This window comes from Semicossyphus pulcher, unplaced genomic scaffold (genome assembly GCF_022749685.1).
Source record: "Semicossyphus pulcher isolate SPU_LCO1_2020_fin unplaced genomic scaffold, fSemPul1.0.p SCAF_13, whole genome shotgun sequence".
Taxonomy (NCBI): Eukaryota; Metazoa; Chordata; class Actinopteri; order Labriformes; family Labridae; genus Semicossyphus; species Semicossyphus pulcher.
Genome location: NW_027211637.1, coordinates 20,949,980 through 21,230,554, shown reverse-complemented (window position 1 = coordinate 21,230,554; position 280,575 = coordinate 20,949,980). Strand labels below are relative to the sequence as shown.

The window sequence follows — 280,575 nt, the reverse complement described above, 5'->3', positions numbered from 1 at the left end:
TGTACCCTATACTTATGAATAATATTTATAAAATGAATCATCCTTGAAAGCCAAGCAATATTACGAAAATCTTCAAATTATCGTCCTTAAATCCACTTTGAACTTTATTACAAACTTACAAACAAACAAATGAACGACAGGCTTTCTTTACTCTTATATAAGCCATAAGTATGTAAGACAGCAATAGTACAAATTACAATGAATGATTCATACATTTGTACACTGAGGGCTTATTTCGTTATTCACTTGCTTGCAAGTTGGATATGAAGATTAGTACCACTCTTATATTTGCACGTCCAATATACAGCTGGAGCTGGCAGACAGTGGGAGCATATTTTCCTAGGGATTTCTAACTTAAAAGGTCTTATTTTCCCAGCATAATGTCCTCTGAAAAATGCCAAATTAAGGAGTGTGTAATATATGTTTCCTTCGGTCAGTATGTTGAAATCAGCCACCCACAGCTTTGAGCCCGCTGATACCAGACTCCTTGAATCATACTCTCTCGACTGGGTAAGATTAATGCATAGGTTGAACACATTTTGCCATTCAAAGTGCATTTGAAACATCCATCTTTGTGCTTTTGCATTTAGAACAGTAAAGAATTCCCTTAGCAAAGAACACAGCTAAAAGCTAAAGAGACATCCAGAGAGCAGGTTAGCTAGCATGACTCTATTTGAAGCTAGCAAAATCTGCCTACTAAACACTTCTGAAACTCATTAGTGTCCATGTTTTACCTCATTTAAAACAAAATAAAGTGTAAAAACGACATGTTTTATGGGTATTTTTTTAATGCAGAATTTAGTTATCTACTAGCACACAGCCTGGCTAGCTGCTTCTTTAGGCTATGCTACATCAAGCTAGCAGACTCGTTGATCTAGCTTTATCTCTGATGGTCAGTTAAAAATAATAAAAGTGGTATCAATCTTGTCATCTAACTCTTAGCAATGAAGTGGATAAGCATTCCCCCCCAAAAAATTCAAACTATTTAAAGTATTTAAAGGAAGTGGAAGAGGAACAGAGGGTTAGCATTACTACACATTAGAACTGTGTTACAGTGCTAATTTGAGAACTCATTTGAACTTTGGGAGTCTTTACTCACAGAGAACAGTCAGGGCAAAGTGTGATTCAAAAACTCCAGAGATTTGAGCTGTCTGCTACTTTTGGAGAAAGGCCTGGTTTTCAGTCGGGCAAATCTATGTTCCCATGCTCCTATGCTTTCTAGCTCAACATCCTCTTACACCATAAGGAGACATTTAATACCAATGCTTTACACTTGGTCAAATGCTAAATGTGTGTTGGGTCAATATGTTGAAATTGCTTGCCTACTGATTGCCTACTGATGTTGAAACCTACATCCTTACATGTGTGGACAAGACAGCTTTCTTTGTTTTAAACATTTGTAACTCCACAATGAATTAACATATTTGTAACACTCAAATTGCAATAAATCCATCTCCCTTCGTTCTTTGGCAATCTCAACTCAAATGTAGCTCTTGCAATCATAGTAAACATAGCACACTGGGAACATAGCAATGACCCCTAATTATAATGCTAAACCAACCCGCCAGTTCCCCCAGTAACCCCTGTAGACATCACGTGCGATGGAACAAACAACATAGTTGGAAACACATCAAAACAAAACTAGTAACGGCAGAATTACTAAAATTGTTGATGTGAAACAGATGGATTTGAACTTTTAGCTGCTCTATTCCCATGGCTGAATTTAAATATGATCACACGTTTCACTCCACAGGAAGCATTTTTCTGGCCTAGTGTCGTACTATATTTTTCTTTCTACGACTGAATTCAATAAAAAGACACAAAACCAACAATGTATTTCCCGAATTCGATGAAATAACCACAACTGACAATGTGTTTATTTCTCAAAACTTCTGGCCATCAAAGTTTTCTGCTGCACTAAACCTCGAGTGCAAGTGTTCCGACTGATCACAGAAGATTAATATGAACAAAGAACCCACATGGCGGCGTATTTAACAGCTTCTTTTGTTGGTCTGAAGCAGACGTTCACAGATATGGAAACAGTGACGGTAGTGATTGTTTTTAGTTACGTCTGCTCTCACTGTTCCTCCTCTACTACTCTGCTAATCCGGAACAGAGCAGCCGTATTTGTCAACAGAGCTGTCAATCATCCTTTTTACAGCATCAGATAACTAATTAAAATAAACTTGTCAGAAAAATTAACACTTGGATGTAAATCAGCATGATGATAACTAAGTATAATGACAGAAACCATTTTTGAGAAACATTTATTTGGCGTGTATTTTTATTTTATAGTTTTGACTCATGTCCCATCTGTTAACATGGAGGAGGCGGGCTTTATGACCTATACTGCAGTCAGTCAGCAGGGGGCGCTCAAAATGTTTTGGCTTCACTTTTACAGAGCTGTCATGTCATATATCTTTTTATACCATCTATGGTATAAAACCTCCAGTGCTAAACTTTGTCCCCCCCTTCTGGCAACAAGAACAGTTACACAAAGTTAAATTGCGTCGATGCATGTGTTCTTAAACTTCTCTCAGCCTAACCCCAGGAGCAAAAGCTAGTGGTTAGCCTTGTTAGTCCCTGCCTTTGATCCCTGTTTTTTTTGGACAGCAATCGTTCCTGTTAAAGTTTATATGTGAAGTTTCAGACACTTCTCTTGGAAACCTCTGAATTGTTTCCCACAGAGGCTACGCTATGCTTATTATTAGTTCCTGTAGCCTACTTCAGTGTTATGGTTACTCTGGCAAACCAACCACTGCCAGTTAATGAAAAACACATCACTACCATTGCGCCAGTGTGGTGATATTTCAAAAGACAAAAATGTACTGCCTAACATAAAGAGATTTAACAAGCGCTAATAGCCTTAATCAGCATTTTGTTAACCTCTTGGCAATGGTTTGAATTAGTGATGAGCGAGTCATGAATCAATTGTTTGAAAAAAACTACTCTTTTTACTGACTCGGGAGTCATGAGTCCTTATCTCCACTGACTTGTTCACTGGCTCACCTCTCCTACCTGCTACTAGCCACTGCAAGCTGCCAATTTGAGGCAAGACCACCGTATTGCCACTTTGGGGCTGGTTTCAACTCAGCACTCGCTCCCCCACAGTCGCAACCAGAGCTCGCTCTCTGCCTGGAGCTGAAGGTTTGACTTGAGTTGCACGAATCATTAACTGAATCACTCACTCACTACCTGCTCTCCCAACATGCCACAGAGTTGTTGTTTTTTTTTTTACCTCAGACTTGATTTGAGTTGTTTAATGTTTCAGTGTGTTCTGGTGGAGTGGGTGGAACCCTCTGGTCGAGCGGTTGTGACTTGCGAGTCAGGGACTCACTGGATAATTTGATACTCCGCTGTCAACTCAAGTTGGCAGCTCTGAAGCTGAGTGCTTCAAGCCACCGGGAACAGCGCCAAGCTTTAGACAATATAAGGTAGCGGTTACATTACAAACTTTTACCGCACACAATCATGGGAAAACGAGCGTCAAAAAACCCTGTGAAATGACTCGCTTTACTATGAGAAATTGACCAGGTCCAAAAACAATCAGAAACTCTAGAAGAGCTGCACGATTGAATTTAACCTCCATTAATGTAAACAGCGTGCTAAACCTGAAGTTAGGTAACCCAGGAAGGCGACAAAAGTCTCTAGTGCGCTCTATGGGCACTTGGGGCGGTGAGGGATTCAAGGTCTGGGTAACTGACTCAAGTGACTCAAAAACCCGACTCTCTTTTGTGAGTGACTCATACAAACTGGAGTAAGTAAAAAGAGTCGACCCCCTCATCTCTACACAAAGCTTTCAATTGGAAACAGGATGTCATGGTAATAGTGTGGTTAATTGATGAGTTTGGGGCAGTCACGGTGGTATGTCTCCAAGGTTTGGTAGCACAGACAACACTTGGTCTGATTTCATGGAACTTTTTAACAAGAATAAAATGATATAATATCACCAGACATTAGAATAAAGAAATAAATCAGTCAAACCATTCATTACACTTAATACGTGGCATCTACAGTGATGCTTTGTCTGGAATATTGAGCATCATTTAGTGGCTTATGTTGCTGTACAGAGATTACTGAGTTACATTATGGCTCCTCCATAGATGTAGTACTGTTACACTATGTTTTAACATGAAAATCGATCGTGTAAAACTGTTGAACAGATCTTTAGCAAAAGTACAAAACACAGTCTCTGTAACTGTCAGTGCATTCATAAGGCATAAATCTATTATTTCAATTAATAATATTATTTGTCTTGTAGGATTGAAATAGTATTTATTGTCGTGGTTGATGTGAACTTATTTTGTCTACTTCGTTTCCTGTTATCTGCATGATGCATCACTTTCAATTTGTTGATCAGATGTTTTGCATGTAAAAAGTTGGTTTGCAAAGTAACTGCAGCTGTCGGATAGATGCAGTGCAGTCAATGTTACACAAAAAGAAGCACAAATTGGGAACACACAAGCAAAACACAATTACCCCAAACTAATTACAGTACTGGAATCAATGTAAATAGTTGCATCCCACCGCTGACGAACAATAAAAACAGAACCTTTCACAGTACGGCCGCAATAAATGGCTGTGATACACGAGTTTACGATGGTAGGTGCAGGAATGTGTTCATAACGCAAAGTGTGAGAATCACTTCCTGTGTTAATAGATCCCAGGCCAAATGTGTTTTTGTCCTCTGTTGGAGTCCGTTGATTTGTTATGAGAAGAATTCCCCATCAAAAGTCGCCCATAAAAGAGTTTATGCCTCTCTCCTCAGGGTTAGCTCGGGTCGTACAAATAGTAGCAGGCGACACACCCACCGTCCCAAAAAACAACAATTTTCTTTTGGTGCAACGTGACGATACAAAAAAAGTTCAGGATTCCTCGAGCAGCATGAAACATCTGCTTTGTTGGACAACCTCTGGGGACCCCTGCAGTGATGTGCAGATCTTCTCTCTGAGCGATGACTGCATCCTATTTTTCCTTCCCAGTGGGTCCACTTGATCACAGCACTTATTCTCCTGAGCAAAACACGGGTGAATTGCCCCTGATCAAATCTTGTTATTCTGAGAGTTCATGTGTGGAGCAGCGTTTTAATGCAAGCTGTTTTCCAGACATATAGAGTTCCAAGAACAAGAACAGATGTTATCGGAACCAACCTCAAGCTTTTTTGTGTGTGCATGTGTAAAATAATTCCCAAAGTGGACTCTTTTTCCCCACATGCATTAGAAAGAAAACAAAAATCAAGTCAGTCTACTACTTAAAAACTATCTGTCATAAGACATCTGCAGCGACAGAGGACCGAACTTGTCATAGAGAAGAGAGGTGGGAGGTCTTTAAAAAGGGCTGTCTGTCAGCTGAAACAGTTAGTCTGCTTTTGAACTCACTCTGTGCAGAAGGAGCACGTCAGGCAATGCATTGAGGAACAGCGCCACATGACGAAGTGGCATATTTACTCAGCGGCAAATTCCTTTCTTGTGGAGTGGAACTGAATATATGAACAGGATCTCTTTGCTTCAATGTATGTGACAGAGGAGTCTGGTGTTTTCCATTGTCAAACACGTACCAGATGACCATCCTTGTGTCAACCCTGACTCAGAGCAAAGCTAAGGTAGGTGACAACTCTTCTACAACCGCTGCGGGTAAAAACTGCACCATAAATACCCTCCGCGGTGCGATGCAGGAACAGAGCGGCGCATGCTTCTGTTAGTCTGCGTGCGAAGTTATTTTGCTTGATTGTAGAGTTTGTTGACCTACATACAGATACAGACAGCATGGAGAAAACAATCATGTGACAGGTGACATTTGCATCATGTGCTCTTGCATTTGCCACATACCAGCCACATTAATAGTTTCATTAGATCACAATAATTTCATCATCAATCAGTCTAGTGGGTTCCCAATAGCAGCGTCTATCATGAGAGTGCTCTCTCACACGAGGCATCTTGTTTTACTTTGAGGTTCACTCTTTTCATCCTGCGTCTCTTTCGACTTTCATCAGATCATTACTTTTTATTCGCTTTAATACTCAAACCGCGATGTCACAAGATTTGTTCCTTTCCTTCGGGCCCCTGCAATACATTTGCATGCACATTTTGTTCAGCTCAGATTCATGGTGAATCACGAGATTTGATCTTTCAGGAAACTGCGAGAACATTTTGATACTTAAAGAGTTAAACTTTACAGCTATTCGTAATATGAAGACCAGGCAACAAATAATGAAAGGAATACTTGCTGTCTTTTGTGGGTTTCAAAGAATTGTCTTTTGTGTCTTAATATAACTCAGAAGTCAACTAGGCAACAGATAAATCATGTTTTATTGTTTCAGTACAGGCTTTCTCTGGCATCTGCCTTGACTGTTACAAAAGCAAAGGGGTCAAGTGAGTCAAAGGGGATGATTATGAAGGAAAATCTTCAAGGGTAGACGTTTTGCCCGCAGTGTGAAAAACATATGCTTGTCTCTGGCTTTTAATCCTCAGTAGAAGTCCATCTGGAGCCCATTTTACTGGTACTGTTGCCAAAAGGTGCTCGGTAGCAGACATCACCCGAGCCAGTGAATGATGCTCTCCACAAAGCCCCGCTTTTATGGTAGAGGGCACTATTTGACCAGAACTGGAACTAATCAAACACCAGCCTAGGTTTCTCTGAGGTCAAGCACAGTTAAACACCGGCTACTGGAAGTGTCGCAGCATTAGCCTGAATCTTGGGTCGAGCCGCAGAGCCGCAGTAAATAAAACATGTGTAGGGCCGGAAAGAAGCTGTTGTTGTTGCTCTACCTGAGCAGCTTTTCTCGCACTTATTAGTAAACACTGTGAAGAACATTCTGGATGGAAAGGCGGGGATTGCTCTGATTAATACTGTAAAACTGCTGTTGGCGCAATAAAAAGGGAAATTTCATTAAAGTTTGCTTTGAACTTTGTTTTCCTTTTAAAATGATTTATAAGAGAAAAATAAGATGATCAGGTTTAGGAGGGAAGCTGAATAAAAGTGAGGCGGCTGTGTGGAGTGCATTTATATTGAACTATAAAGGTCTGGATGGCATACTAGCCGTAATGCTGCCATGGTTTTGTTTGATGGAGTTGCTGTTTAAATGTCCTGCTGAGTTAATGTCCATGCTGGTTGTGTCAGTTGCAGGTAAAGTGTCTGTGTGTGCTTATGTTCCTGAGCTTCCCTCTCACTATGACTGAGGTCCCTGGTCCATGCAGACACTCCATCACTAGGGAGCACCTGCTGACAGTCAGGCATCTGGTAGGTGTCCAAACATCATAAAAAACCAGGGCTGTTGGATTAGAAACGATGCGTCAATCACGCTAGATGTCCTGTTGTTGCCTCTGCAGATGGATAACCAGTTAAGAAGCGGGTGCTCCATCACCTACACATTCACAGAGCGGAGGAGTTTGGTAAGGTAACATTTGTTTTATGGGGCTGTTTCCTTCTGAAGCCTTTGATTTAGACTTTCCATCAACTGCATCACACGCTCAGGTTTATGACCTCGCACTCTCGTTTCCCGCAGAGTAAATGTTGCTTTGTTAAAGCCGCTTTACCTTGGATCCTGGAGCTGCTCACCACCCACTTCAAATATAGCCGAGGTTCAGTCAATGACGGCTACGTTCAGTCCCTGAGGGCGCTCATCCTCAACATCTACTCCCAGAAATGTGTCCCTCAGATTAACGAGGAGGTGGAGGTGAGTGTGGGATTCGGAGCAGTGATCCTGCAGTCTGTTTCCTCAGGACGGAGGGAGTTAAAAAAAAAGTCTATAATGTGAAACACAGAATAGAAAAATGTGATGAGAAGAACTGCCAAGAATTTGCAGATAAATCAGCAAAACATTTAAGATATGTTTCTTGGAATCTGCCACAGGATAAGCCAGAGAGTTTTGAGATGCTGTACAGAGGGCCTCCGTCCGAGGCGCTGCAGAGGGCCTCAGAGGTGCTGTCTGCTTACTGGGAGCTGGTGAAGACCAGCGACGCACCTGTAGATTGGAGGTGCCAGCACGAATACACAGAAAACTTTGACTCCACGACAGAGCTGTTTACAGAGTCAACCACAGAACATTTAACAGGTGGGAATTTCCATAATACGGAAAGTTCTCTGATGAATTTTACAGATGTGCCGCGCCGCTGAGATTACATAACACGTGTCGTTTTCTGCAGAAAGTTATGGTAGGAACTCAGAGAAGGCGGCGCACAGAAGACCAGACAGAGACCTGTACAAGCTTGGCTTCATCATCGCCTCCATCTGCGGAGGACTGCTGTTCATCCTCACTCTCTACTGTCTCATCACACAAAAGGTACCAGCGCTTCTCTTTTGTTAATTCTTAAATGACATGTGTCCTTATAAAGTCTAGCCATGCATTCCTCATCATATTGCAATAAAGTCGTCCTCGGCTGCTTGGCTGTGTTCTCTGGGGAACTCCCTCTCGCAGATGGACCAGCCCTCCATTGCTGGTAAATACTGAGCATAACAAAACAAGGTGGAGGCTGGTTTTGCAACAGCAAATGCACAAAAGTCTGTGTGAATTTATGCTCTTTCTTTTATTTCAGGCTAATTGGCGCCATTAGCTATGATTCTAGATTGTGTGTTTTATGACCCGAGTGTTGGTTTTCACCTGGCTGAGGCTCTCAATCCACTTTTTTCTTTCTTCCTTACGCCTTATTTATGGCCTTAATAGTTTGAGATTTACACATGAATACAGCGGCAACTTCAATGTTTGTTTGCCTCATTATAGACTTTAAACCGAGAAAGGATTTACTAAAGGTTTGAAAATGCAATTAAGTAAGAGCCTTGCAGCACCAGCTGCGGATCATTCCTGGTTAAAGATTGGTTTCCTAACAAGTGAAACTATGTTAACAGGCCTGCTAATAATGAAATCAGAACTTGGCATTGGTTTACATTATATAAGTCCCCATACAGACTTTGGGAAGCTAATCTAATTTTTGATCTATGGGATTTTATAAACCTATACCTAACTCTCACAGGCTATGGAGCTGTAAAGAAAATCTGGCAATGGTTTTGCTTCTTGTAATAGTCTAAAAGTTTGGGGTGATGATAGACAAAGCTGCTCCATGTTTGTGATTAGTGTTCTTTGTTAAGTTAAACAAGCTTCATTTTAGTTTGTATTTAGGGCCAGTTGTTTTTCTAGGGCACTGGGCGGCCACCGCAAAATACTCATTGTGGTGCCAATCAATTGCAGTAGTATTGCTAATTCCTTCCGTGCTACAATGTGTTTAGTTCTTTAAAACGTGTGCTGACTGATTTGGATCACAAGAGAAGCAGGGGATGGATTTAAGCTCGCTCACAACTTCAGAAGTAAAGGAGGTTTACGTCAATTTCAATCACACATTAGAGCGCCGCACAAGAGGCGAGTTAATGGTAAACAAATGGATCTATTACGAGCTGTTGCATAGGGGCGTTAGGCCTGCGGTTAGCATGGATTTTGTTAGTCAGAAGCTGTTTTTTTTCCAAGTTTCAGACTACAGAGTAATATAGAAACATAGCCACAACAGCCAGTAACACGCTGACAAATCACACCAAACTCTGCAGCTGGTAAATCAAGAGAGGAAAAGAGGGATCCGTCATTTGCTTCCTGGCATGAATTCATAAGTGTTGTTCACAGTGCAATCTGGTTGTATTTTTTCACTGTCAAATAACGAGACTAGACACGGGCTGCATGTTTGCAGCAGTTGCTAAAGACTTTTGACTGAACTAACTATAACAAATAAAATGACTACAAAGAAACAAGATTCGATATGCAGGATATATTATTGAAATGTGCGTCACTAAATGCGTACATTACTCTCGAACAAAACATATGCAAACAAAAGGAGGCGCTTCTCAAGTTGCTATTGGGACTGTACACAATGGCAACGCACGGAAAAGGAAGTCTTGGCCGATATTGTCCTATATTGCTAACCACTGGTTACACTAGAAGCCCCAAAAAGCTGTGTGTCACTCCAAGAAGCTATATTATCGCTAGACGTAGCCAATGGGTTCTAAGATTGAATATGGTAGAGCAGATTTATCCAACATAAGCATGGAAACAGCACAGCACAATTCAAGCTAGCTAGCTAGCAGCCTGGTAGCTGTAACGTTAGCCCACATTTCATGACAGGTGTAGCTTATTTTCAGGTCACTTACGTATAAATGCAGCTTGTTCAGGCAGTCCTCTTCATTATCCTCAGTGTGTGGCATGTCTCCACCACGTTAGCATCTGTATTTCTGGAATTAGCGGTCTTGTTTCCTTTAGTAACTCCTTTACTGGAAACTGTCAAGTGTCATGAATGTTTATTTCCCACACATTCGGACTTGCAACAATACATACCAACCAATTAACAACATGCAGCAAAGGTTAACAGTCATCGTCACTCACAAATCCATGTCTCCACATGTGAATGTAATAGTCTTCATTCCTTAAGTATTTTCATCATAAAATTACTGTGGGGAACAGATCTTAAGATTGTCCAGGTGGGGCTTAAGACCCTGCTTGACCCCACTACTGCTGCCTCTGGGTGCATGTTGGCAGAGAGTGCACAAAATGATGTTACTTTAAGTGCATCATTCTCCATCTGTGGAATGCTTCTCTCACTGTAGCCATTGGCAATGCTTTTATTCTGTAGCTTTTGCCTATATCACTTTATTTCCTGTCTCGCCTGCTTTTCGCTTCAGCATTTGAGTAAATGTTTCCCTGCCAACTGCCCCCCTTTAAGGCCGAAGCACTAAACCCTTTCTGACTTTAATTAACATCATCTGTGTTCTCAGTGAGCATGTGTGGCTACAGGAGGAATGAAAGGGCTCAAAATGCTGTGTTAGGAAGCGAACAACATGAAAAGTTGTTTGGCTTGAGGCAATGCATTTCTTTGACTCACTGTGCGTACCCTGCAGAATCAGTTTGTTTGCATCAGAGGCTGTATTTACCATTAACAATAAAGAACAGATTAGCGTACATAATTAATTACACGGTGCATAAAGAAATATTTAAAAGCTGGTCTATTTTTTATAGCTAAACGAGCTGCGTAATTACAGTCCGCAGATGGTCCGTTTCATCTTCCTGTCCAACAAAGCTGTGGCTACGATGGGTTTAGTGTGATGTGCAAAGACATATGGTCAAACATACGTTCTGCTTTGATGTAATGTATATGTTGCTACATAGAGCCCTGTGAGAGTTCAAAGCTATAACTTAGCCTTAAACTGTGAGCTGTCGCTTACACATGCAAGCTCAGTCCACCTGTACGTATTTTGGGCGAAACGGCGGTATTTTTCTCGTAACTTCACTGGAGCCGAGCTATTAACTGCACGAAGGTTCAAACATACGGCTCCTTTTAGCGCCAGACAGACGGCCTCTTTCAAAAGAGCTGGAATTCCCATCACCGCTGCAGCGTTTTTCCCTGCAGAGGTTAATTTTGGCCGGGATCCTCTCCTAACTGACCTGTGACCCGTCACGGTCGCCTCCTGCTAGTTGAGAACAAGGGGCTAGCTTTGCTTTGTCTACAGCGGGAAACCCCAAGTAATATAAACATCACATTGCTAAGGACTCTCCCAAAGAGCAGATTTGCATTCGAAGAACTCCTCTGCGGTAGAGTTTGAAAAGAGGCTTTGTAAAGTTTGTTAGGGAGAGTTTGAGCGTGGAATCTCCGTTACAGTGGATTGCAGTATTGGCAGGTCTGCTCTGTCAACTGTTATGTTAATACTTAAATACAATTATCACCTACAACCCTGCCAACTGCCTTCCTTATGCTCTGTGATCACACAGGAAGTCTAGTTTAGTGTGCGCATATGATTTAGTTTCCGCAAATGAGGTGTGTGTGATACTTTGGAAACCACCGTGTATTTTCTCATGTGGCTTGTTGCTTTTATTTCATCGAGTGTTTTCTTTCTAAAACAGAAAACTCACATCCTTCACAGATCGTACAGAAACTCAAGGTAAGAACTAACAGACTTCTACAATTTTAAACAATCAGTCTCCCCTTTATTGATCTAATGAAAACCTTTTATCATCTGGATAGAAGCAGAGACCTCCAGGACATAGAGATGGAGCCATAGTAATGTGAGTATCCTTCTCTCCTACATAAAAGTGTTACAGACGGTTAAACAGCTGGATCTGGAATCTATTAAACAAACACCTGTGTCTGCCTTAATGTAAAATACGACTGCAGAGCACATACATCTTATGTGCTATTTTCTCTTCGCAGGCCGTAAAGAGCGCATCGCTGCAGCAGCAGACGGAGCACATGTGAAGCTGTACATTTTACCCATCATCAACAGGTTTCCATATCAGTACCGTGTGTGTAACGTATCATGCTCACCTATTTAATCAGAAGCTTGGCTTTGACTGAGAGCGGAGATGGACCTTATTTTGACAACCATGCTATGTATATAATGTTTATGCGTTATCTACTGCAGATATCTTTTCAAGTCCACTAAAAAGTTTTATTTTTACACTAGTTATATATGTTGGATAATGTGTCTCCATTTGCTACCACTTAACCAAATGTTCATAATGATGTTTGCAAAAGTTATTTATTAGTTTGACGTTATTCAATCACTGTACTGATAATAAAAGCTACATTATTACGAATCCTAATCACAATGCTGTCCAGCTACCAGTGCATTCACATACAAATACATGAAGCCACATCTAAAGAGCAGGTAATGGCCTCATTACAGGATTTTTTAACACTTCATGAGTTGGAAACTCTTCTGTCTTTGCCAAAACAGTGTTTCCCACTGCTTTGGAAAGCTGTTCACTTCCCGCCATAATCACTTGCAATGCTGATCAATATACCCTCTTCAGGCTGCCTGCTTTAAGAAGTTATGACCAATGTTTTTGTATCCAGTTTTATTGCAAAACAGTATGAATAGTTCACCAGGTACCCTGGAGTGTATTATGTTATTGGTCACACATGCTGAGATGCTGTTTTTGGCTGAGGGAGAGAATAATACGGTTAAATTCACAGCAGCCGCTGTTGCTGCTACACCACACGTCTTCACTGCGCAGGGTGTGACAGGATCTGATCAGATAAGATAGCTGTTAATGTCCCGAAGAAGATTTGTCTTGGACACATCCACACAAAATCACATAGTGGGAAGAGCTGGGTGGTTCTGGAAAATCAGATAATACGCTGAGAGAAGGGTGGCTGCGGGGTTGTCAAGACTTTCACCCATGTTTACTCTGTGATGGTCCAGCCTTTTGTTTTAAAATTATAAATTGCATAATGTCTGAGGTTGAGAACAATTCCCCCTCACTTATTGTTGCGAGGACCGCATCAGTCAGTCCTGTCAAAAGATTCCCACATGATCATGTGCATATGTCCTGGCCGCTGTTGTGTTTTTGAAGAATCTGTGTAGGAAGCAGCGGAGCGAAGAAGGAAAAACACAGCCCTACCTCAAAGCCTCTGCAGAGCCATGTGCGGAACTGCAATTTACAATCAATAACAACCTTCATTTCACAGGCTACTGCTTATCAGTGAGTAAACCACTGTGGCGTTGGCAGCAATCCATTCTTCATCCCAAAACATCCCTCAATTACTACTCAAGGAAAGTATTCCTGTAATTCAATTGTGTGCCTTTCTGCAGAGGATTAAAGGCAGCTGTGGAAGATGAAAAGGCAAGTTGTCTTCAACAATAAATATGTGGGAACTGCCTGAGACCAGTAAGAACTGACGAGAGAGATGCCGCCCTTTTTTCGCCCCGCTCTGCTTCTTTTACTTCCAGATGAGAGGAAACAGAACTTGTTATCGTTGCAATAAACATATTCAGCCAAAATTCAAGTGGACAAATGAGTTTGAATAATATTGTCTATGTAATTTAGAGCTTTCTGGCTGAGTGGATACAAAATGATTTTTGTCAATTCTAACGTGGAAAGTCCTGACATTAGCTTACTGATGCCATCTGTCTGTCAAAAACATTTGTCCGTAATATGCAGTTACAATACACACAGGGTCAAAAATAACAAGCCAAATAAAGTAAGTACATAATCAAAAATAATAAGAAAATAAGGTAAAAGATATTCGATACAGTCATAAAACTAATACTTGGTTATCTTTGGATTATTCAGAGGCTCGTACGAGGAAGAATACAAGTTCTTTATCTGATATAGCCACAAACATAAATCTTCTGCACGTAACACAATTGAACAGTAAATCTGAATTGAATATACGTGACTGATAACATGTTTAAGTGAGACTCGCTGCTGCTGTTTTATCACCTTGTGCCACACGGTGGAGGCAAAGATCCAAACTGAGTCTCACACAAATGATTAGCAGTTTTATAAAGGTTATATTATGGCAGACATGATACACACACACACACACGCACATGCACATAACTTGTTGTCATCAGCAACAGTGTGTTTATACTTTGAGGATTATTTTTGCCAGAATACTGGAGCTGATAATCTAATTAGTGGGTTGAAGGGCAGCCAGTCATGTGGCCTCTCCACATCGCTGTCTGTGATCTATACGCCATCTGGTTACGTGATTATACAACTGTGGTATTTCCCGTTGATTGACACTGGAACTGTTTAATCATTTGGAGTATTACGAATGGCTCTCACAGGAGCTTAAAAACACATCATCCTGAAAAAATGAAGTGATAGAGAAGACTTTTAAGCAATTTAGGTTGAACCTAGTGACGGATGAAAAGCGGTCCGGTTGTTACAGATGGAGCCGAAGCACTATGGATCATTTGAGACGCATCACACATGAGAGAGAGCAAGCGCTACACATCAATGAAAGATACACGCCGTAAACAGTAGGCGGCTTCGGCAGGAATGTCTTTGGCACTGATCTCGTTGGCATCCAGACGCAGCATTCTCAGCTTGGAGAAGGTTTTCATGTCGATGGTGCTGCAGAAACTGGTCAGCGAGAACACTGAAAGACAACAGGAGGAGGAGAATGTGAAGGGAGGTCAGTGTTGCTGTACAATCCTCCTGGGACATTAAGTAAGGCTGGAGTCTGTGCTTTTATTTCTACATTACAGCTACCCTAGTCACACAGCGGTAATATAACTGTTAAAGTGTTCTCCCTGTGTTTGATTAATGTCCTTGTTTGACAGCCTAAATTTTTTTTATTGGGCTTTTTATTGATCCTGTAAAGTTTGTATTACATTTGTATGAGCTTCCATATTCAGAGGAGTTCATGGAAAACCCCCTTCAAAGACTAATGCCCACTGTCATCGCCGTCATCTAGTGGTGACAGTTTACTTTGCCTGATGTTAAGTCGCTGCCCCAACAGTGATGCGCAGGGTTACATCACAGCTGGGGCGTGGACCAATAGAGCAACGTATCAAACGTTAAGAAACGGAAAAGAAAGGAAAAGCTTGGAGTTTCAGGAAACTGACCGAACAATTATTTTAAGCAGCTGGAGGTTGTTTGTCTTCCAAAGGCAGTTAAAAGATTGAAGCTAGAAACAATATGAGGGAACTGAAGCTGCAGGGTCCATGTACAAGTAAAACAAATCTACATTTTTAATAACCATAAATCAACTTAAACTGTGTTTAAAATAAATCGCTAAAACTAGTTGAGATTATTTTTGATAGTTTAAACTTCTAAGTGATGTAGTATACCTTTACCATTATATTTACAATGGGACATTTTCAGGATCAACGCTTCAAGTGCTAAAACATGTTGAGTAACAGAGAAGTGTCCATACCTTTGATCTTATTGGCATGTAAATAAAGGTTCTCCAGGTCCCTACTCACAACAGGGATTTTCTCCAGTTTATTGAAAGAGAGGTCGAGCTCAACCAGCGTGCTGATGTTAAAGACATTGGAGGGGAGTCCTTTATCTGTCAGCTTGTTATGAGCCAAGCGGACAAAGTGCAGTTTGGGATACAAGCTGAAGAACCCCGCTGGCACGCTCTCTATGTTGTTGAACTCCAGGTAGAGCTGCTGCAGCCTCACGGGGAGGTTGTCAGGGATTTTGCTCAGCTTGTTATTCCTCATATCCAGCTTGATCAGAGACTTCAGTCCCTTAAACACACCTCCAACGTCCTCTATGGCGTTCACTTGGAGATGAAGGGTGGTGAGGTCGGCCATCCCCTCGAATGAGTTGGCGTTGATTTTTGAGATCTTGTTGTGGCCGAGTCGCAGGTTGGTGATAGACTTGGGCAGGTTGGGAGGCACGCGCGTGAGCTCATTGTGGTCCAAGTAGAGCTGGTCCAGGTTCTTGAGCTTGCTGAATAAGTTCTTGCCGATCTTGTCTGAGTTGAGCTTGTTGTCAAACAGTATGATCCAGACCAGGTTAGTAGCGTTGTCAAACACCCCATCCTGGATGCTTGTGATCTGGTTATGCTGCAGGTAGGCGTACTTAATATGTGACGGGACGTAGGGAACGTGCTGAAGGTTGCGGCCGTGACAGTACATAGCTGTGGGGTAGGCAGATGGGCAGTCGCACTCCAGGGGGCAATCCACAGCCTCGGCCTGCCAGCCGGCATGCCGACGCCGCCCTCTCAGTTGGGACAGCCACCTGAACTGGCTGTAATGCTGGCTCATAGCCAACTCCACTAATCCCATTAAAAGGAGGAGTATCACTGTCCGCATGATCACTGATGGAAACCGGAAAGAAAAAGATGTCAAAGTTGAGGTCACATTTAGGATATGACCTCAGAAAGAACACTCACACTTAATTGGTTCAGCATTTAAAGATGGAGCTCTCTGCTCCACCTTTGAATGTACAGTGGGTACAGGATACCTACCTGCTTGTTGATCAGAGATGACGCCTCCTTCCTTGCTCACCTCTTCTGTGTCTCTCTCAGACTGCAGGGATATTTTGTTGGTATAGAGTAAGTACCCCACTCCCTTTCTCAGCTGCAGCCCCCGCCACCCAGTCTCATTAGAGCACATACATCTTTCCACTTGCTTGTAGAACCTACAATATAGCACATAACCTGCAGCCACGTCAATATCAATCCCATCTGTGAACCAGTGCGGCCATCTGCTTTTTAACAACCTTGTTTTCCCTTACTGTGTCCTGCCTTATCATTAGCACAGCCACTTGAAGTATTGCGTGCTGTTTATGATTGTGCTATGTGGGTTGTGAAGACGGTGGGGGGTCATGGTATAGAAAAGTTAACGCAGTACAGTAGACGCTGTAATTGGTGGTGTGTCTCTCAATAAAAAAATGCAGCTTCGTTAAAGTTAAAAACGTTACTCTGAAGTCGCAGCAGGCTTTTGTCCGTTATGCACTCAAAGTTTTAACGTGTACCAACAACCTATTATTTGTCCCCGACCATCCTCAAGCATTTTTTGCCTCTCTCTGTTCCTGCCTGCCTTCAGGTGCCTACGCTTCTTAATTACAGTTTTCAAACTGGGGAGAAAGTTAACATATGATTGTGCTGGCGCCTGCAGACAGAAGAGCACCATCATCATCGGCCCTTAAGAACCGGCCTCTGCGTTCACGTGGTCCTCGAGTCGGGAAAATTGCATGCAGATTTGAAGGATTATGCTTTAATTCCCAAATGTCCTTCCTAGGCTCCTTTGAGGAAGTGAAGGACAACGTGCTGCTTTGATAAAGGAAGTTGTTGAAAAGGTAATAGACCCTAATCACCAAACAATTACATCAAATCTGAGAGGAGAGGGAACCTGAGGATACACACATGGGATTTGTTTGCACAAAGGACCTGGCAGATTAACAATCACAACACAAGGTTCTTTAGTCAAAGACACTTCTGCTAAAAATTAGACCAAAAATGTGACTCTCCAAGTGAAGTTTCATTATTGCCTGTCTGATATGCCTATTATTCTGTTAAGATGAATTTCTAATGGGAAACCCCCAGCAATGCATCAAAAGTATAGCAGTCATTAGCTGGCCAGGGGCCCAAGGTTTCTAGGAAAACAACTTCCCTCTGATTGATGACCATTCAGTTATAGTAAAACCAGGTTCGGATCTCCCCCTTTGACAGACATTAATGTTCTGTCTGTGGCAACACAGCTTTGTTTTCTTTGTTCCCCTGGAAGCTTCGCATAAAGTCTGAATTAGAACAGGATGTAAAAGCTGAAAACATCCATCTTTTTTTTGTCACGTATGGATTCAACTAAACTACAAATGGGCCGGTTTGTAGCAAAAGCAACATATTAATTCAAAACATATTGTGTCGTATTTTCAGCTTGGGAATTATTGAAAACCGAGTGTTGAATTATCAAATCTGAAGAACTAAAGGTTGCATCATACATAATTAATCCCACTGTATAACAAAGGCTTTTTCTGCCATAGAACTATGGTTCTAGATGTTTCTAGAAACTATTGAATGGCTGGCCTTCAAATTTGTGAGACATTCATGGTCAAAATTTGTCACTTCAGTTCATGACAGGGTACCTCTACATAATTCTGTTAGTACCCCTCGATTTTAATAGTAGGATTATATCCTATAATGCTGACGTGAACATTTTTTAACTTCTAATAACTATCTATCGCTAAATGAGGTAACACAATGCTGATTGAGCCTATGGCCCACTGATGAAAAGCTTTGCATTTGCAGTATTACAGACTGGGTGTCTGGTTAGCTCAGGTTGGTTGCAGATTGCTTCTGCGATATCCCCATTACTTTAAAACAAGCTACCTGTCCCTCCACATATGATTGCAGTAGGGATCGACCGATTATCGGCGCCGATATTCGGCATTTTGACGCATATCGGCATCGGCCTTTTTAAAAAAAATTAAAAAAATGTTTTTATCCGACGGCCGATAAGAGTGCAGAGTGCTCACACACACGGCAGAGAGGAGAAAAAGTTCATTTCTTTGCAAATTTTATTTAACTTTGTTTTATTTACTTAATAAAACTTCAGGAAGTTATTTATTTAAATTTTCAGTAAACTTTATAAGAGATGCTGCTGACCCTGGGAACTCCCTGCGCTTTTTGTTTGCTTGTTTAATAAACATATGCTTAAAGGCATTTAAACAAAGTTAAGTGTTGGAGTTTGTATTATTCAAAATTTTGACACCAATATTTTCACTTTTACTGCAAATGAATATCGGCTCCAAATATCGGTTATCGGCCTTCTTGACTACTAATAATCGGTATCGGCCCTGAAAAAACCATATCGGTCTATCTCTAGATTGCAGTCATGTAATTGACCTTGAAAGGAACATTACATTATACTGAACAGAGGTTATGCACAGGTTATTTGTGTAGCTAAAACTATGATTACTTTAGCATGTTGACCCTTTTAATTTTTTCCTGCTCTCTCCTGAGCAAAAGTACTAGTGAAAGATGAAAGACCAACAAAAAAATGCTGTGTTAACGGCACAATGTCAGGCTTTCATGGATGTAAAAAAAACAACTGTCACTTTCTGTGGCATATTTTTGTATTGAAAATGTGATTTGTGTCAAAATGCTGCCAAAAATATCCGTTAAATGTTGGAAACAATTGTGCTGAAGGACATTTATGTGACCTTATGCTAATGGAGAACAGCTAACTGACCAAACAACAGGCACAGCTACAGAGAACATGAGGAGCTTTAATCCAGAACAGACAGCATAACAGTGATGTGCAACATTTTCCACTGTACGTCTAATCAGTACTTCCTGCATCGGAAAGTTTTACAGCCATCCATCTTTCCACTGCTAACATAACAGAGTTCCTGGCTTCTTATATTACCACATTGGAGGAATTCAAAGCCGCAGAAGCATGACGAGTGCAGTTAGCAGCACAGTTTCCCTAATCAAATACAATTATCACACCTCTCAGGGGCATTGCAGCACAAATGCTGCTACACATGGTTAGACCAGTCCCTGCACTACCACAGTGTGTTAAGAAACCATTATTTTGTGGTAATATTTGACCCCCTTCTGACATCACATTAGCATGCAAAAAGTTGGCAATGGTCATTTAGTACACAAATATGAACAGTGCTGGCCAACTTTCTCAACACTATCCTCAGGGCAAAAAGGCTTTAGAATAGTTTGAGACTGAAAAACAACAGGAGAACGACAGCAGACAGAAAGCAAACAAGGAGCAGCAGACGCCAACAAAGCTCGATTACATGTCTCAGAGTATTTACATTAGAATAATGAGCCCTGTCCTCGTATATAACACACACAGTAGATCGAGCAATAAGCCTTAGTGCACACACTGGATACTTTCCATGCATAGAAATAAGAGTCTTAAATGTACATTATTACCAAAAAGCATTTCATGTTTTAAATTAAACATTTGGGGCGCTGGTTTAGCTCAGTTGGTAGAGCGGGCGCCCCATATACAGAGGCTACAGTCCTCGTCGCACTGATCACAGGTTCAACTCTCAGTCTGCCGATCATTTGGTGCATGTCATCCCCCACTCTCTACTCCCAACATTTCCTGTCTATCTTCAGCTGTCCTATAAATAAAGGCAACAAGCCACAAAAATAATCTTAAAAAGGTAAATAAAACTGTTACAAACATACTATAAAAGTTTGATTTCGGAGCCACTTGACAAGGTACAATTTACCTTCAGCTCTGCTTTTAAGTTTTATGCATTTATGAACATGTGTTCTCTGTGTGTGTGTGTGTGTGTAACTGATTACCTCTTCATTTCACTAGTCTGGAGGTTGTGTGGCTGACTTTTTACTTTTCTTTCTTCTCTTCAGGAGCAGAGGATTGGTCGAGTCCTCAATCGTTTTGATTTTAATTTGATCGTAGTCCACTCTCATCGTTTGCAGGGCATTTGTCATTTCCTCCTATAGTTAAGGAACAATTTCCCTTTTATCAGACATAACCAGGATTAAAGCAGCATGCACAGCATTCACATCATGTTTCAAGTGGATACTATATGGACTGCATTGTGCAGTGAGACATGTATACATAAAGAATAAAATATTAATACAACTGACAACCCACAATTGATTTCTGAATGCCTAAAAAAAATCGAGTAGCACCAAAGTGACTCATACGCACACCCCCAACACTCACCTTCACCTGCTCCCAGACGTCCTGTTCTTCATGCAGCACGCGGCTGGTGTGGAGAGGCGTTTGTGGGATTTCGACTGACTGCTGCAATGGTGAGAAGGTATTGATTAGAGTTCAGCAAATCTTGCTAACATCTTTCAAAACTATCTATAGTTGGGTTTACATAATATTCTGATTATAAATCGGTTTAAAAGCCCAAACCAAACAAAAATGATCCATATAAACACCTAAATCATAAAAGGCTGGTGGTTTAAACCTATTCATAAACCGATCAAATGAAATATTTAAACGATTTGACCCGGTTACATCCTGACTGTGATCTTCTGCGCATGCCCTCCATTTTGGCGTAAATTATATTTTTAATTCAAACATAAAAAGACCACAGTGTTATTGGACGGCTAGATTCTGTGGATACGTTGCAATCATTGGTGTCACGCTGTTGCTTGCTTAAAGCTGCCCGTTATGCGCACGCAGGCTAGTAACCACGGCAACTGAAGGAGCCAGATATACAATATGGCAGGCACACCGGTAAAAACGTGACATGACAACAACCGCAGCCGTTGTATTACACCACCAACACCATCGAAGCAGATACACATCAAACCAGCAGAAATCAGTGTTTTTGCTGTGAACGGTAATTCTGTTCGGCAAAAGCCCCAGCTCTGAGTTTGCTAACAGAGGCTGTGGAAAAAACAGAGCCAACTAAGCAGTAACACACTGAAGTCGAGAACATTTAGCTGTGAAAGCACAGACACATGGCTTAAATGATTTAAAGGGTGTGGTTCCTTTTTATGCACGTTACTTTATTGTGTAATTTCCTGTTTTTTGATCACTTCAGTATCAGGAGAAAGTCCAAAATGGTAACACATGCCTGGACACTTCACAGAGATACGGCAACTACTGCGCTGAACAGTCCGTCAGTGTACAGTGCGTTTAAATATTATTTATTTCATAGTTTTAAAACTCCCCATGAGAAAAAGTCTAACTGCATATGCTTTTCGGCAAAACATGAAATATAAAGTGAATCCTCCTGTTGATCATTCTGTCAGGAGGCCGAGAGAGAGCAGCTTAAGTGAAGAGGTAAAGCTGTCTCTCCCTTTCATCTGATTTCTGCATGGACAACATTATACTGCATGTGCATATGGCTCTTTCAATCCTGCTCGAATGTGAAGTACCAGACAATTATTATTTGAATTATTTGTTTTCATTTACAAATAAAGACACTTCCATCACAAACTGGGACATAAAATAAACCAAAATACAGGAAATAAAGGGTTTGACACTATATTTCCTTACCAATATTGAAGTATTGATTATTATTATTATTGTTAAATTATGAGAGCTCTGTGTAAAAGTTATAAGCTTATAGTGTTGTAAAAACTATTTTGCCTAATTGTATTTTCTTTATTTGATTTGACAGACGTTCAAAATGTATAAATGTATGGTACTGAATCATAACACAGGTCACACATTATGATGTTGAGTACCCCTGTCCTAATGGATCACCCCATGTAAACAGTTGACCCGTATGATTTCAATCAGAATGACAAAGTGTGCACGTAAGCCCAGCTATCACACTCCAGTCCTCAGAGACAACCTTACATTAATCCAGGGATGGTTTTTGAACTCTGTGATGCTCATCCTCTGGGTGGGCTCAGTTTTCAGTAAGTGGCAGATCAGCTGTTTGGCTGAAACAGAAAAAATAATCATTATCATTTAACCATTACAATTGTCCCGCACCAGTTTTAATACCCGTGGCTGCTTTTACATGAAAGTTATATAAGATATATAAAATCTGAACATGTCTGTGAAGCATAATTTAAAAATGGTGTCACTTAGAACAGAGAAGACGAGAAGATAGAGAGTACCATTAAATGAAAAAAAGTGAGGTGTCTTCCCAGCAGGGTTATTATAGTTCATGAAAACTAAAACTAAAACTAGCAGTGAAAAATTATTTTGAAATAAACTGAAATAAAAATAAAAACTACAATGACCAATGCAAAACGAACTAAAACTAAATACAATTGCAGGTGAAATCAGCTGTGTTTGACTTCTCGAGAGACACTGGCCTAATAAAAAGGCCTAATGAAAATCTGATTAATGTCATGCATTCTTTCATCCTCAGCTTCTTTAAATCACGGCTTTCCTCTTCATACCTGAAAAACTGAAACTAAATAAAAACTCAACTAAAACTAGTCAATTCCTCAAAAAAAAAATACTTATGAACACTTAAACTAAACGGAAATCAAAATCCAAACTGAAAGACTAAATAAAAATACAAACTAATGAAAATTTCAAAACTATAATAGCTCTGCTTCCCAGGAGAAATATGTGTTTGAGCATGCGTGGGAAGTTAAACAGAAGTAAAGGAAGAGAGCAACAAAACACCACTTTCTTTCCAGCCACGTCCTCACCTTCCTCAGACACGTCGGACCACTCCGGGTTGGGGAACTCGTATTGTCCGTTACGGATCCGTCTTTTCATTCCTGGAGATATTGCCAGACCATGATGTGAAAAAAAGGGAGGATATCCACAAAGCCTGTGTGTGAGGAAGGAGAAAATGCACGATGACAGGATGGATCATGTAATTAGAGACGGCAAAAATTTAGTCACACTAGAACAAAGTTACACTGACTGACTTACAGGATATACATAATGACACCCAGAGACCACATGTCACAGGATCTGTCATACTTCTCTGGACCGAGAACTTCTGGAGCTGCCACAGTGTCAAGAGAAATGATTGAAATTAAACTTCTGTATTACATCGCATGCCTTTTGTAATCCTACATGTCAAATATGTCATTAAAGTATTATGTTTTTCCAACCAGTTCACTGGATCAATCAAGCCATGTCTGCAGATTATCTACTGTTAACTCCCCTCAGGGGAAGCACTCTACAAAAAGACTGAGTCAGGTGAGGTTTTTTGGAAGCACACAGAAAAAATAAAGTGATGTAGAGTCTGGCATTAAACAATAACTATCCACAGACTTCTGTCTTGCAGACCCAAAAGCCCATTACTGGGATTATCTTTTTAATAAATAGCTATCGATGACATAAGTGGGTTTAGTCTCACAGGAACTCATACAGTTCAGTGACATTCATCAAAGCAAAAGTAAAAATTTAAAACACAGAGGTCACTCAACAGAGCACAAGATGCTAGTCATAAATATTTACTGGAATGATCCCATTTAATTACAGCCCATGATACGCAGTAGGGACATAATACTAGAGAAAGTCTCTCCTCTCTCTCAGTTTATCTGCAGAACATCTGACTGGCAGCAGACCCTTATTGCAACAAAACAAGTCGGTGCCTAGGGGTAGAACGAGGGGCAAATAGCGCCATGTTCTTTGGTGGGTAAAATAATAAAAATAAACCACATATAATAAAATTTGCTCAAGGGGTTGACGAGATATCACATTTCAAAGAAAGGGACGGATGTGAGGTCACAGTGTCTTTGACTTCTGAGTTCATCCTGCAGCCCAAATTGATGTTTGCGCTTAACTTGAAGATTCCAGGCATTCCTGAGATAATTGCCTTCAAGAAATGATGGCAAGAAAGGAGTTCTTCTTCCAGGACATTATAATGTCATCGTGAAATTGTGGCACAATTAGCGTATGAATGGTTGAGTTATGGCCTAGGAGAGATTTATTTTAAGCAGTCACAGTGACCTTGACCTGTGACAAACACATTTTAATCAGCCCACACTCGACTCCAACCGCCTCCAGGAATACATGAGACAACGTTTGCTACTGACATCCATCTGCTGGCCGTCAACACTTAATCTGTTACTGCTGCACATCTGGACAAGCAGGTATAGATGTACAAGATCACATGTTGTGTGGTCTTACCGACATAGTAGGGGGTGAAACACGGTGTTGCCAATGAGTTTAAGGTGGTGATTTCTTTGGCAAATCCAAAATCCGTCAGCTTGAGCAGGGCATCCGGCCTTTTGGAGGTGTACAGCAGGTTCTCTGGCTGAAAGAGACAGTCATCACATGTTCAGATATCTGGTCATTAAGCAAAGAAAAGCAAAGAATTATAAATTACATCAAATAAAAATCAAATATAAGCATAAATAAAAGCTCGGTCTCTTTTAAAATTATATTTCTCCTTGTGCTTTGAGAGTAAGAAACAATGCCACTCGCTGCTTCTTAGGTTTGTCTTCAATCTTACAGTAACACAAATACTACGATGAAAAAGAAGGCACAGACGTCCATTCATAAGACATAGAGGTGGGATAAAATGACGTTTTAAGCTCAGTTCTCTTCGTATAATCTGTACTCTGTTGCATGTTATTCCCTAAGATAGTGATCTTTAATATATCATCTGTTTATTTCACTCCACTGGTATTAAACATACTGGAAAGTTACAAAAATAATTGTCCAATTGTGTTAAATATACAAATTTGTTTTACACATATTTCTTATTTCCCACAGTGCAATATTTTGTGCTTCCAGGCTCCAGCGAAACAGAAAAAAATAAGGATGATTGTGGCTCAGTGACCAAATCAAAATACAAAATATTAAGGGAAAACTTCCAGCGTGGTTTCATGGAAATATACATAAAAAAGCATAAGAGCAGGATGCAAAGTTTACCTACTGCATTATTTTCTGTAACAGTCCACTGTGGCAGGTTGTGACTCACATATCTACTGATATATTACCTTGATGTCCCTGTGAGCAATGTTGATGGAATGCAAGAAATGAATGGCTTCTCCTATGCTTTTCATGATGTCAGAGGCCTCTGAGTGAAAAGAAAGCGAAGAGAATGACATGATGGCGTTCATATACAAAAGCATTCAGCAGCACATTTTGAAATAGGATAAAGTTATAATCCTTTAGGCTCTATGAAATCAAAGCTACTAATATCAGTTCACTCTAATCTCTGCAGGATTCGAGTTGTCTTCCCATACAGGAAGGACTTAATCCAGTGTCACATTTCTCAGGGTTAAACTGACAATAGATTCTGTTAGCAATTAATCACTATCATTTCCTTGTGTTAATAAAATGTTAGAAAATAGAAAGAAACGTATTCAACAATTTCCAGAGCTCAATTTTTTATGTTCAGATTGTCAAAACAAAAGACCAAAAAGTAGAAATATTTAGATTAACACCAGAAATGGAAAGAAGAAGATCTGAGCAGCTGTTATTACAAATGATTGGGACTTTCAGCTCTATTTAACTTAACAATGAACCACTCTCAGCTCCGGTAATTATTCCTTATTGAAAATAGATTTGCTGTTTACTTTTCACTCTCCTACAGCCAGGAGAAAAACGTATTTAGTCACAGCTAATGGGTAACTCGTGGTATGATGGATGAAAAAAAACAAGTGCTGTCGGACGTCTTTATCAAAACATGCTTATTTGGCTGCAGTTTAAGAAGGAAGTAAGAAAGAAGTGTTTGCCGGGGTCACATTTATTGTTTCCACCGGCAACAGTGAGCCAACCATGACTAAGTAGTGCTTAAGATTTTATCTTGAGGATTATGGCTTAACTTCCTTCAGAAATAATAATGATGCCTTTACCTCTTTCGGTGAATGCATGATTCCCTCTGTCTTGAATATGACTGAATAATTCACCTCCATCCATGCTGGAAAGTAAAAAAAAAAGCAGTATGAACGTAAAATGATACATAATTGTTATTAAATATACAGTTTGCATATAGTTAAAATTATTTTTCCCTAACGCAATAAAATGCTAATTCATATTTTAGGTAAAAAGCTCTTAATCATATCTTGTATACCTGAAGGAGTAAACTCTTGCAACCACTTTGCCATCATAATTCACTTATAGTTCATGGTCAGCAGACACCTTCATCAGATCATGACCAGAACATTTTTCTATCCTTTTGTAACATATGAGGTGGCTGTAAACATCACAATACAATTGTGATTGTATATATAACCCTCCTCTCTTGCCGTAGTTAGTCCTTTTAGTTTGGTTGTGTTGAGCCGGTAACCCGACGTTTGAAAAACGTACACAAGATTTATACGCATCTTTTCTTCCCTTAGTGTTCTGCCTTTTATTGTGTACTTCACAATATAAAGATGCTAATCGCTACTTGCATGTCTCCTTTAGCACCAATGTTAAAATTAGCTTAGATGCTAACTTGTCCTGCAAGCCTAATTTATTTTCTTAACGGTTGTTAGTTTTTTTTTAAATTTTAATATTCATGAAGGTTTAGGTAGTATGTCGTGCCATATTTTATTGTTTCCAAAGTCCATAACTCTACTTCAGTTCCCTGGATCTTTATTTCCAGGATCTAATGTTAGACATCTGCTAAGATTACCTGTACAAGGCTGGAGCAGCATGTGCCTTCCCTTATTATGCTTTATTATGTTTTAGACTAAGCAGACTCTTCTTGCTTTTATTACTTTTGGCCCTGAAGTGTTCTGGAAACTACTCTTGTCAGTTGGTGTGCATTAAAATAAAGGCAGGCTCCACCAGCCCACAGAGCAGCTAACACAAGACACGACTCCCAGGGGCCGTTTAAAGTTGAACAGCGTCCAGGGAAGGGACTTTTGACAACACATGCTATCAATTTTTAAGACCACACATACATCATTAGCTCTGATTTTTGTGCATGTCTGTGAGCGTGGGGAAATACACACCACTCCATAATGATAAGGAGACACGTCTTGCCCTGGTAGAGATTCTCATAAACTTCTATGATTGGTACAATGTGCGGACAAGGGGACACCCTCCAGTGGAGCTCCACCTCCCGCCTGGCTTCTGGACAATCCTGCAGCATCTGAGACACAAACAGCAGAGGTGTAAACAAGTCAGAACGCAGGATGACACTGTAGATTAAAATGTAGGAAAATTATTCAGCAAATATTTTGATGATTAACTACTTTTGAGGAGCTGCCAAGAGAGAGCTAGACTTCGAGAGTCTTCAACTGGTAAAAAAAGTTGCACCCCTTTCCTTCAGGCCTGCCCCCCAACAAAATGAATTTCTGTTATTAGTAATGCCCTCGTCTGGATAAGGGGCCAAAATTAACTTTAATTATAAAAAATAACTGATTCAGGCCTTCATCACACTCTTTGAGAAAGCATGTGATGATTCAATTTCCCAATACATCCTTTTAATCTAACTCCTTTCAAAAAATAGCTGCCTGAAAAGCCCCTTTCGGGCCCGATCAGACAGAGCAAATTTTGCAGGCTGTAAAATGCGAGGAGCATCACACTGCCTTTTTTGATACGGATAAAAAAAAAGAGCAGCTTGCTGCACCTTTTTTTTTAACTGTAGTTAAGGCAACCACCGAATCATTAGCTATCATTAACCTAACCGTTGTATTGTAAACTGACAGAAGGCCTGCCTCGCCTTTCATCCGATTGTACAATGAGAAAAAACAGCCATGACATCAAGGGCTTTTCTGCTTTGAGTTTTCTCAACTCGAGGTGCTCGGAGCGTTTTTCTCAAAAACGTAAGGCGCACAGAGCGGAAAAACACGAGCCGTTCTACAACGTAAAAGCAGCACGCAAAAAGCCTCTCATTGAAAACAATGACAAAAAAGCCCCCAGCTGCTAAAACGTGTTCTGTCTGATCGGGCCCTCAGCCTGTTTTAGACTCACCTGGTCATAGTACAAACATTTTTCAGTGCTTACATAGCCGAACAAAAATCTTTCTGAAAACATAAATTATTTTATGTTACCATTAAATTTACTGCACCATTAGAACAGTTAAATAATAAGAACATCAGCTACTGCCATCCGTGCATGCCACCTTATTTGCCGATGGGCCAATGTCTGTCAACAGGGCCGATTCCGATGTTCAGCCGGTGCATCCCTAGTTCAACATGTAAGAATAACACTTGAATCATAAAAGTACTACCCCAGGCTTACACAAAAATGCCAATAATTTCGTGCCCCAGCTTCCCAAACGTGAGTATCTGAACGTTTTCTTTTGTTATAAATGATTGTAAAGTGAATATTGTGTTTTTGACTGTTGGTTAGTTGCAACTTGCATCTCTAGTTGCAAATCTGTTCTGTCACTGTGCGAATCACAGCAGTCTATTGGTGTGCTTGTTTCCCATTAAATATAACCGTAATGAATTTGTGAATGCATGAATGTACTAAGCAATAAATGTTAAGTATTTATGCTACATGGGGATGAACAGAAGTATATAATTTGTAATATACAAACTTAATATTTGCATTAAAAAGCCTACTTTATTAAAGCCAATACGTATACATTTATGTCATTTAGAAAATATTTGAAACAGCTGTCCATGTGTGCAGACACAAATAATTCAATAAACATGCACAAATATGCCATTCTGGCTGAAGAACAGAACAAGCTGGGTGTTTATACTGCCCTCAGTTTAATGATATCACAAGAACAAATAACCACATGCAGAATTCCAGTTGCATTCCTCTGTGATATTTTCGGTACATAAATTTGAAGCATCTTCAAGGATGTCAATTTTACGATGTTAAGACCCTTTGTGAGGACCCTAAACTATGATTTACTGAGGTATGTTTGGAAGGAACTATTTCCTTGACTTGAAAAGTCTTTGTCATACACAATATATCTTAACGAAATGCTCCTTTATTTTGAGCTGCCTTTAAAAGAAGAACTTAGAAATGTCTGCAGATAAGCCATTTGGACATATTTAAGATCTACACGCTGCAGGAGAAGGATGGTGGGTTTACTGATGTTCAAAGAGTCAGACTAGGAGGGCTCTTCCTCTCCTGTCCACCTCAAGTCAAACTCAGCCTATCAATTTGGCTAATTGACTAAACCTTACTAACACCTTTTCATAAAAAGACCATAAACCTTTATGCTGATGCTAAAACGTGTCTCTCATTAAAAATAAGAAGCCTACACAAATGTGGCTCTGCAGAAAAACAAACTACAGATTTCTACACCCAACTCAACACAACTTCACTGCCTGCTAAAAGCAGAGCGTGTACTGTCTACATGACACCTCGTCCTGCTGTACCACAGCAGACATCATAATCTCTCAGTCATCTAAGGCCTTTGCATGAGGCTACTTTTAGACACAGGCATGTTCCCCTCTCTCTTTCTGGCAGGCAACATTTGGATAGAAAAGTCAACACTCTTTCAAAACAGACATGTCGACATGGTAGAGCATAAGCCAAAGCAACTGGACCATATATATAATTTACACACTGGAACACAAATTAGACCCTGACAAAGCCGTCTGTTGTGTATCATCACCAAAATGCAGGAAAATTACAGGATTCCAAGAGAGAAAAATCTTGACTCACATCTAATGCCCGCTGTGACCTCACCTCTTGAACTTTGGCAGTGCTCAACTCTTAACTCTAAGTAGTGCCTTTCACTCCAAACGCAGGTACTCTATAGTTGAATGTGCATCGCACATGCCTTTGAAATGACAAACTGATCCCACAGGAATGCAGTGAGGAAAAACAATTATTTATCTCCCCCCACTGGCTGAAAGTGAGACTTAAAAGGAGAAACTGTGCGAGAAGCAGATTTTCTCAAATCAAAGATAAGAGCGAAGCATCGGTTTATTTTCAGCACATAGCGCACAGCTTGAAACTTCCTGGGCTCGACCTCGTTGACTGATTCTGAGAAACGTGACAAAAGACAGGCAACTTCAATGCTTGAAGGTTGTTTTTCATCAACGCCCAGACTTTGATCCTGTTTACTGCACAAATATGGAAAAGTCTCTGACAGAGGAAGCTAGATAACAAGTACGTGGAACACGAAAGGCCCCGGAAAGTAATGGAAAAGTTTGGCACATGTGTCATAAATTGATCATATCCACATTGCCATGATAAATGCAGGGTATTTCCAACATCTTTCCACATATATAATGTATTCCATACTTCTGGATTCTACCTTTGAATCACCTTGCAAGTAGAAATTACCCAGCACTCCAAAGTGCTGCCTGTAACCAATGTAAAAATGTGAACTCAAAGAAGAATGGTATCAAATGACTGCATGCAACAAACATAAGCATCCACTGCAATGATGTTCCACAGACCAGTATATGCTTACAATTTGTGGTCATACTGGTTTGTGTGAAAAGGTCAGTCAAACCACATTTGGCCAGACAGACTTCATATCGTGCTCCATATCCAAACCCATATCAAATAACTATCACTGTGACTAGAAGTAGGTTACCCACAATGGTACAGTTTATCTACTACAGAACACATGTTCTGCCATCTTTACTAACAAATACTTTTTTTTCCAAACATATTCTTAAGATAAAACTTAAGAGGATTCGAAAGAAAAAAGTGTAGGAAGTTCTTAAGAATGTTTTTAAGTGCAATTCCCTATTATTTTCTTAAGAACAGTCTTGTTTTGTACGAACTTCTTTATTTTCTTACTTACAAACTTAGATGAGATGAGTTATGTCTGTAAATCAGGCGTGTCATTATTGACTATAAATGACCGAAATGTTATATCAATTTATGAAAATGTCAACTGTCACATTTGCTAGCTTAACTTTAGTAGATATGAGATGTACTCCAAAAACTTGTTTTGTTCCTAAAGAATGCTTTGTGAATCCGGCAGGTTTCAAAATCTGAAACATTATAACACTTGGTACATTTAAAAAAAAAAATGCAAAAAAAATATAAATTTGAATTGTGTTACATTCAAATAACAATGTGTTTACCTTGAGGGCATACTTTTCCCCACTTTCATTGTGGAACACTTCCAACACTCTGCCATTGATCCCCATCCCGAGCACCTGACTTGTTAAACTGTACTCGTCTGTTATGACATTCCGTTTGATCTGAAGAGGAACGCTAAAGGGTTTCACAAAACACTGAGGGAAAGTAGCAGAGTTGAGATTTGGCTGCTGTTGGGTCGGGAAAGCCGGCTGGTGCTGATTCGACATAATTACTATCGGCAAAACATGAGTGATAACAGTCCCGACAGGTGCGTTTGTCGTCTTCTCACTCAGGGGTAGTATATCTAACTTTAGCTAGCTTTAACGCCTAGCTTAGGTTGTCCTTCTATGATGTTACCCCACCGCTAGCCAGGGTAGCTGAACAGCCCTCACTCAAGTCCTCCACAAGCAGCTGTCACGGCTGGGTGACTGTCCAGGAAGTCTTCGTTCAATTTGATTTGACAGTTTAACATCTTGGGACCGAGTTTACTCGCTGAAGAAATAACATCACAATAAAATGGATAAACGTCAATGGTTACACAAATGTCAAAACTTCCGGGCTGAAATGGTGGACGTCAGCGCAGCATCAATTGGTAACGGCCAAACAGGGACGTGCACGCGGAAAGCAGGTGCGGGGGGAGGGGGGGGGGGGGGGGGGGGGCTAAATTGAGGGACAAGTTGGCCTGAGGAGAGCACAGAGGAAACAAGTGTATGAGAAGCAGATTTTCTTAAAATGGAATACAAGTGAGACACATCTGTTTTCAACATAGAGCTCAGCATGGAACATCTTCTGTGATGAGAACATGGCAAAAAAACTGCGTCAGTGTGCTTGATCCTGTTCACAAAACTCAGGAAAGCTTTTTAATCACAGATGTGTTTATAAGCGTGGCCCCTTGGAACTAATGAAAATGTTGGGTAAGTGTATTGATTCAAGATTTAAGATGTTTATTGTAACTTTAAAAATAGGCTACAATCGTGAGCCGGGAGGCTCAATTTATAAAGGGTAAATATTAAATATAAGTGAAATTAAACAATATAACAACAAAATAAGGAAGCAGTAATGAAACAATAACGATGAAAATTTATAAACAACTTTAATTTCGGGGAAGGACATAGTTTGGTTGCGAACTAGCAAACTGGACAGACCTGCACTACCCAACCGGGTCACACGCTATGCCTCAAAGGAGGGCTGTGTGTCTAGCGCAACTGGATTGCATCTATCTTTGCCAGGTTTTTGATTTGTTTGGCCTCCCATAAACAGGGACGTGGGTGAAAGAGGGTGGGAATTCAAAAATAAATAAATGAATAAGGGATGGCTGATGGCCATGGAAGAGGCCATTAAGCCAGAATATATTTTTTTCTGAAGCCCAAAAAGGGATGAATTTAAACCAGGTTTACAGTCTGCCCAAACTGACTAAAATATTAATCGAAAAAGCAACTGAAGATATAATGAAGTAGGTTCATCACGTTTTGTGAGCACACACAACCTGTACCAAAGAGGCAGAGAATGTAATCAGGGAGTAATAACCAGGATATTCTTTACATAGAAAATCCATAAATTTCAAAACAATCAGATGTTGTCACTGTCATATGACTAAAATGCAAAATGATGAGTCACTGAAAAAGAACAATAACAGAACAGATATACATACAAACAACAAGAAGTTAACGTGATATAGATGAAAGAAAGAAAAAACTCCCGAGTGTTGGCTTGTTTTTTAAGTAGCTAGTGCTAATGATGTCAGCTCGGGTATTATTTTGCTTTTCTTCAAGCTAGGAAGGGTAGAGGTGTGTCAAACATAGTGACCGTGAAAACCACTAAGTGTGACACATGAAAGAGCTGCTTCATCGAAAAAAAGGAAAATCGACTTTGAGGTAAAGTAACGTAAGTAAAATAAATATTAAATACATGTCCATCTGTCTGAAACTTGTTGGTTTCTTCCATGGTGGTTAACTGCTTGTTTGGTTTTTGGCTCCTTTAACGAGAGCGCACAAAGAAGCAACGTTACTTTTCTGAAACAATTGCTATTTTGGCTTATAAGACAAAAGTTGCCTTTTAACACAATAGGCGACACCAGTTTCAGTTGCACTTACCTGTGTGCTTGGAGCGTTCAATTTACAATTGCAGTGGGCACTTTTAGGAATGTTAAGTTTTATATGCACCCTGCTCTTGAGGCGACATGATGTTATTGTGGACATTTGAGAAAGTTTGTAAAAAAAATAAAAATACAAAATCCACTCTTCTTTTAATGTGCGGAACCAACGTTACATCGTCTTGCCGCGGAACAGTTTCCGGTCGGAAATAAATATGCGTCGGACCCTTATAGCCAACGAGGAACAGCTGATTACCAGTATAAGAAATATAACAGCCTTTTCCCTGGTTCTGGGGCGCTGGTGATTTTTTTTGTGCTGATGGTATGAAAACATTATCTCAGAGGTGGATGTGCTGATTTGTTATTTTCTGAGAAGATGTTTGCAAGACAGTTTCGTGTCAGATCCAACACCGCAATCAAAGGATCAGACAGGTGAGTCACTGCCTCTGCCTGCTGTCAGTTCAACTCACACTTGATTCGTAGCAACTATTTATTGAATTTATGTCATATTGTATTTCTGTCGTGGTTTGTGAAAACTACTTAACAATCTCAGCTTTATTTTTATCAGAAAGATGCAGAAGTAGCAGACTGGAACTTACACATTGCTGTGATAAGTTAAAGACAGACCCCTGTCGTACCCCTGTCGTATATCAGCTGTTGGTTTTAATTTATAGTTAGCTATTCTGGTTTTATATTTAATCCCAGCGTCTGAAGACAGCTGATTAAATCAGCCAAATAGTAGTTGACTGTTTATCAATATTTAGCCAGGATATTGTGTATTGTTTATTGTCTATTTGTCATATTATCATGATTTTTTTTGTCTATGTAGTAATGTAATACATGATTTGCCTTCCTGTAAATGCCTGCAAATGTCAGTGCACTCGGACAGAATATTAATCAATCCTGCATGCATAGAAAAAATGCACAAATAACACTGGAAATTCAGAGCAAAATTATATTTATTGACCAGCAGGCTGTGTTAAAAAAATTACAACTGAAAAAGTGAGATGAATAAAAACACATTGGGACATGTGTATATAGTAATTCCAGCCTGTTAATCAGTGAAGAAAGTAATTCAAGTATGTATTAAAGTATGATTAAATATTGCATCTGTAAAATGTGTAACTCTGTAGTTATCATCACACTACCAAATGACTGATGACTTTTGACCCCCCCTTCATTCAGGAGAAAGCTCAAAGCGGACATATCGGCAGGCTTTCCTTCACTGTCTGCTGAGGAGCTGACTGAGCTGGTTCCAAACAAAGAAGAATTAAATGTAGTGAAGATTTATGCACATAAGGGAGATGCTGTGACGCTTTATGTTCTTCACAAAAATCCACTGTTCTTTGAGCTGGAAAAACGTCTTTATCCTACAGGTAAAATGTGTGAAATTGATTGAGTGGATCAAATACTGAACATTATTTTATGGGACTCTATTTTACTGTGAATTATTACGTTATTTTTTTCAGTGTATGTGCTATGGCGCTACCCTGCTCTCCTTCCAGCTTTCAGAACATGGTCGCCTGTGCTTCAGAAGTTGATTGGAGGGGCAGGTATGCAAACTTTTCCAAGATTAATACCTAAAAAGATGCTTAATACAAAGATTCGTATAAATAAACAAGTACTTTGTTTCCCTAAAGATCTCATGCTGCCAGGTGTGGTGGTGCCATCAAGTGGTCTCCCAGACGTGAAACGGGGCGACTGCTGTGCTGTTACACTAGTAAACAATAGGTAAGTTATGAACAAATGTTAGGTAAGACCTCTGACACGGTCCTCGTGGATTTAAGTGTGACACTGCTCCTCTGGTTGATTGCAGATCTCCTGTTGCAGTTGGCACCGCTGCCCTGTCCAGTGCAGAGATGCACAGTGTTGGTATGAAAGGGAGAGGAGTGTGTGTTCTCCACACGTACATGGATAATCTCTGGTGAGTAGCTGCCATCTTCCTGCAGATTGTTTTTGCTAAAAGGGAAAGTTCAGCGTTTTGTTGCTGAGAGTTAAAAGAGGAGATACAGAGAATGTTTTCTCGTCTGTACTTTCGTTATGAAGCAAAGTTAGCTTCGCTCACAAACTGACAGTTGTCTTCTGTTTACTACAAGCAAAGCACACTATAGCCATGTTTCGGAAGTCAATTAATAAACCAAGCCTACCGATCTCTTCTTTTATGGAATTTTTAGAAGGGGGGATGACATACATGTTGATATAATTTATGTGCATTTCTTTTTCTTTTTATTCATTTTATTGATTTACTTAAATGTATAAAGGTCATATTTTCTTCTTATCTAATTTGTATTCAGTAATGTTTTGTTGTACTGCCCTGTTAGCGCCCTGTTTAAAAAGAAGTTAGCGCCTTGTTGTGTACGGAGGCCTTTAGCGGACATGTATGCATACATAATATTTACTCCGTTTTCCCGTGCGTAATGACTGGAAACCAAAAACAAAAAAGCAATCTCGCTTATAATGAAAGCACCCTTAAGGCTCACACTAAAACACGTTTCTTTGGTCTGTGAACAAAAACTATGCAGGAAGTGTAAAATGAACACGTTATGGTGTCCCATGTGTTATGTTATCTGCTATCCTATTTCTAAGCAGTGAAGTCGTACAGCCTGGTTTTTAGCAACATCACAGTGATTAGGTGGCCTGTCACTGCCCTCAGCCAGGAAATAGTCAAGACATAACATGTTTATTAGTGCAAAGCATGAGAATATTAAGACGCTTCTCATCTAAGATTAATAGTAATTTCCAAAATATTCCTTTCATATTGAGATCAAAGGATTGATTCAAATCATCCATTCATTTTTATATTTGTTTTTATTATGCTCAATAATCCTCAAGAAAAAAACTCTTTTTGTCGAGCTGAAGCCAAAGTTATGATTCACTGTGCAGCCCAACAGCCAAGAAAACCCTCTAAAGTGACTTTTGATTATCTTTTTTAGGGCGTTTGGAGACAAGTCAGGTCCTCCCTTGTTAATGGATGCAGAGGGCGAAGGACAAGGGTTGAATGGAGAGGACTGTGAGGACGATGAGGATGAGGTTGAGAAGTGCGTGGAGGTGGAGGAGGAGGAGCAGAGTCCTGGTGAAACAGTCACAGATCAAGCCTGTTCTGGTGTTGAGGAGCTGAGTCTGGCTAAGGAGGAGGAAGAGAAAGGTGAAAAGGACAATGAGGAAGAGGAGGGGAACAAGGATGATCAGAAAATGCCACAAGGTATTACATTTTGTGGATTTTTATCGTTCAAGTTATTTGCCACGGTTGCACACAGACTCGGCTTCATTAAATCCAGTTATCTCTCATTCAAATCGAATCAAGAGATTCACCGTTAATTTGTTGCAGGGTTAGATTTAGTGCTTGCTGATTATTTTAGTGAACACATGGTTGTGTTTTGTTGATTTTCTAATGTGGCGAGATGGGAGCGTGTTCCAAAAGAACGGGATGTGACCCGGGTTGTAACTTGATTTCAGAGACAATGGACGCCCTGCTGTTGCAGTGTTTCCTCCATGCTCTCAAGAGCAAGGTGAAGAAGTCAGAGCTCCCTCTGCTGACCAGCACATTTCTTCGCAACCACATGTTCTCCTGCTGGTAAATCACAGTTAATCCTTTGAGAAATACTTTAAGAGATGTACTTATGTTTACAACTGAAAACATGTTGTCTTTTTGTAGCCCGAGTGGAAAGCAACTTGATATCAAGAAATCCAGCTATAAAAAGGTACATCAGAATGTCCACAGTGTGACATTTTACACATGTTAAAAGACACATTTCTTCCAATCAATAAACATTTATTCATTTGTTTATCTAACAGCTTTCCAAGTTTTTACAAGCCATGCAGCAGAAGCACAACCTTGTGCGAGTAAAAGAACTGACCAAGGGTGTGGAGAGCATTGTGGAAGTTGATTGGAAAAATCGAGAGTGAGCCAAGTCCTGCCTCAACTTAAAGAAATTCTTGGTTGAGATTCAAAAAATACTCACAGCCCGCCCACATTCAGCCCTATGCTTTTTTTTTCTTTCATCTTTTATCACATTAACTCTGTACAGACTGCGCTCCTTCAGCGTTCCAGAGGAGACAGATGTGGAAGCGACTCCAGTGCAGGATGGAGGGGAAGGAGAAACTCCGTACCATCCTCCTGAGATCACAACCCTGTACTCCGTGTCGGCTCGACTGGAGCCTCTCTTTGTGGATGCAAACAAGAGGTGTGTGTTCGTGTGTTTTCCTAACCCTGGCTATTGATGAATCAACATGTTTGCTCGGATCAGACAGCAGGGGAACATACCAGGGAGAGTTGAAACTTGTGTGTCTCAAAGCATCCACGAGTTGCTTAAGGACACTAAATCCCTTGCAGCTCCGGGAGCTCTGTTATGAAGCGGAACTCGACCTTTGACCTCAGTGGGAAGATTATATTCCCATGACACAAGTCGCACAGCTTTTAATCAAAAGCTGTGTCTGAAATCACACTTTGATCCAGTTTTTTGTTCTTTATTATTTACACTTCTGTTTTCCTCCTTCCATGTGTGGGGATGTTTTACAGCCATATTGTGGAATTTTGTTGCTTTCCTCACATATTTCATGGTACATTTTCCAGCAGTATATCTATAGCTATATGTTACCTTATTAGTTTGACACCAAGAACATCTCCAGACGCTGCCAGTAAAGCACTCGAAGCACTCGCCTCCCCCATCCTCTGCTTCACCAAAGCATAATTCAATCCATAACACTTCCCTGCGCTCCCTCTTTTGTCCCAAAGCCTTCTGTCTTCACAGAGGAACAATTTGTACTTATCACATGCACAGCTCTCAACAGAATTTTTCTCTCAGCCCCGGACCTCTCAGATCCCAAAACCGCCACCAATTAACCCCATTTCCACTCAACTCCCACATGGTATCAGAAAGAAACTTAGATGAAAACAGGTTTCAGCAACAGTTGTGTTCCTTTTATCATAGCGGTTTAATATCTTGAGTAGGGACTTACACGCTTACTTCTCTTCATATGTGCCTTGTTAAACACAGCTGCTATAAGCTTATTGGTTTAAAATCAGGTTAGAAGAAATCTTATGTTCAGTGGTTAAATCTTTTAAAATGACAACAAGGAAATTATAAGTTTGTTTGAAAGAACAGATGATTATTATTATTATTGCAACATTCATATATGTCTTAAAAGATATCTGGAAGGGATTTTAAATGGCTTGGTTCATAGTTTGGGCTGTTTTGTACCATATGTTTGTAGTTCTCTGAAACTTAAAGGTTTCTCAAGGGACATTGCAAACTAGCTTAGCCTGTAAATGCTGTGGTATGTGGCAGGAGTCCATGCAATATCCCTGCCACTATAAAGACCAAAATTAAATACATACACAGTCCATGTCTTTGTTTTTAAGTTGGTATAAAATTCAGTAGCATTACATCAGCATTAAAAACTCCCTGAACTGAAGATGCTTTCATACCAGTGACTGTAATAAAGTGTAGTGACTGGAATTGAAGCCAAAATAGCCCCAGTGATAGGCGCTGCGATCTTACGATGGTGACGTCATTTGAAGCCAGAGACTTCCGCTAACCAAATCACACACTTTACTGACAGAAAAACCAGCAAGGATCCCACACACCGGCGTATTTAACAGCAGAACAGCTCCTTGTGTTGGTCTGAGGTTAACGTTCACAGATATGTAAACTCCAATGACTGTAGTGATTGTTTTAGTTACGTTTCCTCTCGCCGATCGTCCTCCACTTCGATAATCCGGAACTGATTGGCTGCAGGAGCCGTATTTGTCAACAGAGCTGTCAATCATCATTTTGACAGCATCAAATAACAAATTAAAAATAAACTTGTCAGAACACTTTCACGTAAATCAGCGTGATAAGAACTAACTATAATGACAGAAACCATGTTTGAGAAACATTAATTTGGCGTGTAGTTCGATTTTGTAGTTTGACTCATGTCCCATCTGTTAACATGGAGGAAGCGGGCTTTATGACCCATACTGCAGCCAGCCAGCAGGGGGCGATAGAGAGGGTTTGGCTTCACTTTTAGGGAGCTGTCATGTTGTCCGTGTTTTTATACAGCTTCATACTTAAGTGTGCTTTGCTGCCTTCACAGGAAAGGGACAATACTGCAGCCTGCTGAAGTCAGAAATATCGTCACAGAGTATGTGAAGAGGAATGAACTGGTGGATGAAAACAATAAGAAGTAAGTCGATGCCTCAGTTTGTTTTCCTGCCGATTGCATTGTTTAAAACCCACAGATACAAGAACTTCTTGTCACTGTTGTCGAGTATATAAACCTATAACTACTTCACAATACAAGCCTGTATGCTCGTCAGCTGGCACAGGAGGAGGAAGCGGCCGAATGAGGCCACAGAGTTCAGTTTGACCTTGAAGATGACCAACAGTTTGCCCATAACTGGGTGCAGTGGTAAAAGGGCAGCCTTAATGCCCATTGAACAAGTACAGCCCTGATCCCAGACCATGTGATGTGTTATAACTGGCTCAAATGCTTCAATGTGACTCTAATGTTTCTTTTTAGGTAATGTAATGACGTCGATGTCGAACTAACTGCGATTGACTGATGGGTGAAATTAAATCAAGTCGGCCCTGCAACATGAAGGCTGATTTTATTTTGTTTAATTTCCCATGTTCCCCTGCAGCATGTCCACTACTGAGGGCCAGCTTTGCGATGTATACCGTGCTCTTTTTCAATGCAAGCAGCTTCAAAGCGTTTCTCTCCTCTTGACAGTTACGTGACCATAAACCCGACTCTGTGCGACTGCCTGCTGGAGAAATCGGAGTACCAGGAGGTCGAGTCTCTCAAGTGGGATGACCTCTTTAGCAGGTAGGCACTTATGTTGGATTCAAGGTACCGTAAACAATATCGAATGTATATGTTGCTATTAGATGTGTTTTACCCCAAATTTGCGCTCCTTTGGCAGGCTACAATAGGAGAACATAAAACTGATCATGCAAATAACATTAGTTGCAACATGCATCATCATTGAATTACAGTTAATGCTTATACAGGCAGGTGGGGGAAGTGAGCGTCAGTATTGCAGAATGAATGCAGTGCAAAGTGATTATCCTAATGTGTCCCTTTTGCTGCTCTATGAGCTATTACAGAATAATGATGTCATCTTTTTGAATGATTTCGTAGTGACTTCATGATCAGCAATTATTTTTCTAAGTAAGAGTAATTTGATCAATATTCAAGTAGAATTTATCTCAAGTAGAATTTTTGATCTAGAACAGATTGTCAGCTGTTAGCATGCAGATGTCTGTTTATAGAGATTAATAAGAAATCATTGTCAGATCACGCTGGCGGGAGCCGGGTTGTCATGACAGCGCATTACGTTCCGCCTGCTTTTGCTCTCCACACGGGCTGCTTTTTACCGCATACGCCGCAGCCTGCTGATCCGTGATTGGTTAATATCACCTGGACTACAAGCGTAGTACAAACCGAAACCAGAACACTTGCCGTCACAGTAATCCACGTCCCTGCCTACAGGTTCTACATTTCTATGTAAAACCTGTAAATAGAGATTCATATTTAGGTAGTAAGTAACATAGTAAGCAAGTGAAAGAAGGGTTCAGTGGGCTTTTCCACTCAGTAAAGGCCAGACACATTCTATTTTGTGATCTAGGTAGCGACAACATTTTTAGTCCTAGCTCTCCATTATAACTTAAATAAAGGAAATATAAAAGTTTTTGTTGTTATTGTATTCTGTACATAGATGTATTAGCATACCTTCTTTGGCAGATTAAACATTGTCGCCTAATTTTCACAGGACTTTGGGAAGAATGCAGGAGTGCTATGAAGTTGTATTCCCCGGACACGCACCCATAAGAAAGAAGGGCCACATTGAGCCCATAGACATCTCTGTAGCTTCTCGAGGCTCCAATAAGAAGGTAACTTCTAAGAGCTGTAGCTCAGCACAGGTTTCTTCTTTTTCCTACTGATATATCTGTTTAACACGACTAACAGCCATGCTAGGCGTCCGGTCAGTCACAAGTTGTTGAGGTTAAGACATTTAAGTCTTGAAAGTTTTGGACCATTTAACCCACATTGCCCAACATCCACGCTACTTTAGAGACTTAAAATCTTATGAAGATAAACGGACTGATATATGGAAGGGGCTGATATTAAACCATTGATACATAAACCTGTCAGCGCTCTGTTAAGTAACAGAAACACTTTGTCTACATGACCTGAAACACCAAACATTTGCCGTGTCTGTAACACAGTACCTTCTTACTTATTGGCTGACAAGTATACGATAGAGATCAGCAGTAAGCTCGTGTCGGTTTATCTATCATCCTGGCTTTTTTTACTGTTCTTCTTAATTGTTCCCATATGCCACCTGAAGGTTACTCTAATAAAGAACTTGGAAGTGTACGGGTTGGATCCTGCAGTTGTGGCCACAGCTTTACAGCGCCGAGTCCAGGCCAGCTCCGTCTTACAGCCAATCCCTGGATCCAAGGACAAAGTCCTGGTCCAGATACAAGGCAACCAGATTCATCAAGTCGGCAATTTGCTACTCGGTGTGTTTACTTACTTGTCTACACAAAGTATTATACAAATTGCTTCTCTCAATGTATTTATTAGTGCAGATAAATTCACTTTGTCTTATCTTTTATTTCAGATCATTATCAAATTCCTCGGAAATACATCCAAGGACTCGACAAAGCTCCAAAAGGTGGCAAGAAGAAATAGCATTTCAACTTTTACTGTCCATATAGCTGCTTTACTCTCTGTAAAAAACTGTTAGTATAATAAAGTTGAAAGTTGCTCGACAGAAGCCACGAGTCTTTGTCGTTCTAATTTGACTCACAGGAATAATTCAAAGGTACTGATGGAATCATGTAAACCAGACCTGCAAAGTTTCACCACAAGGGAATATTTCTCTCAGGTTTAAACATTCAGTACTATATTCAACATTAAGTAAAACTTAAATTCAAATAAATCCGAACTTAAAGCTCCTGTGAGGAGTTTTTACTGGTTATGAAACAGTCTGAAATTAATTCTGATGACTCTATATGATCTACAAAAGCAAACCAGACCATCAGCGACAAGATTATTTCTATATAGTTATTTTTAATGCCTGAAACTGCTGGTGGGGGGGTAGGTGTCAGACAAAGTGATTAACTGCACGCTGCCTTTGTTTACATTTTCCAGGGCAAACATTTAAAGTGAGTGATACATAGTAATTTTTTGTTAAAAACCACCACTTAAGCATGTACAGGACAGAATCTGCAAAGAGATAAGAGGTACGGCTTTGTCCACAGGGGGCGCCAAAATCAACACAAACCAAAAGTTCCTAATAATAATAATTTTTAGCAGTAAAAGCAGAGCGAGGGGGACTTGGTTAAGTTTTAGGGCCTTGGTAATTAGTTCGGGGCAACTTCAGTTCATGTTATGGAGTAACAGGAAACATGGTTTTAATTCAGCACAACATGAAAAATAACTACTTGTTTCAAACAAGCCAATATTTCTGTGATTTTACATAAAATTTTAAAAGTAAGCAATTCACCACACCAAAGGAAATTTAATATTACTCCTGCGGTAAATTCTTTTGAGCTCCTCCATATTTCTTCATTTTAATGTGTTTGGGGTTTCGTAGGTTGGACTGAAATTGATTGAGGCTGAGTGCAATTATGCAGCCTCAGCTATGTTGAGGTTGGGCCTCTGAGAGCAGATGGGATTCTGCACTGGTGCTCACAGAGTTTCTGTGTTAGCAGTAAACGGTGCAAATCTGTGCTTTCGCTGATGCCAATTAAGAATTATATGTATAGCTCTGTTCACAGACTGTATAAAGACTGATTTTCCTTCTTATTAATCTCTAATCTGTATCTACTGTTCAGCCACTACAGCCCATAACAGAGACCACAAGAGTGGATAAAGATGTTGACACAGGCATCAGAGTCTCCCTCAGTTTTCTGCGTATTCAAAGCAATGCATTTAATAGGCAGGGGTATTCAAAGTTTGTTTGTTTTTTACTTTATATGTAATAGTCCCAAAGTACACCGGAATGTAACAGTAAACAAGACAGTAAATCAAGTTAAGTTGTTAGCTTCTGAAACCAAACCTGCGCCTTGTGTATCCCATCAACAGAGATGCAGAAGACTTTAACAGAGCTGCCATCATTCTTCACAGAAGCCTCAAGACTGGCATGAGTGTTCATACCAACTCTTTTATAAATCTAAAACTTTAAGTCATCTCTGAAGGGGTCATTGCATGGGTGAAAATATGAACTCAATCTGAAACTGTCCGATCCAAGGCACTGTAGGATTTATCTGGATTTAAAACGCCTTTATTTCACAAAGCAAAATGTCCTACTTGTAATATTCCTTTGTCTTCAGGCTAAAACTTAAAATGGGAAGATTTTTTCTGCCCCTTTCTGCCAGCTTCCAGTCATTTCTGCGCTTCAGTTTCATGTTGTACATAAGCCCTGAGTGGCAAGAAAGAAAAACAACTCTTGTGATCTATTTTCTGCGTCTTAACTAAATTGTTTTCTCTCGTGTTTATGAATTACATGTAAAACAAAAAAACCCTTCTGCCATCCTTTAATTATCTGTAGAAAAAAAGTTTTGCTAGGTTTAAATTGTTGTTGTTTTTTTCTATTTTATTTTTTATAATAAGATTAAACAAAAACCGTACACAAACAATAACCTCATTGTTGTGCAGCATGAAAAGTTAGGGAATCTCCAACATGTCCCGAGGAAGTTCTGCTTCGGCAGTGTGACTGCGGAGTTGCTTAACTGACTGCAGTAGCGTGCAATTTTGAGGATCCTTCATGAGCCTTCATGAGCCTTCATGTGGTGTTTTAGTCCTGTAGTTTTAGTCCTGCAGTAAGGGAAGTGTGGTTCCAGTAGTGCCCCTCAGAGCCCTCTTGGAGGTTAGGGCTGTCCTGTATGTTCTGTCCATATCAGATCCTCAGTGATCTCAGAAGCTGCTTACCCTCTCCACTGTAGTCCCGTTAATCTTTAATGGTTTGACACATTAATAAGCTGTCTGAAAGTCCAAAAAACGCTCCTTAGTTTTTGAGACAGATATGATTAGGTTGTTTTTCTGACACCAGATTGGCAGCTACTTTGTCCAACTTGGCCTTTTCATTGTTTTTGTAGTTCAGATAATGTAATGAAGGTATTAGAGCTGAACCAGACCACACAGCGAGATGTGTTCAGAGCACAGTTGAGGACTTCAAGATACTGTCCTGGAAAATGGTGAACCAACAAACCCTTATTACATTTGAGGCAAACCACCTGTGCAGATTGAAATATGATATGAATGAATGGTCTGATAAATGTAGGGAGCCTATTTTTTCCATTAAGAGATAAACCTGTCAGTGCTCTCTGTTATATAACTTCATGACATCAAACAACAAAAGATTGTTCTGGGCCGCAGTATCGTGTTACTTATTGGCTAAGCTCAAATACCAGTCTGTCGTTTTCAATTTAGTAGCCGAGTTTGACTCGTTTCCTGTGAGGACTCGAATAAAGAACCTCTAAATGTACAGTTTGGATCCTGAAGTTTTGGCCTCTGTTTTGAAGCTTGTCTTACAACCCGGAAAAAGATCCAGATCCACAATCTGTCAGTGGAAATACCCTTGTTTATACACAATTTATGTTGGTCTGGCAGGAAAAATGAGCAGGCGTAAGGATGTGAGTGACCAAATTGTGATGGCTAGACTACTGAGTCTCCAAAACTGCAGCTCTTGTGGGGTGTTCCTTGTCAGAAGTGGTCAATACCTACCAAAAGTTGTCCAAGGAAGGGAAACCAGTGAACCAGCGACAGGGTCATGGGCGGCCAAGGCTCATTGATGCGTGTGGGGAGCATATGACAGGACTCAAAAAAAGGACCCAAGAGCACGACTCAAAATTCAGAAAAATCAAAAGGTTTATTTTAACAAAGGAAGTCCACGAAAATTCCAAAGAAACACAAAGTACAACATAAAATCGCTGCTAAGCAGGAAAACTAAGATCAGGTTGAGAAAAACACAAAATCACAGCAATGCTGGAAAAAAGGCTTGACCAAAGTACAAACAAAAAATCACAGCTAAGCTGGAACTAAAGACCAGAGCAAAGACCACACTAATATGAACAAAGCTTACTTGGACAAGAGGGATCAGGACGAGACTAGAGACAAGACGATCTGACACAGGACACAGGTAGACACAGACTTAAAATACATGAGGAAATGGGAAACAGGTGGACACAATCAGGGGTGGAGCAGACAATCACACTGACGAGGAAACACCAGGGCAGGAAATAAAGTTTCTGAAACGAGAGAGGACAGTTACTACAAAATAAAAGCGGACATGGCAAACATGGAAGACAGGACTAAAAACATAAAACTTAACATAACCGACGAGACATGACAGCATAGGCTGGCCTGTGTGGTCCGATCCAACAGAAGAGCTACTGATGCTCAAATTGCTGAAAAAGTTGATGCTGGTTCTGATAGAAAGTTGTCAGAACACACAGAGCATCGCAGTTTGTTGCGTATGGGGCTGCGTAGCCTCAGACCGGTCAGGTTGCCCATGCAGACCCCTGTCCACCGCCGAAAGCGCCTACAATCAGAACTAGACCACGGAACAATGGAAGATGTGTTCATGTTTTCTTTTGCATCATGTGGATGGCCGGGTGCGTCTGCTTACCTGGGGAAGACATGGCACCAGGATGAACTATGGGAAGAAGGCAAGCCAGCGGAGGCAGTGTGATCCTTTGGGCAATGTTCTGCTGGTAAACAGTGGGTCCTGCCATTCATGTGGATGTTACTTTGACACGCACCACCTTTCTAAACATTGTTGCAGACCAAGTACACCCCTTCATGGAAACAGTATTACCTAATAGCAGCGACCTCTTTCAGCAGGATAATGTGCCCTGCCACACTGCAGGAATGGTTTGAGGAACACGACAATGAGTTCAAGGTGTTGACTTGGCCTCCAATTTCTCAATCCAAACATATCCGATGGGCTTAAAGGATCGGCTGCTAACGCCTTGGTGCAGATACCACAGCACCCCTTCAGAGGTCTAGTGGAGTCCATGCCTCGACGGGTCAGGGCTGTTTTTAGGGGCAAAATTGGTCCTACACAATATTAGGCAGGTGGTCACGTTATAGCTGATCAGTATATGTTGCCATCATATTTGATTGATTAAGCAAACTTTGCACACATGAACTACATTATAACAAACTTCCTTCCCAATAGGGACAATGGCTTCTTATGTTTGCTCGCCTTTTAAACCAATTTGAAAAATTAGTTCTGAAATTTAAACAAACAGTGGATATGCGTGCAGGGAGGTTTTCCAACTAAGGAAAGGAGTAATAGACTAATAATTTAACTGTGCTTATGATGTCTTTAATTAAAGGCCTTCTGAGAGAAACAAAGTAATTAAGCGGTTATGGATGCCATGAGACCATTACCTCTGTTTCCAGAACTGATAAGGGGCATCTGTACAAACATCCTCCAGCACAACGTGTCAGCAATTATATATATTAAAGACATCAGGGTATTTTGTTGTATTTTTTGTGTTTTGTTTCACAAAAGCGGGCCACTTGTCAGACACATGTGAATAACTCCTGCCGAAACGATGTTCATGCGCAGCTTGGACGGAGACAGGTTAAATTTGTAGCTGAGATGACAAGGAGTCACAGGCAGTAGCCGAGGCAATAATTGACCCGGGTCTGAATGCCAATTGTAGCCAAGATATTTAAGCAAAAAAGCCGGGTGTTAGCGGGGTTTTGACCAGTGGGAAAGTGGCTATGCGGGTACATGTTAGTAGCCTCATGCTGCCAATGTCTGTTACTATATTTATCCACAGGTTATAAGCTTTATGATCCAAAGTGTAGGGCCTAAATCTTGTCTGGTTGTTCTCGTAGAATGATGCATTAGACCAGTAGTGAGGAATGGTGAAAAGATGAGTTAAGAGAAACAGCCGTGTTTCTTTCACAGATGGTACAATCTGGTACAATGACAGAAGCTACATCATAGAGCCATAAAACTTAAGCTCAAGGTGGTCACTCCCACCTCATCTGAACATACAGAACATGGCAGTGTGTCGAGTCAAACTGGGTTCATGACAGTGTGATGACAGGAAGTGGCATGAATCCCCTTCTCCATTTCCGTGGAGAATTTAAATTAAACTCAATAACTTGATGCCTGCTTATCTGAACACATTAAAGGCATAGTGGGAGTTTTTTGAAGTGGGTCTGTATGAGTTACTACAGTATAGCGTTCAGGACAGCCCCCTGCTTGGAGAAGCCGGTCTTAGTACAGACAAGGAAGCCAAGCTATGTAAAGCAAAACGTACATATCGCCACTTGCAAAGAATCCCATCCAAAATATCAGAATCATTTTAAGCGTACGCTTTATTTTGCATATTTTCACCAGCTCACCTTTGCGGTCAGACAGCCCTTTTCTCAATCATAAACTACACATGCCACGTTCAGCGTTACACCGTAGATCAGCAGTTTTCAAATATGTTGCATACTTGGGTATTTTCAATTTTTCAGGAGCTATATGAGGTACTACCACTCTTTAATATCTTGTAATTACCACGTTATAATTGGTTATAAGGTGGTAAACCTTGTTGGCTAGCCCCATCTTCAATGTTATTGGCAGTGATTTGTAAAATTGCCTTTTTTATCTTAACCTTGGATGACCTGATTAAATAGCAGCCAGCTTCTGAAATCTAAATCAAACGGGCCCGGGAACCTAAGGTGAATACATAATGAGGCTGGCAGTCATGAACATCCTCAAATATTAAAGTTTCCTAACAGGGCTGTCTAAAAAACAACAATACTGTTTCTGTCTTTGAGCCTGGAAAACAGAAAGACAGGGGTTCAATGTAAATAAACACTGATGAAAGGCCGTTTGATTTGAAAGTAGTTCATTGATGGCAGAAAAGCCCGGCCCAGCTTCTGATTAAGTCGCTCAATTAGTCTTCCTTGCCGTGAGGAGTCCTAAAAAATTCCCTGTGGGATCACAACAAGGTTTCCAGGGTCTCAAGCACCTTCATGCATGACTCTTATAAACAAACTATACTTACTGCACATTGCGTGATCCGGCCTAATTGTGCCGGAACACAGGAGTAACAAGATCTGAGTTAGTTAGTCCACAAATGAGAATCTTGATCGGATAAGTTCAACTTCTCTCCAGTTTACCTTTAGGGAATGCGACTGAGAATTCCTCTCACATTCCCTTTCTTTTCATCCACGCTGAACGCTTATAACCTCCCAAACATCCCGAACATCTTAGTATCATTAAGTTAAAATATCAAATCAATCAAATTGGAAACATTGGAATTAATATGTTTTTTCTTCCTAAGATCTTTACTACCCTTGACAGTATGTAAGCATGCAAAGTATTTTTTGTAGTGTGTTTGTGCCAAATGAAAAATGGCCCATATATCGTCCATTATCCAATTTGACTAACAGGCAGGAGTCAGGCAGATTTGAAGAGGCTGTGCAATAACAGTTGACAGTTGGTATTTGAGGAGTAACCAGCACTACTGCATATTTCCCAGTTTATGCAGTGAGTTTCCTTTTATCTGTGCACAACGTGTTCTCCCAAACCATCTGTTTGTCTGGTGCTGCAAACCTTTAAAAAAATCTCACAGTGTTGACTTTCAAAGAAGCCTGACAAGTAAAGCAATATTTGACATGGGGTTATTACAGGATGTTACGGTTCCGTGCATTATCTACTGACACAAGCAAATGAACTCTCTTTCCCCGGGAAGGAAATCTCCCCATATCTGACAATCTCTCTTCTGTCTCTCCAGATTCCACATCTGCTGTGATGTTGATGAGACCATTTGGCTCTTCTGCATGAGCTAAAAATATGACTAATTGTGTTCAAATTAAGTATACATAAGATATTAAAATCTCTGAAGCAATATTAAAGAAAAACAACATATGCACTTCATTAATTTTTCTTTTCAGTATCACTTTGATGACTGATACCTCGAGCCTTCACATGCTCCTCAGATGTTCTCATTTCCTGACTTGGAGAGTTGTTCTTTTCTGGAGGTGTTTATGAGCTTTTGCTCATAATGTGGAAACAAAAAGGACAGCACAAAATATATATATATATTTTTTGTCTCAGAACATTGATCTAACTTGTAGCAGCTGTTTTCACTATTTGAGTGACAACAAAGAGCAACAGGAACTGATAAGCTAAGCCATGAAATATGATTAGTTAGCCGTCTTTCCATCAAAGATAAAAGCTTTTAAATAATATTTCTAACTAATCTAGGTCACCCTACGTTGACAGAGAATTACGGTTACAACCTAATTCCATGTTAGAAATTACATGAGCATGAAAATCGACATCCAATATCTAAATTATTGAAAAGCTTTTAGCCTTTTAGCATAAATTAGCCTTTTTCTCACACACAATTCAGTGGCCTTTAGCTTTGTTAAGGACAAAGTTTTTGAAAATACAGTTGTACTATATAAAAAAATTGCAGCCTCTCTACATTTAAGATACAGCAAATAGTAAATAACAACTGGGCATTACATTAGCTGAACGAAGGAATCATCTTTTTTTCAGCCAGTGTTGCTACATGTGAGCAGCTAGCTGGCTAATGAAGTAGGGACAGCATACCCCCCCTAAACATACCAACAAAGCAAAGAGGAATTAGTTTAGCCTAGCCAGGTGCAAAGTCGCTAAACTCCAAATAATCCTGCCACTTTGTCATTTAAAATATTTTTTTACTTCACTGAGTAAACAAACGAACAAAAGAAATAATGTGTTCATTGATGAGCTAAAGGGGTGTAAGCAGGCATAACTTTTTGACTGAATCAAGCTAGCTGTCCCTCCTTGCTTTTATGCTACACTAAGTAACCTGTCACTAGCTTCATAGTGAATGAACGGACTTAAGTTTGAAATGTCTGATCCTTTAACTTCACAAACTTAACTACTAACTAAATGGTAACTGGTTGTAAATCTACTAAATGTTTTCATTGATTTATAGGTGGTTGTGGATTTCCCAGCAGAGGTATACGTCTGACAGACGAGAAGAAATGTGGAAGATGAAGGAGCATAGAGAATAAAAAACACCTACAGACACATGTGATTCCTGCTATAGTCGATGTGGTGCCATGTTCATCTGTCTACAGAGGAAGAAAACGCATCTGGAGAGGATTTCATGTCTCTGGCTGAAAAAGGATCATCTAATTATTCACATGAACTGGCTTCTTCCCATTCTACCCACAGCGTTCTGGCTCAGCTGAGCCCAGCATGCAGCAGGGGTCCCAGCTCCTCCCTGCAGCCACCTACTGAGGAGATGTGAGTTAACTGATGCTGTTCCAACAACACTGCACAGAAATATGACTGTGATTACTGCATGATGCAGAGGTTACATAAGGCTGTAAGCCAGTCATTAGGAGAGATGTTTTTAAACATTTCTGAAATCTCTATTTGGCACTCGCCGGCCTGTTAGTAAATGATGTTAGTGGCTGTGGTGGCATTTTGATGCAGCAGATTATCTCCGTTTCACCTTTCCTGTTACTGTAAAGCTATTTCAGATTCATGTAGACCTTCTTTTGCTATCTTTAAAATCAATAAAAGATGAAGTGATAAATGACAAATAAATCCTAAACCCGCCCACATTACACACTTGAATGAGGGCTTAAAAAAAACCACACTCCTATAATTTGTTTTCGTTCTCTGTTGCATGAGGTTGCAATATAGCTGTTGCTTTTTATACTATTTTTTGTTGTTGTTGAACCAGTTATAGCACTTGCAGAGGTTTCAGTTTGGATAACAGGCTCGCTGATTGCGTAACCGGTGTGTGGCGATGCTTCTTTTGTGCTTACGTCAGGATCACCGAGTTCGTCGTGCATCACTGGCGCTCCAATTTACAACTGAGAGGATGAGAAGCCAAAATGATTTGGATGTCGTTATAGGAAATATTAATCCCGTTCATCCGTTTTTGGTCCGTCATCACCAGCAGCATGTTTTAGCCACTGACTGTGATCATGTTGTTTATGGATATGAATTTAACTGGTAGACAAGTGTTCTTTTTATTAGACTTATATTTTATCCCTTTCTTTAGCTGATGAAATTATATCATTGTTCTATTACTGTCGGCTTTTTGCGGCTTGACATGAAACAACAAGAGCATGAAAATCCCCGAGGAATTTCTCTCACGGTATCGCTGCAGACTGAAAGCTGTGAATCCCAACAGTCGTTCCAGATGAGTGTATTTAAATCAGAATTTAAACCAGGGCAGAGCAGTAAAAACCTCAAGGCAGACACTCACAAGAGACAGATGTCAGACGAGACAGAAGAGCAGATTAAATCACCACACTAAGACAAAATATTGAAGTGCTACATACCGACGATTTACAATGCAGACTAATTAGAAATTCACAATAATTAAAGGTGGAAATAATCAGCAGTTATTAGCCATTGAACTCGCAGACACTCAGTCTGTGTCTCCATCTGTTGGTCAGCAGCAGGAACACTTCGCTGTCCAAAATCTGAGAAGCAGAAAGCAGCGGTACGTTAAGGGTTAAATTCAGAAGGCCTGAACGGTAATGGATTCCCGCCTGCAGTAAAATGTCCTTTGAAACCATCATGACTTTGATCTGAGTCAGAGAAGTTACAGCGGGAAGATTTGAGGGCACAATTTGAGATGTAGCCTCACCTCAAGTTCTTAAGTTGAATTTATTGACTCGAGTTTGATTTGAGTCGGTGACAGTTGAAACAATGCATGTGCGGCTTTGACAGATTGGGAGCATTTGTCCAATTAAACTATAGGAATGTGACAGGAAATTATGTAAATTACATCGAGCCTAATTAAAGAAATAGTTTTGAGATGTACACTTTTACTTCCTCTACAAAAAACATAATTTCTGTACATTAAATATTAAGAGGAGCGAATTTATGTTCCCAGAGGTCTATATTCCCCAGCTCAATAAGAAGACTTTTCCTATGTTCTCAGATAGTAGTTTTCCTGGGTCAGATGGTTAGTATATATTTTTCTGGGTCAATATGTTGCAATAACCAACCTACAGTTTAAAGACTACTTATGTTACAGGCCAACTCCTTCAAATCCACACCCTAAATTTTAAATTGAAAATATCGCCCCAATCTCTAGCAATAAAAGTGCACATGAGACCCTTGGATTATTGCCAGAACCCCATATGAAGCTACATCCAACAGTGGTATGATATCATGTTCCCCATCTGAGAATCCTCTCTAAGTGACACAATCAGGAGGCAATAAGGATTTATGTTCTCAGCAATACATTTTTCCTACTTCAATATGGTGAACCCACTCACCTACAGTTCACTTGTAACCTCAAATTTGCGGGCAACGCAGACATTAATAGCACCACAGTTGCTGAACAGATTTAACCCTTTAAAGTGCATTTTAAACTCTATCTGCCTACGTTCTGTTGTAACATGAAAGCAAAGATAGTCTTTTCAATTTTTTCAAAGATTATTTTTTTGGCCTTTTGGCTTTATTAGATAGAACAGCTGAAGATAATGTTGGGAGTAGAGAGTGGGGGATGACATGCACCAAATGATCAGCAGACCGGGAGTCGAGCCTGCGATCAGTGCGATGAGGACTGTAGCCTCTGTACACGGGGAGCCTGCTCTACCAACTAAGCTAAACAGCACCCCGTCTTTTCAATTAAAAAATTAATTAATTAATAATAAAAAAATAAAAAAAAATAATAATAAAAAAAAATTGTTCTCAAAGGCCCTGGAAATTGGGTGATGCCAGCAGCCCATTAGCTAACTTTAGCTTAGCAAAAACATTGGACAGCTAGCTTGGCAAAGTTAGCCTCCAAAACTCACCAATAAAAATATCCGTATAATCCATACAAAACAGATGTTTAAAAAAGTTATGTTTACAGAAGCTGGAAGACACATTTACCCTTAGAGAGAGCCAAGCTAGCTGTTCCTGGCTTTAGCTAGTCTTTGTAAGCTAACCAGCGGTTGAGTCTAGCTTCATTTTTATTGTACAGAAATTATATCTCTTCATTTAATTCTCAGAAAAATACAGTAAATGTATCAACCAAAATCTAAAAGCTATGCTTAAAATACTATAAAACTGATGTAGCTTGTATTATTAATTCATCACAGTCTCGCAATGTTAGCTTTATTAGTAGCGTGACTGTTTCATTTTGCTCTTACCTGAGAAAGTGTAATTGTTGAACTACTGCATGATCTTTCATTCAAAGCACAAGGCTCCCACCAATCATCTAGTCTGAGTATTTTTCTGCCTGCACAAAAGATTAGCAAGGCGTCCCATTTCTTCCAATTGAACTAACAATACCCGCATGTTATTCAACTGACCTACAATACTGACAGTGACCCTTGAGTATAAGGATACAAAGAGTAGAGTCAGGAGATGCTGCTGCCAGTTACTGATCCATCAGACGGGCTCCACGTCATCATGCTGAGAGGATTGCACTGCTAAAAAAGGATTACACCATTTGACATTTTCCTGACCAAAACTGCTTAACCACTTTGATTAGAGGCCCAAAAAAAACATATATTTATAGAGAAATGCCAGATCAATGTGGGATATTTTAGGGGCTGTTGTTGTTCTCGTGGGACAGATGTGGCAGAATAATGATGAGATGGAAGATTATTTGAGGATCCAGATGTATCACTAATAACCTACATATGAAATACAGTGTAAATGTTATCTCAATGTCTTTAGAGACCAGAAGTTTTCGCAATTTTCAGACCAAACCAAATCTCCCAAGTACCCTTTCTAACAGCAGATACCATGAATGTTACAATTAAAATGCCAACTTGCCTATTGTATTTACGATAATAATAATGATGTAATATAATAGTAGAATTGCAGTTAGATGAATAAGCCTGTTTTCGGTTTAGTCTTGGGATGTCAGGTGTAAATATGACATCTATCCCATTTTCTCGGCCCTTCCAGTCATGGCAGACGGATGTTCACCACTGACTTTGGTTCTGCTCAAGGTTTCTGCCTGTTAAAAGGACGTTTTTCCTGCCACTGTTGCAAAGTACTTGCTCATGGTGGATTCATGTTGGGTGTCTCTAAAAAATATAACAAAGAGTACGATCTAGACCTGCTTTGTTTTGAGATAACTGTTGTGATTTGGCGCTATATAAATAAAAATTGATTAAAGCCGAAGTTATGTTGTCACCTTTTGGACCCTAATCATTAATTCTGCTTCAATCAACAACTGAAGCGTTTTTATCCAGCTTCATTTAGTCAATGTTAACGTTAACTCGCTCATGTTATGTTGGATGCCGGGTTACATTCACCCAATGTTGTCTATGTTAGTTTTAGGTTGAGGACTTGGCCCGCTTGATGAACATTAATGAGCTTTTCAGTGGACTCTTGAGTAGCACCAGGTGAAGCTCTTTGGTTTACCACCATTGGTACATTGTCCACAGTTTGGGAATCACTGTTATGGACGATTCAAGCAGCCCTGTCTCCCAGAAATTATATTAATATTTTCCTAATATATAATGTAATTATTGACTGGATTATGTGAATCAAAAGCAGGACCATGCATGAGTCAGAAGGAGGTATTTGGGATGGATGGAGGCCTTACAAAGTACATGAGTCTGTGCTTTGGTTAAAGCAACAAAGGAGTAGATCAGTTAGGATAAGGGGAAAATTTTTACTTTATTCAATTTTCTCTAAAAAAGTCCGCCCCAAGTCACTGCTGGCTTTTATTAAACAAAACCTGTACATGTGGACAGTGTAATCCAAGACTGCACATTTTGGTGGCTAACAAATGAAATATAATGTCAGTAAATATTTACTGATACATACAGCATCAACATTTCTTGACTTGTTGTTGCGTCTATTAATGTTTTTTATAATGTTTATAGAAAGCATAATTCAGTCAGCATTATAGCTCCATTAAAATAGCAGAAATTCTTTCCTTATCCCTGGGCAGAAATTCGGGCGTCACAGTCGCTCTGATACAGAGAGAAGCATGAAGAAATATAGGGATTAAGAAATATGTAAAATATGTGCATTATAAATAAAGTAAAATTAGATATGAAGATAAAACGCTGAGAAATGGGATCTATTGTGATTGAAATATAAATAAGTTGTGTATCGATCATTTCTGGAACTGGATTTAAACTCAAACAATGAAATAAAGTGAAATTACAGAACACACTGCTGCACAACACAGTAATGTAATACACAAAAATATTGTTTTTTGTTTATAACGTTAAATAGAAAACCTTGTTTAAAATTCATGGAACACCGAAAAATAATTACCTCGCTTTGCACGTGCTATAAACATGTGTCTTCATTTAATTATGACGGGATGCATTCATCAAAACAAAATGTGTCCCTTTCACATGTCCCGCCCTGTTTTCTCCTCAAGGTGCCGGTAAATCATAGAGAAACCTTTTTCCTTTCCAGCAGACATGTTTTCTATTTAACAAAATAATAAGGCATTATTATTAAGAATCTAAAATCCAGTGTTTAGTGCGTCAAGATTTCCGCACCACAACTGTGTTTCCTGAAATCACCAGATGCGAGTAAGATCCCGAGTAAGCGTTTCTGTATGTATTTACATCCAACAATTGTTTAATATAGCTGCAGACATCTGTGGCACCAGCATGTGTGTTAATAAATACAATTTGTTCCAGATGTTACTTACTGTCCTCTTTCAACTGTTCCTTCCAATCCAACTCCTACTCGCTTCAGCTTACGTGAAACTCCTCTGGGTTTTCTTATCACCCACAACATATCCCAATGTTTGACTTACTGATGAGAAATGTAGTGTGTCCTTTCACACAGCCATCAGTCTATACCATATCTGTTGCCACATTCTTCCACAGACGGCTGAGATGAAGGATGATGTACGAACTGCAGAGTATTTTCAACATGAACACAGAGCCATCAGTCAGATGTAGAAGAGGCAGGAGTCGCAGATGAAGACAGAAACATCTGTGAGTCAGTGAACACATCACCATGTTGTGTATTGAACGACATCCTTTCACACTAATGGCACATTCGTGTAATTGCGCTTTTATTTTGGAAGTCACAGTTCTTTCTTAATGGGATTTTGCTGCACTTTTTTTTACAGCCTACTTTAAACATTTATGTGCAATCCATACAGTCAATACAGCCCCTGGGTTTTATTGGACCCCCTTAGGCTAACCTTGTTAAATCCCAATGGTAGAGGTCACGCGGAGGTCAGTCGGGAGACAAAACCATAAAACTATAACGGCTTAAAAAAAATAAAATAATGTGGTATCAGGGCTTTTCTGGCGCATGTGATGGTGACAAATGCTTGAACTGAACTGCAGCTGGAAAATTTAGAGGCAGGATGTGTCGCTTGTTTTCATTCATGCTGCATGAAATTTGCCCAATCTTTTCTCTTCTTTGCATGCAAAAATACAACATGTGACATGATACTGAAAGTGAGCTGTGGACATAAATTGCAGGTGAGATTATCTCTCGGTCTTTTGCTATAATATATATATATAACTGGGATTCCGTCGCTCTTTACCAAACGTCTAAACTCCTATCACAGTATAGCCCTGAAATTTCCAGTTTAATTCCATCCATTCTGCCGTGACACATTTTAAAAGCTGTCTTAAGATGGATGAAAAATCATAAAGAACCATCATCATAAAAAAGGCCCTTCAGTGAGAAGAACAAAAGTTACGGATGTAACTAAGGTTCTATGAATTCTGGATGACTGCAAGAGAGGGTATGAAATACCTGGATATGCATCTGCAAGAAGTGAATTTCTTTGCAAACTCCAGTTGAATTTAATTTCAGAAATACACAGATCTTTACAGTTGCTGTTAAAGCAGTAAATAACACTTTTAAAGGGAACACTGAGTTATTATAATGCAATGAGAACGATGTTTACTGTGTACATTTTTTTGGAGTTTGCATGCTGTATTTCTCACAACTGTTAATTGCACTAAAGTTGTGGGCTGCTAAATAAATGCTTTCTCCTTAAAGTGGTGGTTGCGTACAAGAAACAAAGAGCGAGAGTTTCATCATCGACCAAAGACACTCTGCATGTGAATCAAACTTAACTTTATTAATGAAAGTTAACTTAAAACACTTAAAATACATTGTTTATATCAAAACCGTTTATATGTGCACCTAATTTTGAACTCAATTTAATGTTGTTATAAGATGAAATCAGTCACACTTGAATGTAAGTCTGACCTTAAGTTGCCTTTGTGTGAACCAAATCCAGATGACACTTAAAACCTCGTAAACCTCAAACCCCTTCATTTTGTCTTCATCATGTCAGACTCGGGTCGTCAGCCTTTTAATTTCACACTGAACTACTCTTTGGTTTAATTCAACACGTGTGGCTGATGTGACGGTTTATTTTTCTGCTTCAAAGCAAACAGACGATTTCAATGTGAAAATCAATCAAATGAATGAGGTGGTGTAAAGAGAAATTACAACAGAGGAGAAGGTGAACGTCCTCCATCTTGCAGGCGATGACACATCCTGCTTTCATCTTCTAACAGAACGATTTTATTGACAGTGCAGTGAAGATGGACATGTGGGGAATAGAGAGGGGATGACACCCATCAAAGGGCTGAAGTTGGAGTTGAATAAGCGGCGAGGACTTCGCGCGCCATTCATTTTAATATACACACCTCATAAAGTAGTATTAATACATGGTCATTGTCCCTGACAAAAAGATGAAGGGTTAAAACTGGCACATTTTAGTGTAATCCCACTGTTATTCCGCTTACCGCTCAATAAAAATCACTCTTAACTAGAAACATACAACTGACTGAGGTTTGTGCTGCAGAAAAGACAATTACTAAGTAATACTTAAATGAAAAAAAAACAAAAAACACATTTCGTAATTTCTTCTAAGAAATTTCGACGACCGTTTACTCAAAGAAAATATTCACCGTTTTTTGGGAATTAAATTTCACAACAAGAACATAACTTCCCAAACAATCCCAAGTTGTGGTTTTTACACTTGTTTTTGTGTAGATTAATTTAAGTGCTAATCTTGAAGATTTCAGTTTCATTCTCTTTGGCGATGATAAATTGTAATTGTGGGAGCACACTTCCCAGATATCCAGACAGTGTTGCATGTGTGACGTCCACGGTTGGCTCCGGTTGTAACTCTTGATTTTCCTCGCTGACGGTCGCTTTCCTTTTTAGACTGTTTGCCTACATCAGAGCGTCGAATTTGTTTCTTTTTCTTTGGATTTTCACTTATTTTTAAAGTTGTATCTGTAGTCATCGATCTTTTGTTTGTTTGTTCAGCCATAGTAGATTACTGTTTACTCGCAACACTTGCAGAGACCGGAAAAGCAGCCGCTTAGCTCCGCCTACCCTCTCTGGCAGACCAACCACTGCTGGATGATGGAAAACGCGTCACTAACTGGGCGTCGCTTGTGATTTTTTTCCCATGAAAGTCGCCACAGACATCAAGTCTGTAATACTGCAAATGCAATGACTTCATCAGTGGGCCATAGGCTCAATCACCATTGTGTTACCTCACTCGGCGATAGATAGTGACTTAGCAGACATTTATTTAAATGAAAATCTTTGAGATTATCACATTAAGACATTACATGTAAATTGCGTAGCTTTAGGGGTGTTGTTAGGTGGATAATGGAGACGGGCTATCTGTTTTACCGCTTTTCAAGGCTTTATGCTAAGCTAAGCTAAGCGCTTGCTGCCTGTAACCACATGTTTCTTGGCGAGACATGAAAGCGTTGGAAAATGTTTCTCATGATGGACTAATTCCTTTAAAATGTCCAAGAAATCCTCACAGCTTAACAATTTAAAGTGGGATGAGTAGACAGAATGTCTCTTACAGTAACAGAGAACCAGTTTCTATCAGTAGCAGGCCCGTGTTAAAGGAAGCTGGGCCTCAACTGAATTCCCCTGACTATAGCTGGAGTATATATGTCTCTCACCGCTGTTCTTGGAAAATGCTTGTGTTGACAGACAGATGTTCCGGTGGGCTGGACCACTGATCACTTCCTGCCTTTGGACGTCCTCGAACAGCCCAGCTTGGGGACACATTCAGAACAGCTCTATCTCCCATCCCTCCTCCCCCCCCCTCGCCTCCTGTCTCCTCCCCACTGCTCCCAGAGCCCCATATCAGTCGTAAATCTTGACGCTCCCAGTACAGCAGTGGCAATAATGACGAAACGGCCCCAGTGGTCATTAATGGACTTTTGCATGTTGTACTCTGTCAAGAGTTGCAGTCTTGTGGGTGTTGCAGTTTGGACACCGATACACAAAAAAGTGTTTTAAGCCTGGGCAGCAAACTTTATAACAGATAAGGAGGGAATTTCATAATTTGATGCCCCTTTTTAGGTTGTTTATTGAAAAATTTTTGCCAAATCATCATCCTGATGAATTGACTTCAGACACTCACACACAGTAGCAATAATAGGTTTTGTGTGATGGATTGTGTTGGTAATAAAAAAGTCAGTTTCATTTAGTTCTGGACAAAAATCGTATTAATCTTCTTTAAGTTTTTTTCCCTCATGTCAATGTAAAAGATTTTTGGCTCAGTAGGTGTGACAAATGTTAGATTTCGCCTCGGTGCTCGGATGCCAAGTAAACATCTGCGAGGCACAGAACAGGCCCTATGTTCTTGATCAGGAAGTAGAAAAAGTGGATTTCAATCCAGCGCTCCATGGCCTTAATCTGCAGGATTAGGGCAATGGAAAGTTCCATCCGGTGTTTTTTTTTATGTTTGTGTGTGTTTGTGAGGCTTTCTTTGTGCTAGGTTGCTTGTGTGTTGGTGTTTGCAAGCTTTTGTACACCAGCGTAGGTGTGAATGAGTGAATGAACAGTAGTATCCAGAGCCACATGCAGCGGCAGGCAGGCAGGCAGGCGGGCAGAGAGTAGAGAGGGAGGGAGGGATGGAGGTACCCGTGGTTTAAGAGCTAAAGCCGCTTGGCCCAGATGAAGATGGCTCTCAGGCTCTCTGCCAATCAAAGCCTAGCCAACATTACACTCTCACTGACAGGGCAGGGAAACGGTCAGTTAGGCCACACGCATGCATGATGTATGTGCAGCCTACAGTATACAGTATCATTCAGACAGTGTGCATAAAGTAACAGAGCATTGCAGGGATAGTGACAAAGAGTGAGAGCTCGGTCCAGGGGTATTCAGTTAGCGACAAGCTGATGGACAAAGTGGAGTATTTAAGTGCTAAAGATATTTCACTCAGGAGGTGGAGGAGACCAAAACAGAGCTGAAAATGGGGGTAATATTTGTATTTTGGGGCGAGATAGATGACTCTATATGAGTGATAATGTTATAATGTATAATTTGCAAGTTGGTTTACATCTTGACAATATTTGCATGTTTATCCACCTGTTTTTATGCATATTTATTTAGACATAGAAAAAAAAAAACGTAGAAATGCATCAATTTTAAAAGTTGGTGATTTTGATGAGAAAACTTCAGACCTGTGCTGAGCAATGAGGAAAAAGCTAAATGTTACATGTAAATCACATGTACTACATGGCTTTTATCTGTTAACCCCATGATGAAATGCAGAGTTGTCGTTCAGGCACGATGTTTAAAATATCAAAGAGGCCTGTGCACTACTGGGTGACACGAGTCGACATGATGCAGTCTGTAGCTGATGCCAGTCGGTGAGGATAAAGTCTCTCTGAACATCTGCCAGAAGTCGGAGATCATCTAACCAGAGATGGGCACACAGTTCACTGTGACATAATGTCAAGCATACAAATACTAATGGTTTGAAAAAAGCTTTTTTCTCTATCTCTTTTCATCCATTAAATGCCAGTTGTGTTTTTGGCCAAGCTATCTTTATCACTAGGCAGGTGGTGGGGATTAGAGATGCTCTGTCCCAAAATGATACAAGCAACATACATGAAGGTAAAAACATCAATCCAGCGGCTTTTGAGTCTTTGACAGCCACAAACGTCGGCCTTTCTTGTCCATCTTTTCCTTAACTGCTTAGTCCTCTAGCCGTCCTCACTTTACTCCTCTATTCATCTTCCGGTTTTGTCCTTTTGTCCCCATCAACCAGCTCTGCCACATCATTTTTCCTCTCATTTGTTATATGCCACAATCTATAATATACATTCATTAAGCCACGTTTCAACGCCTCCATGATGTCACCTCTCTTACAAATTGAGAGCTCAGGGCCATTAAGGTGACGCTGTCCAATAATTACAATTTATTGACAAAAATCGTACTCGTTTTCTCGGTTAACGATGCCCTGACAAGATTTAAAGAAAAAGTGTTCGGGTAGAGGCTTTACCAACCCTTAAGTGCTTTACATAAGAACCATAGATACAAACACACTTTAACAGCCGAAGTAAAAGTTATAGCAAACAAGGCATAAGCAGAATGATAGAAATAGTATTATAGGCTATCTGTCAAACAATTTAAATTATAAGGCGCTCCCGATATGTACAGTCCTGTGTCGTTTGCTCACCATAAAATTTGACTGAGTTTCAGCTTTTATGTAAAAAAGTAGTTGTCCAAGTATTGAACCCTGTGGAACACTATATTAAGTTTAATGGGATTTTAAATATACATTTACATATATATATAGCAATACCTAAGGCCAGTTCTGCCACTTTACTCCAATGGGACTAGACTAGATGGTATATTGGGGCCATGGTAACAACTTCTATTGCTTCTGTTCTAACTGCTAGCTTTACGAGTTTCTTTTGTGTAGCTTTGCACAATTTGTAGCATCTTAAAATATGATAGTTGCATTTTAATGTAAAAAAACATTGATGAAGTAATCCTCTCATTCTTCTGTCCAAAACGCCACCATTTCAACCAGCTATCAGTTTGTAATCAACTTAACCAGCCAGTTTACATCGCTGCACGGTTCCCTGTAATGTTCTAAAACAGCGTCTTCCCCACACACTTGACCAAGAGACCAGTGCAAACACCAGAGCAGTTCAACCAGTGTGTGTGGTAACGGTGAGAGGCTTGCATTTAAAGTTCACAGAGTTACACAAGTGCAGCCTGCAGCGCTTCCACGGATAATGGGCCACGACCAGGCAGGGAAATATGAAAGAGAAACAAGCAGGGTGGAGGGGAATAACAAAAGAGGGATGAATACAAAGTAATGAAATGGAATCTCTCCTTCCATCTGAAAAGAACATCAAAGGAGATGCTTAATCTCAGGAGGCAGTACTTTGTCATCTGACGTGCGTCGCCTCTGTCTCTCAATCCCTCTCCATCCATCCCTCTCTCCTGATGAGATGGATGATGAACGTGCGTGAGGGAGGGGAGGGGAGGGAGGGAGGGATAATACCTTCTGAATACATGATGAATGTAGTCATCAGGCTTAAACTGACTGGGGGGCGAGTGGCGCACGGAGAGACAGAGAGCGTGCATGTGAGTGACACCGAGCACCATCATCAACTCTCCCCTGCAGCCTCTCTCAGTCTCTCCATCCTCCTGCTGTAGAGAGACAGAGGGAACCACACAGAAGACAAGTAAAAGAGGATAAATTATTGCTTCCTCTCTCTACTGTTTTTTTTTTTTTTTTTTTTGGTCAGCTACCAGAGGCAGGACAAAAGAGGCAGGGAGACACAGAAGTGAAGCGCATCTTGTCGTAGGCTCAAGCCCACCCAGAGCTCTTCTCTAAGCGACAGGATCAAGAGGCGCTCTCAGTGCGCACAGCTTGAGGAGGAGAGCGGATGCTGAACAACATGACGGACTGCGAGGAGGCAGAGGGGGGACCCAACAGCCAGGGTGAGTGATGAAATGTGCCACACGTGGATAAGAGAGGGGTGTGTGACAGCGTGGCTGCTCTTAGGAGTGAGTTTAGGGGAAGTTAACAAGATTATGTCATTTAAGGGATGCAGAGATTTTTAGTGTGAAGAGTGAAGAAAGTCAGAGATGGGATTGCTCTTATGTCTGATAAATATTAATTTTCCGTAGCAAGGAAGAACAAGCAGAAGAGGACTTTTATTTTGATAGGAAAAATTCAGCCGAAAGCATTGAAGTGTTGGACAGTCTGAGTTTCTAGGGGAAGGTCCACCATAACCCCCCACTGACTCGCTAATGTTGATAGAAAACATGCACGCTTGTTCACCTGACTCCTGAGGTTGCACACCTCCACCTTAATCGACTCGTCCGCGCTCGACTTTTCCTTCCTTCCAGCTGGTGTTACAAAGAGAGCTGCTTTTGTCATTGGATGAATTTATTTGACATCTGGATGCAGCAGATGTGCTTCAGATGGCGTCCGGCAGAGGTTCGTCCCCTGCATGTAGATTTATGAGTCCACGTCAAACACTTATAAAACCTACAGAAAAAGGTTTTGTGAGTGCAGCCCCTGCAGAGAGTCTGGGGAAAACCAGCTTTTTATTCTGCCCCCTTCAAAAACATCTAGCCAGGGGCAATATCTGCCTTTCATAATGGTGCATGTGTGGCCGAGTGCTTACAGGCTGTCTGAGTGTGACTAAATGGCATGCAAGTAAATCCTGAATGGCACCTTTTCATATATTTTATTATATTTTTATGATGCAAAATGATTTTTCAGCTGACAGAAATTTAGCTGCTGTTTTGCTTTATTCAGGAAATTTTCATGCAAAATTATTCTCTGAATTCTGCCTGTCAAATGTGAGAATTTCATGTTTTTCTCTTGAATATTTTTTGACTGCAGGTCAAACAAAACAGGCAAATTGAAGACATCCTTGTGGGCTCTGAGGATGAATGAATGCCACACTTTTTAAATATTCTTAAGTTCTTTAATGTATTGTTTAAAATAATTGGCTGATTTATCAATCATTATTTGTTTTTACATTTTTTCCCCAGATTAGACAGATATGAAGCCGGCCTGGCCTGGGCAGGCTCAATACGACGCCTTTGCTGTTAGTGCAGTTGAGTTATTTTCGTAAACATCCAAGATGGCTGCCGCACGTTAGAAACATTCTGCTGAATCTGCTATTGCAGCAGTATTTTATGGGATCGTTTATCTTCTTATAAAGCAGACCTCAAACTGCATTTAAAGCTTGTTGATAAGAAAGATGTGTTTGCCGCACCTCCATCAGGAAAGCATCAGTTTATTTTACCAACTTGTCCCATTGGTCTGGATGCATCACATGTTTCCTGTAAGTTAAACCTTAACTTTGAAAATTGGACATCTATCTCACAAACACTTATTATATTCTCTCAGTTCCTGTATTTGTAACGTGAGTTAAATTATAGCAATGCATTCATAATTTCTGGATTCTTTAATTCCTTCTTCCTGGAAAAGCACCGCTGCCAGTTTCATATTGGCAAGTGTTGGAGAGACAGTACGCTGCGGCAGTTCGCACCCTTTGGGTGTGATCTCTTGAGGTGGTAAAGAGGTCTTGATATGTTTGTGGGCCTTTGTCTTGGGTATATTTTTTCTCGCAAATCCCACAATATTCTTCTGGGAATACAGACGTGCTGCAAAATCAAATGTGGAATTGCAAGACAAAAAACGTTTTTGTTCTTGAGCTGGTTGACCTTATATTCCCCCCACACCAAGCTGTTTACAAGTATTAGGTCTGACAAATTGGACCCTTATGATAAATTGAGTAATAAATCAGTCAGTAGTGAAAAATCCTCCATTTCCCATGAGTACCAGCATATGCAACTACTGCGTGTTTAATGATGATAAAGTGAAGTTAATAACAATCCAGGAGATCTTGCACAGTCTTGCTGGTGATAGTTGTTTGACAGATTCACTTGTGTTACACATTAGTAGTAGAGCTCTCAGACTCATCTCATTTGGATGACATTTTTCTTAATTAGTTTCCCTTTCTTTTCTGTGTTTGCCTGGAGCGTGCACACTGCACGGAAGACATTGTTGCATCGTCCTTTTTGTAGTGTTTTGATATTTCATAAAGCACAGGCATGGTTTATAATCCCCACAAAGCATTAACAGTGTGACGGAGCTGGTGCACTTCTTTGCAGCAAATCAAAGTTATGGACAGCAGGTGGTGTTTGTAGTTTCTGCTTGGAGAAACTGACAGACTTAGGGTATAAACAGATTAAAAATGTTGCTTTAAACTAAGACCAAACCAAGATATGAATTTCAAGTATGATACGCATGAGGCAGATACTCATGTTTGCCGTGAATTTCAACTCCTCGTGTGTGTCAGACAACACCCCAGCGACAACGACCTTTTACTTTTTAAAGGTCACCACTCGAGCCGCATCACACACATTACCACATTACACCACAGGAGTGAAAACTGAGGTGTCATTCGTGTTGCAAGTGGAGTGTGAGCCCGATATAAACAGAACACAGAGTTTACTAAAGGCCGGGCAGGGATCACACCTGGATGGAAATAGCTCCTCATTATAGCACTTTGGGCTGCATGCTTTATGTATGAAAGGTGCAGCTGTGTTAAGTTGAGTTGAGTGTTGCCTGTTTTAACAGAGCAGGAGAGGTGACTGATTAATGAGCTCCCTGGAGGAGGCTCGCTGTCCACTGGTAATATAAATGGATGAGTTCTAATCAAGTTCAACAGGGGTGATTGAGAGGTAAAAAGAAAAAAGGCTCAGTCCTGGTGTAGGCCTGACACTTTAAACATTTAGCTTCATTTTGCCTTTAATATTCCATACTGATGTCTTTACACCTTTTTCTTTTTCAGCTCCAGCATGTCATTGATAAATTATGTTTTAAACATCAAGAAGTATGCAATAATAATTCAGTAGTAGATTTGTATTTTGTACAACACACAGACCAGGCTTTAAGAAGTGGTACCATCCTTAAGATTTGCAGTTGAAATTTAAAAACTGACTTGGAAGAACACATGTAGATGTCCTTCACTGTTAAAGGAGTAATTCTCAGTCTGTCAGTCAAAGCTGGTGTTCTCTGTAATCAATAGAAGTAATAATATTTGAAATTGGCGCCATAGCTGTGGAGAAAGTTGCACAAACAGCTCGTGGTTTCGCCCATTCTACATTCCTACAACACCCAGCGTGCATTGCGCCCCTCCCTTTGAAAGGAAAGGCCCAGCGAGAGACACTGGAGTGAAATACTACTCTTTTGCTGCAGGCAATGACTCAGAGAGGTACAGAATCCAAAAAACGACGATAATATACCGGTGGATCGTCTAAAAAACATTTCAAACCTGACGATTTTGAACGAGACATGACATCGGAGGCGGATGTCCTAGATTGAGGAAGTGTATTTTAGTGAGCTCCCTGGCCTCCGCCAGATGACGCGTTTTACGTAGTCTGGTGGAGGCATTCCAGGGCCCATTGACTGAGGTTGAAAATCGGCGAACTGGCCCTTTAAAGTCGAGCTGAAACGGCATTTCGAGAGTATCTAGTTTCGGTACCGTGACGTATTTCCGAGTGAAACAGGAAGTGCAGGCGGGACATATCATTAGAGGAATTTGATTAGATCGCTGAGAAGTGGGCGTAGACAGACGTTCTCCACAGCACAGTAGCTAGCTAACTGACCGAGCGTTCTTGGTGCTCTGCGGCTAAATGTTGCAGATTGATTGGTTGAAATTGGTTGGTTCTAGCTTACGTAAGCACGCATTAAATTTTAACTACTTGCTATACTGTTAAATAAATCTAATGGAGAGAAATATAGTGCAGTAAATACATAAAGGTACTTCTTCTACCATGCTAATTAGACAGAGCGGTACATCCTTCTTCGTCAGGCTTCAAATCAAACAAATCTACAGAAAAGTTTCTGAAATGGATAAAACATCAGCCACTGACTCCATGTTCACAGCGCTGTAGAGGCACAGAGGAGCTGTAGCCACCACACGTATCATCTGGAGCAGCTGGTGCAGCAGATAAACTAAGGTCATGTCAATGTCACATTTTTGGCAGCATTAAAATAAAAGCATGTAATGTCACCATGTGTGAGTTATGCAGGGTCACAGGTGAGGGTTTTAGCATAATACTGGAGCCGATGGATGAAAAACAAATGTAGTTGAATGCTTCACAAAAGCATATTATTGTCAAAGGAGTATGAGGTTTGTGTTTCATATCAAGCGTGAGTTTAAGAGTTTGAAAGGACTATTATTTTTTTTGACAGGCTGTTGACATAGAGACAGACAGAGAGATGGACAGACGGCAGGTTTGCGGATGCTGCTACGTCAGCGTTCTTGTTGGTCACTACGAGCTCTGGGGGCAGATGGTCTCAGATTGCCTTCTTAGGGATGTTTAGACTGTGAGAGATTAAACCTTTGTTGGAGTTACATGCACACACATACAATATACAGTGTAAACAATACTCTGAGTAATGCTGTGCTTATTGCAAACAGCCTCAACTGTTTTTTTTAGTGGTGTTCAATATGTGACTTTCATTAAGTCAGTAGAGCAGGTTAACAGCAGATTAAGGGTCCACAGCAAAGCTAGCAGCTCTCTGAAGTTTAAATCAGACACTGTGCTTTGAATTTAATGCTCACGATACTCACAATGAATATGCTTATAAATGATGTTCAGGGTGTATAATGTTTACCATGTTCACCATCCTAGCTCAGTATTAAAGCATAACTCTTAAACACAAAGTGCGTCTTATCCAGATAGTTGGTCATAAACCAAATGATTGCACAAATAAATATGGATGTAACTCATGATGGCATTGCTTTTAATATAGACAATATGTAAGAGAATCACCAAAGTAATACAAATCCTCTGGAGACCTTGAATATCTTCGGACAATTCATCCGATAGTTGTCGAGATATTTCATCCTGAACCACAAATGTCTAGCACATGTGGTGGTAGAGGAAGAGTCAGGATCACTAAGATCTGAAGGATTCCTCCCCAGTGGACCAAGAATATCTACAAAAACATTTTCAACTCACAGTGATGTGCTGACTGAGGCACATCACTGCGAGTTGAACTTTCTAGTCACAAACAAGAATAAATTATTACAGGAAACTGAAAAATAACATAATTATCTGTTGCAGAAATGTTTTTCACTCTCCGCTTCCTTTTCCTGTAAATCATCCTTCAGGCCCCTCAAATTCACCTTGTGACCCTCCTTGGAGGCCTCGACCCTGAGGTTGGGAATAACTACCTTCCAGCATGCTTGTCCCCTTTATAAGTCAGTGCAGGTTTCTGGCATCAATCACTTCTGACAGGGTTGTTGCTGTCCCTCTGAAAGGTGAATGATTAATATCTGACCGAACAAAGCTGACCGGAAACAAATCAATTCATTCTTCTTAAAGGAACACCCCAATGTTTTAGAGGTATGCTGATTTACTGTCTAACACCAAGCACCTATTTGTTTTCATGCCAAAGTTAGATGAGAAGATACCACTCTGTCAATGCTGCAGATATGAGACTTTAGCCATTAGCCAGTTAGCTTATCTTAGCTTAGACAACGATTGGCAATTCTCTCACTATCTCTTTGTTTTTTTCACCAGTACTTTTCCTTGGACTTTTTCAATATTAAGCAAACTACTTGAACGATAAAGCTTGAGCTTTTGAGTTGCTAGTAGCTGTTACTTGGACCTAGCTAGGCTATCTGTTCCCCCCGTTCCACTCTTTGTGCCAAGCTAATCTAACCTTTTACTTGTCAGTAGCTTTATATTTAGCATTAGCGTATTTAGCTTCTTAGTAAGCTCTCGACACGTCCTACAAACTGTTCCTTCCTTGGTCCGACATATAAGAACTTCCTGTTCTCCCTTACGCATCCACAGCCCCACAGGATGGACTTAATCTGCCTGCCAGATGTCGTTAGCTCATCCAGTGGTGTTCGAATCCGAACCAATTTGTCTGATTGCCCATACGTTAATGCAGAGTGCGCCATTGTAATTTCCCTGAGAGAGGAGGGTGACCTGACACATTAGGTGGATGATTGATGCACAAAGGAAACCCTTCTGCTCTTCCTAAATCAGACAGTCTCTTTGTCATCGTTAGGGTCAAACCTGCAGGCTAAGTAAGGACAAAGAAAGTCACCTGTTTTACTTTATTTTATCACATTTATAACAGCAGTAGCGTCAGAAATTAATCAGTGAAACCACATGAGTTAGCCCAAAGTGACAGCTAACTGTCCACTTTGTGTTTCATTGATCTCTCGTGTCCATGGCTGAGTTGTAGTGGACATCAGCTGTCATGTTATTGTGCAGCAGGTATTATCTCATCGTAGAGGAGTGCTGCATTATATAAAGCTGCTCTCTTAATGCCACATAGATTTTTATGTTGCTGCTTCCTTGTAATTTCACTGATGTATCGTCAGCTGATTTACAGCTCTTATAAACTGGCTCAGAAGAGGAAATAAACAGTATCCAGCGATAGTTATACAAGTCTGACTTATCAGGAATCAAGAAGATTGTTTGTATTCCTATGACTTGTTATCCCAGCTTTTCAATTCTGAGTGAAGGTTGGGTCAGGCTTTAATCTATAGAGTGAGAAGGTCAGAATGTCAAAGTGGGATTTAAAAGGTGTTGACATCTTGATCCAATTCAATTGCTAAGCTTACGTATTTGGTCCTTTATATTTAAGTATAATTTATTTAACCCCCCTACGTCATTTCTTCTTATAGGGAGAGGCTTTGGCAAGTCAGATTAACACGTTCAATCTCCCACTGTAGCTGATGTGACGTCACGTCACTGTTGCTTTGCATTGTGTAGTGTTAATATGTATCGTCATACTGAGGAGCCATTATCTACTTTTATTTTGACACTTTCCTTTGGTAATTTTGGCTGAGAATAAATCAGACGTGTTGTTCCCGAACGAGATGAAGCGTAAATCAGCAGGCTGTTTTATGGAAGAATAGGAGCTGGATGAAGTCTGAGCACATCGGACCTCCACTGATGCGACTCTCTGTCTATACGGCTCTGGATACTTTGTTTGGGGAGTAGGGGGGGCTGCTCGTCCGCTGCTCGTCCACTTCTCCACCAACACCTGAGAGAATATCTGTCTCTTTAGCTGCCAAATGCTCCGCTGTGTTCACCGGCTAATCGCTAACTGTGTCTGACTGCAGTTTCATGCTAAGCAGGAAGTGTACAGAGAGGTGTTTTTACCTGAGAGCAGCCGGCTGTTGCTGATAAAAACACTTTAAGAAAGAACCAAAAAGTTGTGGCCTTACAACCAAGAAGATCTTGCTTTAAAAAATCAGCAATAAATAAATAGCAAATAGCAATAAAATAGCCTAGACCAACTTGTGTCTTTATCAGGACCCTTGTCAGCAGTAGTTTGCTCTCCTTTGTTGAGTTGCCCATCAGTTGAGTGGGAATGGGAGGACCATTCACATACCACAACAAAGAACCAGCCAAAAAGAACAACTGCATTTTACTCTTTTTGATTGAGGGCATTTTTTCACCCGTGCAATGACCATTTCACAAGATGAATTAACCACAGCAAACCCGAAGAGCACCTGTATGTGATTACTCCAAACACCCAGCAGCACTCGTTTGTCTTCATATTCATGATAGCAGCTTTAAAGTAGAAAGATTACAGTGTACTTGTTTTTGGCGGCACCTATGGCAATAAGCAGTAATTGCAGCCGTGCTTTTGGGCCCACTCTGATCCACAAAGCATCCCCGTTGACAATCTGTCTAAATCTGGACGTCAAAATTGTTTCTTTTTGGGGGGGATTTACGATTGTTTTTTAGGTTTGTTTTCTGTAAACATCTTTTTTTTTTCTTCAGCCATTGTAACAGTTTACTCTTAACTTTGTACTGATATGACTGTCTGAGACTTTGAAGGCTTTATTTAGACCGTGATCACACTACACTTGCAGCAGCAGAGTGATTGAACTGGAGAAAGACAAGTGCAAATAGTGTTGGAGCTTTCCCTAATCCTCCCACTGAGCTACAACATTTCCTCCACCCAGTCGTCTTAGATTGGCGATTCTTAAAAACAGCCTGGTTTAACCCTGTCGTCATCGTCACCACAGCCACATCACACAGTCTGTGGAGGAAATAGAGAGCACAGATTGAGTGTCTTCTGTGTGTAAATACACTTAATGGTTTTGCTTTATTATATTGTTTATTGTTAATGAAATTGTTTATTGTTAATGAAATTGTTTATTGTTAATGAAATTGAAGCTTACCAGGTACTTTGTTCATCTTGTATTCCACTTCAGCTTGAACCCCCTTAAGGTAGGTGGGATTTTTAAGTGATCATCATATCTAGGCAACGTGAACATTGCATGACATAACCTTCAACCTGACTCAAACAGCAGAAGGTCTGCACTACATTTTCCAAGACGTGATTTTTGCCTGCTGCCTTTTAAAAAAAAATCTAGGTCAGTTGAATAAACGAAAAAAAAGCATCCCGTGTGTTAACTTCTCCTGTTACATAAGTGGATGGCTATTAAAAAAATTCAGAGGCCTGTAAAACATTTTGGCTGATGACTTTCCAACATTTTATTTGAAACCAAAAAAGAACGCTTTGTGTTTCCACAGTTTTTTTTACCAAAAATCCGTTTTGGTTGGGGTTTTTCTTTTCAGATGGCTGCATACCAGCTATGTTTTTATTAGCGAGATGTACTATTACCACCAGGGATGTTTGTTATTGAGGTTTTATGTTGTAGATGGTGTACAAACCTTCTGTCCACAATGGTTACTATGTCCCGTAATTGTAAAATGGTTTAAAGAAAACAATATGTCTTTTAGGGAAGAAGACTCGGCCTCAGAGAACCAAGGAATGTTTTTGATTTCAGTCAAGCTGCATGTACTATATTGGGACATCCACTTTTTTACTTTGTAACTGGCAGTGTCATGGGATTTTAAATGCCACAAGCAGCTGGCTAACCTTACTTAACACAAAGACTGGAAAAAAAAAGAAAAAAGCATGCTTTGCTCCGTCTGAAAGCAAAAAAACTATCTGCCTAGCAGTAGCTCTAAAGCTAACTGATAAAATTGTTTTATCTAAGCTGTTTCTTTGTATCAGGATGACTATATTACCTAGAGGAAGCATATTTATGGTGAAAAGAAGTGGTCCAAGCACCAAACCTTGTGGAACTCCGTGACTTACTTAGTGTAAGTGGAGGACTTATTATCAACCTGTACAAAAACACTATATTGGATATTTGCTGATCCGGATATGCTATTTTCCCACAAATTTGGATGCCCTCAAAATTTTGCTAGGGGGACATCAAGTCTTTCCTTTAGTAGAATTGACATTTTATGGATACTCATGATGCCACACAGGCAGATGAAGGCATAAAATAAAACTCCCTTCAAAATCTATACATTTAAATGACAAAGTAGTGGAAATCTACTGCAAATTAGGCTTTAACATTAACATTAATATTTACAACATAACAGTAAAATGCATCCTACTTTATCAAGCTTTGATTATGCTCTCCCTGACAATGGCCAAAAACAGGGTAAATTAATCAAGTTAATAAGTACTACATAAGTTTAACTTTTACTTAAACCTTCCTAAATGTTAAACGTTACATTTGACATATTTCCTGCTATATGTGATCATGTCAATAGTGGCTGGTGCACTGGGACAGTGTCTTCCCTTTAAGGTAGAAAACTACTGTGTGACTCTTTTGCAGCTCTTTGTCTCCACTTTGTGGGTGAAGCAGCAGTTTATTGAGCAGTTGGCTTCATCAGATTATGAGTGTGGAAATGTGTGATGTAAAAGTAGTAACGCTGCGTCCCTTTAGTTGAGCCAAATGCAAATCATACTTCCTGTATAAATAGCACATGTAGGGATGTGGGTGTTTTATTGGCTGCTTATCACATTGCAATCCTCTCACCTCCTCGGCGGGTGAACAAACGTGAACTTACAGGAAACAGGGTGGTCTCATTAGCTGATGAGTTATATACGAGGTGTCAAATCTCGCCAGTGACTGAACGCCGTTTCTTTGGCCAGCATTGATGTTTTGGAGAGGCAGATGTCTTTGATTTCAGAGGCAACAATGTTTTTTTAGTTAACGCAAAAATGCTTCACATCTGGAAATGTTGAGGCTGCTCTGAATCTTCAGCAGTTTTTTCTCCTCCTGTTTTTTCTTCATTTGTCTGATATGATCTGTTGGCAAGGTGATAAAAACGCTCAACGTGTGATCACATGTTGTTGGACTGGTGACGCATTGTAAGTGGAGAAAATATGTATATTTGGCCATCACGCAAACATCAGGAATTTATACAAATGTAACATATGTGTCATGAACCGGGACCAAAAGGAAGGACTCAAAAGCAAACTCAAACCAGTGGTCAGAATTCAGAACGATTTTAATGCCAGGCTACGTTCGGTACACAAAAAGAGCCGTCAGAATCAGGCAGAGGTATCCAAAAAACGTGAGGTAAAAAGGCAAAACAGGTGGTGTGTCTGAAACCGCATACTATCATAGTAATCATACTAACCGTGACGTAAAATTGAGTATGTCATGCGTTCCCATCTCATAGTATGCAATTTTGTGTATGCGAGAAATACCCGGATGTATACTAGATATTTGAGTATGAGACGGGAGCTCACTGGTTGTACTCAACCGCCCCAAAATGCATTGCGGCTATTCAGCTTCTACTATGGCGGAGATGGACCGGAGATCAGACCGGACATACGTAAACAATTAAGTAACGTGATACGGAGAAGACGGCTCTGAGTATGATGCCAACGGCATCCTAATAGTCAGGTTAGTAGGCAGTATGCAGTACATACTGTTTGAGTATGTAGAAGGCAGTACGTTAGTATGCGGTTTCGGACACAGCCTGTGTCCGAATCAGAAGGCAAAAACGAGAACTAGGAACATATTGCTGGAACACGACACAAGGGTACAAACGAACTGGCAACGAGACAGGGGAAGACAGGGGGTAAATGACATGAGGTAATGAGGGTGATGAGACACAGCTGGGGAGAGCACAATCAGGAGCAGGTGAGCACACGACGGGGGAGGGGCAGGACACAGACCTGAAACAAAGACAGGGGTGAGTGATTTCAAAATAAAAAAGGAAATACCAGACAAGACACAGGAGGAAAAAATAAAAGAAAACTTAACCTAACGGGCAGACATGACAAGATGAGGCAGCAGATGTGGAAGGTCCCAGAAGAGTTCATAGCCTGTATGGTTTCCATATGTGTCAGTTTACATTTAGTTTATGGGTTTCTCTCAAGTTCTGTTTGTCATATTTATGGCTATCTGTTTGGCAGGATATATACTGTGTCTGCAGTAAAAAATTAGCAATTATTCACCTAATGAGCATTAAGTGTAGCTAAGTATAATTTTACCCTAGTCTGTTATGACATCAGCTCGGTATGTCTCGAAAACAACTGAGCTAAATAACCTAAATGCTAACCTTATTATGCTAAAGCATTCATATTGACAATGCTAGCTTGCGGATGCTAAGCAATTTTAATGTTTACTGTGTTTTCCATCTTGGTTTAACTTGATAGCAGGCAAGCGTTAGCACTAAAAACAAATTAAAGATGCTAACCATGATAGCATATGGGGTTAAAATGGCCCTGTACAGTGGCCCTTAAGAGGAAAAAAATGTGATACAGTGCCATTTAGGCTGCCCTACATGCTAAAATCAGTGCTGGTCCCCACCTCGTGCAGCTGGTGTCCTTTTTATTTTTTTCGGCTCTGACCCTCAGAAAGTCCGAGTCCACCCCTGGTCTGGACCAAATTAATAGACAGACATTACCATCCCTACAGCTTAAGGGCTGATTTTATCAGAAAAAGGAAATGAACCAGCTACACTTACATCTAAAGCTTACTTAATAGGTCTTCTTGCTCAAATCAGATAGTGAAAAACCTCCAGATCATTTTTGATCATCGAATGACTCCTACAGGATATTTGAGTGAGTTGAAAGGAGTGTTTAATATCATTACTCCTTTAGAGTAGGAGGGGAGAACAAGTGAAGGAGAGTGTTATATTGTACATCCTGTGCCAGGCAGAGCATTCCTCTAAATAAAAAGCAGCAAGTCAGGAAGATCAATGGCCCCAACACATCTTAGCTGAGTGCGTGTGAGTTACGCTAACACCAGTCTGACTCCATCAATACCTGCAAGACTGTCAGTAGCTGCTATCAATCTGTCAAGTATCAGATAAAAGAGAGAGTAATTTTGTGTAGGGTTGATAATGTTTTGCTGCCTAATGCACCTCCTTATTTTACCATCAACACTCTGACTGAACAGTTTCCCTGAATACTCTGCTGACAGCATCAGTTTTAAGTTTAAGAGCAGGGCTGTAGCTAGCATTGCGGGCAGCGAGGCTGTGTGCTTCTTTCCTGTTAATATGGACACTTTCATTGCAAAATTACATCCTGCAATTTAAAGATGCCTACAGAAAATCCTGTTTCCCCTTTAGGATTAGCTTCAATAATTATCATCAAACATCATCACCTGGTCAATTTGTCCAATTCTTTGGGTTATGACCAAATTCCACCAGCCCCATCAGCCTTAGCTGTAGTTGGTGTTTAGTGCTAGTTAGCAAGCATTAGCATGTTAATATGCTAAACTAAGATGGTTAGCATGCTAATTGTTACACCTGACAACATCAGAATTTTTGCAATGTCATTTAGAGCATGTTAGCATGCTAATGTTAGCACTATATGACTACTTTATTCAACAAAAAGTACTAAATAAGAGGAACTTGTACTGTCCACCAAAATTGAATTACTGCTTGACTGATGAAGTGGCTTAAACAGCATTTAGGCTGTGAGACATGAAACAGGAGCTATAACACTAACTGATTGAAGTTTATTTACTTCACAAAACTCTATTTGCTTATTTGAAAAATGACTAAGCTAGCATACAAGGTATATTGTTTTCAATGTTCACCACATTCTGTTAGCGCGTTAGCATACCAACAAAGACAAATTAGCAGAAGGCTGAAACCCAAAGTAGGCTCCAGCTGAGGGTAAATGTCTTTAGCTTTGCAGGTTTTTGATCATAAACTAAATATTTGACAAAGGAGATCACTAAAGTCTGTATGATTCATCCTCCTGAATTATGAATATATTCTTGCCAATCTATAAAATCACTTTTGATATGCAGTCGGTTTAACAGATGGACATTTTAGCTAGCATGGCTAAAAACTGTCCAGCAGATGCAGCAGAACGGTATCAAACTACCGCTCAGTGATACAGTACAAACAGTAAATATATCAGAGTTCAAAGTGTACACCATAATTCATCATGTAATATTTCTCCTGCTGTAGAAAATGTGAATTCATTTTAGCTTAATATTTTGTCCTTATTCATGTTTTAATGGTGAGTTTTGCCTCCATTTTTGTCAGAAGACATCACATTTCAGTTTCATTCTGCAGACTAGAATCTGCCGGAGTGACAAAACACAGTCAGTGTGTGCACCACAGACAGTGAAAGAGTGTGGCAGCGAGGAGATAGATTTAAATTAAACAAATGACTCCATGGAATTAGCTTTAATTCCTCAGTTACAGCAGGCGAGGTGAAAATGAATGAGGTACGTGTGTGGTTGATGTAATTGTGAGGATGCTGTGCAGCTGATTGGTGCACGTCTCTCACATGCTGAAGTTAATTTCTGCCCTCCTCTGTGGCCTCCAGCTGCTGGATAATCCCCTTGAGCCTGCGTCCTATTAAGCTTTTAAAAGCCGGTATAAACTGTCCATTTTGTAATAGCCATGTCACATCAAGGGTACAAGTCTACACCGCCCGCTGCCTTTCATCTGCATGCTGAGGTCAGGTCATTATAGACGTTCTCCTATTTTTAGTCATTCTGAGCCGATCACTTCTTATCGATACGTCATGGATGTCTGTCCTGAGGATAAAACAGGGACAGAGACTGAAGGCTTATCTATTAGTGGCAAAAAAATATTTAAAGCTGCAGAACATTTGATTTAAACTTTTTTTGCTATTTTAATTTTTTTCAGGATGCATTTAGGACAAATTCTTCTCTATAGATTCTTCACCAAATTCTGCGCACACTGTACATCTCCTACTCAGAAATGTCGTAGTTTAATTTAACATACTGCAGTTTAAAAGAGTACTCCCTTTAATAAGCATCACATTCCTATAACCACGTTCGACTCAAGGTTTACAGTCAAAGACACTCTTAAAATCGAGGCACGCATTCTTATTCTGTGACAACACCTGGTATACATTACCCACAATGCAACAGCCCCAAGTCTGGTCAGAGAGTCAAAATAACTGTATTTTAAATTTTGTTTGATGTCTTGGTTTCCCATGTGTGATTTGTCTCTCATTGGTTAAATCTATTTTGAAATAGCTCAACAACTTCTGTACAGACGTTCATGTTCCCAATCGTTCAAATTCCACTTATAATTCGACATAGTTGCTAACGCCTTCCTTACCTGCATTATAAAGCAGACGTCGTTATACCATAAGATATTATTTCTTCCTGTAGGCAAACCAACTCCACACTACACACACCTTTATAGACCTTATTTGAATCGTCAAGTCCTAAAGTTGTAATACAGCAATGCAGCAGGGCCACAAGGGTCAGGAGATGAGGGTAAAGGGATTGCTAGTTCTCCTGGTCTATGGGCCCCAGCAGATGTTGAAGCTATCCATTCAATTTGTCCATATAATTGTACTAATGTAGCACCAAATACCCACAGAAGTTATATCTAGACTGTACTCTATAAATGTCATCAATAGAAACTCAACAGGTAGAAACCTGGAGAAGAACCAGACTCTCAGGAGGACGGCCATCTGTCTCCACTGGATGAACTTGTCCACTCACGGTACTTTAATTAGGCCATTACTTCTTTCAGTCTAACGCATCCATCCATCCCTGCATATGCAGTTTTTTCGGTGCTTTAGAAATTTGATTTTTATGTGTGTGTCCGTGTGTGACGGACAACAGACAAAGAAATATAAAGAGGTCGTCCTGGGGCAGTAATTTACCGTGGACATGGTGAATGTTGGGGTCAGACGAGGCGGCTCGTCCCGATCCGACCTGCACATCACGGACAAAGAGTGTGTTACCGCTTCACATGTTCCCATCAGTAACCTCAAATACACTCACTGTGTCTGCTCCCAATGAGCTCATACAAATAATGTGCTTTCTATCTATTGCTATATCTTATTCCCACGTTTTGTATTGTTGTGGTGATGTTGGCGGTTTCAGTGGACGCTCTACATGACAGCTTTACGGATATTCTCAGGTGTGAGAAGCTTTTAAAGCTGAATAGATCAATCTTAAATGCTGTTCACACCGTTTAAACCCCTTAATTCTCTTTGGCTGCGGGACTTTATCTATGTAGGTCACTTTTTACCCTCTTTAATCTCCCGGCCAATGATTTCTTTGTGTTGTGTAATCCAAAGTAGACTGTTTTATGAGCTTTGATTTCATGAGACAGGCCGCACCCAGTCCAAAGTGTCCAGACAGACATGAAGATTGCTTTCCGGGGTAGTCTATCAACTTTAAGATGTTTCTTGAATTAGTGCCAGGTTCCATCTTTTAGCCGGTTATGAGCTCAAAAAGAGGCAAAAATCCCCGGGCAGAGCACTTCTGGTGTTATCACAGTCAAGCATGAAACCAAAAGTGTTTTCTTCTTCCTGTTTTACAGCCTCCAGGTAGATGCACAAGACCAGTTGACTCACTCTTTTTTTGTGCAGCGTCCCTCTTGCGCTGCATCAAAGTGCTTCAGAGAACAACAAAACAATCCCTACAGAAAAAAGATCAAATATCAGAAATATGCAGCAGTTAAGCTAATGACTTGACCGGCACTGATGGATGTGATCTGTGAGGCTCAAACTGAAAAAAAAAAGCATGTCTGCTGCATACCACAGTGCCATTAAGAGCTTTGTAAGTTGGCAGAAAAATCTTCCCAGGATATTTGAGAGGTGGGGCTTTTTGGTTTTGTTTTTTCATTACAGCTCAGGCATGATCTTCTTTATAATGTCTGAAGAGGGCTTTATAGACACCAGGCCAGAGCAATGCTGGCCTGGTGCTCGTAATGGGGCTGCACAGCTTCATGGCAGCATGGATAACTACACTTGTGCTGCAGCCAACAACGAATCAGTTGACGGGGAATCTATCAATGATAGTTCTAATAATGTATCACTTATTTCTGCCTGTTATCCAGTGAAACATTTAATTGTTTTCTGCTTTTCTACTGAACTCATAACTATCATGAAATATAAAAAGGTGTGTATCAGGATAGGTGTAACATTTGATAGCCAAGAGTTATTACTAGTAGCCATTTTCAAACTGGGAATATGTGTGCACTGCATGAGTGTAGGCCCACAAAAACAGCACTTTCATTGATTTGGTATAAAATACAGATTTTTTTTGTGGCTGGAAAGTGCAATTTGACTTGACAAATGTAGGGTCTTCACACTGCATGTCAGCAATTAAACAAATACTGCATCCATTTCTTTGTGCTCTTCGGAATCTGGGCATTAGGATTGACAAAAAGAGCGACAAAGAGCAGGTTCAATTCGATGGAAAGGATTCTGGAAAGTGTTCAGGATTACCACTGTGCAGACGGACTGCAAAAAACACTTCATTGTGTCGACATCTGCTTTCAGTTCTGTTCTCTACCTGTATGCATCCTGTATGCTAAAATACTAACTATTTCCATCTGCAGCCACTATTGGAATTTTGGAGATATCATCCAAACCAGCTCCCTACTTTAAAAATAAAGCTAAAAACTTGTCTTCACTTTAGCTATGACGAAACAGGCCTGAAATCATATTTTGCACTTTGCCACTTCTTTTTAATGTTTTATGATTGTTGCACTTAAATTTGATTTTATGAATTTTAATAATTCTACTGTCTTATTTTATTTGATCTGTTTTTAAATGGGTTTATATTTAAATCTTATTTTCCATTAACGATGACATTCCACTTCTGTCTTTAGCTGTGTCCCAATCCACGGGCTGCAGCCTTTGAAGGAGGCGCTACACGGAGGATGCTCCATCAAAGCACCGTTAAAGCCGAACTGAAATGAGACGGTCTGGTCTACCCTTAGGTCACCAAATGCCGCTCCTGTCGCCTAGCAACAGGTAGCAAGCGGGCTTACTATCTAGCATTACTAACGTTGCGTAAGTTAATCTATTTTAAAGACAATTTGTTTCAAGGGCCCTTTCGTTGTCTTAAACATATGTAACACTGGCTATTCGATTGAGTTTAAACCAAAAACGTTTACATTTTAAAGTTGATCCTCGGCCGTTCGAAAGTCCACCACTTGTTTGAATTGGCGCGCAATGCATCTCCGGATACGGTGGGCTGGGAAGGATGCACCCGATGGATCCTTCGCGGCCGGGGAAACCTTTGTCGGCCACATCTGAAGGAGACTTCGAATTGGGACAGCCTTCGACACGCTTCTGTTTGGAACCAGCTTCCAAAACTATGGTTTCATTATCATATTTCAGACTCATGCATTAGATCAAAGCAGAACAGAATCTGTTTTCATAGAAATATGAAGTTGCTTTATCAGACAACTTTGATGCAAACATCTACATGTTGCTGAATGACCCTTATTATATCAGAGTGTTACTGACAGAGACATCTCCAAATGCAGTTCGTGCAGAAATGAAGAAAACTAGATTGACAGGAAAATTAGACTGATGCTGTTTATAACCTCAGGAGATCAATTAGAGCGAGGCCTGCGGTTGGTTGTTTTTACTGCAAGGTCACTCGTGAGTGAACGATGAGGAGGGGCTGTGTGTGTTTTTTACAGCTTGTAAATGGACGATTATGATTGACAGCAGGGGGTAAAATACACATATTTAATAGCTCAGCATCAAAGTTTCAGGTACTATTTTTCTAAAGCAGAAGAGCTTTTATTGTGGAATGCAAGTTCTGCAGCGTAATGAAGGATGTTTATTACACAACACTCCCGTCCCACAGGAAATGTCTCAGAGCCGCCAGCAAGAACCCATCACTGCTTATCCGCTGACTTTGAGCCGCAGCGTCATTGCGTGATGAACATGGATTGTTTTAGCTGCTCTGTGAGGGTCTGCAGGCAGAAAACAGAGGTTAGGTACAGACTGTTAAGTTCATCTGCCCCCTCTGCTACATATCCATAAATAATACATTATGAAACAGATAATCAGATCCATAAAATGTGTAGAATATGTAAATGAAACAATATATTTTGTATTATAACAGAACTCCATCATTAAAAAGGTGATGTTATTCTCCTTAATAGCTTCGTGTAATTACATCAATCTTTAATTTCAAAATAAAAGCCATCTTTTATTGACAGCATGAGATGCAGCAATTACCGCCCCCTCGCCTTTCAGTTGACCCCACGCCCCCTAAACATCCAGAAAGCAGTGATATAAACATCTTACACTTCACAGAATACAGTGTGCCTCACACACACAGTCATATCGTCACATACACACATGTGAGGATACACACAAACACGCACACACACACTCACAAAGACATTTAGAAAAAATGGTTAAATCGCAATTTTTTAAAAGCTGATTTCGCTCTAAGCCGCGAGCTGAAATGAGCTTTAAATGCAGATTTAAAAATCATGCTGGATTACAGAATACTCAGGTGGTCGGCTTCAACATCGGCTAAACTCCGAGCAGGAGCAGAAATAAAAGCTGCTAGGAGGATAGAAAACACAGTTTGAGTCTCATAATAACAGGTAACAAACAGGTGTTGATTATTGTCTGATAATGCACAGCCTGAGAAACACAAAGAGATCACACTGATTATGAAGAAGTCAGCAGGAGAGTGGCCGTAAATTGTTCAGATATTGATAAAAAGCTGATAAAAGCTCTGATCCTTCAAGCATCTCAACATCGCCCTCAAATTAAAATGCTTTCTAATCCAATTGAAAAGGCAAAAGGCTCCTTTCGCAGTCGGCCGGTCGGAGGATTATGTGCTGCGTGAGAGCAGTTCAGCTGCGATCTGACTCTTTGCTCTGAAGATTAGTGTGTGAAGCGGCTGCAGCGCGGGCGACTTCATTATGTTTCACTCATCAGGTGCTGCAGGACGTCCCTCGACGTGCCTCTTATTACTACTTCTCATTCTCAGAATGCAACTCTATTCGCAATAATTTGCAGTGTTTTATAGGAAATGCCAAGCTGGTCTTTAATCTTTCCCAGAATGCATTGTGTATATGCAATAGTGCTGTTTTAATGGGAAACAGGATGTCAGAGTTTTGCTGATTGCTGAGAGTATTGTGTTACAGTGTGTGTCCCATAGAGGTCAGGAGTGTCTGCATGTGAATGTTAACAGAAGACAGTCACAGTGGATTAAAGAGGAAGTGCTCACATTGCAGACTTAATCCTGTAAACACAGGGTGACATTAAAACTGATATGACTGCCTGTAGTTTCAGTGTAATGACTCTGCTCTGGTTTGTGAGTCACTATGGCTTCTGAAAACATAGACTGGTAATGATTACTTAGTAACTGGAAGAGTTGGAGCTGCTCTGGTAAATATTCTTCTACAATCAATCAAGTGTTACCTGAAAAGTATTACTTCTCTTGTAGCATCTTTGAGCTCATTGTTTTGGTTTTCTTGCTCACAGCTTAACTGTTTATATTCCCGCTCACAGCTCTCATCAACGTCCTTTCAAAACAAAGGCAGTTGTTTTCAGTGGCAAAACTCCAAACATCAGACATTCATAATGAGCAACTAGGTGGTGAACATAGCAAATATATCTGGCTAAAGAGACAGATATTTTTCTCAGGAGTTGGTGGAGACCAAAAACAGAGCTGAAAGAGATTTTACATGGTCGCCTGAAACTCGATTCCAAATATGATAATATTGTTCTGTATTTGCGGGTTTGTAAATTGGCAACTGATTGCTGACACATTCATCTCACAGAATACAAATATAAATACAGTTTCATTCAGTGCATCGACACCAACGTGTTCTTCAACTCTTTAAAATGTAGTGGTAAAACTCTTTATAAGAAACCTTAGCAAGAGAAATATCAAGTGTTACCTGATGCTAATCTCTCTATACATGCAGTCAATTAAATGTCAGTAAAACCTCATCCTGCTGAAATGTCTACAAACCAAAAAGCTGGTAACATTTTAACCCTGTGTATTTCAAGGTGAGTCATCCTGTCCATCCTGCAAGCGGATTGTTCACAGTGTGATTCCAAGCAATGTGGACAATGCTGTGATTTCACACTGAGCACAACTTACATAGGTTAAGTTTGTTTGTGTTTTTGTTTTAGACGGAAAAAATAACTTTTAGCCTGTAGCAGCCTGTGTAACGAGGAGGCCCTGATGCACTGCAGCAGGTCTTTAGTTCTCGTCTGAGGCAGCCTGAGCACAGTCTCTCCTGGGTCTCACATGAAGGAAGGCAGGTTGAACCAATCTGCTGTTACAGTGACACATTATAATTTAACATGAGTGGAAGGCAGCATGGCCAATGCCGTCAGAACAACCATGAGCCTGACTGGAATGCAATCAGGCCAAAATAATGTCGCTTAACAATTTGTTCTTGACCTTTGACCTCACTCACTCTTGAACTTTCTGGACGTTGTTGTGTTTCAGGCGATGGGAACCCCAAAGAGAGCAGTCCTTTCATCAACAGCAGCGCAGCCAGCGACGCAGAGAAGAGCCAGCAGTATGACGGCAAGAACATGGCTCTGTTTGAGGTGAGGACAGATTTCACAACCCCTCCATAAAACATCTGGGATGTGAAAGCGCTCCTGACTGCTGTTCAACACATTTAAATCCGGAGTTTTGATTTGTCTGCGTGTGTCTGCGTGTGTTTTCTGCAGGAGGAGATGGATACCAGTCCAATGGTGTCCTCTCTGCTCAGCAGTCTGGCAAACTACTCCAACCTGCCGACGGGCAGCAAGGAGCACGAAGAGGCCGAGAATAACGAGGAGGGGGCGCGTCCGTCGAAAAAGCCTATAAAGGTAGTCAACGATGTGTTTGTTTTCTTCTTCTCCATTTCTTCACAGTGAGAGTTGGAATCATTTCATGGATTTAAAAGGGCAAATAGATTAACGGAGAACAACAAAGCAAACAAATGACAGATATGAACCCCCATTAAAATAGATCTAGTCTGAACGGTAAGACGCACAAACGTTGTCTTCTCTCTCTCCTTGTTTGTGGTTCTCAGGCTCCTCAGCTGGGCACTCTGATGGGCGTGTACCTGCCGTGCATCCAGAACATTTTTGGAGTCATCCTCTTCCTGCGGATGACCTGGATGGTCGGGATCGGAGGCGTCTTTGGCTCCTTCATAATCGTCTTCATGTGTTGCTCCACGGTGAGTAAAAGTGCGGGCGTCCCTGCTGTCGTATTTCTGTTGTGCAACACGACTGTGGTTCTCTCAGAAAACAGCTGCTGCATTAAAAGGTCCCTGTGAAACTTAATACAAACGCTATAAACATCCGTCCCCATGGTTGTATAAGATTAAGTGCTTCCTCAGCACACACACACTCACTCAATGCGGTTTCTATTTAAACTAAAACAGGATGTTTAATTACAGATGCTGAAGGTGACAGAGCGAAATCTGGCAATAAACATAACACCATCACCACAGTTTTACTGTTTGCTGCTAGAAATGAAGGGTTGAGCATGCTGGAGCGTCCTTTTCAAACGCCTGCTGTGTGGTCAGGAAAATTCCCAGCATTCCTTGAGGGATTCAGTAAAACTGTAAAAATAACTCACTAATAAAAATCAAATAAAAGGTGTCAAGTAGCTTTATTTCCACTAAAATTCCTCCTTAGCACTAAAAAGACTTAAAGCCGGCCTTCACATGATCATGTTTCTGTCGTGTGCAGAAAAGGACAGGCTTTGAATGTAGGACCGCTGTGTGTTCCTGCAACGACATCTTGCATCCTGCTTCCATTAAAATCTGTTTGTTTATGTCATCATGCACAAATCCTGGTGACCTAAGGAGGTCTTAATGCTTCAAACGTAGTTTATTTTGGTTCATAAACAAGTGCGGGATTTTGGAGGATTACCTGAAGTAGCAGGACCCTCAGTCATTGTTCAAAGAGGGTTCTGGTGGATTCATCGACCTCCACGGTGTAGGCATGGAGCATAGCTAGAAGCACCATAATATGAAATGCAACAACTGCAGAAAGTTCTGGTTTAACATTTTTTATTATAGGATACTGTGCATGTTCCAATAGTCTGCGCTCGATCAAGAACAGAGTTAAGTTTCACTGTGGTGGTGGTGAAAAGTAAAATTTTTATTACTCTTTTATTTTGACACATTTTTGGGTTAAGAGGATTCAGATTTTTATACTTCAGATGAGTTTGGAAAGAGAAGGAAGTAATGAAGGAAAGACAGTGATGAATAACAGAAGGGCGGAGGGCATAGGACAGTGGATAGAGTCGGGAATGTGGGAAGAGAGAGAGAGGGGATGGCATGCGGCAAAGAGCCGAGGGTTGGAGTTGAGCCCCGAGGGCTGGGCCTCTGTGCATGGGGCACACTCTTAAACCACTGAGCTAAACTGGTGCCCCTCATAGAGCACTTTTAAACATGTTATAATATCCGTCACAATTAAGTGCAAGTTTACAGGAAATACTACATAATCTCACATTGTTTTAAATTGCATATTATAAGATTAGGTTGATAGGAGGGATTTAAATGAGGATCTGCTTTGTAGATCTTTGCAGGATCGAGTTTGATTGGTTTAAATGTCCATGTGGGAATTATTAAAGGTCTCAGGCTACACTCTTATTAAAAGTTATATAGTCAGACGTTTAAACCTGCCATTTAGGTGATTATTTAAATTCTAAAATACATTAAGAAAAATAGCAACAATATAGAAAAGCTCATTTTAGTTTAATGAAATCTTTTATTGGATCTTTTGTGCTCAGCAGCTGTAGTAGTGAAAAAGTAGTTCCCTCTGAATATAGAGGAATAATCGTTCTAAATTAGCATACAGATTACTTATATCTGTTTTTACTTGTTCTCACCTCCTTTCATCCTGCGGCTGCGTCGGAGTATCACTGAAGGGACAGTATGTGCCTAACCAGCCGTGTACTCATCCCTGCCACGAACCATTCAAAGCGACCGCATGAGTCAGACTACTGTGCTGCTGGATGTTGTTCTCCCATCATCCCCCTCGGTTCATCAAGGCCTCGCTGTCGGCCATGTTTAATTTGACGCTCCCACCTGCTGCCGCTCAGACTCTGCTCTGTCCCCCCTGCTCTGTTTCAGACCATGCTCACAGCCATCTCCATGAGCGCCATCGCAACAAACGGAGTCGTTCCGGGTGAGTGGATGTCTGCGGGGGTGCATTAGTGGGTTTGTGTGTGTGTGTGTGTGTGTGTGTGTGTGTGTGTGACAGAACAGTGCTCTGACTCTTATGTGTGTGTGTGACTCACAGCTGGAGGTTCATATTACATGATCTCTCGCTCCCTGGGGCCTGAGTTCGGTGGAGCTGTTGGGATCTGCTTCTACTTGGGCACCACTTTTGCAGGTGCCATGTACATTCTTGGATGTATTGAAATCCTGCTTGTAAGTAGCCTTTATTATCAACTCGCTCACATATTTATTGATAAGTTTATTATCTTTTTCCACCTTGTTTTTTTATATATAGGCCTTTTTCCACTCACGTATTTTCACGTCATAGCAGGGAGCGTACAGGTGTAATTGATGACTTTATCTAAAGCTAAATAAAACAGCATCTATTCATTATGAGCGCTATTTTAAGCTTAATGTTAAATATGTGATCATATATTTTAGATTTAAAGAACTAAAGATTTGTGTGATGATATTAATGGGGACACTTTTTTATTCATTTATTTAAGTGTCACTGGTGATTTTTATGCCTTCAGATTAGTAGAAGAAGGAAAGTAATGAACGACAACAGAAGAAGTGGAGACGATAGCAAAATGTTACCCAGATTTTATGACTTCAATTCATCTTATATTTCAAACCAATAAGTTACTGCATAAATAGGATGAATAAAAATAATCCTTAATTATATGACATCTTAAAAATCCAATTAACAAAAGTCCTTCAACAAAGAAATTGGTGTAATAAAAGAAAAAAGGTTACAATAAAGTGAAATTTAGCAGAACAAATATGGAAATAAGCTCCATTTTTAACAACATTCTAAATGAGGATTTTAATACGGAAGCCCTAAAGGGACACCTCGACTTATTTATCTTGTTTCAGCCAGATGATCATAACTCGTATCCCCAAAGTTGCAAAAGTACAAAGTACAAGAAGAAGACTCTATGGACATGCATTAATGCAGAGATGTCAGAGTGACACATGGACATGCACCCCGAGCAGTTGGGGATTCAGTGCCTTGCTCAAGGGCAATGACACGGCACCTCTCCAGCTACCAGTCCCAATTTCCATGTGTGGTCCGTACCGGGACTTCAACCGGCCACTCTCCGGTTCCCAAGCCAAGTCCCTACAGACTGAGCTACCGTCTACCCAGGCTTAATTTACCTCATTAGTGTGTGCGGCAATGGCAGCATGGCATGTCGTGGTTTGTGATATCACAGTGACCAGCCTGTTGTTTCCTTCTCTAGATAACCAAAAATGTATCCCGTTATCAAGAGAAAAACAAGCGTTGTTATCTCGAGATGATGAGATAAATAAGTGGAGATCTCGAGAAAACAACCAGAATTTACTTGTTATCACAGGAAAACGAAGTAAATAAAATGTATGGATGCATGTCCGCTCAGGGCTTCCGTAGGATCTGGCTTGAGGTGGCCTGATTGCTTTTAAGCCTTACAGCATTTATTATCAATTATTATTTAACCTCTCTGTTAAAGATGTCATCACATATTTTCAATGGAAATACCCCTATATTTATTTTATCTCTTTTATTCACAAATGTCTCCAATTTTTATGCCTTCAAAACAGTTAAGAAAGGAAAGAGAATGTTACTTTGCTTTACTTGCAAATGTTATAGTTTATAATGAAACTGTATAAAAGCTAAAATTACAGGCACACTTAAAGTCTGTTATCGGGTGATAAGCAACTCAAATCAATTCACTTTTTGATTCCAGGTCAGTTTTGGATGACCAAACTTCTCCACCATACTCCACCACATCTCGTCACATCCTCTTCCCTCTCCATCCTGTCCCTCCACATCTCCATCCTGTCAGATTTATATTGTTCCTCAGGCGGCCATCTTTAAGATTGAAGGCCTGGAGGGGCCGGAGGCGGAGGCCGCTCTCCTCAACAACATGCGGGTTTACGGCACCATCGTTCTGAGCTTTATGGCGCTGGTGGTGTTCGTCGGGGTCAAGTATGTGAACAAGCTGGCGCTGGTGTTCCTCGCCTGTGTCATCCTCTCCATCCTGTCTGTGTACGCCGGAGTCATTAAGACCGCCCTCGACCCCCCTGCGTTCCCGTAAGTGACACGAACATTCGCGGCGGAGTGTCACCGGCGATGATTCTAGTTTGTGACGATTGTTGGCTTTCTCCACAGCGTCTGCCTCCTGGGAAACCGCACTCTTCTCTCCAAAGGATACGACATCTGTGCAAAGGTGATCGAAATAGACAACGACACCGTCACCACCAAACTGTGGAGGACCTTCTGTGACTCTGACAGCCTCAACGCCACATGTGACGATTACTTCACCAACAACAACGTCACAGAAATTCAGGGTATCCCCGGGGTCACGAGTGGCATCCTGGCAGGTGAAAGACACTTTATCAATATGAAAGACAGCACCCTGTAAGGATCAAACCCCCTCACACACTTAAATTCTCCTCTGTCTTTTAGAGAACCTGTTTGGGAACTACCTGGAAAAAGGGATGTTCCTGGAGAAGCGTGGGCTTTCATCTGCGGCGGATCCAGACAGTCCTGCACCTGGCTCCAACCGCTACGTCCTGGCTGACATCACCAGCTTCTTCACCCTGCTGGTCGGGATTTACTTCCCATCTGTCACAGGTTAGTATATGACGGGCTCGTCGAGATCGTGGTTGTTTTTCTGCGATACAGCAGAATTTTTTCACAGTAATCCAGAAGGTTGTGTCTGAAATCACTGACTCATTCACTCCTCTGATGAAGCAACCATGACATATGACAGACTCTGCACTTCCCCTCAGCTCTTCTGAATAATAAGCAACCTTCTAATTTGTTATTTGGGTTTTATTTTGTTACAATTTTGCAAATCCGAGGAACGAGGAACGAGACAAAATTCTTCCAGTAGTGTCACACTCTCCTAGTGCCCACAGCCTAATGGAGTATTACAAAGGTCAGTTTAAAATATGGCCCCAGGATCAGAGACGGCGTACTCCGGTCAAGCCTGCTTTTCTCTGTAACGTTCTTATCTGCTTTTATTCCCCTCTTGGGGTTTTGTGGCACTTCGTTAAGCTCCTACAGCTATCAGCCTTTGCCTTTTCCAACTGTTAACAATTAACAAACGCTTCACTCCCGTTACCATAAAAAAAAAAAAGACCTTCCTACTACCGTCCCTCAGGGGAGGAGGCCATCTGTCTGCACTCACTCTGGCTTTTATTACCTGTCTGCTCTGTTGTATTTTCATGCTCGTATGCATTAAAAAGTCCCTTTGATCGCACAATAAATCTTTGGTAACAATAAATTATCAGGCAAAAGTTCACTTGGTTAAAGGTGAAAAAAGAGTTAACGGGATTTATGCACCCTTTACTTTTTTTTGTAGTTCCAGCTTGCATCAGGACCTTTGATTTATCGAAATGTGTGTTATGATGTTAGATCATTCCTAAGATATATCTTTCCAAAGCAGAGATGTTCGCACAGAGATCCTGACTGTTGTGACACTGGAGATATTACTCCAGCAGGCAGAGGGAAAAAGAATAGATAAATATTACCTCCCCGTGCAGATGTAAAAGCACAAAGCTCCTGATGTGTTTAATCTCCTCCTCTCTCAGGTATCATGGCCGGCTCCAATCGTTCAGGAGACCTGCGCGATGCTCAGAAGTCGATCCCCATCGGCACGATTGCTGCCATCACGACCACGTCGACTGTGTGTATCCTTCACCGAGCCGGGGTCGATAAAAGAGAAACTGTGTGGATCTGAAAGTGCTGATTGATGACTTTTATATTATAAGTTGTCAGAATGTTTTGATGAGATATTTCCAACGGTAAATTTCCTAACAGTTTTCCTCAGACATTTCCTGTGTGGTGCTGTTCGGTGCCTGCATAGAAGGAGTCGTCCTGCGAGACAAGTACGTCTGTGTTTGTGAATTTTCACACAAATGTATTCATAATATTTTCTCTCTCTTTTTATTTAATGTTTTTACGATCCGTATCCATTCACCATCCCTTTCCAACAAAAAGGTAGATACTACATACACTAGTAAGATGGTGTTATTTATTGTTTCGACCCTCTTCAAAGCTTTACATTTCAAAAAGACAATAAAGCAATTTTTCCCAAGCAAAGCAAAGCAAAATAAAATAACTGAATCCTTAAATACTTCTCCTTACACACCACAACCTGGTTTCTAGCAGGTCATTACTTCTCTCAATCCTTGCCTGGTCCTGGTCTCTTGGACGATTAAAAGGCTGTTTGTTTGTATTTTTGAACCTCCTCAGAATCAAAGCTACCGTTAGGATCCATATTTAATACTGTTTAACGTGACCCTGGTTTGCCACTCTCCCTTATGTGACTTCAAATCCCATCGGTCTTTTCTCTGAGGAGGATCATCCCCCCCCGTCCCCACAGTTCATAGCTTTGTTCTGGAATTTGTCTCGTCACATTTGACAGGGAAAGAAGTACGAAGTAGGTGCACTTTGAAAGTTAAAAAGTAATTCAGCCTCTGTAAGGATATCAAGGATGTTTAAAGTAATGCCAGCAACACGAAGTGATGGGTTTCATTGAGTATAACATCTGTATATGGACTTGGTCGTGTAACCTTAGGTGGGGGATTTCATTATACTGACTCCGGGAACATTAAACATTTGATCATGGAAAGAACATTGCTTGGAGCTGAAACCCCCTTTAATGTGTCACATTAAGGAGGATGCTGAACAGAACACCCTGGGAACAGAGACACACTCCCTTTTTTCCGTGGACATAAAACTCCCTCTGACAGTAACTCCAGATGTTTATGTATTTAAATCACTTGCAGATAATTCAGCGGAGCACGTTGTCTTCGTCTCACTCCACAGGTTTGGTGAAGGTGTCAATGGTAACCTGGTGATTGGGACACTGGCATGGCCGTCTCCGTGGGTCATTGTGTTCGGCTCCTTCTTCTCCACCTGCGGAGCGGGTCTCCAGAGTCTCACTGGAGCTCCACGTCTCCTGCAGGCCATCTCTCGAGACGGCATCATCCCGTTTCTTAGAGTGAGTACACATGTAGCTTAAGGCCGACGGAGACAAAAAGTACTTTCTCTTCAGGAGAAGTGGTAAAATGTGATTTAATTTAACCCATGTTTATTGCTGCAGGTGTTCGGGCATGGCAAAGCTAACGGGGAGCCCACCTGGGCCCTGCTGCTAACTGCTAGCATTTGTGAGATTGGCATCATTATTGCCTCCCTGGATGCAGTCGCACCCATCCTCTCCATGTAAGCACGCTGCGACTTGTAACTTTCACACACATTTCTCTGTTTAAGTCTCCTCATCGCACCTTTTTGTCGCTCCTTCTCTCTGTAGGTTCTTCTTGATGTGCTACATGTTTGTCAATCTTGCCTGTGCGCTGCAGACTTTGCTGAGGACGCCAAACTGGAGGCCACGCTTCAAGTTCTACCACTGGTGAGTTTGTGTGTCAAAAACGTAACAACATCAGGGCCTTTGAATGTGTGTGTTTTGTGTTGTTTGAAATGTTAGCAAAGGGGGAAATTGGCTGACAATTTGAACCAAAGCTGTGTGCCCCGTGCTGCCAGAAATCTATCACTTTGACCAAACCTGTGACTTCCTGTCTTCTGCAGGGCTCTGTCTTTCTTGGGTATGAGTCTGTGTCTGTCGCTCATGTTCATCTGTTCCTGGTATTACGCCATAGTCGCCATGGGCATCGCCACCTGCATCTACAAATACATCGAGTTCTGTGGGTAAGTAATCATCAGAACAGCAACCAGGACAAAACACAAGAATAACATTGTATTGCAACCAATGTCCAGTTGGTTGTTGTCTATTGAGCATAAATGTATCTCGATAAAAACATCATGAGCCGAACGTTAATCTGCTGCGTCACAGAGCTGAGAAGGAGTGGGGTGACGGGATACGCGGCATCTCTCTCAGTGCCGCTCGCTTCGCTCTCATGAGGCTGGAGGAGGGGCCGCCTCACACCAAGAACTGGAGGTCAGTCCACACAGCTACAGATTGTAAACCACAGCTGGCAAGCTTTTATGACCTGTTGAAACCTGTAACGCGTTATCGTGGTGCTTTTTTATTTCTGTGTCAGGCCTCAGATCATGGTTCTAGTGAGTGTGGACGCCGAGCAGAACGTGGAGCAGCCTCGTCTGCTCTCTCTGACCAATCAGCTGAAAGCAGGGAAAGGTCTGACCATTGTTGGGACATCAGTGCAAGGAACCTTCCTGGACAACTACATAGAGTCCCAGAGGGCAGATCAGGTACGTCCTCTAACCTCTAATTTGTACATTTGTGATGAAAAACATTGTGCACTGATATCACACAACACGATTAATTAACAGCCATATGTCTCTGTGTTTTTGTAGTCTTTGCGTAAACTGATGGAGACAGAGAAGGTGAAGGGCTTCTCTCAGGTGGTCATCTCCTCCAACCTGAGAGATGGGACGTCCCACCTGGTCCAGGTTGGAGGACTGGGAGGACTGAAGCACAACACTGTGATGGTCAGCTGGCCCAAAAACTGGAAACAGCCGGAGTTTCACCAACAGTGCAGGAACTTTATCGGTAAGATTTAAGTGACGGGTAAAGGAAAAGATGTCTTACATGTCAGTTCGTAGTTAATGATTGAGATAGTTTGGGTCTTATATTTTATAACAAATTCATGCTCCTCTGTCCGTTTGTAGAGGTGGTCAGAGAGACGACGATAGCCAGTATGGCCTTGTTGGTTCCGAAGAACATCTCCAGCTACCCGTCTAACGGAGAGCGCTTCACTGAAGGACACATAGATGTTTGGTGGATCGTCCACGATGGAGGCATGCTGATGCTCCTGCCCTTCCTGCTGCGCCAGCACAAGGTAGGAAATGAAATTATCTTCACATTTGAGAAAGTTTAATGCGATGCTGACTTGTAGAAAGTGTTGTTTAATACGTATAAATGTTCCTGTTTTGTTCTGCAGGTGTGGAGGAAGTGCAAGATGCGCATCTTCACTGTGGCTCAGATGGATGACAACAGCATCCAGATGAAGAAGGACCTCATCACCTTCCTCTATCACCTGCGCATTGATGCCGAGGTGGAGGTGGTGGAGATGGTGAGAGACTCGTCTGACACATAATCTGAGTTTGCACACAAATCCTGAAGCGAGAGGACTTTTATTTTGAAAACTTTTGGAAAACAAACTTTGTGTCCTGAGAAAATTAAACTCCTTCCTACATATGAGTCTTTTTCTTAACTTGACAGTTTTATAATAAATGACAAATCTTTTTTTTAAAAGCATGACAGCGACATTTCAGCCTACACCTATGAGAAGACCCTGGTGATGGAACAACGTTCACAGATCCTCAAACAGATGCATCTGACTAAGAACGAGATGGAGAGAGAGGTAAACCAGAGAGCTTCCACTGTACACGACTGTAGAAACTGGCTCGTATCATTTCAAACTGCTTTTACAGAAGAAGAACACGACTCTTATTTTGACATTTGTATTATCACCTTGTGGCTCTGTGGGAGGAAATTAATTTATAATTAGGTGTTCAGGCTTGTTTGCACTGAAGTGAGGGAGGAAAGAATGAACTCCAGAGGGAAATTAAATGTTGAAACTAATAATTTCACACTTTTTTTTTTAATAACTCTAGATCCAGAGCATCACAGATTCATCCCGTGGGTCCATTAGGCGTAAAAACCCGCCTGGCTTGCGCTCCCAGCACAGCACCGAGGAGGCAGCGAGCGTGGCAGAACAACCAGAAGACGAGGTAATGCCGCCACGCCACTGTTGACTTCTCTCTTCATCCCCTCCACACCCTGTTTGTCTCTCCGTGCTCCGGCTTTGGCACATTAATCTCATCACAAGAGCAGCAATCACAGCGGCGTCTGTGATTCCCCTCTGGCCTCTGTCTTTCACAGTTTCACCTTTACTGACAGGTGTCTCTTTTCTCTCTTTCACCCTGTCACACTGTCGCGTCACGATGTGTCCCTGTCTCAGTCTGTGGCTGTCTCCAACCCAAAACAGGTACAGCTGATCCACAGCAAGAACGCCTCCACGCCCACCAGCCCCACGTCTCCCGCTGCGCCTGCAGGGGGCGCTGCAACCTGGACGGACAACAAGGGTGCAGAGAAGGGACTGACAGCGGCCAACCAGGAGGCGGGAAAAGACCTCTTCAACATGAAGCCGTGAGTGACCTCCGTTTCTCGCACAGGAAGCAGATTTGACATGCACACAAGGACGAGGGTCAGGGGTAAATATTTGTGTATAATGACCCATGCTTGGGGTGGAAACAAAACTTTGAACACCGCTTACACAACTTACAAATGTCAGACCTAATCAACCGGCCGTCCAGGGGCTGAGTCTGTCCCTTTAACGGCCCTTTAATCCTTTAAATCATCAATGGCCCTTCTTTAAAAAAGTCAGGAATAGGCCTTCTGTATGTAACTCACTGTTATTTCCATCCCAACATGCTGCTGCAGAGAATGGGAGAACTTGTAAGTATTAACATTTTGTACTGAGACATTCTGCGTGAGCAGCTAAGAGGCCGATCTGTGATCCAAACTCACTGTGGCCGAATGTTTCTCGCATCAGGAACCCGACGGACTTGAGGCGCATGCACACAGCAATGCGGCTCAATGAGGTCATCACCAAGAAGTCCAAGGAGGCCAAACTTATTCTGCTCAACATGCCGGGACCACCCAAGAACCGCGTGGGCGATGAGAACTGTATCCTTCATCATGCAAACTTTACTGTGATCCACACGTCTCTGCTAAGTTCAGTTCAGTGGGTTAGTTTTACACTTTAATGTCTTATAAAAAACTACCCTCCTTCACTTTGTTGTCTCTCAGACATGGAGTTCCTCGAGGTGCTCACTGAGGGTCTCAATCGGGTCCTCCTGGTGCGTGGAGGGGGACGTGAGGTCATCACCATCTACTCCTGAAGGGCCCATAACAGCACCTACACGGACTTTACCCTCTCCTACCTCTGTATCGTTCCAGCAACACCTTTCATCTCTTCATTTAACCTTTTTAACAGTAGAGTACACAAAAAAAACACCTCTCTTTTCTCGTCCTGTCAGCTGAAAACAACACATGAGTTTATGGTTATTAGTTAAAAACAAATCAAGCTTTTGTTCCGGTTCATCTGTAAAAGAGGGACTCCTCGTTTTTTCTTATTTTCTTTTATTTGTTATTTATTTATTATTGTTGTTTATGTATTTATTCCTGTCATCTTTTCTGTCTTTGTCCTGGTCTGTTTTTGTCTGTCGTTGTACGGTTGAAGCACGTAATAGAGTTCTGGCAGTGGTTTTAATTTATAGTGGAAAAAGGTTGGAAGACCCTCCTATGTTCATTCATGTGGGAGTTTTTATATATAAATATATATATATATAGTTACAAACAGGCAGATACCAATTGGATTAAGTGGGTTTAGCACTCATGTTAGTGCCCTAAGTCTATTTAGCATCAGTGTAAATGCAGATATGTGCGATTCAGCCATGAGCATCAGCAACATTGGTGTTACCCCAGCCTCGTCTTTTATTATGGACGGGATTTATCCATTTGTTTGTTTGTATATTGTGCTTAACAGAAAGAATGAATACAAAAGACTGGATGCAGATTATCGTGATCCCAAACCTGTTTGTTTCACTTTATAATCCCACAGATGGACGCGGATCATGTAGATCGAATGGACTCAGTGACATGCTGCAGTGTAAAGAGTTCACGGACGACAGGTTTAATCATGAGATAGGTTTTACCTTCGGTTATGTAGCCATGCCTCACAGCACACACAGGGAGCCCACTTGAGTTCACATTCATCACTTACATTAATGATATAAATATAGATGACTAAATATTCCTCAAAATGTTAAAGATACATTTTGGGAAATTATTTCAAGTGGGATATGAAATCTGCATTTTAACTCAATTTTGAAACGTATTTGTTATGTGACGACTTTTTACATCTTAAATCAGTGTCAGATGTTTATTTATAAATATAAATATATCAATATTTAAGAAATTTATCTCAGAATTTATTTTTTATAGATTTGATTCAGAAAAAAGATTTAGATTTGTAATTTATACAAATAATTTAAATTATATTGTATTTTATTCACCGTATTAAAGGAGAAGTTTGACATTTTGGAAAATCTCTTGCCAAGAGTTGAGACATGAAATACCACTCAGACTACTGTTAGCTTAGCTTAGCATAAAGACTAGAAAGAGCAAGGAACAAAATCTGCTTACAGCACCCTAAAGCTCAATTTAATAATAATATTTTAATGAACCAAATAAATATTTCTTGTATGTATTTCCTCAAAATGTCAAACTACATAGAAAATTTGCTGCTATATTAAATCACGCCATTCGAAAAAGGAATGGCCATCAGATGTGATATAGACTGAGTACATATATGCAGAAATGCAAACACAGAACAGCACCTACTAATATGAAAACTTCAAGAGTTTAGGGATTTTTGCGAGTATGTATTTAATGGATGTTAAGTTTCTTTTTGTGTGTTTCCATATTGAACATTGCACATGTGTCGTTTTGTCAAAGACAGTCTCAATTGTCAAATACCTTATCTGCAAATGTTTCACGACTGTGATCTGTAGAAGTCAGGCCAGTGTACATTATCTTACCCCACAGAACATGCATAGAAACAAAGCTTTTGATATCAATAGTTTATTAAGAGTTGTCCCAGCATATCTATATACACTAGTTTGTTTCTGTTTCTTCCCTTTAAAGTTATAAGTAGTAAATTCTGGATTAACTTCTAGCAAAAGTAAAATCAGTAGCATTTAGTTAATTTCCCAGGGTATCACGAGACTGAATTATTCCAGCGTCCTTTAGATTTATTATATAACTGTTTTGTTTTCAATGCTGTAGCATATACGTCACCTCATGATGTCTTTTTTGTGAATATCAATGTTTCCTTTATAACTGAAAAGTCAAACTGTTTTTATATTTGAGTCATAAGAGGATGGTGTCGTTCTAAAATTAATATATCGGTCACTGGTGTGCTGAAGTTAAGAGTCACAATTTTTAAACTCCCTCGCCCGGAGAGTGTGTGTGTATCAGTGAGTGTATGCTGTATGTTTGAGTGTGCACCTGTTTGAGTGAGGACGGTGTGTGTTACTGAACATCAAGAAGGCTGAAAATGGGACTTTGTAAATAGATGTGTGATTTTAGGCTTAGAGTCAACAAGTGTAACGTGTGTTCATACAGGTTTTATAGAGATAAAATAGGCGGGTTGTATTGTCTTTGAAATGAGCTTTGTTTTATGTTCTACTATGTCTTATGCAATTATTAAAGAGTAATGGTTTAAGAAACCATTTTATATGTCGGCACAAAATGCAATAAATTATAATCATTTTAATACAACGATGACACCTCAAGAGTCTGCTGTTTTCTTGTCTGACAGTGTATGCTAGTAGATTAGTGACATTAGCTTTATTGATTAGAACTTTGCATACATTGACTGTCCAATGCCTCTCCTTATTCAGTATCACTGATCTCAGCAGTCAGTCATACACAATTGAATGTTTCTACATTTTAAAAGGCATCACACTAACCGGACCCCAGTTTCTATACTGTGCTAGCATTCGGCTGTGCTACAGTGTTTTGCTGGAGCGCTGAACATGACAGTTATTCTGTGAGAGAATCAAGGCGCTCTGTTGTACGAAATGTTAGCTATTAGACCTTTGAGCTAAGTGTAAGCATCAGCATGCTAAAATGCACCCAGTGATAATTCTATCATGCTGATGTTTAGCAGGTCCGCTATTAGCCATTACATTTTAGCACCTTAGCATGCTAACATCTGCTGATTAGCACTAAACACAAAACATTTGAGGCTGATGGGGATTTTATTCTATTGTAGGTATGTCATAAACTATGAAAGCTAAACATGCTTTTGGTCCTACTACCTCCAGATCCCATGTTAATCATGCAGTTATCTCGAAACTAGCTGAAGTATATTGCGATTTAGCATAGTCTGGGCCTCTGTAATAAACCTATATGTGATCAGAGGATTTTTCTGCCGCACCTTGGACAGAAGCAAACCTTTGTATCAGCTGCAGAGTTAAAGATAACCGGTTATTACTGCTACTTTTCAAAGAAGGCGCAAAAAGCAGTGCTCTCAGTCATAAAATTAATTCAGTACTGTTTTCTGCTCTGTCATTACCCTTTTTTTACTTTGATTTGCAGTCAGAAGTATATCAAACTCAGATCAAAGTACTAATATAAGATTTAGCTACTTCCTAATTTAAAAAAATGTTTCAATGACATAATTTCATGCCAAATTCATGTCAAACTGAACTATCAGCATGCAGCAGGTGTTATCAAATAAGTTGTTTAAAATTATCAATGGATTATCAACTGTTTTATTAGTCCTCTTATCTCCCTTTAACCTCCACCTTGAAAAATCAACCACATCCAAGTTATTGATCCAGACAATACATGCTGAGCTGCACTGATTGTTACGTGCAAGTTCAAACATATTTATACAACAGTTCGTTCCAACAGAGTAATCTGATTGGACAAGAGCTATTCCATGAGTGCTGATATACAGTACAACAGCACTTGGATATTTAACTATATGTTTCACTCTGCCTCAATATTGTTAATTAACATTAAAATCTTTTGTTGCTTATTGCTTTTCATTGCAATATGCTGCTTGTAAAGCTGTTGTATAAAAGCAATATCACACTTGAGGTCGTGCTGTTGTACTGAATATTAGCCCGGCTAATTAGCACGTACCTCACTCCCTCTCATATGATATGTTTAAGATCACATCACTTGCTCCATCATTTTACAGAGATTATGTGCCAGCTGATTGGCTCAGAGGCCTGTTTGTAGGTCAATAAACTTTCTTTCACAATGTTTTCAATGGAAATCCGCCAGGCACAATTACATAATGACAAAAAAAGAGGCAACGAAAATTATATTTCTTTATATATAAATGCTTATAGTGCATTTTTATTGTATGTCTCTTAACTTTGTCAGGAAATATCTCTTTTTGGTCAATGTGTTACTAATGTTATATCTGGAAGGTGTGTACGCTTTATGGGACGAGCCAAAGGAATTACAGATATATATTCTTGCTGAATTGTGCTCAAAGATCATCACAAAAAGGCTACATACAACATATCTTTTTTACGATGGCCAAAGTCCTCACAGCAGTGTTTCTCTGTCACGGGAATATTGCTTGTGTTTGTGTTTGAGAGAGCAGGCTTCAACAAAGCCTCTGACCTGTCTTATCTAAACACAGATAATAACAGCCTGCAAAAGAAATGATAGCCAGTTGTTCTCAAGAGTTGTCAGGATGAAGACCAAGTCGACGAGCCTTCGGGTGAAGCTACCGTTGTTTGTGTTTGTTTTGGAGGTGATAATTGTTGCCTTGTACGCTGCTTTCGTCACCTACGATGAGCATGCAGACGCCAGATTTCAGACCAACAACACAAACCCCATGGACAATGCTGTGTACAGGGACTACCCTTTTTTCACCGACATACAGGTGATGATTTTCCTCGGCTTTGGGTGCCTGCTGGCGTTTTTCCGACTGTATGGCTTTAGCGGGATGGTTTTTAACTTCCTCACGGCTACTTTTGCCATCCAGTGGGCCATTTTGGTGCAGGGGTACTTCCAGTTCAGCCATGATGGTAAGATCCACCTTGGGGTGATCAACCTCATTAATGCAGAGTTCGCCTGCGCCGTGGTTCTGATATCTTTCGGGGCGGTTCTGGGGAGGACCAGTCCGCTGCAGCTGCTGGTCATGGCTCTCCTGGAGGTGCCAGTGTTTTCGGTCACAGAGTGGGCCGTGCTCAAGTATCTGAGGATCAATGATGCAGGAGGATCCATTCTCATTCACCTCTTCGCCTGTTATTTTGGTTTGGGTGTCTCTTTTGTTCTGTACAGGCCGAGCCTAAATGAAGGCCATGCAAAGGAGAACACCAGCTACCAGTCTGACATCCTCGCCTTGATGGGGACCTTGTTCCTCTGGGTGTTTTGGCCTTCCTTCAACTCAGCTCTTACTCTGAAAGGAGACGACCAGCACAGAGCCGTCCTGCACACCTTCATCGGCCTCAGCGCCTCCACGCTCACGGCCTTCGCCCTCTCTGCGATGCTGAACAAAAACGGAAAGCTCACCATGGCGGACGTTCAGAACGTGACCCTGGCTGGAGGCGTGACAGTCGGGGCGTCTGTGGATATGATGATATCGCCTGCAGCTGCGTACGCTCTGGGTATGATGGGATGCACTGCTTGCATGCTGGGATACAAATACTTGAGCCCCTTCCTGGCACAGCGCTTCAGGATCCAGGATCAGTGTGGAATACATAACTTGCACGGCCTAACAGGACTGATATCTTGTACTGCAGGGATATGTGCTATACTGATGGCTAGTGAGGAGGTTTATGGTCCCAGTTTCTATGAGATCTTTACCCACAGAGCACCAGTGGAAGGAGACCCTAAGCTGCAGGAGCTCCAGATGATGATCCCTGGTTTACAGCCAGGGTTGGGGAGGACTGCCCGGGAACAGGCTCTCTTCCAAGTCGCAGCTATCTTCTCCACCATCGGAGTGTCAGCTCTGGGAGGGGTCCTCACAGGCTTCGTCTTGAAGCTGCCGCAACTCGCACCCCCATCCGATGACTTGTGTTTTGACGATGAACTGTTTTTCGAAGTCCCTCCTGACTATGATTCACCACTTAAGCTCAATAACACAATCGCAACGGAGGACTCTAGTGCCTGACATGCAGCAGACAAGTGTGGTCAATGCATGTGACGACAGAAAACATGTAAATAAGTGACATTTGTCTAAGCGCCCTACAGTGTTTACATCATTTACAGTGTAAACAAGTTAAAGTATCATATATAATAATAAAAGACAATACCAGTGCAGTGACACTTTCCAACACTGCAACAAGTAGTGGTGTCATTTATTGTCCTACAATCGAACATGATCTGTGGTGAACCATAAAAGATGTATAAAGAACTTTTATGTACGTTATTACCACACTTTAAAAACACTATATATTACATGTTTAAGTCCTGCCTTGTAAATGTAGGAAAAATAGACAGGAGGTTTCAGAATTACTCAATAAACCCCATCGACCCTGTTTGTATTATCATATACTATACAATAATATATATCAGTATATTATTATTGCTCATGCATTTACTGTATCTTTAAGCATTATTTTCTTCTGTAGTTTGCCAGGAAGGAACTAATGTTTAACTATTTTGTATTAGGCTGTAACAAATGTTTTTTTCCAGAAGCCTATTGATAATCTGCTGATAATGTTCTTGATCAGTCCATTCAAACCTTCAAAGGTTCTGATTTGTCCATGATAAAAATGAAATGTTTTAGGAATTTGCCTGATAATTTTACGATTACTCAGTTATCAAACAACCGCTCATTATTTTTTTGATAAAGGACAAATTAAGTCAGAATCAAAATAAGAAATACTTTATTTATTCCCGGGGGGAAATGTGGACGTTACAGTTGCTCTGACACAGAGCAACATAAATATAAATAGAAGTAAGAAATATGTCAGATATGTACAGTATACAGTAAAATAATAAGAAATAAAGGTAAAAAATAAAAATGCTGAGAAATGGGCTCTATGGTGATTTAAATATGAATGTCAGAATTGAATATAATTGCCAGATTAGTCATTAATAAATCAATAAATAATTTAAGGTCAATTTTTCAATACTATTAAATCTGGGGTTTTTTCTTTTTTGTTTTTACAATAAATCATGTTTTTAAAAGGTCTTAGTTCTTCCTTTGTAAGAAACATCTCTATTTGTATAGTGACTACTAACTTAAGCTGTCAAAAAAAATTAGTTAGGCAAAAAAGTACAGTATTTCGCTCTGATATGTTGTGATGTTGAAGTAGAAAGTTCTTGATAGAAACATAAATACAAAAGTACTAGTACCTTAAATTAATTGAGTACTAAATTTTCTTAGATACTTTCCACCATGGACATTTTCTATGTGGAGGTGGACCTCAGTTTCAGGAAGAGAGCGGTGAAATGTTCATTGAGCTCCAGTAGGTGGCAGTAAGGACGCACCACATACTTCCGCTGCCGTAAAACCTCAAAGTAGAGGAAGAGGACGAAGAAGACGGAAGGCGAGCATTTTGATACCAGGCCACGACCTGCTACCGATAGTTGCTAACAGAAAAAAAGGTTATATAACATCGACAGTTGTGATTTCATCTTAGCTTTGTGTGATCTGCCGAGAGGGAGACGTCGAGACGAATCTCCACAGCAGCACATTTCCCGTGATATTTTGACTTTGGCACATCATTTCATCAATTTAAAACGGTAAAGTCAATGTTTGCTAATAAAGCTAGCTCGCTGCCGCGGAGACGCTGTTAGCCATATTGGTTCTCTAATGTTAACTTAGCGCTTGTTTTTCAAACGCAGACGTAAGTTGGCCTACTGTAAACATTTTGAAGTAATTAAGTTGAACAAGGATTCTTATTGCCCATATTTACATGATTGTTGGTATTTATATTGTTGGTTAAATCAAACGCTTTGGTGAATTATTAATAACAAGGGTTATTTAAATAAGCTAACGTAAGCAAACGTTGAAACGACGGAGTCGTTCTCGAGGTGGCTAGTTAGCATTAGCTTCGTGTCGACTGCAACGCGTGTTTCATTATAACATGTTTTGTATGTTGCATTTAATGATAAGTAAACATCGGTCCTTGATTGCTACATAATTTTTGGCCTTAAGATTTGTATAAATAATGTGAACTCTTTAATTTGAATGTAACTTTTTAAGGTTTACATTCGTGATATTAACGGACATCTTACGGAAGTTGAGGCAAACTCACAGACACACTCGTCTCCTTATGTTATCGTTACCATCGAACTTATTTTTAGCTGTAATTTACAGGGTCTACATACGGCTCATTTATAAAAGTAATCCTTTTTTTTCAAGCTCTAACTCCCTGACAATTAAAATGAAAACAAAAAATCCGGTTTCACATTTTGGATAATGTATAAGGAAGTCTGTCGGTGAAACCGTATTGTTTGGCCGAGTTAAATCCTCAACAAGTCCACCCAAACTTTTACTTGCATGCAATTACATAACAAAGATTAAAGACAGAGAAAGTATCAATAGTGTTTGCTGTGTGCAAGGGCAGAAAAAACTTAATTATCAACCAAATGGAAACGCATTATCCACTTTCTTGCTTTAATGTGATTACTAACGGATATAGTTCAGTGTGTGTATGTAAAGAGAGTCATTGTTGTCTCTGTTTTTCACAGGATCATCATGGCTGATGATTTTGACGTTGAGGCCATGCTGGAGGCTCCATACAGAAAGGTGGGTTGCAGATAACAGAGATATGAGGCCTGTATTCACTGTTATGATTTACTCTTTGAGTCCTTTGTATTTGCTTATGTGACAAAGTTTACTTGAATGTTGTGTGGTGTGATTGAGTATTTAAAAAGCTATACAGAATTATAAATAAATCCACATCTATCTCTCTTTATAGACTTCCCTAATGATATCTCACCTCTACTCCCATGAATTCATCTTTGATTCCACTGTGAACTGTGAAAAAAAGGAAGGTAGTTATTGTGCATATACTGATGTACTGTGGTTCACCTTAGGACTAAAAGAGATTCAACCTAGAACATCCAATCCGTATTCGGTTGCAACAAGGTGAATGCCAGTGGCCCATCCTTACCTATCCAGCAAAGGAGGCAGTATTCAGATTTACAATCTGCATGCTATTACTGATTCTGAATGTGCAGTCCCATGTAATCAACAATGAAACTCACTTTTTGAAATGGAAAAATAATGAACGACACTGTGTGGCTTGGACTAGAATATACCGCACTGTCACCTTGACATAATCCAACTTAAACTAAATTGATTTTTAGCAAGAATAATATATTGAAATGTGATTTTAAAAAAAATATAACTCCAGATTCATAATGATTGATGCCGAATTGTTGTATCAAATTACAACTGTTTTGTATCCAATCACTTTAATTTGAGCACAGTATGCTTGAAAATGTAAAATACTGCAGATGCAGGGCTTCATTGTGTAAACACATGAGCCATGTCATGATTTTATAGCAAAAAACAGATGCATAATTTTCTCTTGCATGTAAATATGAATACTGCCTCTTTGCATTAGTCAACTGTAATTTGAATAAGCATCTTGATTTTGCATGCTACAGAAATACCACAGATATTGATATATAAGTAGAATGACTGTAAAAAAGATTTCTATTCAGCATCATTGTTTTATAAAGTGAGTTAATTTTCAGTAGCTAAGAATTCCTTAAGTCAAAAGATTTGAAATATTACTCATAATATTATGAAACTAAAGATAATGGCAGTGTAACACGTGGCTGAATTAATGGATTTATTTTATTTTTTATTTTTTAATTTCATTTATTTTCATGGGCGTCAATATTACTAAGAAGTGTGAATCCCTGTTTGCTTCAGGGCAAGATGTGTGACAGAGGTGGCATCGAGCTCTTACAGTCCAAGAACGAAAATGGGTGAAGATCACTGGACTGACAACAACCACACAGGATCTCTTTTAGTGGCCGTGGGCCGTGCGTGGTCACATGATTAGGCACAAATAGTGGCATTGGTACGGCCTATTAGGAGGGGAATGGTGGAGATGATCTGACTACTGTGAAAGCTTCCTGAACTCTGCTAATATGTTGGACACTCTCCCTTAACTTTGCTTTCTTGCATTAAGTACTGACTTAACATACAGGAGGGGGATGGGAAGCTATGGGGTGGTGGAAGGACACTGTCCAGACATGACAGTAGGAAGTTTGAAGTATTATTATTAATTGAATATATTCTGCATTTTCTCTTGTCCCACCCCACCCCCTTTACCTTGACGACTTGAATTGTCTCATCTACGTCCTCATGATGTTCTTCTATGAACCTTGCTTAGGATGAGATCAAGTCCTCTCATGCAAATGGACATGACGACTCGAGCAAGAAGTAAGTGTCAAACGCATGTCTCCTACCTAAATACATACGGTTACACATTCAATTTAACATCTGTTCCCTTTTGCAAGGCGATAACCGTGTTCTCGGTGTGTTTCAGGAAAAGGAGGAGTCGAAGTAAGAGCCGAAGCCCCGGCTCTAGGAAGAGAAGAAGCAGAAGCAAAGACAAAAAGAAGGGTAAGAAGAGGAGCAGGAGCCGGGAAAGAAAACGAAGCCGCAGCAGAGAGCGACATCGCAGCGGCTCTCGAAGCAAGGAAAGGTCCGGGCGGTACAGAGCACGCAAGAGCCCCATGTAAGTGACCTTTCTTTAACTTGATGCCATTGTGACACCAGTACAATGTGATACAGCCCTGCTATAACATCTATTTTTACTTGGCTTGCATTGTCTGAACAGTGAGAATTAAATTGTATGTTATTAATGAGGTCATAGTTAAAGGTGGTGTTGAAGATACATCTCTAAAAATAACAGTCTGTAAACTGATGGTGGTGTTTAAGAACATGTTTTAGAGGACCTAAATGAACCAGAGTAAACAGAAAGGAACATTGCAGGCATAAACAAAGTCAGTTGTACATGTGCCACTACACCCGTTTACCCAGTAAAGGTTTGTTTATTCAAACAAGACCTGACGTATCCTGAAGCTAAAGCAACTAAATGGTCCAACATCACTAATGTTGACATTTTCACTTGTTTCCCTAATGTGCCATGCCAGTGTCCTCTGTGTTAATTGCCTCTTTACCAGGGACAACAGGAGGCATTTGTGATATTGAATCAGAAAATTCATCTCATACACAGTCTGCACATTAAAATTGAAACAAATAATATTCTTTATACTTTAGCCGGAAAAGATCCAAAAGCCGGAGCCCCCCTTTCAAAAAGGAAAAGAGTCCCGTCAGGTGAGATGAATGTTTTTGCTACCGTGTTTTTGGTATGTCTATGATTAATATTTTTATTTGCCATAAGTATTGATGATTTGTCCCATTATTTACTAAATGTCTTGTTGTTATCCTCTTATTTTTTTAGGCAACCCATTGACAATCTAACACCAGAGGAGAGAGATGCCCGCACAGTTTTCTGTATGCAGCTCGCTGCGAGAATCAGAGCTCGAGACCTGGAAGATTTCTTCTCGGCCGTCGGAAAAGTCAGTCTGTTTTCTGTTCATGTCATGTTTAATCAAGGAAGTGTGTTGTGTAGAAATGGTGCCTTAAATCCTCACTTTTTTTTCTTTGTAGGTAAGAGACGTGAGGATGATCTCAGACAGAAACTCCAGGAGGTCAAAGGGCATTGCATACATAGAGTTTGTGGAGGCCTCTTCTGTACCACTGGCAATTGGATTGACTGGACAGAGGCTTTTAGGAGTGCCCATCATCGTCCAGGCCTCTCAGGTCATGGTAACTTCCTCTAAGTATAAACTTCCACTGGACTATTTCTACCCGATGTGACCGAACATATAAATAGACAGCTGCCATGCGTCAGCGGCAGAGGACTGTCTGTGCCCCAAACGCTGACCAGCCGAGCCGTCGGCACACGAATAATGTGATGAAATCTTTGCAAATATGGAACACAAAACCTTGCTGGAATGCAGAGTACAGCTTAAAATGTTAAAAATAGGCCGAATTTAAGCAGGTTACATCGGGTCTGCACAAATTCAGTATTTCTACATAAGTATGCTGACTTAATATAACTACATTACCTCTCAAATGTGATTACAGGCAGAGAAAAACAGAGCTGCTGCTGCTGCCAATAATCTACAGAAGGGCAGTTCAGGTCCGATGCGGCTGTACGTGGGCTCGCTGCACTTCAACATTACTGAAGAAATGCTCCGGGGGATCTTCGAACCTTTCGGAAAGGTCAGGAACAAGTTTCACCAATAAATTATAATTCTTCACCAGTTTTGTAGAAGAAAAAAAAATTACAATTCTGTTCTGTCTCCAAAGATTGAAGGAATCCAGCTGATGATGGACAGCGAGACTGGACGATCCAAAGGATACGGTTTCATATCGGTAACTCAAACAAATGTATTTTACTGATTCTTTGTTGGTAAACACAGCGAGATTGATTCTAACCTCTTGGCTGTTTTAAAGTTCGCAGATGCAGAATGTGCGAAAAAGGCTTTGGAGCAGCTGAACGGCTTCGAGCTGGCCGGGCGTCCGATGAAAGTGGGGCATGTTACGGAGCGCTCAGACTCATCGACAGCCAGCTCTTTCCTGGACAACGATGAACTGGAGAGGACCGGCATCGACCTCGGCACCACAGGACGTCTGCAGCTCATGGCTCGACTAGCAGAAGGTTCGTTAGAACTGCATTAGCGTTGCTTTGGCAAAGCAGGGGCACACAAAGTCAGTTTCTTTCAGAGGAACTTTATTTCAGACATGCTTCTAACAGATATTATACTGAGCAAAAATGCTGTCACTGCTGAAATCAGCCTGTTCAACACAGTTTCTTAATGCTCTTTCCTTGTGCAGGAACTGGTCTGAAGATCCCTCCTGCTGCTCAGCAGGCTCTACAGATGACCGGCTCCATACCCTTTGGTAACATTTCTGCTCCACCAGGTAAGTGTTATGAAGATGGAAAACATTTTTTTTTAACTTGAACTGTAGAATTTCAGTGACTGATCCTTATTCCTTCCTTATTCTGCAGCTGTTCCAACTCCAGCTCCAAGCCAAGCATTGAACCTCCCATCACAGCCGCTGGCCACACACTGCCTTCAGCTGTCCAACCTGTTCAACCCACAATCGTAAGCACATCATAATTTGGATTGGTTCACGTTTCTTAAAGCCGATACACAACAATACTTGCTTGCCTCTATATTTTGAAATTGTGGGTGGTGTCTGAGCAGCTTATAAGGAACAGGAAGAGCAATAACAAAGCCTATATTAGACTAAACCTGCAAGCCAAGCGGGTATTTTCCAAAGCCATATTGGTATGAAATTCCTACCTTGTCAAACTGCAGAGGTCTGGTATTCGCTCGACTAAACTTTAAAAGTAATTTTTAAACAGTTTCTCTTTTCTAAGACTAGACATGTCAGCCTTATCCTTTCCAATTGTCTTGTAACAGTAAAGCTAACAATTTAAGCTTATGAAGGCACTGGATTTAAAACAATACCACCTTTTTTATTTTCAGGGAAAATGATCCCACCTGGGCCATAGAGATCCAGGATGATGTCATAGAAGAGTGCAACAAACATGGAGGAATTGTTCACATTTATGTTGATAAGAACTCTGCTCAAGTAAGTACAGACGTGTTCATTCACCCAAATAAATGCAAATGCACTTATGCTAACTGGATCAAAGAGGAAATGGGGTACATTTGGGTAGAAAATAGTTGGGTGCATTGACATTATTAAAAGTTGATATTGAAAAGGCTGAAGTTTGTAATGTTTTCTGTCCTTTCTCACTCAGGGTAATGTGTATGTGAAGTGTCCCTCAATACCAGCAGCAATGGCAACTGTAAATGCACTTCATGGACGCTGGTTTGCAGGTATGTTATTCTGTTCTTTGGTTTAAAGTCTTTGAAATAAAACCAACATGTTTTTAAAGTTCTAACCTTCTTCTTTCTTTCTTCCAGGCAAAATGATAACAGCTGCCTACGTCCCCTTACCAACCTACCACAACCTTTTCCCCGATTCAGTAACAGCAAAGCAGCTTCTAATGCCGGCACGTCGATAGTCTGAGACATGCTAATGAAAGTCAGTGTAAATACATTTGTTTGCATTCATGGAAATGTCATTGATACAGACGCATTGAAATTAGTTGGCTGTGTGTAATAAAAGTTGCCTCAAGTTCATGTGTTCACCATTGAAAATAGGCATTTTCTGTTTTGAGTTGCTTTTCAGATTTTTGTGGGTTTGTGTTGTAAAACTACCACTGAGAAGTAATCTGCAGGTATCTATTGGTCTGTATGTTTTTAAATATTACCGTCTTATCTGCTTGTTTAAAATCAACAGTTTTAGATTTAAAATAAATTGCGAAGAGTTACAGAAACGTGTTGGGTTAATAGGCCTTAAATGCCAAAAGTATATCAATGTCAACAATAATCCTTTGTAACTTTTTACAGCCATAATTTCATTTTTTGTATGAAGGCTCCAAATAAACTTTGGCAAATTTGACATTTCAGTTTGTTTTATCGCCCCAGGTTGAGATTAAAGAGTGCATTTGTTATTAAAGTCTTAATGACAGAAATGAACAACATGTCTCTTTTGCTATCACTTGTAAATTAGGTTCAGTGTGGAGTGGCCTCGTGTAAGGTAAGGCTCTGATGCTCAGCTCTTTTAAATGGCTGGATATAACTGCATTTCAGTGTTTCTGCCTGTGAAGTCCAAATATCACGCTCCACGCACAGAAGACCGCACTAAAAATTATATTACCTAAACGCTTAATTTGTTGGAGTTGTTTGCATCTACTTTATTGGAGTATATCCTCCTGAACAGAGAATTATATAGTAACAAAACATTTGATTACTGATGGCATTATCAAAGGTGAATTCAATGTAGAAAGAATTGACAGAAACTGCTCTGCAGCAGAACCGCTGAGCTGCAGAAGTTCAGGAATGGAGCCTTTAAGATCATACAGAGGTGGGCAGTGTGGCCAAGGTGTTAAACTTCATTTTCAAACAAACAAAACTGCCAGGAAGTCATAAATCTCACCTTCGTGGTGCTTGCCTAAGGTTGTTTTTCTGTGAGGCTCATTGCTGCTGGTGGGGGGGAAAAAACTGACCACAACTGTAGCTCTCACAGTCAAGTATCAGTGGCCCGAGATGACACCATTACCACTCAGGGTGCTAAGATTAAGCAAACACAATGCAATACAAACCTCAGACACATTAACAACTGTGAGATTTGTGGGTTATCTTCAGGGGTTTTCAAAGGAACAATTAAAATAGATGTACCGCTGCATTGACCTCTTGTGCTAAACAAATGACCCGAGACAGGTTTAATGCATATACTGTAAACTTTATCTTCTAACAAAACGTGTCACAACAAAATATCTTTAACCCTTACAAATCTCTTTTCTTCCAATTTAATCCACATAGTAATTCTCTTCTTTTTTTTTCTTCATTATTTTTTTTTAACTTTTACAATTTTTTTCTTTTTTTTTTTACGATCCTCCAGAAAGCCGCTGACATCTGAGGGGAAACAAATCACAAGGTTAAGACTTTAGATAACGTGAAGACATCTGGGGTCTTCACCTCACCACACTTAAAGAGTAAAAAAGCTGGACAGGCTTCATTCTGAAAACATCAAGTTGTGATGGTCACAAGAGATACATTTTACTACAGCCAAAGCCCTCACTTCCCCAGAACTTAAAAAATACAACACCATATATTTACTGCAATACTTTTCTGAAGCCAGTGTATTTAAAGACAAAAAAAGTGGATAATAACCTTGAGTTGTAAACAGCGAGGCGTTAGAGAAGCAGTTTCTCACCTGACCGGGTTCTTCACTTCTTAGGAGAGCAATCCTTCACCTGGTGAGCCTGCAGGACAGCGATCGCCTCGTCCACCTGACCAATGAAAAGCAAATCATTGATTGAAGCTAGTTATTCATCAATGAGTGAATTGGTGAGGGTGAAGAGGTCAGTGCTTAACATGTAGCCAATAAGGAAAATGAGTCATAAAACAGCTTGTTGCTTCAGCCAATACCAGACTACTTCATCGAAAACTAAGTTGCTGTGTTGTAAAATTCAGAGACAAAAAATATAATTTCATGTGACAACACAGTAGCTCCGTAATTTCAGGCTACTGCAATGTTGAAGTAAACAAAACAAATGGTACAACTGTAGTCTTGTAGTCTGCGTTAGCCCTCGGCAGAAAGTGGTGCAGTGTGGTGGTGATACTAAAAGATGTAGAGAGGTGAGCATATTTATGCCTTGGCGTGCAGGGACTCGGGCGTCTCCAGCATGTGCAGCAGCTCTGAGTTATCGATCTCCAGCAGCATCCCTGTGATCTTTCCAGCCAGGTTTGGGTGAAGGGCATGGATCAGAGGGTACAATCGCTCCCCTGTGTTTTCACAGCAGAGAGAGAGAGAGAGACACGGGATAAACAACCAAAGATACAAGATGCTTTAATCGGCATGGGAGGGAAAAGGGCAGAACTGAGTGATGCCACTCACCGAGTAGCTGCTTCTGATCCATGAGCGGAGCTGCAGCCAACAGCGAGGCGGTGAGCGGCTCTTGGCCGTGAATGTGAACGTGCGGCTCCATCACAGGAGCAGGAACGACCTAAAGACAGTGTTCAGAAAAGTTCTTATTATATTATTCAAAAGGCTAATTAAGTAACTACAATGTTACAACAGTTTCACGACTAAATCATTGATACTGATGTTTTTTTAACGGCAGCTTCCTTAAAAAATGAGTAACTACTGTGCTACAAAATGCATGTTTTGTGCCCTTATCTCAAAGAAATTATTGTCTCGGTACTTTAAGAAGTTTCAAGTCATTTAAAGAATGAATACAAAGTTCTGTGGAGTTTCTCTGTGCTGTGGACATGCATGAGGAAGCACAAAGAAGCACAGCTCTGCATTATTATCTGAGTGTTTACGGCCCTCCCCCCAGGCCCTACTGCCACTTTGTTATGGTGGCCGCTCGTGGTACTGCAACAAAATAATCCCCAACAACTACCTACCCGTCTCTGAACTGCAATCAAGCTCAGTATCATGAATTGTTAATCTTGTTGATCTTTACCTGAGCGTAAAAACGCATTTTAAAATGCACCTTTATGCAAAGTTTACACTGAAACATGGTGCACATTTGCAGTAGGCCACAAAAGACCAGACAAAGACTACAAAGAACTATCATTGAAATAACTGAGGGTATAAGTATAAGAAAGTGGAGAGAAAGAGGTGACAGTACCTGTAGTCTTGTCATGGGTGCCGGCACAGTAACAATCTGCTGGACATTCCTGACTGCGGACGAGTACTTGTACTGCCCGCTTCTGGTCACGCCGGGCATGTCGGTACGCCCTCCCACAGTCTGGGTCCCAATGTTATCTGAATACAGACACTGCATGCATCAGATAATACCATCCATGAGATGCTGTAGAAAGCTCACCATGCTGTCGTAGTCCTTGAACTTACTTGTCTTTTGATTGGAGTTGAAGATGCGAGGAGCCTGGGTGGAGGCCTGTCGGACTGTGGCGATGGGGGTCGATCCGCGTCGGGGAACAGAACTGCTGACGTACTGAGCTGGGTAGGGTCCTGAAAATGGGGAAGACAAGATTTATACACACTGCATATTTACAAGTATGTGCAGATAAAACTAATGAGGCATTCACCCTGCACTCTGGGTGGCTGTCCTGTCCATCGAGGTACTGGTCTGATGTTGCTGACAGCATTGTGGTTGTAGAAGGAGCGCGTGGGGGGCTGAAAGTTTCAGATGAGTTAATGGAATCACGTTGGCTAATGAGATACAACTCCTCCTGAATCAACACTCAAAAATCAGACTCACCTGTGGTACAGTCATGTAGTATCCAGCCTGGTGGTACGAGTCAATGATTGGACTGGTCATGGTCCTCAAGGTGGCGAGCCTCTGCATGTACTTGTTGGTCAGGATGGCTTTACGCTCCTCCCTCCTCTGAGCCAGAGCCACATACAGGGGCTTGGTGGCAACGATTCTCCCGTTCATTTCAGTCACCGCTTTAGTCGCTTCCTCCGGTGATGAGAAGCAGACGAAGCCGAAGCCTTTGCTTTGGGAGCCGTCAGTCATGACCTACAGGAGACAGAAAGGTGTGAGGAACTTGACATCAGAGTTGTGGAGTGAGACTTTGACTCATGCTGAGAGACTCGTCTTACTTGGGACTTGAATGCCTGAAGACTGGTCTTGAGAATTAAATGTAAAAAGCTATATTGTTTAAGTTTTATTCCTACCTCTGATAAATATACGGATGAGCAAGACCATTACAGGTGTGTACACATTGGTCACAACAGTACCTTGGCGCTGGTGATGGTGCCATAAGGAGCAAACTCCTTCCTGAGTCTCTCATCATCTATGCCATCGTCCAAGTTCTTCACATACAGATTCACCCCCTGAAATCAGAAGCGGGTAAGAAAAGTGTCATGCTTCCAACCACTTTCTGTCAAGCTGATCAATATAAAAGCAGCATATCCAGATATATATAGTGTGTTGTGTTGTGTGTAAACTGGGGTATGAATTTCATGGGAAGAGCGGCTAAAGCTGTCTAAGTGATGCATGGTGACACCTCTTTGGCCAGTGAACTCTGATGGGGTCTCCTCTTCGTCTTTGAAAGCCTTACAGGACAACTGGCATCCTTTCCTTTTCCATCTTTCTGCTTCATATTTTTAACACATACAAACAGATGTACATTTAATATTTCTTTACATCTAAGTTGCAGTAATGTTACTAAATATCATTCTGTGTCAAAGTTGTCCTGCTCAACGAAAATCCCAAAAATCACAAGTCAACTAGAAGAAATCAGCTCCCGAGTTTGGAGACGTTTAGAACAAATCTTAAGTGCTGCCTTAGTTTCAAATGATATAATCTGTCTGGACACCGTAGCCCAACTAAATTTATACTACCCTTATAGGTTTTGACACACATTGTGCGTCTGTATTCTGGACGTATCAAAAGCTTTCAATAGATGTGTCACTGGTATTTATCAGACAAATGACACATGTACGTTAGCTGAGTCTTGAATTAAACAGAGGGAGTCACTGACGATTCTTTGATTGACAAATGGCCGTACACATAAAATGCAGCAGCACCTGATAGCGCTGAATGCGGTCCTGTTTGATCTGGTCAAACTTGCGCTTGAGCTCTCCCTGGCGTTCCAGACGCTTCTGAGCCCGACCCACGTAGACGATCTTCCCATTGATCTCCTTTCCATTCATTTCATCGACTGCCTGGAGAAACGAGAGGAGCATCGTCATTTAGAGAACAAAGAGTGATCACTGAATCCAATAACTTCTTGTTCCTTTGTAGTCTTAAGTCATGTTAAACAATAGACAAGTTTCCATAAACATACTTTTAACAGTTTGATTGGAAATGATGGCAGAATTTGATCAAACTGCATCGATTGCAATTCCTAAATTGGTTTTATCCTTGGTCCAAAGAGGGTTCAAGTTCTGATACAGCCATCATCTGCCCAGTAGGGATACAGTATATTTCTGAGAGCCTCTCTTTTCCTGCTAAAAGTGGTCAGAAGATGGCAGTGACTCCCACACGTAGACAAAAATTATATCAGCCACAAAGTATATTTTGGGACCGTTTGAGCCTTCTTATTTGTTGATTCACCCAAAAGAACAACGCAACCTGCATCCGAATTCACTCGTAGACTAAGATTAAGTGTAATGTAAAGAAACGGCTGGTTGATAACCAAAAATGTCAACACTGACTGCTTGAACTGTTTGCATGTCACCTATAAATTAAATTGTGTCCAACTCATGTTGTTTAACGATGTCTGTATTGTATGCTTTTATCACAAACTAGTATATTTCAACTATTGTGCCTATTGAATTGTTTTGTTGTTTTAGGATGCCAGTAACATCTGGCAAAATGGATTACTGATGAAAACTACCCTTGCGGCTAACTCAGGTACGTTTACATGTTGTTTAATGTACATTGTCCCTTTTCTTCTTCAACTCAAACAGACACTTCCCCTGCAGTCTGTCCTTAACAGCGAGCCTCCACCACATGTTGATTACAGATGCTATTGAGATACGGGAATTGTAATTTTTAGGCTTCTCTATAAAACATATTGCAGACCAAGAAAGTCAAAATGGCAGACTCATAGAGGGAGGGAGAAACAAACAGAGGCTGGGGGAGCAAGTGTGTGCAATATGAGACCAGAGGTGTAGTTAGCTAGAGGCTAAACAAAAAGGTAAAGCTGCCAGAGTCAAACTTTAGTTATTTAGTAAAATTCTGGAGGAGCTAAAACCACAGATAGAAAGCAAACAAATACTTAGCCATACAAAGCTCAAATGTTAAGCTAATTCATTCTCTTGTCTTTATAAACCCATTGTGTATCTGCGCTGTAGGTTTGAGAGTCATAAATAAGGCCTGATGTAACTTCAGATTATGAAACAAGAATCCAGATGCTCTTTATTGTGTTTGAATACCCAGTTAGTATTAAAGGCACATTGTCCTTTGCCAGTGAAGTGAACTAAAGCTAACATGGCCCTTAATGTCAACATAATGAAGTGCGTCTGTTTGCGGGCGTGGCACACACTACCTTCTGAGCATCCTCGTGGTTTGCGTAGTTTACAAAGCCGAATCCTCTCGAGCGTCCTCTCTCATCCCTCATCACCCGCACACTGAGAGTCCTCCCTGACAGATAGAGCACAAACCTGTCTGTGACTGAACTGTGGTATGCTAAATGATCGTTATACAAATTGATTACAGTGTACAGAGTTAAAACTATGCTTTCTTACCAAATGCAGAAAAGACTTCCTTGAGTTTCTCCTCAGAGTAATCTTCACCAAAGTTTTTGATGTAGACGTTGGTGAACTTCATAGCTTTGGTGCCAAACTCCACCTCCCTCTCCTTACGGGACTTGAAGTGGCCAACAAAACTACAGACATAATCCAACCCATCACCAAGAACACAATAAGGAAAGAAAGAAAGTCAGACGCTTGATTGTTTCATGGTGGAAATTTGTCGTTCAAAAACACCACAGGACAATTAATAAAGACAGAGAACACAACAGCAACAAACGCGATAGAGCTGAGCGATAAGTTGATCTTGTCAATTAGGAAGAGGTTTAAAGGAGCAGTTCGCCCTTGGTAGAAGCCACTGTCAGTCAAAGCTGGCGTTCTCTGTAATCGATACAAGCAATAATATTTTCCTATTTTGAGGAAGTGTAGTTTAGCAAGCTCCCTGGCCTTTTCCAAGGCCCATTGGAGAAGCGGATAGCGTCCTCCAAAGGCGCTGCAAAATTGTTTTTTTTCCCCACCATAATGGCATTAGCTCCCCATAATAGCACGATAGGATTGAGGCTGAAAATCAGCGAACTGGCCCTTTAAATCTGAATTTCCCCCCCCCACTTTAACTTGGGTAATTATGCCACAACTCTCCTTAGCTCCTGTAGTTCTGAGTAACAGGAGAGTCGTCTTCAGGCGCAAGTAAAATGTCAACGAGGAGACAGAACAAGAACCAGAATACCTCTTTAGTCCTTTGTTTGTCAGAAGAGAAATATTGATCCTAATTTTAGATAATAGAGTTTGGAGTAAACATAGGGATTTCATTTTCAGTCCATATCGCCCAGCCCTACAACACAACTTAAAGACAGAACAGTCACATAGAAGTTACTAAGGCAAATATTATTTTAACCAGAACTTAACACTTATAATAAATCTGGATCTCAAATTCTGCCTCCATTGAGAAAGAAATCAGAAGAAAACCTACACTGTACACTGAACGGACATGTTTTCTGATGACCTTGCTTTGCCTGTTTATCCCTAAAATGACAATAAACACAAAGGACAACAAACCTTGACACAGATCCTACCTACTCACTGACCTAAGCAGGGACAACTGACATTTTTTCCCCAGGAAACGGGCCTTTGTGTTGACAATGCCAGATTCCAAATGAACACGTGTCTTTTGACTGAGCAAAAAAAACAAAACATGGAGAAATCATCTGCACAAAATCTGCGACATCTTCAACAGAGTCATCAGCATTCACTAACAGCTTATATGATTAACATATATTCTGCTCTACTCTTTGCCTGAACTTATTTCAATGTTATGTGTTTGCCAAAGTTAATCTTATCAGCTTAGCATTTTGAAGTATTTACTTTACTCACACTTTCCTATCATTCAGCAGCATCCCGTTCATGGTGTCAATGGCCCGGTTTGCAGCCTCATGAGTCTCAAAGTGGACGAAGCCGTAGCCCTTGGATCCTTTTTCATCACAAACAACCTACAAAGAAAAGGGCTTCAAATCAGGCAAATTACAGCAGCTTCAGATGTGTATTCTTGTATTGGGCGGGGTGATAATTAGATTACATCAATTATCTACTGATCTTTTGTGTCAGAATGATATGATCATTCTGTTACTGTTTTACAAAATTGGGTTGTAGAGATTAAATACTTCATGGGCAAATGTTTAACAAATGTAAGCACAGTCCTGCTCCTCTATCAAAGCTTGATACTGTACAAACACACAGCTGCCCAGAGAGCTACAACAACCATACAGTGATCAACAGATGTTTCAGCCACTTACCTTGCAGGACAGGATATTGCCAAAGGCTGAGAAGGTGTCATACAGCGCCTTGTTGTCAATAGACTCGTCCATGTTCTTGATAAAGATGTTTCCCACACCAGACTTCCTGAGTCCCGGGTCACGCTGAGACCACATTATTCGGATAGGCCGGCCCTTGATTACATCATAGTTCATTGTATCGAGGGCGCACTCAGCTAAAAAAACAAACAAACAAACAATCGCAGAATAATCATCAGACACTACAATGTCACAGTTCTGTGGTGGATTCAAATTATGACAAAATGTTAGTCATTATCTGCAAATCCCTATGACCTCCCATCATTATTATTATTATTATTATTATTATTAAATATTAGCAACACAAAACAACATGCCATGTTCTTTTACATCACATGTTTGAAGTTGTTGCCTGAGTATCTCATCCCATATTATTGTTGTAGATCTATAGTGGCTGGCATCACGTTACAGTAGCTATTCTAGTATATTACAGCATGCAGTTTGGCATTAAATTCCTTGTTTGTTGTGGGTTCATAATCATAATAATAGTTACAGGTAACATTTCAGTGTGTTGAATTATGTTAAGTTAACTGGACTTTATTTTTTAGTGAATAAGAACTTCTTATAAATTCAAATTTGGGTACATTTGGGCAAAATGGGTACTCTACCATCAGCTGGTTGCTGGAAGTTAATGTAGGCATATCCGAGAGATCTGCGGGTGATGATGTCACGGCACACACGGATTGACATGATGGGTCCAGCAGGAGAGAACTTCTGGTAGAGCATGGCCTCGGTAACATCAACGTGCAAGTCCCCGACATACAAAGAGGCGAGAGGATAGGATGGTCCACTGCTGTTCATCTTGGCTAATGGTCACTTTAAAAAAACATGTTATGAGTAATGAGATCAATGCCGGAAAAATTATAACAAGGGGAGAAAGGTGTGGCTAAAAACTTGGGGTGAAAAGATTCCTAGCTACAAAATAAATTAAAGTAATGTCTTATAATGATATAGCGTTAGCTTTATATCAAGCTAGGACTAAAGGAAAATGACATAAAAATGTATAGCTAAGAAATCAGTTTAAAAAATATTGACTTGTCACCATTATCACAGATTCAGGAGAGCTAGCTAAAGTTAGCTAAATTTGTTTATGCACTTCTTGTCAAACTTAGCTGATATATAGTGCAGATGAAGCAGCGAAAACTTAAAATCACAAACCGATTAAACCCTCCTCAAAATGAGCGTTACTTACAGTTTTTAGCTTAATTTATCACTGCCTTGAGACTTGTATGACTTTCAGAGTAGCAGGTCGTGAGCGCCGTTGACTTTCCACATGGGCGGGAGGTTGTTTTCGTTTAATTAAGACCGTGTAACACCTGCATTTGTCCTCCGCGCAACTTATCCCAATCAAACAGTGCGAGGGCAGAGATTTAGCTAATGTGACACTCCGCATTGACAACTAGTCCTCGCGTATCGAGGGGTAATATCTACGTTTTTCGCCCTCTGGTGGAAAACAATACCCACCTACAATTTGTCACCATATCTCAGCGACTGTTTCTGAAAGAATTTAAAGTTCTTGCCACGACTAAACCATATTCAGAAAATATTTCCAGTAAACAAAAATGAAGACGTAATTTGCCTGTTATCTTAAACGAAACTTTATTTCACTGAATGGTCTTTGACACTTTCCTATTTCTTACATGTATAGTGAAACTAGTATGGTTTTAAGATACATAAACACAAAGCTAGAATTACACCAACCATTGTTTTATCTCCATTTTCATCATTGCTTTTTAGAGCTATTCTAAAATTTTCACAACCACGTGTGTGCACTGGGTAATAGACTGTTACAGAAGCAAATTTTAGCCATAAGACTTGTCAGTAAAAACAAAGCAAGTAGATACCTGATATACAGACAGGCTTCGTTCCACATTCACTAACTGCATTTTCATCAAGCATAATAATAAACTGACATGATTTTTTTTTTTCAACAGAAGATTATTTCAATTCATCGGAGCATTGTCAGAGTAAACAGACTGTCAGCTATAATGTGGAATGGTGTCTTCAACTACAATATGTGGAATGTAGTGGTGATACATGGTATTGTGACACTGAGCTTCTTTCCAAAATCTCCAAATTGCGCCTTCAAAATAGACCTGATTTTTGAGGCGATCGTTCTCACCAGCTATGTTTAACAGCAGAGAAATGCACCTGGCTAAAACTGAGATTTAGCATATTTAATTTGTCTGGTCAAACTCGTTCAAACAAGCAGATCCAGCCCCTTAATGAAAACGAGGCTGCGAGAGAAAACCAGGCACAGAAATTTTTTTTGTTTTTTTTTTGGAGAAAACAACCGCTTTAAGAGGAATAATTTGCAAGCAGGGTTGATACAGTGTGGTAAGACATTTTCAATTAACATCAATAAAAGGTTACTTTAGGTTTTACATACAGATGATAGTCAATCCTGCAAAATACATGGAACCACATTTACGCACACACATTTTCCATTGTACTGAGATCAAGCAGCACCTGAACAGTGAGTAAAACTACAATGACAATCCATATTTAGATCATAAAAACAAAAAAAAGGAGCACTGCCTTTCAAAAGCCTAATAATGTGGAATGTCTGGACAAATCTAAAATGACAATTTAAGGGGTCCCGAAAAACGTTTGAAACTGTGAAATTTGTGAACATGATCAAGGAGCATTACACCAAGATGTCAGTGTCACAATACAGCCTGCCTCCGTTCTGTATGAGCACACAGCAGAATTGCAGTTAGTCGAATACAGGATTGTACGTGTGTCTGGAAATTCAAACACACAAAAAAAAACTGTTCTGGGGTTGTGAAGCAAATGGAACGCCTAACATCACAGTGTGTGGTGGAAATCAACTGCCAGTTTAATTACCATACAATAAAACCTGTAAATATCATAAGGGAATCACAAATAAAGTAACAAAAAAAAGAAAAAAGGGATGAAAAATGCACAACAAACTAGCTGGGACAAAGGGATTTGGAAGGACGATTAGAATTCACAACACCCCTCCCCCCCAGACCATACACACAATTTTTCACATCCTTTCACACTTTCTTTCTCACTACAAACAGACACACACACAAGCAAACAAAGCCGACAAAAACAACAGCAACATGGACTCACTAATCAATACAACATGTTTCCACAAAGTGACTGAATCTGCTAACTGAAAATCACCCTGTCACCTCACAGTGAACTGAGAGGGGTAAACTAGTTGGTCAGGAGCAATTCAGGCTGCTTGTCATACAGAAGTGGGAGGAGCTGATGGAGTGGAGGGGGATGTATATAAGCTGTCTGTGTTTAAGATAAGAGTGTAGGTGGATTAACAGTGCAATTCCATTAGTTTTCCCCGTCTCCAGTCTCTCCCTCATCTGCCTGGTTTTCTGATGTCCACAGCTGGAAAAGGAGAAGAAGAAAAAAAGTTACGATTTGCTGTAAATAAAAACATCATGAATGAGAGGCAAAAGAGCCTTTGGTCTAAACTCACAGTCAGGTTGTCCCTTAGTAGTTGCATGATCAGGGTGCTGTCTTTGTATGAATCCTCGTTCAAAGTGTCAAGTTCAGCGATGGCTTCATCAAATGCCTGAAATACAAAAGATTCAACTAATTTAAATTTGAAAGTACACAAGCGCTAAAATGCAAGGCTTTTGGCTAATTGCCATGATAATCGTCTTAAATATTGAGACAAACCTATTTAAAAGGTTCCAAAAAGTGTTAAGGGATCAGATCATACCGTTTTAGCCAGGCAGCATGCCTTGTCTGGGTTGTTTTGGATTTCATAGTAGAAGACTGAGAAGTTGAGGGCCAGGCCAAGCCGGATAGGGTGTGTTGGCTGCATCTCGTCCTTGCTAATGTCAAAAGCTTGCTGGTACGCATCCTGGGAGTTGTCCACGGTTTCTTTGGGCGGAAAAAGATAATCAAAACAGAAAAATAATTTGACCACCTTATTACATCCCAATACATGTTAAAGCAGTACTAAGTTATATTTTTGGCCACTCCGGGGTAGTTGAACAAGCAAACAAGAACGATACTGTATTTTCAGCATATGATTGAAATGGAAAATGTGTTTGCACATAATTCAACCAAATAAATACATTTGAGGGCCATGAAACGAAAAATTAACCAACCGTCACAACACAGGTGTAAATAATGCCCTCACTTACCCTTCTTATCATCTCCAGATGCAACCTCGGACAGGTATCTATAATAGTCGCCTTTCATTTTCAGATAGAACACCTTGCTTTCAGCAGTTGCGTTGTTAATGAGATAGTTGTCCAGCAGTCCCTGAAAAGAAAAGAAGAGGCTTGTTGGATAATCAGGTTGAATAAAACCAAATTACCATCTTCACAAGTGTGTGAACCAGGATTGTTTAAAACATCAGAAAGATTAGAAATCCTTACAAGAACATCTTTGCAGATTTCCTGCAGCTCAGATTCAATCTTGACCCGGTATTCACGTGCCATCTGCTGTTTTTTGTCATTGCCCTCAGTCTTTGTCTCAATGCTGGAGATGACGCGCCAGGATGAGCGACGTGCTCCTACCACGTTCTTGTAGGCAACAGAGAGAAGGTTGCGCTCCTCATTTGACAGCTCCGAACCTTGCTCTGTCACCGCCTTCATGGCTGTGGCCATGTCGTCATAGCGCTCAGCCTGCTCAGCAAGCTTGGCCTTCTGTACCAGGTCGCTCTTATCCATTTTCTAGTCTGAGGAGAAGAAGATACAGAATTAGAGGAAGTGTTGTCTACTTTAGTAGAAAAACAAGGAAATATTTAATAACCGTCCATTAACTGGATATCACTATGTGTTCTGAAGTTATTTTGTTTCACTTTAACAAACCAGGACTATCAGGTAAGGAAACCATTGGGTTCAATGGAAAGCGAGGATAAGCATTGCAAACTGGGCCCCTTGGCAAGTGGGTCAGCCATACACATCACTAGCTAATGTTAGCTGCTAGCTAGTCGATAGCGCTAACCAATCGCGGCTGGTCTTTTGAGTGTTTAAACAAATTTTGTTTGAAAATAATGTAATCTTCCTTACGAACTGTTAAGATGTATGATTACATATGCGCATGTGTTCTAATTGCCCGTTTAACGTTGTTACAACGGACACTTGCTACATCAACCGAAGCCTTCCCGGGTCAGGCTGTAATGCCCTCCCCTGATGTTGCTAGCAACGCTAGCGCGAACATACATTTGGCTAACTGAACGTTAGCTTGGTGAATGCGGTTCGATAAGCGATATGATCTATAAATTGTTTGGCTCTGATTTACGTTGGCGATTTACTGGATCACATTTAAGCAGATACTACAGCTAATCTGACGTATTCAAGATATTGCAAAGCGACTGGAGCGGCTCGCAATGAGCTAGCAACCATGTAATATTGTTACCGCTATCTAACGGTCCGCTATCCAGCTAGGCCAGCGAAAGCAACGACCGAGTGTCGCTTAAAAGACACGGTTAGGGTGTTGGCAATCAACATTTGGCTTCTTTATAATCATCACAAATCAAAATATTGTACTCCATGTTAGTTACTTTCGCGTTTAATTCATTTTTAACAGCTGTATCACGGCCCGCCCAGGCTGACGAGCCTGTCAGAACAAAGTGTCATGGAATCCGTCGGTTAGCTTGCAGCTAATGCTAGTGTGCGAGGTAACGGGCTATCCTTTCACAAACCTAGATTGTCTTGTAGGTTAGCATTATGGCTTCTCAACAGGATTCAACCGGATACGATAAAACAGCCATTCAAATGTCGAGCTACAGACAACAATAAAGCATTATTGTGCGCTATTGATAACGTTGGGGCCATTAAACTTACAATATTGGCGGCGTTTAATCCTGCTTTTTTCACTCTCTGGACGATTCAGCCTCCGTCCTCCGTCTCGCTCAGCGTATCGTTCAGGGCAGTACCACTTCCGCTACACTGGCACTTCTGTTTCCCCTTTTTTTTCACCACACATCTGCCTTACGTAATGCAACCACTGCTCAATGCGCTAAATAAGATAATTATCATAGCCAAACCTTAAATATAGTTTTTTCAAAACACGCGTTTTGCGTCGCATTTTTGTAATCTGAAGGGATTTAAAAGGACGATACCACCACTTTTTTTTTTTTTTTTTTTTTTTTACAATAGCTCGGAATAAAGCTGATTATTTTTATTCAGGCTTAATCTTAGCGAAGATGTATTTTAAAGTAGCAGCTTATTGTTTTCCAGCATTGTGACTTTGGTTTTGGAGTTTTAGTTACTAAGAAAAATAATCATTTTTCAGACAATAAAAAAGACAGGAAATTTTCAGCATTTATGCTTTTACCTTAGAGCTGCATGCACCATTTGCTCAAGGACACTTAAGTGGATCAGATTTTTCTCAATGCAGGAGCTTGAAGCTTGTACCCCAGCTTATGGTTACTGTTAATAGATCTGGTCGCAGTAAAGTGAGCAAGGCAAGGCTTTTTACCGGCAGGCTCAATATTTAATCTTTGCATGAATTCAGCAAAAAGTATAACAAAAGTGACAATGAGGTTGTTTTTGTACAAGCCGACAATTTTCTAACTATTAACAGTTAATGGCTATAATTGACTGTATGCAGAGAGGAAGCATGTATGTTTTACAGATGCAGCATTTGGACTACTAAGATATAGCTTTAAGAGCAGTGCCTGTTTATTCAATTAAGATTTTTTTTTTTTAAATAAAGCTGCGTCCAGTGGAAAACTGAGTTACTGTTGAAAACAGATGGTTACTGTCTATATGCATGAATGTCAAAATCATCCTAATTCAGAAAGGAAATACAGCAGCACATTTTCAAAGTAAAGCCTTCCAGAAATCATCAATCCACACCACACCACAACCCTTAAAATGTCAACGTTCATAGTCACTTCTAATGAAAGAAAAAAGCTCTCCTAAAGAGACATAGAAGTTTAACTGCTTTTTAGATTTGTATTTGAATTAAGTATCAAGTTGGAATCAGGACGTATTAAAAAACTAGTATTTTCTCTGGTTTGGTGCTTGCTTTGCATTCCTTTTTCAAATTAGTTTTTTTTCCAGCATCAATTACTGGAATCCAGAACTAGTCTCTTTTTCCAATAACAACATTCCTGTGTCACTAAAAGTAAACTTTAAAAGCAGCGTCTATTATGTTTGTCTATAACTAATAATCTAATCGTCATGTTGTGCATATTATGTTGTACTCACCATCAACATTCTTACTAAAAATACAGCTTTAAAATCATTCTGGTCACTGAGAACAACACAAACACAGCATGTATTGAGTTAAATTTTGCTCTCTTGTCTTACTCAGCAGTATACTGGCAGCTTTGTAAAAACTGGATGGAAAATTTTTCTGCTCACATGTACCTCAGATATCATCCCGGCAGGCAGCACTCTCTTCTCTCACCAGCAACTGAGACACAATGATGCACCTAAGGACATTCATTTTCACATCTGTTATGCTCCCATGGATTCTGTCTTCTGCAGCAAAATATGAATACATGGAAGCAAGGAAACCTCAGGTAAATATTTTTGGGGGTTTATACATGGAGTAAATGGGCGGGTGAAAGAAATGCTTGATAGTCTTGAGTCAGAGGGGGAAGTTTAGTTATTAAGATGTCTTTTTTTTTGTTACAGAAGGACATTGTAAACTTGCCAGACTCTAATAATGACCAAGATGCAGCTCCAGCAGCCGAGGGTAAGGTTTGTTGAAACAGAAAGTGTTTAAAAGTCGATTATGCAACACTTACTGAGGCATTCTTCCACATTTTTGTGAATGTAGCTAAAGCCAATATTATGTAAGAATGAGGCCGATCAAGTGTCCTCATCTAAACTGTGGTGCATTAGAAGCTGAGAGAGATCTGTTAGTTAACTCTTCCCAGAGACAAAACGCCTTTTCTGTATGAACAAAGGTGATGTAACGATGTTGTGACCTTTGCAGACCTGCCGACATGTCTCCTGTGTGTTTGCCTGAGTGGATCGGTTTACTGTGAGGAGGTGTCCCCTGAAATGTCAAGCGTCCCAGCGCTGCCAAAGGAAACAGCGTATCTCTATGCACGTTTCAACAAAATCACCAGAATCCGCAATGGAGACTTTGCAGATATGGGTAACAAACTCAATGTAGTAATAAGGAAACATTAGGATTAATATTATCTTTCAAGCTCACTTCCTTTTCTTTTTCTTCAGCCACATTAAGAAGAATTGACCTGAGTGGAAATCTCATCGCTGAGATAGAAGATGGAGCTTTTTCCAAACTTTCCAATCTTGAGGAGCTCACTCTTACAGAGAACAGACTGGCCAGACTTCCCGTGCTGCCCACCAAGCTAGTGTCGTTCAACGCTAATTTAAACAAGCTAAAAACCCAGGGAGTGAAGGCAACTGCTTTTAAAGTAAGTTGGCGAGCTCACAAATGTTAAAATGTTGCATGAAATTTGCAGGTTTGCATGTGTTTACATGTTTCATACAGCATGAGGCCTTGTCAAAAATGGTTGTCTTTTGTTGATGCAGAAACTCACAAAGCTGGCATATCTTTACCTGGGAGACAATGAACTGACAGCAGTGCCCCAACTTCCAGAGTCTCTTCATGTTGTGCACCTGCATGTAAGTTCCTCTGTAATTCACCGCAATCAAATTAATCAAGCTTTGCAGAAGCAATTAGGCTTTTCTCCATGTGCACAGCCAGTTGTAGGTACCTGACGGGCCTACTTTGTGTCCTTGGATTGATCTGTGTGTATGTTCTGCAGAACAACAAGATCTCAACAATAACAGATGAGACATTCTGCCAAGGAAACAACAGTCACTACATCCGGACCAACATGTACGAGGTGAGACTAGACGGGAACCCCCTCATGGTGTCGGGTCACCCCGAGAGCTTCATCTGTCTGCAGTCTCTCCCTATCGGCTGGTACAACTGAAATAAAAGAGTATGCTTTTGTCAGGGAGAGGGGTTCTGCGTAAAATGAAGGATGCAGATGCCATTTGTTAAATACAATTAAGTTACATTTTATATACCCACATCTTTCATACAGAATATTACCTCTTAACAGTGTTTTCAGAATAGGAAAACAATGATGTTATTACAGAACAGCAAGATTTAAAACAGAGGGGAAAGAAGTGATGTGTGTTTTTTCTGGTTGTTTTCATATCAAATACTTTCAGCCAGTAATAACACATCTGTATAATATCCAAGTTGTCTTCAAGTACAGGGACTCATTTTGTATATTCTATCATGTTCCAAATGGCTGTTTTTCTTTGGCAGGTGCTATGAAATGTTATGAACATAACACATCAACATAGACTGATGTTAAGTATCTTCAATGCTAATGTTTCTTAAACTGAAGATGATATTAACAATAAAACCTGCATGTTCTAAGTGAATTCACTCTTGATAAAATGCATGACTGTGATGCAATTTGTTGTTGCTATTAAGTCCATTCCAGTTGGTTGGAAACAAAGGCAGTAAGAGTCCAAGAATGTGTCCTTGGATAACACATGTGAAGTCCACATTAGGCTCGACCACCATTCACTTTGCTGCAGGCTCATTAAGCACTACCAAACCATCTGCAATCTTCTGCTGGTACTCCCGCTCTGACTGTTTCCTTCGGTACACATCATCTGGAAAGACAATAACAGAATAAAATGAGACCTCTGCACAGCATCGATGCAGTTAAAGGTGCAGTGAGTAACGACAGGAACACATGGTGGAGCACACAGGTGTTACTAATAACATTAACGATCACCCTCTTCTACCTAGTTGCCCCATTAAGCCATGACAGAAAGCCAGCGTGCACAGCTGACCTTTTTCCACAGGAGATGATTTGGCTCGTCCTAGCAGGAAAAACGTACGTGCTACAAATAATGAGTGTATTCCCTTTAGGTGAGAGAGTTCAAGGGTGCTGGTTCAGTGACAAGGTGTAATGGACACTTAATAGAACTGAGCCATCGACTATATTTGTTTCACCTGTGCTTTTCTTGCTATAAAAATATTGAAATATGCGCCGTGAAAAAAAGGTCTACAGCAGTTAATCTGAAACACTTGTGCTTGTGTCAAATGTTGTTTGTAAACAAGGATTCTAAGATTTTTTTAAACTGGGTAAAGTAAACAGCCCGAGACGACAACAGCTATGTGTCATGGAAACTTGAAGACGAGGAATAAAACTAGGAGTTAGAGTCAGCTCTCTTTAGAGGAAAATATTTTTGTATCCCTAAATGGCCTCAGATTACTGGGACAAACTATGCAGGGCAGGTTTTTTTTCTTTTTTTAACACAAGAGGTTTTTTGATTCCTCTCATTTCTCCTGGAAAAGCACACTGGGGCACATCTGGAATAAGGAGATTTTAGTTCAGTGAGAGTAAAAACACATGAGGGTTCTTGGAACGATCCAGCGGACTAGCTGATCTCTTCAGGTGTAGTTACACTCATGTTAATGCAACATCCACAATGTGATATGCAACTTAAGCATGGTACTTAAGCCCTACATTTCTTCCTTAAATTTGACTTGAGTACTTTTCTTGCTACTTAGCACTGCTACCCCACCAAATCTCAGTGGGAAATAATTTTGAAAATGTATTTGACTGCAATTTTTTACTGGTACCTTTGAAGCCTTAAATGATAACCTAAAAGGTAGTCGGCTCCACCTATGCTAGGTTCAATAAATGGTCAATCAATTGATAAATGACATAAAAAGATTTGTCAGCAACATTTCTGGTGATATACATCTTTACATTACCGCAGATTTATGTTGTGATATAATAATGATGTACAGTATGTTTTCCTAATTCAAAAGTCTGCATCAGGGTTTAATGATATGAACAGCTTCTGATGCCTTGTTTGTTTGAGACAATAACACTCCTGTAGTTTATGTGGTATGGAAATCACCAAAATATCATAACTGAAGGCATACTGAGGTACTGAGTAAAAATTAATGGTGGTATTTTTTCTGTGATGCAAGTTGTAAATACAGTGTCCTGCATCAGTTTGTCCCGTCTCAATGTCTTAGAAATTGCAGTTTTCCATCTTTTTTTATGGTAGGAGAGAAGAAAGGCTGCAGAATAGGAAAGTTTCAGGACATAGTTGGATGGTCAACAAGATATTGCGTACTGGGACGGGCATTGCAAATTAGCCAAGGCTATAATGCTGTAGTGTGTAGTATGAGTTTACTTGCTTCATACTTGTCCCTATACAAATAAACATTTAATAAATAAATAAATACTAAATCTGTATACAGTACAGTCTTGGAAGTACGCCGACTGGGGTAAACACATTGTTGCAACATGGCAATTTTTTTACATCTCATTCATCTTGAAACATATAACCAAGTTTTAATTTACTATATTTAATTGCAAGCTAGACAAGACACTGCCGTCACTTCGCATGTTGTGGGCAATACCTAACTTTTTCTCTGCCATTACCGGATAACTTACATACGAAGGCTAAAGAGCTAACATGCTAACACATATACCCTTCATGCTAAAGTTGTCAGCTAATACCAAGTAAACCCATGGCTTTACTATTGAAAACAAATTTGTCATGTTACACTCACAAAAAGTCTCCCTTCCTATCCTCACGTTGATCATGATCCACTCCATGACGCCTCCAATGCAGAAGAAGATGGGTAAGAACCTGTACGCCCCAAGACGTGTTTTACCCGGAACCAGGCTCAGAAAATAGCTTAAATTTTTACTTCTATGAAACATTACGGCTTTCAAACACACGTGTCGTGTCTCGATAAACTGTCGTGGACAATCTCCACAGTTTCAAGTGTAGCACAAGCAGCATGCACCTTTACATGTCCTTTACAGACGTTACGAGAGCAACGGACGTAAAAGGGTGCACTTGTTTTGAGACTTGGCGGAGAGCAAAGGAGCAGATGTGTCTAGAATTTAAAGAGGACCTTCTGACAGCTCTACGCTGGATATTGAAACGAACGCACCCAGGAAGACATGTAACATCCGGGTGTCTAAAGACGTAAATATAACATCTATATCAATGTGTTTGGCTTTATCCTCAAAGTGGCATGTTATACTTTACCTGTATTTTTTAATAACAGACCAATGGTTCAATATTGATATTAAAATATTTTACTATCAACTATCTATCACTACTATCACTTATTGCAATGTAGAACATAATTGGCCAAAGTCACCTCTGTTGACTTCGGGTTCAGTAGTTCATGAGTATGGTGTCAGTATTATTTTTAACACAAAATGTTTGCCTATTAATGAGTATTGATACAAGGTTAAATCAATATATTGATTGAATTTAGACCCACTGACATAAAATACATACATATTCAGATGACATATTCTTATTGCAGAATTCCCCCTCTCTTGGCTTCCATGTGGCAGCAAAACATCATTACACACAAAGCTTCTGTTTGGAGCAGAACATTTGTTTAGCATGCAGATATGTAAATTTCTTTAAACAGATGGAGATAGAAATGTCACTAACCATTATGAGGGATAGGACAGGAACCCAGGCCTAACAACCAGGTTTACTCTCACTGACTCCATATGTTGGTTTCAAACTCTTACTCAGACTAAAGCTGCACACTTTAAAAACAAACATGGACTACAGTGTATCCTGTGCACATACTCTTCACAGCTGACTTTAATAGCAACTTTTCCCAGGCTAAAATGTAAACCTTTTTGGAACTTTTTGCCTGATGTGGATGTTACATTGATATATTTATGGAGGTTTCAGCGTGTTTCTATTTTTATTTTTTTGCCTTTTCTATTGGGATTCAATAAGTTATCTACAAAGTAGGTCACCGGATGGAAATCAAACGACGCCACAGGGTTGCACTGACATACATAAGAAAATAAGTTTATGTGACAATGTCGTCAAACATGGGTACAAATTTCTTACAATTACTTATCAGTGCCCCACTTACTTTCACCCGATGAAAAATGCAATTAGTAATTCCTTTTTATTTTTAGCATAGAATTTACTCTGAGACCAGGGAAAATGTTATTGAACGCATCATAAGCTGCCATCTTAATTTCTGCTTTTCAACAGGAAATGAGAGAAAACAGGAAGTCCAACAGACATGGTATGTGTAAGGCCTTCAACTCTCCACCATTGTTGTACAACCTCAACTCTAACCCTAGCTCTTAAAATTGTGGTGAACGTGGTCGCACATGCTTGCAAGGAGCATGTGAGCAGATGGATTTTTGATTAGTTAAAATCAGTAGGAGCTGTCATGCAAAATACCAACGTTAAGCTGAAAGGTTAAACGGTGAAGCAAAATTAATGAGTGACAAATACACAAATGAGTTTATTTTAGCTGGGATGACTAAACACATCACTGTTGATATGAACAGTATGACACAATACTGCAAAGCGCACACAGCAAATACATATACAAAGACTGGACACTCAGACACATGCAACAACGACTAGGGTCTTAAGAAATAGTACCACAATTAGGAGATAATAGAGAGCTAAGAGACTAATTTTAAAGCTACTGAAAATTATCAGAAAGAAACTGGTCTAAAGATAATCATACTTTACTAGTATTAAAAAAGGTACACTTCTGACAACTTGGGACAGCTCATAAGTTCTTTGTTGAGCCTCTCTCTCGTCTAAAACATGACAGAGACAGCTTCTGTATGATGTGCAAACTTTTTTTGTCCCCTTTTTACTAAAATTCTGATCTAAAATTACATGAATGCATTTTTAAGGTGTAGATTTGATACCATAAGTACACAGTGAGTCTCAAATCATAGCCACCTGTTTACAATCACTTTATTACCGACATTGGAATAAACAGATGTAGGTGTCTGAACCATATTAAGTCATTCCTATAAAAATGTACCCACATTTTTAGCGTTTGGTCATAATATAGTGTCCCCTTAATGGATACAATCCTTGCTATATGGTCTTTCTGTTTCAGAGGGAATGTTGTTTTTGTTTTGTAAACCTTGTCAGACATGTAGTGGTAGCACAGACAGGAGCGTTAGACTCAGATAACGCTCTTGCACTCGAACAGGTGAATAAATAAATGTCAATTATTCATTATTTTTATGCTTTTTGTCTGGACGTTGAGTCTTGGGCTCTGTATCACTTTGGTCAGAGTAAGGTGGAAAAATCTAATACATCACTGAAACAGGGGTTAATTTACTTTTGTTTTTAATCATGATTTGTGTAATATGAAGACAAATCAAACATCCACAACGACTGTGCTGTAACTCAGTCCTCAACTTTGTGAGCTGGTCTACAGAAAGTCCAGTGATGCTCCACCGTGTTCTCGTTTGCACGCTCACTCATGTGATGCACGCGCGTGTTGCGGATGGTGAAGCCTTGTTTCATTATGTAGTCCATAAGGTGAACCCTTAGGGACACCTCTTGATGATAGTCACATGGTCCGAAGGTGAACGACACCTGGCAGTCTCTGGTGTCCATCATGTGTTTGTTCCACTTAGTGAAATTGTTGGAGATACCTTCCAGCAGGCCGTGAACCTTTGTGGTTATGGTTAGCTGCGTGATGATGACAGCGACTGGGTTGGAGTATTTTGACAGTTTCCGAGTGCTAGAGAGCTCCACAACCTGCTCGAAGATGTCAGGAGGGTACAGGGGCTTGGGGTCATGAAGGCACTGGATCAGAGGTTCAATCTGGTAGAAATCGGCCTCCTTCCTTAGGAGGTCTGTCTCTGTGAAGTCCACAGGGAGGGTGAGCTCAGATGTCCGCAGGAAGTTCAGGATGTACCGGAAAAGCGTTCCATCACGATCGATGAAATAATTCCCCTTGGAGTCCCGTGTTGTGGGGAAATCTCCCCGGAACATGGCACCCAGCATGGAGTCGGGATAGCGCTGCAGGGTGGATAAACTGGTGGTGTAGAGGGAGCCTCCCACGTTTAAGGTAACAGGAGTAGTCATCTAGGGAGTAAAGGGAGCAGGGAAGAAGATAAGTACAACATATCTTGGTGCAATTAAAATAAGTTAGCATTTGCATCCTGCAGTTATTGGTGATAATATGTAGAGTAGGGACACAGAGCTAAAAGGAAACTCTAAAATACCAGCACTACAATAAATCCATGCAGTTTTGCACCCATTTATACCAATCAGGATACAATGAATAACAATAACACTTCTCAGTGCACATACAGTTCAACAGAGCCACAAACTACATCCTCCAAAATTACCAAAAAGTTGAATCAATGTGTCTCTAAAACTGTTTTAACGTAAAACACTTAACATCACGATCTTCATGGAGGTGGCATTTAACTACTGTGAGACTGTAGCTTTAGTTTTACTAGATAGATGGTAGAACTAAACTGGCAACAGAGTGGATTTAGCATCAGAAACAGACATCTGAAATTGCTGTTATTCCAGTCTGACGTCTATCCATCTCTTACCCTATGGCCCCAGTCTCCATTATCCATTTGTAGAACAATATCCACTTGGTCAGAACCAATATAGAGAGGGAACAGATACGGTTTTGGCTTACTTGAAATTTCACCTGTGAAAAACAGTCACATTAACATGAGCTGTTAAAACATTATGCACAACTTATGGGACATCATCATGTAGACTTAGTCAAATCATGTGGTCCCTGAGTGTGTGTGTGCCTGTATCTTTGATAACATGATGATCTACCTGGGTGCCTATTTACTTAGAAGGCGATGCTCACTTTGTGGATTTAAAGAACATACTGTATTGAAGCTCTTGTTGGTTATTCATCTCTACATGCAGTGCTAGTTAGTGAGCTTGCAAAGCTAGAATAGTAATACATGTAAAGAAGCATTTGCTTTTTACTAAACAAAACCCATTGCAAGGTCCATTTAGCGGAGTTAAGTTTAAGTAGTTTTCTTATATTGCCCAGTGAATGTGTACATTTTAAAAAGCACTGTATTACGTTATTCCTGCATCTGCCAGGAATCTACAATAAGAGTAGACATGATATCAATTCCACTACAGGGGAGACTTTATGTTCTCTGCAATGAGGTGGGGAAAATAATGTGTGGCTTATATATCGGTATCGAAATCGCCAAAAAGGGTTGGAAGATATTGCCATATTAGATATCTGCAAAAAAGCTACTAAATTAAATCGTTTTGTAAACTACTTTTCCAAAATCAGGAATGAACATAGAGCTATATTAGAAGACACGCATATGAGACAGTGGTCGGGAGCAGAAAATGAAACCTGGAGCTACAAAAGGATCATTAATTCCTAAGAAAGTTAACATACCAAGTTACTAAGCAACAGTGCAAGTGAACCATCCAGCGTTAATTAATAAAGTGCAAGAAAAGCCAGCTATTTTTTGTTTTGTTTTTTAGGCTAGCTACTATTAAAAAGTAGCCTTCAACCTCACTGCATCTCACTTTGTCTACTATAAATATAAGGCTTCCAAGCAAGCACCTCAAGTCACACAGTGCACTTTTAAAGACTGTGTTACTGAGTAGTTAATCCAGTCAGGATGCATGGGGTATTAGCGTTAAATACAATGAGATTATGACACTGGAAATATAGCCTGCTAGCTAAGTGCTAGCTAGCTAGCTAACGTAGCTAGCAGTGCACGAGCCGTTGACGTTAGCTGACGTTACTACTACGGTTAACGTCGGAACATGAATTAGACTACCTGGAAATAAGATAGACGTTCTAATAAAGCCTTACCAGTTCGCTTTCTTACTTATTTTTGAGTTTTTTGTCCAAACTCAGCGTCTTGCGGTTAGCGTTTATGCAGCCACAGAGTCACTGATGTTTGCAGCTGGTCACACCGGGCAGCTGTGCTCGGCTTCAAGCTGCAGCAAAACTGCGCACACAAGCAGGGTGAAGGAGGGGAGGAGGTCCTGCTGCAACTACAGGCACCTCTGCATGAACACATTCACACATCTGAACACCGTTACATAAAGATAAATGCATGGGAGTTTTATTATCATGACATAGTGTACATTACAAGTTAAATGCGAAGTGTTATACTACCTAATAAGAAATGGTTGAGAACTGTTTTAATGTTTGAAGCTTGGACATCTGTATGCATATGCATGTCATGTTCAAGGAACATGTGAAGCATTACAATGGGAAGAAATCATCTAAAAAGGCTCAGGAAATTTTTTTTGTCCCGCCCCTGGCATCTTGCTGCAAGATGATAAACTCCAGGATGAGTTTGGCTGTACGACAAGGCCTCTCCATCACCACAGAGTGCCCACAGTTCTCCAGCAGGTCCACTCTGCATCCAGGAAGCACCTCTGCAATGACTGTAGCTCCAGAAACATCCACCACCTTGCAAAATGGGCAAATACGAGACAATTATCATCTAAATACTGCAAATACTGCATGTGCCTGCAGGCTCCTATGCAGATCTGATCAGCTGGGGAAAGAAACACGAATCACCACCTTCAGGTCACAGGTTTGTACACTGCAACAGGATATTCTGTATTTGTATGGGCTCTGTCATTGTGAAACATTGTATATTACCTGATCTTTTTTGCCCCATATCACTTGTAAAGGTGTAGTGATGAGATGTAAGTGCTCTTGTAAGGCATATCTTGATTTCTCAGCAACAGTCTCCATAAATACTAATACAAAAGAAGCAAAATTAATGGAAAGTCGGTCACATGGACTATAATGTATGTTTTCATGGAAAATCCTTAAAATGTTCAAACCAACCTTCTTGGTAAAATGTGTTGTGAGGCTGCCGAACATCTACCAAACCTTGAAGAATCTAAAGAATGAAAACACATGTTAAAACCTGGTAGTGAGGTGATTATTATTGAGTAACTACATCTATGTTTGTCAGCTGCTGTGAGCGCACTGAGAGTGAAATCCCTGGTGCGTTCATTATCAAGTGTGGACCTGACCTGCTGAGGGATTTTAAATCGAACGTGAGAACAAAGTCTGAACATGTCCTCCATCTCCTCCGGTGTGGTTGGGATCAGCGGGATGTTTAATGTGTAATTGCTGTGCTCCAAGTCCTGCAGATGATTGTCAAATTTGGTCTCACATGGGTGTCTTATACCTGCAGGATAAAAGAAGTGTTTACTCATTAGAAAGGATGATGCACACATAAACAACTAAGAGAGAATTTTTTTTATAAAAGTTTCATAAAATGTTGAAACCCACATTTCCCAAAATGCAACTCAATAGCCAATTTTATTAGACCCACCCTCCCTTGTAAACAGAGGAAAGTAAAACTCCCTGAGGTCTGTGAGCAAATGGGAAGAGAGGCCCTTCTCTTCCATTTCTGCCCCAAAACTCAAGTCAGGATAACCCAGATTACATCATTATGACATCATCAGGGTTACTTTCTGATATTATGAACAGCTCAGTCCAGAGCCACAGAAGACATAAGAGAGCTGCTTTCAAGTGAGTAAAGTACCTACTGGTTTCTTTTGACAATCAAATATTCATTGATGATGTTGCATACACACACACATATATATCGTGACTGACCGTCTGGACAAATGAGAGTCATGCTAAAGATCTCGGGGGGATAGCAGGCTGCGTAAACTCCTGCTACATTCCCACCCATGGAGGTCCCAACCAGGTGGAAAGGTTTCCTGTTCAAGCGGATGGTTTCCACAAACTAGGAGAATGAGGGACAAACAGATTTCTTCAGTGAAATGATTTAGGCACCAAATAGAAATAGGTATATACAGAATTTCATGCCTCTGTCTTCAGTGTACCTGATGGATCCTTCTGACCTGCCCCTGAATGGAGTAATCGTCTGTGTTGGTGCGTGTTGTTCCCTCATGGCCGGGCATGTCCACACACACAATGTGCAGGTGTTTTGGTAGATACTAGAGCAGAAGAGAGAAAGCACAGTCACCTTATTGGGATATTTATGTTGAAATGTGACTTTTCAGAGACCTAATTGGTAGCCTATTCTTCTCCCATGATGTCCAATTTTTATCGTTATATTTTCCTAATTTCATGCATCTCTCTTTTGCAACTTGTTTTTTAAAACTTATTACAATTTATACTTTTAAAAAGATTACCAATTTAATTTGAGCAAAAAGTTTCTTTAAATATTGAAATGATCTGGAAATGTCAAAAAGGGGAAATCCATAACACAAAAGTTCAGGTACATAGTCTCCAGTTTATAATATTTCAATGAAATAAAGTTAGTGATATTAGAACTTACACAAAAAGTTCTCATTTATGATTCACGTTTGTTATAAAGTGTTAGTTTTAAAGATTAGAATTTCTATGGCCTTTATGTGCTTCTACATGTCAAGCAACTTATGAATGGGCTTTATTAGTTTCAGAAGATGTCCGTGTTTTGCATCATTAATAAAAGCTAACAGCTGTTGAGTGTTGCACATCCCCTGACCTTGACAACAGTGAGCCATGTGTCTTTGTGGGCAGAGAAGCCGTGCAGCATTAAGATGGAAGGTCTCATCCCGGGCTTCCCTCTGTAGGAGTAACAGAAGCGATAGCCACCGCAGTCTGCGTAGCGCACCTGCAGTCCCAGAGTCCTCCTCCAGTACCTGAAGAGGAGCAGAGAGTCTGAGCTCAGGCGGAAAGACATGACGGCACAGGAATTCAAAACTGGGCCAAGTTATAACGGGCACCGATCCAAATTTGCCCACAGTGGCATTTTCTTTACATTCTCCTCCTTACTGCTCAGTAGCATTAAAGGGTTTTTACTTGAGACAAATTGACTAAAGTATAAGTCCATAAAGAGACACATTAGCTGAAGGAGAGGCGTACTTTAATAGAACAGAGACATGTCTTTCAGTCCATACTGGCTGTAAACAGATCCCCTCTTAAAGTAGTTTTAACATAATATGGAGTGAATGTGGCTCAGGGGTAGAGCGGGTCGTCTTCGAACAGAAACAGGTTGACGGTTCGATCCACGGCTACTTCTGTCTAAATGTCGAAGCATCCTTGGGCAAGACATTGAACCCCAAGTTGCTCCCACAGAAACTGTGTGTGAAGGGATATGACTGTATGAGTGTATGAAAGGGTGAATGCTGATATATAATGTAAAGCACCTTGAGTGGTTGAAGACTAGAAATGCGCTACATAAGAGCAGTCCATTTAATATTTTATAAGTCTGTAGGGACAGCAAAACTACATTTGCAAGTACAGCTGCAGGTAATGAGGATTAAAGAGTCTCTGTTAGTCAAATTAAGTTCCTCCAAAGTTTATTGGTATCAAATTCCCTCAGATGGAGCTCCTCTTTGTGGTCCAGTTAGGACATGAGGGATAATTAAAGTGATTTTAATGTACGTATGGAAATGTTAGTGTTGTCTGAATACGGCTTGTGATGCAAAACATTATTCAAATCCAAACACAGGCTGATATTTGTGGGAATAATGGATAAAATATTAAATAGAACCTAAAGAATGTTCTCTATTTTTCAGTCATTTAGCTTAAATAAAAGACTAGAAAAGTGCATACAGAAAATATAAAGAAAAAACATGTACTTTATATAAATAGAAAAGGTTAATATAGTACGAACTTAGTGAGTTTTGATAGAAGCATGTTTTCTCTTGAGTACTTATTCGCATATAAAATACATGTGGTTTTATTTCTCTCATCTCTGGTCCTCTAGAAGGATCATCAGGTATTAAACATATAAAGTGAGATGCAGGGCAACACAGTTATCTCACCAGTAATACACTTTAATGAGGGCTGAGGGCCAGAGAAGGAAGGAAGCCACAAAGGCCAGGATGGGAATAGCCAGCGTTCCCCCCGCAATGATGAACAGGTTCACCACGTCGAGATCAGCGGCCATGGCTCGCCTAAAACACACAACACATCCATTACAAACATGCAGTTTCTCATGTCGGGGGAGTCAGCGTACAACATCCACTGGGACAGTAGATGATAATCCATCATCACATCAAAGAAAATAAACTTACTTTCAGATGATTTTGTTTTCCCTCTTCTTCTGTTTCAGGCTGAGACATGTGACTGCTGGTTCAACAGGGATTCTGTGGATTTGTTTCACAGCATGCAGATACTTTCATCTGTTTCTTGATGTGTTCGGAGCATAAAAACAGCCAACTTAACTCTCTGAATTCAAAATATATATATATAAAAAAAAACTGTCCCGGTGGATTGCAGTCAGTCCCAGGGGGTTATGTTTGCTCTGGATATCCTCATTGATTATTACTCATCATTAGGGAAACCGGGACACCAACATTATTCGGTCAATCTTTTAAAGTGAACGCACAGGACAGAGTCTGCTTCTGACTGAGACCGAGCTGAACACGTCTAAAGCTCAAATATAACATTGTGGGATAACCACTGTGATGTAAACTCAATATCAACAGCTATAGATGGTAAACACACAAAGACTTATCATTGTGTATTGTTGTAATTCTTATTGACCAGATTGCAGTGGAGACAAGGTATAGAAATGTGTCTTTGCGTTAGCATATAAACAGCTTACCTGCCTACAAACAATGACCAAGAAATTCACACCCAGGTGAAGCTCAGAATATTGTTTTACTTTATTGTTACAATACTAACAAAAGACAAATCTTATGTCTTTCCAAACTTTGTTACTTGCTGGGTACCTGCTCCATGTTTTGTAACACAGAGACAGAAATTGGTCTAGCCTCAGGACCCACCAGCCCCTTCTTAATGACAAAGTGTGACCCAAATTTCTGAAAATTGTCAACAACTTAAATTTATTTGATGAAAAATGGAGCAGTATGTCAGCATCACAAAACACAACAGTAAAATAGTCAACCAAAATGACCAGCAGGTAGCATTGCAACGAAAATATTCCTTCTTCGATTTGTTCGAGCCGGTTTTGAACAGACATTTTAAAAAGTGCAAAATAAAAGTAACTACTGTAGAGCTCATCAAGTTTCAAGAATGTAACTGTAGCTGGGATTATCAAATTTTGTGGGTACATGGAGTGTGAATAAACTACACTAATACTGAATGCACGTCATAGGAAACCCATGTCCTTCAAAATAAAAGCGCAATATAGACTTTTTCGCACAACTTTTTTTTTTTCAAGCACACATCCGCGAGCCACTGAAAACAGAGCTGCGATCCACTTCTGTATCCCTACCCACCAGTTGAGAACCACGGCTCTACAGGATGTATTTTCAACATTGATTGGCAAAGCAAGACACAAAACAGACATACAAATTAAACCAAAAAAAAACCATATGGACAAAAACTTCTGCCTAATAAATGCGAGTCAATGTAAATATGAAGTTCCAATTTAAAGCCCATATTGTGACGAGGCTTTGAGTCTCACATTGTCGTCTGAAAACTCTCATACTGAGTATCCACTGCACTTTAAATCTCCACGTTCAGGTCCAACACTTACCACTGGGTGTCATAATAGAGGCAAACTACGGAGTGTTCCCTGTCTGCAGTTAGCAGTGAAAACATCCCAGAGCTTTTAGCACAGATCACCGAGTGTCACGACATCCTACGATCCTACCTCTGCTTCACTTTGGGGAGGTTTCCTTGACAGAGGGGAAGAAACAGAAGGGATGAACACATAGAGCCTCATTATAATCACACTGCCCTCCAGAGGTGACCCGGACATGATAGATTCCAGAAAGTTCTGTGGATCAAAATCACTTACACTGGGTTTTATAGGTGTGTTTTTTGCTGGTATATTTATCTGATACATACTGGCAATTATTAAATCAATCAATAATATCACAACTATGAAGATATAATAAAGTTAGATCTCCTGCAACCTGCATTTACTCATTTAATAGTCCTCAAGATATTAATTATGTTATGGACCATTGAAATAATTTTACTCCATAATTTAAATGTAAATAAACAGGCCAGGAAATACACAATACAGCCTTTGCTTTGAAGGATTTAGCTCGCACACTGTATACTGTATGTAAGCTCCTTACTGTGTTGTCATACAGGGAATTGGTTTATAGATACTAGCATACTGTGTTAAAAGGCCTTCAGCATGTATCTGTAGTATGTAAATTAGGCCTATATAAAGCCAATAATCACACAGTAAAAATACCATCTTCCTCAGCTGCCATTGTGCTGCATCTCTGGTCCACTACAGACGACCTACATACAAAGTAGAGCAGAACAAATGGACACGACAACTCTGCAGAGAGGCTCGCATTGCGTGGGAATGATTCTCTTATTTGAGTTTATGTAGGGCGAGGAGGCCGACCTCAGCCTGCTCGCATGTTACACCGTGTTTTCTCCAGGTTGTCCGGGCTAGAGACACCTCAAGCCGGCCGTCACATGTCACATTGCATACCGAGAGGAATCCTTGACGCAGCAAAGGCTGCACAACAGAAGCGACATAGCCTGTGAAGCACAACCAAAATGAGGATCAGATGCACACTGATTTGCTCCCGAGCTTTGACATATGGACAAAATCTGAGTATTAAGCAACAGACTTCTCTTCCTGTTGAGAAATATTCGGCATCCTCCTCCAAAGAGCTGACATCAGTGTGGTCTGCCTGCTTAAAAGGGCGTAGCTGCACTGAGGAGCGTTAACCCTGTAATCTTCCAGCAGATGTTAAGGCCCCCCCGCAGTCAGCAGTCACATTAATTCAGGCCATCAAACCGAGTTTCATGATCTTAAGAGTAGCTGTGAAGGGATTTAGCATCATGTTTAGATAAAGTTGGGGTATCACAAGAGACTGATTTAAAAAAGGGACTGTCATCAAATCAAAGCAGCAGAGGCTGGGAAATTCTGACTACAAGCTTTCTAAAATAGCATCCCAGCTGCTCTTTCATTGGACCAAACTATCCTCTTTAATGCTCACACCCCAAGTTTTGAATGCTGTCTGAAATGTGTAGTCTAAGCCTTACAGGATGAAAACTGCAGTTAAGTTTGAGGTTCCTCTGAAAAAATGAAATATAATAAAAGGATGTGAAGTGAGAGAAACAGAATAATTAAAAGGCTTATCAGATGTCACACTGCACAAACAATTGTCTCACTCAGAGACAGGATTTTACAAGTGTGGAAAGAAATCACACTAACAACTATTTTTGTGCAGTTTCGAATAAACAAAAGTAATACACGCTCATCCATCCATCCATAATCTGTACTGCTTATCCTGTTCAGGGTCGCGGGGGGGCTGGAGTCTATCCCAGCTGTCATTGGGCGAGAGGCGGGGTACACCCTAAACTGATCGCCAGTCAATCACAGGGCTGACACACAGAGACAGACAACCTTTCATGCTTACACTCACACCTACGGGCACTTTTAGAGTCACCAAATAACCAAACGAGCATCTCTTTGGACTGTGGGAGGAAGCCGGAGTACCTGGAGATAACCCAACATGCACGGGGAACCTTCTAGCTGTGAGGCAACAGCGCTAACCACACACATACACATTCATAAGACATTCAAATTGCTGGGAATAGTCCATCCTGTACACTGCAGATGGATAGGCACCCTTCAATGAAAGTCAGGGCCGTGTTTCTTAGATGAGATAACCCTGATGACATCATTGAGGTATTTTTTCTAACCTTGAAAAGCTCCCTCTAGAGCCACATGAAACATCATACAACTGTATTTACAGGCTGGGTTATTGCACGTCACTGGTTAACTGTCTTCATTATAAAATCTCAGTTCTCCCCACGTTGTGTTTTTGCATTTTCTTCCAACTACAAATCATATGAGGGTATGTCCATTTTCCAAACTTGGAGTTTAAAATGTTTTCATATTTATTGGCAAAAGATAAGGAGCTTGTTGCTCTATGAATGGATATGAGATGTGATCAGGTTTACAACATTTCCTAAAAGCCTCGGAACAAAAACAAACAATGCTTTTCCGAAGTGTGACAAATTAGCAGAGGAGTAATATTGATATTCAATGATGACATAAACACTCTCCCTTTGACCACACATTGCCAGGTGTAATGACCCTTTACAAGATATTAAGAGGTAAAACATAGATCCTGTAAAGGCCCAAAAGAATCCGGTGATTCCTGCTGTGAGTGGCTGACACCTATGACAATGGCAGGAAGTATGCATGTAGATCTTTGGGTATTTTCTGGAGCACGTGACTTCAATGACTAACATATTGAGCTTCTCTCTTCCCCAAAGAGAACTGTGTGTCAACAGTGCAGTCTCATCTGTCAGAGATGTGCATTATATCCTTGTCACCTTTCTGTGGTTCAGCGCCTCCAAAGGTCAGCGCCTGCCAAACAGGTCAGACTGCAGGTCACTAACACTGTCTGTCCACGTGTTGCAGGTGTTCATTGTACCACTGTGTATACTGCGGTGCCGCCCAGTCTTTTTCCATGCTGCATTTAGTGGCCGGATGACGTACACACTGTGCTCACCTGAGAAAACCTCACTGCCTCTGCATCCTGCTGTCAGCTTCAATAAGCCTCTGCAAATGCCATCTGCAAAACAGGGCGCTGTTAGAAGGAGGTGAAACCAGGAATATGAGATAACAGATGCATCGTTTAAATATATTTCCCTTCCCCCAATACTTAAAACCAAAGATAACTTACCTCAGATATACTGTATGTACTGAGTGTTCCTCTTCGTGGCTGCGCTGAGCTCAAACGGATGGAGAAGTTGGGTGATTCACAAAAATCAAGAAGCTACATCAGCAGGAGGTCTGACCACATCTCCTTTTAGCTCGGTGGCTTCAGTGATCGCCTGCTAATGTAATGACTAAAACCTGCAATTATGAGGTTCATATATATAATTAATTTAAATCCTTCTTTATATGTTAAAGTTGTAATTCATGAACTGTACCCTGGATGTCTTAAAATGCAGAGATTTGTACTTCTTTACACTGAACTGAGAGAAATATCATAAACACAGCTGATTAATAGACATGTTTTCTATATGTCAAGCAAATATAAACCAACAAAAACTCCTAGAACCAAATCAAGGTCTGGGCCGATTCATCACAATATCATTAAAAAGCATACATTAAGGGGCGCTGGTTCAGCTCAGTCGGTAGAGCAGGCACCCCATGTACAGGGGCCACAGTCCTTGTTGCACTGATCGCAGGCTCGACTCCCAGTCTGCCGGTCATTTGATGCACGTCATCCCTCACTCTCTACTCCCCATACTTCCTTTCTATCTTCAGCTGTCAGCTGAAATACCGACTTTGCTTTGTTAAACCAGTGACGCACAGTCCGACGTTGGTTTCCATTAGAAATAACAGGCATGTTACATCTTGACTTAAAACTCTCATTCCTTGTTTTGTCCTGCTTTGTTGTGAAGCTGTAAATGGTTGATAGTAGGATGTAAACTGAGTGGCTGATTAAGGACTGTGATGTAGAGCAGTTGGTGCAGAAAGTGAGAAAGTAGATTTAAAGAAAAATTGTACAGTAGATATTTTTCAATCGTGGTATCTTGGTATCTTAAAGGGAGAGCAGAGGCAAACAGGAGCAGGAGACTTATGCTGCATTCCAGACAACTGGGAACTCAAGAACTTCCCAGTAGAAATTTCTGACTTCCGGTGCATTCCAGGTGCACGACGCCAAATGTCAATAAAAAACATGGCCGACCGTGACAAACTGATGTTTCTTTGGCAAACATTTTCGTGAAGAACATGTGTTATGGTAGTAGTTGTTATTTCAATGAAATGTAGGCAAATATATAGTATGTTGCTTTTCAGTTGATAGTTCACCGTTAACGATTTCCCTCTCCATGGGTGCGGCCACTGTTGTGTGACGTCAGAAATCTGATTCTCTGTGATTCACAAGTAGGAACACGACTTTGACTGTCGTTCCAGAGCAATTTTTGTCGTCGGAGGTTGTAAAAACTTGACTTTCAAGTTGTCTGGAAGGCAGCATTACAACCCTGAACTAGCTTCTGGAGGAAAAACATGAGAGTACATATTTCAAACGTGACTCTTGATGACATCAGGCAGAAAAACTAAAAGATAAATTCCTGCTTAACACCATCCAAGTGTTTTACATTGTTATGTGTTATAATGAGACATAACAACATACTAGTGCCCACCACGTTATCGAGGGCGTTCATCATACACATCTTCAGGGGCTGCATTATTGTGACAGTATTTATTATTCTGACAGTTACAGAGATGTGTTACATTTAGGGAGGTTCAAGCTCCAGGTGACTCATCTAAAATATCATCATCTATATTTAGAATTTATTAATCATGTAGAGGATCTTTACATTCATTAATAGATAATCCTGTAAGTCACGATAGCAAACAAATCAAACCAACCTGGCTAGATATCTTTCAAATAATAGACGTACAGACAAACTGGTTCATTTGCACACAAAACGGACATTCTTTTATTAACCTCTCTGTCAGCTAAAATAGAGCATCTTAAAAATTAAACAGTGTTAAGGATGAGCCCTCCTTATTAAATGTGCAGATATGATAGGAGGGCAAGTTTTTCAGTTTCAGTGCCGAGAAATCTGATGACAAATATGGGTTCACTTGTGTGTGTGTGTGTGTGTGTGTGTGTGTGTGTGTGTGTGTCTGCTTGTGTGTACGTTGCCCTCAGGTCCTGAACAGCACAGCAGCAGCAGTCACCGCTGTTAAAGCCACAGCGACCACAGGCCCCCAGATCATCCACTGCTTCTGAAAACAAAAAAATGGCGACACAGAGATGGAAACATTAGCAATCGCCGCGTGAATTCGATCCAAGGATCACCAAAGCTTTGACAGACGCAGCTTGCCATAGAGGCCAAAGCAGAGCACAGAGAATGCGAGTTAGCGCTCTCAGGTAAAGATTAAGCCCATCCAAGCCGACAGAGAGAAACAGTTGTTAAGCATTAGCCACCCAGACAAGACAAACAGATGTCAGATGTTGGAGCTGTATGATTAGAAAGGTTTAGTTCTCAGACGTCAATTTTGGGAAGTTTCCCCGGAGGAAGGCATTCTGGGGAACGAGGAAAACCTGATTAAGTCATGCAATGATCTAAAAGACAATTATGAGGATGAAAGATGTAGGCCGACTTGACAGGAGTAATGTGTACCTTCCTACCACAATGCGCCGAAGCACCAATACAGCAAAGCCAGGATAAGGCCGATGACTATGGCTTGAACAGGCGGCAAAAAGGATCTCTACAGAAGGGAAGGGATATTATAGTAATCAACTGCAACGGGACATACTTTAGTCGGGTGTAACTTTATTAATAAACCCCTCAGTCAGTAGTCTGTGTCTGTAAATGGTGTTTATAGAAGTCTCAAAGTCACACGGCTGACAATGTGTACAAGCAACAGTTAAATAAGACAGTGGATGAGTTAAGAGGAGCAGGTGTGCTGAGATTAAAGAATATGTTGTGCATCTAACAAAAGATTAAACTCTTATGCCTGCAGCTAATTTGCAAATAAACAGATGTTCAATAAAATGTGCAAAACTTGAAGCAAACTGAGAGCGTTTGCTTCGTATGCAAATAAAAGCTATGGTGATGTTTTTTTGCTGCTTAAAAGGAGATAGTAATCCCAACACTTCATGCACTTATTAAATGTATTATCATTAATATATTATGCATCAAACAGTCATATATGAATCTGTTAAAAAGAAAGTATAACAGTGTATGATCGAGCAGCACTCACCTTTGCCCCTTTCTCCTGTATCTCCTTCATGCTGGCTTTGCACCCCTCGAGTTCATCCGTGAGCGACTGTTTTTCCTGCTCTGACTTCTCATACTTTTCCTTCAGGTCGGACAGCTCCGTCTTAGCCTCGTCATACTGCACACAGAAAACTTTAACTTAAAAAGTAATCACATGACAAATTCCCTTTAATGCATTTTCAGGCTAACAAGGGAACAGGTTGGCTCCCTCATGTTGTTGGTGTGAGTATCACTGATTGATTAACAGTGGTAAAAGGTTCTCACAGGCGTCGCCCTCTTTACAGCTTTACAAGACAAGCGTGGCTGCACGCATTATAAAAGCCACTGTGAGAACGCTTAGCTTCTACTTTCATTCATCACGATAAAGCAACACCACTCTGGGATGAATGACTTGCGGCTAAGGATGACTTCCTCTCAGCTTTCTGCTATTCAACAACAGTGCCCCTCCTGTCTTAGTGTCACAGCAGCGGCCGATCCCCATCCAGCCTGCTAAACCTGACTGGGAGCGGACGGTCGTTTGCCGTTTGCAGCAGCTCTCAACCTGTAGCCTGTCTGGACTGGAGGGCGCTTTTAAATGAAGTCATTTCAGGTTATAGACTTAACTTCATCAGAGCTGTTAAAGGGCCAGTTCGCCGATTTTCAACCTCAGTCCTATCATGCTATTATTGGGAGCTAACGCCATTATGGTGGGGAAAAAATCTGCTTCTCCAATGGGCCCTGGAAAACCTCCGCCACATGATGCATTCACGTAGCTTGCTAAACTACACTCAATCTAGGACGCCCGCCTCCGATGTCGTCTCGTTCAAACTTGTCAGGTTTGAAATGTAAATGACGATCCATCTGTATATTCTCATCATATTTCAGATTCTGTACCGCTCTGAGCCGTTGCCTGCAGCGATCGATGTCCTTGACTGGAAAACGGTCGTATTTCACTCCAGTGTCTCTCGCTGGGCCGTTCCTTTCAGAGGGAGGGGCGCAATGCACGCTGGGTGTTGTAGGAATGTAGAATGGGCGAAACCACAAACTGTTTGTACAACCTTCTCCACAGCTATGGTGCCAATTTCAAATATCATTGCTCCTATCGATTACAGAGAACACCAGCTTTGACTGACAGTGGCTTTTTCCAGGGTAGAATTTCTCCTTTAAGACAGTTCAGTGTTTGATAGTCAGCCTTCGTGGCTCCCACTGTGCCCTGAGCTGGGTAACTCCATCAATGAAAATCACAGTGTGTGAAGGGTTCAGAGCCTGTTCATATCAGATGTCTCAAAAAAGAAAATCAGTCTTAACTGGGCAGAAATACTCAGTGACACACTTGGACCCACTGTTATAAGGCATAAGAGAGGAGCCTCCCTTTAACCGAAGACAAAACAAGCTATTCTTCGGGGCTTTGTAGTCTCTAATAAGTCCCTGGCAGTATACAGTAATGCATACAAGCAAATAAATGACTACATCTACATGTCCGGTTAAAAAGCAGCCAAAATTCCAGATGGATAGAGAGAGAATCATTTATCAGGCATCCGAGAGAAGGAGAGCTTCCTTTAAGGCATTTGAGTAAACCTCTTTTTATTAACTTTCTTAACTGAACAGAAATGAAAAGTCCTCGAGCTCCTCTGCTCGGTGTGCAGTCAACTATTTTAACCAAAAGTAAATATGTGTACCGGATATACGTCCACATTAAAAATCAGATGAATGTTTGTATCACTTTTAAATTGACTTGTGTATATAAGTGGAAGAAAATAGACTTAAAGGAGCAATTCCTCCGCTGTCAGTCAAAGCTGGTGTTCTCTGTAATCGATAGAAGCAATAATATTTGAAATTGGCGCCATAGCTGTGGAGAAAGTTGTGCAAACAGGGCGTGCATTTTTTTAATAACACAATGGCATTAGCTCCCAATAACAGCATGATCGCTGAACTGGCCCTTTAAAGGCTAAAGCAACACACTCAAGGCCAATCTAGACAGCTGCACTGCTTACACTGTAGCTATATGTGTTACATCAGTCACAGGATTAATAAAATGTGACTGAGCAGTAACAGGTTTGAAGGGTGAAATATTCTTAGCCCTAAAGTGATTCCTATTCCTCTTTTTGGTTTCAAACAAACCTCTCTCTGCAGAGTCTTGCTGCGGCTGTCCGCTTCATCCAGCTGGGTCTGCAGCTCGGTGCTGTCCTGCTGGTGCTGGAGCTGCAGGGCCGCCAGCCTCTTCTCCAACTCCTGCTGGGATCTCTCCAGGGCTTTGAGGCTGCTGCTCAGCTCAGCATTCTGGGCACGCGAACTACCACAAACAAAACAACACTGAGTTCAATAGGTGAGGGATCATACTAAGAGAGGTTTGTGGTATGCTGTGTAGCAAAAGATGTTGGATGAGAGACAGAGGAAGCACAAAGGCAGGGGTGAAGCGGAGATCTCAGAGCACTGACCTGGCAAGATCCTTCTCCAGCTGCTTCTGTTTCTGCAGCACGGCGTCTCTCTCGGAGCGCAGCGCTGCACCGTCACTCTGCAGGTTGACCTTCTCTTTCTGGTGAGCCTTGAGGAGTTCCTCCTTCTCGGCCCTGAGGGAGGCACACTCGCTTTGCAGACCGCTCTTCTCCTTCTGGTGCTTATTCACAAGGTCTTGTTTTTCAGATCTCAGGACGGAGCACTCCTTCTGGAGGCCGTTACACTCCACCTGCATGGACTGCAGCTCGCCGGCTGTGGAGGAATAAGGTGTTATGTAACCCAGCAGATGCTCTTTTCTTAATTGGCTTACAAATTATGAAGCTAATCTAATTTCTTACAATACGGGTTACATTTTCTGCATGCGTGGACAAGCTAGTATACATTTAATACAAACACAGATCTCTTAATGCAGGAAACAAAGGAGCTATATTTCAAATTATAAGATCATACAGCTACACCCATTTGAGTAACCCAGCAATCTAAGTCTCAGCTATGCAGATTATGGTTTCTGTTTGAGTTATGAGTGTGCATGTTTCATTTTTAGCAGCTACAATAATCATATCTGGTGTTATTAAGTATCTGCATTGTGTGGTACCTTGTATTTCTGCAGTTTTCTGCCACTGTTTGCTCTGCTGCTGAAGGTCGCGCTGCAGGTTGTCGATCTCGTGCTCGTACTTGTTTGCAGCCTGGCGCCATTTGTCCAGGTCTTTCGACACGGTTGACAGGTTAGTCTGGATAGCGGCAACATCCCGGTCTCTCTCAGCAGTGGCTGCCTCCAGGGCACGCTTCAGCGCCTTCACCTCGTCACGTGCGCTTTGTAGCTCGTCGCGTGTACCAGAGGAGGCATCGATCTGCTGTCTGAGGACGTCTGTTTCGCCTTGGAGCTGCCGCAGCTGGCCTGTTAAAGACAAGGTGGGTGTGTAGATTAGGCATGTTGACATTTTATCAGGATGTAATTAACCTCGAAACTCCAATCCACAAACACAAAGATGCACCTTGAAGAAGTTTGATCTGTTTTGCAGATTCATCAGCTTGTTGTTTCTTGTCTTTTCTCTCTTCCTCCAGGAAACCTACAAAATAAAATCATGCATGGGTAGTTGCGCATGCATGCACAGCAGGGAAATTGGTGTGAACCAAACATCCAAAACTGACATGTTTTACCTTGTAGCTCCATGCACTTGTGTTTCTCAGTGTTAGCTAGCTCCTGGGCTTCTCGGAGTTCATCATTCAAGTGTTGGATAACCTTTTCTGATTCACCGGACGACCCCATGTTTGACCTGGTCAGGTCATCTGATCATGAAACACAGATTAGAAATCATCATACAAATTAGATCCTTTCTCATAGCATGAAACGTATCGAGCTGTAAGGGCAAAGCTTCTGATCTTTCTGCAGAGTCACTGGAGTTTATACAGAGACATTAGAAAGTAATAATACATCAGGCTGTATTGATGGCAGTTCAATACTTTTAAAATAGAAAGCTCAGCACCATTCATTCTGCTTCAGTCCCAAATATTTAACCAGGGCTAAGGCACTAGATGATTTCCCATGATATTTAAATGGGACTGTTACATAATCTAATTACCAACCCAGAAATAGGCACAACTGCGTTATCTGCATTTTCTAACTGTGCGTTCCTTCCAAATGGACGATTAACCCAGCCACATACGAGCCCCGGGCACATGCCACTGCTAGTTCACAGTTAGTCTCTGTAAACAATACACAAAGGGGAACATACCAGCCAAGGTTGTCAAGGGTCTGTTGTGTTTCCTAGAGGTGGAAACAAACTGCAAATACTTTGGGCTCTGCAATGCACAGTGAATATCTTGATCCCCTAATCTAGCGCGACTGGGAAAAGAGATGACCTCATCGGAGGCCGAGCGTTTGGCAGAGGGGAAAACAAGAGTCAGGACAGGTCAAGCACATGTACCATAAATGGACGCATGAGAGGGCCGAGGCGGCCATGAAAAGCCACATTTGTCGTGAAAACTGTGATTTCATTGTGTCTGGCACGCACGGCTGCATAAACACACTGCACACACACACACCCACACACACAGAGACACACATGCTTGTGGCATTGATAACCGTTGCTAAAAATTAAAGGGTATGCTGCTGGATGCAGGAGGCTGGTGGCACCCTCTGACTCAAGCACATGACCACCCTGCTGCGTGCCAGACAAAGGCCGGGCGCTCAGTGCTCCGGCCGTGCATGTGTGTATGAGGGTTGTGTGATCCGACATGCATGCATATGTATGAGTGAGCGTCAGAATGTGTGTGGGCTCCCTGTATGTGGGGACGCTTGTGCTCAGTTTGTGTGGAAGATGAATGTCCCCTTGAGAGCACGAGATAACAAGAGCATTTCAGACAAGTGCGTCCAACGTGTTATCTTTAGTAACATTAAATATCAAAGCTTTTATGCTAAGTCTTAGTGCCACAGAGTGACACCTGACAAAGTAATGATGGGATTAGAGCGTGGGTAAAAATACCTCTCTGACTAGTCGGGGGGATATTGGGCATCACACTGCCTCAAGTGACGAGAAAAAAAAATGTAGGAGAAAGTCTTTTTTTAGCTCAAGTGCTGAAGGCTAGAGCCATCATGCTCGTTCCCCGCTGTCGGTTTCCTTCCCAGTGAATGTGACGCCGCTCTCTAAGTGAATCACAGGGTTAGCACTGCTCGCACTAAATGTCGACAGTATTTAGCACGTCTCTGCTGATCTAACCGCCGTGAGTCTCTCAATTTACAGCTCCAGAAGGAGCGGTCCGTTACTAAAACCCAGAAATGTCCCCGTCGTCTTAAAGTGACTGAGACACATCTGTCGTGAGGACACTGTCCGCTTTGTGCTTCCTATACACTGTGCAGTTTAGCATTACAAATGCATTCACCACGCAACATCGACTCAGTCACTGTTATGGTTGCACATTTTGACATCACTATCCCCTCACTGATTTTTAAGTTCACACAAAATCTCCAGACAATCCTCTGCTTTCTATTTTCAAGAGCCACCCTATATGTCACATCAGTCAGCTGATGTTCCCTCTGTGCAAGGAGACTCCATCTTCTAATAAGCTGTTGACACAAGAGACATCAGCCTCTAAAACAAGGCCATCTACAGCTCTGTAAGCTCTGAAGCCAAACCAGCTGCCCCTAATAGCTACACACACACTCTCCTGTAGTGTGACTCATGCTTTTTTTTCCCTCCCCAGCGTCGTCAGTTAGGTAGATACGCTGTGTCAGGTAGGAGCTATTTTAACAGCCAAACAATGCAAAGTCATTCATAACTAATGAAAAATAAGACAGCAGCGTTACCATTGATGAGCGATAGGTTGTTCAGGGGGTCACTCAGCTCTTTCTCATCCATTTGCTTATCTGTAAAAGAAAACAAGTATAATAAAAAAAATGTGAAAAGAGCCAAAAAGAAATACAGTTAAAAAGCACATCTTAAAAACATAACCAAATGTAATTATTAAGACATTGTTCTCTATAGTTATCCCTAAAGATAGAATATTTTCAAAAGGTAAACACAAAACTGCCTGATCATCTCCAAACACAAGCATACTTCTGCACAGAGCAGCTGCTGAGCCGAGGAGAAACATCCCCCGAGGATTAGGTCACAGAAAAGGCACTAATAAAAACAAGCATTATAAGTAAAAGAGTAAATGTTACCTTATGTGATCCAGGAGCTACAGTTCTCTGTGTGCTCAGGCTACAGCAGTCCCTGACATGAAGAACTCTTCTCCAACTATCAGATTTTTTCACATGCGAAATGGAACAGTCCAAGCAAGTGGGGGGCGGGGGGGGATGCCGAGAGGATGACAGACGCAGTTTGCCCGACCTGTTTGTAACTGTCGCACTGAAGTAAAAAAAGGTAAAAGAAGTGGTTGAAATAAGTTGACAAATACATCCAGTGGGGTAAAAATACAATAATAGAGGTAAGTAAGAATAATGTGCTCGAACACATGACCCCCCCCTCTTTTGTGGCTGAAGTCCCTGGCCCCTCCACACTAGGTCATGCATCCGAGTAGGGCATCTCGGAAGCTGCAGCTGCATGCTGACACAGAGAGGTTTTGTTCAGGGGGGCTGAGCTGCTCTCTGACCAGTTGGTACTGATGTGAAAAATCTACATGACAACAAAGAAAAAGGGGCTGTTAGTGTGGCCGTTTGTGTCATGTATGTTCTGCACCCACCCCCCTCCTCCTGTTTTGTTCTGAACGCCGATCTGTATTTTCACGTTCAGTCCTCGTTCGACAGCCCGTAGGGTGAGACATGTCATCCTGCAGGGTGAATTTGTACTTTCACTCTAACAGGGAAAAACAGCATGTACTGTTAAACTAGTTTCTACTGCACTGAACAGTAACATACTCAATGAGCCTATGGAGTGTGCTTTCTGTGAAGGAAAGGTAAAATCAAATTTAGGTGCCATTAAAATATCTTTTTCTACATAGGCAAATGGACAAAGGAAATGTGCTGCTCTGGTCACACGCTGTTATAACTCAGTGTTGCATCAGAAGTTCCTTTAATAATGTAAGAAATAGTCCACACATGGACGTGCATGTTGTGATTCAGGTTTAGGAAAGAGGTTAACAGTTATTACACTTCCTATAAATAGCATCCACAAACATGACCAGATATCAGTCCCTCTACGTTTTATGATACTTTTTACAGCCGTAATTGTTTTGCTCGTCACTCCAGCTTTTACTGTTGTTCTATTTTCCTTCAGTGTTGGCAGTGCGCAGCTCATTGTTACTATAAGCTTAACCTACTTACATCCTTGTGAAAAAGCTTATTTACTGATCTAGTTAATCAAACTGATTTTCCTCAGCTCCCCTTCAGATTTAAAGCTGCACAATTACATATCTTTGATGGGTAATATCGTGCATTATCATCACAATGCTACGGCCACAGGCTCTATGGTATAAGTATGATCAGCTCTCGCGTCAATTATTTTTTTCCACATCAGTGCACGTTTATACAAGAGCTTGATAATAGAACGCTCCACCATACTCAAACAGCACAAACCAGTCAGTGTTAAGAGGAGATGGTCAACTAGCAGGCTGTAAAAGTCTGCTGCCCGTACATATAAAGTCAGCACTTACAACTTGCAAGGGTAGTTTGTAAACTAAGAAGGTTGCAGCACTCCGCTTGCAGTTACACAATAACAATGCCTTTGAGAAGATAATAAATTGCAAGACGCTGCAATGTCTACTTTTGCCAATAAAACACAAGGCGTAAAGTAGGGAACGTAATTTGTGATGAAATGTTTCTTAATTTTGCTGCGTGGACAGATTCCAGCCGGAGACCTGAACCTTGGTTGGCAGGGCAGGCTGGTAATGAACTAAAGGTTTACGAATTAAAGCTGCAAATCATTGACACATTCCAGTCAATAATCAACCCTTCACACCATCTACTCTATTTCCCATAAAATTTACAATCTATGCAATCAAACCGGATCCTGGCATCCCATGAGGGTGTGATTCCACGCTCGAGAACACTAAATAGCCTATCTTCACTTAAGGGGATTAAGACTCTTTAAGAGCACGCAATAAGTGCTCTCTGCACAGACAAGTGAAGGGCAAACACACAATAACAGATTTGAGTTGAACCGCCTTATTAAAGCTCCTGTGTGGAGTTTTTCGCTGGTCCTAAAACAGACTGAAATTAATTCTGATTACTCTTTATGACCTACAAAAGCAAACCAGACCATCAGCGACAAGATAGATTATTTCTATGTAGTTATTTTTAATGCCTGAAACTGCTGGTGGGGGGGTTGGTATCAGACGAAGTGATTAAAGGCATGCTGCCTTTGTTTACACTTTCCAGGGCAAACATTTAAAGTGAGCGATACATATGACTTATAAAGAAAGCAGGATGAGATTTTTAATTAAAAAACAGCACTTAAAGGAAAAGGTATTTTTAAACTTGGGCCCTATTTGTACAAATTTGTGTGTCAAAATTACTCATAGGAACAAAAATGGTCCAGTAGATAGCCTCCGCTGTAGCCGCGATGCGGCCGCATTGGCTGCAACATAATCCAGGGGCAACTGCGCCCAATCAAAGTACGTCCACTGAAAGTGCTTGTTTTAGCCACTGATTGTTACACCAGGTGTCCGACAACATTACAGAAATGATCCCTACAAATTAGATGCATGTAAATATGTTAGGTCTACTTACTCGATAGATAGTCCCTGTGGTCCCTGTGGTCTTGGCCGTCTCCTCTAGTTGATTTTGGGCAAATGAAAGAATGTCTACATCACAGCCCTGTTGATCAAAGGGGGGAAATCCTCCGACGTGGTTATGCAGCGTTGTGTAGTGTCCGAGGTATTATCCCTGGACACCCCTGGCCTCCAACTCTAACTCACGCTTCCATCATCCTGTTCTGGTAACATCTCACCACCGGTGTGATTTCAGAGTGAGACTTCTCCCTGAGCAAGACTTCTGTTTCTGGTTACACAAAAAGGATTTTACTCTTAAAAAGTGGATCATTTCCGTAATGTTGTCAGAAACCTGGAATAACAATCTGAGCCTGTTAGTGGCAAAAACAAGTACTTTTATTGGACGTACTTTGATTGGGCGCAGTTGCCCTGGATTATGTTGCAGCCATTGTGGCTGTATCGCGGCTATGGCGGAGGCTATCTACTGGACCGGTTTTTGTTCCTATGAGTCATTTCAACACACAAATTTGTACAAACAGGGCCTAGGTTTAAAAATATCAAACTTCTCCTTTAAGCATGTACAGGGCAAAATCAGCAAAGAGATAAGAGGTATGGCTTTGTCCACAGGGAGCGCCAAAACCAACACAAACCAAAAGTTCCTCACAGCACTGTGTCGGATAAGTTATTGCTTTACTTAATAGTAAGTTACATATTAAATGTGGCTAAATATTCACAACAAGCACGTGGGCGGCTGTAACTTACCACAAAAAATATATATATATATGGTAAGTTGAGTGATAATTAGCTAACTTAGCAATATGTATTCAAATTATGTTTCACGTTAAACTTAGCTCACTTCCGCTACATTAAAGCTCCTGCGTGGAACTTGTGTTGAATTTGGCGCCCCCTGTGGACAAAGCCGTACCTCTCATCTCCCTGCTGGTTTTGCCTTGTAGCTAAATGCCTGTAAGTGGTTGTTTTTAACAAAAAATCTGATCCTGCTTTCTTCAACATGAAATGTCATATGTAAACAAAGGCAGCATGCGGTTAATCACTTTGTCTGACACCTACCCCCGCCAGCAGTTTCAGGCATTAAAAATAACTATATAGAAATACTCCATATTGTCGCTGATGGTCTGGTTTGCTTTTGTAGACCATACATAGTAATCAGAATACATTTTAGTCTGTTTCATAACCAGTAAAAACTCCTCACAGGAGCTGCAAACTCCCCATTTAAGCCCTACTTTCATGGCACAATGTAGCACCGGAGAGGCGGCATCAAAGGCTCTGGAGTAGCAGACAGCATGATCATCCTTCGAATGGAAAACTTCATTGAAAGTTGCCTAATCAACAGTGTGCTGGTGGGCGTAGCCATGCAGCCTTACGTGTCAACCTAGCGGTCCGTGCAGTTTACTCAAAGCAGTTAACCAGAAGTGATACTCAGTTAGCTAGAGTAGCTAGGGAGGAGGTGGAAACATCACTGCAGACGGGTTTCAGTGAGTAAACTAAACCAGATGTGCGAAAAGTAAGTTTCCCGGTTTACCTTCTTCGCTGCGTTACGGCTGATCCCGAGTTTTATTATTTTGCTCCCCGATGACTTCCTTTATCTCAGCCTGGCTTTGGAGTGAGAGATTTTGGCTTCCCGAAAATGTTTCATGGGCGGACCTGGAGCGTCCACCACCTGGTGTGGAGTATCCCCGACTCAGACACATATTCATCGCCTTGCCTCTGGCCGTCGGAGTTTTTCTACTAAGGCTGCTATTTGAAAGGTAAAATAGACCCTTGTTTGTTCTTAACTTGCGCTGCTTTTTGTAAGTGCTAAGTTGGGAGCTTGTGGTATGAAAGGGTAAAAAAAAAATAAGAAAAAGGGCTGCATAAAAGAGAACAATACGATCCTAACATATGAGTCATTCTTGGTGAACACAAACTATGTGGAAACCAGGGAGAGCTAACTTTCTGTAGTCCCATCATGTGCTCTAACAAACGTGCTGAGCTTTCACAGATAGCTGTAATGCAATCATGTAATCCTATTTAAACACTTTTGATTCATATATGTGACTGCCACAGCTTCAGCCTCTTCATATGACACGACTATGGTCTCATTTTCTGTTTTTATTGAAGAGCTTGCACTGTCAATGTTGTTGTTTTTGCTTCATGCTCTTAATTAACTGTGTGAGTGTGAAAGCATTCCTTTGACATGACATGAAAATATCTCCTCTGGCTTGAGACACCAGTTTACCTTGCTGAGCAATGATAGTTTGCTGTCATATAATCAGTGCTGCAGTTGAATGGCATAAGTGGCATGTTATTATCACACAGTGTAATTCCTCATGTGGTTACTGGAAACTTAGCATTTTGTGCATGTTTTAGGGGCTTTTAAAACCGTCTTGTGCAGCATATATCATACACAGAAAGTCAGATTTTTTACAGCAAAGTTCAGCTTGAATACAGAGGCAAAAAGAGGCCCTTACTTTCTTAGCAGTGTTTCCTTTCAGAGTAAAATCACCAGTGAGAGGGCAGGCCAAAGTCCAGTCTGTACTTCTATTCATTCAGTATTTTTCTAATGCTGTGGAAACTATTCAGATAAGTTGGGCTATGTTCTTAGATGTAGATTTAATCAATGGAGCTCGAACACTGGTCAACTCAACCAGATGATCTTGTGACACACATCAGTTTTTTGTTTAGAGTGGTCCCTCCCGACTTTCTCTGTCTCCCACCCTCTCACATGACAGGTCATCACGCTGTGTTTAGACTAGGTGCTACATTCCCCAGGATTCCTTCTGGGTCTCCCCTATAGGCTCTATTGTACTCTCTATCCTTCCCTCCAAGACACACACATGCATGTCAAACATTACTTTGTGGAAAAACTGCTGATGCTCAACAGTTCATGTCAGTGAGGCCAATTTTAGCTAATAGTTCATCTGCTGCTACAGCCTGTCCAAAGTGCTACACTTCTCCCTCTGACTCCCTCCTTTATTGAATGTGTCTCTTAATACCATACCATCTCTGTGTCCCCTCTCTGCCCTCTCCCTCTCTCTCTCTCTCTCTCTCTCTCTTTTTTCTGCCTCCGTCTGTGTGTATACAGGCTAGTGGCCAAGCCCTGTGCCCACATACTTCAGATTCAGGCGGGAGTGCCTCGGCGAGCTCAGTCCAACGATGTCCTGGAGAGGGTGTATCAGTCCAAAGCGGTACGTAAGGCCCATGTTTGTGCTGTAGTCCATTAAATGTTCCTTTGCATGCTGGATTACAGATGTTACTGCACTGGAATACACCACCACAGGCATAATTACATGTCCAGTAAATATTTGATGAAGTGTGTCATACCTCCTGGTATTGTGGTTTTACAAGTAGAGACTATGAAAGACAAGTGATTTCTTTTTGTCCTGTCTCTAGTGTCCGGACACGAGGCAACTGGAGGGACTCTCCAAGCAGCTGGACTGGGACGTACGGAAAATACAGAGATGGTTTCGCGTGCGTCGGAACCAAGACAGGCCCAGTACGCAGAAAAAGTTCTGTGAGAGCATGTAGGTTCCTACTAAGGTTCCTACTAAACTGCTGTGTGGATGCACCGAGTTAATGAGCGGAGACATATCTGCACTGCTGTACATGTAAATTTGCATTGATGTTTGTGTGTTGGTTGACTGAACTGTCTCAACAACTTGAACTGACGTTCATAATCCTCAGAGGATGAACCACAGTGACTTTAGTGATCTCCTTACTTATTCCTCAAGAGCCACTATGAGGTTGACTTTTACGGTTTTGACTGAAATGTCTCGATGATGATGACACATGATTGAAGGGATTGCCATGAAAGTAGCTGACACAATTATTTCCACTGCCGGAAATTAATGAACTAACTGCGGTGTTCCCTTAAACTTTCTTTTAGTGCCGTCGTCCAGCCTTTTAGCAAATGTTAGCATGCTAACACCCTAAATCAAGCTAATGATATAAGGTGTTTACAATGCTGTTTTGAGCATGCTAGTGTTGCGCCCACAGACGGCACTCTGTCATCTGTACTTCATTCTCCAGTACTGTGTGAACGTCATTTCCCTATAAACTATTTGTTGTTGTATTTTTGGGCTAATTATTTTTAGCTAGCAGCCTTTTACACTTACCACAACACAGACTCTACATCAACAATAACTGAGTCACAGCTGCACAAACACTGATGACATAATGTGTTGCTTAAAAAATACTATTTTGTTCTGTATAAGCCACAGATTAAAAAACAACAGGCTCAACCTAATATATAAAGATGAAACGATGAAATAATAGTATCCGTTCACTAAAAACTCCCAGGTTGCAACATTAGCATACCAATGTTAGTATACAGCTCAGAGCTAGTACAGCCTAGCTGAGGCGTAAGCATGTCTGTAGACTTAGAATCTTGTTTTTCAAGAAGAGACAAGTTATTCTGGGTTTCTTATTCTTCTGTTGTTTCTCCCCTCAGGTGGAGATTTACATTTTACCTCGGGATCTTCATCTATGCCATTAAGCATTTGTGGGCGGTGAGTTGAATTAGCGTCTATACGCATTTGTACGATACTGCTGTTGTTGCATTTAAGTGCATATCTTTGGTCCCTCTTTTTACTGTGGCACGCTACAATCTTAATCATATGCACATTTTATCTGTTTCTGTTAGTCGCCATGGATGTGGGATACCCGACAGTGTTGGCACAACTATCCATTCCAGGTTAATATTTCCTCACAATATTAAGCTGCTTATATTAGGACTATTATGTTCAGCGCTGTAATGTTAGTAGGCCATCAGGGTTATGTGTTTGTTCAAGGTGTTTTTGCTTGACTCCCTCCTCCAGCCTCTGAGCCCTGGACAGTACAACTACTATGTCGCCGAGTTGGCTTTCTATTGGTCTTTGATGTTTTCCCAGTTCACAGACGTTAAGCGCAAGGTGAGTCAACAACAGTCAAACTATTGTGCAGCCTCTCAATGGCCCTAATGAACACTTGATGACCGTGTTCTGCCAACTTTTCATATTTACTTAATATCATATACAGTGTATGTTTTTGCAGTGTGTTTAGGAGCTCAATTTTCACACCATTAAATGTCACCAGTGTGTGAGAATTAGCTTATTATTCCTATGCGTAAAGCAAAACAGGTTAGACGGTTAACTGCTGCGCCACATATATTTGCAATGCTTCTCATTTATAGCATCGCATCAACCTGTCAGCCTCAGTATTTATTCAAAGCCTGTCAGTTTGTGGCTGACAGTCTTGATGAATGTGGATTGTTCATACTACATGTCATTGTTCCATTAGCTGCAGGTGTTTTTACATACTTGTAATTTCATTCCCTTACGCCTCTCTCTCTCTCTCTCTCTTTCTGTCATCTCTCTTCATTTCACCGATGACAGGATTTCTTCATCATGCTTGTCCACCACCTGGCCACCATCATGCTCATCACCTTCTCCTATGCCAACAACATGCTAAGAGCTGGCACTTTAGTCATGTGTGTGCACGATGCATCTGATATCTTCCTTGAGGTAAAGAGCTCGATGAAGATGAAGGTTATTTTATTCTTATTGCTCTTTTTCCAAGACGTAAACTCGGCAAAGCCACAAGTAGAGGTACAAAAGGTAGACAAACACAGCTGGGATATAATAGTGGTGTGCTGTTAGCTACTTGTATTACCTGTCCGACAGAGCACATGTCTCTCATTAGCATCTCATTGACATGTAGTAGAGTAGTTGGGAGGTACTTGTACTACCTGTCTGACAGAGAGAAACTTGCATCTCTATTTAGCATTTCACTGGCAAGAAGACACTGAAGTGTAGTAGTACCAGTGTAGGTCATAATAGCAGGTGTGAGCTCATTTTGTTATCATGCATTTCTATCACTTAGTCAATTCAGAAAGGTGTCATCACTGGAAATTACAACAGAGATACTTGTGTGAATCATGAATTCCTTATCTTTTTCCTAAAGGCTGCCAAGCTGGCCAACTATGCCAAGTACCAGAGGCTATGTGATGGCCTGTTTGTGGTGTTCAGCATAAGCTTTTTCATCACCCGGCTTGTCATCTACCCTTTCTGGTGAGACAGATAAGAGCTTATTTTCTATTACATGCTTTTGCCAAAGTTGCCAATACGTTTCTTAATTAACAAAGTGTAAGAATAATCATAAGTCCAGTAAACTGATTGTGTGTGTGTATTTCTTGCAGGATTGTTCACAGCGTTCTGATTGAGAGTTGGGAGATCATCGGGCCGTACCAGGCCTGGTGGCTGCTCAACGGCCTGCTGTGTGTGCTGCAGGTTCTTCACATATTCTGGTTCTACCTCGTCGCTCGTATTGCTATCAAAGCCATATTCAAGGGAAAGGTGAGTCTGACCGTCTGTTGTGTTTATGTCACAGTTTTTAGCGCTATTAGCGGTGCAGTTTCATGGATGGCAATGCCAGTCCTTTGTTTGTCCTTTGGTCTAGAGTTAAAGTGATAATCTCGAAGTTCTCAGTTTCGTTCTATTTTGCGCCAACTTATAGATAAAAGGCAATAGTGGGCACATGTGTCCCAGATAACGTCTACGCTTTGTTACGGTTGTAACCCTTAAATTTTCCACACTTTCCTTTTTTGACTGTTTGCTTCATCTGAGCGTCAAATGTGTTTCTTTTTCTTTGGATTTTCACTTCTTTTTGAAGTTGTATCTGTAGTCATCCATCTTTTCTTTGTTTGTTCAGCCATAGTAGATTACTGTTTACTCGCAACACTTGCAGAGACCGGAAAAGCAGCCGCTTAGCTCCGCCTACCCTCTCTGGCAGACCAACCACTGCTGGCTGATTGAAAACTCGTCACTAACTGGGCGCTACTTGTGATTATTTTTCGCAAAAGTCGCTACGCACAGTCTGTAATACTGCAAATGCAAAAGCTTTCATCAGTGGGCCATTGGCTGAATCATCATTGTGTTACCTCATTCGGCGACGGATAGTGACATTTATTAAAATGAAAATATTCAAGATGATTACTTTAAATGTCTAAACAACTATTGAATCCTTTGACATTACATCTCTTTATGCTCTTAATAATGTACGCAAATATTCACTGTTGCCAGATGATGGATCCTACTTAATTTGGTGACCTCTGGCTCTTCTTTCAAAAATACCAGCACAGTTAAATTTGTTCAGGCATTGATGATTAACATGGTCAAAGATGTTAGCATCGTCACTGTGAGCATGTTAGCATTCCTTATAGCACTGCTCACACTCTTACTCTTGTTTTTGTTTTATTCATTAATCCAGCTGATATTAAAACTCTTGCTGATTCATTCAACAGGTTTCCAAAGATGACCGCAGCGACATCGAGAGCAGCTCAGACGAGGACTCGAGGAGTAAAACTCCCAGTCAGACCCTGACACCAAAGGACAACAACCACACTGGTAACCTTAACGGAGACACTCATGACCACTGAGCATGAGCAGATTGTTTTTCCCAGTGTGCCTTTCATTCATCTCCCGTGTGCCTTCGTGACCCACCATGTCACTTTGACCTCATGAAAAGACTTTTTTTCACATCAGAATTCACTTCATTTTCTGAGTCGCCCAAACGGAGAGTTAACTCAAATACACACACACACTACATGTGTTGAATACAGACTTAGCGCTGTCTTAAGTCAAGTTTACACTGTGTGAGGTTTACACCTGCTTTTTTCTTACAGGAGGAGACAGAGAAGTGTGTGTGTGATCTGTCTGCTCCTTGCTGTATGTGTGTGCGAGTGTGTTGTCAAAGTTATAAATTGCTGTAAAGGCTTAACAGTGCACGTCTACACTGCTACTGTCAAGTCATTTTGTACGTGTAAATAGATTTTATTAGTGAGACTGGTAATATATTCTACAGCTATAAAACAAATCACTGCATCTGCCTTTTCTGAGTATACTACGATTATGTCTTGAATGCCAAAGATTTCTTAATAAAAATTATTGTGTCAAATGCAGACGATTGAGTGCTACCTCTCATTTTATCATGGGTTTTAAAAAGTGACTAGAATAAAAACGCAAGGCAAGTTTATTTAAATTACACATTTTATATTGAAAATTAAAGTGTTTTACATAAACTACAAAAAAGCAGAAATACACAAAACAAATAAGACAATTAAAAAAGGATAAACAAAATGATTTAACAGATTAAAGTAGTGCAAAAGTATAAAAAATGTACCCTCTTTAACTTCAAAATAAAAGCCTCTATTTAAAGAGCTCGGAGACGGTCTGACCTCAAGCGATCTGGAGGTTATTTCTCGGTCTATGTTGCATAGAAACAGAAAGTTGTTTTTGCATGTTTTGGTTCCGACTCCGTCCCAACAAAGCGTGCAAACCTGTCCCAGATGATTAAGAGCTATGGATGGCTTATAACAGAGCAGCGTATCAGACATTTACTTTGACAGGCTCACAGTTCAGTGGTTTGTAAATTCCTAACAGTGCTTTACAAACAATTCTTTGGAAGCCAGTGCAAAGCGAAAGTGTTTGTGAAGTTTGGGTGATACCTTTAAAAACATTATTGCAACGATCAAATCTTTTCATGGAGAAATTAGTTATTTAACTCTTGCTATATTTTTGAGTTCGTAGTAGGCTGATTTATTTAATCCTGCTGATGTGGCTTTTAAACTTTACAGCTGTGTTCAATATTCATACTTCTTATTATGTCAAAAGATTTACTATGTCCCATCACATGTATGGCAAACGCAGTATGCCAAAAATACCAGGATGTCCTACTTCATCTGGTGACATTTTGCAGTGTGCAAGCCAGTATGCTTTTTTTGGCTATTCTGACCCACAATCCTCTGCACAGCGGAAGATATGAAAACATCCACTGAGCCCCTGGAGAGAGCACAGAGGAAACGGACGCTGGTGCTTAAGTGGTTTAAGTACAGAAAGAATTATAATGACATATAACAACAAAAGGAATTGACAGAGATATGCACGTGTTATTTTACTGCAGTGATAATGCTGTTACAATCTAGACTTAAGAGTGCCTCTGCAAGCTAGACACTGTTTTGCATCTCTAAAGCAACTATTATTTCAGGAATAATGCTACTTTGTGCTATGAACTGCGACAGGTGTATGAGGAAGAGGGTCAAGAGTTTAACGTGCGATGTTATAATGAAGCAGTATGTCTCAAATGTATCTATACTGCATGCAAAGTACTGTAAGTACTCTTTAAAGACAGCTGCACCACATCCCAGAGGGGGAAAACAACATTTCTGACATAGTTTCAAGTCTTAAACAGGATGAGCACTAACATTCAATTCTTCTTCTTTGGCACAAAAATAATTGTTCCATTTTTAGCCTCATCTATTTGGAGAAAATTGGAAATGCTTCTATAATTATTGTCCATCAGATAGATGTCAGAGTGCGGCTGCAATGAATCACTGTTGATTAATCTGCAGATTATCTTCTTCATTAAGATGTGAGAAAACGGCAAGAAGCAACAGAATAGTAACACATTTTAACACTTACAAAGCTGGAAGCAGAGCCATTTTGGCTTTAAGAATAACCTGATTAATTTATTGATAGTTAAAATAGTTATCTTTATGTTTGCTGCTTTTCTGTTGGTCAAACAACTGATTAATCCACTTCTGATTTTTGATGTACTGTTTGTGATACTACTCGGGTCTTTTCAGTATCGTATTCTATCACACTCTTCCAGCATATTGAAAACGTCTTCACTGAAGTCGTTGTACTTCAGGCTGAAAGAGACAGAAGCAGAAGTTAGTCAGTTTTCTTTGCAAGGAACACTGGGTAACACTGTAGGTTGTAATTAGCTGGAGTGAACCAGGCTTACTTCATCTCCAGCATGTCGGGGCTGTCCTGCATGACTCGGACGAGGGCTGGGACGGCTGCGTCGGTCAGCAAGTTGTTTCTCAGTTCCAGGCTCTTCAGAGTCTTACTGGCTCTCACGGCTGCACACAAGTCCTCCACACAGGCATCCGTCAGACCTGTCATCTCGACACTGTTTTTTTAAGAGAGGCAGTCAGGTTTGAATAAAAAATATGGTGTAATAAGAATTTGTTTATTTAGTCAACTCACTCCAGTTCCTCCAACACACAGCTCGGATGTGCAACAGCATCCCAAAGAAGTTTAACCCCTTGGTCTCCTACTTTATTTATACCCACGATCAGAGACTTGAGTTTAGAAGTCCCACTTCTCAGCACTGAGCTCAGTTCTTTGAAGACAGCCTGGGTTAACTCGCATCGTTTCAGGCTGCAGGGTGGAGCAGTAAATGCACTGATTAAGAAAACTGAACAGCAACAAGGTGGCACTTTATCAGGCTGTTGACACATGTGACTCTACCCAAGTTTTTCTATTGGACATCCAGGTCGGCTGAGGGCTTGGCAGAGGAGCAGCGCCCCCTCCTGGCCCAAATCGTTCACTGACAGTTCCAGCTCTGAGAGAGAGCAGTGCTCTGACATCAAGGCCTCCATCAAATGAGGGCAGCACGCGCCCGTCAGCTGGCTGTCAAAGAATCTACAAAGAGAGATGAACAAAAGGTCAGAAACGGCAGAAAAACACGGATGTGAAGATTTGATTTATCGCCGACATTCAGGATTTTTTGTTGTGTAAAATGACCCACTTTTACATTCCTATAGCACATAATAGAAATAGCGTGGGTCAAGCTTACATGAGGCTTTGCAGTTTACAATGTGGATGTTTCAGGGATTTGCACAAGGCCTCAACTCCGCTGTCTCCAATCTCGTTATGTGTCAGGTTCACCTTCCTCAACTCTGAATGGCCTGAACACAGAGCTGCTGAAAGCGCCTCCATGGATGCTGCAGTTAAATTGCAGCCCTGAATCCTTAAAACAACCAAATTAAGGTCATTTTAAAATCTGTAAGTCAACATAAATAGACAGCTATGACAAAAAAAAAGCAATACTTTCTACTCCTAAATACATACAGGAGCTCCTCTAGTTTGCAGTGAGGACTGTGCAGGGCTTTGCACAGTTTCACTAAGCCCTGATCACCGATCTCATTACACCTGAGGTCTATCACACGCAGCTGACAGGAGCCCGAGGTCAAGACGGACACCAGATCTTCAACACTCGCCTCGGTCAGACTGCATACTACAAGACTTGAAAATCAAAAGCACAAAATATCAATAACTTATCATATGAATGGAGTGATAAATGTAAACACGAAGGCATGTAATGAGAAAGCCTGTAGACAATCTTACTTTAAATTGTGAATCTTGCAGTCTCTGAGTCCGGCACAGAGGAGTTTAAACTTTTCATCTCCGAGGCGGCTGTACGAGAGATCCAGCTCCTCTGTGAGTCCTCTGCTGAGAGCTGAAGCCAGATGAGGGACAGCTCCGGTACTCAAGGAGCAGTCTGACATGCTGGTGGAAACAACAGAGTGATCTTACATATTATCTCCACACTGAACCGTATTTTACTTCCTGATACCATTTCCAAAACCTAGACGTATGCATTGTTAGATACCTTGTAGGCCGAACTGTCTGATACTAGTGTAAAAAAAACCATTTATTATTTCATATTGTTTCTATTCTTTAACAGATGTGCACTCAGGGATGGGATATGATTGCTATCTTTGTAGGTACACTGAAAGAATCCTAACCCTAAAAACAAGCTAAGCTAACGTGAGCCGCAGCTCGGCACTTCCTGTGTCCATCGAAGATATTTAAAATGAAACTGCTTCAATTTGTGTTTTTTAATCAAAATCAATTATCTTATCCTTTAAATATGAATCGATACGGCCTTGAAACTTGTGAAGGGAAAACAATGTTTGCTGACATTCTACTAGCTTTGACTGTTACACTCTTTTCTAGCATCGCACTGTTGTTGCTTGCTGCTGACACATGATAATGTACCTAAAATCTGTTCTTATTTTTAACTCTACAACAGTAGTTGTTGGGGGCAGCCAAAGTATATATATTTTTGCTGTGTAGAATCCTGCTTTTAAGTAGACGATTCTTTAAAATTAAAGTATCAGAAAGAATCGGTGGCAGTAACGATACCGGTATCGATAGCAGAACAGCTCTACATGAAACAAATCATTTCTTTAATTGAATTTTTATCATGACTTACTTTATCTTACGTGACAAGCTCATAGCTTGAGCCAGCCTCTCTGCCTCCTCCTCCGTCATATTTCTTGTCCTGTACAAATTCAAGCACTCCATCTCGCCGAGGCATGTCACAACATAATTCAGAGCCACACAGTCCTGGAGGCTCAGGTCTCCATAGCTGATGCCAAGTCGTGCCGAGGGCGTGATGATCTCTTTCACCAAACTCTCATTTTGAGCTTGATGGAGCAGATGGAAGCTGCGGTGGTGCTTGTCTTTGTAGCATCCCTTCAGTGTCGCCTCTGAGCTGCTTTTGAACCAGCGCTTAAAGTCCGTGATCTGATCTGAGCTGAATTTGCCGAACAGGGTCTCCAGCGGCCTGCGCTGAACTGGCTCAGAGAGCGCTGACAAGAAGATATCTAGAAAGTTAAAGTGACCTTTGTGCTTTTCAAACATCTTCTCCGTACTCTCAGGCATTGAGTTATCCAAAAAGAAAGACACGGCCAAGAGGAACTCCTGCACCAGCTGGGAGTGGAACGAGAAGACAGGTCTATTTGAATGCTCGCCGTCTACTTGCAAGAAAACACCAGCTGAGGGAAGAAGCTGTTGAAAACCAAAGGCATCCATTTCATCTTTGTTACAGCTCGAATCCTGACCAAGGGAGCAGTGAGAGGCCATCTTACCGAGGGCCAACACCAACTCTCTGTTGCAGTCCTCGCTCAGGGACCGCGTCTGAAGCAGGTGGACCAGGATGTCTGCATACAGCTGAGATAACGTCTCAGGGAGTTTTGCTGCAGCATCCATCAGGGATTTGTAAATATTACAAACTGTCCAACAAAATCTTGGGGAGGTGGAGATTTCATAGAAGCCTAGAGTCCTCTCCATGTGCTGTATTGCTTTGTTGGCAGCACCTGGGTTTGTAAAGAACGCTTTAAAGAAGGCCTCTCTTTGAAGCTTTTGAAACCCCAATACTTCCATCTGAACGCCACCCAGAAACTTCAAGCATCCTGTCGGCCTGGTTGCCACCACAGAGGCTGCTCCTTTAAGCAGTGATCCATGAAGCAAGCTGGCCACTAAGCAGGACAGTGAGACCTCCTGGCAGGGATCAGAGCAGAGAGTTTGGACTGAGGGGTCCAGGCTTTCTTTGCAGTGATCCAGGTCATCAAAAACAAACAACACATCCTCAGGTTTCTGCAGGAGGGAGGGCAATGACTCAGGCCGAATTAGACCGTGATGATGCAGCAATAACTTCTCCAAGGAGAGGATCTTATTGATATAATTTAACTCTCTGAAGCAGAAGTGGAAAACATGAGAAAAGTTTTGAAGGTGTCGTCCTTTTGCCCAGTCTATTACTAGCTTCTGCATAGTGGTGGTTTTACCTGATCCTTCAGGACCGACCAGTAAGACCGTTTTGACTTCACCAGACAGAGCAGTCAGGATGGCATTATCGAGGGAGACACTGTCTTCTACATTTCTGTCTGTCGCCTCAGCTTCAGAAGTGACTGGAGATATGTACTTATTGTTGTTTATGACACTTACAGGCAGCTCTCCACCTAAGAGTGTTGACATGCCCTTTGGCTTCAGGATATGAGTCAACACCGTGTCTTTGTCCATTGTGTAAATCACTGTGAGAAAACATCAAATATAATACAATTAGGAGTCTGCAGGCAACATGTTATTCATGTCTGCAAATAAATTACAGTGTATTAAACATTACTTCTCTACTTTGAAAGCTGTCTACCCTGCTTGTCTTACCAAACAGTAGCCTATAATAACAGTGATCCGCTGTCCTTTTTTAAAACACGGAAGTGAAAAGTAGTTACCTTCACGGCAGTGTTGCTTGGAAACAAAGAGAACCGGACAAAATGTGGTAAAGTTAAATTTACATGTAGAAAGCAGACAGATGTTTTAATAGTGGGGTCCACGCCTACATGGGGAACGCAGCCGCAGTCGCGACATACCAATTTAACCACGAGCAGCTAAAAACAGGAAGTGTCTTGTGATTTTAAACCCTCAGCTCTGCCTTACAGGCGCAAGTAAACCTGGACATTAGAGTCCGAATAGAGTGGAATATATCATTCTAGCATAACTCTAAATAAAGAAATACGTAGGTCGCAAAAAATCTATTTCACAAAGTAGACCTGAAGAAGCCTTTTGTCTTCAGGAAATTCAACGAAGTCCAGTTGCCTTTTGGATTAAGCTTCAAAATTGCAAAATAGGCTATACTTACCCAAGAATCATACGGACTGTTTTTATGCGACTTTATTATTTTACTACACTTCATTTCAGACGGGATGTGTTGAACTGTTTCCTTAAACACATTTATCTGACAGCTTTAGCCAAAATTTATATTATTAGGATGAATAATAAACGATGATATTCTGCTGTATTGTTATAGATAAGTAGTTTCAATTAACTACTACTTACTACTACTACTTTTACAATCTGAAATGTTCAAGAGATGGATACCTAGAACCTATTTCCAAAGTTTGCAGAATGTTTGAGAGGGATGTAAAGAGGAAAATACTATTACCCATTAAAAAGAACACATTGAAGCTGAGTATTTCTTTATTTTGAACACGGAACAGGTGATGCTGTGATATCAAACACAAGACAGGACAAGGAAAACAAACTAATGATGTTACCATTTGGCTCAGTGGTGCAGTTGTATTTTTGTAGGTTACACATTGGTTTATGTAATTTGTAGATTAAAATGGCCATAGTGATCCAGCAGCTTAGAGTAGAGTGTGTTGTTTTATGATTTAGTATATTCTGTCTGTAGTCTCCACTGTCTTAATAAGGATTGCACTTGACTTTCGCTGGAGCTGGTTGTTAACTGGGGCTCCTGTTGGGATAAGAATAATAGAAATATCACATAAATGCTGTTATACGTGTAAAAAAACAAAAACAAAGCCAGGGGGTATAATATTGTTATAATTACATGAAAAATACTGTAGGCTACTTACTTTTGGTGGGCACTGTTTGGATGTTGAGAATAGATTCCTGTCCAAGTCTGTCAGGGAGAAAACAGGATATATAGTATAAGCATCATACTGACAAAGTAGACAAACAGAGGGAATATGTATATATATATATATATATATATATATATAGATTAACATCAAAGTCTGTTGACAGGCCTTTTATGAACAAAAGGTGAGCGTTGGACCAGCTCGCTGTTGCCCTGCTGTGGCCGTTGGGGGAAAAACACCCATACAACAGTATTACGTTTTTACCCAAACTAACCATTAGGGGACGATGACGAGCACAATACGGGTTAAGTCGTCCATCAAGCGAAGAAGACGCAGCAGTTAAAAATGTTCATCTACAAGCGTCAAAAATATGACATTAATGCTTAATGGGAAGTGCTTTCTAGCCGTATTTGTCAGTTTTAAGGGACAACAGATATCAAGGATGAAGACTACCTGATTGGTTTGTGAAATGTACGTGCTTTTAAGTTAACATTTCACTTATTTGACCACTCATTTCTTTTTAATTCCCACTTCTTAAAGCTCTGTGGCTTTATCAATATTAACACTGAGTGGAGGAACCTAACTCTAAAAATATGGAATATATTATGTAAACTTAATCGCTGACTACTCGTATGTAAGTAATTTGCTCTTGAAATTAATATTTATAAAGATAAGAAAGACCTTTTTGCCATGGTGTCAAGTGACCTGAAATCTTCACCTGCTCATTAGACCTCTGTAGCCTGTTGCTCATCTCTACTTTAAGGCCAACTGCTACATTAGCTGCTGTTAATATCATCTATCTTCTTGTCAAGGTTTTGAGAATCCTTTTAAGCTTTTATTTTTTTTTTTTTTTGCATAAAAGCCCCACTAGCCTGTCATCAGTAAAATTTTATGTAATGGAAATGGACACTGATTTGATCAAAACAACTGACCTTTCCTCCTCTCCTTCCAGCAGTTTCCTGTAGGTGGAGATCTCTATATCCAGGGCCAGCTTGACATTCATGAGCTCCTGGTACTCTCTGAGCTGCCGAGTCATGTCCTGCTTGGCCCTCTGCAGAGCCAGCTCCAGGTCCCTGATGCGACCCTTTGCATCCTGCACGGCCTCCTCCCCGCGACGCTCTGATTCAGCTACCTGTTCCTCAAGGCTGGCACGCTGAAAAAAAGTGCAGTGATGGACGGTGTAAGCTTTCAATAAGATCTGTGCTGTCAATCACCCTTTTCAAATACAGGGTTGGACATTTTTTACTAACAGTCTATTAGACAGTTTGCCGATTTCATGATAATTAGGAGTCGTGTGTTTACTGCTGAAATATTAGATCATAAACAGAACTGTGGCAGAACTTAAATGCATCCCTTCTCTGGCAAATTTTAAGGCTAAACAACAAGTCCAGTGACCTTTGACTTTCAACATTTAAGGCATTCTATAAAACCTTCACTGACCTGTGACTTTGCAGCGTGGATCTCGTTCTGTAGGCGGCTGATCATCCGGGTGAGCTCAGATATTTCCCCCTTGCTGCTTCGCAGCTCATTGCTATACTGGTCTGCCTCGGCTGACATCTGGTCAAACTGGTGCAGGCAGAAGTGAAAGAAAGTGAGATCAGCTATCAGGTTTGACAAGGAACGGTTTCACATAAGAAGAAAGAGGCATTCTAGCAGGTTTATGAGCTTGACTTAACCAGTCATATTTCTACTTTTAAAGGGAAACTTGTTCAACGACACATTTTACGACACTAACAGGGACATATTTTAGCTTTTTACCTTGTTTTTGTGCCAGCTTTCAGCTTCTTCACGGCTGCGAGCAGCGATGTCTTCATACTGAGCCTTCACATCAGCCACGATCTGATCCATGTTCAGGCCACGGGAGTTGTCCATCTGCACCACCACAGAGGTCTCCTTCAGGCTGTCCTGCAGCTCACGCAGCTCCTTTTTTAAGACACAAAACAACGGTAAGAAGACAAATCAATTTATATATTATCTATGATTTAATATCTAAGAAATTCTGAGAAGGATTTTAAGGAATGGTTATGTACCGCGTCATATAGAGCCTGGAGGAATTTGAATTCATCACTGATGAAGCACACTTTGTCGTCCAGATCCACCTTAGACAGGTAGCCTGCATCCACATCCTGCAGAAAGTAAAAGTACAACAGTTTCCTAAGTTTATAACATTTTGCATTAGACAGATACAAATGCATTTATTATATTCATTCAGAAAACTATTACTTCATACTGCACCTTTTTGAGCAGGACAAAGTCATTCTCTGCATCGCTCCTCTTGTTGATCTCATGCTCATACCTGAAACAGCCCACAAATATCACATTACTCCTCCACTCGGCACATGTCTTAAACTCCAGTCCACAGGCTCAACAGAGCTCTGGTTTTTGCCCCAAAAATCTCTTACTTGGTCTTGTAGTCCTCCACATTTTTGTGCATGACGTTGTTCTCCATGTCCAGTCTCTGTTTGTCGTTGGTGAGGCACTCCAGCTGCCTCTGCAGGCTGGTGATGTAGGACTTCAGCATGGGCTCGACACTAGAGGACGCTTCGGTCTGTCCCTGCAGCAGCTTCCACTTGGTGTCCAGCATTTTGTTCTGCTGCTCCAGGTGTCTCACCTAGGGCACAAATGTAACGGATCCTTACAGCTTTCATCGAAGTAAATGTGAATGTGATGGATACACAGGATTTTCTGTGTTATTTCCTCTTACCTTATCAATGAATGAGACAAAGCGGTTGTTGAGACTCTTGATCTGGTCTTTCTCCTGGTTGCGGACAGCATGGACGGTGGGGTCGATGTCTACATTGAGCGGGGTGAGCAGGCTCTTGTTGATGGTCACGGCTGTGATCGGGGCCGCCTGGAAGCTCCCGGTGCTCTTCTTGGGGAAGGAGTAGGATCCCATGGACATGCTGCTGAAGCCCCCAGCGGACATGTGTGGTCCTTGGCGGCTGTTGCGTTTGCTCCTCAGACTCATGGCGGCGGTGCTGATGTGTGGTATTTCTTTGCTGGAGAGGATGAAGAGCTCGGGCCGTGTCTCAACTTTAATGTGCATCTCTTATCTTTTGGGTGCTGCTTTATAGGTGCCTCTGGGTGTGGCCTGATAGTGAAGATATGTGGCTTCTCAATGTGGGTTAACCTGTCTGACACATGCCTCCTGTTCTACCACCTACCCCCATTGAGAGTTGCATTGTTTCTGTTGTTATGCGGGACTTCTGGCCTGCTCTGCGGTTTCAGGTATGAGGCATTCGAGCAATGCTTTACAAGTGTATACTCGAGGAAAGCTCCATGACCAAGGAGTCATCAGGAGCTCAAATCTTTTTGGATTTATTGATAATGAGTTAATGTGTGGAATCACAGTATATAATAAATTCGGCTCTATGTCCAGATAAGATGTTGCTGAAGTTGCTGCAGGAGCAGTGCAGAAAGCTGATTATATAACTGATCGAGAAATGGGGCGTTAATAAAACTGCCAGAATTCACAAGTAAAGCTGCAACCATTAATTCATTAGTTGTCAAAAATGTACTTAATATCTAAGTTTGACTATTTTGATAAACAATCATTAACAAAAAATAAACAAGTATTTTTAAGGAAAATTTTCCGATTCTAGCTTCTCAGAATGGATTATTTTCTGTTGTCCTCTTTCCTCTTTAAAGTTGTAATCTCAAAGATCTCAATTTTGTTCTCTTTAGCGGCACCTATGGTGATAATCGCGGGAGCACACTTCCCAGATATCCACACAGTGTTGCATGTGTGACGTCCACGGTTGGCTCCGGTTGTAACTCTTGATTTTCCTCACTGACGGTCGCTTTCCTTTTCAGACTGTTTGCCTTCATCAGAGCGTCCAATTTGTTTCTTTTTCTGTGGATTTTCACTCATTTTTGAAGTTGTATCTGTAGTCATCGATCTTTTCTTAGTTTGTTCAGCCATAGTAGATTACTGTTTACTCGCAAAACTTGCAGAGACCAGAAAAGCAGCTGCTTAGCTCCGCCTACCCTCTCTGGCAGACCAACCACTGCTGGCTGATGGAAAACGCGTCACTAACTGGGCGACACTTGTGATTTTTCTCCGCAAAAGTCGCACCAGACACCAAGTCTGTAATTCTGCAAATGCAAAGGCTTTCATCAGTGGGCCATAGGCTCAGTCACCATTGCGTTACCTCATTCCGCGATGGATAGTGACTTTAAAGACATTTATGTAAATGAAGATCTTCAAGATGATTACTTTAACAGTAAAGACAATAAACAGTACTTTAACAATATCTTTGGATTTTAGACAAAACAAGACATTTTAAGACATCATCTTGAGCTGTGGCATTTTTTCTACCATTCTCAGACATTTAATAGATTGTAATTTGCAGCCCTGAAATTAAGTCCACCAAAGGTGACGATAATTTCCTGCTGATTATCCAGAAAATGTGCCCAAAGAATAATGTAAATCATACTGGTTCTGGGGCAAGCATATGAGCTATCTAGGATTCTAGGATGATAAAAAATGTTGTTTTGTTTTTTTAACCTTTTCCTTCTGTAAACCAGTTCAGACCACAGAGAAAAGATGCTGGAGTCACAATATTGGGATTGTTTTTTGTGTTTAATCTCTCATTACTCAAAAGTGACAGCCGTTTGAACACATACCAGAGCTGTCCTCTTGATGTCAAACAGTCTCTGCCTTCTTTTCTCCCTCTCTCCCTTCAGAGGCTGATTATGTAATGGCATCAGCTTTAAGAAAACAACTTCATTGAAATAAGTCTCTGGTACAACCTGTTGTAGGTTTATTCTGAAGGTTTGGAAAGGCTGTGTGCCAGTGGAGCTGTACCGTCTACGTGACATAAACCTCATTATTGAAGGTAAGTAAAGCTGCAACTGTGCTGCTGTGTGTTTATATTTAAAGCTATACTGAATCATTTTAAATGTATATATTAACTCCTCTCCTTTCAGATATGAAGATCGCTTCATTCAACGTTCAGAGGTTTGGACTGACGAAAGTCTCCGATCCAGACGTCCTGTCTGCGCTGGTGCAGGTAAAGCTCGTCTCATCTGCATTGTTTCAGCACAGGAAAAGCATCAGGTGGTTGATTTCAGCAAAGACATTGTGCAGTAAAAAATACAGTCATTATTTAATGATCAGTGTTTACGAATGTAAGGTTTGTGTCACTGATGTGATTTTTGGGAAGCAGCCAAGAGGAAACCTAAAACTAATAAGTAGCACTTTGAAGTGTGGAAATAATTCTTCCTTCGATCGTCTGTAATTATAGCTGTCGTTAATGTCTCCTTTATTTCCTCTTCCATAGATTGTGTCCCGATACGACATCATACTGATCCTGGAGGTTGTGGATGTGAGCGGAGCTTCTGTTAAACTCTTCTTGAAAGAACTGAACAAGTGAGTTTCAATTAATTTATATTTTTAACTAAATTAAAGTTGAATAATTTTCTTTACCTATATGTAAGCTTACTTTTGCTGACCTGTGTCGTCTCAGAGTCAACACAGGCCATCACTACGCTCTGCAGCTCAGCACCCGCCTGGGCAGGAACAGATACAAGGAGCAGTTTTTGTTTCTCTACAGGTGAGATCAGATCGTATCGGCAGACTTTGAAACCTCTATAACCATCAAACAGCTTCACTGAAAGCCATTTTTATCCGACTGTTAGGGACGATGTTGTCGATCTGATTGACTGCTATCAGTACGAAGACAATCAGGCGAACGACATGGATGCTTTTGCGAGGGAGCCGTATATTCTCCACTTCAAACCACAGAACACAGGTCAGCCTCTGCGTTTAAATTCAGCTTAACGTGTTTGTTGATGTGATTCTAAGCTGGTTGCTGTAGACGATGTGACGACATTATCGCTGTGATGTGTGTGGTATGTCTGAGTCATGTCTATGTATGCACCTGTTTGTTTTTCAAAGCTGAATGAATCTGACTTAGTTTGACAGGTGACACAAAGGAGCACAGGGCAGGTTTATCGAGTTTAGTCAGTCTGTGTCTGCTTTGTGTATCTACACATGTTTTTAAATATACCCTGATGGGTTATGTTATCAGAGACGAGCTTTTGTAGTTTATAGGACTGTTTTTTGATGCAGTGCTGAAGGATATAGTGCTGATTCCGGTCCACACCAAACCATGGGACTCGGAGAAGGAGCTGGACGAGCTGTATGAGGTCTTCATGGTGGTCAAAGACAAGTGGAAAACTGATGTGAGTCGCCCAGTTTCACCTGAAAGTAGTGCTTTCATGAGGTTTAGATTCATTACCTTTTACTTTTATTTCTACTCCCTTATCACACCCGTTTTATGTCTCAAAATGATCATTAAACAATGATGTAACGTGGCTTCATTTGATACGATTTCTCTTTCTTATTTAAACACAGATAACATACTAATATTCTACTAAAACTGCCACTTCTGATTTCCTCCAGAACATAATGATCCTGGGGGATTTCAATGCAGACGGAGCATACCTCACCCGCAAGGAAATGAAGGACATCCGTATTCGCAGTGACAAGAATTTCCATTGGCTGATTGGTGATGACGTGGACACGACTGCAAACACATCAAACGAACACACCTACGACCGGCATGTGCACATGAATTATCTCCATTAATTCAATTCCAGAGAAGATGGTTTTATTTTTTCTATTGTTAAGAATGTGCTCATATTGTCATTATAAAATAATGGATTGGAATTAATTTCTATATTTCTCTGACAGGATTGTCGTGTATGGAGACGATATGCTCGCAGCCATTGTGCCAAACTCAGCCAAACCATTTAATTATCATGAAGAGTTTGCAATGACAGAAGAAATGGTGAGTTGTCCCTTGAAAAGCCAACCATTATGCACAACTTTCCCTTTGTACAGCTTTGTCACTCTCCTGATTTGTTCGCACATTCCTCATGCATCCTCCCACAGGCCCTGAGAGTGAGCGACCACTACCCTGTGGAGGTAGAATTGTGCAGCGCCCCTCCTTACTGGATGACAAAGAGCCAACCAATACGTGACACCCAGCATGCATCAGTTAACAAAGCTGTCACAGGTAAGGAGCCAAACTGTAATTTACTCTCTCCTATTGCTGATAGACATCAAAGGGAGTATTTGAGAGAAGAGCTGACCTGCTTGTGCTTCTTCTTCTGGCATTGACAGAGCAGCGTTGCCTCTGTTAATGACTAGGGTGAAAATAGTGAAGGGGAATGCTTGGTATTAGGGTGTTTTCTTCCTTCAAACTAAACCTATTGTTAAAAGCATATGTTTAAACCTTGGAATCTATGGTATTTTTGTAAGTGACACATAAATACCTATGTTGTGAAAAAAACTAAGTATTGCATTGTATGGTTTAAAGATTAGGTCTTATGCAATCGTATATTTTCTTTTTGCCTTGATCTCATAAAAAGAACAAAACAACAAATAAATTGATCCTACCAATAAGTATTGTCTTTGTATCCAGAGCCTGATGCAGCTTCTTCTTTTGTGCCCTAGACATCCATTCTGCCCTACAAAACCAAAACACAGCAACATATTTATTCAGAAAACATTAAAGGAAAAATTTGTAACGTGCCAAAAATCGAAGTGGTTTTCCAGAGGAAGTTATGACATTTTGTATTCATTGTAATTTTTTTCTACTCAGAGAGTTTGCAGTCCGATGTGTTGGAACTACAAAAGGAAAATCTCCTACTGGAGCGAGAAAAACTTCAACTTCAGATCCTCTTATTGAAACAGCGGGTGGCCACACTTCAACTGAAATAATGACTGAAAGACCTCAAACACTGATGTTTTTTTTTAACCACTTTAATTTTGTTTTATTTTTGCCATATTTTGCACGATTTAAAATCTATATTAAAATGAACAAATATTGGTATACTCAACGTGTTGTCCTTTAATTGCTATTTTAAGCTAGGGGAGAGCAGTCTACAGAAGTACAGTCTACAGTTTACTAGGTCAAACGTTGGAATGAAAATCTTATTATTCTGGGTTTTGTGAACTTTGGTGAAACAAAAAAAAACTTTTGTGGCTTCAAATCAAACTCGTAATAAACAGTAATGGTGGAATACAAGGTAAGCTATTTATTACCTATTATATCGTGGAAGACTGCCTTTCAGCTCCTGCAAGCCATAAACAGTTGATACTACTGTACACACTGACCTGTGCTGCATTAACGAGAGCAACCGGAGCTCCGACTTTCGGGATTTTTTCAGCTGTTAATTCGACCTGCGACGCTTTCAAGTTACATGCCTGCAGTTACGAAATAACATAAAATGTTTACTTGTTGAAAATCTTGAAAAGACGTTCATAGTCGTGGTGTGTAAAAATGGCGTTTCATAACTTTTCATTGCAGAAAAATAATAAACGTCTGCCCCGTTGTGGATAGTCGACAGTTTCCCGTTATTCCATACAGCACGTAAAGTGGACACTCAAGTCACGTGACAACTGGAGCTCTTCGACCAAAACACTGAGCAACCAACCAGCTTGTAAACAACTGCAAGAAGGTGTGTCAGCAGCCAACTTTTCCAGTCGTCGATTGTGCAAACTCTGAAGATTACCAAGTCATCGCTCACCTGTCAGCTAGGCAGGCCGTCTCAATGCATTACAGAGGACCGAAAACACTGCGGAGATCATGGATCTGCACGATTTGTTTATTAGTTGCAGAAAGGGCGACATTTGTAGAGTCAGGTAACCGACCGCTTTTCTGGGGTTGTTTTGGCTCGGTTGTCTTCGCTTGTGTGAAAGCTAAAAGCTAATTTAATTTACTTTACATGGTTCAATGATTTCCTGATATTAAATGTCCTACAAAATATCAGCCTTCCGTTTATGTCGCCTGCTCTGTAGTGTCGTCCTGCAGCTAAAGCAAAGCTAGCTGCAGAGGAGGTAAACACGGGCTTGCTAACATTAGCTTTGATGCCCCAGACGGTAACTTTAGCTTACATTGACGTAGGTCAGCTGCTAAATTTCCAGATTCAACGTGGGTAAAAACATAAATTATGCCACCTGTCAGTATCAGATGCATACTATGTTCGGTTGTAAAGGGGTTTTCTGCTTGCCGGCTATATAACCTAGATTTAGACTCGTATTCGACATGTCAACTGCGTATAGGGGCAGACAGCAGTGCCTTGCTGTTGCTGAAAAATTAAATTTAATCAGTCCCAAATGTACTTTCTACAGCATTGCAAGATATGGCCTCTGTCATAACAATTTCAAATATTAGTGTTTTACTCAATAAATACTTTTATTGCTGAAACATTCTCTGTGTAACTGCTGTTTTTTTTTCATGGTGCTAATGATGGCAGGAAATAAGATAAACACAGGCTGTTGACCGACTTTCAATGTTGACTGTAGCCTCCAGCACTAATTTCTTTTCTTTTCCTTTTAAGATACCTTGTTGAACAGAGGGACGTGGACATCAATGTAAGAGATAAATGGGACAGCACTCCATTGTAAGTACGATTTAGTCAAGCCGCCTTAACACTCAGGCTAACACAGCATCATGATCCTTACAGTGTAACATATGAATGCTGCTGTCATCAGGTATTATGCCTGTCTTTGTGGCCATGAGGAGCTGGTCCAGTACCTGTTGGCTAGTGGTAAGTGACACTAGAGTAATTGTGACATTTTCACAATTAAAGCCTTAATGGTTTTCAGGATTATAACTGTACTGAAATGTTCTGTAGTATAAACATAGTCTGTTTTCATTTGCTTTGCTTCCAGGTGCCAAGTGTGAAGCCAACACGTTTGACGGCGAGAGATGTATGTACGGCTCTCTGAATGACTCTGTTCGACGCCTGATCAAGGACTATAAGTGTGTCAGTGTCCGCGCCATGCAGAGGGGGGATTTCATCTACTTCCTGCACATGTAAGGTTCAAGTGCCTGTTGGCTGTACATGTTTACTCGGGCGTTTTTAGTAGTTCACAGTTAAAAGTAAATGAGAAGAAGGAAGCGCAAATATACAGCATACAGTCTGCATTCAACCCTGCAAACCTCCACGTAATCTGTATATTAATATGTTTTTACTTTAGGTTACTGGAGCAGGGTCAATACGGTGATGTTAAGTTCTTGGTCCACGGCCAAATATTTACAGCCCACCGATGTGTTCTCTGCGCGCGCTCCGAGTACTTCACTGACATGTTTGAGACCAAGTGGAAAGGGAAGAACTTGATCACCCTCAAACACCCTTTGGTAGGTAAAAACATGAATTCTGATTGATTCATTCTGTGTTGTTTTGTGTGTTCTGCTGTGTAATTAGATGGTAGTGTCCAGTTTACAACAATACAGGTGTGTTGTGTGTTTTTATATCTGTGCTGATAAAAGCTGTTTTGATTTCAGATCAACCCTGCAGCCTTTGGAGCCATCTTGCAATATTTCTATACAGGTATGTGTGTGTTAGAGCTGTAAATATTCAGGCTTCTACACAGGTCACAGTTTTGAGGTCTTTACTATACTTTAATTTAGCTTTTACAAAGATAACAGTCAATTAATTGGAAACCCTGATGAAAATCATTTAATTTAATGGGATATACAATTGTATTCAAGAAAATCAAATTAGAGAACAGAGAATATAAAAACAAGCGCGGAGAATATGCATGTTTGTGATTTGTCTGAAAATTAGCTAACTAATTAGCTTTTAATATCATTATATGAAAACATGGTATGAAAAATTCTGTTATGGTAACATTTAAAAACATTTAATTTCTTGGTGTTTTTACTTAAGGGTGCCTCAAAGAAAGGGTTTAAGTTTATTTATGTCTGTCTGAAAACAATAGTCTGGTTCTCATATGAACAATGAGACAGGTCTCCTGTTCATACTGGCCCGTTGATCCCTTAATAGCATGCTTTCAGTGTAATACATGGAGGATAAAAAGTACAGTCATTTTCATGTGCAGAAATTCATTCCAGGATTACCTGAAGCGAAAATGCGGCTTTAGCCTTCTGAGTTTGATAAATAAAGTGGGTTTCTTCCAAAGGTGCAGTAGTTTTAGTGTGAAAGTCCTACTTTTTGTTACACACCTTCTACTGAAGCTGAGCGAAGGGACACTGTCAAAGATTGTAACCATGGAACATCCCCATTTAATTTACTAATTCAGACTAGACTGCTGGAGCCTCAGTGATATTAACTTAAGCTTAACTGTGGAATAGACAGAATATCTTTGCAAAAAAAACAAGGATCGTAGATTTTAAGCCCATCACTTAGGTGAAGCAAGTTAGATGGGAACTCTTCGCAGCTAGTTTGAACAGAGGGAATTATTAAATCAAGCAAAACTGAAGGAAAGTATTGTTTTAGGACAAGTTAAAATAAGTGAGGCAAACTCAGCGGCTTTTACAGTTTGTCCAAAGGAGAAATAGCGCACAACAATTCAACTGAATGCAGTCATGTGATATTTTCCATAATATTCAAACCACTATGCAAAACACCTGTCTGACTCGAAGTCAAAACCCTTCTTCTTCATATTTTTTATTGTTCCAGGACGAATGGATATCGATGTAAACCTTGTGGAGGACTCCAAACGACTTGCTAAACAGTGCAAAATGGCCGATCTCATAGAGGAGCTGGAGAGTAAATGCAAACAGGTGTATGACTTTGGTAAGACAGTGCTCTGGGTTCACATTTACACTGCTTCATGTCTAAGTATCACCGGTGTAATACACACAGCTTTTAAAATAGTCTTAGAAACACATTTTATTTTCTGTGTCTCATTTAACTTTTGACCCTTTTCTGGAGCTTTGATTTACCAGATGATTGATTAATAATGTCTGTGTCCTGAAGTGTCCAACAAGCCAGGTGTCTGTGTGAAGGTCCTCAGTCTGGACCCTCATAGCTGTCAACTTCAGGATGACTTGGCTCAGCTAGCAGACTGTGCGCTTCCTACTGAACTGAGAGTAAGGACATGATGAAACACTTCAGCTGCTTCTATTATAGATTAAATGAGACTGCTAACTAAATGTTTTTGTTCATTGTCTATAGGTTGGATTTGGTGAACTTCCCTTTAATAGAGTCGACCGCTTCCTGACGTATCCTGACATCTGCTTTAAAGTCGAGAGCTTCAATTTCCTGTGTCATAAGGTACAAACAACTCACACGACATTCCTCAGTCACATCGCAGACCCTCACACGATGCCCAGATACTGTCACTCAAATGAACGTTTCCATTTCATCCATTTTATTATCATTGTGTGTGTCTGCAGGCGTTTTTCTGCTGCCGTAGTGATTATTTCAAAGCCTTACTGGAGGACCACTTCAGTGAGGGGGAGCAGCTGCAGTCCCAGCCGAGCACCCCAGTGATTACTTTACACAACATTTCCCATGAAATATTTATCCATGTCATGTATTACATCTACACGGATGACACGGAGGTAAGTGCATCATTTCTGGCTACATGTAGTTTGTTTGAACTGAGTTGCAAACTAGAAATTCGAAGCAAATTAACCCACTGACTGGATATTTTCTCACGTCCAGCTAACAGCAGAGAGTGTCTTCGACGTGCTGTGCGTGGCTGACATGTATCTGCTGCCGGGTCTGAAGCGTATTTGTGGAAAGACTCTCGGCAAGACCATATGTGAGGAAAACGTTCTGTACATGTGGAAGATGGCAAAGCTTTTCCGTCTCTCTCGGCTAGAGGATCAGTGCACAGAGTTCATGGCCAAGATCATTGATCGGGTGGGTGTCTGTCTCTCACACTGGAGGGAGGTTTGTTTTGGCTGGAGGCTTATCTGCACACAGCACATATTCTTTCATTACTCTATGTACAACAAGTGGTGTTTATACTGTGGATAGTGTCAGTGAGATGCATTAACTTATCCTCTCTTAAGAAAATAATTAGTGTAGCTTAGTGAACGACTCAGGGCAGCTACAATTTGTTGATTTAACATAATTTTTTTGCTGCAGATTAAATAAACAAGATTCAACATGTTCATAAGTGAGCTTTAGGGGTGATGGTTGGCAGATTTTCTCACCTTGGGACAGAGCTAGGCTAGATAATTCCCCACACCAGTCTTTATGCTAAGCTAACCACGTCACAGCGCTTGCTTATTTGGCAGACAAACAGACCTACAAGAGAAGCTCGTATAGTAAAAGGAGACAAAGGCATGCAACACAAAATCTATGATTTAGTAATTTTTTCCATTATTATTGATCCTAAGTTGATGTTTCTAGAACTTGCCCCTTTAATATCAGTCACATCAGTTAGCTTCATGAGCTAAATCTAAGTTTTGCAGCCTGTGAGCTGAATTGGGTGTTACGAATGGTCTGGTCAGATAAGATAAGATAATGATGTTAATCCTGCAGGAAATTCTGGTCAGCCACAGACACAAGAGAAATTCACTCCTGTCTAACCCGTCTGTCACAGCTGGTGGAGCAGGCCGAGTTTGCCGAGATCGTCAAAGAGGATGCTGCATCGCTGGAGGAGCGACATGAGACTGACTCCGTCCCCCTGGTGGACGAAATTCGCTATCACATCGCCAGCAACGTGCAGACGTACAGCGCGATCGAGGAGGCGAATCAAAAACTGGACTCCTTGGAGGAGATGCTCTGCAACATTAATATTGACTGCTAAGGGGTCGGCGGCTTGTGGTTTGTGGCTGATTTGGAGTTTTCCGTTTTTAAGATGGGTGCTTTGTGAGTGGACCTATTGTTGGAGTAGGAGTAGTGGTAGAAAACATGCTTCTGTATGTTTGTAGGTTTTATTTTATTTACAGTATATTGTACAGAATATATATTTTCAAAGGACGTTCAGACGTTACGGGGCATTTTCAGAAAAAGCTGTTTTTGTTGGTTGTTTAAAGTTTGTTTGAGCTGTATCAAATGTGAGACAAGGTATTGGTTTTGAGCAAATTCTTGTGTTAGGGTTAAATATTTGATTTGCACATGCATGAATTTATTTTAGGCATTATTAGTATTATTTTATTTTAATTTTATTTAAATACAGACATTTATTTGGCTCTTTTAAAATGTACCCCATCAAAGTTTATCTCTAGCACTCACATTGAACTCTATGTAATTTTATCTTTATGTTAAAAGAAAGGCAATGAGTACATGACAGGCAGTAACACGTGAAAACTAATAAGGAGAACAAGACAGTATGTTCACTTAAAAAAATGAGAGAAAAAAAAGTTTTAATATAACTCCTTATTTGAAGTTACATAAAACTTAATGATGTATGTCCTGATGTATGTATGCCCAGAGGTGTGATACTTTTATTTTAGGATTTGATGCGAGAACAAAATTTCGCTATTCGACCGGTAAACATCCTCCCCCGATAATCCTTACACAAATCCACCTTTAAGATATTGCTTCTTATTGTTTAAGCCTTAAATGGATAAAAATATGTCCTGCTGCCTCCAAACCTCCCTTGCCCCCTGTGTGCACAAGACAATAAAGCTGTTAGAAACCTAACTGTAGTATCCAATGCATGTAATATCCAACCAAACAAGGAAAATATATGTTTTAATTTATTTCAGAATCATGCTATTATCTATTTCTAAGTCCCAATCTGTTATTAAAAAAATAGAGAAATGACTTATCTTGGTTTTTGCAGTTAAATGTGGTATTGCAAGCAGTGAGTGAGAGTAGTGTTTTATTGAACATATCTATGAACACATCTTGAATATTCATGTGTCTGTCTGTGTACTACTTTGTTCCAGAAAATGTAATATAATTCATCTGAGAGCCGTGCCCTCTGAGACATTCATACCTCTCAAAGGATTATCCTCAAAAAAATCCTCAGACATTTATTTTAGCGCCATCATGTGGTCAAAATTGAGTCCAACATTTTGGTTTATGAGCCATGCTTAGTTTTACTGCATTTACAAGCAATATAGAAACCATGAATCCATCCCAAAAGCCCAAATATAGTTACAAGCACACATACTTTCTAAGTATTTATTAATTTATTTTATATCCTCTAAAGCCATTTTTTTTGTTACTATTAATTGTTATGCCAGTCTCCCCTAAAAGAGTGTCTCTTAAAGAAGGTATTTGTTGGCAAACACATGAATTAAATGATGTCTTCAACAACATTTTATGTATTAACACATATTATTTATCATTTGGGCCTATATATAGCTTAAAAAGTATTATTAATGCTTAACTTAAAGACGGTTTATGCTGGTAAATATTCGCTCAACATCAGCATGTTAGCATTGCCATTGAGAGCATGTTAGCATACTGATGTTAGCATGTAGCTCAAAGCACAGCCGTGCCTAAATACAGGAACAGCTACTGCTATCATGACGGTAGACTCCTCTTGTTCTTCCTTTATTAATTTTTTTTTGTTGCTACATTATCGATCTCCAAAACACAAATACAGGTGAGTGAATCCGATGACCACTTTCCATGAATTAACATTTTAAATGCAAGTTTAGGGAGCCGCCTGAAGATGGCGCCATTTCTTAGCTTATCATCATTGTGGTGGTAATAATCATGGTGAATTCCTCTCACTTAATTTTTTTAGTCCAAAACATAATTCGTTACGCGTTGTGGGAAACAAATTATTCACTTAGGTCTCTAGCAACATTTTTCTGAATGGGATGTTGTCCATTTTTCAAATCACTGATCACTAGTCCACAAAGCTGCGAATAAGAAGAGTAAGTAGTGAGGCACAGTTACATCCTAGCAGTGATTTAAATTTGTGTTTGTGTTTATAATTGGAGCCCCTGTGGTCTCCATCACTCTCATTTCAAAGAGTCTTGAAGATGAAGACAAAGCTTTGCATCACCTTAATGTTGCCCTGAGGTTCAGAGCAGAGGGTAAGCTCAAATCCCAACAGGGAGTACACTGAGGGGCAGAGCTGCTGTTAGCACACACTGAAGTGCAGTTCAACTGAAACACTAAGGCCATCCTAGACAACAAAACATTTGGCTTTGAGCCCAGCGCCTTGAAGGCTACAAGTTGATAAAGACAAGAATAAACAGCACAATTAGTTATAACTCCAGAAAGCTTCCTTTACAAATGTTTTGTGGTCGTTGCCTAGGAACATGGTGTGGTTGTAGTCTTGGGTGGGAAAGTCCAGTTTATTGGAAGTCAAATTGACCTCATACTGTTCAGGCACATGGATATTTATGTTCTGTACATGAAAGTTATTTTTCTCATCGCTTTGTTCAATAACCATGGAGACGGTGTTTACAAGAGAAAGCAGCCTCTCTATGACAGCAGCTAGGGGCCTCTGTTAGCTCCCATTTTTAACACCTCCACACCCCTACACTGGGCCCAAATCAGAGCGGGACAGGGTGACAAGAAAAAAACTTCTAACACTGAATTAGTTGACAGCACAGGCAGTTAATTTTGTCTTTAGAAGGTCAGTTAGAGTTTAGCAGCATGGCTTTTAAGGATGGCAATATAGCTCTGTCCACCACTTTGGTTCAGGTCTTAATATATCTGCTAGTATTGGAGCGATTGAGATGAAATGTTGTACAGACATACATGGTCCCCAAGCCTTATTAATTTGGTGATCCTTTGATTTCACTTCTAACACCGCCATCAGGTTGAAATCAGAAATATTTCCACTTCTACGGATTGCCATTCATTTGATGGAGATATTCATAGTACCCAGAGAATGAAACCTATGACTTTGCGCACCTGATTATCATTTAGTGCCACCAGCAGACCAAAGTAATCACTTATGCCGAAGAATATCTAAACATCGAACGGATGGCATGGCATTTAATTTGGTACACCCATTTGTCATCCCCAGAGGATGAACCCAAGTGACTTTTGGTGATTCCCTGACTTTCCTCTAGTGCCACCAGCAGGCTAAAGTTGCTACTTATCTTGTGAAATATTGCAACAAGGACTTAATTGCGCTGCACTTAATTTGGTACACCCGTTTGTTGTCCCCAGAAGATGAACCACAGCACCATGCAGCGAAAGATTTTCTGTAATAACTTGGCGGACTTTTATCTTGAAAAGTTTACTATTGCAGTAACCAGAATGGCAGGATTTATATGACTGATGTAATGAGCCAAAATTCATGCACTTTCATGGTTTTGAAACACTTTTTCATTGCATTGCAGCCTCCTTTACTGAAGACACTGACTTACATGAAGAAAGTTATTTTTGATCTTTTTCTCTGTTCAGCTCGTGACTCATACCCTACTCATGTGTCCACTACTGCCCTTAAAAACATTTTTTTTTCCTGATGATTTCCATGTGTTTTTCCCATAAAAAAATGTTGGAGGGCAGTAAAGGGTAAAATCTCTTGGCTCTTGACTCATGCCAGAGCGTGACTCATTGTGACTTCTGTCTCCTCATGCTAGGATCTTTAAGGACAGAAATCTTCCAGACAAACATGGAAACTGCTCTGTTTGCTGTTTAATTCCTTCTACATCCGAATAATAAAGGTTATTATCTGTCATAGTGGTGGTTTGTGCAAGTGTAATAAAAACACCAGGCTCTCTTACAGCAGTGACAGAAAGATTTTACCTTGTCTCTTTGAGCATTTTCCTCCCTTTTTCATACAACATCTCTCCTCCATTGTTGCTCCTTTAGGTTGTTTCTTTCATTTATATTTTGCTTTTTCATTATCAATTTTTACTTCGGGAAATGTCAGGATGGCGTGTACAGAACGTGCAGGGCTGTCTCATTAAAACCATCTGCCTTCCTGTCTTTCCAGGAACGAACATGCTCACCTCGACCACGATGCTTTTCTATACATGGCTCACATGCAGGACTCATCACGTTTGGAGCAGATAGACAGGGCTGCAGGTGGTCCAACGTAAAGCTGATGCAGAGCTGTGACGCAAGTAAGATGTGCTCTATTTGTTGTACATTTGTAGTTTTTTTTAGTTTATTATTTCCACTCCATAATACTTTATACTTTCTGTTCACTACTTGTAATAAGCAAATAATTGCCATTTCAGTCTGCTACATTTAGTCTAACCCCATATAGTTAGTAGTTTCTTTGCTAGACTTATTCAGACATTATTCTTACGAAAAAGTAGGAATGCAACAGTATAAATATACTTAAGTTAAAGTGCATAAATTATCAGCAAAATATACTCAATGTATCTTCAATCAATCAATGTACTTTTTATGCAGAAAATGCCCCTATGAGTGATTATTCAACATACAGTTGAATTACAGTCATAGCAGCCCCTCAGTTTTGCAGCTGGTGAAGCTTAAGCTAATGTTAACTTCTTTATATATTGAGCGCGGGTCATTTAAACACTCGATTTGTAAATACTGATTGTTTACTTTCTGTCTAAACTCTCACCCCACAGAGTACAAACTACAATATTTTCCACTGAAAAATTGTGAACTCGGGGGATAAAGCAGCAGACAATTTAAATACTGAAATAAGGAAGTTGTACTTGGATACATTTTTCACACAAAAGCTATGATGGCCGTATACAATATAATATATTGTTGTAGATTTAAATACTGCAAAAAAAAGTACGATTTTTAGATATTTCTTTGGGTACATGTTTGCCTTTACTAAAAAGGAAAAGCTAAGAGAGACAGTGGAGAAGAGGGGGAGGGGATAACATGCAGCAAAATGAATCAAAATACAAAGTGGACATAAGAAAAGAAATAGAAATGCTATGTACAGTGGATTGGTTTTGATGTAGTTACACATTGTGGCACTTAGAGGCAAAGGGTCTAAACGCTTCTGCCACCATTGGATGAATAATCTATTGTACGTACACAAGCATTTTTTCAGCCGTATTATCTCCCCACTATAAAATTAAAGTTTAAAAAAAGCATCTGTTCTAAAGGTGTCTGTGCATTTGCGACCTTGTCCCTGTGTATTGATATGTCCTCACAGGCGACTGAAGACATAACTCACTGCTCCTGTCACTGCCAATTTCCTAATTTGCTATTAGTCAGGGATTACCACCCGAGAGAGAGAGAGAGAGAGTGGTAAGCCCGTACTTAGCCAGAGACTGACCTGAAGAGCTTTCCCATCTCTCTCACTTCATGTTACAGCCCGCTTTAACACTAAAACATGCATTACAACAACACTACATTATAATATTGTAGTTTCAGTCCAGGTTCTGCACCGAGGGAAAGCCACGGTTTACATTTCATTACACAGACTTAGGACTTAGGCCAGTGTTGGGCAGTCGCAGCCAGGCATTATGTAAGAAATGGCACAGGAGAGACAACACATGCACTAAATTGAACGATAGGTTCCCGCCAAGAAGATCCCTTTATCGGATTGTCTCGCAATGAGAGCCGTTCAGCAGCCAGTTGCTATCCCCCCACATTTCTACCATCATGCCGTGCAAACAGCAGGCTGAGGATGCCTATGAAGTCTCATAAACACTGATTGCAGCTCAAGCTTATCAAGCAGGAATTCTGTTTATCTCCCTGCTCGGTGTGGAGGCTCCTCTTGGAAGTGTGTGACAGTCAGATGCTTACACTTAACATAGCCTTGGTAATATGGGATTAAGCTTTACGTGCTGCCCTGAAGTCTTAGCAGCCAGGGCACAGACAGGCAAGAGAGCAGTGGTCTTATTAGTCAGCTTTGTCCAGGACAGTAGGCTCTCTGAGAAAGATGAGTATCTGGCCAATCGTATGCAAACGCACAGGAACAATGCAGCCCATTCTGTCGTGTTATGTGCTTTTATTTTCACCATATGTTCCTGTGCGTTCGCTTTATCCTCGTGTCTATCTTGTTTGTGCGTCGGTTTAAAGTGCAATGTAATTCTCCAGCTGAGGTGAGTCACAAGGTTGTCAGTTGAGAACACGGCCAGCTCTGCAGATAGATCCAAACAGCGTCTGCATGTGAGACAGGATTACACCGTTACCATGTGACAGGTCTGTCCTTAGACAGACCTCTAACAAAAGACAGGCTAAATCCATCCAGGACAACAACCTCTGCCCTGAACTCTTCAAATGTAAACAATCAGGTGGGCTTCTGTGAATAGATGCATCAGACCTGCAGCGAGGATGACACATCTTGACCTTGGGGTTACAGTTTAAGGTTCAAACTGACAAATGCTTTACATCAAAGTATAGCTTAAAGATTTTCCCTATCAGGTGTTTTCTCTCCTTCATTTACATCTTTTCTCTTCTGCTGTTTTTCTTTAGGTGTCTTACTTTAGCTAGAAAATTAGCTTCTACTTTGCTACCTGAACAAGCTGGAAGGCCATCAGTGTCAGTGTCCGATATTATTCATGGTCCGATAAAACATCATCATAGTATTTCTGTCTGTAAACAAGTTATTAACAGAAGCAGACCCGCTAAGCTGTGTACCAGAGTTTAACATCAGATAATGTTCTGTAATAATCTGGATTAAAACCTGAATTCATCTTAGATTCTTACATATCAAGAATGCAGCTGTCAATTATGTAATTTCTGAAAAAGCCTCAGCAACATTTACTTTCTACTAACAACATTAACTCTTTCTAACAAACATTAGCATAGTCTGTGTACTTAACATTTGCCAGCTAGTTACCTAGCATTGCTAGCTAAGAGTTAAATAGAAATCAAATAGGATTAAAAAACAACTCTACAACTGCTATTCATGAGTATTGTCCATGATGGGGCGGCTGTGGCTCAGTGGTAGTGTCGGTCGTCTCTCAATGGGAAGGTTGGGGGTTTGATCCCTGACAGCTCCAGTCACATGTCCAGTACAGTCCTTGGGCAAGATACTGAACCCCAAATTGCTCAGCTGCTATGGAGGCATAGGACTTAGGTCATTGCCATCAGTGTGTGAATATGTGTGTGACTGGGTGAATGTTATATGTAATGTAAAAACAGCGTTGAGTGGTCGCAAGACTAGAAAAGTGCTATATAAGTACAGTCCATAATGTTGTCTATGAAATCATCAATTCTGCAGTTGCATTACTTGAGATTGAGGGACGTAATCTTTTTAACTCATTAAACCTCAAACACACAGGAGCCAGCTGACACAAAGGTGGAATCTGATTGGTCCATGAGGTAATTATACCTTATAGAACCAGGTAAACACCAATTCAAATTAACCTACTTAGAATATTAATAACATAACTTTTCTTTACATTTATTCCTCTAAACATGACTTTATCATAATGGTTAGTTAATTGTTTGTATTTTCTCTTTGGGCATGCCGGCTATTCTAACTCGATACAAGTTAGATAAAGTTTTCTCTCCCCTGTGTGTGTTCAGCTACTTTAGATTCAAGGTTGGTTTTTGTCAGAGTAACAAACACCGAGCTTCCAAACTTGCGTTTTTTTTTCAGTCACTTTCCTGTTTCCTGGCCATTTGGCCCTCAGGCATCAGAAAGCAGTTGTTCTGCTGACAGAACTTTTGTTCTGTGCGGGGAGAAACCAACGCTGAAACTCAAGGGGCCTGGCTGGCTTTGAAACACACTTTACAAGAATGACATGAGATGTTGCTTTTTCGCCTAATGAGGAAACAGCCAAGTACAAGTATACACAACATAGAAATGCGGAACAAAAACAATCTGTTCTTCCCCATAATTTGACTAGAGGGTTTTGTTTTTTTTCACAAAGTTGCAAAATGGAAAACTTTGCTTCATTTCTGGCTCAGAATGTAAAATAAAAAAACAGTAAGGTCTTAAAACTAGTCAACAAGCCTTTACTTCCTGTTTCTGATTAACAGTCTAAGAACGTGATTTGTAGTACTGTCACCATCTTGATACTCCAGAAGAGGCACTTTACCTCCAATACATGACGCACTGAACACATGCCTGTGCCATCTGTTTGGCATAGCCGAAGCTCCGGATTAAGACAATTACACTAACACATCTTTGACTACTGTTAACTTCATGGAAAAGACCTGCAGACACAAGAAACGCTTTCCAGTCATTTCTTTTGCTACACAGGATGAGATTAGAAATATCTAATGTTGACACAGATGGCCCATTGTGGAATATGCAGTTACAGTAACATCTACATTATGATGTAATGTATTTTTAACTTGGCACAATTTTATGGTACCTCATTCTATTGAAGCATATTGAAGTTCTAATTAATAACAATGAGCAATGTTCAATATAAACTAATAACATGAGCAACTTTGGGTCCCTAGGTTATGACAACTTTATTTTGCCCATTGTTTTTTAAAACAAGAAAAAGCCTTGATCTAAATGCTAATGTCAGTGTAGCAGGTTTCACTCTGTGTTGTGTAGTTTCTTGTGTGAGAAAGATGACGCTAACACGACTGGGTACGCTGAGGGTCCATTTTTTGTGTCCTCAGCCTGCATGGATATCAAACAAAACAATGGTGTTATGAAAACTTACTTTTGCCCATTGTCTTTTTAAACATGAAAAAGCTTTGATCTAAATGCTAATGCCAGCATGCTAACAGGCTCCCATTGACTATGCTAATCATCACTGATGCTAATATGCTGTTACTATATAAACCATTTTCACAACTAAAGTGCGGTATATTAGCATATGCTGTCCTTGGCTCATAATGTGATTTTATTAGACTTGCCAGCTGTAGAAAAATATAGCTAAATAAATATTGCTAGCATTAAAGACGATTGCAACTTAATACATTTATTAACATTTTAAAAGACTCAACCCTTTGTTAATGACTCATTAACATTTATAATTTAAGACTTGATGTCGTAGTACACAATGTGAGCTGCATAACAAACACTTTAAGCTGCTGTGAGGAACGTTCGGTTTGTGTTAAGTTTGGCAACCCTTGTGGACTAAACAGTACCTCTTATCTCTTTGCTGATTTTGTCCTGTACACGCTTAGGTGGTGTTTTTTGACAAATAAATCTCATCCTGCTGTCTTTAACAGTCTTATGTATCACTCACTTTGAATTTTCCCTGGAAAATATAAACAAAGGCAGCGTGCGTTTTATCGCCGCATCTGACACCTACCCCTAACCAGCAGTTTCAGGCATTAAAAATAATTATATAGAAATAATCAATCTTTTCACTGATGGTCTGGTTTGCTTTTGTAGGTCATATAGAGTAATCAGAATTAAGTTCAGTCTGTTCCATAACCAGCGAAAAACTCCTCACAGGAGCTTTAAAAGTACATTATTACCAAATAGAAAGAACCTGCCTATTAGGTTTTTCACAACCTGGCAACCCAACGCTTATTCTATTGTCTTTAACTGATCTGTTAGCCTGAAGCATTAGCCTTATAATTGATTCATTAACCATTAAAGCATTATCGCCCATTTGCCTTATTAGAAAGTGATGCCAAAATTATTTGCATGGCGTGTTTTTTGGTAAATGCAAATATATTAGTGATTTTGAAATTATCATATCAGACTCTGAACGTTACACACACGTTTAGGCTACAATTATAAATGCTAACTGCCGAGTAGACTACGCTTTTACAGGTTATCGCTAAATTTTGTGCAAGTGAATGTTAATCAATTAATAAATGCCACAAGATATTAGACTACTGTGGTTGATAGTTAATTTAGCTCGTAATAGTGCAGTGACACTGACAGTTGGACAATCAGGTGAAGGGCTGACGGAGGGAGGCTGTCGCTTTAAGAAGTAGTTGCATGGAGAAGCTGGTGATTTTCCACTCAAACTGATATTAAACGCGCACCAGCTCGTAGAAACAATGCTCTGACAGAAAAATACATTAAATTGTGTCACTCAGCGTTAAACATAGGCTACAGAACAAGGAACAACAGGCTGCCAAATAAAACAAGGACAGGTAATCCGGCTTCTTCTTTGCATATGAAGTCAGTAAATATTTATATTAATGTTTATATTTAAGAAATGCAAGATAGAACGGTAGAAGATTCCTGCTCCCGAACCGTTAATGCCATATAATTTATTTTTACACGTGTGTCTGTGTGTGTGTCAGAGATAATGTCATTCGTCACGTATTTCGATATTGAACAGTAGGCATGCTGGTTGATTTCATTCTGCCATGTAAACACACAATGTTTGCTCTCTTTTTGCTTTTATATGATGCTGTGTTCTTAAAGCTACCGCTAAAAAACGTTTTTGTTAAAAAAAAAAATCCAAAATCAAACAATGTTAAGGCTCAATAAACGCAGCTGTGGCCGTTGGACCCAGTTTCCTGTGTTTATATCTGATAAGAGCCTGTTCCTCGTTTCTCTTTGATCATTTTTGGATGTCTGGTGTGATGCGTTCAGGCACACCCCGGCTCCACAGGGACATGTGATGTGTGTGGCTGTGTGTGAAGGGATATATTTATTGTATTTAGTAGACTCCAGGTGCACTCTCAGCCTCCACACCCACTAGTCATCAATTGAATGAAGAAAAAAAAAGAATGAATGAATGTTTATGCACTGCAAAGTGAGCTGTCCGCTGATGTAAATATGATGAACTAAGATGTTTACTAGCTTATATCGTATGTCTAGTGACTCATATCTAACCTACTTGTTCTGTTCCCAACCCTTTCACTGATTGATTTACATGTGTCCTGTAATAACCCCAATCCCCTCTCACTAGGATAAGCCTGGGGGTCAGTGGACCTTTTTTTTTTTTTAACTGCGAGTGCTGAAAACAAAGCCCCCAAGTAGGTGGTCTGGAGACCTTTAGGGGTCTGTGAGGGGTTTCCTGAGGGTCCCAAGCTAAATAAGGAGTTGGTTATTAATATTCAAAATAAAGACAGCCTACCTACTACTGATAAAAAAAAAAATGGCACTTGTGAGAGTTATTATTATATTATTTATTATTTTAGCTGCGGCTTCAACTGTTTGACCTTTTTTTTTACCTTAATAAAGGCCATGAACATTTTGAATATGTTCGCTTTACAAATGTCATTTAGATCCATTATATACAGGAAAGAATAAAGAGGTTTCTGCTCAGCTGTAAACAATAATTAATACACATAAATAAAATATATCCATTTATCACTCTTCACTTTGCCTTGCTGGCTGTTGCCATATCCAGGGGCAGTTTTAGGTCTTTGTTATAGGTTATAAGACCTTAACAATAGCTGCGACGTGCCCTTGGGCAAGACACTGAACCCCAAATTGCATAGCCAACGGGTATGAATGTGATATCTGATTGACAGTTGGGCACTTTACGTAGCAGCCTCTGCCATCAGTGTGTGAATGGATGAATGTGATATGTAGTATAAAAGCAGCTTTGAGTGGTTGCAAAGACTAAGTGCTAAGTACAGTCCAATTACCATTTAACAATACAGCAAAAGATAGAGCCGAGATAGAGAGAGATCACACCAGAAGAAATAATGGCATGTAACCTGATGTTATTTATTATTTACTAACATAATGTACTTATGGCCTATGTGAGACTTATGACTACATTTTTAATTAAAAAAAAAAAAGGAACCTTGTGGGTGACTTTATCTACCAAACAACGGCCCTGATAATGTTATAAATAAAGTTTATAAAAACTTTTTTTTTTTTAAACAGCTGCCCTGGAAATACAAATAAAGTTTACAATAAACAACGGCCGTGATAATATAACAAATAAAGTTTATTTAAAAAAAAACAAAATAACTGCCCTGGAAATACATCAAAATAAACACATAGTGTACAATTGGGGGAGTCGGAATGCCAGATTGGAAAATGAAAAATAATTCAGGAAGTGTTAACATACTTTACTTTCCATGCCTGTGACAGGAAGAGTTGATAATATTGTTGATACGAGGTCAATAGGAGTTACAACATTTCAATTTGGCAGAGAAGTGTGCGTGGCTTGTAGTAACAATAGGAAAGCCTCCTATTCTGTAAATGTGCATGAGAAGCGGCAGCGATCTGAAGCATCTAACCTGTTTACATGCATTTAAAAATAAAAATGAAGAAGTTCGCGGCCGCCACCACCTCTTACGCGTGCAGTGTGAACCCCCCATAGCACTGTGATTCCCTTGATTTTTATTATCGTCCACAAACACAACACGGAACTTTTTACATACACATAAATCTGTCCTTCTGATTCTGATCTAATTTTTAAAGTCAAACACAAATCAAATCTTGGAAGAGAAGACACAATAAAACAAAAAAAGTAGAAGGAAGATTGTATTTGTTTTTACAATTTGTAAAACTAGTCTGATAATATGCCTTTCATTCAACAATAGCCGCTCAAACAGGCTCTCATCGGGCATTAAGTTCTGAACATACAGCAGCTTCTCTCTTTACAAAGGGCGTAGCTCCTTTATTAGATGGTCCACATGAAACAGGCCTTTTCTCGCTGCTGCCTCTACCTTCAAAATACAAATCCTGCGGTCTCTCACAATGGATTAGATCGCGTCTGTGAAGGGTTATGCAACCAAAATAGTATCCAGAGCATGACACTGACCAGAATATGATGGATTAAGGCGCCGTGCAAAGCTAAGAGGTGTCAAAGGTGTGTGTGGTTGTCTGTGTGTGTGCAGTGTCATCAGATGATCCTTGTCCCCCATTTAACCATTCATATCCTGCAGAGGACTCTATCAGTTTTTAATTGACTCTTGCATGCCAGCCTTTGTCCGGCCATTGTGCACTCTAGGAGCGGTGAATGGTATCTAAACAGACGGATGAGGAGCAGAGGAGGCACATTACCTTATTAGGAGTTGTTATAAGCTGATACTGGTTTACATTTCCCAGATAACAAACCACATGTCATGAAAGAATGGAGGACGCTGATTCTGAATGTCCCGCATGCCAGGAATTATCTCGGCATGAACGCGTGAATAAAAATAGTTTTAACACAAAGATGCGTAGAAGTGGCGCAGGGCTGTGATGAGGGGCTTCATATTAAGGCTCTAAATGCTGCCTTCAGTTCATCCACTTGTACATGATAATAACTCAGCCCCCAGTGTTGGAGCAGCCCAGCCTTTCTTTTTCCCTCTGACTTGTTCTCTGTGTCTCCAACATGAATAAGAAGTGTGTATGTGACACACACTCACCCCCCACCACTCGGCTGTGTGTATGTTTGTGGGCAGGCAGAAGTGGGAAGTGGAAATTTACAGTCTCCCATGTTTGTACCTGAGTTGTCCGTCACAGCCGGGCTGCGTCCAATCTCCACTTTGGATTTAATTGTCTTTAGCCAAGGGGCGGGTCCTGCTGTCAGCTCCACTTCTTCTGACCCGTGTCGGCATAAAGGCATTCAGTACAGAGGAATGGTGACAGCTGAGAGAGAGGAACTCTATACATAGCCGCAGCCATGAAGGAAATGTAAGTTCTCTCATCTGCTTTGCTTGGAAAGGAGATTTTTCAGGATTTGCATGTGTGTTTTGAAGTTTTCTGCATTATTTGGATAAATCAAAAGAGGTGTGAAGCTTAAGAGGATATTGAAAAAGTCTATTTAAACAGTTAAACAAATAGAGAAAGAAGTGAAAATATATTGTAATGTTGTCTTGTTTGATTCATTTAAACTGGATGTCTCTGTAGAAAAGTTTCAGCGAGGATCCAAGCAGTGAATGTGCTGAGATGTTTGCTTATAAGGTTAAGGAATGTGTTGAGTATGTCTGCTTTAATTCCCAAGGACAGTTTCCCTTAAGTCTTATCTGGCAGACCATGCGAGCAGGTGAAAGCAAACGCTGAGCAGACGCGAGCAGAAGAAGAGGGGGAAATTGGATAAAGGGGGGAAGTAAGAGAGACAGAGAGAGAGAGAAACAGGATGAGAGAACCGAGTGGGCAAGAACTGATCCAGTTATGTAAGGAGGTCTGAGAATGGAAAGCGGTTCAAGTTGACTTGTCATGCATAACAGGAAAAGAGAAATCCTAGAAAATGACGGGACGCGGTGTGTGCACAAACCGGAGGGGATGGAGGGGTTGTTGTTCATGGGTCGATGAAGTGAAGAGACGCATAGTTCCCAGTAGGAATGTGAAAGGAATTTTTCTTCTTCATGCGTGTGCCCTTTACTGGGAAGGGAAAGATACTGGTATCACTCTGATGGTTGCCTTAATTAAATTTCCACTTATTACCGCCCAGTTTTAAGTGTTATTTCTGGGTTTTGGACTTTATTTTCAAGAGGAAAAAACAAATTTTTTATGTAAAATTTGTACTTTTATCCGCAGTTTGAATTTAAATCCTCAGACTTAAAAAAAGAGAAAACCTTCCTCAATAGTATTACAATTAATCTCACATCTAACAGTAAACTAAAGCGTCCTCATTGTTCCTCTTTTGTTCTTCATCCTGCGCCGGCTGGGAGCTTAAATCACAGTCAGTCTCGACATGTCTTACACAGTTATTCCTGTCCAATTAGGGCTTCTTTTCTCCTCTTTGGCTCATGAGGGGAAATAGGATACCTCGCTCAGTAATAACAAATCCTGTCTTTCTTGGAAAGGCCGTTTACAGTGTAAACACTCGAGTGAACTTAAGCTGTCGTATCTTCCGGAGAGCAGCCAGGGCTCTGAGAATGCGCAGGGATATCTTCCTCTCTAAATTTGGATTACGGTTGGACTGACTTGTTGCTGATTCGCTGGCATGAGAGAAAGCAAGAAGAAAACTTTCCTGCAGGGTCAGGCGAGGTTTTAAAGGCGTGTTTCGGGTCCAAATGTTCCCTTCCTGTTCTTTCGGTGACAATGTGCCCCCCTCTGAGCTGCAAAAACCCACCCTGAGACACGGAGAGTTGGAACACAGAGAACCAGAACACTGACTCTCTATGTGCACATGCTGCTACATCGGGTCTTGTTTAAGTAGTGGGAGTATTAAGTTTAGATCGACGTATTTATTTCCCTTCATTAACAGAAGATGGAATGATTAGGTGCATTAAAATGTGTTGGATCTTCCTAATCAAATGTTGGAATAGGTTTTTATCACCACCTTATGTTAACATTTTTCTATAGTCTATTTGACCTCCACACATCAGCTGCTCAGATTAGCCAGATTAGAAGCACAGTACTGTATATCATGTACTCAGTGGTTACACAGCATACTGTAACGCAATCAGGCGACAGCATTATCTCCCTAACGCTACTCCCTATCTTGGTCTTATCTCGCTCACCTCTGTCTCTCTCTCTTTGTCTCATGTCTTTTTTTCCCCCCTTTGTCTCCGTCCACAGCATGGCACAAAAAGAAAAACTCCAATGCCTGAAGGACTTTCACAAGGACACCCTCAAACCTTCACCGGGGAAGAGCCCAGGCACGCGGCCCGAGGACGAGGCCGAAGGGAAGGCCCCTCAGAGGGAGAAGTGGGCCAGTAAGCTCGACTTTGTCCTGTCGGTGGCCGGAGGCTTTGTCGGATTAGGAAACGTCTGGCGCTTCCCTTACCTTTGTTATAAAAATGGTGGAGGTAGGTAGAAGTAGCACAACAAATATAATAATACAGTCGTAGAAAGAAGATGTCTCATTCTGAGCTCATTCCTGTATCCTTTCCCTCAGGTGCGTTTCTCATCCCCTACTTCATCTTCCTGTTCGGTGGAGGCCTGCCTGTCTTCTTCCTGGAGGTTGCATTGGGACAGTACACCTCTGAAGGAGGGATCACCTGCTGGGCCAAGCTCTGCCCCATCTTTACCGGTCAGTCAAAGCACAGGAACACACACACACACACTCTCACAGATTCTCTCTGCACCAGAGCACAAATCATCCCTGACAAGATCATTTAATATTTAACGCTGACTAAAAGCCTCATTTGTCCAAACAAGAATTCTGCCCTGATTTACTTCCTGTTTCAGTCCAGGACTAATTATTCAACTCACATTCATCATTATTCAGCACAATATCCCGCTCCGTGCCGGTGTAATTGGACCACATTTCTTCATGAGGCTGCTTTTTGTTGTGTAAACAACATTACACAACACAGAAACACAGCAGCCGATTATTAAGGGTACTGAACAGAGAATAATGCAGGACTCCTTATATTACATAAACATGTATATGTAAGCTTTAAATACCTCCTCAGACACTTTTTGTATAAACTTAAATATACAAACACCTCATGCTTGAAGGTGCATCTTCATCTCTGGATGTTGAAGTTGAGTTGCAATAGAAGCAGACATCAAGCAGTGGGTAAAGTCTCACACAGCATCATTGTTGTTGACATGGAGCTGCCATGTGGACGCACATGCTTTGTCTCAGCTTATAGAGCATCATAAATACTGCATGTCTTCTGTGACGGTGTTGGGAGGGTCAGGTTCTCCAAGGGATCTCTTGACCTGAGATCACCATGAGCCACAGATACTCTACAGACAGTCCGGGCCCCCCTCGTGGCTCTTTGAAGCAGCCCGTCAACCTTTGAGGGACAGCTGTAGACAAGCGGCAGAGGCGCCACGCCCTCAGCAGCTGCCATAACGGCAGTGCTCATGTTCACACGTGGAGACGCGACATGAAAAGAGAGGAAAGTGTGCAGCACCGGATCTCCAGCAGCTGCTGGCGGTCTCTCCGCTATTCACAGAGCGCTGAGGTTGGCTGCCTGTCCATCTGGCGCAACAGAGAAACATCCACAAGTGGCTATCACAAATCTCTTCATTGTCCCCCCCCTCCCCCTACATTCACGTGTTTTTATCACAGGGAGAATTCATGACTTAACTTCCTGCACGCAGTCGACTACACACATACGCACACACCTGTCGCAGCTTTGGTTGTCTATCAGTTGGCGTTTGGTATGTGGGAACGAGGAGGTGGGGCTGATAGAGATGATGAGTTTAAAAATACTCTGGAGCAGTGGAAGAGTACCGGGGATTTCTGCGCCCAGGTTCGTGGCAAAGTCATCTAAAAATAGAGTGAAAACACTAAGGACATTATAACAGTGTTCGAGTCAAGCTTTGGAAGTTCTCCCTTTTAATTCAATAAGAATGAGCTGTTCTTTCCCCCCCCTGCCTTTGAAGTTTCTCTGCGGCAGTCTCCACATCGCCGGAACGCTTTAATTGTTTATATAAAGCTCTTATTTCAAGAGTTATTTCACATCAGGCTGAAAATCTGTGTTTTACAGCCCTCGCTGAAACTTTCAAGTCCATGGCACTTCTTACCAAATCACTGATGGATCTTTAACCACAGCCAAATGTGATCTCAAAGTGAACTAACACACCCTGGAGGAGGCTATAATCATTAATATTGAATAATGGATCTCATGACTACTTTTTCTCGTTAGTGATTAACCCACCTGGAATTCTCATTGACTCTATATTTCCTATTGGAAGGCCAAATAAAGTCTTAGAGGTTTCAATCTTTAATATTGATGAAATAGTTTTTATAGATGGTCCTTAATATTTTGGTACGTACTTAGCAAAGGGCTACATTTGCTTTACAGTATTTCGTCATAGACGCAGCGCCATCACCAAGCTAGCTTCCTCCTACTTTTGAGTCCTCACACACACATCTTGTTTATGTTTTATACATGTCGTAATTGTTGTAATTGTGTGTAATTTCACGATTGCTATTCAAATCAGTGTTATTTGGAGCAAGAAAGCTCTTAAGCCCGCTGTAAACTACCTGCTCAGCCCCAAATAGCAGACAGGATAGTTAGCCGCTAGCTGCTAAAGATAATATAGCATTTAGCAGCTAACGAGCTAGATATTTCTGAACTAAAAGAGGTTGAATATTGGAACTGCATTCATCAGGTGATCAAAAACATGAGTCCAAAAGAATGATAATGTTGCTCAGTATCAGCTTTGCTAACAAGATCTCTAGAGCAACATTACAGGTGATACAATATCAATAGAAAAAAAGTGGTTATTGCATGTTTAAACTCAAAGAGTGCAAAATGTGACTCATAGATAATATATTGAGCTGATGATAAAAAAATCTGCCTTTCCTTCCACTCTGCAGGGATCGGCTATGCCTCCGTGGTGATCGTTTCGCTTCTGAACATCTACTACATCGTCATCTTGGCCTGGGGACTCTACTACCTGTTCCAGTGCTTTCAGCCGGAGCTCCCCTGGGCCAAATGCAAGCAGCCCTGGAACACAGAGCACTGTATCGAGGACACAGTCCGCAAGAACAAGACCCTGTGGCTGGCGGCCAACATGACCAACTTTACCTCTCCCGTCACTGAGTTCTGGGAGTGAGTATCCACTGACGGCAGCCTAACTGACACGCGGACACACACAAAGCAACTCTGTTTATCTTGCTTGCGTAAATGTATTTGTCCTGGAACAATTCCTACAAAAACACACAGCACAGTTTACTTTGAGTTCTCCTGCGGTTTATTGAAAACTTTATTTGTGCAGCACCTACAGCGAAGTTTGACTTTTATTGTCAAACTGAACTGAAATATCAACCACATTTTTTTCATTACAATTTTCTTTGTAACATGTTGAACTTTGATTACAATTCATCACAACAAATCTGCACCAAATCCGAAGTGTTTATTCAGGATTAAACACTTCCAGCTTTTCCAGATTGTCCTCCAAACCTCTTTAGTGTATTCAGACTCTCAGCACAGAAAGGCCAAGTCAGGTGTCTGATGATTTCCACTATAATTAGCCTCTAATGTTTATAATTTAGAAATGTCAAATGATCTACATCCTTGTCTTTGTTTTAAATTGTATGTATTCTGTTTCAAGTCCTGTTAACCCTTTGTGTACCTCTGTAGACGCAACGTCCTGAGCATCTCCTCTGGGATCGAGGACATCGGGCCCCTGAAGTGGGACCTGGCCCTGTGTCTCCTCGCAGTGTGGGTCATCTGCTTCTTCTGCATCTGGAAGGGAGTCAAGTCCACAGGGAAAGTGAGTGCTGAGGCGCACACACATCCTGTACTTACTGTGTTGCCTGGATGCTGTTTGGCCTTCACTTTTTACCCCGACAAGTCATTGACAAAACACTGTTGCTGGGAGAAAAAACACACATCCCTGGAAGGCCGTTAGTTTGCTTGATTTAAAGGCACAAGCCTCTGTGCTGTCCTGGAAGTTACTTGTTGGCCAGACTCACTGTCGGCTGTAAACAGTTGATTTGCTGCTCCTTAGCCCTCCCTCTGTTTCTGTTAGTGGGAGCGAAACTGGGCCCGAGCCAACAGGAGGAGCTCTGTAGAGGAAAATATTAACTCTATTAAGAATTATTACTACATGACCTCTGTAGGGTGTATGTTCACAGATCTTACTTTCCTTTACTGTGTTGAGGAAGTTAAGAACGTTAAGAATGATGCTCCTGTAGTCAGAAATACATAACTTAAAATGAGAACTTAGGAAAGAAGTAGTGTTTTTCCCCGTTGAACCTCAAGGACGATGAGTCTTTTGCGTTGTTCAGTATTTTGGCTAAAACTCCTTTGTCCTGTCTAGGTGGTGTACATAACAGCAACTTTCCCATTCGTGATGCTGATTGTGCTGCTGGTGCGTGGAGTGACCCTGCCCGGGGCATCTGAAGGGATCAAATTTTACCTTTACCCTGACCTGACCCGCCTACAAGATCCAGAGGTACGATCAAAAACTCCTCCACTCCTCTTTTCCTGTTATAGATCTGAACTCTAACTCCCCCTCATGTCTTTCACATCTCTGTCTCCAGGTATTGAAATGTCTGAAACAACTCGACCTTTGTTATATATTTTGTTGAGATGTGCACCTTCATTATCCCCAATGTTTCCAACAATATTCAAGTCCAGAGAAAGCTTTACTTTCATTCAAGCTAACATTGCATTTTGTGACTTAACGTTAAGTAAATAAAACATTATCTCACTTGTGAGCATGATCTCTGCTGGTTAGAGACCAGCTCCAGTCATGTTTTAAGACGTATAAAATGCTCTGCTTGAAATAATAAATTGTGTCTGACATGTTTTTTCTGCAAAATACGTTTAATTACCTTGTAAAAATGCTCCCAAAGCATCTCCTCCTTCTCCCTCATTAAAAAGTCCCCAATCAGCATAGTCCACGCCCACTATGCAAATGTCCAACCGCCCCCTCCGTCCCAAAAACAAAACACGTCTCTGCCATCGTTTAGCGGCAACTTGTTGAAACTTAGCTAGCTTGAAATTAAGTAATCAGTAGTGTTAACGTTAAGGTTAGTAGTCAGTAGTGAGTTTACAAAAATACAGCGCATCGCCGAAGTGGTTGCCATAGGTTGCACATCATGATATGCATAACGGGATTGGCTCCTTAGGTTTGTGACGTCTCAAACGCGATCTGAAAACGTGTTCTTCAGCCTGTCCTTGGTACACTGCAGTTTAAAAGCAGACAGGCCCAGCCGTGGAGATGACTGCTGATGTTAGATTTCACTGCCTATTGCTTCTTTCTGAGAGTTTTATGAGAAGATTGACACCTCTCTCATGTCTGTATGAGACTTAATGAATATGAAACTACAGCAAGCGGCTGGTTAGCTTAGCATTAAAAACTCTCGGTCCAGAAGTAACAAAATCTATTTCCTAGCACCACTCAAACACTCTAATAAATCTGTTTTATTTATTTGATCTGGATAACTTACAAATGTCTTGTCATCACTGTTTTATTGCCTGGCAACGAGACTTCGAGAAGAGCCCGCCTGGGAATAGTTTGTGCAACTGGCTGTTAGCTGTAACCTTCTGACTCTCAGTACCTAACTAACTGTAGTAATCCAGTAGGTTTGTTGAAGTGAGATTTTCATGAAAAATATTTTTTTTTTGTTATGTAACTCGATTACATCATTTCTCAGAAGTGTTCAGATTTACATCAAAACCAAGCAGGCACTATTGAGCGTCTATTTGCGATAACATTGAGCCTTTGAAATACATTTGATTTATGTTTAACAATGCAGTTCTTGTTTTTTTGGGGGGCTTTAAAGGGCATGTTTTATTTGCTCCATCTGTGAGGAAGCGTTCCTTGTTTGGAAATTGTTGTTGAGCGCACTTCTTCCTTTTGTCTCCGCAGGTGTGGATTGATGCAGGAACCCAGATTTTCTTCTCCTATGCCATTTGCCTGGGAGCCATGACATCACTGGGAAGCTACAACAAATACAAATACAACTGCTACAGGTGAGTTGTGTTTCTGCCGGGAGGGGAGAGGGGACAGTAGTAGTGACAGCAACTCGTGTCAGAGACGGTTGCGTGAAAAGAAAAAAAATGGGAACTTCGGTTCCACCTGTGTTCATTAACAACCTCCATGACATATGTGTGACATAGGGACTGTTTGCTGCTGGGAGGCCTCAACAGCGGTACCAGCTTTGTGTCTGGCTTCGCAATATTTTCCGTCCTGGGCTTCATGGCACAAGAACAAGGGGTGGACATTGCCGATGTGGCAGAGTCAGGTACGAGGGTCCAAGGTGATGGCAGCAGTGATGGTGGGTGCTGCTGCCGAACAAAAACATAAAAAGACAATTGGATACTCATCAAAAGCGTTAGACAGTGATTCTCGGAAACGATGATGCTGAAATGTAGAAGTATCGGCAATTGCACACTCCTTGATTGGAAGCCTCAAAGAAACAGAATTGTGATTTCAGTGTGAGTTTTTCGTACACCTTTTCTGAGGACAGATTGCATCGCATTGGTCAAGTGTTGTGTGTTTAAGCTACACAATGAACTGCGGTGTTACTGCACTGGGCTATCACCATTATTTTTGCAGGTGTCCTCATGTCCCACAGCCAACCTGCTCATGTCATTCAGTAGCTTTACATCCTTTTTTTACCCAAAGGACATTGTTCTGTAGGTGCACTGGCACCCAGCATAGCACTGTTAGCCCAGTCATGCTAACACCCTTTGGATCTCCAGAGGTGGACGCCACCGGTTCTGTTTCTGCCTTCCCTTTTTGGTGGACTCTGGGGGAGATGCGTCTTCTTTCAGCATGCTCGCTTTGTTCACTTCAAATTCAATTCTTGCTACTTCAAACACTGCATCACACCACAACTGTATGGCAGTGAGAGTACTTACAGAGGACGCTATGTTTATACATACGAGATGCTCCATTATATGTGAAAACACAGTTTCATACCTAATGATTTTAAGAATCTTACAGAGAGAAGTGACCTGCAATGTTACCAGCTGTTCAATAGAGGCACTAGTTTATGTGATTGCTGACTTTGTGTGTCATGCTCTCTGGATGCGGTTCATGGCCTTTCTTAAATCCTCATCTGCTTTGTTTAGATTCCACTTTATCGTAACTGCACACGCTAGCTACCACAAACAAACAGCTAGCAGCCAAAGAGCACATAGTGTTGTATGAATGGGGTAGAATAGGAGAAAAGATATTGATGCATACAGATGATTACACTAAATGTAAAGCAGCTGTTATTTCTCAGGATGCAACCCCATCAACACAACCTAATTAGTAGTTTATACAGTGGAATGGTTTGCATATGTACCATGTAAACAGTGGGCGGTTATGTAATATGCACATTGTAAAAGAGACATTATGTTCGTGCATACAGACAAGTATATCCCTTCAGACACTCAACACATAGAACCAAAAATATAAACACTCATTCTAGCTAATTGTTCCCCTTGTCTTTCTTCTGTTGGACACATTACAACACATTTCCTGTAGACTATCAGCAGTGCCAGACCCCGCAGCCTCTCTAGCACAATCTTCACAATATTTTTCCAGTCCTTCCTTTTGTCGTCCAAGCCGACATCAGATAGAAATGTTAACCCCGCTCTCCGCCCCTTTCCCCCATCCCCTCTCTGTTCTCCCTCCAGGTCCCGGCTTGGCCTTCATCGCCTACCCCAAAGCCGTGTCCATGATGCCGCTGCCAACCCTGTGGGCCATCCTCTTCTTCATCATGCTGCTGCTTCTGGGCCTCGACAGCCAGGTCAGCATTCTCACAATCGCTCTGTGGAGCTATGTACAGAAGAGCCGGTTGGTGTGCTGCCCACTAATTTCACTCAGACACCTCCCAGGCCCCATGGGTTAGTTGGCTCCTGCCAGCCGCAATGTGTAAAACACATTTAGTGTCTCTCTGATCCACATCTAACGTCTGCAGGGTATCAGATAGCAAGCGGACAGGAAAAGCAGCCTGATCACACAAAGGTATTTTACTACCAGTGTGTGAGGATTACGGCCCTTTTACAGCCCTGTAATCACGCAAATTCAGTTTTAAGAAGCTGGTTGCCAAACATTTTCATATAAGAAGTCGTTATAGTAGCTAGCATGCAAGCCATCAAGCTTTGACAGGAGGCAGAGCTTTGATTAAGACAAGATAATCTAAGTAGACAAAACACAAGCGTCCACCCGAGGGATTCTCCGGCTAGATCACATTTCCTGCCTCCAAGTGTAATTCTACCCCCGTGCTAACTCAGTCCCGCACATTGCCGGCTACTCATCTCAGCCAACTGCGAGATCAGGCCGACGCTCTAAATTTGAGCACATGTAAATACTTATGCGAGTGCGGCTATTTCCATGAGAGAAACTGTGCCAGTGACAGTATGTGTGTGCGTGTGTGGGTGAACTTTTTCCCCATACATTTCATGCAGATTTACAGCCCCTGAATGCTACATATTGTTAACGTCCCTCACACATACATGCCTCTGTTATGTAAGGGGGTTTTGTTTGGGTTTTCATGCAACAAAGGAGCATGTTCTTGGTGCTTGAAGACAGCTTGCTTTGATAAATAGAAACAATTTCATGATTTTGTTATGACATTATGAGGCAATAAGAAGACGCTGGGGAGCGAGAGAGAGAGAAACAGGGGGAGAAGGAGACAGTGATTCACTGTTGTTTGGTTTCTGTTGTGTCTTGGTAGCAACAGACCAGTGTTGCAAAGAGCAGCCCTGTTTAAATTTCTCATTACTGACCAACAAAGGCCGCTCTTATTCTCTAATCACTGGTTTGTAGAGGCAAAAAAAAAAAGGATGCACACAAAAAGACACATTGTTTTTTTTCCCTCTCTGAGATCTTAAAAGTCGCTTTTGTCTCCACAGTTTGTTGAAGTGGAAGGACAGATCACCTCCATTGTGGATCTTTACCCGTCCGTCCTCAGGAAGGGTTACCGGCGCGAGATCTTCATAGCTGTGATGTGCCTCTGTAGCTATCTCCTGGGACTCGCCATGGTGACGAAAGTAAGTTCACCCGACGGTCCATAGAGCCTTTCACCTCTGCTGCTTATCCTGTTTAGAAAAGGAAAAAGACACTCCGCGTATTCGGATCGACAGCGGAGATAACGCCACAGACTTTCCACTGCTTCATTGTTAGGACCAAATATGGCTTCCCACCACCTTCACCGCTCACGTCCTGTGTGTTTGAATGGAACAATTCGGCATGCCGTTTTCCGTTTAGCCGTTAACCATGCTTCAATAACGTCGCAGCACCTGTTGAACTCTGCCTCTATTGGTAGGGTGCCAGGCATTCTTGTACGCTGCTTTCAGCAACCCCCTCCCCACCCCGCCCACTCTTATTTAATACCCCACTCTATCTCTGTGACTTTCTGTCCCTCCACACACATTAAAGAGATAATTAATGCAGCTTTCCTTCTTTTCTTTTTCCAGGGTGGCATGTATGTGTTTCAACTCTTTGACTACTATGCAGCCAGTGGTGTGTGCCTTTTGTGGGTTGCATTCTTTGAATGCATCGCTGTAGCCTGGGTTTATGGTAAGTGGAAACGACTCTATGTGACGGGTTTCTGTGGTGTTATGTGTGTCGTTTTTCAAAGTAATGATCCTGAGGAGCACAACTGATCTCTTTGCTGGTAAACAAAGGTGTCCTTGTGGTTCTTTACACGTCAGTAGTAAATATGTTTGACTGCATGCAGGGGCGTGAGGGATGGGGGGGGGGTCCCGCGCTAGATTGTGATTGGCTATGTAGGGTCGCCTCCCACCAGATTGCATCCGTCCATTAGGCTATTAACATTTAGCCTAGTGGATGAAACCATTATAAGAATGAAAGACGGACTGTGTTTTCCATTTGTAGACCAGTTTTGTTTTCACCTTACTATTTGCACAAAGTAATCTCATTCTTTTAGTTGACTTAAATCATTAACTGTAACTACGGTAATAGCGGGAGCATATTGGCTCCGGTTGTAACTCTGCCTTCATCTGAGGGTCAAATTTGTTTCTTTTTTTCGATCATCGTCGATCTTTTCTTTGTTTGTTCAGCCATAGTAGATTACTGTTTACTCGCAACACTTGCAGAGACCGGAAAAGCAGCTTAGCTCCACCTACTCTCTCTGACAGACCAACCACTGCTGGGTGATGGAAAACGCGTCACTAACTGGCCTCGCGTTGTGATTTATTCTGCTAAAGTCGCAACAGACACCCAGTCCATAATGATACTGCTAATGCAAAGGCTTTTAATCACCATTGTGTTACCTCATTCGGCCATAGATAGTGACTTATCAGACAATCTTCGAGATTATCACTTTAATACTACATAACAGAAACGTAATATTTTTGCCATCTTTTTAATTATTTTTACATTCATTTTAGAAACCATGTTTTGACCTTAGTGTTAACATGTCAGACAGATTTATACACTCCAGTACCCATTGCCTGGGCCATCTGGAGAGGCCAGTGAGAGATGCAAATCTGAGCAGCAACAAATGTTATGTAACAACAAAGGTGCCAAAGCTTTTTGAACTGACTGAGAATTTAAAAGTTATTGGATTTAAGCTGCAGATTGTGTTTTCAGTTTACGCAACAACTCACACTTCCACCCGTAGTTAGGGCTCTTGTAAAAGAAATTCAAGCTCTGTGATTGGATGCTTCTTACCAACATTCACATTGGGAATCAAGATCCAGATATTTTCAAATATTTCCAGGTCTTAATCTTTCATTCCAATAAAGCCGTAGAAAAGCCGTAGCATGTAGCACTGGGGAAAAATGAATGGGACTTTTACTTTCTGAATCATAGGTAGTTCCTCCCACTTTGCAACTCTATTGTCGGTTTGCTTCCAGGCCACTGTCAATCAAATCTGCAAAAACCACACAACTTTGTCCCAATGTTTTGCCTCTTCAAGACTCTTAAACACATATTCAAAAGATGAAAACGTGTTGCAAGTATGCACTGCTTGGCTGTCACGAGCCACAAGTTAAAAAATTCCTATACAATTGGAAGGTGTTTTTTTATCATTGTTACAATAGATACAATGACACCACCAACAACAACAGTTAGCTTAGCAGGCTAAATTTAATCTGTAGTCCTTTGCTTAGTCTTACATAGGAACTAAAACCAGAATAATAAGACAGTTTGTTATAGTTAACATTTTACAAACAAGCACAGGAACAGACATCAAGCTCACGTAAAGCACAGTCAACACAGAGGACAGATAAATGATGACCTAATAAACGAGTTATGAGAAACAAAGCTGAGACTATTTATACTATATACAGTATGTAGTACATGACCCGCTGGAAACAAATGAGGCAGATTAGGACAGAAAACAGAGACAACAGGCCATAAACCTGCTAATTTCCAGAGGCAGATATAAAGGTCATCTTATGATAACAGAAAATAACACTGTTAAGACTGATGATATGTCTTGTACTGTTTTGTGAAAACATTTGCCAGAACTCATTATTCTTATTCTCTTTGTGCTTTGTGGTAGGAGTTGACAATTTCTACGATGGACTTGAGGATATGATTGGCTACAGACCAAACCCATGGATGAAATGGAGCTGGACCATAATCACTCCTGTCCTCTGCATGGTGAGAGATTTTTGGAGCTGCAGCTTTTGTCGCTTTATTGTGTCAGAGTCATCGATACGGCCATGTGACGAACGTTCATATTTCAAGGTCACAGAGCGGGGTTCAGCTTGTTCTGAAAGAGGCATGTGTTTGTTTCCCAGGGCTGCTTTGTCTTCTCCTTGGTCAAGTACAAGCCCCTGACCTATAACAAGGTGTATGAGTACCCTGACTGGGCCATCGGTCTGGGCTGGTGTTTGGCCCTGTCCTCCATGATCTGCATCCCCATGGTGATGGTCATCAAGATCTTACAGTCTGAGGGACCCCTGATCGAGGTGAGCAAACTCAACCTTCTTAAAGGAGCAGTTTGAAGCTTTCAGAAATATGCTTAAAAGTTATATAAGAGTATTGAAATCACTCTCATATCCTTAACATAAGACAAAACATGAAAGATTTATTCTCGTTAGAAAACACACTAAAGACTTGTAGCTAGCTTACTCCCTCCAAAATTTTACATTATATCTATTATAGTTATAATGCAACATAACTTCCAGTAATTCAAGTTGTTCAAGAGTTTCCATGTTCTAACCTCGGTCAATACAATTCATATTGAAGACTTACAACACTCTCTTAAACTCCCAATTTTAGCTGTTGTTAGTTAATGCTAACCCAGCATGCTAACCCAGCATTAGCTAACATCTAGTAGCTTATAGAAACTAATGTTAGCTAACATTAGCCATAGCTAACATCCAATGTCTAGAGAAGTAGCAAATGATGAAGAGGGTGTAGCTCAAAGCCATCGTAATTATTAGACAGCAAAATAATATTTTTATCAACAATTTTTGCTGAAAAATGTTTTTTCAAAATTAAGACTTAATAAAACAATATAGTGAAGCCCACTGTCAGTCAATGATGTCACTACTGTTCAACTTGCACAGCCAATAGTTTTCAGACGGTTGTAAACAAGCTAGCAGATTAGCTTGCTGGGAGTTTTGCTAGCTATCCTAACGCTGTTGCAGCCTGTCCTTATTCCTCCCTTATAGTTACCATGAAGTTGTAGGCGACCATGGTGGCTGTTTCCCCTTCCTTCCAGTCGTCATGCTAAGCTTGGCTAATGCTCTGCTGGCTGTACCTTCATATTTAGAATACAGACATGACAGTGAATTTGTGATATAACTCCAGACAAGACAGCAAATTATCATATTGAATTAAATGTTTAACTATTCCTCTAGTAAAGACTGCTTGCTGCATTGAAATAAGTGAATATGTTTTAAATACTATTAAAGATGAATTTTGATGTTTGTCTTTGTGTTGTTTGATAACTGTCACTTTGAGCCTTATAAACTGCCCCAGTTTCTGATGATCATTAGCCTAATCTCTCATCTCCATCCCCCAGAGGATCAAAGCTGTGGCAGCCCCAGCGAAGTCAGGCGTGAGCTCTCGCCCGAAAGAGTACAACTTGAAGGGCAGCGAGCTGACACAGCCCCTGGACCCAAACGGGAACAATGGCTTGATGAAGCCCACCCACACCATTGTAGAAACAATGATGTGAGCGCTCTCTGTGAGAGGAATAAGATTGATGTGCTTTCTGTGTTATTATCATATTTGCTAACATTGATAATGGTAGGTTTACATTGTTCAATATATTCACGTTAGAGATACTCTGGTTTGATTTCTATGAAGAGTTATATATTATTGTTGTATTTTTTTCTCTTGTAATTTTTTTTTATTTTTTACTATATCAATATTGTTGATGTTACAATTGTTGTTGCTGTAGTTGGCACTGATCTCAGTTTAGGCAGTATTTAGAGATAGAACATGTTCAATGTTTACTACCTTTCTATTGATTCCGGAGAGATGAGGAATTTGCGTTTTTTGGTGTAATAGAAGAAAAGAGGAAAATTCTCGCTTCACAAAATTCAGTAAACTAAATGAGTAATTAACCGTGTAAAAAAGGTAGAAACCGTCCAAACATGCTCAAGTGATTGTGGCAGTCTTTGGTGCCCGAGCTAACTTTCTAATCTCTTGTTGACGTCGTTGATCCCCGCAGTGAAAATGAATGTACCACGAGCCATCCACATCTCTCAGAGAACATATCCATAACATGTTCAGTGGCAACATGCAGTGTATAGAGTTTATCTTGCTTGACATCCTTTAAGTTGAACATGGCCTTGGCCAAATACTGTGAGAAATGCATTCATAAGATGATCCGTCCTCAAAAACACTTGAGACAAAATAATAAAAGATAAAAAGAGCTAAGGAAGAGGAAGTAAGGAGAAAAGGGAAGTGGCATTTTTAGAGTATTTGTACACTGCCTGTGTGACTACTATAGTCAGTCCCAGTGCATTTATTGAAACCTCTCTTTGCACTTTATATGTCGTCTCACCTTTATTGTAGTGTTTGTTTTTACCGTTGCAAGGTATTGCCGTTACTCTTGCAACACATTCAGGAGGAAATATTTTTAGCTTCTAACTTTTGATATCGTAAACTTTGATATACAGTATCTAGTTGTCTCCTTGCTAAGACAATGGCTAAATAGAGTAGAAATCTGACTCCAAACATTCTGATTCGTATTAAAGATTAGTGGGATCTGTGAGAACATCACTTGTAAACGTAAAAAAAATGACCTTTTTTAAACATCCGAACAGCTCTCTTCATCGTGCACATTTCAGAAGCAGACGTGCTCTGCAGCAGTACCACTGGATTCTAGTTTCTAATGTAGACTTTAGGCATTTGTAGGCATTCGTATTTGTAGAATTTGAATTGTTTGTAAATCACATATGCCTTTTTGTAACAATTTTATACTGTACATCATATAAACACCATCACTGATTCATTAATTTTACTGAAAACTCAAACAATTTATCTTCTAAATATGGACTACATTGTGAGCCTGGATTACATTTTTCAGTGTGCACTTTTCATTGAAGCAATGGCGTTCCCTGCTCGCTCAAAATGCACCTTCAAATTAAAAGTAATTGTAATGTTCAATAATGTAACAGCTTGCACAGTTGAATACAAAACCTGAAGGAATTGTCGTCCTGAAGCATGTGCAGGAGCCACCACTGTACCGTGCTGTTTTGTCCGTAAAGATCTTGTGCTACTTGGAAATTCAAGTGTACCAAAGTATTTTTGTCTCACAGTTGTCCCCTTTGAGATGCACATTGCATCATTTCTTATAGATTCAAATAAACATCTTTTTCTTTGGAATTTTTCTGTGTAAACGATTCTTTTATTCTCAAAAAATGAATGTTTCTGAAGTGTCTGATGATCTGACAATTTCACTTTAGTTTTGTACCCAGCTGTTATCCCGTGTTTACAAAAATACCCGTTTCTCTAAAGCATTTCAGTACAAGTTGTAGAAAGTCTTTTATTAGTACCATAGAAATTACATTGTAAATTATGGCCTGTATTCTGTGGTACAGTAAATTTTAATCTCGCTATAATAATCATTACTTAGTATTAAAACAGCAGTGTGGAAAAAGGAGATCTCGCATTACAGAGATGATTTAGATGCTGAATTTCATCGCAGTATCATCTTATCTGTCTTGATAAACCTACAGGCTCTTCAGGAATGATTCCCAGCTGGATATTATTACAGTTCTTAATTTCAAGATGACTTAACTACTAGTCTGGGCACAGCTCTCTGGTGAAGAGAAAGTTGTCGGAGGACTTTATCCACTAAGTGCTACTTGTACAACTCACAATACACTTTGATTACAGCCTATCAGATCGCTTTCTATGTGTTTGAACGTCCTCCGTTGAACAGATAATACTGTTGCCAACCACCCTGACCTCCCACTGTGGCAGATCATTGACACTTGTCCTAAATTTTTTAGGGGGTCCATCCCACCATCAATCTAGCACCCCCCCCAGCAGGTGGTAACTGCATTGACATTTCACCCACAAAGATGGCACTGGCTTATTTGGGCACGTCTCTGGTGTCCTGCTGGCCCTCCAAAGCCCTTGAGGGACTGAACCCCCAAAGACTTTAATCGATGTCACCTGGATGACATTAGTGCAGGAGGTGCAGGAGGAACAAGGGGGCTCTAAACGCTTCATGGAAATGGTACTTCATGTTACCCTGGCCTGCAGATGCATCTTCTGGAAAGAGTTGAGTGAAGACAAGTAGATTATGAAGCTTACTTTCTGAACATTATAGGTTTGTTGACACCATCAATGACACGGGAAACTGTGTTACAAACCCACACTTAACACAGATTCAAATAGGTTTTTGAGTTAACACTTTAAAGCAATAAAATAAAGTATAGGCTACTCAAAGCACTTTGGGAAGCCTATGGACACTTTTCTCAAACAATTCAGTGCATGTTTGTATGAAGCTGCTGACAGTTGGAAAATCTGTGGGTGCTAAATAAGTATGACATCAATGGAAAAGCATTTTGTTGTCTCCTTTTGAAGTTTAAATTGCAGTGACATCCAGATTTACATATATAATTTTCTATTAGTATAAAATAGTGATATAGGTTATGTTTAATTTTTTATTCTAAATGTGAAAATAGTATATTATGACTATTTATTATATATGACTATGACTATTTTTATGTAATATAGTCTGTATACAACTATTAGATTGTGGTCAGCTTAGGTTTACAGGTATGCTAGCAGCTTTGTAAGGCTGCGTTTGGCCACTTCATTAAGCTATCCTATGTTAGCTAAATGCTAATGTTGGTGGCACAAAGTTTACTATGCTCACTTACAAATTTAAGTATGTTAAAATAAAACAATGTAATAAAATAAAACATCTTTTTAATGTATATTCTAAATGTTAAGACAGTATAGTATAAAAATTGTATGTGTAACATTCTGTACAGAATTACCAGGCTATGGATTATGGACACAGCTATGCAGTTTGTCGTTTCTAGTCAATTTTAGTTTGGACACTAGCTAGCAGCTCTGTGAAGCTGTACATGGGCTGTACTAGTGCTAGCTAAATGCTAATGTCAGCATGCTAACCTACTCACAATGTCAAAGCTAAATATACTGATGTTAAAGCAGTATAACATTTACTTGGTTTACTTGTGTAGTTAAGTGAATTAGCATGCTAGCATTTGCTAATTAGCACTTCACAGAAAATAGAGCTCAGGCTGTTGAAAAAGTCACCAGTTGTGCAGGCATTTGGTGAAAAGCCAAAGTGTCGACCTTATGACTTTGTTTTTGTTTAAATGTAGCATCACAGTTCATCTTGAATGAAACATGAACGTCTGAACCGAATATCAAGGCAATCCATCAAAGCTGTTGACTGAGTGCCCTAAACTTTCTAACAAAAACTACACCTCAGTGTTGACACACTTGAGCCTGAGTAAATTATCTATTTGGGGAGAGCCAAATTAAACACACTCTTGAGAAACCAGAGACAATAAATCTTCCACAGTTTCATAACTTTATTCTGATAAAAAGAAATACATTTCTTAGTTTATAATAAATTAAATAACAAAAATAATAAATCTTTCATGTTCCGTTGAAACAACTCCTGACATATTCAGGGAGGATAACCAAAACTGTGCAGTCACATTCAGTATCACAGCTCATATGAAGATACTATACTGTATGTGCATGTACTGCAAATAAAAATAAAGCACTGCATACCATAACACATAAGAGTAAAATAAGGTACAATACAGTAAATTAATAAAAAATAGGCCTCTGTATACATGACATTTAATCTTAGACATGAGTTTGAAATTAAGATATTAAAAAAAGTTACCGTCCCAAGGATAATCGGTCTCTAATGCTCCTCTAAACGAGACATTGCAACTATCTCATTACATTTTCACGTTGGCTGATAATCAAAACGAAAAATGGTTCTTATTTCCAGAGAGGCAGTTAGACAAAAGCTTTGTAAAAACACTATATGTCAAACCCGATGCATGTTCAACATGCTCATAGCTACTGAAGAGAGGAACAAAAACTGAAATCAATCCAGTTTGATGTGGTGTGAAAACAAGAAAATAAAAATCAATCACTGAAAACTGAAAGGCATTTCATCCTCAGTTTGGGGCAAGGATGCATTCACTTAAGAAATCATCAGTGAAGGACAAAAGAAACTAACTATAAGTCATTCTGGTGCAATGCCACAAATAGAGACGCAGAGTTATACAGTGAAATGAAACGTGAAAAATGAAAGGGAAATTTGAACTACAAAAAATCATAACAGAAGGGTGCTTTATGTGCAGGCTTAGAAAGAAACGTGTCCAGAATGTGAAACTGAAACAATATCTTTGTAAACATGTGGCTGAGTCATCAAGTTCCTCTTGAATCATTCAGAAACTATCCGTCACTTTAAAACAGAAAGTGTAGATTGTCCTCATTTATAAGTAAATTAAAATATAAAGGGGCTTTAAAAAACAGCTAATGATACTTGGCAAGTAGCAGATTCTGTCTATTTGGACGCCCTGTCCCCTCTGGAGGGCAGGCAGTGTGGAGGAGAGACTGGAAACAGGGGCAGTGAGCCAAGTCCTGGCTGAAATAACTCAAATATGCTAAATGTGGCTGGAACCTTGAGTCTATTAACACCCTGTGTGTCAGTCTGTGTATGTGTGCGTTTTTATATGCATGTAAAGCATTGCATGTGCGTATTTTGTGTGCAACAAAATAAAAACAACACGAAAGAAATGTTCTCTCAAAGGGAACATGAAGCTTGTTAAAGCAAAAGATAGGATAGGATGTATGCGGTGCGTGTGCAGCATTTGACTCTCTCCAGAGCTGAGGCATGTGTGTTGACATCCTGGCTCAGGCAGAAGCTATGACTCCGCCGTTATATAACCCTGCATGTGGCTTTGCCGCTGGAGACGGAAGAGGTGGGTAAGGGGTGGGGGCTGCCCTGGAGCCAGAGCCTCCGTTTGAAACGCATCATGTGAACACAGTGACTAAAACCGGCAATAGTGAACACATGCACTTGTAACTTTGTGAGTGAGAGATGCTTCAGGCGGCTGTTCCTGGATGCCCTGCGTGCTGGACGTGAGTGTGAAGGTCTGTCAGAGAGGTACAATGTGACAAACTTAACCGTGCGTGAAGGATGAGTGTGTGCGTGTGTGAATGTGTTTCGGTGTTTGAAAAGCTAGGGTCCATCTGTCTTTGGGGTCACAGGGCGATGCTGTTGGTCCTGCGCTCTGGAAAGCAGAACAGTGAGTTTGAGGGGTCGTCACAGTCGTCGGGCAGCCCGTTGTCTGACGCTGCCAGTGGATTCCTGCTAATGACCAAGTCCAGGCAGTCTCCTGCCTCTATAATTAGGGGCACAGTCAGACAACAGTCCAAGTCCCTGGTCCGGACACGGTTCACCTGGAAGATCAGGATCCATGAAATCATTTACCAATAAACATGCCCCTACACTTTCATTTCTTTATAAGAGATTTAAAAAACAACGTAGCCGTAAAAAACACACAAAGTCACACAAACAACTCAGACAAAGATGTTCTTCATACCTATACCTATAAAGTGAATAATCAAGAAAAAGATTACAACATTGTCGATTTTGGGATTGAGCTAACCGTTTCCCTCAGTTTCCAGTTGTTATGCTAAGCTAAGCTAACCATCACCTGACTGCAGCCTCAAATTTGACACAAATCATTAGTGGTATCAAAATTTGTATCCAACTCTAAATCTAAATTTCCCAATAAGCTCGGATGTTAGCTAATTTAATAACTATTTAGTTTCTGCTCCCATACTTTATGATTAGCTAATCGGCTGCAGGCTGTTCTTGTTTAGCCCACTCATCCAACTCTTTACAGGAAGCAAACAAGCAAACCTAAATGTTGAATTCCTTCAAATGTTTCATTTTCAAGCTGTTGAAATAAACTGTACCTGAAGAATGCGGTCGAAAGGTTTTAACCCCGCCTGGTCAGCAGGGCCATCAGGGCGGATCATGTTGACATACACCCCTTTCTCCAGGAGCCCGTCGGAAACACTGAAACCAAAGTCATGGCTCTCAAGGTCCTTCCTTATAGTCACCTGTGAATGAAACAAGAACAAGAGTTACAAAGCTTGAACAGCACTCTACAAGTTCAGAAACATCTGGAGAGCTTTAACGCCATGTCAAAATGTACTTGAGCAAATAAGTATTTCACGTATGTTGAACAAAACTGCAGAGGGTCAGATATTCTGACTATTAGTCCACTGTTTAAGGAAAAGTCTGAACGCACTGGATCCTTGTTATAGAAAAGCGTTCATTTCATCCTGCTAACATGATGCAAATTTCAAACTGCACATGTCCTGTTCCTCCAGCATCTTGGAAGAAATTTAAGACATATTTTAGTAAGTGGTGTTAAAATTAATGAATGAGTGCTACATGAGAAGAAGGATATCACTCTGTTCAATTTAAAGCTGCAGCCAGGAGACAGCTAGCTTAGCATTACCACTGCAAACAGGAAGAAACACTTAGACTTGCCAAGTAAACAATATTTAAGATAATTGACTGCTAACAACCAATTATTTGCATGTCTTTTTTTAATGTTCTAATGAGCGGATGCTAAACAAAGCTAACTAGCAGCTGGCTGCAGCTTAATATAGAACATACAGATACGAGAGTGGCAGTCATCTCCTCATCTAACTTTTGTAAATAAAAAAAGTGACTTAACTATTACTTGGATTCGGCAGATGGAAACAGCAGGAGAACACAGAGTACCTGGTGTTTGTTTATCTTTACACGAGTTAAGTAATTGTTCTCAATTTGACAGCCCTGCACAGGTGTCCTCTTCTATTTTGTCCACCGTCCACCGTCTGTATATACTAAACAAGTTTTTACAGCCGCATGCTTCTGTCATTTGTTTTTTTTGGATTCAAACCGCTTCTGTAAGAAGGTCAGCAGGTTTAACCACAACAAGAAACAGCTTTAATGTGGGACTTTAGATGACTTTCCATGATATCATTATTAGATGTGTCAACTCCAAACATGTTTAATTTCCACACTGCAGGACGCGATGTACTGTTATAACTGTCCCAGTTTATGGCAAGCTCTTATTGCATTATATCAGCTAGGCGGACTAATGGTGTTTAAAAAAATTACATTTCAACTAATCAAAACTATTTCATACTTTAATTTAATTGTAGATATGTTATTCCCTTTCCGCTTGTGAACATAACAATAAGAGACATCTACAATTAAATTTTAACATGCTAAAAAAATCCCCTAGTAAAAACTGAATCTTTGATGTCAATAAATTGTTATGTCTTCTTGGAAATAAATAAAGATATCTGTAACTGAGGTTTAAAGACCCCCTGCAGCGAAAATCAAGTTTAACCTTGTAAACATCTCCATGTGGTGTTTCTCATGTGCTACAAGATGTATCAGGGACAACATCAGCAGTCATCTCCACGGCTGGGCCTGTCTGCTTTTAAACTGCAGTGTACCAAGGACAGGCTGAACAACATGTTTTCAGTTCACAAACACATCACAAACCTAAGGAGCCAATCTCGTTAATGGACGGGGTGATGCTATGCATATCATTCTGTGCAACCTATGGCAACCACTTCGGCGATGCACGAGCCAGCTGTAACCGCCATCGTAATTTTTGCAAACTCACTACTGACTACTAATGTTAACGTTACTACTGATTACTACATTTCAAGCTAGCTAAGTTTCAGCAAGTTGCCACTAAACGATGGCAGAGAAATTTTTTGTTTTCGCTATGGAGGGGCGGTTAGAAATGTGCATAGTGGGCAAGACTATGAAGATTTGGGAATTTTTAATGAGGGAGAAGGAAAAGAAGCCTTGAGAGGATTTTTACAAGGTAATTAAATGTATTTTGCATTAAAAACATCCCTCCATCCATTATCTATACCGCTTATTCTGTTCAGGTTCGCGGGGGGCTGGAGCCAATCCCAGCTGTCATTGGGCGAGAGGCGGGGTACACCCTACACTGATCGCCAGTCAATCACAGGGCTGACACACAGAGACAGACAACCTTTTACACTCACATGCACACCTACGGGCAATTTTGGGGTCACCAATGAACCTAAAAAGCATGTCTTTGGACTGTGGGAGGAAGCCGGAGTAACCAGAGGGAACCCATGCATGCACGGGGAGAACATGCAAACTCCACACAGAAAGGCCGACTTCATCCAGACAGGGGTTTGAACTAGGAACCTTCTTGCTTTGAGGCGAAGGCGCTAACCACTGCACCACCATGCAGCCCACTTGTAATGAAGTAATGTATCTAATAAACATTTCCACAAGTAAGAAATTAATTGTTAATAACAAGAATTATCATTTGGTTTAGTGAGAAATTAATTGTAGAGATCATCTGAAATTGCTACTAATACTACTACGTCAAAATAACACCAATTCCAAGTCAAAAGGCAATTGTTGTAACCACTCGTGTTTAAATGTTGCAGAGCTTGCCAAGCCAGTTTCCCTCATACAAACACAGAGCAGCGACATGCGTGAATGACTCCAAATAAGACGTCTCAGGGAGCACATAGGCACAGTCTGGGGTCACAGCATGTGCAGCTGCTGAGGTCATGTTTAATGAGTGTTGTGTGTTTTTGTCACACACACACACACTGCAAGTCCTGACTGGCCGGGTTATCCACTGGGTCCAGTTATACCGTACCAATCTGCATGGTGAGTCAAGTAAAGGAGTCATGCAGGTTCGTAATGGGCAGATTCCCTCAGGACACTTTGTTTGTCCAATGTTTTTGAAGCTGTGAGAGCTGCTGACTGATCAATCAGTGATTACATACTCGCCTAATGGTGCCCAGGAGCGCTTTAGAATGTAGATGCTTTAAATATCTTTTAAATAGTTTGTCTTTATGACAGGAATGTCAACAGTTGTTTTGTCTATTTTTTTTTTTTTCTGTTTTGTTCTTTAAGTGTGATTTAGTTCTTGGATAATTTGGGAATCAGAGCAAATCTTTGAGCTCATGCTTTACTTGCTCTGGCAGATGCGTCTGATACCCCTCCTGTTCAGACAGATTTGCATCCGGACTGATTCAGGTCAGAACAGTCACAACCATTTTTCAAACACTGGGTGAGTGTAAGCGCTGTTGAAACATTTTCCTAAACAACCAAAATCTTCTGCTGCTGTTTTAGATCATTTTTTCAGCTTTTTTTTGCCTTTATTATGTAAAACAGCTGAAGAAAGACAGGAAACGTGGGGAGTAGTAAGTGGGGGATGACATGCACCAAATAGATCGTGAGACCGGGAGTCGAACCTGCAATCAGTGCGTCAAGGACTGTAGCCTCTGTACATGAGGCGCCTGCTTAACCAAGTGACCCAAACCACCGCCCCATGTGGAACGTTCTAAATCTGCCATTGTGTCACTATTTACTAACTGGATGGTAGTTTATGTTACTTTCAAATAATTAGTGTTTACTACAAAATCCATATTAATTGGATGTTTGAACAAGCTGTTGAGACATCCCAGATATGTGCCTCTAGCTGGTTGTTGAGTCCAGAGGCCTTTTAGATGGCTCTGTTGATAAGGCCCTTTAAAATTTAGAAACTGCCTGAGAGGTTCTGGAGTAATATGCATTTGCAAATTGGTCACCACTTTGTTTTCTTTGCTACTTCCCTTTGCACCCACCTGTGAAGGACCGAAGTATCTCATTGGTACCCATCAGTGGTATATCATTTTTGGGCTGTAATTTAAAGTAGTAATCTAATTTTCTGTTGAGTCATTATCTATCGCTAAATGAGGTAACGCAATGGTGATTGAGCCTATGGCCCACTGATGAAAGACTTTGCATTTGTAGTATTACAGACTGGCGGAAAAAATCACAAGCGGCACCCAGTTAGTGACGCGTTTTCCATCATCCGGCAGTGGTTGGTCTGCCAGTGAGGGTAGGCGGAGCTAAGTGGCTGCTTTTCCGGTCTCTGCAAGTGTTGCAAGTAAACAGTAATCTACTATGGCTGAACAAACAACGAAAAGATCGATGACGACAGATACAACTTCAAAAATAAGTGAAAATCCAAAGAAAAATAAACAAACTCGACGCTCAGATGAAGGCAAACAGTCTAAAAAGGAAAGCGACCGTCAGCGAGGAAAATCAAAAGTTACAACCGGAGCCAACCGTGGACGTCACACATGCAACACTGTCCAGATATCTGGGAAGTGTGCTCCTGCAATTACAGTTTATCGCCACAGGTGCTGCCAAAGAGAACGAAACTGATACTTTAAAGCATTACAAATGTTTCCTGCAGTTGAGTTTTTTGTTGTTATCTAGAAAAATTAAATATTCTAATGTGAAACTTATAAAGCCACTCTAACTGATGTACCTTGTGCAGTGCCAGGGTGGTCGGGGACAACATATCAGAGGGGTCCCCTTTGCCCCGGGGCGGTGTGTCTCTGGCTCTGGTCGACATGTTCAGGTTGCTTTTGTTCTTGGACTCGACGTGGATTCCCTCCCTCTTAATGGGACTAATATCAGACTGAAACATCGAGTCGTCATTGGTCTTGGTCTCCTCGAGATACAGACTAAGAGCACTACCTGTCATGGATGCCTGAAAGAGCACAAAATTAAAAGGGATTTTTAGAGCATTATGTATAAGAAAAAGAGACACACACATAAATAGTGCACATGGAGCCTGATTATGGAAAAGCACTCCTGGGTCAGTGTGGCAGCAGGTGCCGGCCTGTCTTGTCAGATTTAATAACAGATTACACTCTGGCGATTATCATAATGCTTCATCTGGCGTGTTCATTTAGGCCGACACCGCTCTATGAATACATGAGTAGGACGAAGCAGGAGGAGGAGGAGAGGAAACAGCAGCAGGAGAAGGCGGGGGGGATGGTGGAGGTGTCAGGTGAGGCCTACCTCCAGCTCCCTGAGTATCTCTGACTGGCCGCAGGTCTCGAGGTCCTGCAGAGCCTGGGACCAGAAGCTGTCGTCCTGGTTCAGGGTGCCATGGCATCGAGGAGGGCTGACGAATCTATGACAACGCAGGAACCAGAACATGAGAGCAGCCCTGCGACGTCACCGCCGGTGCAGCATGGGAAATGCAGTTTTTTGTGGTTCTGGTTGCTTGAGAATCCCCTCTGGAAAATCTCTCAGGACCTCAGTGAGGATTTTAGTTTAATTTCTCTTGTGGCAGCTCAAAAGCTGAGGAGTCCGCTAGATCAGATAAAGCCTTTAAAAGAGTTCGATTTTACAAAAGTAAAGTCACCCAGAAAAAAAAGAGCAGAAAATTGAAACCATGTGACACAAAAGTTCATTAAAAAAAAAGAGGTGTGAAGAGACAGATAAGGCGGATGTATCCTTGGGCGCTTTAGATGCTTTCTGAGGAAACGTTTGATTGTTGTGGGGTGTTGTGGGGGTGACAAGAAAAAAGATGCATCTATGTGAAACACCAAAGAGCTCGTGGGCAGTTAGTAAAGCAGATGAGAGAGAGAATACCTGAGAAAGAAGAGAAAAGGACAGTTTGGAAAAGCACAGAACAGGACAGCATACAACACAAAATGGAAGAAAAGGAATTCAGACAGTGCAGTTTGTTTTTGTCAATGAACCCAGAGAGGGGAAAAGAAAATCACAGAAGCCTTAACTGATATTCAGAGGTGGAAAATGTCACTATTCAAAGATCCTTTGCTCAAGTAAATGTACCGATAAAACAAATTTAAAACACTCCATTACAAAGTCCTACATACAAAACTGTACTTAAGTACAGAAGTATAACTTCAAAGGATCAAACGTAAAATGACTTAATCTGCGTTAAAATGTTCCCTGTGACAGATGAACAATTATTAAACATGACATTACAAGACTGTTAATAATCTGTAGGACTATTAAGAATCTGTAGGCAGGGACGTGGATTATTGAATAGATTATTGAATATTGACAAATCACGACCAATCACGTATCAGCAGGCTGCTGCGTATGCAGGAAAAACGCTCCAATCAACGTCATCTGACAACAATTAAGTTCCTTATTAATCTCTATAAACAGACATCTGCAGCAAGTTCAGCCAGGGGCGCATCCAGAGGGGTGGCCAGGGGTGGCATGAGCCCCCCTTGAAATCTGATTGCCTATTTGTCTTGTCAGAGGTGGGACCAAATGTTAAAATCAACTATTTGGGCTGTGTTGCAACAGGCTGTGAGTAGCTTTCTTTGCATTTCAATGTGGCGCATTTCCTTTAGAACTTTAAATTGTTACTCTGGTCACACGTCTTCTTTTTTAATCCTTAATGAATTAAGCTGAGAAGAAAGGGTTAATTAAATGCTATTCATTCGCGGGCACGTGTGTGGACACATATTTCATGTCACCCCTGCATAAGCCAGCGCCTCAGTTGGGCCACCCCAGTCAAAAAAGTCTGGATCCGCCCCCGAGTTCAGCTAACAATCCGTTCTAGATCTAAAATTCAACTCGAGATAAATTCCCTGACGTGGTGTCACGAAAGCCGTTCAGATTTCCCGACTTCCTCGAATGCATCATGAACAATCCCACCTCCATTCAACAAACGAGCATTTTAGAAGTTGTTTTCGTCTCCTCTCGAGGACAGACCTGACAAAGCTTCATTTTTACTTTTTACTCAGCTGCATCATGATGTTGAAATTTCAGCAAAGGTAAGACCCATTAATTAAATTAAATCACAAGAAAAGCTGTTTCTTTTTCTGTAACAATGCAGCACACGGAAAAGGAAGTCTTAACTGGAAGTCGTTTATCGCTAACAGCTGGCTAAACCGGACACGACCGACATGTTCACCGTTGTCCCCAGAGGCTATATCAAAGTCAGACTATACCGGATGGGATCCGATATTGGACTGTTAAAAATGCCGCGGCAACAATATGTAGACGGCATTTCAGTGTTGCAGCTGGCCAAATTGTCTAGTTCAGCAGTTTAATCTACTTCATAGAGAGTTCGGTAGATTTGAATAGTTGTTTAGGGACAAATCTGAGCGGTCAAAAGATCATTAATTGGACAGGAAAGAAGAAATATTAATTTCTGCTGCACAAATCTTTATTTATGTTTAGGACTTTTTCTAATCTATTTCTCTATTTTGCCGTTTTGTGATCAATCACTTTAGCTTTCTGGGGTTCAAACAACTCCTCTGAAACATAAGAAGAGGTCCCATGTAAAGGGTCAAGGGTCAGAAAAGGTAAGAAGGTTGGTAACTATTTTTTGAAATCCCAACAATGAGTTTTATTCCCTATATTCATATTAAGTGTTTTATCTGTTAGGTATATCTGTCAAATACTTTACGTAGTGGAGTAAAAAGTATGTTTGCCTTTGGAATGTAGTGGAGGAGAAATATAAAGCAACATCATTTTGAATAAATGTCAGACTTTCCACCTCTGAATGTGATTTAAATAAAAAATGCCTTATTTTATGAAATAAAAAACACTTAAAGCTGCACAGAAATGAAACAAGATGTCGACAGGAAGTAGTTTGCATGTCTGAGCACTTACCCGGGTATCTTGTCCCACTCATCCTCAGTGAATCTCCCATCATACAGCCCTGTGTGATGCAGCAGGCCTGCAGAGCTAGAACTGGTCTGGCTCCTGTGCTGTGTACGCCGCCACTCACTTGGATTGAGCAATAAATCGGATGCTTTGTGAAGATACGTCCCTGAAAAACCAAGTAAATCCACTGACCTCATTAGATGTAAAAAAAAAAAAAGAAAGGAAATGGGTAATTTTTGGACAGCAGGCGTCCCGTGGATGACTCACCTTGGCTGCCGTAGCCTGCGTCAAACCCTGAGCTATCCCAGGAGCTCATGGCAGAGTCTATACTGGGCACAGTGGCGGAGTAGACCTCCGAGTGTTTACTGGTCTTGTGGAAATCTGTCAGATCATCCTCTGTGTCACTTAAAAACCCGGCTTCTCTGTCCGTAAAATGCCGTCTATCAGAATCTGGGAATGAACAGTGAGTCAACACAGTATAAGACAAGGAAAAAATGCACTTCCTGTCATTCCAAAGTGCAAAAATAGAACACTGCTTGGAAGCCTTTGAGAAACAGAGTGTGCACTCACTTTTATTGTCTTTAATATATTTCATTTTTATATTAACTATCAACTTTAAGAAACGTACTGTCGGCTTGTTTTTTGATCTTTAAGGTGACCGACTCCCCGGCCATCTGCAGGAGATGGATGGCCTCACTCAGTGGCTTCCCTTTTAGACTGACCCCATTGATGGCCAGGACTCTGTCCCCTATGTGGATGGCCCCGGTCCTGCAGGGTTAGGAGGGCAGAGGAGACAGATATACCAGATTATACCAGACAGTACCGAGTCCGACACACTGCCCGGGAACGCTGTCAGGCTGCCAGCGCGCCGACTGAGACGGAAAACAAAGAGGCCTCTTGTTACAGAAAAAGACGAGACAGCCATTGTTTACTGTCTTGTTTATTTTAGAGGAAAGGTTCTAAAGGAGGGCACTACAGATTTGACTCACACTAATGTAGGTGTCACCATCTTCTTAAATAACTATCCTGACCCCCGGCCTGTCATACCTCACCTCGCCCACACACACACACACCTCCTCCTCCTCCTCTCACCTCTCATCTCTCACCCCCTGCCCCTTCTCTCACCTCTCTGCCAGGCCTTTCTTGGTGAGGCCAGAAATGACGATGGGGTCAAATGGCTCCTCTGTGCCAGAAATCGTGATGCCCAGCGGCCCGTTATATCTCTTCAACTCCACTGTGTAGATAATAGAGCCGGACATCTCCAACTCATCTGCAGCACATGGAGGAAACATGAGATATAGACGACCATATATAGGATTATACAGATGCTTTAAACCTTTTGAAGATTAACCCTGTTCACGATTAACCCTCTCTCTTTCATACCTCTTATTTCTCATGTTGTCCTCACACTACTGATTCTCATTATACAGCGGTGGAAAGTATATTCACAACCGTTATGCAAGTAAAATAACAAATACTCAAATACAAGTTAAAGTATTGCATTACTTAAGTAAAACAAAGGTCAGTAAAAGTATCAAACATAAAAGTTCTCATTCAGGAAAAGTGCTGATGTGAGAGATGTATTCAAGCAATGTCACATGAGAGGGAGCGATGTTGTGCTGAATATCATTGATGTGATTATCTGCGGCCGAATCACAGCCGCGGTTATATTCAGTACAACACCACGACATCGAGTGTGATAAAGCTTTTATACAACAGCTATTCAAGCGGCAAATAGCAGTAAACAGTGACAATCAACTAGTTCCGCAACTTAATTGAAACTGGACTGTTGTTGCCGAGCAACCCAAACATTCTCCTGCACTCTGTGTCTACAGATCACCACAGATCAGCATGTACATTTATCTGTATGTTTTCATCAACCAGTGAAACGAGAGTCTGCTGTGTGATTCAGAGGTACCAGCCTGATCAACGTAGACATACACCCTCTGCTGTAATGTTAATCAACAGTATTCAGAACACCTGGCTAAGGCGGAGTGATACACAGAGTGAAAAGTCCCAGTGCTCTATACCACTCATGGAGTGATTCTTGTCCAATCAGATTACTTTGTTGGAACTACCTGACAAATATTACATGATTCTATTGTTAACACTACTACTATATTCTAACTGTTTTATATAGAGATAAGCAATTATTCCAGTATATGGCTGAATTAATAGACAAATTATTTGCCAGTTCTGATGGTTGATTAAGTCATTTTCAAGCTAAAAAGTTAACATCTTCCGTCTTTCATTCCCATGATAATAAAGTGTATTTGGAGTTGGACCAAAAGAAGATACTTAGATAAGTCAGCCATTATTTTCTGACATCGTTATGGCAACTACAATGAATCGATTATTATCCAAGAGGGAAAAAAATGGTCATAAGACAAATCTGAGGAGTCATGAGATCCATAGAAGGGGTTGAAAATATAAAAACAATGTTTATTTATAGGATTTTTTATTGAAATGTCCCATTTTTTTTCTCAAATATTGGACAGCGTTCTTTCTTAAGGCCTGGAGCAGCTATCTGAATTAAACATGTGAGAAGTTTAAAAGGGGAGATCCCTCCTTCTATGAACCAGCAGACATTAGACAAATGGTCTCCTACTAAAGATAACCCCTGGTTTGTTATGTGTTTTGGAAGTTTATTAAATAGAAACACTCAGTACAAGTATCTAAAAATTGTACCTTATTTGAGTCAATTTATGTGGTTACTTTTCACTGCTTCTATATTTGATATTTTTTTGGGGGTGTTTTAAGGGATTAATGTACCGATGTTGTCCTCATCTTTCTGGATTCGGAGTTTGACCATGTCCTCGGCCTGCTGCAGGACGTGCATGGCGTCCTCCATGGTGCAGTTCTCCAGGCGCACGCTGTCTATGGCCAGCAGCCGGTCTCCAGGCTCCAGAGTGCCTGTTCTGCCGGGAACAAAGAGAAGGAGAGAGAGAGAGAACCACAACCGTCAACTGGGTCCATGCAGGGAGCTGCTTTTCCCAAACTCAATATGAGAATCCTATTAGCCGGGTGTCTCAGTGGGATCCTTTGGGGTGACCCTAACCTCACCCTCAACCTAATCAACACTGAGCCCTTCTGAAATGTGTCTGCTCTGCCCTACTGATCCAGTTTTGATAGCTCAATCCAATTAGGCTCGTATTACACAGTGGATTCACAAAACAGTTTTATTTTATTCTTTAATAATCCCCCATGAGCCTCAAAACCTTCTTCACCCTGAACTGTAAAGTGTTGAGAAACAACGTCTCTCTGTTGAGTGACCTTACTGAAAGCCACTGACCTTTGTATTGTAATTGTTTATCATTGTGCTTGATGATGGGACGTACCTGTGTGCTATGCTTCCTTTCCGGATGTCAGAGATGATCAGGGGCTTGCCAGGTTTCTTACTTGCTGGAAAAAGAAGAAGAAAGTGTTTTTTATTTCAGGATAAAACCGTGTTAACTCTGGAATTCCTTTTCTTTTTGTCCCACTAATCAAACTCAGCCTCCTGTTTGTGTTTTTTCAGAGCTAGTCAGAGCGAAAAGGTTAATGATGAACGCTGGTATAGGCCAGTATTATTCAGAGGTAATGAGGTATGTGCTCTCATTGTTTTGCAAGCCTGAGTTTTATGGATCACAGCACATTGATTCAAAGGAGATTTATAATGTGCAGAGTCTGTGGGGTAATGTATAGCAACACTGCCCCCTGCTGTTTGTCTCGCTGCTAACAAACTCACCACTGATGGTGATGCCCAGCTCCACTCCTCTCCTCTTGGGTAGTTTGACGTGGAAGGTGCCGCTGCTGGGAACCACCGACTCTGATTAAGATTTAAAGTAAAGATAAATGTAAGTATAAAAGAACAATTATGCACACAAGTACAAAATATCATCAAAATATTATACCTGCAACATCAAACTCGACCTCCACTGTGACTTTATTAGCCAGAGCAGAGTCTCTGAGCAGCTGATGGGCTTCTTCCAAAGTGCCATCTTCAGTGGGGATCCCATTGATGGACAGCAGCCTGTCCCCGACCTGCAGCAGCCCACACCTTCATGCAGAAGAAACACACACAGAAGCCAATCAGTAAACAAATGTTTATACAAGAAATATTCATGATTAGAAGATATGTGATTAGTAATAAATGTAACAGGTGATACATTTTAGACTGGAGCTATTTATTTGTTGTTAGCATTTATTCATAAATTTATTTTACTAATAATAAGAAGTATTGTTTGATTATTCTAGACGTTTGCTTTATTTAGATTAGATTTTTGATAATATTTACTTGTGCTTGTTATTTGTTTAGTTTAATTATTATTAATGTAAGTATATTTAGTTTTTGCATAATTAGTATTTTGTTTTGTTTGGAAATAGGTGTAACACTGTGGGCACCTGAGGTAGGTAGGCAAGTAGAGGACAAGCATGCACCTGGGTGGGCCTATACTATTTTACCAGCGCAAGTGAGGCAGCGGGAGCCATGATTTTCTCTGTTCTTTATAGTATAGTATAGTAGTAGTTTATTTCGGACATGTAAAAAGGAAACAAGAAAACAAAACAGTAATGGACAGAAAAATAAATAAATACTTAACAATAGACAACATGAAAATTTAAAACAAAACATGATGTTTAGATTTCCCATATCCGAATAGGAGTGGGAAGAAGTGAAACTTATTTACTCCCACCCCCCTTATTCATTAATTAACTCTCTAGATTCATTGACAATATAATCTATAGTCTAATACATATGTATGTATATCTAACATATAATAACTTATTTTGTTGCTTATTTTAGGGAAAATAAACAATAAGAATAGACAAATGACTTGTTTTGCCTGCGTACTCCACACCCCCATGGTGCATCAGTGGCACTTTGATTATGTTTGATTTAGATTTTTCCTCAATCTGTTAATTGTTAGGTCTTAAATGTAAGAAAAAAGTTATAATGAGCATCATAATTTTCAAGAACCCAAGGTTAATGTCTTCCACTTAAACTCTATTTATTCAGGAATTTTCATATATACAGTTGAATGCAAGAGCCCGCTCTGAAACTGCTTCTTTGAGGTGTTGATGCAATGTTGTGGTTGTTGTTGAGGCTGGAGTTTGTGGTGTTTTGGAGCATTGGAGGCTAATTAAGAGAAACACCTGACAGACTAAAGAAAGTCCAGCAGTTATCACACAAACTCACACACTGTTTCACACAGGCACAAATATTCATCTTAATAAATAATATTACTATTAAAATATGCACATCAAAGACGCAAATTCTGTATTTTTTCCCTCATAAATGTCTTAGATGATCAACCACCTTGCTAGTTAAAAGCTTTCTGATTGTGGTATCAACATGTCGTCACGAGTATCAGGAAGGCTGTGTTTGGATTTCTGCTTTCAGTGAAATTATTCTGACGAGTGACACATTCATCCCATGCGACACCACATGTCACATAGGCTGAATCTTTAAAATGCCATTTATAGCAAATATAGCCTCTAGGCTTGAAATAAACACACTGAAACAATCCTTACAATGAACTTTAAAAGTCACTTCCAGAAGCGAGCACATATACATTATGAGAAAACTGTCAAATATCACACGTTTAATCAGACCCTTCATTGCAAGGGCAAACACTGAAGCACTGTCAGCTTTTATTAATTCACTAACCACCGCTGCTCGTTAACCATGTTTGGAGGCTGAGACACCCACATCACAGGCGGCTGCTGTACTTGAGTCACTCCTGTTCAACTGCTCCTGGACTAATCGTGTTACAAGACCCAGGGGAGAGGACCCTGCGCTGCCCGCAGACACCACCATTAATCTTGCAAGACAAGGACGAATACAACACAGTGGTCTGATCGTAGCTGTGTGTTAATTAGAGTGCAACAAGTGGTCTTGATCAATACTGTACTACACACCAATATAAGGCGATTTTCCCCCATTAAAAATGAATCGATAGAAATTCATATAGCGCAAAATCAAAACAAAAGTATTCTCAAGACACTTTACATATTGACCAGGTCTACACACCGTACTCTATATAATATTATATACAGAGACCAAGCTAAATCCACTATTAGCAAGCACTCTGCAACAGTGGCAATAAAAACTTTGCCTTTTAATAGGCAGAAACCTGAAGCAGAATTATGTTCTAGTTTAACAGCCATCTGCCTTGACTGTATGGGTTGAAATAGGGAGAGAGAGACAGAGACAAAAAGGCAGCAGCACCAACAACATCAATAACAACCATGATAATAATAAGACTAATAAGGAGCAACAACTATAAAAATAAAAGAAATAACTGATAGTAATTAATTAAAATGTTTTTAAAAAGTTTGATACATCTCTTCTACATTAGTCAGAAACACATTCATGACTAATTGCTGTCACGATTCGTGCCAAACATTTGTTGACCTCCTGACATTTTATGCTTGACCTCCCTCACTAAAACCATCACCACGCCAAGTGTAAAGCAGTAGAATTTGACCCCTTTAAACGAAAAGGGGTGAAAATTAAAATAATGTTCAGAAAAACTCGGCTTATTTCGGCCAATTAAGAGTCTACAGCTATGCTAGTGCCCCTGTGAGGCTAAAGGCTAACGTCAACATGCTAACTCTCTCATTATGAAAACTGTAACGCGCTGATGTTGGCAAGTGTAATGTTTTCCATGAACACAATCTTAGTTAAGCGAGGTAGCACGCTAACATTTTGGTAATAAATTACTAGACAAATTAAAGTTTATTACAATTCATTCTGAGGAGGGAGATGAAGCCTTGACCAAAATGCTGCTAGCGTTGCTCATAAAAGCTTTACTTGCTGCTTTCCAAAATAATTTGCATGTTTGGTCTTTTAATACATTTATGACCTTTCAAATGTATCTGTTAACCTCTGCTGTAGGTCCCTAAACACTTCATTAGACAAATGCAGTCCAAATGTGCCTGCCTTCAGCTGAAATACTGAATGAGACACCAGGCTAAAATTAGCTGCTTTTACATGTGGCTGAATGATTAGCACTGGGGCCGTCTAGTTGAAGGTGACTCCCTATATGATATTTGTTTACCCGTTAGGTGTCTCAGCGTGTTACCTCTCAGCAGGGCTGTCAGGCTCAATAAAGCGGATGACTGGGGGAGCAGACAGGGTTTCTGTTGCAAAGACACCCCCCTGCAGCTGGATCCCAAAACCTGTGAGCGGATCCCCCCTCAGGACAACCTCGCTTGTTTCCACGTGAAAAATCTGCCCTCCTGGGCCGACAGAACTGGACGCCAGAGACACTGTGGGACATGGAGGGAGGGGACACATCAGAGATAGATATCAGTGGAGAAGTGGCAGATAAATGGAACATGGGAGGGATTGTGGTGGACAAAACATGGAGGAGAGTAAGGGGATGAGACATGCATCCACAGAGAGAACATGGGAATGAGTCACTTATCAGAGTTAGCGTCAGTCATGCTAACATTAGTGATCAGTCAGATCTGCTCACACACTGAGGGGCAACACGAGGGAAAGATGTTTTAACAAAGCTGTGAACATTTTAAAAAGGTCAGGTCAAAGGTCGGAGTTTTCTGCCTCCAGTCTAATACAACAGAGGTGATTCAAATTTCCTTTGAAAAGTATTTAATATTATACTTAACAAGAATTACAGTCTACAGCTACGCTAGGAGCTCTGTTTGCTTGAACTTTGGCATTGCTAAATACTAACATTGCTCAGAAACGACAATGCTAACAGGCTGATGTTAGCATGTGTAATGTTAGCAAGTATAAAGTTGACCACTTTTGCGGTTTAAGTTTAGGGTGTTAGCATGCTAATTTGTTCAAAACACAAGGTAACGGTGAGGATGATGAGAACCTTATATAGTTTAGCTAGTTTTTAGTCATCCTCCAAAGTATTGAACACATTGGAGTCATGACTGAGGGTGCTATATGATAAATTAAAGATATTAATGGGGTTGAGTAAATGAAGCAGACACAATAATACCTGCCAGTTCAACACAAAATATCATACATGCACCACAAACTTCAACCTATAGCATGTGTTAGCTGTTGTAGCTTAATTCTTAAACAAATGTTGAAACTAGAACCATTTTCCAAACAATATAAACAAGTTTTCACGTTTCTTTGTAACTCTGTTGGGTAAACTCTTTAATGAAGGGAAATCAAAGCAGTTTTTTGTCATACGTGAGCTCTTGTGGTCCTTCTTCCTGTTCCTCTTCTTGCCCGTGGAGCTGCGGGGGCTGTTGGGGGCGACGGTTGGGATGGGGCAGGGCAGAGTGCTGCTACCCTGGCTGCTGAAGCCTGAGGTGGCTGTGGAGGAAGGGGAGAAGCCACCACTCACCAGAGCTGAAAGGAGACATAGCAACTACGCGTTTTAAAAGGCAGGTACGAATATGACATTTCAGTTACAGCAGCAGCAGATTATGCTCAAAAGAAACATTCAACAAAAGGAAAGAAAACATTGTAACAGAGTCGGAGGAAACCTATTGGAACAGATTTAACAAACGTGCAGAAGAAAAGGCTCCTGCTATGGTGTCTCGCCAGCAGCAGTGCTGTCACAAGAGATAACTTACATTTGCAGTGGTCCTGCTGGTTGTGTGGGTGGCTGGGGCTGCTCCATGTCTTGCCGTGGCTGGCATGTGGGGGATGGCAGTAGTTGCTGCTTTGGTCCCAGTGATGATGGTTGCTCTTCTGCACTTTTACTGCAGCAAAACGAGGGAAAAACGCATCCATTAAGTACAAGCAGATCCACTCCACTATTCTAAATTCTACCCATGAAATCACGCTTTCATTCCCATGTCTAAATCTGTAGCACACCACACAGCGCCTGGAGGATAATTCACAGCAGGGTAATTGATATTTAATGTTTTCGTCATGGTACACCAGATTAAATCCTGTGGTTTTTATGTATTTTGATGAGCATCTGAGAATCAGTTCAACACACCGAGCATAAGGGGTGAAGGGTCTAAAATAAAGGTCTTACTTTTCCTAGCAAGCTTCCAATAAGCTGAGTGCAAACTGGAGATCATTTTTAAAATCTCATTTTCAAAAGAGCCCAAAGGTGCGTGAGATAGTTGACCGCTGGGCATGGTATTGTTGTGTTCAGGAGGAAGTGAGACATGTGGCTTGACCCTGATTGGGAGCAGCTGAAAGCCTGATTGCTGATGATGAAAGGCCTGTCTCTGATTGGTCCAAATGTTTTTAATCCTGGTTGATAATATTCATGTGATTTTCTTTAACAACTTTTTCAGGCTTTGAACGAAAGAGAAAGCAGACATTTGTAATTCTGAAGGCATCTTATTCCTCATTTCAAAGCCTGTATTACAGGGAGCATTTGGTCAAACATCTGTGAGGCATTCAAAGGGAAAAACTGACCTCCTGTATGACACACACCTCCATAATTAACTTCTCCTTCACAGATTCATGCAGCTGAAATCGTCACAGAGTGTTACATGTGACAGTAATCCTCGCTGCTTCATTTGCGTGGGGTCTAATCTCCCACAACTTGCTCACATGGATGGAGGATTTGCTGGAAACATGGATGACTGCGGTTGTGCCTTGGAGGTTTGCCATATTCAGGGAACCTGGTTAAATCCAACTGTATGTAATCAGAACACACGAAGGAGAACCTCCGGCCCTTTTCACGGAGCCAGACTCAATCGAGCTCAATCAAAAACCTGTAAAGATTCGGCTCTGACGGCTTACGCTAAGCTCACCTAGGGGAAGCTCTCCAAGAAATGGTGTTTTTTCGATCTACGCTGGTGGAAGGAAACATTAACTCCTAATCTCTTAGTGGCCGTATCAGTCTTATTAAATCCCCAGAGAAGATTAGACAAATTGCATCTTTTAATCACGCCTTATCCTGCAGGGAAAAGAAGCTGTGAAGATATGGTTTTATTTTATCATAGTCATGGCGCCTGATTCATGAAGTGAATCATTATTAAATAGAAATTTCAGACGACAGGATACATGCCTGTTATTTCCCAGGTAGGTGAAACCTGTGCTGCACTTTGAATGGAGACAGTTCAATGGTCAACAGAAGCTGCTCAAATGGTCTTGTTAAGTACTATTTGTCTGCTGGATTAAAACCTTTATAAATATCAGACACTCGTTAAAAACACATAAAAGTAAAGTGCTTCACACAGGACCAGACAATGGACAAAGAATAATTATAGAAAAGAGGATCCAGCGACCCCAGAGAAGTAAAAACTACATCTCGTTTCCCTTTGTCTTGTTGTATGATTCACCCGTGCTCACATGTTAAGGAGGCCTGCAGCTGCTGACCCAGAAAGAATCTGCAGAACATGGCACGAACATGATCTCTGACGGAGAAAAATCTATCTGTGAGTATATGTGTGCGTAAGGAGCAAATGAAGCAGAGTGTGTATCCAAAGGCAGGGGGATTGTGGCCAGCAGCATACGCACACACACACACACTCAGACATACAAAGGCTGATTCACAGCGTATAGAAGGAGGCAGCTGGGAGGCAGCACGGCTCTTTACAGCTGTAGGTAAAATAACTAAGAGCAGGGCAGCGACAGTTCATATGTTGAGGACAACATACTGCACCTCCAGCCTGTGTTTATGTATTGGCAGCCTTCAGTGATCTCTCACTTGCTTTATCTTCTTCTATTTTCTCACATCCTTGTGTTGTCTTTTTTTCTGCTGTGTATTTTGTATCACCTCCAGGTCGTACCTGTGTCTTGCGGCCTGACAGGAAGTCTGCTCTGACTGGCTGGAAGAATCTCCAGTTTCACCACATCAGAAGTGCTGGCGAGCAGCTGCGTGGCCTCCATCAGAGAGCAGTGCTCTGTGCTGGTCCCGTCTATAGACAGAAGGATGTCTCCCACATGCAGCGCTCCACACCTGAGAGAGTGAGACACGGGCAGGTGGTGTCAGGAAAAGTTTGTCTCAGAGGTGTAAAAAATATAAGAGGTTGATTTCACCTTTCCACCACGCTTGCTGGCTTTATCTTGTCAATGATAATAACTTGTTTGCTCCTGTATATTGTTGTGGTGAGGCTGATCCCCAGGCTGGCAGAGGGACCTTTCACGATCTCCACCAGCAGAGGGCCTGAGGCTTGCTGCACCGCCTCTGAAACAGATAAAACATGCAGATATGAGGGAGGCTGACGAGAGCACTGGATGCATCTAAAGCAGGAAACCCCATAAACATGTTTTACAATCTTAACCAACAATGAAAAGGCTGAATTGCACTGCTTTTCTGAAGGTTTCTGTTACTCTACAAGAATATTTACCTTTTTAATCCCCTTTAATTTTTTTGGTTCATTTAGTAACATCCGCAGTTTTTAATGCAGCTCATAACATGCTGTTTAATGTAGTTTAAAGTTAAATGGACTGCGAGCAAATTGGGGCTCAGTATCTTGCCCAAGGACACTTCAACTCGTAAGCTGAAGAAGTGAGGGATCAAACCGGTAACCGTCTGATTGGAGGACGACCGACTCTACCTCCTAGCCACAGCCGCCGCAGTAGCTATTTATACCTAAAGACATTAAATTCACTGTTGGGGAAAATATCACATAAAAAATGCAGTAACAAGATATTCATGAGTGTTTGAATAGCCAGTGAGGTGTTGTGTTTTTACTGTACTTCCCTTTTAGTCTTTTATTTTGCATTATTGTTAAATAAAATGTACTTACTTTGAATAGGGGACATAAAAGTTTCACGTTTGTATAACAGGAGTTTATTCAGTTGGCTGTATTATTATGTTTCTTTTGTAAGTCTCAATGACAAATGAAATAAAGAGTTTTTGTCTTCTGATATTTGACACAGTCGTCTAGACATTTAACTGTATTGACTTTAACAATGACAAAGGGACGTGTCATTTTCAAAGCAAGTTTTTGAACTGACAGATGAAGTGTTGTGCTGCTCAGCATGAAATAAAGCGATGATTGCTCTTGATGCTTTGAGACATTGTTACAGAGAATGGGCTGAAGCATTTAAAATCAGATTAAACCGTCAGAATCAAACTCTGATTTCCCCAGATTTCAGTCAGTAAAATACATTTCTCCTGAACCCTCTGAATGGTTCAGTGTGCAGACAGGAGGCCTGAGTCCTAAACTCCCACGTACAGAGCGATAATTTGTGTCAGAAGTCCTTGGTGACCTGCCCTAGTTTGCAGAGAGCGGGGCAGAGTTTGTGATCTTACGGAGAATCAGTCACCATGACCAAATGGAGTTCATAATCAGCAGTGAGTTCCCGTCTCCTCTTCAGTGGCATATTTTACTCCTTTTTGACCCAGTGCTGAGGATACTTTCAAGTCAAAATACATTTGATTCAGTCTGGACACTCACAGTCACACTGACCTGCTGGGTTACTGTTTCCTGGAATCCTGGTGTTGAAACAAAGGGCATAAATATTATAAAAAGTGGCCCAAACTGATGGAAATAATACGGATATGTACAATTTGAGGCACTAGATTAAAGCCAGCGTAGTAGTCCCGCAAATGACAACTCTGGGTGATTTATTTAAGTATGTGCCTCTGGAAGATTTGATGATATCATAGTGATGTCATCAGGGTTATCTTGTCCCAAGTATGGGGACTTCAAATTTCTATTTAATGTCTACATTATTAACTGAAGATGATGTGTTTGAAAGAAAAGATATTTTACCTGGCTTAGAAGTTAAAATAACAGCAAGTTGCATTGTGGGAAATGTAGGATCCCCTGTTTTTGGAGCTTGACTCATCTTAGGAACTAAACATCAGGATATCTTGGCTTCTGCTTTGATTTTGACCATTCTTCTTGTAATCTGTCTCTTAAATACCTCAAATTTATAGAAGTGTGATTGTTTTATTGAGGACATGTTGAAAGATGTTTTTAACAAAGCAGGAGAGACATCCCCTATCTGTAAACTAAAGTACTACAATGACAGAAAAGTATTACTTTTTAAAACATACATCCAGATTGAGCCTACCATGGTTACACAGTGAAGAGATCCACACAATATAATAATACCCTGAATATTACCCATCTACCCTTTCCGAGCTCTATTGTGCTCATGGGCTAGTGTGACTCCCCTAGTGGCATCTCCAGCACACACTCAGTCACATCCACGCAGCCGAAACAGCCACATTATTTACCCTCAGAGCAACGCTGCCCGACGTGCCTCGGCATATTCCCCGTGTGTGTGTGCTCACCCATGACAGAGACGTCATACTCAATCAGGAACAGAGCCTCCTGCCCGCTCTGCATCAGCATGGTCAGAGCGTCGGCGTGCTTCTCTCTGTTCAAAGGCATCCCATCTATGCTCAGCACTCGGTCTCCGGCCTTCAAAGTGCCCTCCCTGGAGAAACATAGAAGGAGAAGAAGAAAGAAGATCTGAACAAGATGCGCATACAAGCGTTTACGCGGCAGTCACAGTAAATCATTAAACAGTTCCACATGAGTGTTCGCTCCCAGGTGAGATGAAGGATAAGCGAGATAAACGGCGGTAAAAGTCTTTGATGGTGAATTATGTTTGCTCCAGTGTTTTGGTGCTCGCAGTTTTTTTTTGTGTGGGGAAAAGTGCAATGTTGCGTTCGCCTCGGGATGAGCGGTGCCCTTTCTGCTTTGAAGATAAAATACACTACAGGATGTGTCACAGCCACAATTTCATGCAGACGAAGGCTGATGCAAAATAAATAACGCCTACATAATTTAAAAAGCATAATTTTCAATATTCTAATTACATACAGATAAATATTTACATTGTAGACAAAGATAAGGCAGTTAGTAAAACACACATCCATTAGGCTACACATCTACAGTTAATGCACACACTATAGAAACGCATATACAATACTTTGAATAGGCTCATTCATGCACAGTCAGGCCGTAAAATGCATACAGGACACATAAATAGCAGCACTTGTATACACAAACATCTATCCATGTTCTCACCTGTCAGCGGGACCTCCAGGCCTAACGTATGTCACCACCAGAGGACGAGACCTGCGCCAGTCCTCGTGGAAGCCTCCTTAAAAAAAAACAGAGAATAAATCAGCGCAAAAAAAGATAAATTATTTCTCCTGAAATATTTATGTGAAACAATCCTGGTCACATACCTCTCATGACAAACCCAAAGCTGTTTCCCTCCTTGTGTAAACACACCTCTATGGTTTTGGTAATGACTCCTGAGGGGGTCTGGACTGGAGAGTGGAGAAGACAGAAAAGATTAAGAAAATTATAATCCCTGAAAACAGCTCATAAATGAGGTATCAGCAATGTGTAAAGCTTTCACGAAAGTTTGATTATAGTCTCATCTGAGTAAGTGCTGAATCGTGAGAATGAACAAAGAACTGAGGAAATGTGTTTAATTAATCTCAGTGGGGGGTTTAATTCTCTGTGTTTGACCCACACTAATGATTACGGAGCAGTGAGCAGACGCAACGCAGCCCAGGGCGATTGACTCTTGCTTCTGAGGCCGATGTCTTGATCAAGAAAACCCAATAAGTATTGATTGTGTAATTTGCAGGTCCGAAGACGTCTGGATCTCAAGGTTAAATCAGGGATAAATTTGGTTAATGATTGTTAGACTGAACTGTCCTTTTAACACGATTGTGATGTCTATTATTCACTGTGACACTGGTCTGCTTTACAAATATGTGTTATCGTGCTACAAATTTTTTTTTTCTTGTAGCTTGAATGTCAAAAAGACAAGCAAATGTAGCTCAGTTTGATCTTAGACCTCTAGACATCTAACCTGTAATTTAGCAAATTAGTGCTTAATAGGATAAGACAAATTTTTGGTGTGCGAGTGAATTAAAGCGCCGAAAGAACACGTAGAAACAAACAAAGAAAATGCAAACATGCAGAAAAGCCACAGGGTAGAGAGAAGTGAGGGCTCATGAGGTTAAATATTAATTTGATGCTAAGCTTTCTGGAGGTGCCTCAACATGACTCCTGGGTGCCCAGAGGCCTGTACTACAAAAGGAAATCAACCTAACCAGGATATCTTCTGTTTATCTGGCTTAACACTAACAAAAGTGATACAACTAAGGGTTTCCTGATACAACCATAAGCATCACGTAAAAGAGTTTGCAGCAATTGACTAATCGCAAACATTAACAAGTCACAGCAGATCAGCATATTTTACAAACTTAGAACAAACTATGATATAAGACAAATACAAAGAAGTTAAACACATAATCCATGCTAAAAGAAACACAGCTGCGGCTGCCAAATGCTGGGGGGACAGCTGGGAAGAATGCACAAATTAAGGCTTATAATATCACTGGCCCATTATAAGGGCACGAGTACATGTCACTATAATTACATCTGTTTATTCCATGATTAATGTGTTGCTCAGATGAACTCTAATAGTGTTTATGGCAGTTTTGGACTTATTCTTTCAGCTGAAGCAATTCAAAGCAGTAAGTAAGCTGACTTTCATATCTAATAAATAAGAAGTTCAAGGCATTAGTGCTTCAATCATTCTCTCAGAATATCAGGAAATAGCAAATATCATTTCAACAATCATCGTTTGTTGGTCTCTGAACATTTTAGCCCTCCTCCCTTTTTGTAATTTATCACCAAGCTCAGGGATCAAGAGAACTAATTGGTCATTATGCGTTGCTTTTATAAAGGTTGACCTCTATGGAAGCAAATGTGACAGCACAGACAATGTTCAATGTATTTTATATTGAAAAAGGTCAACCTCCTCTGACCTGGAAATGTCAGATCAGCAGCGACCTCTTGTGGTCAACATACAGAAATGCTCCAATCACAGTCCAGATTTTGGGTCATGTGACCTCGTTGGCCTGAAAATGTTTCTGTACAATGGCGGCCATCCAAGCGCAGTGGACCGAGGAGAGGAACTTACACTGATAAAACATTACCCTGGTAAGTGAATGTGTCATTTGTCAGGTAAAAATAATTGAATATAAACTAAAAAATACTTTTGAGATGGTTTACCGCCGTGAAATTTGTCAGTGAGCAGATTTGTGTTAGATCATTTGGGCTAGCTTAACTTGCGGTCGTACTAGGAGTTGCTATGGTAACGCCGTAGTTAGGACAGCAACGGAGGAGTACAGAGAGATGCCTGTTGCCCTGTGTCTCATCATGTTGCTTGTTGATGTTTCCGTTGTCTGTTGATGTAAAAGTTGATACGTGTATCACCACCTTTTGGCCAAATTCAGATCTCAAAATACGAGTTAAAAAATTAAGATTAAACCTTAACATATTTATCCATTTTCCATGTAAGCTAGCATGTCATACAATTGATTGTGACCTCTACAATCAATATAGGCCTACCTCTATCTTCATATTCCGATAAAACTAAGCCAGTTAATGAGACTGACAGTTGGCAAGCCATTGGGTTGTAACATTATATTTCTATCAGTCTAACAGAACTATATTTACATGGAGACTCGCTTGTAGAAAGTCAACCATGTAGCTTACTGCCGCAGACCTAGTAGCTTGTCACCTAGCTCCTCGCGTAGTTGGGGAGGCGCGCAGGATGGTGCCACTGTAAGCTTTTTCTGTGCTCTGGCGAATTTCATCTTGTTCAAGGCTTGAATTCGTTTGCCCAATGACAAGAAACATGCTGTTGTTTTTTTAATGTAAAAGATATTGTTATGAGGGTCTGTAAAACTTTGACCCGCTTTTGAATTTTTTCCATCGAGTTTTCCTGAACGTTGAACTCTGCAGACCACAAGCTAACGCCACTAAAGCTAACCGGTAAGCTAGTCAACGACACTAAAGCTAACTGATAAGCTAGCCGACAACACTAAAGCTAACCGGTAAGCTAGCCAACGACACTAAAGCTAACGTTACCATCATCAACTTGTTAGCTTGGTGTCCCAACTTGCAAATAATAACTGATTCAGTAGTTTTTGACACTGTCCCACGAGGCGCTGGAAGTAAGTCATAGTTGGGGGTGCTGAAAGAATGTGAATATGATGACGTCATACTTTCTGCTACGCAAATTCATGTTTTATTAATTTATGTGTTAATAATGTTCAGGATTATTCATTTGTAATAAGTATTAATAGTAAATTATACCGATTTTATAACATTATCACTTCAACAGACAACAAACTTCACATTACAAGTTCACACAGATGTTGCCTTTGATTAGTTCATCATAGTTTATAACTAACAGAGCAGTGAGGATCAATTGTTTCATGCTGGAGACAAAACGATTTGCGTACATGGACGCGCACCAAACCCACACTGGAGCCATATATGAGATAGCATCAATGTTTTAACAGAGATTCCAGTCTGCAGTGATACACACACACACACTACACACTTCACTGATAAACTAAGTTATAAGGACAGATGATCAAATGAAGATCATTTTCTTGTCTCCACATCTGTGTGTATTCACACTTTCTCTCACTTATCTCTCTCAGTCACCCATTGTTATTAAATTAATAATCTACTAAAATGCATAATTTTAGAGAAACGCATAAACGTTATTTCCAGGAAATAAACAATGATAATCAAATCATCCTCATATGATACAGTGTCCCTGTACAGGTGCTGCATGACAGTGAACAGTACAGCTATCCGTGGATTGAACTGTTCTGTCTGACAGGATCATCAGTGCCTTTGCGTCTTCGGTTACTTTGAAAATCTCTCCGAAACACAGCAAAGTGTTGCGAGCTGTAAAAAGCTACGAATGAAAAAAAACAAAGCACTTCTTTTATATATCGCTGTAAAAAGGGGTGAAACACAATTTTAAATGTTTTATTAGCTGATGGTTTTACTTGTGCCTCAGCACCCCTTCTTCCCGCACCTATGCTATCCCATCTGGTTTATATGTGTTATTTAGGAATGTTGTGCACTCTCTGCCCCTGCCTCCGTCTCAATTAGGCAAAGTTTGTTTTTCTTTTAATAGGCATGAACTCCAGAATAAGGGCTTTATTTTAACATATCCTGCTCCGGAGCCGAATTGCTTGAATCGTTATTTTAAGTGTCTGACAGCGTTAGGGAAAAAGATCCTTACACAGATAGATGAAGAGTACATTCCTTTTTATTGAAACAGGAAACAGAAGAGGGACAAAAATTGCAGTGAGACGTGCGTTGTTGCAAGAATAGGACAGAGGAATTTTCCATAATGTCTCAGAATAACTATCTCAGTCAGTCAGCAGTTGCCTCATTGCAGCTGAGGTGATCTTCTGTATCCGTAACTATGTTAAAAATAGGGCCCAGATTTAAAATCACGAATATCCCTTTAACTTGCAAGCAAGAGTAAACCAACATGATGCAGCGACATAGAAAAGTAGCAATTGCGTGCTTCCTTTGTTCTACTGGACTTCGATATTGATTCGTATCTGTATTTGAGTTCTAACAGTTTATAGCTCCTATTAACAACATAAAGCTCATGTTGCACTGTCATACACAGACTGGTATTAACAGTTATGAAGCTGCTGTGATGTGTTGATGCTGTCTGGACCTATAAATGTCTCCTCTTTGATTTAACTGGCAGATACCACTGCCCACTGCGCGCCACTCATATTTTAGTGTCATGCCGATTCTTAGTGGTATGCAACTTTGACTCAGTTTTGATGACAGCACTTTCCTACACGTCAGAACTCTTGCGAAACGTTACTAACCGAATGGAGGCAGCTCGTACTCCACCTCCAGCACGACTCGCTCCCCGATGTTCTTCAGCAGGCTGATAATCTCATCATGGCGAAGCTTTGACAGGTTGATGCCGTTCACTGACTTGATGTAGTCTCCTACATTCAGCTGGTCGCTCCTGAGGAAATCATGGAAAGACGCATGAATTATTAACTGCATGTCACATATGGTTTTCCGAGTTACAATTGTTTATTACCAACATCACCAGAATATGGGGTATCAACTCAACCTTAAGTCATTACCTTGCGTCTCAAATTTGAATTTGAAAGATGTGGATTTATGAAGCTTTTTAGCTACTTTCATCTTATTGTTTCTGTTTACGGCTCACAACCTGCACTCACATCTCTCTAAACTTTATTTATTTATTTATTGTATTTTATTTAAAAGGGACCATGTACAGTTTAAAACATAAATGTCACCATTTGATGCACCGTACCAGATTATAGCTTTAAGCTAATTCGCATCTGTAGTCCCTTGGCAGGTCAACACAAAAGGAAAAACCGGAATAAAACAAACAGTACAGAGAGAAACTCAATGCAGACTACTTGTTTGTTACATTTGCATTCATAAATAGGGCTCCAAAAGCAAAATTTGGCTGCACACAAGTTGATCACGTCATGATCAAAAGGAGATCTAATCTGGAATTAATATTCTGTCCTTTTTTTGCATATTTTACTGCGGTATGCTGCTGTGTAACAGCAGCAGAAATCCAACTGATGAATATACAGAATGAGCACTGACTAAATGAAAACATTTACACATTTTTTTATGGTTGGTTGCATTTATTTGCGTCCAGACAGGAATGATAATTTGATTATGACTCCCTAATACATAAAGAGCAGATGCTGGATAGGGATGGCTGAGATGATGGTGTCTCACAAACGACAATATGAGTCAACACGCCGCTCTTCGAAAAGCAAATTAATCAAATAAAAGCTCTGCCCCGCTCACCCCTTTCACCTTTAGGCTACTGCCAGTCAGCGCTGACAGCAGACAGAGAGAGACGTCTTAACCAGCAGAGCCGACCGGCCTGTCATCAGGTCCAGTCTCATCACACGATGTCACTGCCAGTCTCTCTCCTGTCTGCATGAGTGTCTCTCCACCCAGTAAATTAGCTAGCACTTCCACACAAGCATGAACTCAGCTGTGGGAGGACAAGCTGCTTGGAAGAATTAGCACAGCGTCCGTCTTTAAACCTCCCTGGACTTGACAAGCGAGGTTTGGCTGAGGCGTTTTTCAGAGGGGGCTGCGTCATTCTTACAAAACTGTGTACGTGTGTGTGTGTGTGTGTGTGTGTGTGTTTTTATGTCACACACGCCGCTTATTCATCATAAAACGTGAGTCATCCACTACATTTTACTTTCATGTGTTTGATGTTGGGGAAAATGAGTTTTAATGTTGTTGACGTTGAGGGAAATTGGTTTAATCGGATGCTAATTAAGCTATCTTTGAACTAAAAAAACAAGCTTAACAACTTATAAATTAATTACCTCCACACAGTGAATTAGGCATTAAAGACATTGAAAAATAAAAATATAAACATCTTACTTTCAATTGATGGACACATGTTACATGCTTTCTTGGGGACTTTGATGTAAGGGGATTACTAATCGTGGGATGGCATCAAGCTAATCTAACGCTACACCTACAGTCCTGCAATCAGGGCGAGCTGGGTGTAACTAACAGAATAACAGACCTGGACATCTTGCTGTGGTTGCCAGGTTTTAACCGCATCACAGAGCAAAGATCTCACCTGGCAGCTAGCCCACCTGGCCGTAGGTTTGACACTCTGGGCTTGCCGTCCTTATCAGACCCTCCTGAGATGGTGAGGCCAAGGCTGCTGCCTTCCCTTTTCATCAGGTCCACCGTGGTCACTCCTCTGTACTCGTCTGCTGACGGATACACACACAGGCACAGATCCACAGTCAGCATTAGCGTCTGCTTGACAGAATCACCCTGTCTGAAAGGCAACGAAAGACTCTTTTCTTTCTTTTCTCTTTTTTCTTTCTTTCCGGATTGTCACAGAAATGCTCTTTGACACACGACCACATACTTTATTTTCTCGCTGTCCTGTCTTTTCCTTGTTCCTTCACATCTCTCAATCTGAGTGAATCTTTGTGACGGGTTCACAGAGATGAAGGAGGAAGACAGGGTCAGTTTTATTAATACCACACCAATACTGATAATGGAAGAAATTCATTACATTATTACAACAAAAGAGACTGATAGAAAATTACCGCACACTCATCAGTTCGTAAATTGAAATCCAATTGAATTCTTCAGTGAATGAAAATGAGTTTGACCCTAATGGATACGTGGTTATAAAGTGTCATCTGAGGACTCATTCTGTCTTGCGGTCCACATTGTGCTGCGCTGTTAAATTGTTCGACTTGAAGTAGAAGTGTGGTTTAGTGCAAATGACAGGTATGCCACACAAGCGTTTTTTTTCACCTTATCTAAGCATTCAAAACAGTGCAACATCAAGCAAAAAACAGTAGACACACAAACAGTGAAAGGCCACACGACTCTTCTGTTTGAGGTGAATTGGGAGCAGAAGCATGAATCAGATAAAAGAGAGAAAACAAAATGAGATACAGTCAACTTTGACTGAATTGTACCTGAAAAGCTGCGCCTCTGGGACGAATGCGATTGGTCAGTTGTCCCGGAGTCCTTGCTCCCCTTAGAGTATGGTCCTTCATCTGAGGAGACAGCAGGGAGGCATGGAGGTGCTGTTAGCAAGCACTGTGGCGACATGAAGGGCAACTCGGCAGCAGAAGGCAAAATGAACACGCGCATCCCATGCACATCACAACAGCTGGACACACATACTCTGACATCACGCTCAGGGTTTGAAGCTTTAATTCTGATACAGTGTCATTCTTCTATATTCCAGGTTGTAAGTGTATAAATTCTGCACATCCAACAACCACCATTTATCGCTTCTTAGTTAAGAGCGTCTAAAAAAAACAAATAAACAGTAAAAATTTGGCGGGAAATTTGGCCATATTTCACGTAAAACAACATTTTTTATGAGCTATTAGCTTTTGTTAGGCAACAGCTAAAGTAGCATTCTACCACGGCCTAGCTTACATCACGTTAGCCGGAAAGTAAATCCTAACGTTTAAACGTAATGTTAGTTAGGAAGTTTTGCCTATTGTTACATTTAACACTTCTAAACGGTAATATTAGCTTTGTGCCACTTCCTAGCTAACGGTGATATAATCTCGTTCCTGGCTCAATGCTAACGTGACCAGATTTCCCTCTGGATTTTCGCTGCTTTTCAGTCGCTGATCAATCGAGAAGCAGTGAAAGGATAATTATTTCTAAGACTTACAACCAACAGTTTAACATTGTAACAACAGCTTCCCACCCTGAGAATGACGTCACAGGAAAATGGCTGCTATGCGAATGGTCCTTGAACTGCACATTGGGAGGGAAACAGCACCAAGCCGCACTGTCAGACATTAACCAACTGAAACATAGTGATCAGCCTGGTCCCTCCACAATCCTATTGAGGGGTCAAGGGTTAAAATAGCTCCTCTCTGTCTGCAGTAAATAACCATTGAAAACCAATAATATAACACAAGAGTACATTTGCATCAAGCCTGATGTATGCGACCACTAAAGCATTGGAATTCTCCTGAAGGAACAGCATGCAGTTATGGACTGTTCAGGCATATGGACTGTTCAGGCATGTTCATATACTTTATAGCAGCTGCTATTGAAGGCCAGGAAATGTTCAATCTGCTCTGCAGGGATACTGATATCTTTTATACACATATATATATATATATATATATTAACCCACAGAGGGACCCAGTTCTGACCCAGCGCAGGCCTCAGATTAGCAGGGCCACTGCTCAGCAGCCATGTGAACCTGAATGCAGCCACAGGAGCATGTCAGCAGTCACAGTGATGAGGAAACTTGACTTGGCACTTCTCTAATCCTGTCCACTGAGGATTACCTTTTCAGCCACAGTCCGCCACAGTGATTGAACATTATATTACAAACTGAAAGAGAAGCTGAAGTACTATTGGTGGAGGCGCCATGTTTGTGCCTCACCCTACAGGCATCTAAAAGTCTTCAGTGAGTGCTTTCCTACTTTTTTTTACAGCTTATTTTAAGAAACTTTGTAATGTTCATTTGTAAGGGAGAGACAAAGATACGAATACTGACATGAGTAAAAAAAGGACAGGTCCATGATGGGGTTGAACGATCCAACGGGCACACGACTCACCGAGGCAATAAAGGTATTTAAGAAGGCTGGTCTTAAAGGCCGGAAACGGCAATTTGGACAATAAATCACACTACTTTGAATTAGTCTATCAAATATGATCATATAGACATAATTCTGCTTAATACGCTCCTTGTTATTCCAAAAGTTGCCTGAGAACATTCATGTTTTCATTTCTTCAGTATCTTCTATTGATACATTCTACATAGGGACTGCTAATAGCTAATTCGGCTTACTTTTAATCGTTCCAGTTAGCCGATGTGAACAAATACTAGCGAAAAACGGAGGCCAGTTGTAGCCCTTAGCTTACTTACTGACTCCATGGCAACATTAGGGGTACTTCCTGTTTACATCCCCAGAAACTAAGGCTTTCATCACCCAAAAAAACAAACCTATATATTAATATAGTGTCTATTATAAATTTCAGTCACTTGGCACTATTGTCTTTAGAAAACCCCTGGTCAATTAAAGCAGGAATTACTTCCATGGTCAGTAACAGGACCTGTCATCGTTTCAGAGCTATCATCCCAGGCCTGACAGTTTATCAATTTGACATGTAATGACATTCCCAATTACCTCAGTTCAATCTGCCTTTAATCTGTGCTGATTTGTCAAGACCGAACCGGGGGAAAACAAGTGCCCCGAGGGCATAAAGCCCACTGCCTTCTCTCTGTCCACATCAAACTCCCACATCTGCCTGACTGAAGATGAAGCCTTTAGACAGCTGAGAGGCACGGATCCTTTGTCAAACCTCCTCTGACCTGAAACCTTTGCGTGGGCCCTGGACACGAGGGGTGAAGAAGAAAATTCAGCCTTCTTGTGCACACAGCTGCGTGATGCAGACCGTAGCCACATAAATATATTTTACTGGACTTTGCATTTTACGGGGATGTATAGGGCATACATATGCATAATATGGCATTTCACACTAATTTACACACATCCTCGCACAAATATCCCCCTCCAATAGCTGAGAGGCACAAACACACAGTGAGTGACACATCACAAACACGTTAATCTGGACAAAAGCTTTGTAACCACGCGGGCTCCTGAGGGCCCCTGACAGTCCAGCAGCTGTCATTGCAGTCAAAAGGCATCGTTAGCTCTGGGTAACGCAGACCCCCGCGCTCTGCACGTGACTGAGCACTACTGTACCTTCAAGTCATCCTCCACAAGCTTAAAATAACCATCATCGACCCCAACGGGCAGAATTAAGCTCAGGAGGGAAGCTGATTAATAAACAGCCCCAACAAGGAAACAATAATGTACAGGAAAGAAAAAACAACCCCTGGTCTGGAGGAGGTTAGTTATGGGCTGGAGGATCAGGGTTGGCAGAAGGACCTAAGGACTAAAATAAAATCATGTGCTCCTGCATAAATATGTGGTGAGTTAATTAACTTCTCATTTAAATCAGGACACTGAATGTAAGCCCTCTAATAACCAATCAGAATGTAGGTTAAATATGGGGGTGGCACTGACAATGACAATGAAATCATAACGCTATTTTCAGATGTGAAACTTTATTAATAAACTGGGTCCTGCAAGATCCAGTTTGTGTTGCTATATCTGCCCCAGTTACACATGGCAGGATGGTATGTGGAGCTCGGGGTCCAGTCCACGCGTATTTAAAGCTCTATCAGGCAATCATTATACATGCATTATAATTTTACATTCAGGCTGTATGGATGACTCTTCATGTGCAGAGGCCGCCCCTCAGATGAACCATGAATGAACCACACATTTAAAGGCACGGTACGGTAAGCCGCTTTCCACAAGTTACTAATTGATCTTCACGATCACTGATCCTCCGCCTGACACTTCACTACACAAGCCGCAAAGATCAAAGTGTGGAGCTCTTACCAATGCTGTTCTTGGCGTCTCTCCTCAGACCACACAGCATGGCTGTAGTTTACTCAGCACCAGCCCCCCTCTGGACGTAACCTTGCTGATTTGTAGTGGTGGGCAGAGAGCCGAGGTTCCCACCACGCTGAGGTGAGAGTACACGACCCGAGAGTCTCAGCCGCTCACATAAAACACCATCTCCTTCTTTTCGGTCCTTTTCCCAACATTTCCTTAACCCTTGCCCCTGTTTGTAAAAGCCAGCTGAGCTCCAGAGGGCAAATTCTGCTCCTCAGATGGTCGTCTTTATTTAAACTTGTTGACAAAAAGATGTCAGTGTTAAATCATCCTTCTGAATCCTTTAAAAAAATAAACCAAGCTCTGTTTTTCTATAAGATCCAAAGCAGGGAGAGCAAAGGTTCATGTCCTTTTCTTGCCATCTTGCCGTGGCTCCATTTTTGAGCTATTCTTACTAATCATCCGTCCTTTTCCAGAGGGTTTATCATCCCCCGTTCATACGCTCACATGAGCTCACACTCAAGCCCTCTCTCTCTCATACAGAGCTGGAGTGAGTGTGTTTGCTCTCTCTCTCTCTCTCTCCCTCTCTCCCTCTCTCTCTGCCAGAGGGGTTCAGTGAGGCAGGCACACACGAGAGTCACTCCCTCCCCCAGCACATACACACACATACACACTCTTTATCCATTTCCCACCAAGTCAAACACCCCTCTTATGCACATCCTCAAACCCACCCACACTCTCAGACACACACCGAAATTAGACACGACCAAAGTGCACACACTCATCTCCCGGCACAATTAACACCACCTGCACATTCATTGTCAGACGGAGCCCTGCACCGTGTCACGTTTTTCTCACATAAGAGACTGCACCCATTTCACACGGCTTGTATCCGCACGGTGCTCGTATCGCTCTCTCACCCACACACATAGTGGAAAATGCATATGCAAAATTCCTGCGCAGAGCAGCTGCCTGTTTTGGGAGCATGTTGATATGTTGCTCATAAAAAGTGCTGTAGCTGTGCCTCAGGCTTTAATGACAGATCTCATCGAGCTGTGTTCATGTGAACAGAAATTAATGTGCAAATTGAAGCAAAAAAGGATCATGTGGAATCTGATGGTGTTAAAACATGAAGCACTCGCATCTCATGTTTCCCCCCTCAGGAATGTGACAGGACCCAAACACAGAGGCTCTAACGGGGTGTGCTGACAAACACCTGTCTCACCATTTGTCTCACACTCCAGCTCTGACGCCTGCCACTTCCTGAGCCTTTCTGCACCCACCACCAACAGCAGCAAAAAAAACTGGCCTCCTCCAGCCTCACCGGCGGCCCCTGTAAGCCTCTTCTGCCTCATTTGTTTTGGTCGCTGCGGACAAATTATTTTCAGCACTGAGACTCACAAAAACACAGAACAGAAATCCACAATTTGACATTACACCCGCCGTTCCTCCAACTGCTAATTTAACATATGTATACAGTGAATACAAACAAACACTTCCATGTTTCTACCCGCTGTTGCATGGAGCCTAATTAGTCTTCTAGTGGACACAATGCTCTTCAGGGTGGATAATTTCCTCCGAGACTTCTGTCCTTAATACCCCATTTACAAAGTGAGCGAGCGTAGTCTTTCAGAGCGAGACTAATTAATTTCAGACAGAATGAAGAGGAGTGGGAGACGGAGCAGTGCGTTGAACTGATAAAAACCTCTGGGAATAGAGCAGGAAATGCTGGGTTATAGTAAAAATGGACTCTTCTGCACTTCCTTAATTGACATTATTGATGTAGAGTTGGAGATAATGTAATGATTAGATTAAGAGAGCAGAATTGTTGCAGTGACCTTGGCTTACAGACTTACTGAAACAGAAGTGTAACAGAGGCAGATGTACGGATATAATAATGTTTAAGAGGATAGAGACTGTTTAGGATTTACTGCTGCTTTGTAATGTTTCTCAATGCTTCATCAACATTTAAGTAAAACTAGCCTACATTTTTATTCTATACATAATGTGGGTTTTACAGGCAGATGGCCTGAATCTGAACCTGCTCCTCAATCAAACTGACCACACTGCCATCTCATGGTGATCACATCCAGCTGCAGCTTTCAAGTGAAAGTCTGAAAAGCAAATATTAGTAATCAAGTTGTCAGAACACAAATCAGAATGTGTAAGGGAAAAAAAGGCAGAGGAAAAGATGTGACACACACACACAGTCATGTTTTGGTGTTTGCCTTTTTGGTACATCAGAAATGTTAGATTTTAGGTTAAAAAAAACGCTTCATGTGACGTGCCTTCTGCAAAAATACACACAAGTTCTCCCTGTTTTTTTTGTTTTTTAAGGTCATGTATGAAATCAGATGACTGTTGGGATTTATAAAACACAGATACATTTGTTAAAGCCGGGTAGTTTTGGGTCTGCAACAAAGCTCGTCTTTTCTACAACTTCAAAAATTAGCAAATAACTAAAACATCAAGTTCCACGTCTACATTATTAAAGACATGAACTGATTACTATCACATGACATACTTTCCTGTGTGCTTTACCTTTAGTTCTCCCTCTGATGACACCCAGTCGACATCTGATAGAAAAAGAGAACATCCTCCTCTTCCCTCCTGCAGACCGGCTGCCTTTCCTCAGGGAATCTGTCTGAGGGAAAGCGAAGGCGAGCTGCTTGGGAGCCAGTCGCCCCTTTCCAAACACTACCCTTGCTGACATGTTCATTTTCTGACCAGTGACAAGGAAAAAAATGGATTCAGTCCTCTTCCTGAGACTCTCAGCATCTCTCAGACATTGCATCCTCTGCCTGTCCTGCCTGCTGTTTCCATGTTCTCCTCCCACTCTGGAGAACTTCCAGTCCTCTAAGATGAAGCTTTATCCAAAAAATCTCCACAAACAGGTGCAGCTTTTCAAAAGAGGAAAGGTTAAGATCCAACAATGTAACCGGTTTCCTTCAGTTCCAAACTGCCACAAGCTGACTGGCTAAATAAATGTTATGTTTTTGCATCTCTGGCAATGTCAGATTTTCAGGAACAGATGGCAGAGGGCTCAGGGCTGTGGGGCACAGCTTGCCTGCCAGAATGCAATGGAAACTTGCTCTGCAGGGAGCCGGCTCTGAACATCCCAAAACAAAATAAACAATCAGAGCTGGCCTTTTTAAGCACATAACATCTCATTACATTTTATTTAATCTGTTGATGATACATCAGGGACTTGTCTGTACATGCTGACACAGAATGCCAAACTGACTGCTTGCCATGAGCCCCAAACCCGGATGAATTTATCAAGGACTCCCAACAGGCATATGGTATTTAAATACAAGTCTGTGAATCCCTGTTTGGATGATTCTATTTCACAATGAATGAATTAAAGGAGCAGTCTAACTAATTTTGCACAAGATCAGTGAACCATGTTTGCTACAGAGAACCTATAAAAACACCTTTGTATTCTGTGGCTCTTAAGGGAATGCTCCATACTCACCAAAGCGATTTCCTCTAACGTCATGCTCAGGCTGGGAAACTTAAACGTCTGCTGTGTTAAAGGTTGCAAGATTGAATACATGTAGGGAATCTGACAATCTGACATCAACATCAACAACATATTTGTTACCCTATTAGCTAGCGTTAGACAACAGCAACGTTAGCATTCGACCAGTTCCTAGCTTCAGTTTAAGTACAACAGCATTATCAGCAACATGTAGTTGAAATATAAAAAATATTCAACGTGCAAAATGGTCCCTTTCAGATTGTTTTGTTATATCATTATTTAATTACTATTTTTACTGAACACATTAGCAGTATTTTAATTCAAGTCATGGTGGAGCTAAATGTAACTACTTTAAGTGCGATTTCATGGTTTGTTCCAAGTAAAATGTGTTTGTTACATTTTATATCAGATGAATGTAGTGGAGTAAAAAGAACAGGCCTCTAAAAGTGATGAGTACAAGTATGTAGTTGCAAAAAAATAGGCCAACACTCAAAAAGTAAAAGCACCAAAAAAAAGTCCTTGTGTAGGCATCTTATGTTTTTATTTCAATTTTTCAAAATGTTATGCATTATGGGAAATGTAGGATTCAGTGTTTTTATTAAGGGAAGTGTGCTCCATCCAAGGGACTAGAGATCAGTTTCTTAGACTCTGCACAATCCCTTCTGACCTTGACCTTTGCAAACATGTATGAACTAAATAGATTTGTATATTTGTAATAGATCTTATTCCTGGAGTAACCCTTTCATTCATCCCCACCATACGTTACACTGACACAAAGGTTGATTTTGTTTTAAAGCGTCCAAATAGAGCTTTCAGCTAACATCTGATTCTTGAATTATTTTTTTTGTCCAAGTATCCTGAAATTATTTTTGGTAAAAGTTCAATTTAAGAGTACAAAATGTACCCCAGATGACATCTTGGGAGGAAAACTGTGTTCATACCAAGTTATGTGGCCTCCTCCATTTATAATATGGGTCAACACTCTTCTTCAGGCGCCTCTGCCCCTTTGTTCTGCTCCAGCATCAAGTCATCTGGAAGGTGCTGAGGAAAAACCCCATTTACCCAACGGAGAATACAGACAACTCATGTGTGTGAGCTTCTCTGTACTGCTTTGACGCCTGGCACCAAGTGAAAGTAGCTCAAGTCTCCAAAATATCATGCCCTGAATGAGCTACCCATATATAACTTTCTGGTCATGCTGACACTTGGTAATAAACATTTGCCATCTGGAAATTAAGATTACCCCCCACAAGAGATGCTGGTTTAAATGAAACAGATGACAACTGATGAACTGAAAGGCTAACAAAATAAGATATTTTTACTCTACAGATCAGTTCTGCCAAAACAACCTGAGGACGATCTCAGGTTTGTCCACACTGCCTTCACATTTTTGCCTCACACATTTTTAGACAGAAATGTGCGTCATGTTTAACTCAATATTCAAAACATGTCCATCAACATTACCAACAAGCAATGAGGTGCAAAAAATGACTCACAAGCCACTTTCAATTTTAAAGCGTTTATTTTGAATAACCAGTCTATTCGTTCTCCTCACTCCTGAGCCTGGCGTTGGGGTTGGTGATCTTGATGGCCAGCTGAGCTGCCCTCTCCACAATCACCTTCCTGTTTTTGGAGGAGACGTTGTGGGCGATCTCAGCGCAGTGAGTCCTGCAGCGACAAAAGAAAAGCGTTGGGGTTAATGACAAGATGTCGCCGTCTCGGTGACAGTTTGAGCTGCAATTGCTTTGAGGTTTCTATGGAAACCATACTTGAAAAAACTAATGTCAATTCACACTTCAATACAATGAAGTTGTTTCAAACTAATGACTGTGCCTCCAAGCATAATGTTTTTACAACCATGACACCCCTTATAACCACACCTGGTTTCTTTTGTAACTTCCCGCATTTAAATATAAAGAGATATTCAGTAAAATATAAAACAAAAAAGCAGAAAGTTTCCATATCTGATCATGGTAGAATTACATTTCTTCTGCAAAGGGTAAACAGCCTCACTGGCATCTTTTGTTTCCGAAACAAGCTTCAGAGGGCTGGTCACAGAAAACACACCAGCACAAAAACACCACTACCCCAGATATTCTTCAGCCCAGCTACAATGTTTTTGACTTTATTCTTCCATATTAACAAGATGTAAACTACAACTGAAATAATTACATTTAAAAAGAAACCTAGAATCAACTGACATTTCCACGGATGTATGCGCTTAATAATGGTACCATGCTACTGAAGTTGCTTCTAGATTTTGGATCTGAATAAGGAGTGGGAAAAGACATCTATCTTTAAACTCTGATTAAAAAATGGTTTTCACGTGGTTTCAATCTGTAGTCTACCTGGTCTCTTTGGTGATCAACCAATGGAAGAGTAAATCGCGTGGTCGGGTTTTTAAACATACTACTACTAAGTGAGCCCGTTTAGCTAGCTCGTGTTGCACAGCTTTTATTGTACACCTTTTAAATCACATCTGCCCCGTCCTTTTTTGAAAGGCAATCATTGTCCCGCTTAAACTGTTGCAGAATTATTTTAACACAGTTAAACAATCTGCGGAAAAAAGACCAAACCAGCACCCTCTCTAAAGTTTGTTGCACATTGGCAAGCTCATTTAAAGTCTGAATTTTAGACTGATTAAAATTTTCCTGATTAAGGACGCAAGATGGGGACAAATCTATGACTAGCTGAAGAATCTCTCCTCTTCCACCCTGCAATTAACAGATTACTAAATAAGTACTTGACTAAGTTTTGAAAATGGTAATGCTATGCTTCCTCCCTACAGAAATGTATAAATGTTCCAAAAGAAGAAAAAAAGCACAACCGAAACTGCCAACTGAAAAAAGGGAGGGAGATTCATGGACTAGGATTTCAAAGAACTGAACTTTGCAACGGGTTGCATGCCCTAAAACACAAGGCATATTTGGCTTGTAATTTTCATCTTTTCACAGCTTTGAAGTTAAACAGCAAGGAAAATGATTGCACCACTTGCAAGGACAGTTATAACCCTTTTCTAACTAAGTGAGTGGGTCACAAAAAACCCCCCTCAAACACTCAGGGCTCTTCTTACGGGTTCGACAAGTGCGCTGATAAATTATGTCAAGGAACTTCACCTGGATTGTCAGCGGGTTGTATTCGCCAGTTTAAAAGATAAAAAATATTGGACATCTTATGTGCCTCAAAATGAGGCATGAGGATCAGCACGCATCCACAATTGTGTTTCCTTTTTTCAAATCAGTCGTCAAGTGCTTGACTAAACATTGTCAGTGTAGTTTGTGTATTTAGGGGATGTTTCTATGTGGTTACAGATAACAGCCTAAAGTGTTTCCTCTTTTGCCCTTCTTAAAAAAAAAATAAAAAATAAAAAATAAAAAAAATCGCTGCCACCGATATCTCTGCTACAATCGCAACATATTATTGTGAATGGATTGTATTTTATGGTGCTCACTGCACTGAAAAAAATCTTCAGAAAAAACAATTAACAATGACCATATCAGTCGAGACGTTTAATCACATCTCTTCACTGAAAGGAGGCGAATGGACATAATCATTTGAGCGCTTAAAAATGTCATGTAGAAGTAATCAACATTTATGGACAGTGTATGCAAACAACTTACTTGTTACTCATCATCAGGACCTCAAGCTCCTTGACATTGTGCACCAGGAACTTCTTGAAGCCAGAGGGCAGCATGTACTTGGTCTTCTTGTTGCTACCATAACCGATGTTGGGCATCAGCATCTGACCCTTGAACCGCCTGCGGACCCTGTTGTCAATACCTCTGGGCTTACGCCAGTTTTTCTGTTGAGGATGTGAAAGAGATATTCAGGGATATGTAGCTTAAGTCCAACTCAGCAACTAATGACAAATGTGCAACCCATCAGAGCACATGTAAATCGTAGACACTTACCGCAATCTTCACATATCTGTCAGACTGATGGCGAATGAACTTCTTGGTTCTCTTTTTGACAATCTTGGGCTTTGTGAGGGGCCTGAGGGCTGCCATGGTGACTGAGGGAAGACAGACAACGTACAAATAAGTATGGTAGGATCAACTTCAGTGTTGCAGAAGTACACCATAGCATGCTACTTACAATAAGGAGTCTATTTGCATTTTTTTTCTATTAAAAACGGTAAGTGAGCACACAGACATATTCGAAGCGTTGACCCAAATGCTCAGAATCTACAACTAACACTAGCAACTTCTGTGTTGCAAGCCTCAAGGTAAACGTGTTGTCCAACCTCGGCAAGCTAGCTTCTAGGTGCAGTTAATGTTTAGGTAGTTAGCCAACCATGCTACCCTGCTTCATGCACTCCGCTACAACACTACGGCCTGAACACACATAATTTTTGAATAAGTGTTGTGGCCATAATTTGTTTTTCCGTAATGGCTTATCGTGAGACATGCTGTAAAGCGGGCCTGAAGTGAATACTACGACCACATTTCACGGGATGAGCGGTGGCAGCCGGTTAGCAGCTTTAGGCATAGCACTGCGCTCATCGTCGACACATCAAGGACGGCATAACATTGTTTAATCCTAAATATTATCCAACACATATAGGGCGAACGTGTTTGAATGTTAATCCACATCAAGACTGTCAAATAACGCCATTATTAGCGCGGATTAACATAGATTGTGTGAACTCACCCGCCGATGTAAATCCAAAAGGGACTTCAGCGACGGCGGAAGGAAAGAAAAGGACTTCCGTGAGAGTTGCAAAGGCTTATGGGTAGTGTATTTTAACATAGTACAGTACTTATTGAAGGCGTCGGTGGTCAAATAGAATTTAGCATTCATTGCCAAAAATGTTTTGTGAAACATTATGAAACTCATTATAAATCTCATCGTGTTGGTTGTTCTTAATGATTAAGGTTGTTAAGTGTTATAGTATCATGTTTGAAAGTGAATGCACATCTTTACGCCCACCTTCACATTGTTTACTGCTCATGAAATGGGATTGTGCGCACTTCCTGAAAATGATTTTTTCAGGGGGGCTCTCTGTACTTCTCTAAAAAAGCGAGAGCATTTCCCCTACAGACCAATATATCACTGCGTAAGCGCTCAAGCTTAACGTAGACCATCCAAAAGTCAAGTTTGGTTCCTGTTTAAGACGAGGAGGCAGTAACTGACTGAAAATGCAGCAAGCAGGGGTGGGGTATGACCAAAGGTAAATGATCTACGTTTTGTCACATGATGATTTCTGATATATTGCATGTGTGTGATAAAGCACGGGCGAATGCTTGGAAGGGTTTGTAGCCTGTCTTCTTATTTGGTTTCCTGTGTTTTACAATGGAGCAACGGCCTATAATGAGGTGAGTTACATTTAATTTGGTGTCTTTTACTCCAAAGGAAAAATCTTCAATCTCACTGGCCTAACTTTCGTTTCCCGTTACTTTCAGCCATCCGAACCCAACTTATGGAGTGGCGAACCCCGGTTATATGCCGACAGCAGAGGGGGCACCAGGTAAGATCCTTAATGGTGTACTATTACGCTTCCGCAATGAAAAGTTAACCGATTTTGTTTTGACATAGATGTGAAACTGTTTAACGGACTAATAATCACGCTCCTCCGTTGTACACTTCAGCGCGCACAGCAGTGACGTCATTTTTGACGTGCAGGTTAAGTGAGGTGTCTGACACCGCGGTCGCTGTTGGTGTTTAGTCCGATACTGTTGGTTTAAATAAGTTAAACTGTTCGGAAACAATCCAACCCTGTTTATGATTCTTTGGTTGCTATAAAATATCTCGGGATGGATAATAACACGGAGGCACAAGGTAAGTCACTCACTCAAAACTCTTCTGGTGTTTTCATGTGGAGACATGTTACAAACTTTGAAAATACAAGAATTCAGTTAGATTTTGTGAAAACATTGAGTTATGCCCTTTGGATAATATACTAGGCCCTTGACTGTTTATTTTTAATAGCAAGGGTGTTTGTGTAATGCATGAAAACTTAAAAAGAGTAAACTTTTGAAAAGCTACATTCATGCTCAAGACTGAAACTGGTTCTTCTGGTTTCTTTTAGCAATGTTCGCCCCACCCGCTGCTGACTTCCAGGGCCCCAGCGCTCCTCCGGCCAGCATGTTTGACAGTGTGCCTGGCTATGAAGGAACGGTGGCAGGAGGAGGAGGTAAAGCACAGTATACATAGTCTTATTTACCACAGTGACATCCTCCATGACAAGATGCTCCCTGGTCACTTGACTAGGTTAACCACACCTATGCAGTCTAATGCAATCCAGTACAACTGCTCTGCCACAAATGTTTTTTCCCTCCTTTATAAAGCTCATAATGTTAATTTTTTGTTAACATGTTCAGAGAGAACCACATCTTATAACTGAGGTCTTATTACTTTGTAATATTGTACCCCCTCTCATGTTTGTGAATTTAGTGGGCAAAACATTAGAAACACCTCTCGATATACTACATTCTAGTTTAACACAAAGTACAAATACACAGATAATACACTTAATACACTTAGAGTGCAGAGTAAAAATTCACTCAAAACTGAACATTATAATCTGGTATCCAGAATTTATGGCCACACTGTTGTATTGTATTTTATAGGGGTGCCTAATTAAGTGGCCACTGAGCTCATAAACAAAACAGTATGATTGCTCCCAGGATAAGTGATGATACTTTTAATATCTGCCGTAATAGGATTTCTGCCTCCCCCGATGCCTGCTTACCCAGTTCCTCAGCCTCAGCCTGGACCCCAGCAACCAAATTGGAAGTAAGGCTCAAACCATTTCCTTTTATTTCCATATGATTGCAAAATACCTTCCGTTCATTGTTTTACAATTAAAGCAACCTAAGCATTTCATGCGCTAAGAAAACGTAGACTTCCCCTTAAAGTTTTCTGGCCTGATGACATACTGTATCTCATTCTCTCAATTCTTACAGTATCCCATGCATCAATGAGGAAACTGCCCGGGAGGCGTTTGCTCTGTATGCCTCCAGCAAGTGCTGCTACAGCGCAGCACCAGCAAAGGATGGCGTGATCACCGGCATGGAAGCATTCAATACGTACAGGGTAGGAGGCGCTCTATTAATGTTTGTGTTCGGAAAACCTGCCATAGTCATAAATATCAAATTAAGTAATAGGTTGTATTATGGCTGTTTAAAATGAACAGCAAGACAATGAATCTTTTTCGTTTTAGTACCGCCTGGAAACCTTCACTGAATCAAGATCTACAGAGTGGAGTCATGAGCCATACAATGGTACAGTACTACTATGTTGTAACACTCGACCTTTTTATTTTATCGAGGCTCAACGCTCAAGGGTTCTTTTAGAAGAAAAGAAAACCTATAACCTTTTTAATCAAAAATTTAAACAGGTATCAGAGAAAATATCAATATGAAATAAGTTTCACCCTTTTTAATCTGTATTGCGGGAGATGCCGGAACAGAGAGCTCGAATAATATTCCTTTAACTTTCCCTCACAGTACATTCAAAATTCAATTCCTTCATTACATTTTTCCACAATTTGAATAGACTGTGTAGTAAAGGGCAGCTGCAGACTCTCGCCTGACGCTCACCAATTCAACCCTGCCGCGCCGAATCTCCCCCTTCGTCTACGTCACATCCCCCTTCATCACCTCGGCACAGACATATCTCTTAACTGGCACATACCCACATCCTTTTAATTTACAGTGGACAGTTTAATTTTCATAGCACTAAAAGGCAAAACAAACATTATCACTCTTAGTGTCTTAGTTTGAATACCCTTCTAATGACCATTCATTTGACACTTTTTTTCTTCAATGTGGCTCTGTCACAATGTTATGCACCAGTTTGTAGTCAGTCTGTAGTCAGTAAACTATTTAGCGTTATTGCTCATTTTTATTTTTTTTGAGCAGGCCAGCCGGTGGATGCCTTTGCCCAACCACCTCCAGGGCCGTGGGATATTCCTGTTAAATCCCCCAATTTCTTTGTGGATGACAAGCAGATCATTAAGGTTCCCTACACATCATCTATGAAGGTAAATGACATAAGACATGTTTGGAAATGAAAAAAAATCCAGTGATTGGTTTTCGTGATCATTCCTGATGAGAAACATTTCATATTAAGAGCTGCCATGCATGTGTGGGAATGGGGAGAAAACCTTGCAAAGACTGTGCCGGAGCTGGAAATGTAAGTATCTCCCACAGACTTCTCTTCACGCTACTTTTAAGACCTGAAGTGAGACCATGTGATTATATGATTTTCTTTCTTGCTCCTGTTAGAAAGTTTGTTGGGTCTGTAATGGATCTGGTTACCGCCATGGAGATGATCGATGCCACCACTGCACCGGCAGAGGGAGGGAAAAGTAAGCGTTATCCATTTCTCTTAGAGATTTCTAATAAGGAAAAGTTGTATCTATGAGTAATGATACTGACAGATATTCAACATAACTCTGTTTACAGTTGCAACCACTGTCACGGGCAAGGATCGAAGCAATGTGACACATGTCATGGGAAACAGCAGCTTCTGGTCTACATCAAGCTCACTGTGAAATGGTGCTTCTTTCTTAACATCAGTCAAGAATGGCTCACATAACTAATGCAATTAAAAGTCAGAACATTTTTAACATTTAACTGATTAACTAGCATATAACAGTTGTAAATCTTAACTGGAATACTTTTTTATTCATTAAATACTTTCAGGACCAACAACTCTGATAACTACGTTGTGGAGCAGTCGAGTGGACTTCAGTTGGACAACCTGAGCAAAGTGTCTGGCAAGGAGCTTTTCAAAGACTCTCAGTACATGGTAAAATATTGTTTCTCAAGATACGTTTGGGATGATTATTGTTTCAGTATATAAAACATGCAGATTATTTTGATTTGATGAAAATCTTATTTTTAGACTCAGATAACCATGCATGTTTATATGTGGTGGAATTGTTACACATTTACCCTCACCCACAGGCTTACATGCTGTCAGCTAAGGACATGTTTTAATTACTTCAGTGGTGAGCACTGCCCATAAAACAGAAACATTCTGCTTATTCTTTATGAGGGTAACTAGGACTTTAACCTCTTTTAAGGTCTCAAGAATGATTTCCTTTAGTTTTATGTGTGCAAATACGGCCGTCTTGGGCTTTCAGCAATGCCAAAACACGGGTGAATACACAGAGAAGCATTCTGTGTACACACTGAAGCTGCTGCGACTCACATGCTCCTAATCAAGAGGTCACAGTTGTGTATTAATCTCTTGGTGCATCCCTCCACCAGCACAACTTTTGCTGTCCCGCTTGATCGGTCATCCAATGATCGGATATAATTTTAAAAGTGATGATGATAATAATGTGATCACTCTGTGCAGGTATACCCGTTGATGGGCTTCCCGGATGTTGCAGTGGTGAATGCTGCACAGCGCCTTGTCAACGAACATCAGGGCAAATTCTCCCAGACATCACGCATTCTACAACAGGTAACAGTGCATCCACTTTATTTTTAGCCTACCTCTTTCTATAAAATAATATGTCAGTGGAACAGATAATACTCATGACCACAGCCTAATTTTGCCTTTCTGTAACATGTTCATATCTGCTTTCTTTTTCTGCAGCGTCAAACCATAGAGCTGATCCCTGTCACCAAGGTGACCTACTCATGGAAAGGGAAATCACACATTTACTTTGTTTACGGGAATGAGTTCAAAGTAAATGCAGAAAACTATCCTGCTACCTGTTGCTGTGCTATAATGTAATTGCAATTGTTGCATATGAAGGTTTTGCCATTCCAGATAATTTGATATCTGAATTAATCACTTTTTCTACAAGTCTGTTTTACTATTGAATGGGGAGTTCCCTGACATGTAGGCATTTATGTCCATATTAAAGGTTTATACTCAGTAGAGGTAAACAGTGGCATTTAACCTAGGACCTCCCCTCAAGTCAGTAGAACTGATAAAACGTCTTCAGTAAGTGATCTTCAATGCTACACAGAAAGAGTATTTAACTTTGAGTAAGTACTACAAGATGACTAACTTTAACTTATAAAGTTTAAAGTGCTATGCATGCATGCTGCACAGAAGAAGAATGTTTAGTGACACAATATTATCATCATAATCATACTGAATACTGAAGCGTTTTGCTTTTATATGGCAGCAGTTTTTTTTATTATCTGTGTAACAAACTATTTGATACTGATTTTGCAGCAATTATATTTTTATATGAGTAATATTATGCATTTGCTTGCATGGCAGAACGAAATGTTTTTTTATGTGAAGGTAAATCATTAACTGTGTATGATCGTGCCTGATAAAAATAAGGTCATACTTGCTTTGCAACTTTTCAGCCACTTGAATAAATAGTATTTCGCAATGTTTTGCTGTTGAATCGTTTCGTCATTAAAAGTGGACTGTCGCTTGTGAAATGACGTGAGGAACGTGTTCGCCATAATGATAATAAACCGTGAACACAAAGCTACAATAAAGCACATTAAGCTTTGCTTGTGAAACCGCGATCGACACGTAGATATTCACCTTGGATCAATCAAGTTTGGACTGATTTCGGTGGATACAAGTCTCGCTAAATTTGATAAAAACGAAGAAGAACTGAGCGGGACAACGAGGTAAAGTTAGCATGCTAGCTAACTAGCCAGGTTTACCTGTGATGCTGCTAGCTAGTACCTCAGTGCTGGGTTACATGTACAGACAGGTCTAATTGGGTCGATTATGATATGAATCTGACAAAAATAGCTTTGCATGTCTGGACAGCTCAAATTTAACGTAGTCTATTACTCTGAAATTCAGAAATGGCCGCTTTAGAGTGTCGCTAGAGAGCCACACAGAATGGCTTCCTTGGTTAGCCACAGTCTAGCTAGCAAAATATCGCAACAGGCAGTGCCTAGAGATTGATGCAGCTCAATACAAGAAGTATTGGCTTTAAGTGGATAACAAGCCCCACGGGAAGTGATGGAGCTGAGATAATACTTCTTATCAAATTAGAGAACATGCTAGCTATTTGAATCTACATTTAACTTGAAAAGTACAACCATTGCCTGTTTGACAGTTGCTGTCCCTGGAGGGCAGCTACACCTGCACCCAGGCAGTTATATGCAGATCTGAAGCGATGGTGCGAATCATCTTCTTAGCTATAAGTGAAATCTGCACGTGGTGTCCAGTTTATTATTTAATGATGGCCATAACGTCTGCAACGAATCCTTCCCCATTAAGGTTATAATGGTCAGTTTTGAACTTGGAGTAACTGTACTGCATTAAACAGAAAGGCGTTTGTGTTATCGAGTCTACCCTTGCTTTAAATGGGTGGGCAAAGTAATAACAATGCAATAAAGTTCAATTGCATTACAAACTATTATCTAAATTACCATTAAGAAAAATCTGAAAGAGTTTTAATAAACTTATTCAATAATTATACAATTATACACTTCATTATAAACTGCAGGGCTGCTGGATAACTGCAGGACTGTCGTATTAGACTGCATTCGTTTAAGTTAGATGTTTCCAATACACTGGCAGCTTAGCGTAACAGAATAACAGTTATCAGGCATGCTGGTCTGTGTTTGAGTCTTGGTGGTGTTTTTGTTGACTTTTTATGATTATGAGTCATGGCATACAGTAGCATAATTGTTTTATCCCTCTGGAGTAGCAGATATGTGTGACCTTAATCACAAAGTAGGTCAATAATGAAATGAATAGATATTAACTGCATGCCATCCTTGAAAGGCTGCGCTATGGCGTCGGCATCTGCCAGCGTGGACTCCAAGGCAGAGCTGACTGCTCTTCTGGAACAGTGGGAGAGGGAGCAACAAGGCAGCACACAGGAGCTGGTTAACATCCTCACCAAGTAAGTACGCTCTTTGTATGTTTATAAGTTAGTTTCACAGGCTGTGTTACGACAGGTGCGATTTAAAGTTGGTTAATGTGTTGATGTGCTGTTACTTTCAGAATCTCAGAGCTGGTTGAGAAAGAGACAGAGGAGTACCACAAAGCGGACCCAGACCCCTTTGATGATCGACATCCTGGTATGAAAAAAGAAACATAGTTACAAGATTATCGATGATTTAAATATTGGGATGTTTTTGACATGTCCTTGTTGGCCACTAGGGAGAGCTGATCCAGAATGCGTGTTAGGACACCTGCTCAAGATCCTGTTCAAGAATGATGACTTTATGAACACCGTAAGAACATGTGGACTGGATTGAGACTTAATGATGCAAAATTCAAGGTTGTTTTAAGCACGGAGGATGATTTATGTTTCTTCTTCCCTTTGTAGCTGGTGAATAGCTACGTGATGACCAGCAGAGAATTCTCCCTCAATGCAGCAGCTTGTCGCCTGCTACAGAACATCATGCCTGGGCTGGAGACGGCGGTGGTCTTTCAGGAGAAGGTGGGCCACTTACTTTTTTTCTCTGTTCTATTGTTCAAGCAATTGCTGTGTTCCCCTGCAATGTTTTCATAGATTTACTGATATCAAACATGCTGCGTTTAGTGGTAAAAGGAAAATATACTTGTATGTTCCTTTCGCTGCTTTCTATTGGTGTCTCTCAGGCACAGTTCTCTGCCTTTGGTATTGAAGCTGTTGAAAATGGAACGGAAGCAGGCCCAAGTACAGTCATAAAATAAGATTTGCAAGCCAAATTATCAGTGAGTCAGTGTTACTGGAAAAAAAACCATCAAATACAAACAACATCAGTTATTTAAAAATGTGATTTATGTTTGTGGAGTCACAGTCCAACCTGCAAGTTAGTTACACTTTAACTACCTCTCAGTGACAGCAGAGATGAGGACAAACTGGTGAAGATGAACTGTCACCTGACTCTAGTTTACACATCCAGACAAATCAAACAACACACACAAACTAAATTTCTCACCTAGATCCCTGATACATGACATACAGTATATATTACAGTCAAGAGAATTATTGCAGATAGCCACATCAGTATAAAGGGCAGAATGTCATAGCATGTATAGGGAACACTCAGTACAATAAATAGCAATTATAGTGTAATATAATACAGTATGGTATGGTAACAGTATTGTAATAATGTACATTAACAACATATATATACAGAATACTACAATATAACACTGTACTATGTAGTCCACTGTATTATATTACACTATACTATATTATACTATAATTGCAATTTTTACCGTTATATTACTTATGCACTTTTATACTGCACCTTATATTGTACCATATTGTAAACCTTAGAGCTCATACCATACTGTATCATCTCATCCTGCATACCGTGTCACTTTATCCCATAACTGTCACTTTATCTTGACACTTACTCCTACTTGTATAACAGTTGTATAAACCATATTTTTATTTATTTACTTATTTTATCTACTCCTATTTTTATACTGTATTTACCTACTTGCTATTTTGTCTTTGTACAGCTACAACACCTAAATTCCCCCCCTGGGGATCAGTAAAGGATTATCAGCTGACAGTGATGCAGCTCTTAAAATTGGATAAAAGCATAAAAATATAATCCAATTAAAAAGAATAAATACAAAAATTATATTTAGGCCCTTTGACCCAAAAATATTTACAAAGTATTTTAGAACCTTTCTGAAAAAATAATTTACACTTACAAACCTACATTATCAATACTTTTATTTAGCACTACACTTAGCTATAATCAAATCCTTTTTGGACAAACAATGCCAAAAAATTAAGGCAACATACAGTACTCAAGATTTCTTTTTCAACAGTCCCTCTATATTCTAGTTTCTAACCCTTTAACCCATCTCCTGTGTTTGTTCTTCTAAAGGAGGGCATAGTTGAACGGCTGTTTAAGTGGGCGCAGGAGGCCGAGCAGCCCCTCAGGATCTACGCCACAGGCTTGTTGGCCGGTGCGATGGAGAACCAGGACATCGCTGCCAACTACAGGGAGGAGAACTCTGTTTTGGTCAGTATGTGGTTCTGCTGTCTCCAATGTCAGTTTTATTTTATTGCAAAACATGGAGCACAAAGTGATGGACAAGGCACTTCAACAGCTAATAAAACTGTGCAAAGCATCAGAGCACTTTGCCCACCATCAACAGGTTTTGTTATTTAGCAGCTTCCCATCAACTCGTTTTTCACGCTTCACTCTGACAGGTGCCTTTGATGCTGCATCGGTTGCGTGAGCTTCAGGATAAGGATGCTGAGAACAAAAGAGAAATCAAACGACCCAGCCCCAGGAAGACTTTAGGTGAGCCTTTGCTGCCTTTAGATGAGGAGACTGTTGACGGAGGCTTTGAAGAGAAGCCTTTCACGCCGGGCAGAAATGGAGCAGAGAGGGAGGGGGCGGGGCCAGATGAGGACGGCAACATACCCCTCTCGACCATCGAGCCTGAAAACGAGCTTTCGTTCCGTCTCAACTCACCCCACAAGACCAGCAGCCGCGCCAACTCGGCTGTTAAAACCATGATGAAGCCCATGTCTGCACCTGGTTCGCTCACTCACCAAGGCATGTCTGATGGCAGCAGCTACCTGAGAAGGAGGGCGGAGAGGGAGATCGGACGGACCTCCAAACAGAAGCTGAACTTCTCTTTGCCAGACCCAGAGAGGAACTTCAGTGAACTTTCCAACAGCAGCTGGTCTGAGATGAGCCCGTGGGTGATCGGTAACAACTATCATCTGTACCCTCTGACCCCAGAGATCGAGCAGAGGCTCATCCTGCAGTATCTCACTCCTCTGGGGGAGTATCAGGAGGTAGATGATCACTCTATTTAACTTTGCATTTTCCATGTCTTGTCAAAGACCTACCAGCAGATGTCAGTCTTCCTTAATTATTGTTAAAGACATGATTGTGATTCAGTCTATACAGGAAATGAATGGGCTTGTTTAATGTGTCCTCAATGCTCATTCTCCCTCCTACCTGCAGCTGCTGGCGGTGTTCATGCAGATGGGAGCTCGTGAGCTGCTCATGCATTATATGGATCTAAAGCAGACCAATGACGTGCAGCTCACCTTTGAAGCTCTAAAGGTAAACACGATCTCCTGCAGTCGACCCTTCATTGTGCGGACGTTAAAGCTGTTTCAGACTCATTTATCTCCTCTCCCCTCGCAGTACCTGGCTTCCCTGCTGCTGCACAAGAAGTTTGCTGCAGAGTTCGTGGCTCACGGAGGAGTTCAGAAGCTGCTGGAAATCCCCAGGCCGTCAATGGCTGCGACTGGAGTGTCTCTGTGCCTCTACTACCTTGCCTATAATCAGGACGCTATGGAGAGGGTACAAAAGAGACACACGTGCAAATACACAATGAAATCTTGAACATTGCCTTAACTTTCTGCATGAAAATTTTGGGAAATGACAAGACATTTCATCAGTATTACATACCGCTAGTAGCAGTCAAAAAATTTGTATTCATAGGTGTGTCCTCTCCTCTCAAGGTGTGCATGTTGCCCCACTCCATCCTGTCAGATGTGGTTGGTTACACGCTGTGGCTGCTGGAGTGCTCGCATGCATCAGGCTGCTGCCACGCCACCATGTTCTTCTCCATCTCCTTTTCTTTCCGCGCCGTCCTGGAGCTCTTCGACAAGCAGGACGGGCTCCGACGCCTCGTCAATCTGGTAGGACAAAGCCGCAGTCCACTACATGCTATCCTCACTGTAACCATGTAAACTAAACCGTCTGTATCGTACATAAGAAATACAACATAAAGTAACGCTGATATTGTACTAATGTATGATACGAACTGCCTGTTTCCAGATTAGCACACTGGAGATCCTTAACCCCGAGGACCAGGGAGCGCTGCTGAGTGATGATGAGATTTTCTCCAGCAGGCAGACGGCCAAGCACACCTGCATGGCCCTGCGCAGGTACTTTGAGGCCCATCTGGCAATCAAGGTGGAGCAGGTGAAGCAGTCCCTGCAGCGCACAGAGGGGGGCGCCCCCATTCACTCCCAGCCGTATTATAAGGTACACAGAGGACAGATTGACATAACTGCACGTGAACATTTTTTAATGAATTGTATGATTAAATTGTTTATCTGCTGTGATTATGGTTATTTCATGAAATCGAAGAGTTTGTGTGCTTCTTGTTATCATGCATGTTGTTGTCTCGTTCTGCAGGCGGTCAGCTACAGCCGGGAGCAGGTGGTGGAAATGATGGAGTTTCTGATCGAGTACGGCCCTCTCAGATTGTACTGGGAACCAGCGGAGGTCTTTCACAAGCTGTCGTGTGTCCAGCTCCTTCTGCAGCTCATTTCCATCGCCTGTGACTGGAGGACCTACTATGGCCGGTATGAACCACGTCTTATTTCTTATTGCTCTATCTATCTACTGTACCGGTACCCATTTTTTAATGCTGTGATTGTGTTTTCACTCCCTGTAGGAGCGACACAGTGCGTTATGCTCTGGACATCCTGAGCATCCTCACAGTTGTTCCAAAGACCCAGCTGCTGTTGTCCGAGGCTGTTGCTGTGCTCGATGAGGGAGGATCCACTGTTTCCACTGTTGGTAGGTATAACTAGAGAGGGCTGCAAGTTCAGCTAATGTTCGTCTATAAAAACTTTTATTTAGCAAAATGTAACAGTATGTTATAGGATTGCATGATTATGGCCAAAATGATAATCGCGATTATTTATTAATTTAAGGGACAACATTTATTTTAGTGCCCTTTCACATCTAAATGAACAAAGTGACGCTTTCAGTTTCATTTTGTGCTGCATTCAGGCTCGCGTGCAACTTTTGCATCAAACTAAGACTTAAAATGAGCTTCTTTACCTGGATTTGGTGCATCTTCTAGAGGCAAAATATCAATAAAATTGTACCAGAAATGTTTTATCCAAAATGAAATCAACAGAGCTCTGTTCTGCTTTCACGTCAGTGTGTTACATTCCTGCTAATATTAAATCTTTGCATCAAACTGAGACTTAAAATAAGGTTCTCTTCATGAATTATGGGACACTTATCTTTGGCCAAATGGAATGTGATTGCATTGGAGGGTGTCACGCTGTTATTAATGTCTGACTTGACGCTGGACAAGGACGGGGAGTAGCATCCCTCTTAGCCTTCATACACTCATCATGCTGCACTTTGTGCTGTTTTTTCAGGTGGTTGAAAAGGTTGTGCTGCTTTGTGGCACAGACGCAGGTTTCATGCACTCTTGCCCCAAACCCGAAATACTTCCAAACAACCGATTTCGAACTGTTCCAGAGGGACCGGTGTTTCGGTTTAACAAATGACTTGCTCTCTTCCTGTTTTAGCGTAACAACGAGCAGCGTTCAAAACACAACATGAACACCTACATGACACATTTGCACAAACAATACTTAACAGACGTAGCAGATCGGTATATTTTGAGCTCTAATAAAAAAACAACAAAGAGACATTCACAAGGACGGCTACATATTGTCTTCTTGTTTTCAACAGCTGCTGTAACTACGACAACCACAGACGCATTTGGCTGAAAGTTGGCAGTTAACACGGTCACTCATTGAACTGAAACACCGGTTTCTGTTGTTTACTCTTCCACCTTAAACTGCCGCTAATCAGATTAATATTGGAATAATTGTGCAGCTCTACTACGTTAATTATCAGACATTCTTGAAACGTGCTCTGACTCAGTTTACTCTAAGGGTCTCTTAACTGTATTGTATTTGAAACAACAATGTAAAACTGCGTTTGTATAGCCGATAGTCACAAACTCATTGTAGTAGCATGGCAACAGAAATAAAATGCAATCAAATTAGTATTAGTATAACTATCCAGTGAGTTTAATAACAGGCAGGAGCTTTGTATTTTCATTTTTCTTTGTTTCATCCAGCCCGTGCCCGGTCCTGCTGAGCGATGGCACAACTTCAACTATTATTTTCCCTGCAACCTTTTTCATTTCACTGTTTGTTTTTCCCTCTCAGGAATGAGCATTGTCCTGGCGGTGGCAGAGGGAGAGGTGTTTGTGAACGATGCCGAGATTCAGAAGTCGGCTCTGCAGGTCGTCATTAACTGCGTCTGTGCTCCAGACAAACGCATGTCCAGCATTGGCAAGTTCATCGCGGGTACCCCCCGCCGCCGCCTGCCTCAGCAGACCAAAGCCAGCGAGAGCGTGCTCACTAAGATGTGGAATGTGGTGCAATCCAACAATGGCATCAAGGTAGAGATAACTTACACCAGTCAGCACTCTGTTTCTGATTTCCTTTTTCTTTTTTATATCTGAACTTCATGTTTTTTAAGTGATCCCAAAGTCTTTTAGTCAGTGTCTAAGACAGTCTGTTTAAAGCTGTGGCACATTTCTGCTCTGTGACAGGTCCTGCTAAGTGCTGCGTGGTAAATGGACTGGGTTTATAAAGTGCCTTTTATCCTGGGCACAGTGCACATTTTTTAAAGCCTCACATTCAACCTCAAACACTCGCATCCAAACACTGAATCCATGGAGGTGCAATTCAAGGCACAGACCTGCAAAATGTATCGCCTAATGACAAAGTACAGAAGAACAACTGGTTAAACATTACATGCTAATTCACAGGCAGCAAAAAATGTTACCTTACCCTGCATTCATCTTGCAGAGGATTAATATGGATTAATTGGGATTTGAAGACAACCATTGCACTAAAATGTAATTTAAATCCAGTTTTATGTCAAAGGTAAATCTTTGTATAGAGGTGAATAGACAGAAACCTTTTCTTCTCTTCTTTGTTTCTCACTCACATTCTGCATCCGTCCTGTAGGTGCTGCTGTCCCTGCTGACGGTGAAGATGCCCATTACAGATGCAGATCAGATCCGAGCTCTGGCCTGTAAGGCTCTGGTGGGTCTGTCTCGCTCCAGCTCCGTCCGACAGATCATCAGCAAGCTGCCTTTGTTCAGCAGCGGGCACATCCAGCAGCTCATGAAGGAGCCTGTGCTCCAGGACAAACGCAGCGAACATGTCAAGTTCTGTAAGTTTGCGGCCGAGCTGATAGAAAGGATCTCTGGGAAACCGCTGCTGATCGGTACGGACGTGTCTCTGGCGTGGCTGCAGAGGGCCAGTGTGGTCGCTCAGTCCAGGATCTCCTTCCCTGAGAAGGAGCTGCTGCTGCTTATAAGAAACCACCTTGTAGCCAAAGGCCTTCATGACACTGCCACCACACTCACCAAAGAGGCGGACCTGCCCATGGCGTGTCTGTCTCATTCTTCACATTCAACTTCTGCGTTCCCTCCTGTCGCTCCTCCCCCACCTGCCTCCCCTGTTGCTACTCTCCCACGCACCCCGCGGCTGGCCAACGGTGTCGGCTCCAGACTCGGAAACCATCCCTCTCATTCGTCCACCCCGGGATCCTGCAATGCACAAACACGGCCCTCTACATCACAACCAGCTGTATGTTCTTCTTCTGCTGCTTTCCCCTCAGCGTCCGGCCCCCACTGTAGCAACGGCTCTCCCCTGATCGGACGAATCGTTTTCTCTCGCGAACGGCAAACAGGGTGCAGCGCGGTGAGTTGTAAGAAACCTCGTGTGCTTAGGCAGAAGTCTGACCACGGGGCCTTCAGCCAGAGTCCGGCCATGAAGAAGCAGCTCGACAGGCATATGCCGTCCCCCCCTGCGTTAGACGGCATCATCACAGAGTACCTGAGGGAGCAGCACGCACGCTGTAAAAACCCTGTGGCAACATGCCCGCCTTTCTCTCTCTTCACCCCCCATCAGTGTCCCGAGCCCAAACAGAGACGCCAAGCACCCATCAACTTCACATCCCGTCACACACGGAGGGTAATATATCCTAAATACGGAGGAGTGGACGGAGGCTGCTTTGACAGACACCTCATCTTCAGCAGGTAGGAAACTTCCTGTCCCTTCATATTTCTTTCCTTGAACACAAACACCATCCTCCACAGCCGTTACTACTCATCCTTTTCCCTCTCTTTCCCAGATTTCGTCCGATCTCCGTGTTCAGGGAGGCAGACGAGGACGAGAGTGGATTCATGTGTTGTGCCTTCTCAGCTCGCGAGCGGTTCCTGATGCTCGGGACGTGCACGGGGCAGCTCAAACTCTACAATGTGTTTACAGGACAGGAGGAGGCTAGCTACAGCTGCCACAGCTCAGCCATCACTCACCTGGAGCCCTCACGGGTCAGTAGAGAAACACTTCTACTGTGTAGAATTGTAATTGTGCTATTGCATGTAAGTCCCTCTTAGCACATACGCGAAGATTTTACTTCCAGTGTAGTAGGGGACGTCTTACATCCTTCAGTTTGAATTGTTAGAATGAGCGATATCTGTATTTTCATACAGTCTAGTTTTTTTAATCCGGGGCCAGGAGTAGAGGCAATTTAAGTAATATAATATCGCACAGAATGTATTATTCAAAGCAGAGGATGTCGTTTAAAACACGTGTGGAGGGAATCTTAAACCATCATATTTTGTATTTCTAGGATGGCTCTCTGCTCTTAACGTCGGCCTCTTGGAGTTACCCTCTGTCCGCACTGTGGGGCATGAAATCAGTGTTCATCATGAAGTAAGTCACCCAATATTTTCAATTCAAAATTCATTCCTTTACACACGAAATCTGAATATTAAAGCATTTGGAGTCTGCGAGAAAGCATGTGCAAAATGACACAGCGGCTTTATTCTGTCAGAAGACAGAACCGCCGAAGGACTTTGTTTAATAATGTACGCTAACAGCCCGAGGGGGCGCAGTCTTCAGTTCATGGGACACAAGCATTTCACTTCATTCATCCGCACAGTTTAACTAAGGCAATACTGGGACTCTGGCGATGGATGTTCTACAATGTCTTTAAACAATTATACGTTTTCAAACTACTCGCTCACTGTGTCGCTGTGTTTTTGATGAAATGTTGCTCTTGTTGTCTGCAGGCACTCCTTTCTGGGCGACCATTACGTGGAGTTCAGTAAGCTCTCACAAGATCGTGTCATTGGGACGAAAGAACACGTAGCACGAGTACGTGTGTCAGACTTCTCGTGAGCATGATAAAAAATAGAAACCCACAAATTCCCTTTCAATAGTGAATGCTAACGTTCACCTTTTCTTTTTACCAGATTTATGACATCCAGACGGGGCAGGTGACTCTCACTCTGAACAACCCAGACCTGGCTAACAACTACAAGAGGAACTGCGCCACCTTCAACCCCACAGACGACCTGGTGCTGAACGACGGCGTGCTGTGGGATGTGCGCACGGCTCAGGCCATCCACAAGTTTGACAAGTTCAATATGAACATCAGCGGTGTGTTCCATCCCAACGGGCTGGAGGTTATCGTCAACACGGAGATTGTATCCTTGAGCTGATAAAAATGAAGTACACCAACTTGTTTTCTTGTTGAGGGCAAGAAGCCGATTTCTTGGGGAGTGAAGTGCAGCCAAATCTCCTCAAACACGACTTTAAGTCTGCAGCCATACTAGAGACATTTGTAGGCTGTAATAGATGAAAACAGAAGGGAATCCTTGTGATTTCAGATTATCCTGAAGGGGACATAAATGACTGAACCAAATTCACTATAAACCATCCAACAGTTGTTTAGATGTTTCAGTAAAATCACAAATGTAAAGCACATTTTGGCACCAAAACAAACGTCAGAGAAGCACACTAGTTGGAGGGATTCATCCACTGGGAACCATGAACGCCTGAACAAAACTGAGCACCAATCCATCCAATTGTTAAGACATATCAGTCTGAAGCAAAGGCGTCGTCTAACATTAACTGCCAAGTTTAAGGCTGTGAAACGTGCATACATTTTGGTAGAATAGATGGTTATATGGACAACGCGTCTCCATCTGCTCTCAATGTACAAAATTGAAGCCTAGAATAGCCCCTGTGACGGGTGCGGCGATGGTGACGTCATTTGGAGCCAGAGTTGCGCAGTAGAGATTGGCGGGTTGAGCAACCGTAGCCACTTCTGCTAACCAAAACACACAAAAACCCCCTTAAGGATCCCGCACGTCGGTGTGTTTAACAGCAGAGCAGCTTCTTGTGTTGGTCTGAAGCAGACGTTCACAGATATGTAAACTTCAATGACTGTAGTGATTGTTTTAGTTACGTCTCCTCTCGCCGTTCCTCCTCTACTCTGCTAATCCGGAACAGATCGGCTGCAGTAGCCAGATTTGACAACAGAGCTGTCAATCATCCTTTATACAGCATCAATAACTAATTAAAAATAAACTTGTCAGAAAAATGAACACTTGGACAAAAATCAGCACGATAAACACTAACGATAATGACACAATCCATGTTTGAGAAAAATTTATTTGGCGTGTATTTTGATTTTATAGTTTGACTCATGTCCCATCTGTTAACGTGGAGGAGGCGGGCTTTATGACCTATACTGCAGTCAGTCAGCAGGGGGCGATAGAGATGTTTTGGCTTCACTTTTAGGGAGCTGTCATGTCGTCCCTCTTTTTATACAGTCTATGGTCTGAAGCGGTACATAGCTTGGCTTCCGTCCAGCCGGCTTCTCCTAACAGGGGCCGTGCTGACTCATATCTACTGTAAGTGCTACACTTACTATTGATAAGTGCTGCATACAACCCCTGTTCAAAAAGCCCGAACTATCCCTTTAATTTCTGAGTATACAGCGGAACATTTCATAAGTCTGACCAGGACAATCACTTGCTCCTATCCATTGAATTTATAGCTCAATCCAGTGATGGGATGACGATTGAGCTTCACAGCTAAGCATTAAATATTTATTGCCCTGAAATGTGATTTTTACCTCCCTGGGGATGCTGTTAATCGCTGTGTAGTTAAGTTTGTAGCAGATTTAGTTGATGCAAATGAAAAATGAAGGAAAGGTCCTTAGTTTGAGTTTCAGTGGGATCTGCGGACGTTCCACCTCCTCCACACAGTTCCCGCTCTGGACCAGTGCAGAATAGTCTTCAACAACAACGGCACCGTCATCTATGGAGGTAAATACAGAAATCCACTGCATGATGGGTAACGTAGAGCGTCTGGCATGGAGCCTACAACTCACTCCACAGCGAGTGCGAGTGTGTGAAAGGTGTGTCTGAGTTGAAGGCTGGTAATTATGAAGCAATGTGTGTATTTGGAGACTGAGAGGTGTGAACGGGACCCATAGAGGTGTGTGTGTGTGTGTGATACCACAGTCACTTAGAGCCATATGGGCATGAGGCTCAGCGTTGGACTGGCAACAGAGAGAACCAGCTGGTTCAAGCCACCCCACAGAAAGAGCCATGGGCGTGTCGTTACGGCTCTGCCCGTGTAACCATTTGAACATTACAGGAGCCTGAAACACAGCCGACCAGCTCGCTGTGCTCGGCTTTTATTTACTCTCTCGTGCTGTGGCTCTTGGTTGTTGCAGCAATGTTGCAGGCTGACGATGAGGACGACATGATGGAGATGCAGATGAAAAGTCCGTTTGGTTCATCCTTCAGGACCTTCAATGCCACAGACTACAAACCGATCGGTAAGGCGTCCCGCCCTCTTCTTCTCCGTTACGTTTCTGTGATTTAAAAGCTTTGACTTCTAACAAGTTCTTTGTTCTTATTTCAGCAACTATCGATGTCAAGAGGAACATTTTTGACCTTTGTACTGATACCAAAGACTGCTACCTAGCTGTGATTGAGGTAACTTCTTCCTATATGTTGCTTTTTTTAAGTAAATTGATTGATCTTGAAATATAAGAAAGACTGTAACTTCCTTTTGCTCCCACCTGTCCTGTAGAACCAAGACTCTGTGAACACCGACACGGTGTGCAGGCTGTATGAAGTTGGCCGGCAGAGACTAGCAGAGGAAGAGGAGGAGGATGAGGAGGATCAGGTTCTTACTTACTTCACTTTATTAGCGCCTTCTTTGTTTTTAAGGCCTCCATAAACTTTCTTGACCTTGTCGTCTTTTCACCAGGAGGACGACGATCAGGAGGAAGACGACGACGATGACGACGATTCAGACGATGACGTCGATACCGATCCCCTCATCGCCGAGCTGGAGAACGAGAACGGCGGGGAGGATGAAGACGACGAAGAGGAGGATGATGGGAACGAAGAATTCTCTCCCTCTGACGACGAGGTGGCGCGCCTTCTCGAAGACGACGTGGACGTTGGGGATGACGACGATGAGGATGACAATGACGACGATGACTCGGATAATGACGATGTTGATCTGGATGGCGACAATGGTGAGTACTAGCAGTTCAAGTGAACTATGTGTAAGGAGTTTTATATTTTTCTGTGAAGTCTTACAAGTTGTTTCATATTGTTTCTTCAAAATCTCTTTTTTTTTCTGTACTGTTCATTTAATTTAGTTTTAAATAGTTTGAGCCCTCTTCTTAATGACCAAGTAAGCTTGACTGAACAGCAGATGATTTGACACAAGGATCTTTCTGTTCTTCAAAGCGAGATTAAAATGTATCTGCAAATGTTGTCAAGGCAACAAGTCCGTCAACCAAAACCTGCAGAAGTGCAGGTGTATTCACAGTTAGCAAAGACTTGTTAGCCTCACATTTAACTAATTTTCGGACACAAATGACTCCTTTACTGTTAGATAATTTTAAATATAAATCCCTTTTTTTTTTAAAAACCCTGTCAAACTGTCTGAAATCTAAAAAAAAACTCAGTTTCGTTCTCTTTGGCGGCACCTATGGCGATAAACGGGAATTTCGGAAGCACACTTCCCAGATATCCAGACAGTGCCGCATGTGTGACGTCCACGGTTGGCTCCAGTTGTAACTCTTGATTTTCCTCGCTGACGGTCGCTTTCCTTTTTAGACTGTTTGCCTTCATCTGAGCGTCAAATTTGTTTCTTTTTCTTTGGATGTTCACTTCTTTTTGAAGTTGTATCTGTAGTCATCGATCTGGCAGACCAACCACTGCTGGCTGATGGAAAACGCGTCACTAACTGGGCGCCGCTTGTGATTTCTTTACTGTGAAAGTCGCCACAGACACCCAGTCAGTAATACTGAAAATGCAAAGGCTTTCATTCGGTGACTTAACAGACATTTATTTAAAATAAAAGATTATTACTTAAATCAAATTTTATACATCACAGGTAAGAGTTGTAATTGAATCCGAAGTACAGACAAATTGCATGGATTAAAGAAAGCATTAATTTTAAAGGAACAAGTTTATGAAGTAAATTATTTTTCTAACACCTTTTTGAAGGCTGGGCATGCAATTAAATATGCTTTATCTCTAACACAACGCCTATAATGGTAGAAAAGCATATTAATTCTAACTAATTATATCAAAGACTGCTGAATCTGCCCAAGTGCATGCTGGGATGCCTCATGTGAGTCCAATAATATGATCAGCACAAAGCCTTTCTATAAATGCTGATCGTGGGTTTAGTCCTCTTCTCTTGTCGCCATCATTTCAAAATAAGAGCTCAATTTTATTGAGGAAAGCTTTCCAAATGTGTCCCCACTCTGTGCTTAAAGAACACATTTGTCTGGATGACAGCTAACAGGATGCTTTAGCCTGATACCAGCATGTTAGCGCGGATCATTTAAGCTACATTTGAAGACGTCACTCGAAGGTAAATCATGCAACAAGGCTGCTGTTCGGTTCAGTGTCTGTGTTTTCATGCTTGTCTGGTCACTGTGAAGAAATCTCTTCATTCCCAGTGGAGTATAAAAACTGCTGTCTTGGATTATTCAAGACGTTGAGAGATGGAGGAAGCAGGAATTTAAGAGGAAAAAAATGGCTGCTCTTTCACAGTTAGCCAAAGCCGCTATGTGTTTTGCCATTTTGGCAGTTTCCCTCCTGACCCACTGACCTCAGCAGCACCACATTCCTAATTCTGTTTTTGTCTGTCGCACTAACAGACAGCTCCGACAACTCTGACCTTGAGGATGACATCATATTATCCCTGAACGAGTGAGGAGCCATCCGCATCGGGGAGCGAGGAACTGGGCAGCGTGTCAAGACTTGTGCCTCTTACACATTTTGAGCTTCAGGACAGGAGGCTAGAAAAAGAGGAGGATGATATCGGCAGATAAGGCGGGAGATAACTTGGAGCACTGCCAGTTTGAAACAGTAGGTGTCTGCACTCTGAGTGACAGGACCGAGGAGGAGCAATCTCACAGAGATGGAGAAAGGGAGGGGCATAAATTGACTCATTGGTTGGCAAAATGATTGTATTTGATATAGTTTTATAAAACAAAAAGTGGGCTTGATGATGAGTGAAATAGCGAGTGTGTGGATGCAGCGGGAAAAAAAATATTTTAGCACATTTCCAGCTCTTTAAATGAGCTTCTTCATTTGATATTGATCCACTCACTTTATAAGCCTCTGTTTGGTCACAGATTAGTGTTTGTAGGGGAGAAGGCTTACATTTGCAGGGCTGTGCGTCTGCATTTGTTTGGCAGGGGGATACAATGCTCTCCAAAGCTCGTATTTCGACAGACCGCCTGGAATCATCACCCAAAAAGTTCTCAAGTGTTGAATTAGGCAGCTAAAGCAATTCACAAACATGTTTCGGGTGGTTCAACAAGTGTCAAACCCACCGTAACATCTCACTGTTAGCCGATGACCAAAATGCCACACACAGCAGTGCCATTTTTGAACATCGCCTCCTGGTTTCATTGTGTAAATAGGGAAATTAAATCAGCTTTGTGCTGATTGTGCAGAAGCCGTGTGGACACTGTAACTATTGACACACATGCTCACTTTCCACACACGACTGACGTTTAGAGGCTTCAACAGCTCTCTATCATTGCTTTATTTTACACCTTTATTCAGCCACATAAGCATCCGGGTTTAGTGGATGTTTCTTAAAAAGATTACAGTCCATGTAATGTAATGATAGACCACTGAGGATTTATCGCGGTGGCTCTGGTTCAATACAGTAAACCTCGTCCCTTGGAGTAAAGGTCCGCCTAAATCTTAAAAAAGCAGCTTAGAAACATTGAAAATAAAAGTTGGTCAAACATTTTTTTTCATTTCAAACGTGCGTTTCCTGAAGTGACCGGAGGCTTCAAACTCTCAACATTGTGAAAACCAATGCCTTGTACTTGCACACTTTTTAAAAGCAGTGCACACATGACAGATTTTTTGCCTTGTAACTATTCATTTCTTTCTTTTCCATAAGGAGACTTTTATGTTGACTTTCTTGAGACAGTTTATGTACAGCTTGTATGTATCTAAAGTATTTTTACTATAAATAAAGCCGCAAAATTAGTTTCTGTGCTTCTTTAATGACGTGTGGATGATGTTTGCCAGCAGTCGACATTTAATGAGCTTTAACAGCAGAGGTGTCTAGAAGGAAGAAAAGCCATTCTGCAAAGATCAAGATCATATTAACACAAAACTCACTTGTACCTTTGGGTCACCTGCATGCAGGGAGTTCCTGAAGGGACCCTTTAGGAAAATATATAAAACTACCTTTGGTTTGGGAG

The 280,575-nt window shown here is 40.9% G+C and overlaps 24 protein-coding genes across 35 annotated transcripts; 12 read left to right on the top strand and 12 right to left on the bottom strand.

Moving 5' to 3' along the window:
- Positions 1-5,482: 5,482 nt before the first annotated feature.
- Positions 5,483-12,469, top strand: csf1b (colony stimulating factor 1b (macrophage)). 2 transcript variants are annotated; one of them, XM_069660818.1, is made up of 9 exons: positions 5,483-5,602; positions 7,120-7,239; positions 7,329-7,391; positions 7,505-7,675; positions 7,852-8,053; positions 8,145-8,281; positions 11,873-11,910; positions 11,997-12,034; positions 12,180-12,469. In XM_069660818.1, exons 1-8 carry the CDS (start codon positions 5,561-5,563, stop codon positions 12,028-12,030), a joined length of 807 nt encoding a protein of 268 aa, XP_069516919.1. In that variant the 5' UTR covers positions 5,483-5,560; the 3' UTR covers positions 12,031-12,034; positions 12,180-12,469. The 2 variants fall into 2 exon arrangements, with proteins under 2 accessions (XP_069516919.1, XP_069516917.1); XM_069660816.1 differs by having other exon boundaries at positions 11,994-12,034.
- Positions 12,470-14,154: 1,685 nt separating this feature from the next.
- Positions 14,155-16,589, bottom strand: fmodb (fibromodulin b). Its single transcript, XM_069660780.1, has 2 exons — positions 15,639-16,589; positions 14,155-14,858 (listed from the first exon to the last, which is right to left on the bottom strand). Exons 1-2 carry the CDS (start codon positions 16,525-16,527, stop codon positions 14,707-14,709), a joined length of 1,041 nt encoding a protein of 346 aa, XP_069516881.1. The 5' UTR covers positions 16,528-16,589; the 3' UTR covers positions 14,155-14,706.
- A 2,859-nt stretch (positions 16,590-19,448) lies between these two features.
- mapkapk2b (MAPK activated protein kinase 2b) lies at positions 19,449-31,762 on the bottom strand. The gene is made up of 10 exons (XM_069660301.1): positions 31,491-31,762; positions 27,486-27,625; positions 26,400-26,464; positions 25,539-25,618; positions 24,724-24,850; positions 23,515-23,590; positions 23,286-23,410; positions 22,474-22,559; positions 20,875-20,955; positions 19,449-20,642 (listed from the first exon to the last, which is right to left on the bottom strand). The coding sequence occupies exons 1-10, from the start codon at positions 31,713-31,715 to the stop codon at positions 20,502-20,504; spliced, it is 1,146 nt and encodes a 381-aa protein (XP_069516402.1). The 5' UTR covers positions 31,716-31,762; the 3' UTR covers positions 19,449-20,501.
- A 2,047-nt stretch (positions 31,763-33,809) lies between these two features.
- Positions 33,810-42,332, top strand: eif2d (eukaryotic translation initiation factor 2D). The gene is made up of 15 exons (XM_069660491.1): positions 33,810-34,012; positions 34,766-34,956; positions 35,050-35,133; positions 35,221-35,311; positions 35,397-35,504; positions 36,514-36,782; positions 37,037-37,154; positions 37,236-37,281; positions 37,376-37,482; positions 37,609-37,764; positions 39,659-39,748; positions 40,295-40,390; positions 41,337-41,457; positions 41,916-42,090; positions 42,192-42,332. The coding sequence occupies exons 1-15, from the start codon at positions 33,957-33,959 to the stop codon at positions 42,260-42,262; spliced, it is 1,779 nt and encodes a 592-aa protein (XP_069516592.1). The 5' UTR covers positions 33,810-33,956; the 3' UTR covers positions 42,263-42,332.
- A 20,852-nt stretch (positions 42,333-63,184) lies between these two features.
- On the top strand, positions 63,185-95,412 carry slc12a5b (solute carrier family 12 member 5b). Its single transcript, XM_069660695.1, has 26 exons — positions 63,185-63,239; positions 83,819-83,922; positions 84,049-84,189; positions 84,396-84,542; positions 86,451-86,505; positions 86,620-86,750; positions 88,361-88,608; positions 88,687-88,898; positions 88,984-89,151; positions 90,114-90,212; positions 90,353-90,410; positions 91,354-91,528; positions 91,631-91,749; positions 91,838-91,936; positions 92,113-92,232; positions 92,378-92,482; positions 92,586-92,754; positions 92,860-93,055; positions 93,175-93,344; positions 93,447-93,578; positions 93,762-93,869; positions 94,123-94,239; positions 94,470-94,657; positions 94,952-94,966; positions 95,064-95,197; positions 95,321-95,412. The coding sequence occupies exons 1-26, from the start codon at positions 63,185-63,187 to the stop codon at positions 95,410-95,412; spliced, it is 3,357 nt and encodes a 1,118-aa protein (XP_069516796.1).
- Positions 95,413-99,630: 4,218 nt separating this feature from the next.
- On the top strand, positions 99,631-101,219 carry rh50 (Rh50-like protein). Its single transcript, XM_069659638.1, has one exon. The coding sequence runs from the start codon at positions 99,795-99,797 to the stop codon at positions 101,217-101,219; it is 1,425 nt and encodes a 474-aa protein (XP_069515739.1). The 5' UTR covers positions 99,631-99,794.
- Positions 101,220-102,589: 1,370 nt separating this feature from the next.
- Positions 102,590-109,574, top strand: rbm39b (RNA binding motif protein 39b). 2 transcript variants are annotated; one of them, XM_069660697.1, is made up of 15 exons: positions 102,590-102,799; positions 103,751-103,808; positions 105,412-105,461; positions 105,568-105,759; positions 106,305-106,361; positions 106,489-106,606; positions 106,698-106,850; positions 107,178-107,315; positions 107,403-107,468; positions 107,550-107,754; positions 107,931-108,017; positions 108,106-108,202; positions 108,590-108,695; positions 108,868-108,946; positions 109,034-109,574. In XM_069660697.1, exons 2-15 carry the CDS (start codon positions 103,758-103,760, stop codon positions 109,132-109,134), a joined length of 1,500 nt encoding a protein of 499 aa, XP_069516798.1. In that variant the 5' UTR covers positions 102,590-102,799; positions 103,751-103,757; the 3' UTR covers positions 109,135-109,574. The 2 variants fall into 2 exon arrangements, with proteins under 2 accessions (XP_069516798.1, XP_069516797.1); XM_069660696.1 differs by having other exon boundaries at positions 106,698-106,856.
- Positions 109,575-110,904: 1,330 nt separating this feature from the next.
- Positions 110,905-118,498, bottom strand: pabpc1l (poly(A) binding protein, cytoplasmic 1-like). The gene is made up of 14 exons (XM_069660919.1): positions 118,306-118,498; positions 117,641-117,834; positions 117,222-117,337; positions 115,848-115,987; positions 115,649-115,743; positions 114,183-114,320; positions 113,391-113,486; positions 112,909-113,169; positions 112,736-112,823; positions 112,539-112,658; positions 112,315-112,451; positions 111,576-111,684; positions 111,333-111,463; positions 110,905-110,967 (listed from the first exon to the last, which is right to left on the bottom strand). The coding sequence occupies exons 1-14, from the start codon at positions 118,496-118,498 to the stop codon at positions 110,905-110,907; spliced, it is 1,881 nt and encodes a 626-aa protein (XP_069517020.1).
- A 781-nt stretch (positions 118,499-119,279) lies between these two features.
- On the bottom strand, positions 119,280-123,642 carry LOC138590309 (14-3-3 protein beta/alpha-1-like). Its single transcript, XM_069660920.1, has 6 exons — positions 123,487-123,642; positions 122,074-122,375; positions 121,837-121,957; positions 121,407-121,570; positions 121,161-121,256; positions 119,280-121,069 (listed from the first exon to the last, which is right to left on the bottom strand). Exons 2-6 carry the CDS (start codon positions 122,365-122,367, stop codon positions 121,013-121,015), a joined length of 732 nt encoding a protein of 243 aa, XP_069517021.1. The 5' UTR covers positions 122,368-122,375; positions 123,487-123,642; the 3' UTR covers positions 119,280-121,012.
- Positions 123,643-124,981: 1,339 nt separating this feature from the next.
- On the top strand, positions 124,982-127,029 carry ognb (osteoglycin, paralog b). The gene is made up of 6 exons (XM_069660092.1): positions 124,982-125,174; positions 125,290-125,350; positions 125,594-125,758; positions 125,839-126,041; positions 126,160-126,252; positions 126,396-127,029. Exons 1-6 carry the CDS (start codon positions 125,076-125,078, stop codon positions 126,564-126,566), a joined length of 792 nt encoding a protein of 263 aa, XP_069516193.1. The 5' UTR covers positions 124,982-125,075; the 3' UTR covers positions 126,567-127,029.
- On the bottom strand, positions 126,654-129,456 carry LOC138589690 (ubiquinol-cytochrome c reductase complex assembly factor 5). Its single transcript, XM_069660094.1, has 2 exons — positions 129,194-129,456; positions 126,654-127,266 (listed from the first exon to the last, which is right to left on the bottom strand). The coding sequence occupies exons 1-2, from the start codon at positions 129,345-129,347 to the stop codon at positions 127,175-127,177; spliced, it is 246 nt and encodes an 81-aa protein (XP_069516195.1). The 5' UTR covers positions 129,348-129,456; the 3' UTR covers positions 126,654-127,174.
- A 1,458-nt stretch (positions 129,457-130,914) lies between these two features.
- On the bottom strand, positions 130,915-134,368 carry kctd6b (potassium channel tetramerization domain containing 6b). Of its 3 annotated transcripts, none has more exons than XM_069660446.1 (3): positions 134,283-134,368; positions 133,008-133,111; positions 130,915-132,528 (listed from the first exon to the last, which is right to left on the bottom strand). In XM_069660446.1, the coding sequence occupies exons 2-3, from the start codon at positions 133,032-133,034 to the stop codon at positions 131,842-131,844; spliced, it is 714 nt and encodes a 237-aa protein (XP_069516547.1). In that variant the 5' UTR covers positions 133,035-133,111; positions 134,283-134,368; the 3' UTR covers positions 130,915-131,841. The 3 variants fall into 3 exon arrangements, with proteins under 3 accessions (XP_069516547.1, XP_069516546.1, XP_069516548.1); XM_069660445.1 differs by having other exon boundaries at positions 134,267-134,366; XM_069660447.1 differs by lacking the exon at positions 133,008-133,111 and having other exon boundaries at positions 134,283-134,363.
- A 327-nt stretch (positions 134,369-134,695) lies between these two features.
- On the bottom strand, positions 134,696-138,341 carry abhd6b (abhydrolase domain containing 6, acylglycerol lipase b). The gene is made up of 8 exons (XM_069660699.1): positions 138,211-138,341; positions 136,926-137,082; positions 136,279-136,392; positions 136,046-136,178; positions 135,454-135,611; positions 135,263-135,317; positions 135,071-135,171; positions 134,696-134,875 (listed from the first exon to the last, which is right to left on the bottom strand). The coding sequence occupies exons 1-8, from the start codon at positions 138,333-138,335 to the stop codon at positions 134,696-134,698; spliced, it is 1,023 nt and encodes a 340-aa protein (XP_069516800.1). The 5' UTR covers positions 138,336-138,341.
- A 6,213-nt stretch (positions 138,342-144,554) lies between these two features.
- On the bottom strand, positions 144,555-152,275 carry slmapb (sarcolemma associated protein b). Of its 3 annotated transcripts, none has more exons than XM_069660403.1 (10): positions 152,190-152,275; positions 151,833-151,892; positions 149,687-149,815; positions 149,521-149,595; positions 149,121-149,423; positions 148,507-148,777; positions 148,190-148,361; positions 146,073-146,207; positions 145,490-145,577; positions 145,003-145,091 (listed from the first exon to the last, which is right to left on the bottom strand). In XM_069660403.1, the coding sequence occupies exons 2-9, from the start codon at positions 151,882-151,884 to the stop codon at positions 145,494-145,496; spliced, it is 1,221 nt and encodes a 406-aa protein (XP_069516504.1). In that variant the 5' UTR covers positions 151,885-151,892; positions 152,190-152,275; the 3' UTR covers positions 145,003-145,091; positions 145,490-145,493. The 3 variants fall into 3 exon arrangements, with proteins under 3 accessions (XP_069516506.1, XP_069516504.1, XP_069516505.1); XM_069660404.1 differs by having other exon boundaries at positions 145,498-145,577; XM_069660405.1 differs by lacking the exon at positions 145,490-145,577 and having other exon boundaries at positions 144,555-145,091.
- Positions 152,276-156,105: 3,830 nt separating this feature from the next.
- On the top strand, positions 156,106-162,602 carry LOC138589660 (ceramide synthase 5-like). The gene is made up of 10 exons (XM_069660055.1): positions 156,106-156,444; positions 157,761-157,863; positions 158,069-158,199; positions 159,126-159,183; positions 159,318-159,368; positions 159,493-159,585; positions 160,048-160,176; positions 160,616-160,722; positions 160,851-161,007; positions 161,955-162,602. The coding sequence occupies exons 1-10, from the start codon at positions 156,269-156,271 to the stop codon at positions 162,087-162,089; spliced, it is 1,140 nt and encodes a 379-aa protein (XP_069516156.1). The 5' UTR covers positions 156,106-156,268; the 3' UTR covers positions 162,090-162,602.
- A 170-nt stretch (positions 162,603-162,772) lies between these two features.
- On the bottom strand, positions 162,773-168,601 carry LOC138589277 (NACHT, LRR and PYD domains-containing protein 3). The gene is made up of 9 exons (XM_069659489.1): positions 168,513-168,601; positions 166,715-168,314; positions 165,844-166,005; positions 165,568-165,741; positions 165,293-165,466; positions 164,965-165,138; positions 164,701-164,874; positions 164,456-164,623; positions 162,773-164,360 (listed from the first exon to the last, which is right to left on the bottom strand). The coding sequence occupies exons 2-9, from the start codon at positions 168,301-168,303 to the stop codon at positions 164,291-164,293; spliced, it is 2,685 nt and encodes an 894-aa protein (XP_069515590.1). The 5' UTR covers positions 168,304-168,314; positions 168,513-168,601; the 3' UTR covers positions 162,773-164,290.
- Positions 168,602-169,249: 648 nt separating this feature from the next.
- On the bottom strand, positions 169,250-172,684 carry LOC138589278 (intermediate filament protein ON3-like). The gene is made up of 9 exons (XM_069659490.1): positions 172,366-172,684; positions 172,064-172,272; positions 171,897-171,957; positions 171,692-171,787; positions 171,420-171,584; positions 171,102-171,227; positions 170,594-170,814; positions 169,656-169,702; positions 169,250-169,534 (listed from the first exon to the last, which is right to left on the bottom strand). Exons 1-9 carry the CDS (start codon positions 172,627-172,629, stop codon positions 169,452-169,454), a joined length of 1,272 nt encoding a protein of 423 aa, XP_069515591.1. The 5' UTR covers positions 172,630-172,684; the 3' UTR covers positions 169,250-169,451.
- On the top strand, positions 171,130-177,464 carry LOC138589279 (deoxyribonuclease-1-like). 2 transcript variants are annotated; one of them, XM_069659492.1, is made up of 11 exons: positions 171,130-171,607; positions 174,423-174,499; positions 174,591-174,673; positions 174,944-175,032; positions 175,130-175,216; positions 175,302-175,414; positions 175,735-175,847; positions 176,068-176,225; positions 176,359-176,455; positions 176,560-176,683; positions 177,272-177,464. In XM_069659492.1, exons 3-11 carry the CDS (start codon positions 174,593-174,595, stop codon positions 177,388-177,390), a joined length of 981 nt encoding a protein of 326 aa, XP_069515593.1. In that variant the 5' UTR covers positions 171,130-171,607; positions 174,423-174,499; positions 174,591-174,592; the 3' UTR covers positions 177,391-177,464. The 2 variants fall into 2 exon arrangements, with proteins under 2 accessions (XP_069515593.1, XP_069515592.1); XM_069659491.1 differs by having other exon boundaries at positions 171,596-171,607; positions 174,348-174,499.
- A 623-nt stretch (positions 177,465-178,087) lies between these two features.
- Positions 178,088-184,574, top strand: abtb1 (ankyrin repeat and BTB (POZ) domain containing 1). 2 transcript variants are annotated; one of them, XM_069660131.1, is made up of 12 exons: positions 178,088-178,314; positions 179,013-179,075; positions 179,167-179,222; positions 179,347-179,491; positions 179,656-179,815; positions 179,963-180,008; positions 181,101-181,217; positions 181,401-181,513; positions 181,599-181,697; positions 181,820-181,987; positions 182,091-182,291; positions 182,980-184,574. In XM_069660131.1, exons 1-12 carry the CDS (start codon positions 178,259-178,261, stop codon positions 183,184-183,186), a joined length of 1,431 nt encoding a protein of 476 aa, XP_069516232.1. In that variant the 5' UTR covers positions 178,088-178,258; the 3' UTR covers positions 183,187-184,574. The 2 variants fall into 2 exon arrangements, with proteins under 2 accessions (XP_069516232.1, XP_069516233.1); XM_069660132.1 differs by lacking the exons at positions 178,088-178,314; positions 179,167-179,222.
- Positions 184,575-193,108: 8,534 nt separating this feature from the next.
- slc6a6a (solute carrier family 6 member 6a) lies at positions 193,109-213,078 on the top strand. 2 transcript variants are annotated; one of them, XM_069660039.1, is made up of 14 exons: positions 193,109-193,211; positions 198,484-198,713; positions 198,803-198,937; positions 201,188-201,422; positions 201,954-202,086; positions 202,636-202,770; positions 204,193-204,296; positions 204,444-204,568; positions 205,953-206,065; positions 207,174-207,311; positions 207,738-207,840; positions 209,792-209,892; positions 210,033-210,203; positions 211,265-213,078. In XM_069660039.1, exons 2-14 carry the CDS (start codon positions 198,485-198,487, stop codon positions 211,418-211,420), a joined length of 1,878 nt encoding a protein of 625 aa, XP_069516140.1. In that variant the 5' UTR covers positions 193,109-193,211; position 198,484; the 3' UTR covers positions 211,421-213,078. The 2 variants fall into 2 exon arrangements, with proteins under 2 accessions (XP_069516140.1, XP_069516139.1); XM_069660038.1 differs by lacking the exon at positions 193,109-193,211 and adding an exon at positions 196,533-196,650.
- A 2,263-nt stretch (positions 213,079-215,341) lies between these two features.
- LOC138589644 (glutamate receptor-interacting protein 2-like) lies at positions 215,342-252,595 on the bottom strand. Its single transcript, XM_069660037.1, has 24 exons — positions 252,415-252,595; positions 246,400-246,480; positions 245,535-245,673; positions 243,754-243,899; positions 239,257-239,340; positions 239,093-239,168; positions 238,351-238,496; positions 236,139-236,286; positions 235,889-236,058; positions 233,765-233,893; positions 233,376-233,537; positions 232,285-232,471; positions 229,114-229,259; positions 228,948-229,028; positions 228,559-228,622; positions 227,993-228,138; positions 226,346-226,490; positions 225,849-225,988; positions 225,488-225,670; positions 225,227-225,386; positions 222,641-222,755; positions 222,102-222,326; positions 217,690-217,836; positions 215,342-217,167 (listed from the first exon to the last, which is right to left on the bottom strand). The coding sequence occupies exons 1-24, from the start codon at positions 252,590-252,592 to the stop codon at positions 216,970-216,972; spliced, it is 3,396 nt and encodes a 1,131-aa protein (XP_069516138.1). The 5' UTR covers positions 252,593-252,595; the 3' UTR covers positions 215,342-216,969.
- A 2,262-nt stretch (positions 252,596-254,857) lies between these two features.
- Positions 254,858-258,064, bottom strand: rpl32 (ribosomal protein L32). Its single transcript, XM_069660042.1, has 4 exons — positions 258,005-258,064; positions 257,266-257,366; positions 256,975-257,156; positions 254,858-255,022 (listed from the first exon to the last, which is right to left on the bottom strand). Exons 2-4 carry the CDS (start codon positions 257,359-257,361, stop codon positions 254,893-254,895), a joined length of 408 nt encoding a protein of 135 aa, XP_069516143.1. The 5' UTR covers positions 257,362-257,366; positions 258,005-258,064; the 3' UTR covers positions 254,858-254,892.
- A 277-nt stretch (positions 258,065-258,341) lies between these two features.
- On the top strand, positions 258,342-263,665 carry ssuh2rs1 (ssu-2 homolog, related sequence 1). 3 transcript variants are annotated; one of them, XM_069660127.1, is made up of 13 exons: positions 258,342-258,524; positions 258,757-258,821; positions 259,383-259,487; positions 260,017-260,089; positions 260,260-260,389; positions 260,517-260,577; positions 261,217-261,338; positions 261,428-261,490; positions 261,583-261,665; positions 261,763-261,855; positions 262,003-262,108; positions 262,664-262,771; positions 262,907-263,665. In XM_069660127.1, the coding sequence occupies exons 1-13, from the start codon at positions 258,493-258,495 to the stop codon at positions 263,045-263,047; spliced, it is 1,182 nt and encodes a 393-aa protein (XP_069516228.1). In that variant the 5' UTR covers positions 258,342-258,492; the 3' UTR covers positions 263,048-263,665. The 3 variants fall into 3 exon arrangements, with proteins under 3 accessions (XP_069516228.1, XP_069516229.1, XP_069516231.1); XM_069660128.1 differs by lacking the exon at positions 258,342-258,524 and adding an exon at positions 258,544-258,669; XM_069660130.1 differs by lacking the exons at positions 258,342-258,524; positions 258,757-258,821 and adding an exon at positions 258,982-259,132.
- An 80-nt stretch (positions 263,666-263,745) lies between these two features.
- LOC138590041 (DDB1- and CUL4-associated factor 1-like) lies at positions 263,746-280,344 on the top strand. The gene is made up of 25 exons (XM_069660572.1): positions 263,746-263,913; positions 265,028-265,148; positions 265,250-265,326; positions 265,409-265,482; positions 265,578-265,691; positions 267,085-267,222; positions 267,414-268,010; positions 268,183-268,284; positions 268,369-268,527; positions 268,689-268,868; positions 269,008-269,217; positions 269,371-269,540; positions 269,633-269,757; positions 271,158-271,393; positions 271,968-273,046; positions 273,142-273,340; positions 273,643-273,725; positions 274,085-274,169; positions 274,268-274,501; positions 276,037-276,130; positions 276,544-276,648; positions 276,735-276,808; positions 276,906-277,001; positions 277,086-277,359; positions 279,004-280,344. Exons 2-25 carry the CDS (start codon positions 265,036-265,038, stop codon positions 279,057-279,059), a joined length of 4,674 nt encoding a protein of 1,557 aa, XP_069516673.1. The 5' UTR covers positions 263,746-263,913; positions 265,028-265,035; the 3' UTR covers positions 279,060-280,344.
- The last annotated feature ends 231 nt before the right edge of the window (positions 280,345-280,575 follow it).

Coding starts and splice junctions, on each gene's coding strand:
- pabpc1l (XM_069660919.1), bottom strand. CDS start 118,498: ATGAACAGCAGTGGACCATCCTATCCTCTCGCCTCTTTGTATGTCGGG. Junction 117,338..117,640: donor GCAATATCCTGTCCTGCAAG/GTAAGTGGCTGA, acceptor TTTTCTTTGTAG/GTTGTTTGTGATGAAAAAGG. Junction 112,452..112,538: donor CAACTCCAATCAAAAGACAA/GTAAGTTCAAGG, acceptor GTCTGTATTCAG/ATAACATTGGGACCCAGACT.
- ognb (XM_069660092.1), top strand. CDS start 125,076: ATGATGCACCTAAGGACATTCATTTTCACATCTGTTATGCTCCCATGG. Junction 125,759..125,838: donor TGGAGACTTTGCAGATATGG/GTAACAAACTCA, acceptor CTTTTTCTTCAG/CCACATTAAGAAGAATTGAC. Junction 126,042..126,159: donor TGAAGGCAACTGCTTTTAAA/GTAAGTTGGCGA, acceptor TTGTTGATGCAG/AAACTCACAAAGCTGGCATA.
- abhd6b (XM_069660699.1), bottom strand. CDS start 138,335: ATGGCCGCTGATCTCGACGTGGTGAACCTGTTCATCATTGCGGGGGGA. Junction 135,612..136,045: donor GACTCTCATTTGTCCAGACG/GTCAGTCACGAT, acceptor TTTATCCTGCAG/GTATAAGACACCCATGTGAG. Junction 135,318..135,453: donor GATTTAAAATCCCTCAGCAG/GTCAGGTCCACA, acceptor TTCATTCTTTAG/ATTCTTCAAGGTTTGGTAGA.
- eif2d (XM_069660491.1), top strand. CDS start 33,957: ATGTTTGCAAGACAGTTTCGTGTCAGATCCAACACCGCAATCAAAGGA. Junction 37,155..37,235: donor AACCACATGTTCTCCTGCTG/GTAAATCACAGT, acceptor GTCTTTTTGTAG/CCCGAGTGGAAAGCAACTTG. Junction 37,483..37,608: donor GTTGATTGGAAAAATCGAGA/GTGAGCCAAGTC, acceptor AACTCTGTACAG/ACTGCGCTCCTTCAGCGTTC.
- fmodb (XM_069660780.1), bottom strand. CDS start 16,527: ATGCGGACAGTGATACTCCTCCTTTTAATGGGATTAGTGGAGTTGGCT. Junction 14,859..15,638: donor ACATGCCAATAAGATCAAAG/GTATGGACACTT, acceptor GTTGTCTTTCAG/TGTTCTCGCTGACCAGTTTC.
- rbm39b (XM_069660696.1), top strand. CDS start 103,758: ATGGCTGATGATTTTGACGTTGAGGCCATGCTGGAGGCTCCATACAGA. Junction 105,462..105,567: donor CATGACGACTCGAGCAAGAA/GTAAGTGTCAAA, acceptor GGTGTGTTTCAG/GAAAAGGAGGAGTCGAAGTA. Junction 108,018..108,105: donor TAACATTTCTGCTCCACCAG/GTAAGTGTTATG, acceptor CTTATTCTGCAG/CTGTTCCAACTCCAGCTCCA.
- rpl32 (XM_069660042.1), bottom strand. CDS start 257,361: ATGGCAGCCCTCAGGCCCCTCACAAAGCCCAAGATTGTCAAAAAGAGA. Junction 257,157..257,265: donor ACAGATATGTGAAGATTGCG/GTAAGTGTCTAC, acceptor CATCCTCAACAG/AAAAACTGGCGTAAGCCCAG. Junction 255,023..256,974: donor GTCCTGATGATGAGTAACAA/GTAAGTTGTTTG, acceptor TTGTCGCTGCAG/GACTCACTGCGCTGAGATCG.
- ssuh2rs1 (XM_069660127.1), top strand. CDS start 258,493: ATGCAGCAAGCAGGGGTGGGGTATGACCAAAG. Junction 261,339..261,427: donor CCTACACATCATCTATGAAG/GTAAATGACATA, acceptor TTTCATATTAAG/AGCTGCCATGCATGTGTGGG. Junction 262,109..262,663: donor TCAAAGACTCTCAGTACATG/GTAAAATATTGT, acceptor CACTCTGTGCAG/GTATACCCGTTGATGGGCTT.
- LOC138589644 (XM_069660037.1), bottom strand. CDS start 252,592: ATGAACATGTCAGCAAGGGTAGTGTTTGGAAAGGGGCGACTGGCTCCC. Junction 243,900..245,534: donor CCAGGTGGGCTAGCTGCCAG/GTGAGATCTTTG, acceptor TGATTTCCTCAG/GAGCGACCAGCTGAATGTAG. Junction 236,287..238,350: donor GTATGACGTCTCTGTCATGG/GTGAGCACACAC, acceptor TATCTGTTTCAG/AGGCGGTGCAGCAAGCCTCA.
- mapkapk2b (XM_069660301.1), bottom strand. CDS start 31,715: ATGTCGAATCAGCACCAGCCGGCTTTCCCGACCCAACAGCAGCCAAAT. Junction 22,560..23,285: donor GTCCGACGTGTCTGAGGAAG/GTGAGGACGTGG, acceptor TTTCTGTTTCAG/CCAAACAGCTGATCTGCCAC. Junction 20,956..22,473: donor AAAACCATCCCTGGATTAAT/GTAAGGTTGTCT, acceptor TCACCATTGCAG/CAGTCAGTCGAAATCCCACA.
- kctd6b (XM_069660446.1), bottom strand. CDS start 133,034: ATGGATAATGGAGACTGGGGCCATAGG. Junction 132,529..133,007: donor ATGGAGACTGGGGCCATAGG/GTAAGAGATGGA, acceptor TTTACTCCCTAG/ATGACTACTCCTGTTACCTT.
- LOC138589690 (XM_069660094.1), bottom strand. CDS start 129,347: ATGTTTCATAGAAGTAAAAATTTAAGCTATTTTCTGAGCCTGGTTCCG. Junction 127,267..129,193: donor GATAGGAAGGGAGACTTTTT/GTGAGTGTAACA, acceptor TTGTCTTTCCAG/ATGATGTGTACCGAAGGAAA.
- LOC138590041 (XM_069660572.1), top strand. CDS start 265,036: ATGGCGTCGGCATCTGCCAGCGTGGACTCCAAGGCAGAGCTGACTGCT. Junction 271,394..271,967: donor AATCCAACAATGGCATCAAG/GTAGAGATAACT, acceptor TCCGTCCTGTAG/GTGCTGCTGTCCCTGCTGAC. Junction 273,341..273,642: donor CTCACCTGGAGCCCTCACGG/GTCAGTAGAGAA, acceptor TTGTATTTCTAG/GATGGCTCTCTGCTCTTAAC.
- slmapb (XM_069660403.1), bottom strand. CDS start 151,884: ATGGATGAGAAAGAGCTGAGTGACCCCCTGAACAACCTATCGCTCATC. Junction 148,778..149,120: donor GAAAACTGCAGAAATACAAG/GTACCACACAAT, acceptor ATTCCTCCACAG/CCGGCGAGCTGCAGTCCATG. Junction 146,208..148,189: donor GCAAGACTCTGCAGAGAGAG/GTTTGTTTGAAA, acceptor TTCTGTGTGCAG/TATGACGAGGCTAAGACGGA.
- slc6a6a (XM_069660038.1), top strand. Junction 198,938..201,187: donor GCTCTGCCCCATCTTTACCG/GTCAGTCAAAGC, acceptor TCCACTCTGCAG/GGATCGGCTATGCCTCCGTG. Junction 202,771..204,192: donor CCCGCCTACAAGATCCAGAG/GTACGATCAAAA, acceptor TTGTCTCCGCAG/GTGTGGATTGATGCAGGAAC.
- LOC138589660 (XM_069660055.1), top strand. CDS start 156,269: ATGACTTCCTTTATCTCAGCCTGGCTTTGGAGTGAGAGATTTTGGCTT. Junction 156,445..157,760: donor CTAAGGCTGCTATTTGAAAG/GTAAAATAGACC, acceptor GTGTGTATACAG/GCTAGTGGCCAAGCCCTGTG. Junction 159,369..159,492: donor GGCACAACTATCCATTCCAG/GTTAATATTTCC, acceptor TCCCTCCTCCAG/CCTCTGAGCCCTGGACAGTA.
- abtb1 (XM_069660131.1), top strand. CDS start 178,259: ATGGATCTGCACGATTTGTTTATTAGTTGCAGAAAGGGCGACATTTGT. Junction 179,076..179,166: donor AAATGGGACAGCACTCCATT/GTAAGTACGATT, acceptor TGCTGTCATCAG/GTATTATGCCTGTCTTTGTG. Junction 179,223..179,346: donor CCAGTACCTGTTGGCTAGTG/GTAAGTGACACT, acceptor CTTTGCTTCCAG/GTGCCAAGTGTGAAGCCAAC.
- LOC138589278 (XM_069659490.1), bottom strand. CDS start 172,629: ATGAGTCTGAGGAGCAAACGCAACAGCCGCCAAGGACCACACATGTCC. Junction 172,273..172,365: donor TTGTCTCATTCATTGATAAG/GTAAGAGGAAAT, acceptor TTTGTGCCCTAG/GTGAGACACCTGGAGCAGCA. Junction 171,228..171,419: donor AAAGCTGGCACAAAAACAAG/GTAAAAAGCTAA, acceptor TGCCTGCACCAG/TTTGACCAGATGTCAGCCGA.
- csf1b (XM_069660816.1), top strand. CDS start 5,561: ATGACCATCCTTGTGTCAACCCTGACTCAGAGCAAAGCTAAG. Junction 8,054..8,144: donor AACCACAGAACATTTAACAG/GTGGGAATTTCC, acceptor CGTTTTCTGCAG/AAAGTTATGGTAGGAACTCA. Junction 11,911..11,993: donor AGATCGTACAGAAACTCAAG/GTAAGAACTAAC, acceptor TCATCTGGATAG/AAGCAGAGACCTCCAGGACA.
- slc12a5b (XM_069660695.1), top strand. CDS start 63,185: ATGCTGAACAACATGACGGACTGCGAGGAGGCAGAGGGGGGACCCAAC. Junction 90,213..90,352: donor CACGACCACGTCGACTGTGT/GTATCCTTCACC, acceptor AGTTTTCCTCAG/ACATTTCCTGTGTGGTGCTG. Junction 92,755..92,859: donor AGTCCCAGAGGGCAGATCAG/GTACGTCCTCTA, acceptor GTGTTTTTGTAG/TCTTTGCGTAAACTGATGGA.
- LOC138590309 (XM_069660920.1), bottom strand. CDS start 122,367: ATGGATAAGAGCGACCTGGTACAGAAGGCCAAGCTTGCTGAGCAGGCT. Junction 121,257..121,406: donor CATGCTGCCTGGCTAAAACG/GTATGATCTGAT, acceptor TTTGTATTTCAG/GCATTTGATGAAGCCATCGC. Junction 121,070..121,160: donor TACTAAGGGACAACCTGACT/GTGAGTTTAGAC, acceptor CTCCTTTTCCAG/CTGTGGACATCAGAAAACCA.
- rh50 (XM_069659638.1), top strand. CDS start 99,795: ATGAAGACCAAGTCGACGAGCCTTCGGGTGAAGCTACCGTTGTTTGTG.
- LOC138589279 (XM_069659492.1), top strand. CDS start 174,593: ATGAAGATCGCTTCATTCAACGTTCAGAGGTTTGGACTGACGAAAGTC. Junction 175,033..175,129: donor TTCTTGAAAGAACTGAACAA/GTGAGTTTCAAT, acceptor GTGTCGTCTCAG/AGTCAACACAGGCCATCACT. Junction 175,848..176,067: donor AAGACAAGTGGAAAACTGAT/GTGAGTCGCCCA, acceptor GATTTCCTCCAG/AACATAATGATCCTGGGGGA.
- LOC138589277 (XM_069659489.1), bottom strand. CDS start 168,303: ATGGACAAAGACACGGTGTTGACTCATATCCTGAAGCCAAAGGGCATG. Junction 166,006..166,714: donor AGCTTGTCACGTAAGATAAA/GTAAGTCATGAT, acceptor TGTTTCCACCAG/CATGTCAGACTGCTCCTTGA. Junction 165,742..165,843: donor TGCAAGATTCACAATTTAAA/GTAAGATTGTCT, acceptor TTGATTTTCAAG/TCTTGTAGTATGCAGTCTGA.